The sequence below is a fragment of the Pygocentrus nattereri genome, chromosome 20, assembly GCF_015220715.1.
Source record: "Pygocentrus nattereri isolate fPygNat1 chromosome 20, fPygNat1.pri, whole genome shotgun sequence".
NCBI lineage: Eukaryota > Metazoa > Chordata > Actinopteri > Characiformes > Serrasalmidae > Pygocentrus > Pygocentrus nattereri.
The window spans coordinates 28,256,560-28,489,899 of NC_051230.1; the positions used below are offsets into that span (position 1 = coordinate 28,256,560).

General features: G+C 39.9%; 8 protein-coding genes across 11 annotated transcripts; 3 read left to right on the forward strand and 5 right to left on the reverse strand.

The window, feature by feature from the left end:
* Nucleotides 1–24,786: 24,786 nt before the first annotated feature.
* LOC108434466 lies at nt 24,787–31,014 on the forward strand. The gene is made up of 7 exons (XM_037531894.1): nt 24,787–24,839; nt 26,020–26,103; nt 27,530–27,721; nt 27,808–27,917; nt 28,130–28,176; nt 29,930–30,019; nt 30,849–31,014. The coding sequence occupies exons 1-7, from the start codon at nt 24,787–24,789 to the stop codon at nt 31,002–31,004; spliced, it is 732 nt and encodes a 243-aa protein (XP_037387791.1). The 3' UTR covers nt 31,005–31,014.
* A 4,736-nt stretch (nt 31,015–35,750) lies between these two features.
* On the forward strand, nt 35,751–40,802 carry LOC108434467 (kinesin-like protein KIN-14E). Its single transcript, XM_017709626.2, has 9 exons — nt 35,751–35,754; nt 36,112–36,171; nt 36,478–36,670; nt 36,777–36,957; nt 37,842–38,052; nt 38,602–38,762; nt 39,480–39,682; nt 39,925–40,003; nt 40,080–40,802. The coding sequence occupies exons 1-9, from the start codon at nt 35,751–35,753 to the stop codon at nt 40,128–40,130; spliced, it is 1,143 nt and encodes a 380-aa protein (XP_017565115.1). The 3' UTR covers nt 40,131–40,802.
* Nucleotides 40,803–52,542: 11,740 nt separating this feature from the next.
* Nucleotides 52,543–68,596, reverse strand: LOC108434482 (cytochrome P450 1A1). Its single transcript, XM_017709642.2, has 8 exons — nt 68,532–68,596; nt 67,635–67,825; nt 66,279–67,135; nt 61,166–61,289; nt 57,448–57,537; nt 55,111–55,234; nt 54,824–54,910; nt 52,543–54,209 (listed from the first exon to the last, which is right to left on the reverse strand). The coding sequence occupies exons 3-8, from the start codon at nt 67,119–67,121 to the stop codon at nt 53,927–53,929; spliced, it is 1,551 nt and encodes a 516-aa protein (XP_017565131.1). The 5' UTR covers nt 67,122–67,135; nt 67,635–67,825; nt 68,532–68,596; the 3' UTR covers nt 52,543–53,926.
* A 9,119-nt stretch (nt 68,597–77,715) lies between these two features.
* Nucleotides 77,716–90,753, forward strand: LOC108434468 (retinal dehydrogenase 1). Its single transcript, XM_017709627.2, has 12 exons — nt 77,716–77,790; nt 80,557–80,697; nt 81,062–81,191; nt 81,942–82,003; nt 83,448–83,576; nt 84,949–85,062; nt 85,242–85,344; nt 85,942–86,126; nt 87,728–87,892; nt 88,332–88,489; nt 90,231–90,305; nt 90,519–90,753. The coding sequence occupies exons 1-12, from the start codon at nt 77,731–77,733 to the stop codon at nt 90,589–90,591; spliced, it is 1,395 nt and encodes a 464-aa protein (XP_017565116.2). The 5' UTR covers nt 77,716–77,730; the 3' UTR covers nt 90,592–90,753.
* A 1,492-nt stretch (nt 90,754–92,245) lies between these two features.
* Nucleotides 92,246–125,757, reverse strand: tmc2b (transmembrane channel-like 2b). Its single transcript, XM_037531481.1, has 20 exons — nt 125,679–125,757; nt 122,238–122,279; nt 121,435–121,828; nt 118,840–118,986; nt 116,484–116,574; nt 116,317–116,398; nt 116,126–116,232; nt 115,134–115,232; nt 114,886–115,028; nt 113,079–113,226; nt 109,285–109,479; nt 108,398–108,577; nt 107,462–107,623; nt 105,451–105,579; nt 103,020–103,087; nt 100,548–100,787; nt 99,539–99,661; nt 99,188–99,266; nt 97,388–97,508; nt 92,246–92,758 (listed from the first exon to the last, which is right to left on the reverse strand). The coding sequence occupies exons 1-20, from the start codon at nt 125,719–125,721 to the stop codon at nt 92,523–92,525; spliced, it is 2,829 nt and encodes a 942-aa protein (XP_037387378.1). The 5' UTR covers nt 125,722–125,757; the 3' UTR covers nt 92,246–92,522.
* Nucleotides 125,758–139,329: 13,572 nt separating this feature from the next.
* Nucleotides 139,330–165,197, reverse strand: tmc1 (transmembrane channel-like 1). The gene is made up of 20 exons (XM_017709629.2): nt 165,161–165,197; nt 161,469–161,489; nt 160,158–160,599; nt 159,007–159,210; nt 158,146–158,236; nt 157,391–157,472; nt 154,886–154,992; nt 151,931–152,029; nt 151,626–151,768; nt 151,391–151,535; nt 150,227–150,421; nt 149,955–150,134; nt 148,500–148,652; nt 147,803–147,931; nt 147,210–147,277; nt 144,540–144,779; nt 143,568–143,693; nt 143,401–143,479; nt 141,598–141,727; nt 139,330–139,618 (listed from the first exon to the last, which is right to left on the reverse strand). Exons 1-20 carry the CDS (start codon nt 165,195–165,197, stop codon nt 139,413–139,415), a joined length of 2,877 nt encoding a protein of 958 aa, XP_017565118.2. The 3' UTR covers nt 139,330–139,412.
* An 18,010-nt stretch (nt 165,198–183,207) lies between these two features.
* Nucleotides 183,208–194,166, reverse strand: zfand5a (zinc finger, AN1-type domain 5a). 3 transcript variants are annotated; one of them, XM_017709644.2, is made up of 6 exons: nt 193,988–194,166; nt 190,819–190,977; nt 189,815–189,914; nt 187,873–187,976; nt 185,079–185,210; nt 183,208–183,927 (listed from the first exon to the last, which is right to left on the reverse strand). In XM_017709644.2, the coding sequence occupies exons 2-6, from the start codon at nt 190,973–190,975 to the stop codon at nt 183,779–183,781; spliced, it is 642 nt and encodes a 213-aa protein (XP_017565133.1). In that variant the 5' UTR covers nt 190,976–190,977; nt 193,988–194,166; the 3' UTR covers nt 183,208–183,778. The 3 variants fall into 3 exon arrangements, with proteins under 3 accessions (XP_017565133.1, XP_017565134.1, XP_017565132.1); XM_017709645.2 differs by having other exon boundaries at nt 190,819–190,980; XM_017709643.2 differs by having other exon boundaries at nt 190,819–191,161.
* Nucleotides 194,167–198,855: 4,689 nt separating this feature from the next.
* On the reverse strand, nt 198,856–220,209 carry gda (guanine deaminase). 2 transcript variants are annotated; one of them, XM_017709646.2, is made up of 14 exons: nt 220,062–220,209; nt 215,603–215,691; nt 212,442–212,613; nt 210,798–210,885; nt 208,930–209,035; nt 208,241–208,268; nt 207,059–207,166; nt 204,496–204,603; nt 202,326–202,423; nt 201,532–201,599; nt 201,248–201,394; nt 200,890–201,008; nt 200,437–200,464; nt 198,856–199,367 (listed from the first exon to the last, which is right to left on the reverse strand). In XM_017709646.2, the coding sequence occupies exons 1-14, from the start codon at nt 220,164–220,166 to the stop codon at nt 199,300–199,302; spliced, it is 1,332 nt and encodes a 443-aa protein (XP_017565135.1). In that variant the 5' UTR covers nt 220,167–220,209; the 3' UTR covers nt 198,856–199,299. The 2 variants fall into 2 exon arrangements, with proteins under 2 accessions (XP_017565135.1, XP_037387238.1); XM_037531341.1 differs by having other exon boundaries at nt 208,178–208,268.
* Nucleotides 220,210–233,340: the final 13,131 nt, after the last annotated feature.

Genomic DNA, 233,340 nt, shown 5'->3' on the forward strand with positions numbered 1-233,340 from the left:
CTTATTGCTCTTCACACAGTTTACTTGTATACTTCAACAGAGTTGCCCAGGTTTTGAAATGAGCCTGTAGCAAAATATCTCAGGGCCAGAGACAAAGTAAGACTCAGGGCTCCATTCCTGTCTGTGATGTGTTGCAAATCTGTGTTACAACCATGAAAGTGAGCTGTACTGAGCCTCATTTGAAAAGCTGACCAGGCTGAAACACTTACCTAAATGGCTGGAGCTGAACTGCTAAGATTAGACTAAGCAATCTTTGCATCATGACACATGAAAAATTGATTCTTTTTGTTTGTTACATCACAAACGCTTGAGGGCTCCAGCTCTGACTGCTTTTTTGAATGATTGCCCAATACATTGAAGTAGAACACAGCTCATTTGCATATATCAATCTTAACGACAAAAACAATCAATCCAAGCAATGAAGTGAAGTTGTCAAACAGTCATGTAAAAATCAGGAGATTTACAACAGGCCAACATAGCTGTTTTCCCTTTTTAAGTAGTTAAATATAAAGTAACTATGCCTTAAAATCTCCCCAGAATTGTACTTATTCATTTATTTATTTTAAACAGTTTCTTCAGAGAAAGTTTATATTTCCACCCACTTTAAAAAGCAACAAAAGATTTCAATTTACATGACAGAGGCATCTCCACACCTCTGTGAGCCATACATACAGGAACGATGGTGTTTCACTACAGGCCGGACTGTAACGCCTGTTGTTTGCTATGTTTCTGTCCTCAGGGAGGATAAACAGATGGACAGCTACACCATGTATGCAAACTCGGGAGCAGAAAACGTCACCCTGTCTCTAAACTTCATGGGGAGGAAGTTGCGAAATCACACGGTCGCCCCGGCTGCCAAGCAACGTACGTACCCACACAAAAACACCCGCTGTGTGTCATCAGGACAGAACTGATTCAGAACTGCTGTTATTGGCTAAGAATTAGAGCACAGCCATTGTTTCTAAAGGCTGTTTTATCACCTTTGAGCTGCACATGACTGAGCTTATCAGGGTGTGTCTACCTCTCTGTCTGTGATTATGTGTGTGAGTCTATCTGTCCTTGTCCTGCCCCTGTTCTCTGCTGAACCAGTTTAACAGAATGCATTAGTAGAGAGGGAGTGGTGAGTATTTCATTCACATGGATGCATCTGCCAACCACCAGGGCAGCAAGCCAATCAGAGGCATCGTAGCATGAGAGATTTTATCATTAGAAGCAAGATCTACTGACCCAGTGGACCTGTTTCGTCACCTTTCTCAGCTTTTATAGCACTTTTTACATCAGACATTATTCATGGAGCATTCAGCCTCGGGCAGCGGGGATCAATTTGCTGTTTAAGGGCCTTTTCATGCTTGAAAACTGCTGTGTCTGATCCACTCGTACCAGCACAATACACACTTACACACAACCAGCACGTCAATGTCACTGCAGTACTGAGAATGATCCACCACTTAAATAATACGTACTCTGGGGGTCCCATTGGGGTGCTGACCATTAAAGAACAGGGTAACAAAGTATGCAGAGAAACAGATGGACTACAGTCTGTAATTATAGGACTACAAAGTGCACCTGTATGGTCAGTGGAGATGATAAAATGGACAATAAATGTAGACACATGGCTGATTGATGTATGAGATTCTACTCAGGATATGGCCTGCAGGCTGCAGGACAAGACAGCAGCGCAGACATATTAAAGATGCAAGAACCTGTCATTTTTGTTTAAAAAAGGTTCTACATAGAACCATTCATAGCACATTCGTTTGTCTTAAGATCCCTCGCAAGTTTTTTCTTAGGAGCACTAGTGATTCAGATGCCTTTCCAATAGAACTTATAGGAACCAGGAGTAGAAAATACCTCATTGGTAGATATTTAAACGTTATTCAGAGTGTTTAATGTGTAGTGATTGGTCTCTGCAGGAGCCTGGGAAAGCACCAACCTGTCCAGGTGTGATGATGAAGGAGGTCCTGCTGGTTCCTCCAGAGCGGTCCGAGCACAGCCAGCAGTGTGTGTGCGTGAGGACCTGCCAGGGAGCATCCCAGACCTGAAGGAAGAGGTGCAGCGCTGCCGACCCTGCAACGTCCACAACACCCACCTGGGTCCAGAGTCCAACACAGGTGACTGATGCTCTTATGATTGGCATAAGATGTGCAGTGCTGTGCAAAAGTCAGAGACTTCATTACTTATTCAGTCTTAACAACAGAAAATTACAACAAATAAATAAACCATCAAAATGTTCAGTATTTACTGTGTCCACTCTGCCTTTATTACAGCTTCCACTTTTTTCAGGAGACACACTTTCAGTTTTTCAAAGAAATCTGCAGGGATGTTTTTCTACACCTCCAAAGTTCAGTCTTAGAATCTCGTTGCATTTTCTGCATCACTGTCCATTCTGTGGGCAGCCTGACAATCTGAGAACATTAAGAGCTTCTTGATTTGATTTCAGATACAGGATCATTAAACTATAGACCCCTGGACACAAATGTATACTGGGGCTTTTCTTGGTAACCTTTTTGGTGGTCAGGAATTTTTCTCTAATATCGCAGCAGGTTATCATCATTCTACTGAACTGGTTCAAAGTTAAAATCACATTTTGGACTCTTGACTGACTTGAACTGTAGGCTAAAATCCTTTTGATTTTGACTTAAATATGTTTCTTTAATTTAAACAGATGATTAAACGTTCCATTTTGTCCCTACCAGAATAATTTTTTCCAAAACTTTACCACGTTTCAGTAGTAACTGTTTCAGTAGTGAAAATTTTAGCTAATTTTGAGCAGAACTCTGACTATGGAGGACCAGATTGGCCAAATTGAAAAATAAATAAAATGAAAAATAAATAAATTAATATATGAAGTTGAATTGCAGAGAATATCGATGATAAATCTAAAAGTAAATAGATACACATAACAATTAATATATTAAGAAATAAAATATAATATAAATGAATATATCTGCATTTATTATTGTTATTTTTTGTCATTTATGTTTATTATTCTGTTTTTCTATTAATTTATTATATTTATTTATTTCTCTATTTCTTTATTTCTCTATTTCCTTGTCCTTATGCTAATAAAGGGGTTGTCAGTCAGTGATGTCACAGCATCTTGATATTCCTATTGGATGATCAATATCAGATTCTGTAGATCGATTGTTCATGTCTTGCTCTATTAGCGATAACTAAGGACAAGAGTCTGAGAGTCTTGGCTGATTTGGCTGAAAATGCAGGTATGAATTATTTACTCATTCATATGGAGGCTGTGGGGACAGTTTGCTCCATTTAGCTGAGCTGCTGATACAGAGGCCGTAGTGTTCAGAATTTTGGAGGAGGTGGGTCGTTGTTCAAAATTCAGGTCACACCCACACATTTGGATGCCTTGGACATATGGCCTGTGTAAGCCAGGGAGAGTTATTTATTGTCAGGTTTGTCTGTTCGTGGCATTGCAGTTCTTTATGGAGGGACAGAACAGTTTAATCAGCTTTTCTCCTCCTGGGCTTGATTGCTAACCCTGAATGTGAAAAACACTCCCCCCTCATTATCACAGGAACAACTACATACAGAAATGAATAAATAAACGATTTAATGAAAAAAATAATTAATGACTTAATGAAAAAATAATAACACATGAATAAATGATAAAGATAAATAAAGCAAACAATTGTTAAAAATATAGATATGAAAAAACATATAGAAATGGCATTAATAAAACAAAAATAATATAGAAATAAATAAATATATAATTATATAATAGAATAGAATAATATTATATATTACAGAAATATATAACTGCAGAAAAAGGAAATATGTGTATAATTACAATCACAATAAGCAATATGTACTTTATTTAGTTTTTTATTTATTGATTAATTTACTGAGCCTTTTATTTTTTAATTTTATTTATTTTTCAATTTGGCAAATCTGGTCCTCCATATATGACTAGCAAACACAGCTTTGAATACTTTGCAATGAAGCATGTGTCTACACTTAACACAGCATTAATCCCAAAGAAAATGACAATTAAAAACAGACAGCTGAGAGATCTATATAACAAAGACAAAGAAGACAATGCCAGCACCCTACTCCAACTCCAAAACCTCAACCATCCTAGGCTACAGCATACTGCCACAGCTGTCATCTCACCTTTAAAGTAGACAATTTGCAGAGCACTGCACACAACAGTGCTTCAACTTTTTTTCTTCGGTTCAGGCTGGCATTCTTATTTGTGTTTGCCTTAGAAAATTAGCATCCTCTACGCTGTTAAAGTTTTAGTAGTGACCATTCCAGGAGTGAAATTGAGCTAATTTAATTCTAGCCAGTGCATGACTAGCAAATACAGCTTTGAACAGTTATACACACATAAAATCATTATATATAACATTTTTTATCAAAACACAAAAAAAGTTTACTTAATTGTAGAAAATGTTTTTCAGATTTTGGGACACAGTCGCTTCAAAACAATCAGATGTAAATCATCACCATGTGGCCTTGAGAGACAGGGATGCAGCCTCACTTCCTGCTCTAAAATACAGGGGTGTGGCTAAAATAATGCTCCACCTACAAACTAAAACATTTTGTTTTGGTAGTGATATGAAAAGTGAGGACAGCATTCTTTTGATGATTTTTTAACATGTATAAATGAAACTCAAGCTAAAGTCAATTTTCTGTTTAAATGACCAAAAAGATCTTAAACAAAAAGTAAGACTGGGGGTTCTGGTTTGGGACAGTCAGTTCCCAATAGAAATCTCCCCATTAATGATGATTTTGTTTTTGTAATATATTACTACTAATGTAATATTACATTACTACTTAATGCCTTGGGATTAAAAGTCATAAAATAATCCTTTTAAATATCTATGGTTTTAATCTTTCATTGTTTTTTAATTAGTTGTTTTAAAGTGGGATTGCAGTTTTACCAAATTTGGTAGTTTTGGAAGGTCCTGTTTTTTTCATTTATTTTCCTGAAAAAGGCAAAAATACTTGTATTTTTGTAATGGTTTTGACTGGAGAATAAATACATGAAGGGTGGTCTCTGACTTTTGCACATTGCTGCAGCTTTAAATAAAGGTCTGCCTACATGCTAATGCAGAAAATTTAAATCCCACTTATATAAATCCCACCATATTCTGCAGAGACACAGTAAATTAAGATTAAAATTGTAGTGCATAATATACTATTCTATGCTAAATATCAACCCATGAATTTACATGAACTTTTCTTAATTAAATTTATGTAATTTTACATATGAGTCCATAACATAAGTAACCTATAAGCATTTTTAACTAATTTTAACATTTAAAATATTTTATCTTCATCACCATAACAAAAGACTATTTAAACAGAGAATTATTAGAATTATTATTTTTTGTCTTCTGTTTTTTCTTTTAAGTTGGACACTCTGGAACAAAAGTAACGGCATGATGTCAAGGCGAAAGAAAGGCGAATGAGAAAGCAAGCTGGACTTTATCTTCTGTAGCTTTCCTGTATTAGTTTATACTTAACTATTAAATATTGTAAACTAACCGATTATACTAAACATGGCATTTTGTGATACAGTGTGTGAGATAATGTTAAAAACATTGTTAATGTTCATAAATATTTGTGTGATAATATTTAAAGCAGCATTATGCCAGAATTTATATTCTTGCTCTGGAGCTCCCCCTACAGTTGCGGAGTGTGTTTCCCATTTACACGACTGTTGTAAATGCAAAACCCACTGTGAGACCCCCCTCATGTACACATGCATTTGTTGACGAGATGCAGGATTCAGAGTCTGTCTCCTCTTCCAGTACATGTGCATCACACAGGCATATAGATGCTACAGAGTTAGAACTCAGCACAACACCGGCAAAGACATCAGAAGAGAAAGAATCATGTTGGCTTACATTACAAGTAATATTACAGGATTTTATCACAAAGTTTGCAAAAACTCAAGGCTATTTGGCATGAAATTGACAAAGACTGGCTAAATGTTTTGGTATGAGAATTTGTTTAGTTGCATGATAGTCTTAAATGGGATTGAGGTTAGATGACTTTGACATCCAGAAAAGCTCCAAAACCTGAGACAGGAAAGAGAGAGATAAGGTTACAAGCTACCTTGTAAATAAATAACATTGGCAGGGATGAACACTGCTGTTGGTTTTTTGTTGTTTTTCCATTAGCTGTGAGACTGTCTTGTGTCCTTTTATGTCTCTTAGATCATGCCAAGGAATACAAGCCAGTCTGAGATTTGCTCTTGTCTGGTATATTGCTTGGTCACTCTCTCTTTGTTCCTTGCTTCCTCCAACAATGTCTCTTTGCAGCCTCTGTCATGATGTCCATGCTGGGAATACTGAGCTACCTTCTTATAACTAGCCAAAAAGCCATAGTAGATGGTGTGTGACACGGTGCCATAAAGTGTTATACAGTTTTTGAGAGACATGTTGTGCCTTTACATAGCGCTATGGCAGGTCAATTACAAAGACACCATTCTCACTATTGTAAGTCAGATTTTGAAGCTGTTATTTTAAAGGTAAAATTATTGCATAATGTTGCTTTAAATAGTTTATAAATTAAAAACTATTATTGCATGTTGATAAATTCCTTTTTTTTTTCAAATCTGTTACAACTGGCAATAACTATAACTGGTCTGTGTGTCAATTCCTTCTAAACTAGTCATAATCACAGAGTGAAATAAAACAAATTAGAATAAATGCATACATTTATTTATGTACATATAAATTGTGTTTTTATTCTGTATTTTGCTACTGTATGTTATTTACAGACATAATATCAGATTACATCTACTTTCCCACCTAATAAGATAACCTATAAAAATACTTAAATACCCAGGTAGAATCCACAGAACCTCTGAAGCCTATGATTTTGGGAACTTGATGTCTACAAAATACATGTATGCAATTTTAAGCTCATTTTTGTTTAAAAGATCCATCATGTTTGTTGACAAAGTCAACTTGCTGTTCATTATCTTAGCTCATTATTAAAATTCTGTTTTTTTTTGTATCATTTTCAAGAGTTGTTGAGTTTAGCAACTGGCTGGAACACCAGACCAGTGACCTACTGGACTTTAAGCAACCATCTGGGAAACCACAGCAATGGCCCAGCTTCACTATAGCAACTACCTTGGATAACATAGCATCAGGCAAGCAACACTTTAACAGCCACCAGGGATACCATAACAATGGCCTAGCAACGCATTAGTAACCAACTTGGATACCATAGCAATGGTTTAGCTACACCTTAGCAACCACCAACCCCTTGGGATATCATAACAATGGACTAGCAATAATTTATCCAACCATCTGTAATACCATAGTGATGACCTAGCTCCAACCACCTTGGATAACATAGCATTAGGCAAGTAACACTTTAGCAGACACCAGGGATAACAATGGCCTAGCAAAACATTAGCAAACAACTGACATAGCATAGCCATGGCCTAGCTACACCTTAGCAGCCACCACAGAAATGGCCTAGCAACACCTTAGCAATTAACTTGGACATCATAGCACCAGCCAAGCAACATGTTAGTGACACCCTGGGAAGCCATATCAATGACCTAATAATAATTTTTCCAACCTCCCAAGATACCCCAGCAATGGCCTAGCAACACCTTTGCAACTACCTTAAATAACTTAGCAACAGCCTAGCAACACCTTAACAATGCCCTTGGAATACCATGTCAACAGCTTAGCAACAACGTAGCCATGCCCTGTGATACCATAGCAATGGCCTAACAACAACAAAGCAACCACCTTGGATAACATAGCAGCAGTCTAGAAAGATTTTAGTAATCTTGGCTTCCAAATTGCTTTTATTAATATTTTATTAGTAATTGCTTTATCAAGCCAACTCAAAGTTTGTACATTGCCATGGTATCTTAGTAGACACAAGCAAGCAAGCAAGCTCTCCCATTGTTTAACAGCTAAAGTGAAGACACATTAGATTAACTACCAACGTAGTTAGAAACTGACAGTGGAAATAATGTTTTGATTTCCAATTTCCAAATGTCACACTGGGCCTTCTGGAAGTTCTAGACAAATTACTGGCTGTGAATACAGAACACTAGTACAGAATACTAGTGGTTGGTCTAATGCAGTGGTTAACACCTCTGCCTTGTAGACTGGGGTTCAATCTCCCACCAGGGCAAGCACCCTACACTATACCAATAAGAGCCCTTGGGCAAGACTCCGAACACCACCTTGGCCTACCTGTGTAAAATGATCAAATTGTAAGTCGCTCTGGCTAAGAGCGTCTGCCAAATTCCATAAATGTAAAATGTAAATGAATACTAATCAGGTTTCAAACAAAAGCTCTTTACTAAGTCACAACTGCTGCAGGTAAAATGTATGTTTATATGCTGCAAGCTTAAAAAAACATGACTGACTACATCACGTTTACTTCCATAATTTGCTCATAATTACTTGAATCCGTTCTTCTATCTATTTGTGCAATTTTTTGTGTGCCACCGGCTGCCTTGCAACCACAAAGCACCAGTTCCGCCCCTTATGCTTATCAATTGGGAAGGTGTTCCTTTCATCAAATGCCACTCCTTTTATTCTCCAAACATACCTTTGATGTTTGGGGCTAAAGAGTTCCATTTCCACTTTATCAGTCCACAGCACTCGTATCCAAAATGCCTCTGGTTGTTTTAAATACTTCAGATGTTGAGTTTTGTGATGAAGTGGCAAATAAGGTTGCCATCTGCTGACCCATACATGTAGATCATATTTGTGCAAGTAATTCTGCACAGTAGAATTGTCTGTTAGCTAAACCTTTTTGCAGGTTCGTTGCTGCAATATGGGGCTTTTGCTTTGCATTCTTGGCCAATATACAAGCAGATCTGTCCAGATCTGCCAGATCTTGCCTTGACTTTCACAGTTCCCCTTAACTGCCATTTCTCAGTGACCTTTCAGGTGATGGAAAGACATTTGATACCGTTTTACAGCCTTCCACTGTTTTGTAGGCATCAATGACCTTCATTTTTAGTTCTCCAGTCAGCATGGTTGTTGAGTTTGAAGAGTCAGAGAATTTATGATACTCTGTCTACAATTCTTGACCGTCCAGTCCTAATGAATCAAGGCCTATGTTGTTAAAAAACATTTAAAACTAGAAGGATGTTTGCTGCAGAGGTTGTGTTTCCTTCATTTCACTACAAAGATCAACAAAACATGGGATTTTGCCAGGGTAAAACACTGTACTACAATTTAATATATCCTTTCGACATATATATTAATATATTTTTGATATATTTTGTTTGGTATAGAAGGTTCATAAACCACAATATTACTTCTGTAAATACCTGTTTAACATGTGAAGGGACATGGAAGCGTGCCGATACTTCATGGCTGAGGAAAGGAAGACTCAAGTGGAACAACTTCAAGCACTGGTTCAATTCAGACCACCGTCCCCACCGAAATGACAACGCAGCCAAAGGTATACTAGTGAAAGGAAATGACTCATTCATTTCCTGAAGAGTGGTCTAATGTTTTGTCAAAAACATTGCTATCATTTAATCCCCAGGCTCCAACGTAGCTTCAGTAAACTCTACAGTGAGAGATCAAGAGAATGAAGCACCACTGGATGTGAAGATCTTCATTCCTTATGATTCTGCCAAACTGTGCATAACCCAAGTATGAAGATCTTGCTTACTGTGGCTATAAACATACAGGGCTACACTTCCTATCAGAATTTCCACGGTTATACATTTCCATTGGTAACACTTTATTTGGATAATACACTTTAGATGCTTTAACTTACATTCAACCAAATGTCCAATAAATTCACCATAAATTCCTTGAACTGTATAAACCTGGTTCTAATCCTAACCCTGTTTAACCCTGTCTAATCCTGTTTGCTAACAATGTGAACATCTATATCTATAGTGGACTATCCAAACCGAGTGAGACTGTTACATATTTAAAAATATACACAATTAATTTAGCTTTTTTAGAGAAAAAACTTTAAATACATTTCACCCTTAAAAAGATGAAAAAAGGGCTAGTTAATAATATATTTATATTTAGAGTTTACACACAATATATACATAATAACATATACCAAAGCGAAACAATATGCAACATTTTGTAAATGTAAAAAAATGTTGCATAATGATTCAATTCAAGTCAGATTTCCTGAAGGGATGCCAATTGAGTTCTCACCCACATTTAGAGTGTTCAATGAAGTGGCCCATATCTTTTTATATCTCATTACAACATGTATTAATATATCATAAAAACAGCAACAAAGCAAAATTACTTCACAGTGTGTGGCAAGATTTTTCACAGTAGTTATCATCATAATCATCATTATCGTTAACCGCTTAGTCCAGATAGGGTCGCAGTAGCAGAGCAGGAGAGCAAAGAATCCCAGACGACCCTGTCCCCCGCAACTTCCTCCAGCTCTTTACCAGGTCCTAGGACGAGCCCGGGGTCTTGTCCCAATAGGCCGTGCCTGGTACTCCCCCACCGAGAGGTGCCCAGGGGGCATCTGATGCCTGAACCACCTCAACTGGCTTCTCTCAATGCAGAGGAGTAGCGGCTCTACTTTGAGTTCCTCCCGGATGGCTAAGCTCCTCACCCTTTCAAATAGAGTGTAGCCTACCACCCTGCGCAGAAAGCTCATTTCCACCACTTGTATATGTGATTGTAGTGATATGCAGCCAGTGAGAATTCAATAAAAGTGTTGTGTGATGCGCATGTGCAACAGAGTTGGTTGAGAACTGCAGCAGTGGCATCCCAGAGAGTGAGCATCATGTAATGACACTATCAAGTAACAAGTAAACTCGGTCTACGTTCTGAAATCATGGTGTGTTTATTGTGAACCCAACACAGTGATCTCGTTCTTTCGGTCATTTCCCACAGCTCATGACCATTGGTGAGGGTCGGGATCTAGACAGACTGGTAAACAAAGAGCTTCACCTTATGGCTCAGCTCCCTTTTCAACACTACAGTATAGTATAGTGACCGCATTACTGCTGCCGCCTGTCCTGAAGTCAATCTCACGATCCCTCTTCCCATCACTCGTGAACAAGACCCCAAGATACTTAAACAACTCCACCTGGAGCAGGTCCTTTCCCCTTACCTGGAGTTACCTGGAGTCACAGTAGTTATAAAATGCTAAATTTAATAGTAAGAACAATATATTATCTATTAAACCTTTTAATATCCAGGGTCAACCGCTGGGCCCAACATTTTTTTGACGTCTCTGTAGTTACTGAATAATAAGCCTGAATAATAAGCCTGGGATTCTAAGGGATTTACTACTATAATGTTATGCTTATTATTATATTGTTATGAGGCTACATAACCTGACAAAATTGACATAACCTTATTAATTACATGTTTGCAATGTGGCATTTTTCTGCCAATTGTAGTGCAATCTCCATTTGCTGATTTCAACACATTAGAAAGACTCTAAAATTGAACATATAAACAGTAATTGTGCATTAAAATGTGCAGAACTGTGCTGTCTGTAGAGGATATGTTCACTTGTTTTCACACATTTACATTTACAGCATTTAGCAGACGCTCTTATCCAGAGCAACTTACAAGAAGAGCTTTGTCTATCTAGAGAAAGTATGTTTCTCTTTCTTAACAAAACGTGTAATTTGCCCAAGGGAGCACAAACTGTTGCACACAATTGTAACAATCTAGTAGGGAAAATATAGCTTCATTGACTTTTACACTTACATATAAAGTACATGGAAAGTGTTTCACATTCTTGCAGCTTGCATTTCCCAATAATAGACTTGCTTTTTAAGGATTTACAAGGCTTAGCACAGAAACTCAGTGCTATGATGGTGAACACTGATCTCATTGTCTGGGATTCCCTCCAGCCATTTTGTTGTCACATGGCAGTCATTCCTTGTGCTGCCAATGTGATGTTGTGTTTTGCTTTGATAAATGAGCTGCTGGTCAGTGTAGATGTTTGGCCTGATGGGTGATCAGCTAAAGCTTGACCTTTATGATCATTTTGGGTTACGTATGATGAATTCTTCTAGGTCTTTGTTGAGAGGAACCTAACAGAACATCAAATCAAGCAGTTACCATCATTATTATACAGTGGTGAAATATATCTAGCTATTTTGGTTTAATACTGGTCATGGTTGGCACTGGTCAACCATTTGAGGTGCTAATATACAGATAAATCAATATTCAGGAACCAGAATATTCTGGTCAATAGTTCAGTGACTCACAGATTTTATGCTTCAGCCACTCTAAATTATGACCATTTTGCTCATATTTTTGAGTATGTACACAATATGGTCAAAAGTATATGGACAATCTCCATCCTAATTATTGAGTTCAGGTGTTTTAGCCACTCCTATTGCTGAAAAGGTGTATGAAATCATGTGGATCAGGTTGCGGCCGAAGGCTAGGGCCTTGGCGTTCCGATCCTCAGCTACTGAAACTGGCTCTCGGAACATGGAACATGACCTCTCTGGCAGGGAAAGAGCCTGAGGTAGTGTATGAGGCTGAGAGATAGGAACTAGATATAGTTGGGCTCACCTCAACACATGGCAAGGGCTCTGGAACAGACTCTCTCTCTCGAGGGGTTGGACTTTATTCCATTATGGAGTTGTTCAGGGTGAGAGGTTTTGGGCAGGAGTGGGCTTACTCATAGCTCCCTGGCTCAGCGCCTGTATGTTGGGATTTTCTCCGGTGGACAAGAGGGTTGTTTCCCTGCGCCTTCAGGTTGGGGAACGGGCTCTGACTGTTGTCTGTGCTTATGCACCAAATGGCAGTTCAGAGTACCAGGCCTTCTTGGAGACCCTGAAGGGGGTACTGGAAAGTGCCCCCTGTGGGGACTCCATTGTCTTGTTGGGTGAATTCAATGCTCACGTGGGCAATGACAGACCTGAAAGGGCGTGATTGGGAGGAACGGCCTCCCCTATCTGAACCCAAGTGCTGTTTTGTTATTGGAGTTCTGTGCTCGCCACAGTCTGTCCAAAACAAACACCATGTTCGAACACAAAGGTGTGCATAAGTGCACATGGCATCAGGACACCTTAGGCCGCAGTTCGTTGATCGACTTCGTAGTTGTGTCATTGGATTTGCGACCATGTGTTTTGGACACTCGGGTGAAGAGAGGAGCGAAGTTGTCAACCGATCACCACCTAGGGGTGAGTTGGATCAGATGGTGGGTGAAAATGCTAGACAGACCTGGCAGACCCAAACAAATTGTGAGGGTTTGTTGGGAACGTCTGGCAGAGGAACCTACCAGAAAGATCTTCAACTCCCATATCTGACAAAGCTTCAACCACATACCGAGGGAGGCCGGTGACACTGAGTCCGAGTGGGCCCTGTTCCGTGCCTCCATTGTCGATGCAGCGGATCGCAGCTGTGGCCGCAAGGTCGTAGGTGCCTGTCGTGGCGGCAATCCCCGAACCCGTTGGTGGACACCTTGGGTAAAGGAAGCCGTCAAGCTGATGAAAGAGTCCTATCGGGCCTGGTTGGCTTGTGGGACTCTGGAGGCAAAAGATGGGTACCGAAGGGCCAAGCAGGTCACGGCTTTGGCAGTTGCTGAGGCAAAACTCAGGTGTGGGAGGAGTTTGGTGAGGCCATGGAGAAAGACTATCGACAGGCACCAAGAAGGTTCTGGCAAACTGTCAGGCCCCTCAGGAGAGGAAAGCGGTTCAGAACCAACACTGTATACAGTGGGGCTGGGGGGCTGCTGACATCAACTAGGGACATGGATGGTGGAAGGAATACTTCAAGGATATTCTCAATCCCATCAACGATCCTTCCCCAGAGGAGACAGAGCTTGGAGTTCCAAGCGAGGGTCCATCCATCACTCAGGCTGACGTAGCCAAGGTGGTTGGAAAACTCCTTGGTGGCAGAGCACAGGGGGTGGATGAGATCTACCCTGAATTCCTGAGGGCTCTGGATGTTGTAGGGCTGTCTTGGCTGACATGCCTCTGCAACATTGCGTGGACATCTGGGGCAGGCCCCCTGGAATGGCAGACCGGGGTGGTGGTCCCACTTTTTAAGAAAGGGAACCGGAGGGTGTGTTCCAACTATCAGGGGATCACACTTCTCAGCCTACCCAGTAAGGTCTATGCAGGGGTACTGGAGAAGAGAGTCCGACTGATAGTTGAATCTCAGCTACAAGAGGAACAATGCAGGTTTCCCCCAGGTCATGGAACACTGGACCAGCTTTTTATCCTTACCAGGGTCCTGGAGGGTGCGTGGGAGTTCGCCCAACCAGTCTACATGTGTTTTGTGGATTTGGAGAAGGCATTTGACAGCGTCCCTTGGGGGATCCTGTGGGGAGTGCTCCGGAAGTACGGGGTGAGGGGCTCATTGTTACGGGCCTTTTAGTCCCTGTACAAATGGAGCAGGAGCTTGGTTCATACAGCCAGCAGTAATTTCGATTGGTTTCCAGTCAGGGTTGGACTCCGCCAGGGCTGTCCGTTGTCACTGATTCTGTTCATTGCTTTTTATGGCCAAGTGCGAAGTGGCTGGGATGAAAATCAGCACCTCTAAATCTGAGACCATGGTCCTCAGTCGGAAAAGGGTGGAATGCTCTGTCCAGGTCGGGAGTGAATTCTTGCCCCAAGTGGAGGAGTTTAAATATCTTGGGATTTTGTTCACAAGTGAAGGAAGGATGGAGCGAGAGGTTGACAGGCGGATTGGTGCGGCGTCTGCAGTAATGCGGACCCAGTAATGCGGTCCATCATGCTGAAGAGAGAGCTGAGCCAGTGAATTTACCGGTCAATCTACATTATGACTCTCACCTTTGGTCACAAGCTTTGGGTAGTGACCGAAAGAACGAGATTGCGGATACAAGTGGCCGAAATGAGCTTTCTCCGCAGGGTCGCCTTAGAAATAAGGTGAGAAGATCGGCGATTCGGGAGAGGCTCTGAGTAGAGCCACTGCTCCTCCACGTTGAGAGAAGCCAGTTGTAGTGGTTCGGGCATCTGATAAGGATGGCCTCTGGATGTCTCCCTAGGGAGGTGTACCAGACATGTCCGACGGGGAGGAGACCCTGGGAAGACCCAGGAAACGTTGGAGGGATTATATCTCTCGACTGTCTTGGGAATGCCTCGATATCCCTCTGGAAGAGCTGGAGGAGGTGGCGAGGAAGAGGGAGCCCTGTGCCTCTTTGCTTAGGCTGCTGCCCCCACGACCCGGACTCAGATAAGTGGTTGAGGCTGGATGGATGGATGGATGTATGAAATCAAACACATAGCCAACTCATCTCTTTAGACCAGGGGTGTCCACTGTGGAGTGTCAGATCTGATACACCTGGCTCTAATGCTTAAATGTTCCTGTAGGCCTACATTACTTGGATCAAATAAGTTTATTTATAACATATATAAGTTTATAATAAGTTTAAGATTAGGGGTGGAACTCTGCAGGGTGGTGGATCTCCAGAACTAGTAGTGGGTGTCCCAGCCACAGACAAACACTGGAAGTAAAATTGGTCATACAGACTAGCTCAATAACTTTAAATCTGTTATTATCATATTATGCCATCTTGCCACAAGTCAATTTGTAATATTTCTGCCCTGCTAAGAGCCATAGTCAACAGTAAATGCTGTTATTGTGAAATGGAAGTATTTAAAAGCAGCAATAGCTCAGCTAAAGTGGTAGACCTTGCAAACAGAGCAGGGCCACTAAGAGCTGAAGCATCTTCTATTGAATCACTCACTATAGAGTTCCAAACTATCTCTGGAAGCATCTTCAGCACAAGACTGGTGTGCCTGGAGCTGCATGAAATGGGTCTCCATGGCCAAGCAGCTGCTCGCAAATCTAAGTCCCAATCCCATTTTTTTATTTTTACCCCACCCCTTGATTTTAAGTGTCACCTTGCCCCTTGGAAGTGACTTACAAGTGTTAGTGGTTGAAATCTTCCCCTATGAAATGCAACAAACCTTCAAAAACCCACCACAACATCAGTAGTCATTGATGGCTTTTATATAAACAGACTTGATGAGTTGTGCCGGACATTTCCAATATGTCAATAAGCATACTTTTGCAACTGTCTGGAGCAAATTGGAGAAATGTTAGAAAACATAGACGTCTTCAAGACCGGGGAATGCTGGTGGATTGGTTTGTGGTCTGTAGGATAAACTGCAAACATGTTTTGTTGTAGTTAGTCTAGCTACACAACATGCTAGCCAGCATTTGGAGTGTGCTTCTGAAAAACCTCACTGAGTAGGGCCATGTAGCCGTAACATTTCACCCTACTCTATCACAACGAATCAAGACAGTCTACCTCTAGGAGTGAACATGCAAAACACAGTGGTAAAGGCTAAGTGATAAGGGCAAGGGGTGAAATGTGATTGGGCCCAAGATCATTACACACAATGCCAAGCATCAGCTGGAGAGGTGTAAAGCACAATGCCACTGGACTCTGGAGGAGTGGAAATATGTTCTCTGGAGTGGTGAGTCACATTTCATGAGCAAACTCCATGGGACAACTCCATATTAATGCCCGTGGTTTGGAAGGATATGTCCAAGCATCTTATATAGATATGATTGTCAGATCCACATACTTTGGTCATATAGTATATATTGTCCTCATCAGCATTCAGTGTTGTACTGGTTATCTCTAGTGTTAGCTCAATGAGCTCATCTGAAGAGGCAGCCTTGCCCTTGCCACAAAGAGGCATCAGTTGTATATTTCAAGTATATAGAGAATACTAAAGGTACATTTATAAATGTAATGATTTATAGAAATTCACCTAAATTATTAAAAGTATATAAATTTAAGTGTATTATTTAGACATATTTAAGTAAAGTAGTGATTTTTAAAGTCTATCTTACAAAATTTTGATTGCATTTTAGTTGCAATATGACAAATTTGTTGGCAATCAAATTTGAGTATCGGTACACTCAGGAGTACACATTTAAAATATGTTATATGTGTAGTAGACTTTCTGTTTTAACTATGGCTTTAGTAAGTTCTTTGTAACATGAGTTGTTCCAATTTAGAACAGAAAGACACTAGTGGGAATAGAAAATATGAATATGAATTTAGTGAATTTGAAATATAATTTAAAATGCATTTAATTTTAAAAGGTCCAACCCATTTAAATTACTTTAAACAATTTGGGAGATGTTGTTTTTCTTAATTTCATGCAATTTCTTCCTTGTTTAATTTATTTGTTGTTGTATTTGTAATAGTTATCTAGATATTTTATGCTTGTGTTATTATTTCTGTTTACTATAATCCTGTATTGCATTTTTATTCATGTCCTGAAAGGCCCCACTGTAAATTATACCTTGATCTCAGTGGGCAAAATTAACCCTGTATATACAAAATAAGTAACATAGTTAAGTTTACAAATTACATACTTGAATCTACTTAAGTGCAAATAATATTGTTTGAAAAAAGCACTCAAAAGCACACCTAAATGTATGTAACATATACTTAATCATAACTTATTTTTACAATTTACATGTACATAAGTTGTTATAAGCAGTTCCAAAGCATTACATTCAGTATATATTAAAGTATGCTTAAAAGTAAATCTTAAAAGTTTGTACTTTATATATTAAATACACTTTAAGAACACTTCAAGACTTTCACAAGGGCATCCAACATGAGAATTGATCAATTCTTATTTGGAAGAGTTTGGCTATATTTGGAAAATTAAGCTTGTTTTGTAATTGAAACCTCTGGAAACTGGTAAATGTTTGTGCTACTGAATCCTTTAGCCTTCCAACACTAGTTCTATCATCATTAACTCTTACACATACACAGATATACAAATTAGTAATGTTAATGTTGCTCCGGTAAAGGTAATTGGGTTTGAAAAGTAGTTGCCAGCTGATAATAAAGCAGTAATGTAAGGCTATATTCATGACTTCTTCTGTACTTTCCTATGATTTCTAATTCAACAATCATTTCCAAATATCACCACTGCTTGTACTCAGCCACTAAGCATTCACCTACTGTCTGGCATCCACCCCAAATGGATTGGCTCATCAAATTTATCACTTTAGGGCTACAGATCAGCCCAAATCCATGTTAATTCCTGGCTACAGCACCGCACTGTCAACTTTATGGCTTCCTATACTTGAACACTTGATTAAGCTAATCAGCTATTATGATAGTTACCATGAAGTGTCTTACCACTGTACCAGATTGCTGACGACATGATAGCAATGAAGAGCCGGCATCTGGAGATGGTTCAGGAGCTGGAGGAGAACTTCCTCATCGCATCGCAGGAAAACCAGGTAACAGTATACCCACCATTCCCTGAGCTGTAAGCAGGAAGAACACTGGATACAAATAATAATGAGTACCAAATGCTAGTAAGTGCTAGCAATAGTGCTAGTAATATGCTAATAAAGCTACTACTCTTTGATTAAGGCATTCTGAGCACATACTTCTATAGATCAAAAAGTAAAAGGCACAAACTGAGCATACATCTACTCAGGGTGACCAGCCATACTGCAATTTAGGAGGACAATCCAGAAAATCAAAGGTTTCACATCCTGCAGTGACCTACCAGTTTTACAAAATGCTGTTTTTTTCCAAAAAATTTTTCCCCAGTTTAGTATCCATTTCCAAGCACTAGTTAGGACTCCCCCAATCACATGACACCACCAGCATTAAGAGGGCAAAGACTAACACAGTCTTCCCCAGGGACCTGTGAAACACCACCCAGGGAGTGAGGCCAATTATGCTGTCTTGGAACCCCAGCCATGGACGACGCTAGCATTACCAGGGATCTAATTTGTGATCTCCTGACAATAGCGCCAACGCTTTGATGGTTGCACCACTCAGGGGCCCCAAAAAGGCTACTTGCTGTAGGCCACATATCAGTGATGTGGTTAAAGACAATAACAAATGTCGACCTCATGAAACACAGAAAAAGCCATTTAAAATGCCTATCTGAAAAGGTTTAAAGTGTAGGACTCACAAAATATTCTACGTCCTGTAACTTCCTGGTCACTACTCAAAGCATATTATACTGTATTTTTCACGTGATGTATTTGTGGGGTAAACATGGGTCTCTGAGCTAGCTAAGTGTTCTCTTAATGAAAGGTGGGGAAGTAAATCATGATGATGATTGGTTATGGTTAATATTATTTTGCCCCACTCACTGGTGCAAGGTGATGTAATCCAAAAGATTCTAGACAAATCAGCTGCATGGACACAAAGGTCATTTGGATGTCTGTAGCATGCCTGTTTGTGTCCGAGTAGGAAAGAACAGTGCTCAAAATCAGAGGTCATTACCAGAACAAGCTGAACATGCTGAAGAGGGTCCTGGGGATCTACCAGGAGAAGGTGGAGAGAAGAAATGCACTGTGGGAGGAGAAGATCAAGGTGAGTTCAAAGATGTCAAATCTTGCAAGGCCATAACATCAAACCAAAGAACAAAGAACAATCTCAACACAAAGGCAATCAGAAAAGTCTGTGGAACAGCATCTACTTTCACTTACTGGACCAATCTATTTACATTATAGTCCAAATTTTGGTAGACATTTGTTTTTCTATCATTTCTTCTGAAATCAAGTGTAATTATAAGGATTTTATTCTCTCTCTACTCTTCTGAGAAGGCCTTACATTAGATGTTGGAACATTCCTGTGAGGGTTTGATTGCATTCATCTACAAGAACATTTGTAAGGTCAGGTATTGAGGTTGGATGATGTTTTGGGTCACTCCAGCTCACCCCAAAGGTACTGGATGGATCTCCATCAATCCAGAGAATGTAGGTCCAGTGCTCTACAGTCCAAAGCTGAGGTGCTTTATACCTCTCTAGCCCACACTTGGAGTTGGGCATGGTGACCAATGTGCTCCAGTTGCTGTAGTAGCAATGCTTTTCTATAGGATTACTTGACTCTATAACACCAGTGTCAACAATGGGTGCAACTTAAACTGCTGAATGCACTAATTAGAATGGCTGTCTGGGTACTCTTAGACATATAATGTTTATTTGTCTCTGCTGGTTAATCTCAGAGTCTGCAGCGCGTGAATGAGAGCCTTCAGGAGGAGCAGAAAGCTCTTCGGGAGCGTAATAGACAGGAATCTGCAATCTGGGACAGGGAGAAGGTAAGACTATGCCAGACAACATACTATATAGCAACAACTTCCATAGATGCCTCTAGAGAGCTATTACCCTTTAATGGCTAAGAATATGATGATCATGAGCTAAATGAATGAGCAGTGGCATTCAGGAGCTCCTGAAAGTGTGTTAAAACCAGAACTCTGACCCCATTTACACCTAGTCGTTTCATGGGATTAGTATCTGGATTGCAACCAGATTTTAACCACATGTATTTACGCTTAGTAGGCAAATGTATATCCAGCTACCGACATTGATATCTGATTGCGATGTGGTGCATAGTATAGCTCAATTACAACCAATCACCAACAACCAATTGTCTACAGTTTAAGAACTATTTCCTTCAATGAGCAAGGATATTAGGTCTTTCACCCTGCTAAATATACATTTCAGAGAATCCAGAGAAATATCTCTATGTAAAGGTTGAGGCCAAAAACCACAGCAAAATGTCCATGAACTTCCATCCCTCAGGTGGCACTGCATTAAAACCAGCATGCTTCTGAAAGGAATATTACCACTTAGGCTCAAGAATACTTCGCCAAACTGCTGTCAATAAACACTGTTCGTCTCACCATCCACCAAAGCAGCTGAACACTGTACTATGCACAGTGAAAGTTAAAAACATTCAGAAACACTGCCAACTTTTCTGGACATAAGCACATCTGAAATGGACTAATGCCCATAAAAACCTGTATTGGGGAGGTTTTTCCTTGCCACCATCGCCCCTGGATTGCTCACCTGGGGTTTTTACATTCTTGTTAAAACTTTGTCTTTTCTGGAATGCTGTGAAACTACGTTGTGACAACATCAGTTGGAAAAGTGCTATACAAATCAATTTGATTTGAAATTGTCATCTGACGAGTGAACTGTTTAATTTGCTTGTGGAAGTAATAGGCCAAAAAAATAGATTGTCCAGAATGTTACCAGTGTAAAGTTTAAAAACTAGGTCTGTCAAGGCATGGAGGCATATTAGTGCCCATGGTGTGGGTAGTACATCTGTTTTACACTTTCTCTACTTTTTAGCTGTATAATGTTCTGTATTGCTGTAAATAAACAAGAACATTATTGTGTGTTAAGAATATGTTCTGTGTTTTAATGATACCAAAATACAGTAAAATCACATTCACTATAGTAAAAAAGTCTCTAGCTCTAAAATCTGTTCTAAAACAGATGAACATCTTTTACAGAGCAAGATGATGGAGCTGTTCTCTTCCCGTTTAGACCTTCTCCACAGCCACCAGGCATCCAGTAAGTGTCCTGCGTTAGCTTAATTAAGTGTGATCTAGGTCTTTTGCGATAATCAAAATAATTTTTGACTCTTAATAATGTGAGTTATTGATATAGAATGACATGGAAAAATGTATCACAATAGGATTTTGGCCATGTCAGCCAGTCATAGTGCGATCTGTTATTTTGGATGAAAGTAAATGGTGCTGACCACACCCATGTGTTAGCACTGCAGGAGCTGCAGATGGCCAGGGCAGAGATGGGCCGAGTGCAGGAGATGCTGCAGGCCTCACAGGAGGCCAAAGAGCCTGAAGAAGCAGCAGAAGACAGGGTAGAGTGGTGTGCACCTCAATCTCCTTAATGTAACTCAGGTTTCTGAGTATCCATAGACTGTTAAAAGATGATGTTTAAAAGTTTCTGCCTGATTATATAGTTCAAATGGTGAAGTAATTCAGAGTGGTTTGATGTGAAATGCACTATTCAAGGAATGCTTACAAAGTCAGAACTGTTTATAGTGGTGGTGATGAGCAACTGGCATCTGAAGAGTTTAAAGCCTCTAAAAGCTCCCTCACAAATACACTGCCCGATGTTTGAGACATTGTTTAACAATAGTTTTATAGAAGATTTTGGCTTAAAATATATATTGTTATAATGCATTAATGGTGGAAAAGTAAATGCATTGTGTTGTGAGGCAAAACAGACCCAAAGAAAACTTATTTTTGAGATTTTCCACTATTTACCATCAACATTTCATATAAAAACACATGTAGATTCACTGGTGGTTTTGGATAATACTTGAGTTGATACATCTGCATTGCAAAATCTACAACCCAAGTTGTAAAGAGCACTGTGCAATAAACTATTTGACATCAAACCACTGTTTTGTATATTCAGTGATTGACATTTTAAAAATCAGTGGATTTCCATTGAACCCACAGGACAACAGTGACCCAGATGCACCACTAGATGGAGCCCAAGCCCGTCTGGAGGTCCTGAAAGAGAGTCTTTATAAGAGAGAGCGAGAGATCTCAATGCTAATGGAAGGAGAACCTAACACAGTCCAAAAGTCAGCATATGCTCGCCTGCTTGCTGCCGTAATATGGCAGGTAAGGAGAAATGTAGGCCCAATCCCATTTCTTATTTTTACCCCTACCACTTGTTTTAAGTAGCACCTTGCCCCTTGAAACTGAGTTATAAGGGGTGGTGGTTGAAATCTTCCCCACTGAAATGGGACCCTCAAATAAAAAAGGGCATTACTTCATTAACAGCTACTAGTGTTGCTCTGTAGGCGACCCTGTCAGTCTGCAGTGACAGCAGAGAAGGGTAAAGGTCAGCTCCTCGCTGCTGGGCTTTAGTTACATTTAGAGCATCATATGCTTTCAATTATTTATTATCACCCACCCCGATTCAGTTCCAGTTTTTCCGTTCCATTCCTTAAATAGTGCAGCAGTTCTGACACCTAAAGCACCAGAATGTAACTGCTGTACCATTTAAGATGGAACGCGAAATTTAGCTAGCTAGCTACTGAGACGTCTGCATCCTACTTGCAATTTTTTATGCTTGTTATGAATAAAAAGCGTATAATAGTAAGTAGTAATAGTAAAATAGTAAGAGGTAAACTACCAGAGGTGATAACTGAACAATACACTGAAAACGGAAACATAATATACATTTCAGAGTTATAAAAAGGCCTTTTTCAGGCAACAAGTCATTAGTTGACAATGTGCAACAGTTCTGCAGCAATAAAAGTAAATTAAGCTCTTGAAAGTACACCTACAGGTGTAGCACTCGTGCCCCCTATGTAACAATATGTCCTAAATATAGAGGGTGAGGCTAGGGTTCGTTATTTTAGTTTGTTTTCGATTTTTAAAACACAAAATGAATTACTCAACCAGAGTACTAGAGTACCTTAATAGAAATAAGCTAAGCCAGACACACGTGTGAAATGAAAACATTAATTAGCTTTACTGCATTTTAGACAGCCGTATTGTATTTTAAAGCTATGCCTTATGAAGGATATAAATCACAGTAATATTACAACACACAATATAAATGAAACCCCAAAATGTACAGTTCCAGAATACAAAACACAACTGTACACACACGTAAGTGCTCAACGCCTAAATAAAATAAATAAAAGCAATTCAGTCCGTTAGTACAAAAAAATCATATATATTCGTACACTCCAAACTTTAAGAACCAGTAACCAAATTATTGGAGGATGATCAGTATCATCTCTTGTCCCTGCAGCTCTTTCAGTGCAGTTTGCTGAAGGGATCTTGTGACCCCCAGTGGCACTTGAATCTTGAATTCTAGCCTGCAGATCGGGATACTGCAGCAAGTCATTCAAAATCTGTCCACTATCGAAGGACACAGGATGAAAAGTTTCAATGTCAGAATCCTCAGATTCGTCTGAGCCTAGTCTGGCCTCTCCATCCTGAAGTTCACAACCAGAAACTGTCTGGCTCTCTCTTTGTCGCTGCTGTTCTCTTGTCACAGGTCTTTGAGGAGGACTTGGTGCATCGTCATCCACTGGCATCCATACAAGACATCCAATAGGCAGCAGATGATTTCGATGAACTGTTTTCACCTCTCCACCACCACTTTCTGGCTTGACTCTGTAGACAGGCTGATTGTCCATCTTTCCGACAACAACGTATGGCATGATTCTCCACTTGTTCTGTAACTTATGCTTGCCTGTGACACCAAAGTTCCTGAGTAGCACACGGTCTTTTTCTAAGACCTGCTCCTTCACAATCTGTCATGATTTCTTGTTCCGTTCATGGTTTTTCTCTGCTGCATTCGCAGCCAACTTGTACACTTTCTGAAGGTCTGACCTTCGAGCGACGTAGTTCTGGTAGGAAATGTTCTCTTCGCCTCCTGGACCTACCACAAAACAAAGATCCACAGGGAGACAAGCCTCTCTGCCAAACATGAGCAGGTAAGGGGAGTGGCCAGTGGCATCATTACGTGTGCAGTTATAAGTATGTACTAACTGACTGATCTTCTGGCTCCACCTTTGCTTCTGTCTTGGATCCAGCGCGCCCAACATGGAGAGCAAGGTTCTATTGAACCTCTCTGGTTGTGGGTCCCCCTGGGGGTGATAGGGTGTAGTACATGACTTTCTGATGCCCAACATCCTCAGGAGCTCATGGATCAATCTGGACTCAAAATCACGCCCTTGATCTGAGTGTATCCGAGCAGGAAGACCATAATGAACAAAGTACTTCTCGAACAGAACCTTGGAACCAGTGAAAGCTTTTTGGTCTTAAGTTGGGAAGGCCTGAGCATAGCGGGTGAAACTATCTGTCACCACGAGTATACTCGCAAATCCCTGAGTATCTGGCTCGAGTGAGAAAAAGTCAATGCACACCAGATCTAATGGGCCACGGCTTTGGATCTTATTCAGAGGAGCTGCTCTCTGAGGTAAGGATTTTCGGGCAATGCACCGGCCAAAGTTCTTGACATACTGCTCAATGTCAGCACTCATCTTGGGCCAATAGAACTGGTCCCTTATCAGGTCAGCCGTCTTCTCTACACCTAAATGGCCACACTCATCATGGAGAGATCTCAGCACCATAGGAAGATAGACCTTGGGTAAGACTAGCTGTCGCACTTCTGTGCCTAATGTCCTCTTCAGAAGTCTGTAGAGTAACCCATCAATTATTCTCAACCGTGGTCCTTGTCTTCTCAGCTATGCAGTTGCGTGCGGCTCCCCCTTGTCACCCATCTGTAAGCTTCGTGATGGATTTCTTGATCGGGGCTATTACTGGATCTGAGTTTTGGGCATCTTTAAGGTGAGTGGGACTTTGTAGCTCTAAACAGCCATTGTTCAAGTGAGTTGGGAATGCATAGCAGGCTGGGAACGCATCAGGAGCAATTCCCAAAAATACAGCGCAGTTGGGGGAAACTCCATCCTGTGCCCAGCGTACTTTCTTGCAGAGAGCTTTAATGCTGTCAGATGACATGTCTTGCCATTCTCCACACTCCTTGGAGAACACGTTTCTGGACAAAGAATCGGCATCAGTATTGTGACACCCTGGCCTGTACTGAACAGTGAAATTGTATGCTGAGAGTGCAGCCAGCCAGCGATGACCAGTTGCATTTAGCTTTGCGATGGTGAGAACATATGTAAGGGGGTTGTTATCGGTTCTCACTGTAAAGTTTGCCCTGTACAAATAATCATGAAACTTGTCGACCACTGCCCATTTTAATGCTAAATATTCAAGCTGGTGGACGGGGTAGTTCTTCTCAGAGGAGCTGAGCTTTCTGCTTGCAAAAGCCACCAGCCCTTCTGGGTACTCTTGGTTAAGCACTGCACCTAAACCATGCAAACTGGCATCTATATGAAGGACATAAGGCCTGGCTGGGTCGGCAAAGGCAAGAACAGGTGCATGAGTGAGGCAGTGGATTATCTGGTTGAATGCTTGGGTGCATGACTCATCCCACCTGTCACCAAAAGGTTCTCTGACCTTGAAGTAGGTTTTGTCACCTGCAGTCTTGGAAGACTTTCTGCCCTTCTGTGTGGGTGGGTATCCCTTGGTCAACTCGGTGAGGGGTCGGACGATGATGGAATAGTTTTTAATGAATCGTCGATAATACCCACAGAACCCCAAAATGAATGGAGTGACGCAAGATCAGTGAGTCACCTACTGCCCTCTCCATGAGGCATTGAAATGTCCCTGGGGCCCCAGTGAACATTGTGGCATCCTCTCAACCTGGAAGAATCCCAGTGGACATATGAAAGCAGTCTTCTCTTTGTCTTCATCTGCCATAGGGATCTGATAGTACCCACTATGGAGATCCAGAACAGAGAACCACTTACTGCCATTAAGACAATCCAGTGCTTCATCAATACATGGTACATCATACTGATCGGGAATGGTCTGTCGATTCAAAGTCCTGTAGTCCACCCACATGCGTAACTGGCCAGACTTCTTCCTTGCGAGGAGACGCATAAGGGCTCCTTGACTCCTTTATGATTCCTGTGGCTAACAGGCCCTGCAAGTGTCGACGCAAATCATCCAGGTCAGCAGGTGCTATACGGTGGGACCTCTCATGCAATGGCTTATCGTCACGCAGTCTAATTCAATGCTCCACCCCTCTCGACAGACCAACATCCCATTCCTCCATTGAAAAGACGTTCACTCTTTGCACTAGTTTCTTGCAAAGTCTCCCTTTCCACTCTTCTGGAATCGGTGAGTCAGCAAAATCAAATACTAACGGGTCTATCCATTGGTGGACTTTGGACTTGTCTGGCTGTGCTACTGTTACAGTGTCTACTACCTGAAGATGAGCGAGGACAGTGCCAGCTGGAACAGAAGCATCTTTAAGAGACTCGTTCCGTAGCATGACTAGGAACCTGTTCTTGTCCAGTGTGGATGAAAACAACACTGTGGGCTGCACTACCACACTTGTGGGGAGAGCAAATGATGAAGCACGCTCTGTAATGAGGATACTCTTCTCCAATGACTGGGTTTCTTTGACTTTACAGATTGCAATGTGGTCACTTGTAGCAGAAATAACTAAAGGAACAGGGCCAGGCCATCTAACATCAGCCATTCTGTCCCCTGCAAGATCAGCAGCTCTTGCGGCTGAGTTACACAGGTGTCTCGACTTTATTTGATTGCTTACAAACCCTCTGTCTGAAGCAGTCTGGAAACAGACTGAGTTACTACATCCTCAGGGCAGTATCCATACTATATTGCTCTGCAGGATGTTATGGCTATGCTATACATAAATACTGAGACAAAGGCAATTAACAAAGGAAAACAGATAGACTATTATAACCCTTCATCTGTAAGTCTTTCCTTTAGAGAAATTACAAAAAAGACAGGGTGTCTATGAGTACAGTTTCTTCAGACAGGAGGAGTCTAGCAGACCCAACACCCCAACCCAGAAAGAAAGAAGGTTATATGGAACAATGGATAAAAATTTGACATGTTAAGTTCATCACACCGGGTTTTGTTCAGCATCAAGTAAGTGAAGCATGGTTCCTCACCAACTGTAAAACACAAGAGTGGAAGACTTGAGGGTCTGGAGCACTTTTGCTGACCCAATTCCACAAATTTCTATGCTTTAATTTCTGAGTACACTGAGACATTCAACTGCATAAATATCCATAAACCTGAACAAATGGAGGTGCTTTATAACTTCTGACCGGTAGTGTGTGTATTTGTGTGGGTGTGTGAAAGGGTTAGGGACATTGAGGGACAATCTGGTGTACTTCATTCAAAGTTTAATTTAAAATGTCTGTTTTCTCTGTGTTGTATTGTTTCTATTCACAGTAAGCATATTCTCTGCCTTCAGGCTCATTTTGTCTATGCCGAGATAACTGAGGCCAAGCAGGAGTTTGACCATTTGGCAGAAGACAACCGTAAAGCTTTGTATGAGGCTCAAGAGAGCCTGGGCCCTGCGGAGCAAGTGTCCATCCAAGAGGACCTCACCGAGGGGGATGGGATAGAACCAAAAACACAAAGGTAAAAATATATGACCATGCACAGAATCTCAATGAAGCATAGAGAATGACAATTAATCCATGCAGTATTCTTATATACTGTAATAGGAAGGACCAATCAGAAGTCAGTGACCTGAATCAGGCCAGGCTGCAGAAGCATGAGGTCATACAGGTGGCGCTAGAGTGCATCAAGACAGGGGTTACACCCACCATCACTGGTAAACAAAGAAAACAAGATATGGTTATTTCACAAAGCAGGACCTCTCAGAACGCTGACTAAAAGAAGTAAATATTGTCTAATATTGTGCAGTTGGACAGGCTTGACTTTGGGTTTAAGTTATCTGGTTAATCAGCCAGATATATTGAAGTCTTTGTTGCTTAAAAACTGTGGTGCTACTTTAAAAAGTTGACATCATGTTGCTTTGTCCAGGGCCAATCAGTGAAGACAACCTGGCAGCACTGGATGAGAGCGTCAGAGTATGTCAAAGTATTCACAAACACATGTTTTCATTGTTTTTTCTTTCACTGTTCTCCTACTCAGCATGCATTACGCAAAAACTGTACAACCCCAATTCCAATGAAGTTGGGACGTTGTGTAAAACATAAATAAAAACAGAATACAATGATATGCAAATCCTTTTCAACCTATATTCAACTGAATACACTACAAAGACAAGATATTTAATATTCAAACGGATAAACTTTATTGTTTTTGCAAATATTCACTCATTTTGAATTTGATGCCTACAACATGTTCCAAAGAAGTTGGGACAGGGGCATGTTTACCACTGTGTTACATCACCTTTCCTTTTAACAACACTCAATAAGCATTTGGGAACTGAGGATTGTTGAAGCTTTATAGGTGGAATTCTTTCCCATTCTTTCCCAAATCATCATATTCTGTTTTTATTTATGTTTTACACGACGTCCCAACTTCATTGGAATTGGGGTTGTACATCATACATCTATTTTGAATCCCTTTGGCGTCAACTAATACTGACTGCTAGCCTAGCCACTGATCTATGGGCTAATAAACTCAACCAAGCTAACATTGGCAAACGTTGCACAGAACAGGGTGGAAAATGACTCAAACTGTGTTCAGGTGTCTACACAGCCTGTTAGCTACCTTGATAACATTAGCTATCCAAAACTAAGATTTACAGAAAGCATGAGTAGTTTTTTAAATGTTTCTCTCCTTTCAGATAAATCAGTCTTTACCATCAAAATTGCCTGGCTGTGATCTGCAGGGAACACTGGGTTAAAAATAGACAAGATTATGTAGTGGATATCATTGCATGGGCTCGGGAACACATCTGAAATCCTCTGTCTGCGAACACGGTTCATCGCCACATCCACAAATGCAATTTAAAACTCTACCATGCAAAGAAGAAGCCATATATAAACAGCATCTAGAAACACCACCACCTTCTCTAGGTTTGAGCTCATTTAAGATGGACAGATGTGAATCATGGAGGCAACGTCTGAAGAGGAGAGGGATCATATGGCTTGTTATGAGTGCACAGTTCTAAACCCAGCATTCATAGTGATATGGGGGTGCATTAGTGCACATGGCATGAGTGATGTGTACATCTGTGAAGGCACCATTAATGCTGAATGATATATACAGCTTTTGGAGCAACATATGCTGTCATCCAGATAACATCTTTAAGTGAAGGCCTTAATTATTTCAGCAACAATGTCAAACCACATTCATCATGTGTTACAACAGCATGACTCTATTGTAAAAGAGTCCAGGTACTAAACTGACCTGCCCACTGTCCAGACCTTTCATCATTAAAAACATTTGGTGTATTAAGAAAAAAATACAACAAAGAAGACCCAAAGCTGTAATCCCACATCAAGCAAGAATGGAAAAATATTTCACTTTCATACAGAAAGTATAGAGTGTTGTTAAAAGAAGAGGTGATGCAACAGAGTGGTAAACATTTGATATGTTGTCTTTGTAGTATTTTGAATTAAATATAGAGTTTAAATTATTTGCACATCATTACATTCTGTTTTATTTACATTTTGCACAGTGTCCCAACTTTTTTGAAAGCGGGTGTGTACATGCATGCTGAGATGGATCAATGACTTTGTTCATTTAAAAAATACCAATATGTTAACTGCTTGCCTGTCTGCCTATTGACTATCCTTGATTGAGAACCATTTTCATCTGTGTTTCATTATGGTCTTTAAATCATCATCTGATTGTTCCAATGATCTGCAGGCTTTTGAGGAGAATTTCAGGAAGAGCAACTACCTGAATGTTGAGGCTGGGAAGAGTGTGGGCCAGCAGCTGCTACAGCTGCAAGCAGAGGTCAGAACAGCCAACCTGAGTTCGTACTACATTCCAATGGTTATGATTATTAATGGGTGGGGGGCATCTTTAATGATGATCACATCACATCTTACTACAGAAGCATATATTTTAAAAGCAAAAAAATGCAAAAACACCATTCTTTTACACCTTCTTTAACACTTACAATGTTTATTGTTTAGATTACTAAATCTGTATTTACTACAAAGTTGCATCTTTGTAGGGCAGGGATCATACATTCTGGTCCTGGAAAGTCAGATCCAGCATAGTTTGCTCATTTCTCTGCTCTAATATGCATGCTTAGCCAGCTAACTGAGTCAAATCAGGTACTTTTGTTTCTGTAGCCACATTTTCCATCTAACTTAGTCTTGTTCAATTGCTATCAGCTAGTTCTCCCCAGTCATGATGCAACCACTACAGGTGAAGCTTTATTAGACAGCTCGACATGCTTAGAGTTCTAATGGTTAATTCTGTTACGTTAACAGCTAACAGACTCCCATGTTGGCTAGCATCTTACTGAGCAATTTGGGGGGGGTGGAGGCAGGACCATCAACCAATTATGAACTTGGACTACCAGTCATGGATGGCTATGGCATTGCCTGGGATGCAACTCCCTACAGTTTGTGCCACTCAGGAGCACTTAATAACCTCTATGCTTGTCCATGGCCCTCCAGGACCAAAACTGATGACCCTGGTATAGAACTTTGTTTAATCTCTTAACCACAGTCCACAGTGTAAAAGCATGTCCCGGACTTATAACCCCGCAATGCTAATGCTTTATCATAACTTGGCTGAGGGTAATTTCATGATACTGCTCTCTCTCTCATAGCTGAAACAGGTCAAAGATGAGAACAAGAAGATCATAGAGAATTACACTGCAGAGCGAACCTTGAGGAAGAAGTACTACAACATGGTGGAAGATATGAAAGGCACATCAATTTTCTTATTCACTTATCATCTAGAAACTCAACCTGTCATGAGGTGAAATGCAGGAGATGAACAAATTTGTTTTCGTAGGAGCCACAGCCAGACATAACATGATCTAAAATGGCCTGGTCTAATTTTTATCTTCAAATGGCTGTGTTCCAGAGAATTTTCCAACTTTCCCAGGCATTCTCTCTGCTTTTTAATTATGTGTGATCGGGTCCAAAAGAAATACAGGCCAGTGCCAGAACAAGCAGGAGAATAAACAAGATAGAGCTTGCTAATAAAAGCCAGAATGCGGTGGCATTTGATCTGTTTGCAGTGAATTAAATTATATGTACCATAGCATGAACAAAATATTTGGCACTAGTGCCCTAAAGCACAGTGCTGTACATGTCCAGATGTTTTGTTCTGAATGGGTATGATCTAAGCGTTAAATGGCCAATATCAACTATTTGTTCTGTTTGTCATGTTTTGTAATATTCTGTAGCACAACATTGCATCCCTTAACTTCATCAGTTTGACAGAAGTCACAGTTTTACATCCAATGTGAATCCTTGTGGTGCCAACCAATACTGACTGCCTTGCCACTGACTTGTATGCCTTTAAAAACAACCAGGCTCAAAGAAGTATAGCATTTACCTTAGTTTTAAAACAAGATACCTTTTAAATTTATTTATTTATTTATTTATTTTAATCAAAGACACAATTCAGTTGAAATACCTGCATTGTGCCCTGCGACGGACTGGCGACCTGTCCAAGGTGTATCCTGTCTTCCGCCCAATGACAGCTGGGATAGGCTCCAGCACACCCACCATGACCCTGAGGGAGAAGCAGCTTAGAAAATGTGTGTGCATGTGCGTGTACCTGCATTGTGCTCAATGGCAATTTATTAGAAAGATGTTCATTATAGGTTCACTATGACGTTGGATCAGAAAGCAGATGCTTGCGGCCTAAGATCAAAAGGGAAGCTTTACTTAGGTAATTGTGGCAGCAGAGAGTAGTCAAGGTACAGGCATGGGTCAGATCCAGGAAGCACAGCAGAAAGATACAGGTGATCATAACCATCAGGGGAAAGACAGGGCAAAGTCCAAAAAACAAGCAAGGAGTCAAAAACCAGAGAACCAAAACAGCAGGCAAAAAGTACAAAAAAGGGAAATCCAAAAAATCAGAGTCAAAAGCAAAACAGGCAGGAAGTCAGAACATGATACAAATCAGAACAGGAATAATGCTCAGTAGTTTCTCAAGGAAAGCAATACTTCACAATGTGCTATACTAAAGCCCAGGCTCTTAGTCTAAACAGATCATGTGGTAGACACTATGCAACAGCTGTGTCTCTATCACATGATCTGGCAGTGGATTCTGGGAGTCCAAGTCCATATGCAGACTGGTTGCAAATGTGACAGTACCTCCTGGCAGGCCTTGGTATGAGGGCGACCAGGAAAACCACTAAGCCCCCCCCACCTGACCTCAGAACAGGGGCGTCCTCAGAGCTGCCAAGACGCTGGACAGATGGGGTTCGCTCACGAGGAGTCCTCAAGCGATCTGGGAGGAAGGCAGTGAGCTCCTTTCTAGGGCGACCCCTGGGCCGCAGAGCAGGCTTCTCTGGGTGCTGACTATAGAAAGTTGCGATGAGTGCAGGATCCAGGATGTCCTTCACCAGCACCCAACACAGCTTCTTGGGCCCATAACCCTCCCAATCCACCAGATACTGAAGTCCACCACTCCGTCTCCTGGAGTCCATTAGTCTTCAGACAGCACAGACTGGGGCCCCGTCTATCACTACTGGTGAAGGTGATGTGCATCCGGCAACACCTCATCCAGTGGCCCTGCAATCACAGGTTTCAACAAAGACACATGAAAAGAATGGGACACTGAAACATCTAACCTGTATGTCACATTAATCCTTCTAACAATTTTGAATGGCCCAAAGTATTTGGGCAGCAGCTTCTTACTTCCCTCTGGTTGGTGAAAGGTCCTCGTTGCTAGCCAGCATACAGTCTCATACAGGTTCATAAACTGGGGTCCTCTGTGTCGATCCACTTTATCCTTATTCGACTGTAGCACCTGCTCTATGCATCTGTGCATCTCTTCCCAGACTCATTCACTCATCCAATTATCCACTGCTGGTACTGAGTCTCCGAACCAGTCCAAGGTGCTAAAGGCAGTTGGTAATGTGGTTTATTTAGTAGCGATGCTGTGAAGGTGTAGGAACTCTTCGGTGACACCCGTCTCTTGCATATAAATATGTTTATTAGCACTGAGAGGTCGAAGTCACAAAACAAGCCTTCGCGAAACAGCTTGGAGAGAACAGCCAATAGTCTCTAATAGTGCCAGAAATCAGCTCCAGTCTGTAGGGTTTTGTTAGGCTTCCCTAACTCCTGATTCAGCCGCTTGCATGGTCCATTCGCCTGCAGGTTATATCTTGAGGTTAAGCTGATAGATACACCAATGTGTTTGAAAAAAGCTGTCCATACCTGAGATGTAAATTGGGGTCCTCTATCAGAAACAATGTCCTCAGGTATTCCAAAAAGTCTAAAAACGTGGTTAAATAGTGCCTCTGTGGTTTGGAAGGCACTAAGAATCTGTCTAATGGAATAAAGCACACTCAGAGAAAAACAATCTATAACAGTCAAGCTCGTGGCAAATTCTTGGGAAGAAGGGAGATCTGTAACAAAGTCTATGGCAATGTGAGACCAAGGTCTAATGGGAACTGGCAATGGCATCAACTTTCCAGCGGGGAATGTCTTACGGATCTTGCATTGCGCATAGGTAGAGCAAGACTGAACATCTTTGACCATACTTTCCCACCAATATCTATTTAACAATAGTTGGTGTGTTCATAGCTTGCCAAGCGTTTAAGCATTTAGCCTCTCAGATATTCCTAATTTTTGTGGTTAGTGAGAACGTTAAAGGGATGATTACCTCCATCGAGCCAGTGCCTCCATTCTTCTAATGCAAGTTTAACTGCTAACAGTTCACAATCTCCAATCCCATAATTTCTTTCTGCAGGTGACATCTTAGGTGGACTACCGATTCCCTGTGACAGAAAGGCCCCAACTCCTGTCTCTGATGCGTCTACTTCCACTACAAAGGGTTGTTGAGGGTCTGGATGTTTAAGATCTGGGGCAGTGTGGTAAAGGCCTCTTTAGGTCTAGTGAATAGGCAGAGAAAGCGTTTACTCTGTTGAATCTTTTTAGGAGATCCTTTGAGCAGAGAGGTGATAGCAGCTGCGATTATACTAAAATTCCTAATGAATCTCCTATAGAAATTAGCAAAACCTAGGAACCTCTGCAACTCCTTGAAGGAAGTGGGAATAGGCCAGTTTACTTCCGCATCAACTTTATGTCCATCCATGAGCACTCCCTCCTCACTAATGACATACCCCAAAAAATCTACAGAATTCAGATGGAATTCACACTTTATACCTTTAACAAACTATTCTTCAGTAAACACTTCAAAACAGTACAAACCTGCTGTACATGAGTCTCCATATCTGGAGAGTAAATTAATATGTTGTCCAAATAAGCCATAACAAACTGTCCCAACATGTCCCTGAGTACCTCATTAATATGACTGGAAGACAGGGCACTATAGAGAGCCAAAGGGCATCATGAGGTACTCAGTGCCCCCTAGTGTTCATGAACGCAGTTTTCCATTCATCTCCTTCTCTGACTCTGATTAGGTTATACATACTTCAGAGATCTAGCTTGGTGAAAACATCAGCCCCTTTAAGTTGTTCTAAAAGTACCGGAACCAAGGGGATAGGATATGGATAGGGTATAGTAATTTGGTTCAGAGTATGATAGTCGATACATGGCCTTAGTCCTCCGTCTTTTTTTTTATGAAGAAGAAACTGGAGGAAATGGGAGAATTAAGTGGTCTAATGAAACCTTGAGCAAGAGCTTTCTGGATATATAAATCTAAGGTCTTTTGTTCCTCTTGGGTGAAGGGGTATACTCAGGCTTTGGGAAATGTGGGATTTTCTATTAAATCAGTGGCACAGTCAGACGTTCTATGCGTTGGTAACTTTGTGGCGTTCTCCTTCTTGAAAACCTCACTCAGATCAGCATACTCAGGTGGGATTCTGACGTGATCTTGAGGACTTTCTACAGGCGTTGATATAACATACAATTCAGGAGGGGTTATGCAAGAACGGAAACAGGAGACGGACCACTTAATTATTGTGTGTTCGCAACAGGAGATCTGGGGATTATGTTTTTCTAACCAAGGCAGTCCTAATAGGAATTCGAATTCTGAATTTAAATACTAGAAAAGACCAAGTTTCTTTATGTATTGCACTAGTCTGTACAGTTATGGGTTTGGTGATCTTGAAAATAGTCCCTGCTCCCACTGGTCCACTGTCTAGGGAAGCGACCTTCAGGATGTGTTGTAGACTTTCAATGGGGATCTGTAGTTGTTCCACTATCCTGGCACGGATGAAGCTTCCTTTGGCTCCGGAATCTAAAAGGGCTGAGACAATAAGAGAACAGGGATGACAGATACTGGCAGGTCATGTAAGAGATTTAGAAACCAACCCCATTGTGGTCTTTCAAAAACTGAGCTAACTGACTGTTGTTCCACTTGTTGGTGAGCCAGTGATTCCAGTGAGTGGGTAACTCTGGTGTCTACAGAGTAGTTGTCCTCGCTCAATCAGGGCCTTTTGAAGAGTTTTTGGTTCCACTGTCTGCATTATTAGCAAAGTATTCTGTGATGTTGGACCAGGAAGCTGATGCCCACAGCTTAAGATCAAAAGTGAAGCTTTACTTAGGTAATTGTGGCAGCAAAGAGTAGTCAAGGTACAGGCATGGGTCAGATCCAGTAAGTACAGCAGAAAGACACAGGTGATCATAACCATCAGGGGAAAGACAGGCAAAGTCCACAAATCAAGCAAGGAATCAAAAACCAGAGAACCAAAACAGCAGGCAAAAGTACAAAAAAGGGAAATCCAAAAATCAGCTTCAAAAGCAAAACAGTCAGGAAGTCAGAACATAACACAAATCAGAACAGGAACAACACTCAGTAGTTTCTCAAGGAAAGCAGTGCTTCATAATGTGCTATACTAAAGCCCAGGCTCTCATACTAGTCTAAACAGATCATGTGGTAGACACACAGCTGTTGCACATTAAAACTCAGGCAATCTAGATCGCTGATAGGTCAAGGATGAGATGTCCAGTGTCATGTGATCTGGCAGTGGATTCTGGGAGTTGGAGTTAGAGTCCAAGTCTGTATGTGGACTGGTTGCAGATGTGACATTCACTAAGTAGATGTACAATTACAGAATGTAGATCATCTGTTGCTTGACAAGTTGTCAGCTTCCTTCTACCCCATTCATTGATCATTTTCTGACCACAGGGCTGCTGTACAGTGACACTAACAAGGTAATATCACCCACAATATGCTGTGGTCAGAAACCGACCATTGATGAAGGACTAGAAGATGGCTTATATAAACTGTGCATCAACAAATGGCTGTACACCAGCAAGAGGTTTCTAATAATGTGGCCATTGAGTCCATTCATGTGCTCTGAACAGGTAAGATCAGAGTGTTCTGCCGTATAAGGCCTCAGACGCGGACGGAGCTAGCAAAGGGTGGAAGCTCCATTGTGTCATGTTTGGATGACTACTCTGTCATACTGGAGACTCCTCGAGGACCACGGGAGTTTCAGTTTGATAGGATCTTTACCACAGAGAGCAATCAGGACGAGGTGTTTCAGGAGTCCAGCAGGTGGGGGAACAAGAGTGGAAAGGACTTAAACACTAATTGTAGCTCTGTTTCAAAAAGTCCACAGTGGAGGAGAATGCTGCAGTTGATTCTGTGTTCTACCTCCAAGGCTCATCCAATCAGCTATTGATGGCTTCAACGTGTGCATCTTTGCATATGGGCAGACTGGCTCTGGGAAAACCTTTACTATGGTGGGGGACAGAGAGCATAAAAACCCTGGAATCATACCTAGAACCTTCACTAGAGTCTTTGAAATCATCCAGGAGAACGAGATGAAATTCGAGTTCAAGGTGAGTTTGAGTTGAAATTCGAGTCAAGGTGAGTTTGAGTCTATCTGAATGCTGAACATTGTTTCAGAGACACCTTTAGTTTTATTCACTTGTCATCTGAATTGTATTTCATTCTCTCTTCTCTTCTCTTCTCTTCTCTTCTCTTCTGGTCTCTTATCCTCTCTTTTGTTCTGTTCTTTTCTTTTCTGGTCTTGTATTATCTCTTCTGGTCTCATCTCGTCTCTTCTCTTGTCTTCTCTTCTTTTCTGGTCTCTTCTTGTCTCTTACAATCTTTTGTGCTGTTCTCTTCTTTCCTGGTCTGGTCTCATTTGGGCTTCTATCTTCTTTTCTCTTCTCCTCTCATCTCTCTTATCCTCTTATTTGCTTTGTTCTTTTTTGTTTTTCTTTTCTGGTCTTATCTGGTCTTTTCTCTTCTGGTATCTTCTAGTCTCTTGTCTTCTCTTTTGCTTTGTTCTCTTTTTTTCTGGATTGGTCCCTTCTCTTCTGGTCTCATTTGGTCTCTTATCTTCTGGTCTTTTATCTTTACTTCTTGTCTCTTTACTTCTTCTCTTCTCTTCTGATTAGGTCTCTATTGGTATGGCCTCTTCTTCTCATCTGGTCTCTTCTCTTCAAGTCTATTATCTTCTTCTCTTCTACTCTGCTCTCTTCTTTTATTGTCTTTGGTCTGGTCTGTTCCTGTCCACTTTTTCATTTGGTTCTGTTTAATCATACTACAGCCACTGACCTTCTCACTCAGGCACATCAGTTGTTGAAACAGTACTAAAATGTGGCATCAGGTACCTGATACCTTAACCTTCTTTGTATTGAGTAATACATCAAAAGTTGCTTTTTCAATAAGGTAATTAATGTCCTCACCTCCTTTCTCCTACCACGTCTAACCCCAGGTTTCAGCCTCCATGCTGGAACTATATAATGACCGGCTACAGGACCTCTTTGTGAGCCCGGCTGAGGCATTGTCCAAGCGGATCGAAATTAAGAAGGACAAAAAGGGGCTTGTGTTTGCCCAGGGAGCAGAGACAAAGGAGGCAACCAGTGCCGGAGAGCTCTTCGCCCTGTTCGAGCAAGGCTGCGCTAACCGCCGTATAGCCGCCACCAGTATGTGCTGTCCATGTGAAATGGTTTGGATTAATCATTTTAGCCACAGTCAGTTCACACATATAACACCATATGGACATCATTGCTTAGGAGGCATGGCTTCAAAGAGAGATTGTGAATCATGCATCTGTTTGTTCCAGTGATGTTTGGAGGGGCAGGAACAGGATGAGGCACTTTGAAGGTTTAATTACAAATGTTCTGATCTAGTCCAATAGACCAGTGTTAGAATCTAGCCAGGCATATTTTAATGGATTGAATCAAACGAATCAAAAATGTATGAAGAATTTTTTATGTGTGTTAATGTACACATGCTGAACATTATGCACAAATGATTCAAGATTCACTTGAGACACTTAAATCATGTAAATTCTAAGCTCCACAATGTTTTGGTTGGTATCTCTGCTATGTTGACTGGGACCTGCTGTGTTATGTCTATGTTGACTGGGGAGCTCTGCTGTTGATTGGTAACCCTGCTGTGTTGTGACTGAATTGATCTGTAACTCTTCTGTGTTGTGAATGTGTTGATTGTTAACTTCTGCTCTCTGTTAGAGATGAACGTGGAGAGCTCTCGATCTCACCTGATATTTAGCATCATGCTGGAGAGCCGTAACCTGACCAATGGCAGCGTCAGTTTTGGGAAGCTCAACCTTGTCGATCTGGCTGGTAGCGAGAGAGCAGCAAAGACAGGGGCAAGAGATGACCAGCTCAAGGTTCATTCACTCCACAAAAACTAAAAGAATTCAAGCAGATGTTGTTTAGAACAGATTTTTTGGTCAAAAGTCATCAGTTAGTCAACATTAACCATGTCTGAGGTCCAAAGGTTACCCAGATAGCAGACAATTCTGGCTTTCCTGTGTGTGTGTTGGTTGACTACTGGGTAAATACTTGTCTTGCGGGCTTGAATAGGGCCAGATCCTTTACAGCTTCATACAGTTTTGCCTCATGTCTACATCCGTGGGACAATTTTAGCATGAATGTTGTGGACCAACAATGTAATTGGGCCAGATTGGGACCAAATTTGGGCCATATCCTTTAGTTCTACTCACTATGGAGTGTGTGGGCCAGATCTGGGTCGAAGACCCAGCCGTATATTGGGCCAGAACAAAGTAAGGATGTGGCCTACCAGTAGGCCAGATAAATTTTGCTAAATGGGCATTAACGTCTTAATTCAACAAACCCCAAAATTGGTCTTTTTTTTTTTTCCCTGATCCACCACACACACTTTAATTCAAAAAGGTATATTAATTGCAGGAGCAGGTCTAGGAACCCACTGCTTTGAGGCAAAAATATTCAGCCTCTAGAACAAGCTAATAAAGACGATTATAGAGTATCTTATATGTGACTACTGGAAATAATAGAGTTGCAGCTGTTATGAATTCAGGTAGTTATTTGACTAGTGCCCAATGTGCATAATTTGTTATCTGCAGGAAGCAAATTCTATCAACAAATCCCTGAGTGCACTGGGTGATGTGATTTCGGCTCTGGCAATGGAGCAATCCCATGTGCCCTACCGCAACAACAAGCTGACCCAGCTCATGCAGGACTCGCTGGGGGGCAATGCCAAAACTCTCATGTTCCTCAACATCTCCCCTTCTGACTGCAACCTGGACGAAACCCTTACCTCACTCATGTGAGATACACATACACTCTCACACATATGGTATATATTCATATACTTTTATCAGGACTAAAACACATATATTTTCAACAACATAGACACTTCAACTGCAAACAGCCCCTTATCTTTCCAAAGAAGAAAACAAAGCATTTGAGGATTACACTGTGGAATGATTATTAACTATTTTGTTGAAGTTTTGTCACAAAGAGAGAGGAATATCTTTTTATGTGAAATGGGTTTGTCTATTAATCTAGATATGCCTCCCGAGTGAAGGCCATCACCAACCATGCACAAAGGAATACAGAGAGCAAAGAAATCACTCAGCTTAAAGAGGTATGACCTTCCGTGTAACTAGATTGTGTTAGCATTTTAAAAGCATCACTAAATTTATCTAATTCTCTGTTTCTAGGTCATTTTGAAACTGAAGTCAGGACAACCTGTTGAAGAAGTAGACGTTTGAATGAAATCCACACATATTTTTGGACATTTTCACCACTTTATTAGACAGATACACCTTGTGCTTTCACTCTCCGACCACTTTATTAGTCTGTCTTATAGGTCCAGTATATACATATGCAATCACCAACTGCAGTCAGTCAGATGCTACATATTTTATGCATTTTTTTGCCTCTTCATAATTGCTTAGTGTCTGATCACACAGCTGCTGTTCCAGTCCAGATATTATTTGGGTGGTGGATTTTTCTCCAGTGATACTGATGTGGTAATGTGTGTGGTACAAGGAGTGGTCAGAAACTGACCATAGGTGAAAGACTAGAGGATGACTGACAAACTGTGCACCAGTAGATGAGCTATAGTCTTAAATTATACACCAGCAAAGTAGAGCTACAAGGGAGGGATTTCTGATCAAGTGGCCAGTGAGTGGACTTGTTTGACTGCAAATCCAGCGAAAATCCATAAAACTGTACTTTTGATCATGTCCAGGATCCTCAACAGTAAAAATCATGATGAACAGGTATGGATTTCTGCTGGGGCTTATACTTGTTGCAGCATTGAAATCTATTGAACTCTACAAATTTTGAAAATCAAGTGCTCATGAATCTTTATAGTGCATTTTAGAAGAGTCTCCTTTTACTACACTGCGCAAAAAAATAAAGGGAACACTCAAGTAACACATCCTAGATCTGAATGAATGAAATATTCTCATTGAATACTTTGTTCTGTACAAAGTTGAATGTGCTGACAACAAAATCACACAAATCGATGGAAATCAAATTTATTAACCAATGGAGGCCTGGATTTGGAGTCACACACAAAGTTAAAGTGGAAAAACACACTACAGGCTGATCCAACTTTGATGTGATGTCCTTAAAACAAGTCAAAATGAGGCTCAGTATTGTGTGTGGCCTCCACGTGCCTGTATGACCTCCCTACAACAGCTGGGCATGCTCCTGATGAGGTGGCGGATGGTCTCCTGAAGGATCTCCTCCCAGACCTTAACTAAAGCATCTGCCAACTCCTGGACAGTCTGTGGTGCAACGTGACGTTGATGGATGGAGCGAGACATGATGTCCCAGATGTGCTCAATCGGATTCAGGTCTGGGGAACGGGCGTGCCGGTCCATAGCTTCAATGCCTTCATCTTGCAGGAACTGCTGACACACTCCAGCCACATGAGGTCTAGCATTGTCCTGCATTAGGAGGAACCCAGGGCCAACCGCACCAGCATATGGTCTCACAAGGGGTCTGAGGATCTCATCTCGGTACCTAATGGCAGTCAGGCTACATGGAGCCATGGTACAGGAGCACATGGAGGGCTGTGCGGCCCGCCAAAGAAATGCCACCCCACACCATTACTGACCCACTGCTAAACCGGTCATGCTGAAGGATGTTGCAGGCAGCAGATTGCTCTCCATGGCATCTCCAGACTCTGTCACATCTGTCACATGTGCTCAGTGTGAACCTGCTTTCATCTGTGAAGAGCACAGGGCGCCAGTGGCGAATTTGCCAATCCTGGTGTTCTCTGGCAAATGCCAAGCGTCCTGCATGTTGTTTGGCTGTGAGCACAACCCTCATCTGTGGATGTCAGGCCCTCATACCATCCTCATGGAGTCAGTTTCTAACCGTTTGTGTAGACACATGCGCATTTGTGACCTGCTGGAGGTCATTTTGCAGGGCTCTGGCAGTGCTCCTCCTGTTCCTCCTTGCACAAAGGTCGGAGGTAGCGGTCCTGCTGCTGGGTTGTTACCCACCTATGGCCTCCTCCATGACTCCTGGTGTACTGGCCTGTCTCCTGGTAGCGCCTCCAGCCTCTGGACACTACGCTGGACAGACACAGCAAACCTTCTTGCCACAGCTCACATTGATGTGCCATCCTGGATGAGCTGCACTACCTGAGCCACTTGTGTGGGTTGTAGAGTCCGTCTCATGCTACCACGAGTGTGAAAGCACCACCAACATTCAAAAGTGACCAAATCATCAGCCAGAAAGCAGAAAGGTACTGAGAAGTGGTCTGTGGTCCCCACCTGCAGAACCACTCCTTTATTGAGTGTGTCTTGCTAATTGCCAATAATTTCCACCTGTTGTCTATTCCATTTGCACAACAGCTGTGAAATTGATTGTCAATCAGTGTTGCTTCCTAAGTGGACAGTTTGATTTCACAGAAGTTTGATTTAGTGTAGAGCTCAACATTACAAACTGGACACCAAAATGTATTGTCAAATGTTTTATCCAATAACTAATCTTTTTGGAAACCACCAACAAATGTTTTTGAATAGCTAAAGCATAACACTTACCAATTTGCAGTAATTCCTAAAGATTTGATCACCACTTTAAAAATCTGAGGCATTCTGGATGTTCACTACATTATAACCTCATTCTCCATTTTCTACAGCTTCCTCTTTCATTTTAGAAGCCTCTAAATCTTGCTTCATCACTCTGGAAACCCTTGCAGCTTCCCAGCCTTTCTACAGATTAGTGTACAAGCATATGAAGTTGCACATGACAAGCATATTAGAATCATCAGCATTCATCTGCAACCAAATTGTTTTAAGGACACTAACTACATGTACATGCAAACTAATGTTTTGATATCAGTTTAAGTAAAACTGCTAGTCCAACTAAGCAATGATCAAGGTCAATACTAGGCTTATCATGATTAAAAGATGTGGTCTAGATGGATATTGGCTTGACTTTTCAAGATTGATGACCCCACTAACCTTTACACTGAGCCTTTGTGAGCCTGGATGTGTGGTGACCATCAAAACAAACTTTTGGAGAAAGAAAAAAAAAACATCTTTCATGCCAAACATGTCAGAAATAGTCATCATTAGCTGTTAGATGTTTCGAATGTGTGTAACAGCATTAAACTCACGCATGGACGCACTTAAGTCCATCATGAGGGACGTGTTTCATGCTATAAGGTCAGACTATGCCGGCCTGCAATGGACACAGTGTTACAAATGAACTAGGGGGGTATTTCACACAGCAGGATTTCTCAGTAAAGGATAACTTTAGCCAACAGTTGAGGATTGTCCAAAAGGATTGTTCCTTAGCTCTTCTCCTATTGGACAGGATTGTTTTTTTGGCCTAACTGAGAATTCCTGCTTTGTAAAATTCCTTCCTGGTCTACACTTGTAAACATTTTTGTTTAATCCAATATAATCCAAGCTACAAACTATTGTCTCAGCCTATGTAAATATTACCAAACTTCTGACTGATGATTCTAAACCTCTCAACATCAGTGTATGAACCATCTTTTCCGTCTCTGACTGTGCGTGTCATCTTGGTCCTGCTGGCCCCGGGGTGGGCTGGGTCATTGCGTGCAGACCAATAATGAGAGTCCAGAATGAGGGTGCTGAGGCCCCCCTGGACGGGCCCAGTGCAGAGCCAGCAACAATTAGGAAGTCAGTTGGCCAGCTTGTGCTGCTATTGTGGGAAAATGGGGCTGGAGCGTGTTTGGTGCTTGGCAGGTACAGGAGGAGTCCTGGGACACTCACTGTCACGCAGTAGGATCTCATTGCAGGGAACAGATGGGATCAGCGGCAGACACGGAAAGAGCTCCTGACCCGCTGCTTCTGCAGACTGCAGGTCTGCAGTCCACTAAAATTAGAGCCCCACTTTTTTACCCATCTACAGAAGGAGAAGAGGGATGAGCTGGGCTTTAGGGACAAATTAAAGGTCTTAATAAAGGTATTAAAATATGAATCAAGCATGTTTGTTTGACTGACTTATAAATATATATATATATATATATATATATATATATATATATATATATATATACTGAAAATATGCATTTTATGTTGCGGTAAAAAGGCAGGGGAAAGGGAGGGTAAGTGCAGGAGCTTTCCTACTGGATGGTGTGCTACAGCATGTTACTGATACTAATCTGAACCCAAGACAATCTGCACAGCAGTACAAGTAGTCAAGGGTCTCTGGAGGTTTCCCAGATTGGTGTTAACAGAAAACACAAAATGTGGTTGCAACAAAAGAGCTTTAATTTCTGACCTGATTTATTGCTTATATACAACAGTCATATAAAACAATTTGGACCAGCTGGTATATTTTTTAGACATTGCGTGACAACATATGACCATTTTGTGATGATCGCAACTGACTAATCAATAGTCTGTACTATTTCTAGCTCCAGTCACACATCCCAGTTTGGTAGTCTTAGTACTGGAACAAGATGAGTAGCAGAATTCAGCAGAGGAGAACCTCCAGGGCCTTTTAGGCCTCCTGAGAAATAATTTGTGCAGGAATCTTCACAGGAAGAAGGGCCTGGGTTTGATTCCCTGACCGGGTTACCAGGGTCCTTTCTGTGTGGAGTTTGCATGTTCTCCCCGTGTCATGCCAGTTGGAGATGCTAAACTGCTGTTAAATTGCACCATGTGTGAATGTGTATGTCTGTGTGTCCAGCCTGCGATGGACTGGTGACCTGTCCAACGTGTTTCCTGCCTTCTGCCTGATGAACACTGGGACCAGCACCCTCCTCCACCCAGTAGGAAAATGGTTGGAAGTACTGTAGTACTACTCTTATTTCAGGTTTTGGTTGGGAGCAAAAGGGTTACATTTTTGAAACATCCAGTGTTTTTTTTTCTCTCCATGGTATCCTGGTAGTTAGCTCTCCAATTGCTTAGGCCTTTAGGAGCTGAACTGAAGACCTGATGTTTTGGATTAACTATCAGTAAAACCATACATTAAAAGATTCTTTTGGAAACCAAAAGTGGTTCTACTGTGCATAAAGAAACATTTCGGGCACCTTTATATTTAACTGCAACTGGAACACAATACAACTGACAAAATTTAAAGCTTTTCTTAGCAAAGAACCTTTTATAAACCTTTATTTGTAAGAGTGTAACTCGCTAATGCTCACTGTTATGATCCATTTTCCCAAATTTCCTGATATTTTCCATGTTTGTGACTCCAGACCACTCATGAACTTTGTAGTTACAACTTCAAAAGTGTGAAATTAGCTGTATTCTTACAGACGTCAATGCAAAGAACCCACAAAAACAGGGATACAGACCGTGTAAATCTGCACCCATGTCACTGAAAAGTGATCTTTTTTCTACAACCCCAATTCCAATGAATTTTGGACGTTGTGTAAAACAAATAAAAACAGAATATGAAGATTTGCAAATAATTTTCAACCTATATTCAACTGAATACACTACAAAGATATTTAATGTTCAAACAGATAAACTTTATTTTTTTTTTGCAAATATTCATTCATTTTGAATTTGTTGCCTGCGACACGTTCCAAAGAAGTTGTGACAGGGGCAACGAAAGACTGGGAAAGTTGAGGAATGCTCAAAAAACACCTGTTTGGAACATTCCACAGGTGAACAGGTCAATTGGAAACACGTGAGTGTCATAATTGAGTATAAAGGCAGCATCCCTGAAAGGCTCAGTTGTTTACAAGCAAGGATGGGGCGAGGTTCACCACTTTGTGAACAACTGCGTGAGCAAATAGTCCAACAGTTTAAGAACAACGTTTCTCAACGTGCAATTGCAAGCAATTTAGGGATTTCATCATCTACAGTCCATAATCACATGAAAAGTTTCAGAGAATCTCTGAAATCTCTGCAAGTAAGCGGCAAGGCAGAAAATCAACATTGAATGGCCGTGCGATCCCTCATTGTATTCTGTTTTTATTTATGTTTTACACAATGTACCAACTTCATTAGAATTGGGGTTGTAGTCCCCCCGACTCCAAACTCCTCCTGGGATTTGGAAATGACATCTTGGCTTTCTTTCCCTCACTATATATTTGGGGGGAACTGGGATAACAGGAAATAACTGAGCCAACATTTAATTTCATAAGTATTTTTAATACCAATTCTCCATTGCTTCCAGCATTGCTTCCCTTTACACAAGTAATACCAACTAGCTTTGGTAAAACTGTGGATGTCTGTCGTCTTGTTTTCTTAACTTTTGTTATCTTTTATCAAAAGATTTGTTTTCAGGTTCAACTCTGAGAAAAGAAGCTATCAGGTAGGGGAGAAAGGGGCACAACCTTATACATTTTGGTATTAGTGAAATTTTAAAATATAAAAGTTGGAATAATCATGTTTTTGTATAAGCAACATAAACATCTCTACAAATGAATGCTTGAACTTTGTTTCTATCACCTACCGTTCATGTGCAATTCCTCCAAAAATGACAGGAATTGCAGTGTTTTGGTTAACCCATGTGTGGGGGTGGGTTACAGAGAGTTGGTTGTAACACTTGCTAGTTTGAGGAATCAGTGCAAATAAAGTTAATTCAATATAATTTTATGTTGAAAGAAACAAATATATTTAGTCATACTTAAACCTTTAAACAAACATTTTGTTGATATTCAGTTGATTATCAACAACATTATGGTCAGGATTAGGATTAGGGGTAGGTGTAAATTTTGCCTTGAGGTTAGGGTTAGTGCTAGGTTAGGGTTAGAGATATATTTAATGAAATCTTTCACAGTGAACTTGTAATTTAGTAGTATTTAATACAAATTTAGTTGAATGTAACTTAAACATACGCAGAGTATTTACAAAGCCTCTACAGTGGACCATTGAAATAAAGTGTTACTATATATATCTATCTATCTATCTATCTATCTATCTATCTATCTATCTATAAGACAGACAGATCAACAGATACACACACATCAAATCATATATCAAAACAGACATGAGACAGTGTGTCAAACAATGACAGATTTATTTTACAACAAATAAAAACATTACACAGCAGTAAAATATGGAACACCTTAAGTTTTAAGATTGAGTGACGCTTATTAGTCCCACAATAGGGAAATTTCACCTCCGCATTTAATCCACCTGTGCAGTGAAACACCACATACACACTAGGGGGCAGTAAGCACACTTGCCCTGCAGAGTGGGCAGCCCTATCCACAACACCAGGGGTTAGATGCCTTGCTCAGGGGCACCTCAGTCATGTACTGTCGGCTCAGGGGATCAAACTGGTGACCTTCCAGTCACAAGGCTGGTTCCCTAACCTTCAGTCCACAACTGCCCCAACTGAATAACTACAGATTTACCAACTGATAATATAAATTTCATTAATATACTTAATATACTAACCAATATAGTAACACCCAGTAGAGTTCCAGATGTGTAGTAGTAATAGTAGATGTGTAGTAGTATTCTAGATTCTAGTCGTGTTCTAGATACATAATTAACTGTGAATGCAAGCTTATGCTTACTTGAAGGGTCAAGGAGGGATCCAGGTGAAGGGTGATTCATGAAGCAAGTACCTGTAAAAGAGAAATGACATTACATTATGCTAGTTGTTGCCAGTATTGTTTATATGTTGAATGTACATAACATTGTGTGGGTATTGTTTGCTCTTCATTTTACCTCAGATCTGAGTAGTGGTGTCATCATCATCATTCCCATTTTCCATACTAAAGAATGGAATCAGCTAGAAGCTGTACCTTCTAAAATGTTCTGGTGGACACAACACAAACAGTTACCAACTGTGGTTTTCATGATTAATCTTCAGCAGGCTCATTTAAAGCTTCAGATGAAGCTCGAGCAGACGGCTCTACATCTGAAGCTAAAAAGTCAGCACATTTTACAATGAGGCCGAGCATCTGCTGGTCAATGAGGCCGAGCTTGTTCCTTTCATATGGCTTGGCAGCACACAGAACCATGGACCACACAGATTCATTCTATAACTTCTGTGTCTGTGATCTTAATGACTCCATATTCCAATCCATACTGGGGCTTACTGGACCAGAAGAAAAACAGGGACAAAAGATGTCTCGCAGCAGCCATTGAGGGCAGTTCTTGTGGTCTCTGGTTTTGCTAATTAAGCCCTGTTCCCCCTGTGGCACAATGCTCTCGTTATACACCGTCTTCCTTTCATCATAGCGTCGGCCATCAGAAAGAACTCTGTGGCCATGCTGACCCATCTGTACATCATAAGCCCCTGCTGGATCCACTGGCAAAAGATGCTGTTCTTTGAGACAAACAAAAACAGGACATTTGAACATTACCGCTTACGCAGTTCCATAAGCTGAAGCACAGCAGGCTTTAAACTAGTGTCATAGTTAGCGATGGGCACAAAACAACCACATTTTAGTTTATGTGGGTTAAAGAGTTCCATTTAAAAGCAGTATCTGAATGCATTCATGACCTCCTAATTATTGAGTACAGGCGTTTTAGCCACATCCATTGCTAACAACAGTCAAGCACATAGTCCTGCAATCTCCAAAGAAAAACATCGGCAGTAGAATGGGCTGTACTGAGGAGCTAAAAGACGAATCTCTGCCCTGCTAGGTCTGCCCCAGTACACTGTAAGTGCTATTGTTGTGAAATGGATGCGTCTAGGAGCAACAACAGCTCAGCGTAGTCTCAAAAAGCAGTTAAAATTGCCTTAATACAGAGTTCCAGGAGCTTCATGTAATGGGTTTCCATGGCAAACAGCTGCACACAGGCCCAAGATAACTATGCACTGGCCCTGCCACTGGACTCAGTAACACTGGCAACAAGTTCCTTGGAGTGATGAATCTTGCTTTGCTATCAGGCAGTAGACAAATCCGTTTGGAGGATGCCTGGAGACTCTACCTACCAAAATGAATAGAGCCAACAGTAAAGTTTGGTGGAACTTGGTGAAGGGGGGACAGTGGGCTGGGGCTGTTTTTCAGGGTTTTGGCTCCTTAATTCCAGTGAAGACTAATGTTAATGCTACAGCATACAAAGATATTTTAGACAGTTGTATAAGCTTCCAACTTCTAACTGTCAACAGTTTTGTGAAGACCCTTTCCTGTTCCACTGGGCACAAAGCAAGATCCATAAAGACATGGATTGATAAGTATGTTGTGGAGGAAGCTCAGTGATCGTCACAGAGCCCTGATCTCAACCCCACTGAACACTTTTGGGATGAACTGGAATGTTGATTGTGAGCCAGGCCTTCTCCAACATCACAAATGCTCTTTTGACGGAATGAGCACAAATTCCCACAGACACACTCCAAAATCTGGTGGCCACACATTATTGTTATCTATATGGGATGTCTCCAGCAGGGCTCCATAAAAAAGAAAGGTTAGTTAGGCATAAAGGAATGAAAAATTATTTAGTCTACAAGTTTATCGGGAACCTTTTTGTGAAAAAAAAAACCAAGAAAAAACAAGTAAAAGGTGCTGTACTTGCTTTACTTCAAACTAGTCAAATTAAAATTGAAGCATCACAAATGAAAGTAAATTAAGAAAGCACATAACTGCAGTTCAGAGCAGAGATGATTAATGGATACATGGCCAGGATGTTGGTACATAATATTGGGTATACAATATTCAACAAATGACTACACATTCTACTGAATTCTGAAATGTATTTCCTACCACTTAAACTTTTTGTAAGAATATTTTCAAATGTCAGTCCCTTGCTGTGTCTCCTGATTGCCATGGGAAAGTGCTCCCGGCCTCCAAGCAGATCCTCTCGCCGCCTTGCCCACAAATAACTAGCACTGTAGATATCCATCTAATTCAATCAACTCTCTCCACGCTCATCCTCTCCGCCGATATTTACCCAGAGACGTAACCAGAGAGAAGAAATCTGCCTTTTATTTTATCAAATGTTTCCAATCATTACCTCGGGCTAAACGCTTTCCAATAGCAAGCGAACGACGGATGAAGTTGTAAGAGAAACCACAAACTTCTTCACAGTGCTCACAATGTTTTGTCCAAGTTGGTTTGGTGCAACCATGGAGTCTTTAGGCTCTACTGAATCCTTAGGCTTTCACCTAAATGGATCCCTGTTTGTTCTTTAGCACACTATGGGCTGATAGCACAAGACTCCACAGCTTAACTTCTGACAGAACCATAGCTAGGCCTTTTAGACTGGGATGACCAGGTTGGACATAGAGATTTTAGTAAGCTGCTAAATAAAACGGCTGTCTCACTTTCCATAACTGAAGTGGACAGAAGGGTTGCTGAGCTTCATGCTAGAGTGGCACTTGCCACCCCTAACCACCCCTTGGCTTCTCCTCGGTGCGCTTAATTACGTTCACATACGAAAATCAGATGCCATGAAAATGTCGTCTTTTACACAAGATCCTTCTGCAAATCTTAAAAAAGGCATAGGATTGCATGCATACAAGCGCATTAGTATTTATCCTCAAACAGAATATTACATTTTTACCGCTTTAATCTGGCTAAATTCAGAAATTGTCAGCAATATCTAAACTATAAAAGGTTGATGTATTCAGCTAACTGATCTTAACATTGCTCAGAAACTTTTTCTTTAGATAGGTTACCTCAGAACTGCTTGTGTGGGTCAAGCAGTATCATTTTATATGCAAAAATCTTGTAGGAAGTTATTGTATATCAAATGAGACACGGGTATATGGCGTTAAGTTAGAAGTTAAACCAAGCGACTTGTGCAATTAGCCAATTAAATACATTGACCATTTTTCTTGGAATCATGTCGTAATCGTAAAACGGAATTCTACCGTCATTTTAAGGGCACTACCATCTCTCAAAGTGTGCTCGTAATATCTATTGAACACTGCAGATCACTACATCAGTCTAATGTGTACAGACGTGCATTGCTAAATCATCGACATTCTCCACAAAACACACAGCTAAAACCTGCCTGCTTCACTTTATACAGCAAAATCACTGACCGATAACAGTTGCATGTGACTGCTGTCATTAAAGTCACCGCTCGTATTTCCATTTTCATTTTTTGACATAATTTGAAAATACCTGTTGGTCTTTATATTGTGTGTAAATTTCATGATGAATGGGCCAAAGGAAATGACCCAAAATTACTTGGAAAAAGTCTGTTTCTATTTACTTACATTAAAACTAAAGTAGGTTTTTTCCTTCTACTGTAAAGTTCTCATTTTGGAGATACAAGGTTTTCTTCCGACAACAGTGAAATATGTTGCCAAGTCAGGTTTGATACATTTTCTACCATACTGGGTTCGATATTACACAGCTGGAGTCTGCACATTGTAACAGACATTCAGCTCATTTTTTATCTCTGTATGTTCCAGTTTAACAGTGAATCATTTAGTAAATAAACAATAAAAGCCTAAATATTAACTCTCAGCATTACTGGATTCACCTAGCCAATTAGCAGACTGCTGAGTCACTTGTTAAACAAAACCACATTCTTAAGTAAGGTAAACATGCATGTATATTTGACCATAAGCAATTGTTTCCTTCTCCACGTTGGGCACAACATGGGTTTTCACCTTTTTAAGGAAGCAAAAGTCCTCAGTCTACTCCCCCTTCTGCCGTGCTCTGGCTGTAGAGATTGTTTATGAGCTCCGCTCAGAGGAGGGGCTATGTCATAGCTAGATCAGGGGTTATGTAAGAGCATGAGAGTACCGTGGGAGTTTGTGAAAGAACAGCCTGTAAAAAAAATCTCAGGGTAAATGACAACTGTCGAAATGAAAACTTTACCATGCTCATTTAATGCCGTACAACAAATTATCGAATATTGGCACATGATGTTCATTGGTGGATAGTCACGCTGGTTAACAAAGAGAAAAAAATGTCCATAATCTTTCATTGACGTATATGTTTGTATCACTATTTGGTAAACTGTGACGTCTCCGTCTGGCTCTGCTGCTACTCAGATGCCCAACTCCAACTTCCAGAATTCAGAGGAGGATCATGTGACCCAGAATTCGCAGGCACCAGTCAATCCCAGATCACACACACACACACACACACACACACACTCTCCTCACCTGTATCTACCTCTACATCTATTTTTAAAGGTACTTACTTACTAGCAAAGGATTGCCCCAGTTTCACTGAGTGGTGTTTATCTGCCTTTCCTGTTTGACTTGGTTTGTTCTTGTTACCTTTGCCTGTTTAATCACTGCGAGTTCAGAGCTCCTTTTTTTTCACTAAAACCTCAAAAGTTTTTTATCCGCAAGCGTCTGATTTGTTCCGACTTGTTACATAAACTAAGTAGCCCCTCCCTTATATGGCACAATACTAATGAGGGAGTAAAGATCCATTTTGGTCATAGCCCCAGATTTTTCTTTTAATGAGCAGTTCTTTTATTAGAGTCTTTCAAAATCCTTGACGTCATCTTCTGACCCCACAGCCTCAGCGATGTTCTATTTCTTCAGCGCGTGTAGACTTTGTTTGGAATGAAGCCAATGACCATCTCACTATCACTCAACTGGAACTCTTTCATTCAAACACAAAAACTTTTCTTCAACAAGGAGGACTTTGTTCAGGCCCTGGATCAGAATGTCCCTGGTTTTGTGTATATCCTCAGATTACAATCACTCAACCTGATGTCGCAAATAATATCTGGGATGCACTGATATAAGTACTGCAGACTGATGCCAACATTCTAATTTTTTTTTCACTCAAACATTCTGGCCTTCTGAGGTACAATAAATACAGTACAATGCAAAAGTCAGAGACCACCCCTCATTTATTTAATTTCCAGTAAAAAAAAAAAAAAAACATATTTAACAGAAAATTAAACAGAAGCCTCAACAACTCAAGTTCAGTCTTAGAAGAACTTCTGCATCTCACCATCCAAGTAACCCCAAACACATTCACATAACATCATTGAATCACCAGTAGCTTACTAAAGCACCCGTAGATAACTAAATATCTGTTAAATGCAACTGAACATTGAGTTAGAAAAATTCTATTAAATCTAAACTTAACCCTAATCCTAACCCTGACCGTAATGTTGCTGTCAATCAACTATAACCATTAGGTTGGTTAATTAAAATTAAGAGTCGCTTATTAGTCCCACAACGGGGAAAATTCACCTCTGCATTTGACCCATCTGTGCAGTAAACCACCCCATACACACTAGTGAACATGCACTAGGGGGCAGTGAGCACACTTGCCAAGAGCGGTGGGCAGCCCTATCCACAGCACCTGGGGAGCAGTTGGGGGTTAGGTGTCTTGCTCAAGGGCACTTCAGTCACGTGCTGCCGACTCAGGGGATCAAACCGGCGACCTTCCAATCACAGATCCTCTAAAAGGGACCATCAAAATTAAACATGACCCTTTTTTGTATTTCCTACTAACAGTTTCTTGACAGCTACATGTCCTTTCAGACTCATAGCTTGATTTTCTCCTCTCTCTCAAAGAAGGAAGCTTTAAGTGTCCTTTTGGTGGTCTACCAGGTCTTGCACAGTTTTGGCAACTCTTGTTGCTGTTTTTTTCCCAATTTCCTTTGACTCTTCGCTTCCTTATCTCCTCAGTAATATCTCCCTAAAAATGAAAAACTTGTACGTAATGGACGCTGGAAGATAAAAACATAGATGAGGGGTCTCTAACAGATTTGCATCCATTGTACATCATCAAATATCACACAAATCTAAATATGATTATTTTCTTAAACAACTGTCTTTACATCTTACCATCAAGCATCCTTTGCCATAGTTCTAATTAGCAGTGGTGAGTTAATTAATAGGAATGAAATCATAAGAAAACTTAATGTTCATTGTTCTTAGATTTTCAACTGAGATTGAAAACTCATCACAAACTGAAAGCTCTGTTAGCATACAAATCTCTTAACACTGAGTACTAAGAGAGTCTTAATCTCATTTAAGCTTACACACGAATATGTTTCAGCATGACTTATGAATACATCTATTCCAAAAAAGTCATGCAAGCCTTAGTTGGTTACAAGAACATATTAAAGTCATAAAAACCAATAATCTCTTGATTCTTGTGTCTCAGAGGTAGAAAACGTTAAAAGCTGTGTTTAGCAGTGTGACTGGTTATGATGAACCAGACGTGGTGCTGGTATGAGTCAGTGCTGTAACCAGATAATAAGAGAGGAACACTGAACATCTACATCTGAGAGGAAATCATAATCCGGTAAGGTCTGGGCTTCATGGTCAGACCGAAACAAGAGCTGAGGTCGAGCTCTTGACCTGGAAGGTTTTCGATGCGCAGACGCTGGAGGATGGTCGTCAGGAACACAAACATCTCCAGACGAGCAAAGCTGTCTCCAAGACAACGACGCTTCCCCATCCCAAAGATCATCACCTTTTCGGCCAGGTCTTTATTAAGATGATTGGCCTGGTTGAGAAAGCGCTCCGGACGGAATGATTCAGGGTCACCCCAGATCTCCCTTCGGAATACAAAAAGAGAATTTGGAAAACAACTAGTGAAATTATACAGAATGATGTATATAAAAATCTGTTTATATTTATTGAGTTCATCAAATATGGCAAAATACAAAGTGAAAATTATATTTGTAGCACTATGCTAAAAGGGGCCTTTTGCCCCCTGTTTGGGGGACTTCTTATCCTAGAAGTCTAACTTCCAAAAAAAATGTTTTGCTCTTAAAACCAAATGTACAGCTCTTTTCACAAACCCTAGTCATATATATATATATATATATATATATATATATATATATAATTTAGAACAAATTACACCATAACCATTCCACAAATGTGTTGGCCCCATCAGTTGATCAGGAGCACTTTATCCAGGAGGGCTTATTTCCTTAAATTTCCTATAACATTCAGGATGCAAAAGACACAATATATAACAAAGAATACAGAGATAGATACAGAAAATAAAAAGATTTTCATAAAGCAATAAGCCAATCGATGCCATTACAGTAAAGTTACCATAGTTAAGGACTGTTGTTAGGCATGAGTAAAATCACTGTAATGTGCAGCTGGGTTTGAGTGGCTTACACAGGCCTAAACATGGATTAAAAACACACTAACGTACGTGTCATGATTCACTTGATACTGGTTGATGAACACACATGTGTCTTTGGGGATGAAGTATCCATTCAGTGTGATATTTTCAGTAGTGCTACATGAAAAAGAAAGAGACAGAAAATGAGGATTTGAGGGCATTTCTGTACCTATTCAAACATAGAAAAACAATTTTATAAGGATTTGTAACACCTTCACACCAAACCCCTGAATGCCTCTTAAAATCTTAATGAAAATCAGCAAAATTCCCTTTTAAACAATGCAGATATGTTGTACTAAAATGATAATCATAAATACCAGTGAGGAATGGTGAAGGGCACATATGATGCATGGCGAAAAACTTCATATAAGAAGGCTTCTATGTATGGCATTTTTGGCTTGTCCTCGAATCGTGGAAGACTATTCAACCCAACCTGATCATCTGTGAACACAAACACACACAAACTGAAGCAATAACCGACCATAACAGATACTTGCACATCTTTGTAATAACACATACTAATTATATACCATTTCAGATGCTTTCTGAAACTGCTTGACTCATCTTTCTTTGGAGCAACTTCTAAAAGCTTCACATTCAAGTCCCAAGTCTCAGCATGGCACTTACAGGTGAGAAATCTTCAGTATACTGAATATACACAGGGTTGGGGTGTAATGGATACAATACGTTTTGGAATACATATTCAGAATACAATTAAATATCTGAATTTAGTCAAAGTTATGTTTTGTAAAGCAGGTATTCAGAATACATTTTAGGAGAATGCTAAAATACTTACACAATTTGAAAATATAGAAACACCATCTCTAAAAGAAACATCAATCCTTTTTAGTATGTATTTTAGAATCACTGCATGGCATATGTCACGCCTGCCACGGCTCCGTCTGCCTCTCTTGCCGCTCCCGCTGCGCCTGGGAGCGCTTCGGAGCCGAGAGACTACAATTCCCATGACTCTGTGGACTACAATGGCGATGACATCACTGCGCACGCTCCGCAACGCCGAGACGTCTCCCCCGAGTGGTAATTCAGATCACCTGTGCTCCAGTGTACTTAAGCAGGCCATTTTCCTTTCGAGCGTACAAAGCGTTCCTCTGGGTATTTTCTGCCTGATCTCCCGTGTTTTTGACCTCTCCTGTGGATTTTTGCCTTGTTCTCCCCTGTATTCTGGTTTTGACCTCTGCCTGGACCTTGTTTCTCCTTTTTGCCTTGCCTCTAACATTGACTTTTCCGGTTTATGACCCTGGACTGCCCTGGTATGTGTTTTTGTGCTTAAAACCCCTTTGGTGGTTTATATTGTATATAGTTGTAAATAAACCTCGTACAGTTCCACTTCAGCAATTGTCTCTGTCTTGCTTGGCCAGCGTAACAGCATACAGCAAACCAATTTGTTAGGTGAACTCTAAAGCAGAACTCAATTAACATCTTTACAAACTGAAGATCCTACTAAAGTCTGAGTATACTGATAAACCAATGTGACGAACAGTTAAGTCTCAGGATTACGGAGCTCTTTTGGCGGATGACTAAATTAATAATCTCCTTTGTTGTATTGGATTCCAACTTGGGGATTGTGGGAGCAACAGTAGATTGAAGCAGGTGTTGAGAGAGAAAAATGTTCAGAAATTCATTTGTTATTTTTCATGAAACATATTTCAGAAAAGAGAATAATTACATGTCACTTTTCAACCCCTAAGAGTGGGGAATAGCGTGAATTAAATTTTTCCAAGGTTCCTTTTCAATCTTAATTGTAAATGTATATAATTATATTTTTATATAATCTGTATACATTACTTTGTGTATTGTAATAGAATACATTACTGAACACATTTAGGACAGTTTTCAGTACTACTTTTTCAATGTATTTTGCTCTATCCTGTATATAGAGAACCCACCTTTCATATTTATTTTTCCAATCAATCCCATTAAGTATACTAGAAAGTTAAGCTGACCATGTGCTTTAACTGTTGAACATAGTGTTGTAAATATACTTAACAAGAATTTTGTGTATTTTTCGCAGGGTGGTTGCTGGGAGTCTCATTTTCTCTGTAGCTTTCGATCATTTCTTGAACTCTACCGTCGGAAACTTTTCACTTATTTTCCTTTGACTTTCCCCTTCCTTCCTTATTCCTTATTTATATCTAATCTACTCAGAAATAGGTCCTGAAATATGAATAACTTGTACTTGATGGCTGTTTTGATTGGAAATTAAATTAATGCTTGGCGCTCTCTGGCATTCGCACAGTTCTGTATTCATTGTACAAGGCGAGATTGCTTGAGATGTGGGTTAAACACCAGTACAGAGTAAGGTCCCCTAATTACTCTATGGGACTCTATATTTAACTGAAAACATTCCAAACATCTCAGCCTGAATAACAACCAAATGTTTAGACCACATACAGGAAAAATCCATGTTATTAAATATCAGGTTAATCACTCTGAAGCGCATGCCCTATATTCTGTAAATGAGGATTTAATCTGGCACCTTTAACAATTTCAGCAGTTTGTGATGGCTGAACATGGCCAATTTCTCAAATTTCAGTGACCATCACTGATTATGGTGGGCTAATGCATCCAAGATGTGTCTGGAGCATCTGAACAAGATATAGAGCTCAATGGGGTGCACGAGTGGTGTTTTTTACCGATCTCCTGGTAGATTCTGGTCTGGATGTGCGGGAACTTGATAAGATACAGCAGGCTCCACTGCAGGCCGGCAATGATTGTGTCGAACCCTAAAAGTGAAAGAAAACACAGGCCTTCATTATAACAGCCTGGCATTGTTCTTAGTTAATACAGCACTCACATATGCACAGTTAAACCTTATAATTGGCAGTACTTGGTAGCAATAACAAAAGTATGGCGTAATTTTACATAAATTGTTTCTTATTTATAGCCAAGCCAACAATCTGTGTGGAACGTGTAGATTCTGAAGACATTTTCAATCCATACTACATACACGTATTTAATTTCTAATTAAATTCATGTTTGTTTTTTAACAAAGTGTATTGAATTGTATCGCAATATATAGTATTGTATCATTTTAGTATTGTACAGCAATTTACAGTATTGTATGTGTTACAGGACAGCAAGAAGACAGACCCAAGTGCAGAGAGGAAAATCCGTGAGAAAGGGTCTTAAATGAATTGAGAGCCAGGCTCGAACGGCTAATGTACTTAATGGGGATCCGAGCAGTTACTGCTGCGCCATGGGAAAAAGACCTCAATGAATGGGAAAATAAAAATGGCGGGAAAGGGCTTATAAAGGGGACGCTGAAAACAGCATGCTCAAACAAAAGCAGAGATAGACAAGTAAAATACAAGATAATCAGAAATCACGATACTTCCTCTGTAATTATGAAAGGAAGATCAGCTTTATGTATCACCTGTTTGTTCTTTGTGGAACAAACACTTTGTTTGGCTTGGAACCATTTCTTGTTTAAGCCTTCTTTTTGTCTTTTAAGTAGTTTTGGGACAATTAATTCCTTTTTAGACCTCTTTATCTTTGTTTTTTTTTCAGCCCTCTTCTTTTCTTTTTGTCTAAATACCCACCTGGGCTAAGTTCTGTACAGGTCACCCCTCTACAAAAGTGGGACTAAGAGCTGCTGTTTGCCACGGCCTTAAGTGGAGGAGTCCACAGGTGTGCCAGGTTGGGCCTAATCAGCACAAAGGCTTCTGAGAATTAACTTGTGGCACCTCACCACCATCGCCCTCTACTGGTGGCTGGCATCACAGGCTGGACCCTTACAGTATGTACTAATGCTTTGTGACTAGTACATTAGCTTGAGGCTTGTGTGTTAGTTTAGGACTAAGATTAGCTTGTTACTCAAATAGATTGGAACACTATATATGTTTCAAATATTGTACTGTTATAATGTTAAAAGGTCTAATAAATTGAAAATATGGGCACATTTTCAGGCACTCCTTATTTTCACTGTATCAAAAAATGTTTATGTAGTTGGTTAAACTGATTGATTAGTATAGCAGGACAATAATGCCATATGGTGTGTTTTGGCCATGTAGTCCACTAACTAAAAGTTTATGTATCAGTATATGCAGATAAATACTTAAAAAAAATATCAGACCACGGCATCTTTTCACAATTCCAATATTAACTCCAAGCAATCTACCGATTTATTGTATTTGTCTATACCACTATTTAACCAGAGGGCACGAAGCAGGCAGAGAGCTGCAACAGCAAACAGATGCAGCCAAGTAGGACAAAGATGATTCACGCTGCACTGAAGCCTGGAGTCCCTCCTACCTCTCTTCAGCCAGCCAGTGGTCTGTGGCTCATCAGAGAAAACGCTAAACACGCTTTAACAAACTCACATTACTGAGAAACATAAACTAACACAGGAAAGAATGTCGCAAGCCAACAAGCAAAGGATCCAAAACACTGGATTCAGATTAAGTGCAGGCCCTGGCTTGTGGAGCAAAGCCAGATAAAGCGCCTGGACCTCATCCCAATATGCTTTTTTTCTTCCAGGAAAAACAATAGCAGAGACGTGCCCCCATAAAGAATGCCTCCTGGGCATCTTCTAAATGTGTGATAATAAAAACAACTGCCCTCATATACATCAGGGTTTTGGCAAATGTTTACTTAATGCAATAGTACGGCAAAAAAACATCACATTTACACAATTTTCCCCTTACCATGAACGTAGCCGATCAGCCAAGACATGTTTGGTGTTTAAAGTTTGTTTCGTTTTACAGCTTTGAGGTTCATATGGCTAAGAAATAATGGAAGCTTATACTCCGCCAGTTAGCATCATGCACACCTGCCTCAAAGTTGTGTAGTAGTCTCTTAGAATTGCTTGGTTTCAGACACCATCTCACACATTGACACATCTATAAAATCATTTTTGTCATTTTTATAGGTGCTTATTAGTATAATATAAGTTTCCTTCATTACTTGTTAGCTACATTAGCCTCCAAAGCTACAGTGCAAAAGGAAAAAGCCAACATGTTTTAGCTGATCAAGTGCATTTGGGGCTAAAAGGCCAATCTGATTTTTTGATGATTGAATTTCTATTCCACGTCTGAACAGAAATGTAAACACATCCCACCTATTTAGATTTTAAAGGGTTCACTGATTGGCGGCGTGGGAGTTCAGTGACAGGCAGCGCTGACAGAAAAAGGTGGGGGAAATCAGAGCCTGGAAAAATCCCAGAAAAACTTGATGAAAGCATGATAGCAGCTACACATTGTCTGCACACACTTTTGCTCTCTCGAAAACATTTTTATCATCTAAATTTGTGTCAACAAAGCATCAGTTTTCAGAATCAAGCTTGCGCTGTGATGGCACTGTTTGGGTCTGTACCTTGCTTGCTAAGCCAATGTCAGGCTAAAGACCCCAATAACACAGAACAGGTTTGATTTCGCCTTTCAGCTCAAATTCACTCTTTCAAAATTTAAGCTTTATTTTTACTTATCTAAACTTGTCTCAGTGCTTTGGTGAGCCAAAATCAAGCATGTTCTGTGGTGGGCTGTACTTTTAAACCTATACCAGCTGTTTGACATTTACTCAATGATGGCTTGAAAAATCCTTTGTTCACTTACATACTTGCTCCATTTACTCTGATGAGTCTGGAATTTACAGTGCATGATGGCTAACGCAGTTTCACTCAGTTTAGGTTATTTCTCCTCTATGAGTCTCCTAGTTAATAAATTAAATATGACTAGATATGGAGCTAACAAGAGATCGGGATCAGTGTAGGCTGACGCCACAGGCAGAGCACTACAGAGTTCCTTCCTTCTTTTTGCTACTCATGTAGCAATTTACAGAAAAAGACCAAGCAAAAAAAACAAGACACTTAAGGAGGAAGAGTACATATCCGAGCATGCAGACAGTGAAAAATGCTGACCCAAGATTACTTAACTAGCATTAGTTAGTAGCATATTGACAGTCATGATTATGTCACATTTCAGAGTAAAAGCTCTCACCAGTTTTTATCACTAGCAATCCGCCTGGGTTTTCTCAGTGTATCAAATAAATAATAAAAAAAGAGAAAGAAATCCAGATTAAAAAAAGTGTGTGGTCTGTAAACAAGTCCCGTTCCAGCCCTCTAACAGTATGTCGACTGTATTTGGAACAAGGAGAACACCGATTGAATAAAATGTATTAGTTTGAACTCTTCCTTTACAGATTTTAGACTGTTCCATAGTGACCTGCATGTCCTCAGAAATAAAAATTCAATTACCTTTGAGTTTCTGTTCTTTTAACAGCCCTTATTCTACGACTCAGATTTGTATCTTGGCTTGAAAATGAGAGCACTGCTCAAGTGTAGAAAAGATGATCTATACAACCTCTCTCTTTTTCTCTCAATCTCAATCTTCCACATCTTCATCTGTCTTGTCTAACCTGCACCAAAGATGTCGATGACGGTGTGAATGATCTGTGAGTCGGTGAGAACAGCGCTCTCTTTGTCCTCCTGCCGATCCTCACACATCGCTATCAGGGCATCAGTAATGTCACGGATACAGTTCTGCATAAACATAAACAAACAGAGGTTCACTCTTTAGGAAGTCATCAGCCAAAGCAATAAACTGACAGGTAGTTATGAATGAGTGAGGATCAGAGTTAATGATTTACATTACATAAATACCTAATATAATTACACAATTACACCTAGTTAGTTACAGCGTTAACAGTTAGTTATATTTCCATTCCAAATAAATATACTGAGCACCAACTCTGAGACCACCTTTCATTTATTTCATTTCCAGCCAATACAATGAATTGCAAGTTTTTCAGGAGACATTTCTGAGAAGATTACACATATGATATTCCATTTGCTGCGGCTTCAGTTGTCGCCAAGGCAAAAACGCGTGTATGGGAGGAGTTTGGTGAGGCCTTGGAAAGTGACTTTAAGTCGGCTCCGAAAAGATTCTGGCAAACCATCAGGCGACTCAGAAGGGGAAAGCAGTGTGCCACTAGCACTGTATATAGTGGAGATGGTGTGCTGCTGACTTCGACTGAAGACGTCATTGGGCGGTGGAAGGAATACTTTGAGGACCTTCTCAATCCCACCGACACGTTCTCCAGTGAGGAGGCAGAGTCTGGGGACATGGGAATAGGCTTGTCCATTACTGAGGCCGAAGTCGCTAAGGTAGTTAAGAAGCTCCTTGGTGGCAAGGCTCCAGGGGTGGATGAGATCCGCCCTGAGTTCCTCAAGGCTCTGGATGTTGTGGGGCTGTCTTGGCTGACACGCCTTTTCAACATTGCGTGGACATCGGGGGCGGTGCCACTGGATTGGCAGACTGGGGTGGTGGTGCCTCTTTTTAAAAAAGGGGACCGGAGGGTGTGTTCCAACTACAGGGGAATCACACTCCTCAGCCTCCCTGGCAAGGTCTATGCAGGGGTACTGGAGAAGAGAGTCCGGCTTATAGTCGAACCTCGGATCCAGGAGGAACAGTGCGGGTTCCGCCCTGGTCGTGGAACACTGGACCAACTCTTCACCCTCTCCAGGATTCTGGAGGGTTCATGGGAGTTTGCCCAACCAGTCCACATGTGCTTTGTGGATCTGGAGAAGGCATTCGACTGTGTTCCCCTGGGTATTCTGGGGGGGGTGCTTCGGGAGTACAGGGTACATGGCTCTTTGCTACGAGCCATTCAGGCCCTGTACAAACAAAGCTGAAGTTTGGTTCGCATAGCCGGCAGTAAGTCAGACTTGTTCCCAGTGAGAGTTGGACTCCATCAGGGCTGCCCTTTGTCACCGATTCTATTCATAATTTTTATGGATAGAATTTCTAGGCGCAGTCAAGGGATGGAGGGTGTCCGGTCTGGTGACCTCAGGGTCACATCGCTGCTGTTTGCAGATGATGTGGTCCTATTGGGGACATCAGGCCGCGAACTTCAGCTTTCGCTGGATCGGTTTGCAGCCGAGTGTGAAGCGGCTGGGATGAGAATCGGTACCTCTAAATCCGAGACCATGGTTCTCAGGCGGAAAAGGGTGGAGAGCCCTCTCTGGGTCGGGGATAGGCTCTTGCCTCAAGTGGAGGAGTTCAAGTATCTTGGGGTCTTGTTCACGAGTGATGGTACAAGGGAGCGGGAGATTGACAGGCGGATTGGTGCTGGGTCAGCAGTGATGCGGGCTCTTTACCGGTCTGTTGTGGTAAAGAAAGAGCTGAGCCATAAGGCAAGGCTCTCGATTTACCGGTCGATCTACGTTCCCACCCTCACCTATGGTCATGAGCTTTGGGTAATGACCGAAAGAATAAGATCGCGAATACAAGCGGCCGAAATGAGTTTCCTCCGCAGTGTGTCTGGACTCTCCCTTAGACATAGGGTGAGAAGTTCAGTCATCCGGGAGGGACTCGGAGTAGAGCCGCTGCTTCTTCACGTCGAGAGGAGCCAGCTGAGGTGGTTCGGGCATCTGGTTAGGATGCCTCCTGGACGCCTCCCTCGGGGAAGCGGAAGATAATTGATGGATTGATGGATGGATGGATGGATGGATATTCCATTTGCTTAAGGAAGGAGTTAGTTCATCCGAAAAATGAGAAAATGGGCCACCTTACAACCACCTGGAAGACCTGGTAGACCAGCAAAACTGCCCCCATCAGATAAACAGCAATTCAAGCTTTCATCTTTGAGAGAGAGGAGAAAATCAAGCTGCTTTAGGTCTGAAAACATCCACAGGTGTTACTGTCCATCCTTCTTCTGCTGTGAGAAGACGACTCCGAAAGCGCTCCGAAAGGATGTGTAGCTGTCAAGAAACCACCCCAGACCTCAAGGTCGCTAAATGTGTTTGTGATTATTTGGATCGTGGGAAGCGGAAAGCGCAACCAACTTCCAAGACTGAACTTTGAGGTGTGGAAAGTAGCGAAAGCAGGTCTTCTGAAAAGTATGGAAACTGTAATGAAGACAAAGGGTGGATGTACTAAAGAGTGAAATATTTCACATCGAGTTGTTGAGGCAGGGCGGCACGGTGGCATGGTGAGTAGCACTGTCGCCTCACAGCGAGGAGGGCCTGGGTTCAATTCCCCGGTCAGGTGATCAGGGTTCTCTCTGTGTGGAGTTTGCATGTTCTCCCCGTGTCTGCATGGGTTTCCTCCAGGTTCTCCGGTTTCCTCCCACAGTCCAAAGACATGCAGTCAGGCCAATTGGATGTGCTAAATTGCCCCTGGGTGTGAGTTTGTGAGTGACTGTCTGTGTCTGTCTGTCTGCCCTGCGATGGACTGGCGACCTGTCCAGGGTGTATCCTGCCTTCCGCCCGAAGACTGCTGGGATAGGCTCCAGCACCCCCCCGCGACCCTGACGGAGAAGCGGCTTAGAAAATGGATGGATGGATGGATGGAGTTGTTGAGGTTTCAGAATAACTTAATGGCCGTCTCCACCAAATTTACAAAGGGTGATTTTTGACATTTGCACAGTACTCTACATTCTGTATCATTAGTATTTTTAAGGAGGTTCATATGAGATGCACCAAACAAAGCTGATCCTTCCACACACCTTATTTTAGTAAGCGAGTAAAACAAAATGTGTAGATATGTTAGATATGCAGTTTATGATTGTTAAACCCGTAAATCCTTTTCAGAGTATGCGTGTGCCTTCCACAAGACTGACTATGGCATATTAAATGAATGCGTGTGAACGTTTTGCACAGAAACAAAGAGCCACTTTATCAGTGCTGGGAGAGGGACACACTACTCTGGCCTCAACCCAGTGGACACACTGAGCCAACTGAACACGCTGAACTGTTTTATAGGTAGCGTGAGAAATGTGTTTAGCATATGGAGAATGTCTACCAATGCCAATTAGATTTAAGGACATTGTGACTTCTGGTTCCTATCGCCACCACTGTAAAGAAATCGCTACAGTCATTCATTTTACATCAAGCCACTCTGAATAACTTTGAATTTCTCTTTAATCTGAGTTTGATTTTGGCCTTGAAGATAAAGCAGCATAAATGTAGTATTCAATAAGTTATTTGTCTTGCTGTTTAGTGTCAGTAGCATTGCATCTCTCAGTCTTAGCTTTTTGACAAAGATATCATTTTCTGTTGTTGTGTGGATTGGCTTTTGTCCATCAATGTTATTTCACGACAGTACTCAGTATGCATTGTGCAAATATGTCATCCAAGCCAATGAAAATCCCTACTGTGGTCAACCAATCCTGACAAGTCAGGAACCTACAATAATAATTTCAATGGCTAGTAAGCATTAGCTGTAGTGATGCACAACTCTTGAGTTTTCTAGAGTCAACTCCGACTCTGAACTCCTGCCTCTGGAGTCGACTTCTTGACTCCATTTAACTTTAAGCAAGACTGTGCCAGGGCAAATGATAAGAGCAGAGATTAAACCATCCCAAACACAGTTTGACCAATTCAACTGTGTAGCTTCAGGTTATAGTGATATGATGAGTTTACACCAAGTGAAGTTGCTTGTCAATGATCACAGCTGATCATTGTTTCAACACATCTAACCATTGGGCTGTTTTACATAATGTAGGGTGAGTTGGTGAGATAAACTGAGAAAATATTACTGTAGTCATAATTCTTTGTCAGTTTTTGAAAAAGAAACTTAAAAGTTCTCATAACAGTGTCGTAAGATGTTATCTTGCTCCTCTTTTTTCAAGGCTGAGGTTGGCTTTGTATTCACTAGCTTTTTATTAGACTTTTCCATTCCACCTTAAATGATTCACAAGTTACCTGCCACAGTGGCACAATGTAGCTAGAGCAACATTTAAGGTGGAATGCAAAATTTGAATAAGAAGCAGGCAAATAAGCCAATTTTAGCTTTGTTCACAACATTCTGTGAAAAGGTTTGATTGTTTTCGGTTTTCTTTTGTTCCTTCTACTATTTCTAATCATTGTTTACTGCAACCCTGATCATGACTAAAACGTACAGTGAGGGCGCAGAATTTCACTTCACTTGTTGTTTGGGAGTTTGTGTGGATCCAACCATTAGTGAGGCTAATTTTATTATCATATAGTTGTTTGACATCCCTCTGGAATTGGTTAAAATACACTCCCATTTCATCTGATTCCGTATGAAGTATGACAGTACTGAAATAACACAATACAAAAGCAGTTTCCTTAAGCTCCTGCAGTGTAATGAGTATTTGCAGCATCCAAACAAAGACCAATCCCTGCCAATATGGCGGAATGATCTCATAATGCAGCATGACATGAAATACATTCCCAAGCCCTATTAAAAGAAGTTATTGGTAGAATTATTTCTTAGTGCCAAAATCCTCTACATACATCTACAAATGTAGAACAAGAGCTCTAGATTTCTGCCAAACGACATGAAAAAGCTAGCATTGGTTATTTGTTATTGGTTATAAATATTATTATTTAATAAGAAGTGAAAAGTCATTAGATTGAGGGAAAATGATAAAGAATACTGTACTTAAATAGGTGGGCAATAGCTACATGGTCACCAGTGTCTTTGTTGCGCACCCTTGTTTTAGGGCACCTGAATGCCTTGGTTTAAAGAAGGTGACCCACTAGCATGCATGGAAACAACATTACCTTATCAAAAGTAAGGAGGTGTTCCTTGATGTTGTCCTCCATGAAGCCGTTCATCCTACGGATGTACCGCACCAGCTTGCGCAGAGACGGGCTGGGCAGGTAGCGGAAGATGGGGAAGAAGTCAGCCAGGTTCCCTGCCGCAAAGAGCCGCAGCACCTCCTTATTAACGTCGACTATGGTCAGAAACTTCTCGTCATCATGGCTGTAACGTTTCCCGAAGCAGAGAGCGCAGGCCACATTAGCCACAGAAGTGACCAGCAGTGCGGCTGGGTTTAGTCCTGCTTCTCCTGCCTTCTCCCCCTGCTCCCGCAGGGCCTCCACTATCTCCACTGCCTCAGCAGAGATGCGCTCCTCCAGCAGGCAGGAGGCGCCAGAGTTCTGGGCCTTGGTTTGCGAGAACGTCCTCAAGGCATTTTTGCAGATTTTCTTGTGGAGCATCCAGGCTTCGCCGTACTTCTCGCTGAAAGTCATACTGGTGCCATTGGCCACCGCTGAGAAAGTGAAGAGGTCTGGGCGGCCTGCAAAGGCCTCACCCTGCCGCACCAGGGCCTGCCGGATGGTGGAGTGGCCACTCAGCACCACAACTGCCAGGGAGCCCATCTTCATCTGGAAAACGTCCCCATAGCGGGTCCTCAGGCTGGTGAGGGAGAGGTGCAGCTGTTCCCCCATCTGGAAGAGATTGCCCACCACAGGCCATGGCCTGGGACCTGGAGGCCAATTCCGTTGCAGGGTTTTCTGCTTATGGACTCGGACAATCAGCAGGAATAGTGTGAAGAAGCAGAGGAAAACAGTGACACCAGACATCCCCAAGCCCATTTCTGGGAACAGGTTTGAAGGCAACATCTGTAGGAAAAAGACTGAAACAGAGATTCCAGTACTGACAATTGAGAAATGTTACTTATTTTGGTTGGAGATTATACAGTGAGGAAAATAAATATTTGAACACCCTGCAACTTCGCAAGTTCTCCCCATTAGAAATCATGGAGGGGTCTGAAATTTTCATCTTAGGTGCATGTCCACTGTGAGAAACATAATCTAAAAAAGAAAATCCGGAAATCACAAGGTATGATTTTTTAATAATTGATTTAATAATTGTCATAATGTTATACCTGATAGGTCAGTATATTGAAATACATTCACATATGCACATGAAACATATGTAATAGTGTCCATTTTACTGCCAACATATATAAACACATATGGAAATATATTACAAACTTTACCATATTTTTAAAAATACCTGTAAACATATTTATCTTCTGCATAGAATATATATTTATAAGTACAGATCCTATTCTACATGAGAGCACAATAGAAGAGAACAGAAAGATGTGAATGAATGCTGTGTGGATGTACCTGAGTTGTCCTCCACTGAACCCTTGCAGTCAGGCTCCCGCTGCTGAAGTGCTCAGAACTGCTGGAGCTCCAGCACTAATAGCGACCTCCAGCGAGGAGGGGCTCTCCATGACCACCACGGCTGACCCCTGAGGGTCAGCTTCAGCAGCCTGCTGCCTCAGCGCGAGGGGAGGGACAGATCGAGCCAATATCTGCAGGAAGGAGTGAGAAGCTTCCCAATACATGATGTCGAAATGAGAGGAGCCTAAGGGGGCGCCGAAGCTCATCTGCGGTGGCTGAAGACCACAGTAGCCACAAATATTAGTTCATTATTGGTTCACTTCACACAAAAGCTCTGTTTAGCTCATTTCTCCTTCTTAGGAAACAACAGATATCCAAAATCCACACCATAAAACATTATTTACTTCAGTATTTTAAACGATAAACTGTATATAACTGCTTTAAAATAGCGTTATCCTTTGACTAGGACCAATCCCCCTTCCCATTCTCCTGCTGAGTCGTCCAATTCTCCGTTCCACCTTAAATGGGGCAGCAGCTATATTCTGTGCCGAGAGGCTCCAGCGTGCAAGTGCGGCACTATTTAAGGTGGAACTGACAATTTGAATTAAAAAGCTTTCTGCTTCGTCTGAGACACCAATTCAAAAACACGGCGTTCGAGCATGTTCACGTCACCGTAACACACATTTTTTACCTCAGCTTTTTAAAGTTAAATCTCAACTACGTCCATTATATCCATTAAAATTTGTCGAGGCGCGCCTCTCACAACGTTTCTTCGTCCGTTTGATGACAAAAATGGGAAACTCTGGCCTTTATTTCTCTCAGAACAATGACCAGCGCTTTCAATACTTCAAGTGTTAAAGTTAAAACATCGAAACGTGTCTAGAGGGTCTTTCTTACCGTTAAGTGAACCCAAACACGACTTCTGCTGGTCAGGGTCCACATGGTGGCGCCGTCTGTCTAAAAACTAAACCTAAAACTGAGGCTTCAAGGACTTAAAGGGGAACGCCACCGAATTTTCTACATTTCTGTTTACTTGTAAACAGGTTTTTATGTGAAATGGTTCATTGTAGAGATTTTATCAACACACCTTTCTTCCTAAATAGACCAGCATGGCCGGCCACTAGCAAAACCAGCACAAGTACTGTTATGCTGGTCAGCAGCGATGTAAGCTAGTATGCTAATCACCAGCAAACCTGGCTCATGTTGTGTTAGATGGTCAAATAGCATGACATTGGTTGGCCAGCTAAACCAGCACCAGACCAGAATTAGACCAGCAAAAAACAGACCTATGCTGTTTTTTTTCCAACAGGGCCCTGAAGGCTAACAGGGGTCACCATTTCTACACTAATACCCATAACGGCCAGTGATTCTGTTTGTGTCTTCTCGGGTAAAATAGTGTTAAATCATAGGTAATACGTTTTCTTTGGGGAATATTTTGCTTTACAATGCCCTGCATGTTTCTCTCCACCATGAATGTGTTTTAATACATTCTAGGCCAATATTAGTCTCAAAACTATTTAAAACAGCCTCTTATATTTCTTATATTTCTGGCGTTTAGAGACATTAAACCCTTCCTACGTCTAGTTCCTATCACCTGTGAAGAATTCTGACCTGATTTTTCTAGAACAGAGCATTTCCCATCAAACCACAATGAATGATTTTGTGGGCATCTTAACCATTTACTGGAATGCTGGATGTTCAATTCTGGATCACTTTAATGAATCTCAAAAGTACTGAATGGATGGAGCTCCAACGTTCAGTGCTAGGGGCTCTACACCCCTCTAGCTGATGCTTGACATTGGGTAACTTTAGACTTGTGTTACTGACCCATAGTGTCCCATTCTATTGGTCAGTGCTCTTCTATGCAGATTATCCAGGTGTACGCGTATACGAACACCTGTGTCAGCAAGGGTTACGGTAGCTGAATTCACTAATTAAAAGGACTATCTGGAGACTTTTGGACTGTTTTAGAGCCAGATGTTTTGCCTTACTTTGTGTTTTTGTAAGTAACAGTTCAAAATGTGTGTATGCTGGTTTCAACACAAATGATGGGAAAATACTGATGTCATTTTTCTGTCTTTTTTTTTTGCTGGGCTTAAAATATCAGTGAGTGAGAGAGGAAAATCTTTGGTATGCTCCAACAGTTAATCAGAAAAACAAAAACAAAGAAAACATATTTAACAGAAAATCACACTAAAGTCTCAAACTTTAAGTATAACATCAACTCTGTTGGTATTTAATTTGTTCATGCTTTGCTTTTATTCACCTACTGCCACCAATCTTAAGCCCAACCAGTTCTAGCTGTGGGGCCTCCCAGCGAAAGCTATCGCAAAGATTTCACTGACATTATGTTCCCCTGCAAAGAGACCCTAACATTCACATTAGCAGCTACACAAACTCAGTTGAGCTGTATCATACATTTCTAAACTGTTCTAAAATTTAGAATTTTCTAAATGCCTAGGAAGGTAGGAAAGGGAAATTCAAAAAACAGCTTTCAACAACTATGCAAGACCTGGTAGACCAGGGAGCCCAATCCTGATTCTGGAAGTCTACCACTGTGGAGAGATCACATCCAATGTATCTGAATATTGGGGCCAAATACTTCTGAAAGCTTTTGTTACCTGGATTTGAGCAGGACTGTAGCTAAACTCTGCAGGGTGGTAGATCTCCAGCACCAGGATTGGACACTGCAGTGGTAGACCACCAAAACAGATAAACAGTACTTGAAGCTTTAATCTTTGAGAGAGATGGAAATCAAGCTACACTCTCGCATCAGATATGAAAAACAAAGCAAAGAATATGACTCACAAGCCTGTTACAAGCTTAAAATGTCTGTATTTGAAGACATACAAATAGCATACTGAGCTACTCCATTAGCTTGATGCATGGCGAGCTTATGATGAGCATTATCATAGCGGCAGCTATGATTTCTGCTTCTGATATTGCTCTGTAATGGCATCGCTTTATGGATTTCTGTCTGTACCCGACTCTCAGTGTAAACACAAACAGCTGAAATGTGAGTACGTAGGCTGTAAATGAAATCCTCTGACCAAAGCTGTTCTCTCACACAGGCTCAGGTTTCCATTGACCAATAGATCACAAACATTGGCTCAAAAGCACTCAAGCATCCAGGTGATAAAGATGATTTATATTTGTATCATGTTAAGATGTTCTAAGTATTTCGTGTATTGTCTCTTTGCACTTTGCCAGGTGTTCTTTCCATAAGTCACTCTAAACATCATGGAGTGCAGAAATAAGGTAGATAGAATAATATATAAAATAAAAAGTGCACATTTTGTATTCCTGACACTAAACTTAACCACAGGAAACAAAAGGAAATATTTCAACTTCAAAAAAAAGCTGCAATTTTTTAAGGCAAGCCAAATCATCTGTGTTTTTATGTCCTTTCAAGAGATTCAAGAGTTTTATTGTCATACGCACAGCAGAAAAAGGCAGTTACACTGTACAATGAAATTCTTACTTTGCTGTTCCTCCATTCACCAAATATAGTCTTAATATAAAAAAAAAATAGAAATATAGACAAAAAGGAAATATAAGAATAACACTAAAAACAGTCGTAAAATAATAGTAAAAAGTACAGTTATATGTGCAAAGTTGAAGGAAAATGAAAGTTACATGTACATATGAAAGGGACCGACATAAGCCAAAACTGTTTTGAGAAAAGGGGTCAGTGTTCTGGCCTTTCTCCATTCAGAGTCTCTGCAAGGAGTAAAAAATGTACACACACACACACACACACACACACACACACACACACACACACACACACACACACACACACACAATGTTTACGCTGTCCAGTCCATTCAGACTCATTCACCAGTCACCTCTCGCTTTCAGGACATGACGCCTCCTTTGACCTGTTGGATCCAGAAAGACTGGAGCAGCTTTTCTGCCCTGACTGGTCATTAATTCCCAGTCTCTGGGGCAAGTTATTTCTTTCCCACCTGTATTCTGACACAGTCCCACCTACGAGTCTAGGATTAGCTGGTAGCAAACAGTACTGCTTCCCAGTCCTTGTACATGAGGTGAGAAACTATTAGCCAATCATACTGAGATTGGGCTGCTAGCAAGTCCTAATACATAGCAGAGCTTGGACATCACTAGCAATCCTTGCACAGGTGATGAGAACTTGATGACCAATCGTAGTGCAAGAACCAGGATGCTTACTATCCAGTCCTAGTCGAAGAACACTTGTTCTGCTTGCCAGTTCTATTGACATAGGCCAGGGGTTGGCAACCCAGATGTTACAAAGAGCCATTTTGTCCTTTCAAACCACCTTTGGTGCCACAACATTTTACGTCCGTTTTACCATCTTAGCTGTTAATATGTCTCAGTCTGTATTGATGTTCTAGTATAGGATAACAAATATAATATAAACAAACATGTAGACTTAGTTTGCTCCGCTTTAAGCTTTAACTCAGCTATAGCTGCTTTTAGAGAGATAGAGCTAGAGATAGAGATACTTCTCCGCAAAAGTAGAACAGCTTCTTGTAAAATGTCTCTCAACGCTCGACTTTTCATGAGGCTGAAGTCACTTCTCAATCGCCTGTTTCTTGTTAGAATTTTCCCGTTTCACCTTAAATGTAATGTGATGTAACTGCTGCACAACTTAAGGTGGAACAGGAAAATTAGAATGAGAAACTGACTTCAGCATCATGCCTTTTTAGTGGTTGTCAGTTTCTCATCACAGATTAAACATATCAGGAAACCAGCTGAGTGATTATAAATGCAAATAAGTCAATTCATCTCCAAATTATCGATGTTCATCTTAAATCTTTCTCTTTGCCCTTTCGTTGGCTACGAGCTAGACTAGATTGTTGCATTGCTATGTCACCAGCAGTTTTCGCGTCAATCTTTAGGTTTAAAGGTGGGTAAATTAGCAGTTTTAGGCTATATGAACTCCAGCATTTATTGTTTAAACTGTGTAAGAATGATCAGCAGAACTTTATTTCACTGCAAAGGAGGACTGTTTTATATTTACATAAAAGTCTAATTCTGCTGTGGAGCTGCAACAGCTAAGTATAGGTGATAGATGTAAAACATTACTAGCAAATCCTGGTGCAGAAGGTAGACTGCTACTAATCAGTCTTAGCACAAGAAGTAATCAGATTTTGCACAAGCAATTCTTGTGCAAGAGGCAAGAAAGCAATAGGCGATCCTCGCACAGAGAGTAGGATACAATTAGCCAATCCATATGCACAAAGCAGGAAACAACTAGCGAGTCTTAGCACAGGAGGCAAGGTGCTACTAGTAAGTCCTAGTGCAGAGGGTGGGGAAAAAACAGGTAATCAAAGCACAAGGGATGGTATACTACTAGCCAATCCTTGTGCAAGAAGCAGAAACAATTAGTGAATTCTGGCTCAGGAGGTAGGATACTACTAGGTAGTCCTAGTGAAGAGTAGCAAACACCACAATCAGATGGAAACAGGATACTACTAGCGAATCACAGTGTGAGACATGGGGAAATACTAGCCATTCCTAGCAGAGTAGGTGGGGTTTGTAAGAATACATGAGGGAAATAAACCAACACCTCTGGGGCCACTATGTCTCTAAGTTTTGGGGCCACCAGACTGCTTGGAGACGTCCATGGCACCAGCTACCAAGGCCTTGTCACACTTTCATGCACGCACAGACCAAATCTAATTAGGCATGTAGCCTGTGCGGACTATCAAACACTGTGTGAGAGGTTTTCAGTTCAGTGGCATGCTGTTGTGATTTGATTGCTGATGAAGTTAATGACTAATTGTATTCATTCCACTAATGGAAGTGCTTGAATCGTGAATCTCTAAACTTTAGTTTGTGGATGAAATGCTCTGCATAACATAATGTTCTCAAAGTAGCTTGTTTTGGCAGTTTGTTTGCTTCGTACTACTCTCAATAGGCGAAGAAAATTGTGCTTGCTCTTCCATATGTGCTACAGTTCTCTTTTCTCAGATGTATATGGAAAATACTTTAAGGCAGGAAGCCCTTCAACTTCTTAACATTGCCAAAAATCAAAGACGGCCTTGGCAGAGCATTTTGTGACTTTAATGAGGATTCATTTATGAGGTTATGTTGTCCGAGCTTGTGAGTCATTCCTACAGAGACAGGTGGTATAGGCTAAATCCAAATTCAGGAGGCAGCAGACGCAACTATGCAGTGGCATTGTTAGAGGGGGCACAGCTGAGCATGGTTGAGCATCTTTCCAATTACGGGTTTTAAAGGGGTACACAAGACCTGGATGCGGGGTCAATTCATCTGATGGAAATGATCTAAAAAAGAGTGAGAGAACTTGGGAGAGGGAGAGAGAGAAACCTGACAATGAGACTTTGATACTCTAGCAGAAAGAGGGATGTGATGTGGCTCAGAAGGGAAATGCTCTCTTCATTTGGATACAAAACAACTGCATTCGTTCCATCAGAGGGCGGATCAGTGCAGCGTTGAGAGCTACACGGACCCACAGTGAGTAGCTTCATCAGTGGGTGCTGAGCGCAGTGATGAAAAACTAACTAAAATAAGTCAACATTTCAGAAATGTCAACTGCATGTGAAGGTAAGAAAGCAAACCATTTCTGTTCATTTTTAAGACTAATACCCCTTGAATTTGCAACGATCAGTAATCTTCCAACAAGACTGGATGTTTATTACTGTTTGTAGTCTTACTATACAAACCTCAGTTCCAAAAAACGATATCATGGTGTGTGAAATGCTAATAAAAACAGAAAGCAGTTATTAGTAAATATGTTTTGACTTTGAATTGAAAACAGTAGGAAAACATGATATTTTATGTTTCACCTTGTGAACGTCATTTTTTTTGGTAAATATAACCTCATTCTAATTAGAATTTTCCTGCAACTTGTTTGAAAAAAAGTTAGGAAGGGACCATGTTTACCACTATGATACATCAGTTTTCCTTTTGACAACACTTAGTAATCATTTGGGCACTGAAGACAGCAATGAATTCAGTTTTGTAAGCAGATTTTTTTTTTTGCCATTCTTCCATTATTACAGTTTTCAGCAGTGAAACAGTACAGGGCCTTTGTTGTTATCTGTTTTGGCTTTATAATGCACCACACATGGGACATAGGCAAGCAACCCTAGCACCCACTTTCTCACTAATATGTGCAGAAGGCAGATGTCATGTTCAAATTAGCATGGATGTCCTTGAAAAAAAAAGTTGTCTTCTAGCAGGGAGCATATCACTGGTGTCAGAAAAAAACTCATATTTTCAGTTTTAATGCTGAATGCTGAATGGGTCAAAAGAATGTGTTGCATTATTTGCAATTAGTAGTAGTTGTCATGGTTACAGTAGTAGCAGTAGTAGAATTTCCTTTGAATTATATTCAAATCTAAAAAATTATTTCTTTTTTACTTATTTCTTTAATTGAAATAATTTTATTAATAATAATTTTTATTGTAATAATAATTGTTATTATTGTCAATACTGCCCTGAATTCAGAAAAGGGAGACAGTCATATCAACCACAATCACAACTCAAACAGTGACCTGGGGACCCCAGAGCCTGTCGCTGATCTGGACATCAAGTACACTAAAGTAAGTGTCTGGTTGTGTATTTTACTGCCAATATATGGTTGCAAGTAAAATAATAATAGTGAAGTGCAGCTTAGCAATGGCCTTTGTATTAATAGACATTCATGATCAACCCATTCAGGCTTAAATCTAGTGCACTTTTTGCATTATAAATACTAGAACATTTGAAGAACTGAAAGTTTGACTGATTGTTGTGATTAAATTTAGGTTTCTATCCAGCCTAGAATCTTAATTAATGCTTTAATGATCCCCATACAAATTTGCAACTTAAACCTCCTTAAACCCATTTGTCTTAAATATAGATATATAGAATGTTTATTTAGAACAGTGTGGAACATGGAACACATGAATGTTTAAAAACATCACATCATTTTTTCATAAGCCAAGGTCAAGTTGCGAGATATGGGGGCGTTTAAAGTAATCTTTTGAACCCCCTGAATGTCTCAAAATCAAAATTCTGTGGGGGTCCGTGAAAATAACCCTATTATGTCTGTAACGTGGAGCGATGAGGCTGACACACGTGCTGAGATAAGTGAGTTTTATTTTGGGCAAATCCAGGGTCATAGTCTGAACAGTCCAGGTTCAGATGCCAACACGGAGAGAACGACAGTCAGACATAACAAAATAAATGCAGGTTACACAAACAACAGGGCCGGAAGATCAAACAACATACAACACATCAAACCTCAAACATGAAACATATCAAACAAAGACCAGCACAAGACTAGGGAAAATACAGGGCTTAAATACAAGAAGCCTAACAAGGGATAACAGTACACAGGTGGAAAACAGGTGGGAACATCAGGGGCGGAGTCAGAAAACAAGGGGGCCGGACTAGGAAGGAACCCAACCAAAGAAGCACATGGACATGTAAACAGACGCACATGGAAGACTGAAACACAACACAAGCACATGGATAGGACTGGGAGGGGCCAATCGTGACAATGTCGTAATGCTGTCTGTTACCGGAAAAATAGACACATAAATATAAATTCAGGTAAAGCTCATTAGCTCACTAGTTGCTTCTGTCTTTGGTATTCTTAGCTAATTATAGATGCAGTGCTGGTCTGCCTCAGGGTGGCGCTGTAGCAAATTAGATAATCCAGCTGGACCTTCATAGCCTAGCTACTGCCTGGTATACCTCTGGAAAACATGTATGCCCCTTACATATGTGTAAAAAAAAAATTGTCCATGTAAAACATGCCTAACTTTGCAAGAGACTGAATGAAAGAGTGAATAGTTACTTATTTCTCAAACCAAAAACAAAAGAAAATCTCAGTGAATGTGTGGAAGAGCTCATTAACAAAGTAGAAAAGAGCATTTCCAAAGGGATTGTAGAACCAAACTGTGGCTTGCGCCTGTTCCCTGGGCCTCCTGGGCACCGCTGTGAGACCACTTTAATTTGCCTGATGTTTGAGCCCGATGGCCTTCTTTAGGGCCCAGCGGACGGACGCCTGCCACACAAACATTTTGTTGCCATTGCATCAGCGCCGGTATGGCCCATGAATTAGCAGCCAGACAATGGAGTACAACTGGAGTAGCCCGTCAACATTGGACCACCCAAATACCAAGGGTATTTTGCACACTGGCTAAGATCTATAGCTATTTTCTAAAAATAAAATGAAACATAATGGCACTTAACCCTTTAAAATCCCAGGCTTATTACAAACCTTTACAAAAAATTACAAAAGGCTTATTATTTAGTAACTACAGGGACTTCAATGTAAACTGGCTGAGATATTCTTAGGTTATATTGGACCTTGGCCATTTCAGGGGCCTCTACATCTTTCATTAATATCTAGACTGTCATAAACATTCAGTGTCCAGTTACTTTTACATCAAATACGTTTATTTAAATACCTATCTTGCACTGAATGGTTGGCTTTAGCAGGTATCACTCATTACACTATTTTATACGTCATATTAACTTGCTAAATTCTAGTGAACATTTTAAATTGATCTTACAGATTGAAATTTTCAGCAATAAACACCCAAATCATTGATTAGACTACAGAACCAAATTAATGCCCCAAAGTTTGAGAACATTACAAAGTAAAACCACTTTTATTACCATTTTGTGGAGTTTCTTGCTTGCCTCCACTTTTCAAACACACTGTGCTGACGGTCATTACAATGTCGAATGAGTAGGAGAGCCATGCTGTAGCACCATGACTTTCCATTGGCTAAATGGACTGTTGGTTGAACTTGAGGCAAGTTGAACAGACACTTTGCTTCATGCGCATAACTACATGGTGTTTCCCTGGAAAAATAGACATCAAGGGTTTTGAGGTTTTGGCTTTGCCTCATGGAGTGGGGTTCTGGTGCTTTCCAGCCCATTTCCACCCCTGATAATAGCTATCAGTGCTAGGTCATGCTTAGAAAGGTGGCATACAAATAAAATATGTTGCTGTTGTTATTATATTAATGTTGTTATTAATATATTATGATTAAAACAGATCGTAGATCAGCACTAATATTAGTGCTCTGTTTGGTTGCAGCTGTTCATCAATAATGAATGGTGCAAGTCAAGCAGCGGCCGCAAGATGGCCGTGCTGAACCCGGCTACAGGAGAATGTATCTGTGAAGTGGAGGAGGGGAATGCGGTGAGCCTGAGATCCAACATGCATCCGCAATGAGATCACAGACTCAAACTACAGTGCTGCAGGAAAGTCAGAGAACACTTTTTGATTTATCGAATTTCCAGGCAAAGCGGAAACCAAGTACAATAAGTGTCTAAAAATTGGTGGAAACATAATATACAATATACACAATATAACATAATATCATATTTTCAATTACGGTATAAATTAAGGTCAAATTAGTATAAATTATAAACATAGATCATTGAGAACAATGGGCTGGCCAGTCCAGATCTCAACAACATTGACTGTGTTTGGAATTACTTGGATTGTGAGAAGCAGAAAATGCAACCAACTTCTAAGACTGAACTTTGGAGGTGTGGAAAAAAATATTCCTGAAACTTCCTTAAAAGCTTAAAACGAGTCTCCTCAAAATGATGGAAGCTGTAACAAATTACATTTAGTTTTTGAAGCTACTATTTAATTACTTGTAAATTATGTTTTATGTTCTTTATTTTTATTATTTCCACAAAACTATGAAATGAATATATCAAATTAATGTAAAATAAATGAAAAGTTTATTGTTAGTAAAAGTAGCCCTTGTTGCTTTGATGCAGCTTTACACACTCTTGGCTTTCAAGCAGTTTCATGAGGAGCCTCCTAAGGTACTTTTTGGAAATAATTTCATACATAGACATGAATGTTATTATTTCGAAAAAAATGTAAGCTTTTAAGATATCTACAACCCCAATTCCAATGAAGTTGGGACGTTGTGTAAAACATAAATAAAAACAGAATTCGATGATTTGCAAATCCTTTTCAACCTATATTCAATTGAATACACTACAAAGACAAGATATTTAATGTTCAAACGGATAAACTTTATTGTTTTTGCAAATATTCACTCATTTTGAATTTGATGCCTGCAACACGTTCCAAAGAAGTTGGGACAGGGATGTGTTTACCACTGTGTTACATCACCTTTCCTTTTAACAACACTCAATAAGCATTTGGGAACTGAGGACACTAATAGTTGAAACTTTGTAGGTGGAATTATTTCCCATTCTTGCTTGATGTACAACTTCAGTTGCTCAGCAGTCCGGGGTCTCCGTTGTCATATTTTGCGCTTCATAATAAGCCACACATTTTCAATGGGAGACAGGTCTGGACTGCAGGCAGGCCAGTCTAGCACCTGCACTCTTTTACTACGAAGCCACGCTGTTGTAACACGTGCAGAACGTGGCTTGGCATTGTCTTGCTGAAATAAGCAGGATGTCCCTGAAAAAGACGCTGCTTGGATGGCAGCATATGTTGCTCCAAAAACCTGTATGTACCTTTCAGCATTAATGGTGCCTTCACAGATGTGCAAGTTACCCATGCCATGGGCACTAACACACCCATATACCATCAGAGATCCTGGCTTTTTAACTTTGCACTGATAACAATCCAGACAGTCCTTTTCCTCTTTGGCCCGGAGGACATAACATCCATGATTTCCAAAAACAATTTGAAATGTGGACTCGTCAGACCACAGGACACTTTTCCACTTTGAGTCAGTCCATCTCAGATGAGCTCGGGCCCAGAGAAGCCGGCGGTGTTTCTGGGTATTGTTGATTTATGGCTTTTGCTTTGCATGGCAGAGTTTTAACTTGCACTTGTAGATGGAGCGACGAACTGTGTTCACTGACAATGGTTTCCTGAAGTGTTCCTGAGCCCATGTGGTAATATCCGTTACAGAATGATGTCGGTTTTTAATGCAGTGCCGCCTCAGGGATCAAAGGTCATGGGCATTGCAGAGATTTCTCCAGATTCTCTGAATCTTTTGATGATATTATGGACTGTAGATGATGAAATCCCTAAATTCCTTGCAATTGCACGTTGAGAAACTTTGTTCTTAAACTGTTGGACTATTTGCTCACGCAGTTGTTCACAAAGTGGTGAACCTCACCCCATCCTTGCTTGTGAACGACTGAGCCTTTCAGGCATCAAATTCAAAATGAGTGAATATTTGCAAAAACAATGAAGTTTATCCGTTTGAACATTAAATATCTTGTCTTTGTAGTGTATTCAAATGAATATAGGTTGAAAAGGATTTGCAAATCATCGTATTCTGTTTTTATTTATGTTTTACACAACGTCCCAACTTCATTGGAATTGGGGTTGTATATGAAGAGAACCAAAAATCCTTCTTATATCTTTTAACAAATTCTTAAAAAGCATTCTTATATTGTTTAAAAGGTGCATATATGTACATGTTGTCGTTGGAAGAAAACCTTGTATCTCCAAAATGACTTTACAGGACAGGGAAAAAACACACTTTACTTTGAATGTAAGTCAATGGAACCAGAGTTCTTTCCAAGTCATTTTAGATCGTTTCTTTTTGGTCCTTTCGTCATGAAATTTACATACAATGTAAAGGACAACAGACATTTTCAAATTATGTCAAAAACTGAAAAATGAAGATACAAGCAGCGATATATAAATCCTAATCAGCTTACCACAGTTTAGCGCTGCCCTTTTACACTGAAGTTATAAGCAGCATATTAGTGTGGACTGCTTTGTCAATGAAACACAATACATGGCAGCCAATCAGAACACAGCTCATTTACATTTTCAGTCTTAAAGGCACAGTAACAATAACAGCCTGTTCAATGCTTAGGGATAAAGAAAGGTCAGCAAGTGGTCATAAAGAAAAAAATCACATGCCGTCAGTGTGTCCAGTCATTTGACCGGTTGCTACAGATGAATGTGTTGTATTGAATTGCAGTTCACTAGCGCTCTGCTCCGCAGGAGGACGTAGACAAGGCAGTGAGCTGCGCTAGGCGAGCCTTCCAGCTGGGATCGCTATGGAGACGGATGGACGCGTCTGACCGGGGGCTGCTCCTCAACAGGCTGGCTGATCTGGTGGAAAGAGATCGGCTCCTACTGGCTGTAAGACTAAAACTGTACACCAGCTGGCCACTTTATTAAGTATACTTCTTTGTTTCTACCCTGAATGTCAATTTTCTCAGCTCCACTTACTATATAGGTGCACTCTGTAGTTCTACAGTTACAGACTGTTTCTCTGCATACTTTGTTAGCCCCCTATTACCCTGTTCTTCAGTAGTCAGAACACCCACAGAGCTGATATTATTTGGGTGATGGATGATTCTCAGCGCTCTGTCTGATCCACTCATATGAGCACAACACACACTTACACACCACCACCACGTCAGTGTCAGTGCAGTGCTGAGAATGACCCACCACCTAAATAGTACCTGCTCTATGGTGGTCCCACCCTTTTTTTGGTCTATAGACTATGGAATCTGTAAACTCTGGGAAGCTGTTTTTGATGGCCTACTTTGTGGACCTCATGGCCAGCATAAAGACGCTGAGGTATTATGCAGGCTGGGCGGACAAGATCCAGGGCAAAACTATACCTGTAGGTGAGTCACTGGGGTGGGGGGATAGTTCATCAACAAATCACATTTATCCAATAGTTCCCTTAACCCTGAAAGACAATTGATCAGCCAATACTTGTTGGATGTCTGACAGTTACTACAAGACTAATGTAGCTAACAAATAGTGGAAGCTTCCCACCAAGCAAACTGCATGCCCAGTGTATTGCATACCATTTACATTTACAGTATTTTGGCAGAGTAAATTACAATTTGATCATTTTATACAAGTATGCCCAGGTAGTGTTGGGAGTCTTGCCAAGGACTCTTAATGGTAAAGTGTAGGGTACGTGCTCAGGCAAGGGATTGAACCCCAGTCTACAGCATAGAAAGCAGAGGTGTTACCCACTACACTATACCAGCTACAACCACATACCTGAGTCTTGGAGGAACTCATGCCCTGCACATTTAGTGTTTGCCCTGCTCTCAACACACCAGATCCAACTAATCTGCTAATTAACAAGCTCTTCCTGAGTTGAAGTGGGTGTGTTTTGTCAGGAAAATACAAATTGTACAGGACAGGGGGTCCTCCAGGGCCAGGATTGGGAAACAGTGATCTATAAAAATGGACAAAAGGATCTGATGTAGCTAAAAACAGTAGTAGAAGCCATCTTAAAGCCTGAATCTTTTGATGAACGTCTGTTTTAAGGGGCAAGGGGAGAATTAAATGAATTGTATAAATTCACCTTAACAATTTTCCCCAACATCAAATCATATGTAAATCACATTTCTCTGTAGATGGGGAGTATTTCACGTTCACACGGCATGAGCCAGTTGGAGTGTGCGGTCAAATTATTCCTGTAAGTAGATATCAGCTGCTTTGCTTTACATATACACTTGTAATTTAAATGCTGAATGTCATATTTGTTGATTTTATAAGTGAAAATAAGTTTACATTTTTTCCTAAAAATAAAATTTAGCACATTTTAGTGCAATTTCTATTTATTTGAGTTTAACATATGGGAATATATAAAACATGAAATAAAAATAGGCCCTGTGTAAAGAGGCAAAATAACTCAGATGTTCATGATTAAAATAATAAAGGGTGAGGCTTTAATATTTGAGTCGTAATCCAAAAGTCAAAAAACAGGCAAAGAAGACAAACAGACAAAAAGACAAATATAACAAGGCGAACAAAGTCCAAAGGGCAAAGGCAAAAAGATTAAAAGTCAAAAACAGTTAACAGAGTGAAAAGACAGAAAATCACAACAGACAGAAGAAAATACCACTCAGTAACTCTTGAATAAGAAGCAATACCTCACATCGAACTAGACAAAAAGCCCAGGCTTTATACTAAACTAATATTCTTAGAACAGGTGTAATCAGTTAGTACTCAAGCGACGGAGAGAGGTGATTGGAGTAAGATGGAGGGCTAAGAACCATGTGATCCCCTGTGGCTTCTGGGAAATGGAGTCCCTAGAGAGATGCGTGACACCCTGACTTTTGCACAGCACAGGCCACACTATGTTTTTTGCTTCAATGTAATTGTGCTTCAAAATGTGCAGTGTGTTCTCTGTAGAAGATATGTTCAATTTCAAATCAACAAAACAGCTCCTTCACTGAAAATCATTACATGAACTGGTTATGAATACACTGCCTCATGTCTGAATAATTGTTTTACAATATTTATGAGTTAAAGCTTTGGCTTAGAACATATTTTTAAAAAATCATGGTGGAGGGCTACATGCAGGAGTGTCACAAAGAAAAGTAGTACCTAATGAAAATGTATTATTCCAGATTTGACACTGTTTTACTATGATATAATGTAATATAATATAATATTTATATATAGTATATTATATATTACATATAAGGAGGACACACGGTGTCATTGATATGAAGCACCAATAACACCCCCTAGTGGAAAATCCTTAGCCTGCTAAATGTGATTGAATTAAGGTCGGGCACATTCAGTCAGGTGCTTTACTTATAAAACACTCAGAAGACATGTAGGTTCACTGGTCATTTTGGAGAGTAAATAAAATATTCTCTACTTGTATTGTAGACCATTTCATATAAAACTTCTCTAAACAGCTGTTTACATCTCAATCACTGTACTAATCACTACTAAGATGAGTGATATTACTATGCAGGACCACTCAACAGCCCTTTTCAACCAAATAAACCTTGAGAACCTTTCCAAAGAGGAGTGCTAAGTCTTACAGACAAGCTAGCTGCTAACTTGGCCTTATTACGTTTGTTGTTTGTATGCTTGTTCTTAGTTTTCTGTTGTGTTTGTCCCAGTGGAACTTCCCTCTGATGATGCTGGTATGGAAAATCGCTCCAGCGCTGTGCTGTGGCAACACGGTGGTGCTGAAACCGGCCGAGCAGACGCCCCTCACTGCCCTGCATATGGCCAAACTCATTCTAGAGGTTCCATTTTAAATCAGCAGTTCTAGAGTGAAACCTACCTCTACTGACTGATCTGTTTTTTTTTTATTAGGCTTCTCACTTGGACTTTACTTGCTTTTATTTAAATAACTAACTAACTGAATAGCTCAGATTGGTTATTATTGCCTCTTAAAGGCAACCTGAACTTTTTACCTCCATCTTATAATTTAAAAGAATTTGTTATTTTTCCATAATGTTCCATCTAAATACAGTGACTGTTGCCCCTCCTGTAAAACATCTTATTATTCTTGATTGCATCACTGTGCACCAGCAGGCAGGGCTAAGCAATATTAACCAATAAGAGCATGATTCCTCTCCCTGTAACTGGGAAATTTATGGGGGCCTGGGGGGTTGAGATTCTGTAATTAATCCATTGAAAGTCTGAAATCCATTAGTGGAAAATAGGTACTCAAATACAAATTCAGGTGAAGGTCATTGTTGACCTGCTTCACCCACAAAGAGGTGAGCTTTTGAGCAGTGTTCTAAAATAAGTAGACCTCCAGCATTGGTCTGCCTCAGGGGGCGCTGTGGTGAATTGCATCATGTAGCTCAGCCACTGTAACTGTGCCCAGGTTCCTGCTGAAAAACTGGACAATATGGTGAAGCATTGTGCAAGGGGTATTTGTAAATCTATATTTCTACTTGAGTCAAAGTACAAGAGTACTTACTTCTAATACTTCTTTCAATGAAGTAAAAATATCAGGGGGAATAGGTTTCCAAGAATTTCTAATATGTTGTACTATGTTCACTCTTTTTTCACTCACAAAAGGAATAAAGGAATTAAAGGAATTGTTTGGCAAAAATTCCAATTAACATGATTTATCACTTACCCCATATGCAGCTGATCAATCAAAGTTTGCTTCTTTAGTTTACAACGAAAGATTTTAGGTTAATGTTGCTACCAAAAACTGGATTGTACTGATAAATTGATGTGGTTTAGAACTTGTTATTACTGTGGGATTGGGGGTACTTGTGGAAAGTACCAAGTGATGACAACTGAGGTGGACAACACCTTTTTGGAGCTTTATCTTTATTTGAGGTGCAACTTATAGCTAACAAAGTCTTAGCTATGCTAACTAACATAATTTTACTGTGTAGAGACAACAGGCTCCTTGCAGTCCAGTTGAGAAGTAGAGTAGTAAGAGTAGTAGAGTGGCATGACATTATGAGGATGGTAAACATACATACACACACACATATATGTAGAGAGAGAGAGAGAGAGTGAGAGAGAGAGGAGTTTGGTAACATTCCGAGTCCATCGTTAGCCAATCATTTCTTAGTGTTAACTAAAGAAGCACACATCAGAAATCAAACATGTCTTGGCTCATTGTTTTTCTGCTCTTTTAAAAAACAGGCAGGATTTCCTCCTGGTGTGGTTAACGTGGTGCCGGGGTATGGGCCTACAGCTGGACACGCCATCGCCCACCACATGGACATTGACAAAGTGGCCTTCACTGGATCCACTGAGGTCTGTTCATGCAAAGACTAAGCCTTAACTAAGCAATAATATCTGTTATATTCATACATAATGTCCATAATGTGGTAGCGACCATGTAAATGCTCATTAATGACTTGTGCCATTTCCTGTGTACAATCTGTGACCTGAGGAAGTCTGATCAGGATTGGTGTGCTTTGTGCTAATGGCAGGTTGGCAAGCTCGTTCAGAAAGCCGCTGGCAAAAGTAATCTAAAACGAGTCACTTTGGAGCTGGGTGGAAAAAATCCCAATATTGTCTTTGCAGATGCTGACTGTGAGTATCCATGAAGGCATAGGCTTTTAAGAGTTTACTTTACTGAAGTAAAGCCTTGTACAACAAGTTTGTTATCAACTAACTGTTTTGTTCAATCCCACTCTTGAATGACAATAGTATAGCATACTTTAGTGCTGTATCTGCACTGACACATCTGTTTAAAGTATGAAGGCCTTGATAGTTAGATTAGTTGAATCATGCATATTTGAGCTGGACAAGCCTACATGACTAATCTCTATAAATAAATACTTACTTTTTTTTGCTTTTGGTCTGTAAACTATGGGCTTGGTTTTTGGTTTTTGATCTGTAAAGGTGGAGGTTATAATCTGTAATTTATCAAACTGGATTGGATTGACCTGTTGCATTACAGTCTAGACATTTCATGGAATTTCACTGGAGTACTCACTATTCAAAACCCTGTTGGATAAGTTAAAATCAAGTCCCAAACCTTTAGCAATTTCAAGGGGCCAAGCAAACCTCCTTGCTTGGCCCCCTAAATTTCTAAAGGTTTCACATATTATTTGCAAGCAAGCAAGTAAATAATATGTGAAAACATCTAAAGAATCTGCCATTGATGGCGATGATGTGATGTTTCAGTGGAGCATGCTGTGCAGGAGGCCCATCATGGACTGTTCTTTAACCAAGGCCAGTGCTGTCTTGCTGGCTCCAGGGTCTTTGTGGAAGAGCCCATCTATGATGAGTTTGTACGCCTCAGTGTGGAGAAAGCTCTCAAAAGGGTCCTGGGAAACCCTCTTCTGGCCAATGTAGACCAAGGACCACAGGTACAAAGACTTCATCCTCTTTAATGCCATCTTGTCCATAGTTTGTGCAAATACTAGGCAGGTTTGTAGTGTATTAATACATAGTTGGTGTACGAAAGCAGCTATTTTATCTTTCACTCTATATTTTTTAGAATTAAAAATAAGAATTAGAATAACACTTGCATGATGCAACTACCGTACCTGTAGAATGTTAGAAGCTTCAATGAAATTGCAGTGAAAATGATGGAGTAGCTTTGGTAGCTAGATATCCCAGGCTGTGAAACTTGGTGTCAGAAGAGGGAAAGGAAAGGATAGCTTGTGGTAAGAGAACCATTAGAAGATATAACACTAAGAAAGCATGTATAGAGGGAAAAGATAAGAGGCAAGAGCATTGAACCCGTTGGGACACAAGTGGAAGTGCCATGGAGCTGATGTGGATTCTGTATGTTTCACCTTATAAGACCATATAATGACCATAATATAATGATAAAAAAAATAATTTCTGTTTGTCCAGTCTTGCAACAGTAGCTACAAAAGAATTCATTTGTGGGGAGCTCATGGAAAGGTCAATTGCCTGACCATTTGATGGAGAATTTTTACAATTTAAATGTTCTCTTAGCCCAGTATGGTCAATTGTAGGCTGGATTTCTAAGATACATCCCACCTGACCATCTCAGTTTTATGTCCGTTTAAGGAGTGGAGAGTTATGTCCCAATTTACAATTTCACATCCCAAATGTGTTCCCCTAACATGTTATTTTGGTTGTGGGAACATATATTTGGAATGTTCCCAGAATGTCCTAAAATGTCCATTATTTGTGTTAGTAATTCATGACCTCAACTCCATTTGAATAATTGTTTAAATTATGACAATGTTAAATTTTTGCTAAGGTAACGTTCTAGAAAAATGTTCTGGGAACATAAACATAAACATAAAAATAAACTGGACATTTCAAACATTCTCACAACTTTCCACATAAACTGTTCTCGAATACTACATTGTCATCGGATATCAGAATGAGTTAATGTTCTGGAAAATGTTCATAAGAACAATGAGCCTCATTCACCAACTGTTCTTCTTTAAACCCACTCAGACAGCTTTTGTGAAGACTCTGACATTCACCAATGCTGTCTTTTTTGGGATTTTTTTCTTAAATAAGAACAGAATCTACAGACACTCAAGAGTACAAAGGTGAGAACAATTTGAAATTGACTTTAAGAACACAACTTTTTCTTAGGACCTTTCTCAAAAACAAATTTAAGAAAAAAGATATCATTAAAATATTAAGATGTTGGTGAACAGTGGTGAATGAAGTACACAAACCATGTACTTGAGTTAAAGTAGAGATACCCAGGGTAAAATATTACTCCAGTAAAAGTAGAAGTTCCTCCCTTTAGACCTCCACTTGAGTAAAAGTAGAAAAGTATTTGCCTTCAGATGTACTTAAGTATCAAAAGTAAAAGTACTAAAAGATTAATTATGGCTCTAATGTCATTACTGTTTTTGTAACAAGAGTCTTGCTTCATTAACGTTAGACAAATTTTTGGACACACTCCCTGTAAGTTGGGATATTAAAGTTTTAGTCCATCTCCAATTTCACGAAACTCTTCATTGTGGTGTAGATTGACAGGAAACAGTATGATAAAATCCTTGAGTTGATTGAGAGTGGCCGACGTGAAGGGGCTCGACTGGAGTGCGGCGGGGTTCCTTGGGGTCAGAAGGGTCTTTACATTCAGCCCACTGTCTTCTCTGAGGTCACGGATGACATGAGGATTGCTAAAGAGGAGGTACACGGATAATAAAACCATAATAAATTAATGTATATTTTGTCTGTATTCGATCATATCATTCTGGTTAACTCTTAGAGGTCTATCATCATTACTCTTGTTGTGCTGTCCTAAACTGCAAGGCTCGAATGTGGCTCCACACTCGTGCATAAGCCAGCAAGTTAACAGGTTAGCCCCTTAAAATCCAAGACTAATTACATACTAAGGCTTCTTATTCAGTCACTACATGGACTACAGTGCAAACTACTTGAGTTGATCTTGAATTACATAAATTTGTAAATGTTTGTAAAATTTTGGACCTGCCAGTGGGTCCTGGCCATTTAAAGAGTTAATGTCTGAGTTATTTAATTAGTTATATGTGTATGCTAGCAACATCCAAATCTTCTAACCCTGTAGATTGGTTTAGCTTTGAATGCCTTGTTTCTGTAATGTGTTTTAGATCTTTGGGCCAGTGCAGCTGATCCTTAAGTTCAAGAGTATGGAGGAGGTCATCCAGAGAGCCAATCACAGTCAGTACGGCCTGGCAGCTGGCGTTTTTACCACAGACATCAACAAAGCCCTGACTGTCTCCTCTGCGATGCAGACGGGCACTGTGTGGTATATTCTGTCTTATCTTTTTGCCTGTGTGTACATTGTCTATCAAGGTATCTATTGTGTCTGTTCATCTATCTGTCCATCTATATTAGGTCAGAATTTATATTGTGACACTGGTAAATATATACAGTGCTGTGATTTGCAAGTGAACAAAAATGTAGCTTAATTGAAGATTTATTCAAAACCTGTATCAACCATGTCCCCCTAAATCTAATAACTGGTTGCTCGACTCTTGGCAGTAACAGCTGCAGTCAAGCATTTGCGATAACTTGTGATGAGTCTTTTACATCACTGTGGAGGAAATTTTGCCCACTCGTCTTTGCAGGCTACATCAGAAATTTTTCAGCAACGAACTGCCCATTTAAGTCAGGACTCTGACTCGGCCACTCCAAAAACTTTTGTTTCTCTTAAGCCATTCAGACGTGGAGTTGCTTGTGTGTTTTGTATCATTGTCCTGCTGCATAACCCAAGTACACTTCAGCTTTGGGTCAACTTGGCCATTCTCATTCAGGTTTTTTTTTCTTTGATAGAGAGCAGAATTCATGGTTCCATCAATTATAACAAGTCGTCCAGGTCCTGCAGAAGCAAAGTAGCCTCAGACCATCGCACTACCACCACCATGTTTGACTGTTGGTATGATGTTCTCATGGTGGAAAACGGATGTCATGGGACCCATGTCTTCCAAAAAGTTCCACTTTTCACTCATCAGTCCACAAAATATTATCTTGAGTGTTTTTGACAAACGTGAGACAAGACTATGCATTATTTTTGGTCAACAGTGGTTTTCACCTTGCAGCTCTCCCATAGAAGTCATTTTTGCCTTGCGTCTTTCTTTTTGTGTCATACTGTGGAATTGTGTACATTGACCTTAACTGAGGCAAGTGAGGCCTGATGGTAGACTCTGTGGATGGTAGACTCTTTGGTAGGGCTGTTTTTCTTATAGAATCAGAATCAGAATCAGAAGAAGTTTTATTGCCATTGTCAATGAACAGGATTCACAGACTAGGAATTTGCTTCGGCATGAAGGTGCAACATAAAAACAAGTAGTAATAGGCATGCAAAATTAAGTCCACATAAATAAATACTCTATGCAAATATATAGATAGAATGAATAAAAATAAAAATACAAAAGGCATGTACAACAGGACTATATACAACAGTGCAGGTGGAGTAGTGCAATTCAAGTAAAGTGATCAAGGCAGGGTTATAAAGAGGTAAGTGACGTGATTATATATTGTTCTTGAGTCCAATGGCAGAGGGGAAGAAACTGTTCCTGTGGCGGGAGGTTCTGGTCCGAATGGACCGAAGCCTCCTGCCCGAGGGGAGTGGATCAAATAGTCCGTGTGCGGGGTGAGAAGGGTCTGCTATAATCCGATCCGCTCTCCCCACAGTCCTGGAGATGTACAGGTCTTGGAGAGATGGGGCTGCAGCATATCACCTTCTCAGCAGAGCACACAATGCGCTGCAGCCTTTGTCTGTCCCTGGCAGTGGTGTCACTGAGCTTGTGTTCATCGATGGGATCATGAACTCAAAAGTGTACGAAAGCATTTTGGATACAATTTGCCCAAATATGTAAAGAACAGCCATCTGAAACAGGCCAGTCACTTTTGAAATGTACAGTCACAAAGAGTTCTTTGGTAAAAAATTGTCTGTTAGAAATAATGGTGCAAACATCCAAATACTCTTTGAGGCCACTGCATATTCATTAATGTACATAAAAATAACCAAAAACTTTGTGTTCCAGGGTGAACTGTTACAATGCAGTGAGTGTACAGGCTCCATTTGGAGGGTTTAAGATGTCTGGCAGTGGGAGAGAACTGTGAGTAGACCTGTTTAGCGTTCATGCTGTTTAACATGCAGAACTTTACTAGGGTTGAATGGAAATTGAATTGATTGACTATTGAAGTATAAAAACAACCTGCCATGTTTCAAGAAACAAGTTATAATGTCATGAGATATGCTACAGACTAAGAAAGATCCTGTAATATTCGGTCAGTATGGATCTGTCCTGATTTGGCTTGTATTCATGCAGGGGGGAATACTGCCTGCAGGACTACACTGAAGTCAAGACTGTCACAGTAAAGATCCCACAGAAAAATTCCTAATACATCAGCAGCTCCACTTTCCATACTCTTATTCATCACATTTTTTGAAAAAAAAAAAACAAACAAACAGTGTAACACTATATGGCCAAAAGTATGTGGACACCTGACCAACACACCTATATGCTTTATTGAAATCAGGTCCCATTATGTGAGTTTATGTGGTCTATGTCTTTGTGCCTGAGCTGTTGTTGCTCTTAGACACTTCCATTTCACAATAATAGCACTTACAGTTGACCGGGCCAGATCTAGCAAGCCAGAAATTTCACAAATGGATGTCCACATACTTTTGGCCATATAGTGTAAATGCCTTCTGTCACCTCCACTGACTTCCACATTAAAATATCACAATGAGGGGCAGCCACACATGGGCTTAAGTTGAAGGTGCCTAGTGCCAAGTGCCAAGATGGCACTCCAGCCAGTACCTTTGGGTTGAGCTGGAGTCATCCTGAACTAATCATCACTCATCAGTACCAGATTTTACTAATTATGGCTTCAATCAAATCCTCACAGCAGTGTCCCAACATCTAGTGTAAAGCCTTTGCAGAAGAGTAGAGGCATCCGCATACTACTAGCATTTTTTATTCTTGTTATGAAGAAAAGAACCATAATACACTAAAACAACATTAAATTAAGATAATACAGTGGTTACTGTCATTTTTAACTGACAAAATTCTCACATTTGTGGGTTTCTTTGGTCGCTTGTGCAGCCATCTTGGTTTTTCTTTTTTCCTCTTAACATTCTGTTTGGAGTGTCTCTGAAAAACCTCCATTTGGCCATGTAGCTCTAACACTTCGCCCTGCCCCTCTATCTCAACAACAATCAAGACACCCTACGCCTAGGCGTGAATGCTAGAAGTGTAAACAGAGCTACTTTCTTAAAAATGAAAACATTTTCTATTTGAGTTGCAGCTTGTTAGTTAATAGTCTTACAGATTTTGTCAATACTAGCTCTAGCTGATAATATTTTATGGCATGGTCACAAATCTCACGTTTCCAGTGAATATAAGGGCTTTGTTTAAAGGATCAAAATTCTTGACTGAAGCCAAAATTCAGGACATATTGGACCAAAAAACCATAAAAAACTGGCAATAAATAATACCAAGTTAGATAAAATAAAAATGCTACAATAATTAGAGTATGTAGGCTACAATATGTACTTACAAAAACAATATTCTCCACAACAGAGAATGGTCGGTCATCCATGCTAATGAATTCTTTTTTGTTTTGTTTTTTTGGTTGAACTTTGCACTATGTGTCATCATATCAAAAGCTGGCTATAAATGGCTGCTTTTAATTTTGCTTCTGTTTTGCTGTATTCTGCAAGGCATGTTTTCAAGTAGTTTCAAACCTGTAATGTAGAAGCTCTTGGGTATTGTATCTCCTTCTAAGATGATAAATCACTTGTCTAAAGTTCCTTGTAGAAAACATGAAGTAGTTATGCATGGCTGATACTTTCACTGGTAATCTGCTGCTTGTTGTTTGAACACATAGTGTGTTTGCATTAATTATAAAAGATGTGCATCTCAAATATCATGCAAATATTTAATCACTTATACTTATCTGTATTTGTAGTGTAAGTCAAATGATCCATGCTTATTTAATAAAGCTTTTTCAACATAAGTAAATGTAAATACAAACTGTCTTCATCTCCTCTTTTTAATATAATTATTAAACAGTAAACATTTTATTGTGTAAACTATATACAAATAAACATGCTCTTTTCCATGCCCTGCTATAATTTAACATTCTTTGGAAGTCAAATACTTCCAAATACATACAAAATATGTTAACAAACATTAATTGTGACCTAAGTACATGCACTCGTTGGCTGAAGTACAACCATGTATGTGTCATTGTAGTGTCTCTGTTTGTGGTGCACTGTGATTGTGTTCTTTTAGTGTTTTTCTATAGTCTCTTTGCATATAAGGACTTTATCGCAACGGCGGAGGTCCTCCTCTTCCTCGTCCTCGGCCTGGTCCGGGAGGATGCCCCCGGCCGACCCCAGGCAATGGCCCTGGACCCCTGGGGCCTGGTGGTCGGGTCACAGGCCCTCGAGGATTTGCAGCAGCCAATGACACATCCCTTTGAAGATTTACTCCCCTCCCAGTGGCTGCTGTTCCAGCTTTCCCCGTCACCTTTGGTGATTTACTGGGAGGGGCTGGATTTGCTGAAATTGAAAGAGAAACAAACAAGTAAAACAAACAAAAAAGTATTAGTGTATATATATATATATATATATATATATATACACTCATTACCTGTATTAATGGCACCTGTTTGACCTCGTTATCTGTATAAAAGACACCTGTCCACAAACTCATACAGTCACACTCCAAACTCCACTATGGTGAAGACCAAAGAGCTGTCGAAGGACGCCAGAAACAAGATTGTAGACCTGCACCAGGCTGGGAAGACTGAATCTGCAATAGGCAAGCGGCTTGGTGTGAAGAAATCTACTGTGGGAGCAATAATCAGAAAATGGAAGACCTACAAGACGACTGCTAATCTCCCTCGATCAGGGGCTTCACGCAAGATCTCAGCCCGTGGGGTCAAATGATCACAAGAAGTGATCAAAGTGAGCAGAAATCCCAGAACCACATGGGGGGACCTAGTGAATGACCTGTAGAAAGCTGGGACCAACGTTACAAAGGCTACTGTCAGTAACACACTACGCTGCCAGGGACTCAGATCTTGCAGTGCCAGATGTGTCCCCCGCTTAAGCCAGTACATATTTGGGTGAGTCTGAAGTTTACTAGAGAGCTTTTGGATGTTCTGGAAGAGTATTGGGAGAATGTCATATGGTCAGATGAAACCAAAGTAGAACTGTTTGGTACAAACACAACTCGTCGTGTTTGGAGGAGAGTGAATGCTGAGTTGCATCCAAAGAACACATACCAACTGTGAAGCATGGGGGTGGCAACATCATGCTTTGGGGCTGTTTATCTGCAAAGAGACCAGGACGACTGGTCCGTGTACGTGAAAGAATGAATGGGGCCATGTATTGTGAGATTTTGAGTGCAAACCTCCTTCCATTAGCAAGGGCATTGTAGATGAAACGTGGCTGGGTCTTTCAGCATGACCATGATCCCAAACACACTGCCAGGGCAACAAAGGAGTGGCTTCGTAAGAAGCATTTCAAGGCCCTGGAGTGGCCTAGCCAGTCTCCAGATCTCAACCCCATAGAAAACCTTTGGAGTCTGTGTTGCTCGCCGACAGCGCCAAAACATCACTGCTCTAGAGGAGATCTGCAGGGAGGAATGGGCCAACATACCAGCAACGGTGCGTGCCAACCTTGTAAAGACTTACAGAAAACGTTTGACCTCATTGCCAACAAATGATATATAACAAAGTATTGAGATGAACTTTTGTTATTGACCAAATACTTATTTTCCACCATTATTTGCAAATACATTCTTTAAAAATCAGACAATGTGATTTTCTGAATTTTTTTTCCTCATTTTGTCTCTCATAGTTGAGGTCTACCTATGATGTCAATTACAGGCCTCTCTCATCTTTTTAAGTGGGAGAACTTGCACAATTGGTGACTGACTAAATACTTTTTTCCCCACTGTATATGTATGCAAAAGTGAGTACACCCCTCACATTTCTGCAAATATTTTATTGTATCTTTTCATGGAAGAACACTACAGAAATGAAACTTGGATATAACAAAGTAGTCCGTGTACAGCTTGAATAGCAGTGCAGATTTACTGTCCTCTGAAAATAACTCAACACACAGCCATTAATGTCTAAATAACTTGTGAATATGTTTAGATTGTGGTCAAAGTGTCAATATTTTGTGTGGCCACCATTATTATCTAGCACTGCCTTAACCCTCTTGGGCATGGAATTCACCAGAGCTGCACAGGTTGCCACTGGAATCCTCTTCCACTCCTCCATGATGACATCATGGAGTTGGTGGATGTTGGACACATTGCGCTCCTCCTCCTTCCACTTGAGGATGCCCCAACAGGTGCTCAATTGGGATTATGTCTGGAGACATACTTGGCCAGTCCATCACGTTTACATTCAGCAAGGCAGTTGTCATCTTGGAGGTGTGTTTGGGGTCGTTAGAGTTTGCGGTGCAGTTTCCGAAGGGAGCGGATCATGCTCTGTTTCAGAATGTCACAGTACATGTTGGAATTCATGTTTCCTTCAATGAACCGCAGCTCCCCAGTGCCGGCAGCACTCATGTAGCCCCAGGCCATGATGCTACCATCACCATGCTTGACCGTGGGCAAGAGACAGTTGTCTACGTACTCCTCACCAGGGCGCCACCACATGTGCTGGACACCATCTGAACAAACAAGTTTATCTTGGTCTCATCAGACCACCGGACATGGTTCCAGTAATCCATGTTCTTGATCTGCTTGTCTTCAGAAAACTGTTTGCAGGCTTTCTTGTGTGTCAACTTCAGAAGAGGCTTCCTTCTGGGAAAACAGCCATGCAGACTGAGTTGATGCATTGCTGAAGCTGACCTTCCACTTCTTCAACCTCTGCAGCAATGCTGGCAGTACTCATGTGTCTATTTTTTGAAGCCAACCTCTGGATAGGACGCTGAACATGTGGACTCAACTTCTTTGGTTGACCCTGGCGAGGCCTGTTCCGAGTGGAAACTGCCCTCATCGCAGTGATGGAGAACCTCCAATCTGCAAGATCGGCCAAATTGTCTTCTGTCCTGATCCTTCTTGATCTCTCAGCAGCTTTTGACACAGTCAACCATACGATCCTTCTGGACATCCTCACCAACCTCGGAATCACTGGTTATGCATGGAAGTGGTTCAAGTCCTATCTGGAGGATCGCTCTTATCAGGTAACATGGAGAGGGTTCACATCCTCTCCATCCAGGCTCTCCACTGGTGTCCCCCAAGGCTCGGTCCTGGGTAACCTGTCCTGGAAAACCACTGTACGACTTTGGGCACCGTGCTATAGCTCAGTTTCAGGGTGTTAGCAGTCTTCTTATAGCCCAGGCCATCTTTGTGGAGAGTAACAACTCTATTTCTTACATCCTCAGAAAGTTCTTTGCCATGAGGTGCCATATTGAATATCCAGTGGCCAGTATGAGCGATTTGTACCCAAAACACCAAATTTAACAGCTCTGCTCCCCATTCACACCTGGAACATTGTAACTCTAACGAGTCACATGACACCAGGGAGAGGCAATGGCACAATTAGACACAATTTGGACATGTACACGAGGTGTACTCACTTGTGCTGCCAGCTATTTAGACATTAATTGCTGTGTGTTGAGTTATTTTCAGATATACTGCTATACAAGCTGCACACTGACTACTCTGTTATATCCAAGTTTCATTTCTATAGTGTTGTCCCATGAAAAGAGATTATAAAATATTTGCAGAAATGTGAGAGATGTACTCACTTTTGTAAGAAGACACTGTGTGTATACACATATATATATATATATATATATATATATATATATATGTGTGTGTGTGTGTGTGTGTGTGTGTGTGTGTGTGTGTGTGTGTGTGTGTACATGTGTGTGTGTGTGTGTGTGCTTTTATATTTTGCATAGCGTTGCAATTTTTTTTTTTTGCTTTAGCCTATATGTTATTTAGCGCCGCCTTTCTAAGTAAATGTACATTACTTGTCTAAATAATCTACAGTTTGTTGTCATTCACAATGCGCTCAAATGCAGCGTTCGGCCAATCATATCAGACCTCATACGTTGTGAACCAATCATATCAGAGCTGGGGGCGGGGTTTCTGCACTGCAGAGTGACCGGTAACCGAGCTGAAGACAGAGTTTTGGCTAAAAGCTCAGTAAAATAAACGTTAGACTTCATTAAAAATCTGTGATATACAGACGGAAACAGTATTAAACAATAAATTTATCCATCTACAACACGGATTATGGTCAGTATAGCTGGATATCCGATGTTTACTTGGTTGTTTGTTACTTTAGCCGGCGGACTTCAGTCAGGTTTGGGTTTAAGTGAGGTAAAGAAAGGAGGCTAGGCTAACAGTGAACTTAGCTAACTAGCTGACGAGCTAACTAGTTTAACCTCACCTCAGAGTGAGAGTGAACGAACAAGAGGGGCAGAAATAAAGTTATTGGCAGCTCTTTATGCTTGTTTTTAGATTTCTCTTCAGTATTTGGAAAAAAATACACCAGTTATGTGTCATAAATTGTTGTTTGCAGTAATTTAATGTCAGTAAACAGGACGAGGCTGAAGTTATTTGCCAGGTTCTTGTTTGAATTTCCCGCTAAGATCTTCATAACACAGTTTTATATCCCTCAATTCCTATACCTATAGATGGAAGTTTAGTGGCAGCAACTCCGTTGAAGGCAGAGGGAGAGAAAGAAGCTGAAGGAGACTGACAGGACTGCAGGTGCAGACCTGATGGAGGTTAGTGATCAAGAAGAAAGTGAGGGAGAGCTTAGAAGACAAGTGTAGGTTCACTGGTAGTTTAGGATAGTAAATAAAATGGATATATTTTTGTTGTGGACAAGGTTCCTATCACTACCACTGTAAAGAATGTTTTTTTTTCCTATACTTTGAGCTGTTTCACATCAGAACACACTAAATGACTTTTGTTTACGTCTCAATGACCAAAGTATTGCTGCATTTTTGCACCTGTTCTCTACCTGGAGCATCAGTCCACTCTTCTATTGTAAGTGGGTTTTGTGTCAGTGGTTCTCAGTTCTTTTCAAATCACTGATATTATGTCTGTGGTAATTGACTCTATATGATGGTATGTGACCAGTAGAGATTAGCTTAGAAAAACACTGTTGACTTAATTTGAATGACAAAAGCAGAGGTGGAGCTGCTGACCTGGCTCCTCTGCAGCAGGCGGCGGAATCAGAGATTTATTGGGCATTAGATCCTCCAGATCCTTCATCACCTGGTTAGTGCTGTCTTTGTTGTTCCTCCGGTTCTTCTCTTCATCTCTTTGCTAAAAAACAAATAAGGAGATTTCGATGGAGGATTTAAACAGAAATGTTTTTCTGTTTTTAATAACTGCTAACTATTATTAATCATTAAAGGTGGAAAATCAAATTGACACTATTTAGCAATAGCAAATGTAGTCAATCAGCCCCATCATGGACAAAATGCAGGCTTTTTATGTCCATTTCTGAAGTGTTTTTACATCATCCATCTGATGGAAAGCATAGTCTTTCATTGTAATCAATGTTTTAATCCACACCAGCTGCACTAGATGCCTGTCAAAACATTTTTGTCTTTCTTTTTCTTTTTTTTTGGATGCATAAGTAAAATATAAAACTCTATACAGATCCAGTAAAATCACGCACTCTCATGTTTTTATAGTGGTTTAAGCTGTATTTGAAATATTAAGTTACTAAAATGTTAGGTCTTGTTGGCCAAGCACATCCTGCGCTGTGTTAACAGAGGCTTTTATCTGAAATGAATAGCAATTTGTAACGCGGAGCGAGGAGGTGCACACACGTGCTGAGATAAGCGACTTTTATTGAGGGCAAATCCAGGGTCGTGGTCATGACAGTCCAGGTTCATATAACCAACACGGAGAGATCGCAGGACAGACATGACAAAATAAACACAGACTGAAGTCCAGGACAGAGGTCGGAATAACAAAACATCTAACAAACATACATCAAACAAAGACCAGCAAAAACAAAGGGCAAACACAGGGCTTAAATACGACAAAAGGAAGACGAGGGAAAGGTGAAAACAATCAGGGGCGGAGTCACAAAACAAGGGGGCAGGGCTAGGGATAACAAAACAAAGAAGCAGTGGACTTCACTGCATCGTTGCTAAGTTACAGATGAATTATATTGCCCATTCTCAGCCAATCACATTGTAGTCAGACCTAACTCTGGTATAATTTTAACCAAAAAAGCCAATGGACAAATTTCATGCTTCAAGGTAGCCAGTAACCACATAAGCAATTCTATTTGAGACCATTTAACTACTTAACAGCTTAACAATTCTGTGATGATTTAGGGCTGCGGTTTGCACAGCGCTAACCTCCTGGCTGTAAGCTTTCATTAGGCTACTTGTTAGCTACATTAGCATCATAGTTCCAGAGTAAAACTATGAAAGACACCAAACATGTCCTTGCTGATTGATTGCATTTGGGATAAGAAGGCAAATAATGTGGAGTAATAGGACAGTATTTGCCATTATTGTGATAATACATGAATCATGCTACATGTTTCTGAGCATATCATGAATCGTCAATACTTAAAAATTTAATCAAAAGAGCATCATTTTTCCTGTATTTAGTTGTGCAAAACATTGAATAAAAGTCTTTATAGTAATCATTTTTGACAGTACCTTTAAACTTAATAAAGAAAAACAAAGAAAAAATGTCTTGAAGTATTGTAATATTATATTTTTGTCATATCGCCAACCCTTAGAAATAGTGTACCCTGGGTTGTTTTGGTTGAACTATACCTTTAATTAAAAGCAGCATTCCCAGAGTGGTAGAATATAACATAACAATGTAAACTAAATACTTTATGTAACATAGACTAAAGATAAATTCTACCAATATAATGGTGGAATGTACCATAAATAATAAAGACATTGGTTCATTATGAATGGAAGTGGTGTGTTTCTAAGCATAAAACGTGGTTCAAATGTGGTATGTACCATTTGTATCTTCCTCTTCAAATCCATATTGGCTTTCTGGTATGCCTTTGAGACTGTATTCAGGTAGTAAATAGCTAGCCTGCAAAAAAACAGACCATGCAGACATTTCATAAAACAAAGCACAAAGACTGTGTCTGCAAATGCAGCCTTCTGAGAAGATGGAACAGTTAACTGGCTACTAACTACTGTGTAGCCAGCATGCAGTGTGTTAATTATGCTTTGTTACAATGTTAGTAACCAATTTCAGATTTTTTTTCATGATTGAACATACTTTGCTAAATCACACACACACACACACACACACACACACACACACACTGAGCACAGAGGGTACTTGCACTAAACACTCACACCATGAGAAGCACGATGGATATGATGAGTCCTGGGTTGGACGCATAGGTGAAGATATTGGCCATAAACGGAGGAAGGTTCTGAATCGTCTCTATGACCACATCGTACATCTTCTCTCTCCCACTGAATAAAGCATAAAGCATAATGTCAGTAAAGTCAATAGCTGTAAACTGAAGTAATGTAACTGCTTCACTTTAGAACTGTCAAGCTAGCCATAAAATTGAGCAAAGCAAATTATCGGTCATTAGTCATAAACATGATTTATTCATAAATCTTGAGCAAGTAGAGGTCAGCTTCCTGTCAGCTTCAGTTTTTTGCGCAACTGTGACATATACTTTGTGACATTTGCTGATATAGAGAGGAATCTTTTTCTATCAAGGCAGTGTTTCCTGTGCAACTGACTGTCACACAACCCCAAAATATAATAGATCCAACCCCATGGTCAACAGTTGGCAAGGTGTTCTTTTCATCAGATGCTGTCCCATTTTTATCCAAACACATCTTTGGTAAATGTGGCCAAACCGTTCCATTATTACGTTATCAGTCCACAGCAGTTTTTTCCAAAATAGCTCTGGCTCAGGGGCATCATCTGGCCTGGTCTTCTGGGTCTAGAGCCATGAATGTTTTTTTACCAACCCAAAACTAATAACATTACACAGGGAAGGAAAGAGAGAGACAGAGAAAGAGATAGCAGTGTGAGAGATTAAAAAGAGAGCACAAAAGACATGTATACAATGTAAAACCAAATGCATGAGTACGTGAAATTTCTATTTAAACAACTACTACATAAGTATAAAGTATTCATTTGAAAACAAGTACAACCTGGCCTTAAAGTTGCATATGAAAAATGTTTAGTTGATATTTTGTAAAGCCCATCTGGCTGCAGACCTCTAACAATGTTTATCAGTACACAAAATTACCCAGATGGAATGGTTACTAGCTGAGGCAGTAAATTTCAGGAGTGTTTCAAAGATAATGAATTGCAAGTTTGTATGTATGCGAGTGTGACCTGAAGGGTCCACAGTCGAAAGACGGGGACATGGTCATCATGGTGTAGACCACGGGCATCAGACTGAGGAAGAGTACAAGCAGCAGGATGCCCATGTAGAAGTTGTTGGAGCGTGAAGCCTTGAACACTCTCTCATGAGGAACATTACTGCTCATCACAGCCCAGCACTGCAAGTACATGGAGGATACCAGACGCAGAATGTTTATACCCATCAGCCCTGGGGCATAGAATGTGCCCATCCTGAAAAAGAAAGTGCATTATATTTGCTTATTTTAAACAGCTTGTTTGACCAAAAATCTAATTTATACCATCCTCCTCTTACTCTAAAGGTAGCTGATCAGCCAAGACATGTTTGCGGACGGAAGTGTCCATAATTTAGCACTGGAACTACGAGGCTAATGTAGCCAACAATGTTATACCATAGCATTGTGCAATCTGCATTCCTAAATCATCACACATTTGGTTCAAAGCTATGTAACGGTCTGTTCCCCATGATCATCACAATCTCAGATCAAGGTGGCAGGTGGACCCTGAAATTGCCAATTTACAGTTCAGAAGGACTGCACTCTCTGGCTTTGACAGACACTTGGATCACCCCCAAGAACTCAGCGACTCCAGAGGGCCTTTTCTCTGCCTTTAACCCTATGGGGTCCACAAACTCACCCGGGCATCAAATGCAATGTTTCTATATATGTTTCTCTATTTTAGTGAACAGCACACAAAAACAGTTCAAACATTGCATGAATATGTAGCGTCTGCCCATTTGATCACAACTTTTCACAGACTTGTATGTAACGCACATCGCACTATACCACCATGACTAGGAGGTGAAGGCTAGCACAGGCTTCCTTCAAGACCCGTGAAGCGCCATCACATCTTTTTGAACTGCCATTAACACATTATTGGACAGCTTAACGCACTCTGAGCATCTTGCTGATTTACAGGAGGAGAGGTGGGGCCATCCTACCCATCCAGAGAGAGCGAGGCTAGTTGTGCTCTCTTGGACTCCCGGCCACGAATGGCTGTAGCATCATCAGAGATCGAACTCCCGATCTCCTAATGATAGGGGCAACACTTAGATGGTTGTGCTACTCAGGGGTCCATGTCCATCTACATTTTGTGTGAAACTGACCAATGGACACTCGAGATCACTAAGGACTTACCCATCACACTGGAAACCCTTCATTCATTGAATTGAGTTACGGTTTGTATCATTGTCATTTACTGCCCTCCTTGTCCTCAAGGTAACTTCGTAAATGAGCTAGACATTCGATTAATGGCACCTCAGTGATTTTCCTCAGTGACTTCAGCCTTCTGTCAGACAAGCCGCAGTCATTCTGCCTTCTTCCTCTGTTATCATTCTTTGGCCTCAGTCTCAATGAATAGAGCAGACAACATTGTGGACCTGACCTACATGCCAGCAAGATCTTCCCCACCTGCCCCCTGGCTGACAAGTGTTATGTGCAGCAACCTGAGAGAACTAACAATGGCTAATAGAAGGTGAAGATATCGCAGCTTGACTAAGATCTTCTCTCCTACAAATCTCTTCAAAATTCTCACTTGAAGTAACTGTTGCAAAGACATCTTTCTACAATAGGAAACTGGATCATATGTTTGACATTACACAATCGCTTCAGCAAATTCATGTCTTTCCTCAACCCTCCTCTTCCCCCACAACCCTCTTATCATATCTCAAGTTATTTTGTCATCTACTTTGAGGAAAAGGTTAATAGCATCCCCAAGTCTTTTTGCTCTGTCTCCTCTCCCTACATTGGTCCTCGTCCTCTTGTTCTTAATTCCCTAACCTGCTTTTCTTCTTATTCCGCAGATGATGTCATACAGCTACTTAGTTCTAGCAGTTCAACCACCTATCTACTGGATCCCACTCCATCTACACTGCTCCAGTCAATCTCCACTAACCTGCTGCCCATCATCTCTTTCATCATAAACAGCTCCTTGTCATTAGGTCATGTTCCAACAAGCTTGCTATGGTGATACACATCCTGAAGAAGACCATGCATAACAGCTCAAATTTCTGCAGCTACCAACCAGTGCAACTCCTTTCTTTCCTCTCAAACATTCTTCGCTTTAAACTGTAACACTGTACAGAAACTGCTCTTATAGCAGTTACCAAGAAGCTTCAGGCAGCAAGATCAGGCATTGTTTCTTATTCTTTTTGACCTCTCTGCTGCCTTTAACATGGTCAACCACAAGATCCTCTTGTGTGTCCATTTTTGTGGGCAATATTACATCATATTTTGTCAGAAACTACATAAGCAAGTTCATTCAAGATAACAGTTTTAGCTGCAATTTAGGCATTTAGCACAATGCTAATCAGTTTCATTACTTATTATCTATATTAGCAGCCTCACATCTCCAGTGCAAAACTTAAATAAAAGCATCAGACACTAAATATGTCTACAATTATTCTAAAATTAGTAGAAAAAAATAGCCGAAGCTCTTTATTCTCACCAGATCATTCCCTGGTTGAAAATAAGCCCAAGTACATTCCCGCTGATGTCAAACTCTCCATATGAGGGCTGTAAGAACAAAGATGATCATTGTTTAATGGACAACAGAATGGTCTATGGTAAAAAATGATTTCTCCATTTGTGTCGTCTCTCTATTTGACCAGTAATCAATAAAAATGTGAAATGACAGACACATCATGACCCACAACATTTACATAGGCTCAAAGCCGTAAAATACTCCCAAGAGAGATTAAATGCTGTACCATGCGGTGGAAATATTAGCATGGTTATGAGCACTGTGTGAAAACATTAGCATTTTATTAGAGTCTAATAGCAACTTTGAGAAAACCAGATACTTGGCTTGTTGCTCTCTCTCTCTCTCTCTCTCTCTCTCTCTCTCTCTCTCTCTCTGTAATTAAGTGACCTGAGTGGTGTCCTATGTCTTTGTGTTGGTCTGGTTGTTAAGTATCACCTATCACGCCAGCTGTCAGGGTGACGTGTTAGCTGTGAAGGAATGAGTTGTATATGTACTGAGGGCAACAGGATAGTACAGTAAACATACTATAGTATATTAGTGTTATGTTGTAGTACATAATACAGTAGAATGCATGGTTATTCACATAGCACTTTTGTACTTGATGAAGTACCACTGTATGAAAAAGGAGCTTAGATACTTAGTTATATTGTGATGAAGTACTAAAGTTAGAGATCATGCTTTTGTTTGGCCAAAGAATTTCACAAAGGCCTCAACAACTAAACATAATCTGACATTTTTCAGTATTTATTGTGTCCAGCCTTTGCCTTTTTTTTTTTTTTACAGCTCTCTGTTGTTTTCAGGAGTCTTGCTGCAGGGATGCTTTTTCCACATCTCCAAAGTTCAGTCTTAGAAGTTGGTTTCATTTTCTAGCAATCACAATCCAGCTCAGCTCAATTACAAACGTAGGCTCAGCAGTCCATAAAACCTTTCTCCACAAGTCCACTTTTGTTGTTTCAATGTAGATGTTTTTCATCTTTGTATATCTCTGTATATATCCCCTTTTCTCGGTAAGGGTTACTTGACAGTAGGGCTGCAACAAACATCTAATTTGACAGTCGAATAATCTTGATTACTGAAACGAATAGTTGATTATTCAAATTATAGATCACTGCATTATCAAATGTCTTTTATGTAGCTATTAGCTCTTAAATTTAACTTGAGGTTGTTTTATGCACTTGCTAACAATGAAGGCAATATAAATGAATAACATTCAAGAATTCACTGTTTTATAGAACTTTTATAGAACCTGCTTATACAAAAGAGAAACAAAATCCAATATATTTTTCCTGTCAAAATTTAAAACCAAGGGTGCGCAAAGTAGCAGCAAAAAAATATACCAAAACTAAATCAGTTTTCCTTTCCTAATCAATTAAGTAGAAAAATCTAAATTTAAAATGTAAATGTAAACTGTGCAGTCTGCTCTGTGCATTCTGCTGTCAGAGGAAAGTCAGCATCTCTCTGTGCGCCTGTGAGAGTCTTGCTTTCCTCTGAGAGCAGATATTCACTGCTGCAGAGAAGGCACGCTTTGAAAGAGCGGAGGGGAAGACGGCGAACACTTTTGCGGCAAATGTCTCTAGAAACAGTTAAATGTGACATATCTTACTGAGACAAATCTTCTTCATCCGGTGAGTCGACGTCTCCTCTCAGATTTTCCAGCATGGAGGAGGTGGCATTTACATATAGCACTACTGACCACATTTTCTCTGAGTTTAGCCAGAAATCCTCCCTCACTTTTGAGGATTGTGTTCTTGAGGCTGCCAACGCGCTGTTGTTAATGTCCAAAGCAGTAATGTCAAAATGTTCCTAGTGAGCATGAGAAAGACGTGTAATGACGTCACCAATGAATCGACTGTTGAATTAGATGCTGACTAATTTGGTCGTCGATTTTGGTTGCACCCCTACTTTACACCTACATATCCTTTCAGAACCATAGCTTTCACATCCTTTCAGATCCACAAGTTGTCTTGTGACAGTAGAAGGATGAACAGAAACATCTCTGGCAATTGATTTTCTCCTCTCTCTCTCTCTCAAAGATGAAAGGCTTAAGTACTGTTTCCACTGTTCAAAAACTGGCACCAAAGGAAGGACTAGAGTATGGCTAACATGAACTACACAACAACAGGTGGGCTACAGTGTCAAAATGTACACCAGAAAGTACAGACTACATGCTAGAAGTTTCAGTGTGACGAACTGACGTAATCTACCGGTATTAGAGACAAGTCTTCTAATTCGTTTGGAGCTTATTCTGTTCAGCTCTGCAAGTATTGGATATTCATTGAAACCAAACAAACTGTTTTCCAGTCAGTTCTAACAGTTGTTATGGTGTATTTATCACCTGCATCTTATATTACATGTCTTAGTATTAATGACAATCACAATAATAATGGGGACTCACAAAACCGGCCTCCAGGTCCCAGCACCAGCAGTAATTGAGGAAACGCACAATTAGCGCTCTCATGAAGTCTCCAATCAGGATGGTCAGATATGTCACCTCAATATCTGACACTGTAAGCTTCACAAACTCCTAAAAGCAGTAACATAAATGTAAAAATTATATGAATGAATTTTGTTACTTTATATACAATAATCACATTTCTTCCACTTGCTCTGCGATAGTCTTGGGCCACTTTGCATCTACAGAACATTTAAGATCTAATTACAGCACTGGCTGCCATGTAACCCCCAAGCATAATAGATCCACCCTCATGGTTAACAGTTGGCAAGGTGTTCTTTTCATCAAATGCTGCTCCTTTTTTCCTCTAAATGTACCTTTAGTGATTGTGGCAAAATAGTGTTTCTATTTTAATTGCATCAGTTCACAACACTTCTAAAATGCCTTTGGCTTATCTAGATGTTTTGCATACTTCAGACATAGACATGAGGTTACAGGTAAGGTTTCCTTTTGATGACTATGCATATCATGTTTTATGCACAGCAGAACGGCACACAATCACTCCGCATAACCTTTCAGCTGTTCCTTTGCTGTCATATGGGGGGGTGGGGTGTTGCTTTACCCTTTTGGCCAGCATATGAGCAGTTTAGTTCCCCTTAACTGCTGTTTCCTAATGACAGTTGGGAGCTGGTACAATTTGACATGTTTCTATAGCTTTCCCCTGCTTTGTAGGCATCAGTCAGCCAGCTGCTTTACAGAGTTCATGGTTGTTAGCATAAGTTTGAAAAGTCAGAGAATTTATTATGCTTTGGTATTGATGATGTTTGAGCTGCCTAATCGATTCTAATGAGTCAATTAAGTTCTGAGACTTTAAAACTGGAACTACTACTTTTGTAGTTTACATTTGCCACAGTTACTCTTTTTTTCTGTTTTTTAATATAATCAGTGGTGGACAGTAACTAAGTAAATGTAATTTGTTACTGTACTTAAGTATTTTTTTGTGTATTTGTACTGAAGTATTTCCATTTTGGGTGACTTTTCACTTTCACTCCACTACATTTCAAAGTCTAATATCTTACTTTTTTCTCCTCTACATTTGGAGAAATCTGTTGTTCCTTTTGGTTTCTGTGTGTATAAAAATGTAACGTCAAAATAAAAGAAGTGTGAAGCAAGAACGCCAATTGTGCTTGTTTTGACCTGCTGGACATTCCGACCCAGTGCAAGCAAATGGTTCAATGTCGGTGCAGCAGCGTAAAATTTTGGGAGCGTCTATTCAACATAAATGATGAACTAACCTAACTTTGTGTAAATAGACAACAATATAGAAATATGTCCACATATGCAGTCGTGACTGTCGCATCTTTTTGAATTTATGAATTATTGAATTTATGAATTTATACAAACACCATTTCATTTTATAGTAAATTTGTTTTGGCTAGTTTATGTTTATGAACAGAGACTTTCATATCAATATAGTAAAGGAAGCTCATTTGTGAAACTGATTAAAGCAAGTTTTTATTAAACGTAAACTTGAAACTAAGTTTCATCTAAATGCTACCAGCAAACTTAACTCTTCTTTGCGCCGAATTCTGAATGGATTAAAGCATGTTTTATATTACTAATTTAAATGCAGTATGAGAAACAGTGTTGACCAAATCAGATGTCAGTACAATATAGCATTTGATAAAATGTATTGCACGTGTTGGAGGACATTTCATGATTCATGGAGTGGACATGGCTAAGGGTCAGATGACCTATCTCTCCAAAATCTGAATGAGCATTATGACAATGATTTTAAACTTTTATCTGCAACCAAATTGGTTTTACATTATTGAAAATGCTGATTACAAACTTTTTGAACAGTGCTTTCAAATGTTTGCAAGGATCTTGCATGTTCAAGTATGATTTGCAGCATCTAAACGGTTATTTCTTTTAATTTGTGATTAATATACACAAGTTAACGTAAAACGTGTGTGCACCATAGCAATAAAAGCCTGGTAATAATGGTACCCACAATGCCCACTTCAGTCTCCCAGCAGGGTCCCCTGATGACATCAGCAGGGGCTATCTCTGGCAGGGGGATGTTCTGTGTCACATTGTGATACAGTGTGTAGTTAGCATAGTACTGATTCAAAGCCCAGATGGTTTCATTCTTTATCACCTTCTCCTTCTCCAACTGTGAAAGTAAAGCAGCAAAAATGCATTGGGGTTTTAAACAGACAAGAAAATATGTATTTAAAAACTGATGATGTCCCTCAATGTCTTGACATTAGGTGAGCTTACTGCTGTCATTATCCAACCTAATCCAGAGCTACAACACAGTAACAAGACCACGTACACATCAACGAGAACAATCTTCATTTAAATCCGACTGACACTCCAACACCCTTAAAGCAGGCATCGCTTTAAGACTTTGTACCCCAGTGAAGACCACATAACCGAGTTAAAATCACACAGCTGAGAAATAAGTTATGCAACAAAGTTAAAGAAAACCAACACCAGAAGACATTACAACTTAAACCATCAATCTTCCTAAGCTAAAGTATACTGCTATGGCGAGCATGAAAAATGTTTAAGGATCATTATGTTTCGCTTTTACAGGAGCCTCTTGAACATATTTGGAGGTTTAAATTTAAAATATATCAACAGGAAATAATGTACCCTTCTAAAGATCTGAAAGAACACCTGAGGTAATGCTATGAGGTGTTTTTTTAATTTGTGGGTATTTTAAGCTATTTCTATTTTATGGGTATTTGGGGGTGGGTATTTTAAGGCTTCTCAAGGTGGGCTAAGCCCATCCATGCCCCACCTAACCAACCTGAACCAACCATATTTTTTGCTAAGCATTTTTATTAACCAGCACTTTTTCAATTTTTCATGCTGCAAGCAGTAGTAAACAGACTTTATATGGTTTCAAAATGGGGAACTATTTGACTACAGTATTTCATACCTTCTCATTAACATCGTCAATGAGGGCAAACAGGAATGTATAAAGGTTTCCCAGAAAGAGGGCAAAGATGCGGGCCAACTGCCACTTCAGGGCGATGCGGGGATGATAATCCTCCAGCTCTGCGATGGTCTCAAACAGAGGTGGACACACCAAGCCCAACAGTGACATCACAAACTCCACCTGAGGGTGAAGTACTGTCTTAGGAAAAAAATTCTACTCATCCATAAAATTACATAAACAGAATTACAGAGAAATAATTAAATGGTAATCAGCACTTCTGCATTATTCGATCAACAATGTGTAAACAAAGTAATTAATATATGTTACTAATAAAAGCTATTAATATTAAAAACATTCAATAAAATATGTGCTCATTTTTGGCCCAAATAACATTCTAATAGAAAAAATTACATTCTACCATTTTGTAACTCACCAGCTACATTGATGTATTCTGATTAATTTCAGGACTCCTGTATACCGTCATATGTAAAATTTTGAACACCCTTGGTTAAATGACATGTTTTGGTGACTTTTGAAAACACATCCTATATAGGGAATAAACTTAAATGAGGCATTTTTCTGTATATTTTAGGGCCTGGTTTTTATCTGCTGAATTTAACATATAAAGGTGGGGGGGGGGGCATAAAATATCAAATGTGCCATCACTTTTGTACAGGCTATTTAATGTTTTTATTTATTTACGTATTTATTTATTATTTATGTATTTATATATTATTCTCTGTAAAGGATGTGTTAACTTATTCTCAATTATAAAATGAATGAAACATGTCATTTGGCCAGAGTGGATAAACATTAGCACATGTCTGTATGAATTGAATAATTTAGTCAGGAGTTCTGAAACTTGCAATAATGAAAGAAAGAGTTACCTCATTTTTCTGATACCAGGATAACTGACTGCTGTCCATTTTAGCATAGTCTTGTGATCTTTTCACTACAAAGTAGATAAGATATCCACTGCCTCCAAGACTGCATGTGATCAGCACGTTAGCGAGGACGCGCAGGAACCTTCTCAAGTGAATGTTCTCGTCCTTCTGATTCTCCTGCTCGTCCACTATTGATTCCTGTAGGCCACAGAGTCAAAGGTCAGATTAGGTCTGCCAGTAATTAAAACTAGTACTTCAAAATCAGTGACTAAAGAATTTAAGTGTCACAGGAGTGTCACATGAAAAATCATTTCTGTTTAATGCATATATTTTGATTTAATTTACAGTTAAAATGGACAAGAAGAACAAATTAATGATTTTTTTCAAGAGATATGTGTAAGATTAGATATAAGATGATCCATTTGCATAAGGATAGAAAAAGAAAAAGTCATAGGAAAATGAGTGAAATAAGCAAAATAGGAGTCCAGAAAATTGGACTCCTAACAACCACCTGCAAGACCTGGTAGATTAACAAAACTGTCCTCATCAGATACACAGCACTAAAAGCTTTCATCTTTGAGAGAGAGGAGAAAATCAAGCTCCACTCTTCAGTTAGATCTGAAAAAAATCCACAGGTGTTTCTGTCCATCCTTTCACATCCTTTCTGTGAGAAGGCAAATCAACAATATTGGGTCTGAAAGGATGTTCAGCTGTCAATAAGCCACTGCTGAGGATGAGAAAAAGCCCCAAAACAGAAGAAGATCAAACAAAGAAGCTGTTGGTGTTTCCAGAAAAATGGACTGACCACCCCAGAGTCCAGACTTTAATATCATTAAATTTGTTTTGAAGAAGCCGAGAGTACAACCAACGTCTAGGAGTAAACTTTAGAGATATGGAAAAATTTCTTTGAAAAATTGAAAGGACGTCTCCTGAAAAGACTGGAAACTGGAAACCAAGTAGTCTCTGACACTTCCACTAACAACCACCTCCCATACTCCAACTCCCAGAATACCTCTGGAGATCATGAGTCACCTACAACCAACGACAGAACTCATCTCTGTTCTTTAATACCTGATTACAGATTTGCTTCACTTATTGTATTGCCTGTTTGTTTCATTTCTGACTTTGCAAAGTATTGCGGGTGTCACTGAGCATACCCAAGTGTTTCTCCCATGTCTAGTAGCGTGTTTTAACCTGCTTTGTTTCCTGGTATCTGTTTTTGGATTTATTCTCTCTTATTTTGTTTATTAGTTTTTTTTAACCCATTTGTCTCTACCCACTCTTTTGGTGTCTATGTGATTTAGTGAGTGAGTGAGTGAGCGATACTTTTTTGATTCCACAAACGGGGAAATTCCACCTCCGCATTTAACCCAACCATGAAGTGAAACACCACATACACACTAGTGAACACACACACTAGGGGGCAGTGAGCAAACTTGCCTGGAGCCCTGTCCACGGCGCACGGGGAGCAGTTGGGGGTTAGGTGTCTTGCTCAAGGACACCTCAGTCATGGACTGTCGGCCCTGGGGATTGAACCGGCAACCTTCTGGTCACAGGGCCAGATCCCTAACCTCCAGGGATGACTCCAGCCCACGACTGCCCCCAAGTCGTGGTCCTTAGTTGTTGGTTTGGACCTTGGCCTGTTTTACAACTTTGAGTTTGAATAGTCCTTTAATTGAAGCCTCAACTCTAATTCACTAACTATACAGATGGCTCTTCAGAAGACCATATCTTTTCAGTTATTGGGGCAACACCAATGGCTCTTCAAGGGGTTTACACTATCTGTGGGCTCACTGGCCCAGCAACAGGGCAAGCAGCAAAGTTATCTCAACTGCTTTCTGTTATAAAGGACCTGAACTCCCAATTGCAATCACTTGGTTTATCCAGTCCTGGCTCACCTTCACCCCTAGTAGCTTCTAAAAACACCTTTTTTCAGTAGTAAGCCTGATAAGGTTGATGGTGATGAAGAAATGTTCTTATCTATGAACAGTTTCTGAAAGACTTCAAAGCTGTATTTGACCATTCACATGAAGGTAGAGCAAGGGGAGAGTTAGTGACCCAATTACAACAAGATAATCAAACTGTATTGGAATGTTTGGAATGAGCCAGTTTTAATAGTAGTCTTTTTTGGGTTACATTATCTACAAAAATTGCATATTGATGGATGATCACAAGGTTGAAGCAGTAGTAAACTGGCCAATACCCACTTTGGTCAAGGAAGTACAAAGATTTTTTAGGATTTGCAAACTTCTACCATCATTTCATATAGGACTTCAGTAGCATCGCCACTCCCTCTTCTCAAAGGAGCAGGCCTAATTTGATCCCCTCAGACCAAAGTGCCTTAAGGAGATGTTTACCTTGGCCCCTGTCCTGAAACATGCTGACCCCTCTGAGCTTTTCATTGTCAAGGTGGATGCCTCCAAGACCAGTGTAGGGGCAGTCCTGTCCCAACTCTTAGAAGCTGCACACGGTAGCTTTCTGTTCACACAAACCTTGGAGACTGAGAATATTGTACAGTGCCCAGTCAGTGTCCCTCAGATAAGATCTATGTTTCAGAACAGTTTTGTGACTGCTTAATTACTTGGGCACTCTAGAGAATTATGTACCCAGCAGGCCCTCTCTAATCGATATTGGTGGGACTCACTAATAAGTGATGTACACAGACTAATTTCTTCTTCCTCTATTTGCTCACAGTGTAAAAGTCATGGCCCTTCCTGTGCCCGATCGCCATGGTCTCATAGAGTCTTAGACTTGGGGGGGTCTCAATTTACCTAAATGTCTGCTCCAGTACCTTGTGAATTAGGAAGATTAGGGCTGGGGGAACAGAGTTGGGTTACTACTTGTGATGTGCTGGATCCTGACTTGGCAGTATCAGCAGCATTTCCATAATTGGTACCCAGGTAAACTTACTACACATCCTAAGGGAAGTGACTTCCCAGTTCGTCTCCTGCTGATGCCAGAGGTTGCTCCAAAGTCAGAGTTTATTTATATAGTGAACCCATCTGCCTCTGGTTGACATCAGATAGCAAACAGCATAAGTATAAAACATTAAAATACAGCTCCAGCGGTCATCCTGGGAGGTCTTCTTTGGTCCAGACTCCGGTGACGGCACCTAAGTCCCAAGCCCCACCTCCTGAGCACCGCCTCCAGTCCCGCAGTGAGGCCACTTTAATAGATATCATAATTGATCCCAGGGGCCTTGCTGTGGAGCAGGGATGGGGCCCATGAACACTATTCTCAGTACATGCTGAGAGTGAAAAGCCAGCTGATGCTGATCTAGTGTTGGCATTTTGGGTACAGGAGCAGAGTGGGAACAGAAATAGAAGGAGCTCGTATGTCAGAGAAAAAAGGAATATAAAGTCTAGCTTGGAAGTCATTGAAGTGTGGCCAGCTTTTGGTTGTGATTTTGTTTCTGTGTGTGAAAAATGAAGGTAAAATGCTGGCTGCGACTCGTGCTCCTGCCTCCAGCGTCCTTCTTTTTGCCAGGGTAACATAGGTGATGCTACAGTCTAGTGCATTTATTTTATTACATGTTAAAACTGTGGACTGATGAAGAACTGATGAAGAAGAGCTGTACCAAGGGAAATGGAGCTCTAGTATACTTGCTGAATAACGTTGGACCCTCAAAAGAGTTGCTCCAAAAGCTAAATAGCTAAGCAGATCAACTACTGTAACATTTTAGATAATATAATCATTGTTTGCACTATTCACTGTCCAAGCTCACTGTCTAATACATGAAAACCTTTAAACAGTTGTTTAAGTAATAGTATACAGTTACATAGTCGTGTGGGACCGACCTTGAAACTAGTTGTGATGGAAGCATACTTGTTGTCAGCGGTCTCTGGGTTTCCAATGAGGTAATCCCAGCTAGTGAAGAGCTTCCAGCAGAAGGTAAACTCACTCTCATCTGCCCCATCACCACCTTCATTGGCATTCCTTGCCATCCTGTCAGAGAACAGACATTACTTAAACTGATGATTATGCTTTCACTGAGTCAGCAACGAACCACTGCTAAATTCAATGGATAATTTCATTTGTCTGACTGGTTTTGATTGGGAAAGATGTAACTTGAAGTTACTACTTTACCTTAAATCAGTAGTCAAAGTGAGGGCATGATTTCAAGAATTAAGGACATTTATGAGTTCACTTTAATTGGACCAGGTACTACAAAACTATTATTACTATTATTAGTGTATAAGCACTGAATTATTGTTGTTATTTTCCAAAACATTTTTTAAAATTTATAATCCCCTAGGCTATACTTTATTTAGTGTATCTGCATTATTGGAAATTACCCTTCGCTAAGCCCTCCCCCTTGGTTACTGTTGCTACATATGTCAAACGTCGAAGCCAACATGTCATCTATGAGATTTTCGATAGTAAGGGTAGTATATTTCCCCATTGAAATTTTTTGTTCACTTTAGAGCAATGCATGTGAAGTTGTACAAACATGTAGACAAAGAGGAATTCATATGATTAAAGGCTGATTGCATATCACTGTGATCTCTCAGTGGTAAAAAAGTGAAAAATCTCATATATAAATGAAAGAGCAGCATTGCTGCTAAATGCATGGAAAGTAAAACATATAGAACATTAGTTCAACTGGAATGTACTTATGTTAACTATCCTCATAAACAACATCAGTCATGAACTACTTGCCCTGCTAAAAAAAAAAAAGGTCAGGTCTAATATAGGCCATGCTGACGACCAACTAATCTAGCATGATCTGTGCTGTTTTTGTTGCAGCAGGTTGAATAACGTGTATAAATGCATGCACAAAAACAATAAAATGTATCCATTGCTGTTAAACTTGTCTTCTAGCATCCTAGTGATGCTGCAGTAGTCTGGAGATTTTCTGGCATAAAGTCTAGGAAACCCACTTCATGACTAAAACACTTAAAACGTAGCAATTGCTGTTGTAAACATGTCTGCTCGCTTACTACATTGATGTCGATTTCTAGTGGGAAATTTGAATTAAAGAGCAGGAAAAACCCTTTATGATTTGGGGTGGATTTTTGAGGGTGAGCCATGTGAAATGTTTTCTCTTTTTTGCTATAGAAGTTTGGAAGCCAGCCAGATAGCTAATGCTACTGTTATCTGATATCTTTTTGTAGCTGCATAAGACTATTAGAAAAGTATTCCCAAAAATAATCATTCATTATGAAGATTTCATTCAGCTTCCAAATTCCAATTTAGCTGCTAAATACAACTGAGGAGATTCATTTGAAAATAATGTATATTCATTTGTAAAAATTTTGGATACAACAGGTTTTTGAAAAGAGTAACAGCTGACGTATAAGGAAAACCTTTTTATTTTTCTAATAAAGATGGTATTACATATATGATATTTCTTGTATGCATGTATTACACTCCCAAGGACATAATAATTAATTTAAATATGTTTAGGAACTAAATGTTTCTAGTATTATTAATCAGAGTTAGTCTAAGATTGAGTCAGATGGAAAGTTGCTTTTGCACCACAAGAGCTATGTTGCTTAAGAAATTTTTTCAATTAATCTAGTGTGCCTGTTGTATTATAATAAAATCTCTTCCCTTTCAACCTCAAGACATAGAGAAGTTAGTAATGAATTACAAAGAACTCACGTTCTAATCACTACCATCAAGCTGTATCCGAAGATTCCTATTCCAACTAGGAAATATGACAGTGGCAGGCGGAACTTGAGGAATCCAATCGTATTTTGGTTGTTATAGTAACCATAAAAGATAACTGAGTACCTGAAGTAACCCTTTTGAAAAAGAAAAAAAACATATTAGCATTTAATCATACAGACAGTTATTTCCGAGTGCTTCCATTTTCTCATAAGATGCAATGAAAAGATGTAAATCCTTACACCGAATTCAGAAAGAACAGAGAAATCCATGGCAGTGTCCTGTTCGTCTCTAGGGACAGTTTTTCTAGGGATAGAGCCTTGAGGTAAACCCATCAGGACCTGCAGAAACAGAGAGTGAAGTGACTTTACAGACTGATTCTAATACTAAATCTGAATCTATTGTGGTGTAGAGTTGCACAAAACTTTTTCAATACTCCAGTGGGGCAAGCAATGAATTAATCTACAATTCAAACATTTCTATTCTATATTTAAACATCTTTTATAACCTTAAAAGTAGAACTGCTACAAAGGGTCCTTACAAGCTATGCCAGAACACATCTTATTACTGCATTCTGGAGTACAATAAATAGATAATCAATTATTGGTATGTACTCATGGTCAAATCTAATCATACATCTGATGCCAAAAATGAATGTCTGAAGAACCTCCACAAAATGTAAGTTGCCAGGGCTCAGTACTAGAAGTTGAAAGTGACATGCTTTTTTGTGTTGTAGCACCCAAACAATCCAAAGTTTCCCTCCCTTTTTTGAGCATTTTAAAAGTAGAAGTAGAGGTTGAATTATCTAAAACTAGGGGTGTGTCTTAACTGCTTAAGCTTTAAATATCCAAACATGTTTCTGTGTTCAAACAAATAAACATTTGGTGAGCTTATTATACCAAAGTATAATTTTGTGTCCAGCATTTTCTGGCCATGGTATCATGACAACCATATGGCCACAGAAATTACATAGTCAAATCAGTACTCATTTTGGTGTTATCATAAGATATAAACTGAACAGTCTGAATTAATGAGTTTTTGGCTGTTTACAATATACAATTTGTCCAGTTGCCAGGAATAGACTTGTTGGATCCGCTGATCTGTTGATTTACAGGTTTGTAAATTTGGTGGGGAAATCAGAGGCTGGACCAGAAAAGTAATCTAAACCAATCCCTAAAAATTATATTAATCAAATAACTTTCATAAAACAGGGTATCATAAACTATATGTTTACCTCAGGTATGATAACAAGCCCAAACATGAAACCAAAGAGAACAAGGTTGAGGCCATACATCCACCTGAGAAAGATGAAGTAGGAGGCTACAGAAGAGCCAAAGTGACCTAAAAAGAGCAGAAGACGGGTCTGACATGTTTTACAAAGCGTTACAAGTTACATATTTGTAGAGTAAATCAAATGAAACCAACTTTCTACTTCTTTAATTTTCCTCTCCCATGGAATACATGCTGTCTTGAAGTTCTCAAAGTCTCGATTGAACTTGATCAGTTTCTGAAAGAAAACAGAAAAACAGACGTAAATCCCAGGGTTACTTTGCCATAGACAAAAATCCATAATGCTGTCGGTAATAGTGTACCTTGGCCATCATGACCTTGAAGGCGTAGAGCTTCCTCCCTTTTCCTTTGCCCAAAGCACCTTCAAACTTCTCCACAAACCCCTGGGCCTCCCTGACAATCATTCACACAGAACTACAGCTTTCAAAATGTTCTTCAGACTAAAGATCATGTCTTTGAAGTTCCTTTATGGATTATTACAACATTCTGTAACCTAATTTAGTTACTGTCATCCATTACCTGGATTTCACCCTGTCACACAGTGCTGCCCAGCTGGTAGGGTGAGGGCACCTCAGAATCTTTTCAGACTGCAACTAACACAGTGCCTTTGGACAGTTTGACAAACTTACAGGAAAAAAACTAGTTTCCAGTTATGTTACATCAGCTAACAGACACCCTAGCTTTGTGGCTAGAATTAGAATAGAATTTAGAACCATTTGTCACTGTGAAATTAGACCTCCGCATTTAACTCATCCGTGCAGTGAAACACCCACATACATGCACACTAGTGAACACACTAGGAGCAGTGAGCACACTTGCCTGGAGCAGTGGGCAGCCCTATCCACGGCACCCGGGGAGCGATTTGGGGTTAGGTGCCTTGCTCATGGGCACTCCAGTCATGGACTGTCAGCCAAGGGGATCGAACTGGCAACCTTCTGGTCACAGGGCTGGTTCCCTAACCTCCAGCCCACGATTTCCCCTAACTTTGGCTACCTTTGCGCTAAGTAATGAGGGGCTATCCTACCATCCCACCCACCTAGAGAGCGCCAGGATAATTATGCTGTCTGTGGCATGGATGTGCTGAGGATCTAATATAAAGTCTTCTCCCTTTATTTCCAACACTTAGATGGTTGCAACACTCAGGAGCCCCCATCTAATGTTTTAGGTATTATTGAAGGTATTATCTCTCATGGAAGCATTTAGATAATACAGTTATGGTCTCCAAGTCTGCAAATCTTGCTGTGCTAATGCTAAAGTTAGCATGAACAGCAAAAAAATCAGACAGAAAATAATAACCAAATCATATGGTCCACAGCTTCATCTGAAGTTTCTGGCATAGTAAAGATGCAGTGTTGTGTAAACACAGGATGACAGCAATCCTGGAGTATCACATTTCACCCACTGAAACCTAAAACCTCAACCAATTAATTAAGTCCTGAACTGAACACGATTGTGCAATGTACAGGTAGAAAAATGAATGAATGGATTCATTGATTGTATGTGTACACCATGATATTACACAAGGAAATATAACACAGTATATGTGCATTATCAATAGAGCAAGGTACTCAGCAAAAGGCTGTCACATGGTTTTACTAGCATTTATATCTAAAATTAAACAAAGTACCTTGGGGACATTTAGTGTTTTACTAAATGTTGTTAAACATAGTAAAATATTATTAAAAAGTCATGCCCAACTTCTATGATATACGCAGGAGAAGGTATGGCAGCTGATGTAAGCAAATAGGAAGAATAAGAAATAGAGGCCCAACAGCAAGCATGGAAAAGGAATATACCTTTCCTTGTGCCAATTCTGGCCCAATTCTGGCCCGGCTAGCTAGCAAATCAGCAAGAATGTTCGGTGCTAGCCAATTACAGTGAACCACCAATTCCACCAATCACAAAGATGCCCAGACAGGAATCCCTTTCAAGTACACTGTCAATCAAGAGGTTCCCTTGCCAGGTTTCCACCCTCTCCATCTGGGGATACATTTCTCTTCCTACAACTCAGGTCCTCAGAGCAGCGAACACAAACCCAGAAGTTCAACCTCCTGCAAAGGCTATCGATGCATTCTTGGGCAGTGTTTGTATCTACTACCTTTTAAGGGCACTTGTCCAAACTCCAGGCGCCTACTTTGCCACCAGACCGCCTGGGACAGTCTGAGGTAAGGGTTCACTTCAAGGCCATGATGTAAGGAAATCAAGGGCATGATCACTCTGCCAAGCCTGTTCATGGAGGTTCAGTTTCTACTACGGTCTGGGTAATTTCTTTAGGATGCAAGCTAAGTGAACTTTGTTACTGGTTCCCACATACTCTCATTAGACCAAGTAGTTCCCCATGTTGCCCTGCCCCTGCTACTGCACATCAGAAAAGAATTAAGCATAATTGCATCATTGCTATTCTTTAACCTTTTGGATGTTTAGTACAGCAGAACCTACACTAAGGTTCATAACATTGCTCTGAATCTGTGGAAGAGGAACACAAAGATGACTGTAGCAGCACATTGCCAGAGAGCTTTAATTAAGCACAACAAATCATAAAATCAAGGCAAAGTCCCTGCCAGTGAACATTACAAAGGCAACACAACATCCTACAAAGTGTTGATGGCCTAGGTTAGCCAACAAGCATAAGAGAGTTAAGAGAGGAAGCCATTATACTTTAAGTTTTGGAGTCTTCTCTTCATGCGCCATGGTTTGTTTCTCAGTGTTGCAATTAGTTTCTTCTTCTCCTCCACTTCCTCTTTCAGACGAGCCATTTCACCTTCTGACAAAGACTCAGCGTCCGACTCGTCAGACGAAGACGAGCTGCCAAAGAAGGAAACCAAAGCCCACAGTCACAATACCATCGTTTACTTGTCCAGGACTGAATTTTATATTCCAAATGCATCTGAGATATTGCGGAGGGAAGTCTTGATGCATAGTGATGATGATGTATATTATGGATGGTACAGAAAGCCAGTAGTTCATTACAGTTCAGTGAGTGTTGAATTTGTGTAAGGCTGAAAAAGTAGGCAATCCAAACAGGATGAGCACTTCCAAATCTTCTGATGGAAGGCAAAAAATATCCAACAGTAGTATCAAGTAGTCATAAAGTCAAATAAAGGCAGGTGCCCACTAAGTATTTATTAAACAATCAATTTGAATTCAGCATGCAATCATTAGCTCAGTTAAGTAACAGAAGAACATTAAACCAGAAAGGACAATCAGATATTTCAGTAACTGTGATATGAAGTATGATGTTTTGTGCACATAACAATTTCAACACAATGCACTGTAATGCATCCATATAGTAGAACATAACTGCAGTGGACCTGTAGGTCCAAAACAAAACATGACACCATTGGACTTGAACATCAGGGCCAGGATGGTCTTGATTGAGGCCATTGAAATGAGGTAATGATACATGGCTAGAACATATTAAATCGGTGCATTTGTATTACATTGTTTTTTATAGTGTTTTGTACATCACAGTAAAACATTATATTTGCATTAAGTTTAGTCAAAGATCTGACATATCCAGCCAGTTGTTGATTTATTGGCATTGAATTCTGGTCTTGAGGTAGCTACCATTTCAATGAAGTATTAGAGGTATCTCCAGTTAAGCTTAAATCCCCAGTACAGCACAGTCTATAAGTAACTGGACAGTGACACATTTTCAGTTTGTTTGTTGATTTGGCTCTGTATTGCAGCTGGCCACGAAGCAACTGATCAGATTAATTGATCAAACTGATCTAACTGATCAAAGTATTGTATAAAAAGGGTTGTAATTCCTGCATGGTTTCAGTAGTACAGATGTAAAGCTGACATTCCGCATTTTATACCCATAGTCATTGTTTCATTTAGAATCCAGTGAGGTAGACAGGCAAAGTAATAAAACTATTCATTGTCATGTTGACATATGAGTCTTAGCTGCCCAGTGTGTATCTGGCATGTAAACACTATTAGTTATTAGCCTAGTACAGCACTACCTATACAAAGGCCTAGCAATATCTTCACCCTTAAAGTTAAAAAAGTGCATCAGCTCAAGAAGGTATGGGTTTGTTGGATGTGGCCTTTAACCACAAGGTGGTATTGGTTTGAATCCATAAGCAGAGCACTATAATGAAAGACCTGTACCAAGCGATGGGAAAGCAACAATATCTTTGCCCTTGGGGTTAAGTGTCCTGAGAAAGGTACTTCCCAAAGAGGTATTGGTTTGAGGTTCTTATCCCCAAAGGGGTATTGGTTCTAATACCTGATTTGGGCTGGAATTGATTTGTACAAAGAGGGTTGAAAGTATCAGAAAGTATTTGTCTGCGTCTTTGCCTTTGGAGCTATGTGCCTTGGTTTGGGAGAATGGTGTAATGTACTAATGGTCCAAAAAGGTATTGGTTCATATTCCTTGGTACAAGTTGGGTACCCTAATTGTAGATTTATAAAAAAAGGGAAAGTATGAAAGTACGTCCTTGCGATAAAGGCTCAATCCCATTTCTTCATTTTAATCTTACCCCTTGTTTTTGAGTGTCACCCTACAAGGGGTAGTGGTTTAAATCTTGGCAAATGAAGTGGAAAAGAAAAAAAAACATTGCTTCATTAACAGCTACTAGTGCTGGTACTAGTTTGGTACTCTAAATGTAGATGTATACAAAGGGAGTTTAAAGTATAAATAGTGTTTGCCTTGCAGTTTATTGCCCTAAGAAAGGCACTCTCCCAAGGTGTTACATGTGTTTAACCGCAAGGTGATATTGGTTTGAATTCCTGATCTGGGCAATATGAGGAATGCTTTAGACATATACGTTTAATGAATATAACGTATAATATCAAGTGTGAATATGGTTTGGGGTTTTTAAAGTTGGTTTGAATCCTAGAGGTGGGAAGTAGAAAGAGAGATTTCTACAGAGAAAGTATAAACTCAAATTTAACCCCAACTTTCTACACCATTGCTGTAATATTGTAACAAACAATGATCAATTGTACAGTAACACTTGAGCCTAGTAGTTAAAGCCTGAATTAAATGAGGTTCAGGTTGTTAAGTGTTGGTAGAAAGAACCTCAGATTCATTATGGCAGACCATTGATTGTGATTCCTTACAGTACAACAGTAATAACGGGAAAAGTTGGGATGAAATGCCCTTCTCAAGCTAACAACATGATACTTTCAAACCTGTATCTGTATAGTGGTTAGCTCACTTGGAAACTGCTTTGAAATAAAACCCAAACAAAAAGATGGCAAAGAAGAAGACTCAAAGAAGGTCAAGTCTACAGAATACTGCACCTGCTGCTGTCTCCTTTCTTCTTCTTGTCATCGCCCTTTACTTTCCCATCTTTTCCAGCTCCTTTGCCGTTGCCTTTTTTCTCTTTGTTGTTCTCTTCCTCTTTCTCCTTTTTGCTTACTGCTTTTCCCTTCCTCTTTCTCCCTTTCTCCTCCTCACTGTCGGGCTCGGAATCCTCAGCTTTGGCAGCTGCCTTCTTCCTGCTTGCCACTTTTGCTCGGCCACGGGGACGCTCGTCCTCGCTTTCCTCTCCGCTGTCCTCTTTCTTCTTTCTGTTTTTCCGCCTGCGTGGAGCCTCTTCCTCCTCTTCTTCCTCACTCTCTGGTGGCTTGGCCTTCTTTCCACGAGCGGCTGGTTTGGCCTTCCTCCCACCTCTTGCTCTCCTGTTGGAGATCTCTGGAGACCCACATAGGATACTATGTTACTATACTATTACTAGGATACTAGAACTATGCTTGCCTTTTTGCAGACATCCTGCACAGGCTATATCTCACTTGTTTGAGTCCAATTTCATGTTTAGTTCAAATAAGTTTCAATTTATTTGCTTACTTTAACCTACTGTGGAAAACAAATTAAAAGATAAAACGTGCCATAACTTTTACATCAGCCGCATTTAATCATTTTATGTTTTTTTCCCCAATGTGTTAAATTCAGCAAATGAACAGTGATTGTGCAATAAAAGAAATGTATTCTCTATAGAGGACGTGAAACAACAATGTTGCATTAATACATGAAGGTTACAAATAGCCCTCCTAACAATGAAAGACAATCCCATATTTCAGTTCTCTGTTTCTGTATGACTTACCATCATTTTCACTGTCATACTCGCCATCAAACTCCATCCCAACTACAAAATAAACACAGACACAAGATAATATTTTACAATATCCAGACTGATATCCTGTTAATACTGTGATATAATCCTGCAGTTTAATGCAAAACAGAAAAAATGCATTATAGCTCATGACTTCTGTAGACTCCATGTATAAACCCAGCTGCAAAAAGTTGGGAAAATATGTGAAATATCAATAAAAACAGAAAACAATAATTAGTAAACTCTTTTTAAACTGTATTGAACTGAAAACAGTACAAAACCAAAATTTGGTATTTTAACTTGCACACTTTAGAATATTTGTATTCAAAAGTTTGTAAATTTGTAAATATATGCTCATTTCTAATGTGATGCCTGCAAAATTTTCTGAAAAAGCTGGGACAGGAGCATGTTTTCCACTGTGTCACATCAGCTTTCCTTTTAACAGCACTTAATAAACATCTGGGGACTGGAGAGCGTTTTGAAAGCAGATTTTTTTGCCATTCTTCAGCTGTACAAGTCTTTGTTGTCGCATTTTGCACTCCATAGTATGCCATGTTTTCAGTGGAAGATAGGCAGGCGAGTCTAGCACCAGCACTCTCTGATTACACAGCCATGCTGTTGTAACATGTACAGAATGTTTCTTGTTGCTGTCATGTTGAAATAAGTATAGACGTCCCTGAAAAACATGATGTATATGTTGCTCCAAAATGTGTATATATCTTTCAACATTAATGTAAACACACACACACATAGATGTGCAAGTTAACTACTAATATCTCCCACACCATGAAAAATCCTTTTCTTTTTTAGGCCGGAGAACACAACGTCCAGGATTTCCATAAACCGTCTTAAAAGTTGATGTGACAAAGAATACATGTTTCTGATGTGCATTAGACCATTTCAGATAAGCTTGAGCTCAGAGAAGTTGGCAGCATTTCTGGATGCTGTTGACATGATTTCAGCTGTGCATAGTGCAGTCCTAACTTGCATTTGTGGATGCAGTGATGTGGCAGAAGCATGGTGTTTTTTAATGCTGTGCTATCTGAGGGATTGAAGGTCATGGGTGGTGTTGGCCTTGTTTTTTACGCACAGAATTTTTTTTGGATTCCTTGAATATTTTGATGATATTTTTCCACTGTAGAGAGTGAAATACCTAGGGCTATTTACTGACACTATCTGGCAAAGTGGCAGGTCTCGACCCATCCTTGCTCATAAAAGTTTAGGCCTTTCACAGATGCTCCTTTAATACCTAAGCATGATTACGTTGCTTCTTTTAAACTGTTTCCTGAATATTGAATATGTTTTCTGAACATTTAACAATGTTCCTAGTTTTAAATTGCTTCTGTCTCAACTTGGAATGTGTTGCAGTCATCAGGTTCAGAATGAGCATATATGTACACAAAAACATAAATTGCCTATCTTGTATTTGTGCTGCTAAAGTGGATTTACAAATCTTTCTGTTAACATTTTCTGCTGGCCCAACACTTTTGGAACCGGTTTTATAGTACTCCAGCTTTTGAAAGTTTGGAATTTCTACCCATTTTACATTACCAAAGAGCAGGATTAGACTAAATAATGATCATCATGGTTTCTCTTCCAAAAGATTGTTTAAAAGCACATGTTGCTAAAGCAACCAATTTATAATTAAAACTACTTATTTGTTGCACTCAAAATCATACACAAATAAACAAAACCTGATAATCCATAAACTATATAAAATCATAGCTTCCCAAATTGTAGGATGCTCTCAGTAAAATTAAGCCGTAATTTTACAATACCTCGTGGTTTCCAAACGTGCTCAGCACAAAGACATAGACATTGACTCCAAATTTCTGATGTATTATGTCAGTGGAATATTTCATTTTGTCAAATTTATCATAAATTATACAAACCCAATTGGGAAAGTATGTCACAAAGTAACCACAAGCTTTCTAATACATGTTATTAATTCTCATACTTTAATGCACTAACCTTTCTCGTGTAATTATTTCTTTTTTTATATTAGTAAGCCAATAAAAAAAACCTTTCCTACTGTCTGGCGAAAACAGGCTTTATTACTGAAAGCATGTGAACCAAACAAGAAGCTAAATTGTGCTGCTGATGTGTTAATAAAAAATCCGGGCCTGTGTTCATTTGCGTTAAATTTGGTTTGTTAGCTGCTAAATTGGCTGCCCCACCAGCATGTCAATAGTTAGCACATCTATTTCAGTACACCTAAGTAATACAGCACATTAGTGTCTTTTTTTTTACTTCTTGTTCACAGAACTCTTGAAATGTTGAATGAAATTACTAAAAATACTGTTTGGTTAATAGTTTGTAGAATTTTAATCCAGACTGTAAAAGTTATTATTGTAAAAAATGGTTAATATGGCAGATGATTCCAAACTTTTGAACAGTAGTGCATATTGTCACTGTCTTCTGAATAATAGGATGACTAGGGTTGGTTTTTGGTTGAGGTTTTGGGTTGAAGTTAAGGTTAGTTTCCAACTTAAAGTTCAGCTGAATTTAATGCATATTTAGATGAAGGTTAGTTAAAGTTCACTAAGACAACGTGAGCATCCACAAAGGATCTTCAGTTGACTCTCAAACACGTTTCTAACTTCTTATGTTACAGTGATGAGATTTAATACCAGGTCATTTTTACTTCGCAACGTGACATTAATTATTTATTTATACAGGGCAACCTGCATTTTCACATGATGTTAAATAAAAATAAAAACTCTTGAAAAGTTGAAGGCTTCCTTACACGTCAGCACTTCAGAAATTCAATGAATATGCCAAAACAAAAGGCCTACATCCTTCAAATACAAACACTCCTTTGTGAAAGACAAATGCACTTAAGTGTACTTTTCAAAAGTGAATTTAATTTGAAAACTACACACACAGTTAATGGTTACACTTTTAACATACTTTAATACATACTAAATGTATTAGTATAGATAAACGTATCACAACTTAAGTGTTTTTAACTTAAGTGCTTAAAACAAACAGCTTACATTACATTTAAGTAGATTAAAATATGTAACTTGTGGACATAATTGTTACTACACTTGGAATATATTACTAATATACTGCTTCATGTACTGATACACTCCAGTGCTACTTATTGAATTATACTGCAGATAAAATGCACTTAAATGCATTTCAAATGATATTTCACACTTCAGTCCAGTCAACAAATAAAAAGTATTTACTTATATAAAACGTAGTTAAGTATACATTGCTAGTTAGATTGAGTTATATTGCAAATACATCTATACTGAAACATACTTTCACTGTGGTTGTTTTCAGAATACTTTGAAATATTTTACTAAAAGCATAAATAGCAAGAATACTTTATAACTTAACTTAAAATAGTTCACAAGTAAGTTGAGAATCCTCAAAGAACAAGTCAGTAGGAATAAAGGAATTGAATTTTAATGATCTACTCACCGTCATCCATAGTTATTGCAACATCATTTTTCCTGCGCGGCATTGTGGCAGTTGCGCTGGCTTCAGTCAATGTATTCCCATAAACAGCAGTTTCTTGCTAGTGAAGGAATCTAGGACAGAGTGCCTGAGCAGCGTTCAGCTTCCATGTGCAGCAGGTGCGCCTCGCCACAGGCTGAGCATCAGATATCTCCTTGACGACGGCAAATGATATTGCCCTGGAGATTCGTATCAAAAAACGTGAAAGGCCCGGGGGAGGAATCACAAGCAGAAACTGAAAAAAAATACTGGGTTAAATGACCTAAGACAGAACCTGTGGACATCCCAAAACAAGCACATCATAGAAAAAACAGCTTAACATTTAAAACATACATCAATGACCATGTGGACTTCAAAACTGTTGACTATAGCTGTCACTGTCGTTGGTCTACAACTATGTTTAGGAAATGTAAGCAAAATTAATGTAACATTAATTTTACATTAAAAAGGCCAGCAGTCTATAGAAGCATAGGTACAGGTCTATGAGTATCTACATAATGACTCTGGGGTCAAATCTAAGTGTCAATTTATGCAAGGCAATGAGCCTTTAAATTGGGTGTGTCTTAATACCTAGTAAGCTGAGCCACCACTTTTCAAAGTACTTGGGTGATGTCCTACCAATTTCTTGACTGCAATTTTTTGAATATTCAAGAAAGCTCAAGAAGGTAGTAAGCAGCACATTTATGATAGACGTCTAATAAGAATAAACAAAGCAGTGAAATACAGTCTGAGGTGTAAACAATGTTTTAATTAAAATGTTAAAGTGTTTAAGTTAAAATGTTTTAATGCGAGTTACAGTGAGCAAAGCTTTCTTTGGTTTCTGTTTTTGACCTGTAGCTGGAATAACCGATTTTTGGATGTTTCTTTAATTAGTCGAACACATGTCCGCTTATGTGGACATAACCTGGCCCTGTGAATAATTCAGCAGCAATTGGACACCCAGCCGCGGGGTGTGGAGTCATTAAACCGCCCCGTTCCTGGAATTATGGCTGCTCTCCTCTGTAAGCTCTTCTTCATGTGTCCCTCCGTCTCTGTCACTGCAAGGACTCAAATTTCTGTTTTCTGGTGCTCAGACAGTCCATGATAAAGCACTTTTAGTAGAAGCTTGGAGGAGCAGACGAGTAGGCAACTGTATTTAGCATTAGCCAGAAGCACTTGAGTAATTTAGCATTGGGCTTTGTACTCTTTAAATTTTTTTCACATTTACTTTTAAAATAAGTCATCATATAATAGTTAGTTGTGATGGCACAATCTGACTGTGCCTCTGAAACCTCTTCCAGAGGTTTTTTTTTGGGGGGGCAGTCGAGGGCTTTGGGGGCATTCATGGGCTGGAGGTTAGGGAATTGGCCCTGTGACCAGAGGGTTGCCGGTTCAATCCCCAGTGCCGACAGTCCATGACTGAGGTGTCCTTGAGCAAGACACCTAACCCCCAATTGCTCTCCGGGCGCCGTGCATAGGGCTGCCCATGCATAGGGCTGTGTGTGTATGTGGTGTTTCACTTCATGGATGGGTTAAATGCGGAGGTTATATTTCCCCGTTTGTGGGATTAAAAAAGTATCACTTAACTTAAGAAGCACTCTAACAGTGCTTCTTTGTAGGGTAGCTAGCTATGTTAGTATCAAGCTAGCAGCGTTAGCTCGGCGGATGGGATTTTTTAATGTTATTTTAAATACAGACATTTTTAGTTCATAACAGGTGTTTAATAAGTTATGTAGTGAAGGTGGACATGGAGATGGTTGGTGTGAAAGTAGAGGAGGCAATGGATAGGGCAAGATGGAGGCAGATGATCTGCTGTGGCGACCCCTAAAGGGAGCAGCCGAAAGAAGAAGAGGTGTTTAATAAGTTAATCTCAGTTTTTAAGTAACGCTTTATTAAAGGCTTGAACTAGAAGTCTGTCTTTTATTATTGTAGCATTAGCCTGATAGCCAGTTAGCATTCTTCTACCTGCTCAGCCGACTAGCAAGGACAGAATTCATTTATGACATGAATGTAAAGTTTCAATCAGTTAAAGTGAGTCTCTTAGGAGCAAACAGTGATGTTTGACGGTAACAAATGATACTTTCATTTTCCAACTGGATATTTCAGCCATAATATCAAAATACAACAGTCATGTGAAAAATAAAGTGGATATCTGTGCACTCTCAGGAAGAAAAAGGCCCGAAACCGTCACTGGGGTGTTACCCTCAAGGGTACTTCTCAGTACCTTTAGCAAAGGAAACATACCATACCATAATCCATTGAAATGATATAAGTTGTACTGACTTCATACACCCGTCTTGTCTCTAGCCTTTTTTGGTCATTCAGTTTTAAATCATTTCGTTATGACAAGGTACACATATATACTTTTTGCACCTGGGAAAAACTTGTTTAAGGTACACAATTGGACCGTAAAACCACTGTTGTACCTTTGAGGCTACATTTACATTGTTTATACCTTGATGAATGAAACATGTACCTGCACTGTATCTTTATTTCTAACAGTGTACCTCTCCACTGACCACTGGTTACTATGAAATGGCTCAAATTATGCTACAGCTAACTGTTTCTATTTTAGCACATTTAAAAACAGAAGATCAATACATTTGATAACTTTTATGTGATAATATGTGTCTGTTCAGATTCTGCAGAAGAGAGTAACCGCAGCGCAACAGAAAATTCTACCTAAGCAAGTGTTTCATTGGAATTTGCCAGAAATTATGTTTTACAGACTTTTCAAAAAAAAAAAACACACACACATTCAGGTTAATCTGGTAAATATTGAAAAAGCTGAGATGAATCTGATATTGTGACAGTTTGACTTCAGCAATGGTACTACTTTTTTGGCAGAAGGAATTGCCAATATTAAAGCACTGCTGACAATGTTCATGGTTTCTTTATGTTACTTTTTCTTTATTTTGCAGAATTGTTGAAAAAAGACAGAAAACCCGAGGACATGTTATATTGAATATTAATGACACAGCAACCACATAGGACAGCATAGCAATGACCTAGCAACACCTAGCAACCACCTGGGATATCACAACAGCCCAGCAACACATTAGCAATCCCCTGGGATATCACTGCAAAATCGGCCCCCGCAACACCTTAGCAGCCACCTGGGATAGTACAGAAACAGCCTAGCACCACCCTACCACAGCTGCTCCAACATTATTTTGATGTATTGAACACTGAGAAACACCAAAGAAATATGGAAATTATACCATACGCATTTGGAAAAAAAAAACAGGACCACCATTGATTAGATTTTATGTTGTAGTGGATCTATTCTCAGCAGTGACCCTGACATGGTGGAGTTTTTACACTGGTCAGTGTCAGTTCTAGGTTGAGACTTTAAAAAAATGATGAATCATTTTACTGTGACATCTCCTACATTTACATTTATTTTTCTTGCAATTATGAAATTTTACAGCACACTAAGGGCTGGACTTTCCATTTGCACTTTAATCACAGAGTGATTCTGTCTTGGTCCAATAGATACCAGGAAGCCAGTCTGTCATGAATGGTTGGCATTAAGGGCCTTGAATTATGGGCTGTCATTATGGTATCCCAGGTGGTTGCAAAAGTGTTGCTAGGTCATTGCTATGGTATTCCAGGTGGTTGCTTAGATTTTGCTATTGTCACGATTGGCTCCTCCCACTCCATGTGCCTTTTTGTTTTGGTTTGTCCATGTGTGTTTTTTTTTGGTTTAAGTCCTGCCCCCTCTTTGGTTACTCCGCCCCTGATTGTTTTCACCTGACCCTCGTTATTCCTGTGTATTTAAGCCCTGTGTTTGCCTCTTGTGTTTGCCGGTCTTTGTTCGATGTATCGCTCTACTTGTTGGCTTCGTTTGAATCTCTGTGTTGTTCATTGTATTCTGGTCTGTCATGTCTGAACCCCGTTTTCTCCGTGTTGGCACTTTGACCCTGGACCGTTTTGACTATGACCCTGGATTTGCCCATAATAAATCTCGCTTATCTCAGCGTGTGCGTCCGCCTCCTCGCTCCCCCTTACAGCTATTCACACTTTAACACACAGTGATTGTGTCTTGGTCCAATAGATACCAGGAAGCCAGTCTGTCATGAATGGTTGGCATTAAGGGCCTTGAATTATGGGCTGTCATTATGGTATCCCAGGTGGTTGCAAAAGTGTTGCTAGGTCATTGCTGTGGTATTCCAGGTGGTTGCTTAGATTTTTTCCTATTCACACTTTAATGCATAGTGATTGTGTCTTGGTCCAATAGATACCAGGAAGCCAGCCTGTCATGAATGATTGGGCCTTTAACATTAACAGCCTTGAATTAATCATCAGCATAGTACTACAGTAACATCCGATAACACCTGAGAGCTATGCGCTAATGGGCTTGGATGTCTATTTAGTACAGCAGTCAAAAACAAGAAGAATAACATTAAATGACATCATATGCCTCCTTGCTTTATAATCTCTCTGTTTGAATGATTTCTTGAGCCTTAGTGGAGCTAAACTACTTTAATGTAGCATTTACTATCAAGTCTTATGATTCCACTTGCTACCTGAATCCAGGGAGAGCAACAGATCTCAACTAAGCAGAGCTTACTTAAACAAACAAATGAACAAAAATCTCAAATGTCTTGGATTAATAGTTAATGCTATCTGCTCATGCATCTTGCATGAGCACCTGCAAAGTTAATGAGGCTTATGCGCCAAGTCTCCAATGAATAAATGTCAAGATTGCATGAAATTTATGCAATCAATTGATAGCCAGGTATCTGTATGTATATATTTAGATTATGGAGATCGTATTATAACCAATGTTTCCCAGATCCTTGACAGATGTTCCATGCTAAGTGCTATACTTTGCCATACTGAATGGCGTAGTGGGGGCCACAAGAAAATTAGTGAACCTCATATCTTAGCTGGCAAATCTCTAGCAGGAGGAAAAAGGATCTGCGTGTGGGACACAGGACACCCAGAGTTGAGAGTGGATTTGAGAAGGCAGCTCACTATATGGACACAGCATGGAGCATCTAAAAGTGGATTTAAAGGATAAACTAGAATAAACTTTATGTTGGCTTAAGAAAGCCGTTGCTATGCTATCCCAGGTGGTTGTTTAAATTTTGTTAGGTCATTGCTATGTTATACCAGGTGGTTGCTATAGTGTTACTAATATGTTGATGTGAGGGCTTTGGTTGGCCGTCATTATGGTATCACAGTTGATTCCTAAAGTGTTGCTAGGCCATTAATATGGTATATCAGGTGGTTGCTAAGGTGTTGATAGGCCATTGCTGTGTTATCCCAGGTGGTTGTTAAGATTTTGCTAGGTCGTTGCTATGTTATACCAGGTGGTTACTAAAGTGTTACTAATATGTTGATGTGGTGGCTTTGGTTAGTCATCATTGCAGTATCTTAGGTGGTTGCTAAAGTGTTGCTAGGCCATTGCTATGGTACGATAGGTGTTTGCTAAGGTGTTGCAAGGTTGTTGCTATGCTATCTCAAATGGTTCCTGAGGTGTTACAAGCCCATTGCTATGGTGCCACAGTGGTTGCTAGAGTGTTACTAGGCCCACTGCTAGTACCCCTGGTGGTAGATAAGGTGTTGCTAGGTAGTTGCTATGGCATCTGACATGATTGCTAAGGTGTTGCTAGGGAAATGTCACGGTATTCCAGGTGGTTGCTAAGGTGTTGCTGGCCATTGCGATGCTTAACTTAAAAATGGTTGAGATAGAGCTAAAATTCAACCATTATTGACAACTATTACATGTATATAAGTCTGATTAGTATTTTGAACCCTGAAGAAAACAAAACATGTATTTCAGTTAACATTACAAATTAGCTAGCTACATAGAGAAAAAAGTGTGTATATATATATATATATATATATATATATATATATATATATATATATATATACATACAGAATATACATAAAATATTTTCTAGGATACTGTCTTGCTTATTTGTGCTGTTGTGAGTGAATAGGCAGACTTCTCCTTCATCGTCTAGTGATTTAAAGGTATGCAATGCCACCTACTGTACAACTGTATGTGCTATCATTGTGAAATGGAAGCATTTAGGAGCAACAGCAGCTCAACCACAAAGCTGCACTTCTGTACATTCGCATTTCTGCTTGTGGAATGTGATGCTAAAGTGTTTGCTCCAAAAACTGTTGTCCTATTGAATAGAAATACACTGTGCTTGTGGAGTGAGGCGTTTAGTTCCTGGTCTAATTGATAGTGAGTTCGACCAGAGGAAACTCGGCTAATGATATGGAGAGGTGGAGGCGTAGTGCAGAGGTAAACCAAGACCTCAATCTGTCACAGACGGTTTCATTTCCTGATCTGAGAAGCTTGATAGGACTTAGAGTCGCACATCTGAAAATGCTCAGTAACTAGGTAAAGAAGTAGTTTGGTGAAACATCAAATTCACAGTTTCCCCTGACTTCAACAAGAAACCAATTAGCATTGTGTTAACTGCATCCCTGAATCATCACACACCTGCCTTAAAATCTTGAGTTAATTATCTCAAATACTCACTTATGTGGTTTCTGGCACTGTGTGACAAACTGTTACATATAAAAATGGACAAAAGTAAGGACAAACTTGAGACTTTAAGATGGCTGTTGCTACTGTTTTTAGCAGTGCTAACACAAAGTCCATGTGTTTATATTACTGTACATCATATAGTGTTAAAAACCACATAAGCAAGTCTATTTGACATTGCGTAACAACTTGAGAAAGACTGGCGTGATGCTAATTGTTGCGGTATTAGCTTTCAGTATTTATTAGCTACATTAGCTTCATAGCTTCAGTGGAAAACTAATAAAGGACATTTCAGACAGCAAACCTGTCTTGACTTTGTGACGTCATGAAATCCAACATATTTAGGCCCAATCCCATTTCACCCCTTGCCCCTTCCTTTTAGCCCATACCCCTCCATTTTCATGTTCACGTCTAGGGGTACAGTGCCCAGATTCTTGTTGAGATAGAGGGGTAGGGTGATGTGATGGTTGTGCAAGCGACCAAACAAAGCCACAAATGTGAGTATTTTCCCTGTTGAGAAATGACGATAAGCATTGCATTATCTTAGTTTAATGTTGCTTTAATGTATTATGGTCCTTTTCTTCATAAAGAGCATAAAAAATTGCTAGTAGTATGCTGATATGTTATTTGCTAGCTAGCTAAATCTCCTATTCCACCTTAAATGGTCCCGTTTAAGGTGGAACAGGAAAATGTGAACAAGAAGCTGGCGAATATCTAATGTCAGTTTCATATCAATGAAATAATTGTCACATCCCTCTCTTTAAAGGCGTATGATGCACTAAATGTAACAAAAGCCCAGCAGTGAGGAGCTGAACTTTACCCTCTGCTATCACTGCTGACTGGCACGGTCGCCTACAGTGCAGGACTAGCAGCTGTTAATGAAGTACTGCTCTTTATATTTGAGTGTCCCATTTCATCTGGAAAGATTTCAGCCACTAACCCTTGTCAAGGGATAGAGCTAAAAATAAGAAATGGGACTGAGCCTTAGACACATCTAATTATGTGGCCTACAGCTGTTTAGGCTCGCCCCTTAAACCTGAAGTCTTGAGCAGTGTTTGAGCCCAGTCTGCTTTTTGACTCAAGCATAACATGTTGGCAGCCAATGAGAACAGAGTTCATTTACATATACCAGTCTTGAAGGCCACTGTAGCAAAAACAGTATGCTTAGTTGTAAGGGATAAAGAGAGGTTAGAAAATGGTCATGTAAAAATGAATGATGGCTGGTTTTGGTACATAAAACAATACATATGTTTTAAGTGAACCACAGGAGAATAAATAAAATACAAGAAAAATGAAGAATATGGGCCCTTATTTATTTATTTATTTATTTATTTATTTTTGCTTTTGAAGCAAATGTTAAAAAGTCAGATGTTCAAACATGAATCTATTCATATAGAATGGAATCCAAATGTAAACTTAATTAATTGTGTAACTTGCTATGGTGATAATTGGTTAATTATGTAATTAAAGTTACTTAAATTGAATGTAATTATGTAATTAAATAAACTTAAAGTAAATAAGTAATATAGCAAAAACTTAACAATAGCTCTACAGTTTGAAGGGTGAAACCCCAAGGGAATTCCATAGATTTTCCCAAATTTCAGCACAGTTCAATGTATTTAAGATGTAAATAAAGTCATTCAGAGTGGGTTGATGTGAAATGGTTTATTGTAGTGGAACTAATCGACTCACATTTTACCACAGTGGTGGTGACAGTAACCAGAGATCACAATGTTTACAATGGAAATGAAGCCAAGTTTACACTCCACAATGTTGATGGTGGTAAAATAGTGGTATATCTGAAAAAAATAAGTTCGCTTTGGGGACTATTTAGCCTCACAACACCCAGAATGCATCCTTTCACCATAACTGTATTTATAAAAAAAAAATGTTTTGGGCCAAAATCTTAACTATTTCATGTAATAACATTTTGCGAGGAAGCTTTTAGAGGTAGATGTCTGGTTCCTATCACCACCACTGTAAACAATTCTGACTCTGCAAGTTTCTCTAGAACAAAGCGTTTTATACCAAACCAGATTTAGTTATACAGAAATTAAAAAAAAAAAACAGTACACATTCAGGCTTTGGCTCTCTATCAGACATTCTCTCCCTTATATTATTAACAATGAAAAATAAACATCACTTTGTTGTTGCAGTTTTCCCTCGAGTTAAGGCATTACGTAACTCGACACAGAGATAAGAGTCTGGTCAGTCTACAGTTACAAAGCCATGATACATCCAACTCCTGCTAAGACATGCAAATAACCAATAGCATGGTGATGGCCTCAAAGTGCGGTTCTTATTATCAGTGGTATTAGTAGACATAGCATTGGTCACAGGAATGCTAGTAGTAGTAGAAGTTCTGCAGTCGTAGGAGTGTTTTATGTTTTAGCCAACAGTTATTTTCCAAAGCAGCGTACTGATACCAATCACAGGGACATGGAACAGCCTGGGGCTAAGTGCTTTGCTCAAGGACACAAAGGCAATGGAAGGATATTATCAGTGGGAATCAAACCCATGACCTCATAGTTCATGGCAGAAAAGCATTAACAGGACGAAACAGATACTGCATCAACTGTTTATCTCCACTGATATAGGATTTCCATTTATCAGAGTAAAACAATGAAGAAGGATAATAATACTGGTCGGCTGGCTATCTCCTCAAACTCTTCTACACATTGTGCCATCCCAAAACCTGCATGTCCATCAAATCCAGAGTTTATGTTCTTATTCATTTACTGTAACCATGGTTCTATGTTTATAGTCTATTTAGTAGCTTGAACAGTCATATAGTTTGGGTGGCCCTGCTCAAAAAACTTGTTCTGTTGATTTTCTAAGGGAAAAGAAGTTACGTCATTTGACCAAGGGTGTTCAAACTGTCGCATACACTCTAGCAATGATGCATCAATATGAACATACTTGGCCAAAAACTGAAATTGAGAAAAAAAAAAGTCCAATTTGTCACTTTATTTATTATTTATGCTTTTGAATAAACAAAGACATATAGATGTATCCCTTTCTGCTTCTGTTGTTTTGCTGTGTTCTGCATATTGACAATTCTCATTTTCTAGTGATATCAAAACTGTAGTTAAGTTCTTGAGCAACATACCATCTCTTCATATTTGATTATAAGTCTCTTGTCTAATGTGCCTTATAAAACTCAAATAGTTCCACGCAGCTGATATTTTCACTGTTGATCCACTACCACTCACACAGTTTGAATGTCTTTGCATTTAAATCACTGTTTCACATTTTTATTAGCAGTAAAATTATTTGGGTTTTGGATTTGGAGATTTCATTGTAGAACTACTTCATTTTTTGTCTTTTTTGGTACATCTCTAGGTCTGGGGCAGGACGGCACATCACTGTTAATAATCCTAATGTAGAGCTTTCTGTGCACTACTTGAGTACCTCTTGAGTACTACTTGTGTAGTGAGGTTTCCCATCGCACAGAACTGTGAAAGTAGGCGGAGCTCTCTTTTGCATATGTAGTTCTCACGTGAATGTAATGTTAACAGTAAACACAAACAACAGTAGCAGAAACACAGGACCTTAACACACTGATTTAGCTTTTACTCTGTGATTGGTTTCATTGGAAGAGATTGAAGCTTCAAATATTTGTCCAAACTTGCCGGTATCCGACTGTTAAGGTTGAGTTCGGTCCTCCGTTTGGGTTTAAAATTTCACGTTTTATCTTGCATATCCTTTTGCATTAGTTCTACAACCCCAATTCCAATGAAGTTGGGACGTTGTGGGAAACATAAATAAAAATAGAATATGATGATTTGCAAATCCTTTTCAACCTATATTCAATTGAATACACAACAAAGACAAGATATTTAATGTTCAAACAGATAAACTTTATTGTTTTTTTGCAAATATTCACTCATTTTGAATTTGATGCCTGCAACACATTCCAAAGAAGTTGGGACAGGGGCAACAAACGACTGGGAAAGTTGAGGAATGCTCAAAAAACACCTGTTTGGAACATTCCACAGGTGAACAGGTTAACTGGAAACAGGTGAGTGTCATGACTGGGTATAAAGGGAGCATCCCTGAAAGGCTCAGTCGTTCACAAGCAAGGGTGGGGTGAGGTTCACCCCTTTGTGAACAACTGCGTGAGCAAATAGTCCAACAGTTTAAGAACGTTTCTCAATGTGCAATTACAAGGAATTTAGGGATTTCATCATCTACAGTCCATAATATCATCAAAAGATTCAGAGAATCTGGAGAAATCTCTGCAAGGCAGAAAACCAACATTGAATGCCCATGACCTTCTATCCCTCAGGTGGTATTGCATTAAAAACCGACATCATTCTATAACGGATATTACCACATGGGCTCAGGAAGACTTCAGAAAACCACTGTCAGTGAACACAGTTCGTCGCTCCATCTACAAGTTAAAACTCGGCTATGCAAAGCAAAAGCCATATATCAACAACACCCAGAAACACTGTTGGCTTCTCTGGGCTCAAGCTGATCTGAGATGGACAGACGCAAAGTGGAAAAGTGTCCTGCGGTCCACATTTCACATTGTTTTTGGAAATCATGGACGTCGTATCCTCCAGGCCAAAGAGGAACAGGACTGTTTGGATTGTTATCAACGCAGAGTTCTAAAGCCAGCATCTCTGATGGTGTGGGGGGGTGTTAGTGCCCATGGCAGGGGTAACTGGCACATCTGTGAAGGCCCCATTAATGCTGAAAGGTACATACAGGTTTTGGAGCAACATCTGCTGCCATCCAAGCAGCGTCTTTTTCAGGGATGTCCTGCTTATTTCAGCAAGACAATGCCAAGTCACATTCTGCACGTGTTACAACAGCGTGGCTTCGTAGTAAAAGAGTGCGGGTACTAGACTGGACTGCCTGCAGTCCAGACCTGTCTCCCATTGAAAATGTGTGGCGCATTATGAAGCACAAAATACGACAACGGAGACCCCGGACTGTTGAGCAACTGAAGTTGTACATCAAACAAGAATGGGAAAGAATTCCACCTACAAAGCTTCAAAAACTTGTGTCCTCAGTTCCCAAACGCTTATTGAGTGTTGTTAAAAGGAAAGGTGATGTAACACAGTGGTAAACATGCCCCTGTCCCAACTTCTTTGGAACGTGTTGCAGGCATCAAATTCAAAATGAGTGAATATTTGCAAAAAAACAAAGTTTATTTAAGTTTAAGTTTTGAACATTAAATATCTTGTTTTTGTAGTGTATTCAATTGAATATAGGTTGAAAAGGATTTGCAAATCATCGTATTCTCTTTTTATTTGTTTTACACATTGTCCCAACTTCATTTGAATTGGGGTTGTACTAACACTTACCTACATTTAGAGCTGGGCGATATTGCCAAAAATGTTATCACGATAAACAAAATTCATATCGTACATATTGCGATAAATGTCCATTCATTATTTCTTTCAAGTTTAAAAGCTGATTTTTGCTCCTGTTGGCTATTTTAAACCATCCTTTATGGTCGGAACATGACAAACACTCACCAAACAGTGGAGCATTTCTCAAATCTTTCATGGGAGAGTGTGAGAAAATGTCTGGTGAGCAATATATATATATATATATATATATATATATATATATATATATATCGTAACTATCCAAAAACATATCACAATTTATGTTGAGTGTATTTTTCTACATCATTTCAGCATGGCAGTCCATTGTGTGACAAATTCATGATGAATAAATCAGTAGAAATGCTTCAAAATCACTTTGAATAGAGGACGTTTTTGCCTTCTCCTGTAAAGTTACTATTTTGGAGATACGTGTTTGTCTGTGGGCACTGATGATACATAATATGCACTGAAAGAGTTTTAAATAGATGAAGGCTCTCTTTGTAACGGGGAGCGAGGAGGCGGACGCATATGCGAAGATAAGCGACTTTTATCAAGGGCAAATCCAGGGTCATGGTCGATAGAGTCCAGGTTCAAATGGCCAATATGCAGAGCAGGAGGGACAGACATGATGAAAATAAACAGGTACACAAACAACAGGGCCAGAAGAAAAACAACATACATCAAACCTCAAACATCAAACAATAAACAAAATCACAAACAACAAACAACAAAGACCAGCAAAGACAATGGGTAAACACAGGGCTTAAATACAACAGGGATGATGAGGGACAGGTGGAAACAATCAGGGGCGGAGTCACGAAACAAGCAGCCGGACTAGACGGAAAAACAAAAAGCACATGGACTAGACCAAAACACAACACCAACACATGGACAGGACTGGGAGAGGCCAATCGTGACACTTTTTTATAGCAGCACTGTACAGTGAGCAAACAGCACAGTATGAAAAGTTTATCCAGACTAAAAATGTGTTTTGAATGTTGTTTTGAAAGCATTGCTTCATGAATAAATTCATGAAAGCTGAATATGATCATTTTGGACAATTTGATAAAGCTTTAGGAACTTCTGGTCAAATTGCACATCCTTTCCACACTTCTGCACATTTTATACACAATTGCTATTTATTTGCTGAAGTTAACATATTGGGGGGAAAGATAAAACATAAAATGTGGTCTGTGCAAAAGTTATTGTACATTTTATATAAATTTGCATAAAATATATAGTCCATATTTCAGTGGATTCTCTGTGAACGATGTGTTAATTTATACTAAAATTTCACAAAACAAGCAGGTTGACCAGAAGTACTCAAACTTTTGCAAACAACTGCATCACTTTTTTTATTATTTATCTGTGATTTAATGATGGCTATTATTGTTACTACACAGTAATTTAACTAGCATTGTTAAAAATGTGAGGCTCTGCAAATTTGGTGTTGATGGCCAGTTCAGGTGAAATTTTCTTGAATCCGGGTCAGTTTTGGACTGAAACCGTGATGCAGTTCGCGTTAGGTTTGGACAAAACTTTGTCAGACTGGATGATGTGGTTGGGGTCAGATTGGACAGAAAGTTCTTGGGCTGTGTCCAGGGTCAGAACAAAATTTCAGGCCCGATTAAAGCTCTTGCAGAGTTACAGATAGCTGGCCAGCAGTTTCTGGCTCATACTCCACAGGACAGTTGATAGTGTTTGACCAATCATTGGCCTGCACTATTTCTAGCTCTGCCCATACTCCCCATTTCAACACAGTTGGTACTTCGGAGAGAAGGGTAACCAGATTCAGCGTCCGTACTCAGGTACAGTATCCTATCAGAGCCTCAGAGATGTCTCTCTAAACAGCAGATGTGGTGATCAGCTCCTACTTGAACGTGAGCTGTCCTGTTTTCTAGGCCCCGGTTGTCTGGGATGTCCTGGTAAGGGTCCAGGTGTGTGGTAGGCTCTGGGCGCGGGAGGTCTGGTGGAAGGAGTGGTGTGAGAATGCAAGGGGTTGGTGTGGTAACCCTGGACTGTGGGAGAAAGATGACCACTTCTCTGTCTGCTATTCTTGCTGTCTTTTCCTGGGGAGAGGGGAGAGATGATAATTGTTTAAGCTTAGATCCATTTTACTACATAACACCATTTACATTTGCAGAAAAGGCACACTTAGAGTAACAACTTAAAAAAAAGTACATTTCGTCTTTTCCCTTTAGCCCAAATGTATTCCAAGACATGTTTGGAGTCTGAAGTTTGCTGCTGTAGTTCTGAACTGCAGCGACGAGGCTAATGCAGCTGGCATGTGTCACGATTGGCCCCTCCCAGTCTTCCATGTGCTTGTGTTTACTTCCCAGTCTTGTCCATGTGCTATTTGTTTTGTTCCTTCTGGTCCTGCCCCCTTGTTTCCAGATCCCACCCTTGATTGTTCCCACCTGTGTTAACCACCTGTGTCTTGTGAACCCTCGTTATCCCTGTTGTATTTAGCCCTGTGTTGTCCTTAGTCTAGTGCGGGTCTTTGTTTGCTTTGTTTGATATGTTGGATGTTTGTACTGTTCAAAGTGTATTGTTTGGTGTATTCCGGCCCCCGTGGTCTTTCTAGTCTGTGTTTATTTTTTGTCATGTCTGTCCCTCGTTCAGTCCGTGTTGGCTCAACGACCCTGGACTGTTCTGACCCTGAGTTTGGATTTGCACTTAATAAATCTTGCTTTTCTCCGCACATGCGTCCGCCTCCTCATCGCTCCACATTACAGCATGTAATGGAAATTCGTACTGCATTCATGACAAACTCTAAGCTTCCTACCTTCCACCTCAAGCGACTTAACTGGATGTTCATAGCAATCTAGCACTTATTTGGCTGCTGTTGCTGTATAAAAAAACTCTGAAAGAACTTTTACACCTTTTACACTACAGCTGTTTATTTAGTGCCACATTTATTTTAAAGATCAAAGTAAACTTTGGCAAAAAATGGCAGTTTGGTTAAAAATCTTGTTGAAAATGAGTTAAACTTACAGTTGTCCTAGTATTTCACTGCATTTAGCCATATTACAAGCAAATATCTTATACTACACACAATAAAACTCCTTTTACCTAAAAAGCGAAAACGCACTAATACTAACCCAGACATTGTCCCCTTTTGGAGGCATCATTTTCAGAATCAACATATATTACAAAAAAAAAATGAAGTTGATCAGATAAAAACATTAAATATCTTGTGTCTTTACTGCTTTCATATAAATACAAGTCAAAAGTGGATTTACAAATCAATGAATGTGTTTCCACGCACTTAATAATCCGATAACTGCAGAAGATCTGATTTTGTCAGTAATCCGATCAACACGTTTACATGCATTTGAGTGAACAGATAATGGGAAACTCCAGTTCCACATGAGTCAGGCAGTAATCAGATTTCTGCTTTGCAACCAGCCAATAAACTCACAGAAGCAAACGTGACGTAGATGTAAGGTAAAACTCAATGCTGTGGCCTTACATCGTACCACAAACAGGTACAGCGTACCACTTTACCTGAAAATATAAACATACATCGTCTAGAGGATGAAAAATATTTAGATCCTTTGTTTCATTAAGCATGTAGTCGGTTTCAGCGTTGCTCCAAAAGTGTTCTGCTGCCATCTCACGGCAACACTGCCTGTTTATTTCCGGTACAGCATAAATGCAGACTGAGAATTCTGAGTAAGAGTTTACACACACTGATTACTCTTTATCCGATTTCTTAATTGGATAGATCGGAATATGGTGTTTATGACCATTTGAATAATCGGATAATTGCATAAATCTGATTGGGATTGGATTTTTGAGTGCATATAAACACACTCACTGTTTCAATTTATATTTATTTTTTACCTGCTGCCTCAACATTTTTAGTTTTGAGTTTGTATATTTGACTTATCATATTGATATCATATATAAATATCAGATTACATACATATCTGTAACTGTATTTACTTTGGGGCTAAGGAGCTGAAATACTGTATACATTTGTGCAATTTTTATGCCAAAGTGTTGCTTAAAAGCAGTATGAGTAATTCTTCTCTCTTTGTATCACCTTTCACTGAAGCATTGTTATTGCTCTGTTTCTCCTGCTGCTCAGCGGCGGCCATGCTCTTAGCCTGCTCCAGATCGTCAGCTGCCTTCTGTGCTGCCAGTTTGTTCTTCTTCTTATTCTCCTCGCTTTGCTGTTTACACAAAAACACAGCATACACTCAAAAAAATGAAGTGTTGGATTTACAAGGTATGTCAAGCGGTTCCATGCAGTTGTGTTAATTAGCTTTTAAAATGCTGTGTTGAGTAATATGTGCTCAATTTAATATGGTTATATTGTATTAACAATATAAGTCAAAAAGGTTTATAGGCTACATTTGTTATAGCTACATTTTCGTTGGGAGTGACAAGGATGGACAGGATTAGAAATGAGCAGATCAGAGGGACAGTGAAGGTGGAGCAGTTTGGAGATAAAGCCAGAGAGGCCAGGTTGAGATGGTTTGGACATGTGTTAAGGAGGAATAGTGGATATATTGGGCAAAGAATGTTAGAGATGGAGCTGCCGGGTAGAAGGAGAAGAGGTAGACCTCAGAGAAGGTTTATGGATGTAGTGAAGGTGGACATGGAGATGGTTGGTGTCAAAGTAGAGGAGGCAATGGATAGGGCAAGAGGGAGGCAGATGATCCGCTGTGGCGACCCCTAAAGGGAGCAGCTGAAAGAAGAAGAAGACATAATCTCTTAAAGTTATTACTGTGCTACTGAGCTGTTGTAGCCTTACACCTAGCACTAGGTTACATTGGTAACCATTGGCTCTTACAGCCAACAACAATGTAGCAGGGCAGTTAACCTTAGAGTATAACAAAGATGAACACACAATGGAAGGTTGGCCAGGAGAAAGACAACATAAAGAGTGGGAGTAAAACAATATGCAAATGGATGATGATGCCAGCAGCCAATTGGAAAGATGCTGAGTTTTACTAAACAAGATTGCATTGACCAAATAAACGCTTATGAAGTTAATCTGGCAACTCACTTTGTTAAGTAAAATCATTGAGGGAAAACTGATGACCAACAACAGAACAACAGCAGTGTTATGTAAAGGCAGTCACTGCCTCATGTATGACGCTCGGAAGACGAGCGTCGAGAATGTTCTCTGTACTGGCACCCAGGTGGTGGAATGAACTCCCACTGGCTGTCCGAACAGCAGAGTCTCTTCCTGTCTTCAAATGTAGACTGAAGACTCATCTCTTTACACAACACTTAAATGAGCATTGAATTATAAGCTGCACTTATTTTATTTATTGTATTGTATCTTATTGTTATTGTATTGCATTGAATGACACAGAGTTCTGCGTTCAACTCTGTTTCTTTTTCTCTTGGTGTCTGCAGTGACATTTTGTTTCTAGCAGTATCTGAGCTCAGGACTGTCTTTTCTCTAAGCTATTGGTAACTAGCAAAGATACTTTCTCTAGATTGACAAAGCACTTCTTGTAAGTCGCTCTGGATAAGAGCGTCTGCTAAATGCTGTAAATGTAAATGTAAATGTATGTCAGTTAATGTGATTTCCTTTCATTGACTGGCACCATGTGAATTGATGGCTTCAAGCTCACAATCACTGCAGCAAAGTTACCTCATTTGGTCAATTTATACCTTTAAAGATGAAAGAACATTTTGTGCTGTTTTCCTAAGACAAACACAAACATGATTTACAAGGGTGATTGGCAATTTAGTCCGAGATTAGGTCTAATCCATGTCCGCAAAACCCCCCTTTTGTGTTTACTACTGGACAGTGCACTAAAGTGATGCTGCCCTCTTCTGGATAGTGTAACTCATGACATGCTTACTGAAACTTTGTCTTTCAACTTACAGCCTGGAGTTTCTTTTTCAGCTCCAGGTTGGCATGTTTGTAGGTTTTGGATGTGGAGTGGAGGTAATATATCGCCAGACTGAAAGGACAGAAAAGATATTCATAGATTATTTTCCTGATTGCTCATTACTGGAGTGCAAAAATACGTCCAAATTTCTGGCACTCACACCATGAGCAGTAGAAAGGGCAGGACCAGGCCAGGGTTAGAGGCATAGCTGAACACTTTTCCGAACCAGGCTGGGAAGTCTGTCTCCAGGGTCTCCTGAATCACATCAAACATGCGGCTTTTCCCACTGAAACAGCAGCACAGGAGCTTTGGTTACATGGCTCTACTGGTTGAAACTGAGGATTTTTGTTTAGGTTGTTACTGATGTGGAAGTTGTATATAAATGAAATATATTTCTGAAATTATTTTTCTTATAATCATTAAGTCTGGGAATTGTGATGATCCTAGATTACCATGAATGGAAATGGCTGGGGTGAGGCATTGAGGCAGTGAAGGAATTTTTTTATTGGCATCTGTCGCCCTTTTGTGGTAATGTGAAAGTCCTGCAGAACTTACTTTATCTAAAAAAAAGTCCTCTGGTCTGTCATAATGACATAATAAGCCACATCCACCTCATTCATAATTGTTGTTTATTCAATAATTGTGAACACATGTTTAGTTTCTAATACAGTAGTCACCAACCCTCCAACTGGAGATCTACCTTCCTGCAGGTTCCCCTCCAACCCAAATCTAACACACCTTTTTCAGCTAATCAAGGGCTTCTGAAGGCAGCAGTAAGATGGATCAGGTGGAGTTGATTATGGTAGATCTTCAAGAGTTGGTGACCATTGTTTTTTTTTATAAAATATCTTCCCACTGTGATCTGGAAATGAGGTTTTTGTTCTCGATTCATTCTGTGAATCAACGTTGAATCATCTCCCTTCACATCAGAAGGTTCTGGGGTCAAAACCCAGCTGAGCCATCATTGGCATGTAAGAATTATGGTGCTTATAACCCAATATCATGAAACAGTTGACATGGCATAGTGGTGAATACTGTTGTAGCAGGATCATATTTGAGTCCCTACCTGAGCAAGGACACCACCTTACACCAGTAGAAGTCGTAACGCTACGTTCACAACGACTCTGGGTACCTGAATGGTCCGCAGTCAAAGGATGGAGGGATGGAGACGATGGTGTAGATGGCAGGCAGTGTAGACAGGAACAGGATGACCAGCAGCATGGCCATGTAGAAGTTGTTGGAGCCGGAGGCTTTGAAGACACGTTCCTGAGGGACATTACAGCACATGACGGCCCAGCACTGCAGATACATGGACACGTGAAGCCGGAGAAGGTTCAGAGCGGGCAGACAGGGGGCATAGAACGCTCCCATCCTGCAATAGACACATATACAAACACATATATAGATGGAACACAAGTATTCAGACACTTTGGTTTTTGAGATTTAATTCACTTCCAGAGCATATATCCACTTCGAGTCTTGTCTTTTGACTTTGTGCTTAAGAATAGGGGTGTTGTTAGGCCAGTTTGGAATATTATTTAGCCTCCCCAAATGAATGTACATTATTAATCCACATCATAAATGGTACCATGCATTCTTCATTATTAAACTGTGCCATTGTGTCTCCAAATTTAAAATATACTGTGAAACTGGGGGGTTGTTATTATATATAATTAATGCTAATGAAGTGGTGATGGTAACAGTTTTATATCCTTGAATTCCTTAACCAGTAAATGGTAATTAAGATTAGCTCTGCAGAAGGGAAGGCTAGTCAGGTGAGAAAATTTCTACCAGTTCAATAATCAATAAACAAGCTTATTGAGCCTTGAGTATCTTCTTGTATATATGTGTTTAGTAAAAAAACGTGTCACTAATCACAGGTATGAGGAGAGAGAAAGAACCTGAAGAAGAGTAACAGAGCTGAGGAAGCAGGTCTGATAAAGGTTAGTGATCAAGAAGTAAGCTCTCAAAGTTCATGATGAACAGACATTTTGGGGTCTTTAAAAACATCCTCTTCTGGGCGCACGCCACCAGACCCCCTTTAGGCACACAGCCTATTCATTCTTTTCAATGTGGAGAAGTAGCAGCTCTACTCTGAGGTCCTCTCGGATGACCAAGCTCTTCAACCTAAAATAACTCAAGCTCCCCATAGTTATGCTGTAAAAAATAACAGTGAAAATGATCCATGTCATTAAAGAAATTCCTATTAGTTAAGATGTTTTTTATGCAGGTGAAGGAGTTTCCTAATGTTGCTCTCAGGGACATTATTAACGCCTGAATGGAAAAAGCTAAAGAGCCGTAGCAAAGACCTTAAACATCCCTGTCGGTACAGCTGGTTCAATAATATGCAGTTGGAAGGTTCATGAAAAGTGCAGGTGCATCATGCAAGAGTCCTCTCAGGCTAATGGAAAATGAAAATTGTTGCAGGACGACCTGAAAGCACCAGGAACAACAGTTCCACAGAGAACATTAAGGACTGCAATGATCTCTGCTCCCCTGTGCAAAGCTGTAACGGAGTTAGGGTATGACATAACAAAGACTAGAATCCACACAAACAAAGACCAGGTACAATGAAACAACGATACAATGACTGGCAAACGCAAGGGGCAAACACAGGGCTTAAATACACGTAACAACGAGGGACAGGTGAAAACAATCAGGGGCGGAGTTACAAAACCAAAACACGAGCACATGGACAGGACTCCTAAAATTTGCACATGAGCATTTAGACCAATAATAGTGAATCTGGAACAATGTGCTCTGACAGAAGAAACAAAAATAGAACTATTAAGTAAAAAATCGGTCGTGTCTGGAGAAAGAAGGGTTGCACATATGATCCTAAGAACCCAAACCCACAGTGAAGCACGAAGGTGGGAGCATCATGATATGGTGTATGGCGTAATGGTATTGGAGAGACGTCATCAAAGGAAGCATTAAATGGAGTGATGTCATGGTATTAGAGGAGAATTTAATCACATTGTGTAATGCCGGGGAGCAAAAAATCAGGGTCAAGACAGTCCAGGTTCATATAGCCAACGCAAACAGATCAGGGTGCAGACATGAGAAACACCAAACAAACACGAGCAAACACGAGTACATCAGAACAGACTTACAAACAATTCAAACATCAAACAGACATCAAACAAAGACCAGCACTAGACTAAGGAAAACACAGGGCTTTAATACAAGAGGGCTAACGATGGTCAGGTGGGAAACAGGTGGTAACAATCAGGGGTGGAGTCAGACAACAAGGGGGCTGGAGTGAACCAAAACAAATGCACATGGATTAGACCAAAACACAACACGAACACATGGACAAAACTGGGAGGGGCCAATCGTGACACATTGGCCAAGAAAGCTGAGAAGATGGGTGTTTTAACATAGACAATGACCCCAAACATGCAGCCAGAACAGCTCAAGACTGGTTTCTAAAAAAGAAGAGGACTGAATTTAACTACAATGCTGCAAAATGCTTATTACTTCTTACCGTAGATGACGGCTCAAAGCCATAATTACCAACAACAGCTTTGCAACAAGGTACTCATGTTATTCATTTGTGGTGTCTGAATACTCTTTCGTAATTTATAGTGTCATAGTTTATTCTAATGAGTACATAATTGTTTAGTTCATATTTATGGTACAAAGTCAAAAGACAGTATGAGTATCCATTTGAAATGGATATGCAATGGAAATATTTTAAATGATTAAATAACAAAAATATGTACTTTGGAGACATGTGGAGCAAGTAATGTAATTTTTACCCATAGATGAAATAAAGCACAAATTGAGAAATTCATCGTACCAGATCATGCCCTGGTTGAATATGAGGCCAAGTACATTCCCACTCACGTCAAACTCCGAATAGGAGGGCTAATGCAGGACAAATAAGAAATATTTTATTATGCAAAATATCCCAATAAAACTGAGCAATATGTAGATAAACCTGTGTCAATATTGCTTTTAAACACCAGCTCAGCAAGCCTAGCAAAATGTTTCATGCCTTAATTTCTATGTCACTAGCCTTCTTATTCAGCAGCCTTTTGTTTTAATTTTCCATTCCACCATAAATGGAGCAGCAGCTACATCCTGGCACCTGTACAAGCACATAAATGCAACTGCTTCACCACTTAAGGTGAAATTGGCCATTCAAATAAAAAGCCAACTTCAGCTCTGTGGAATTTCTCAAGACATTAGTTTCAAACGTGTCCCGTATATGTGCCCCTCCCAACTCTGACCATAAGACACAGCCGGAATTGAGGAATCACCCGTTTGATTTTCTTGCATAAACATTATTTGACTCACTGGTTAATTACCAGATTTAGTAGCTGCTTTTGAGCAGGAAGAACACCAGACTGGACTCTGGTGTTTTGTGAACGCTGGGGTGTGGATACTCACAAAGCCGTACTCCAGGTCCCAGCACCAGCAGTGGTTGAGGAAACGCACCAGGACAGCTCTGAGGAAGTCACCAATCAGCAGGGTAATGTAGGTGGTCATGGTGTCTGATATTATCAGGCGGACAAACTCCTGTGAGATAAGAACAGCTGCAACAAGTACTCACTGAAAATAGTTATTACTTCTGCCAACATCTTGTACCATCCTACTGGCACTGCATTGACTGTCTTAGACATTTTAGACAGGAGGTACCATGGCTAACCTAATACCCAAACTTCTGCTACTACTATTTTTAGCTGTACCATTATATTTTGTCAATCTTTATAAATCATACCATTTCAGAAACCACCTAAGCAAGTTTATTTGAGGCTACTTAACAACTCCGCATGGTTTGAGGAAAGTGTTTATTGACTTTGGCATGAAGTTTGATGCTAACTGGTGGTGTATAAGCTTCCACTATTGCTATGTTAGCCTTGTAGCAAATAATGTACTTTCTAGTGCTGGATATCAGGTCATAGACTGGAGCTGAAAAGCTTTGGAAGAAACTGCTTGGAGTTTTAATATTGAGCTACGCCAGACTAAAGAAGTAAACTTTGGATGTGAATCTTGTCTCGGCTAAAGGCAAAACTGTATCAGTTGAATGTTGGCTCAACTATTGCTTTAAGAACAACTTTGATGCTAAGTAATGTCTGATGAGTACCTGTCCCACCATCGTCTCCCAGCAAGGTCCTCTAGGCACGTCTGCAGGGTCCACCATGATTGGAATTGCAGTGGAGTTCTCAGGTAGGGTTCCATTATACAGGTTGGCCTGCCATATAGTCATGTTGAACTTCACTTTCTCCTCTTCTGCCCTCTGGGAAACAAACAAACAAATGAATAAATAAAATATATGACTGGCTAGAAATACTGTGCAGACATCACTTTTGTGTCATTAGGAGAAACTTTAAGTTACACAAGTAAAATCTACAAAGGTAGTATTGGATTATGTGTCTTGTCATAATCTTGTATTTTTTCTTTTTTATCCAATTTTATCCTTGTGTCTACCTGTTTGTATCTTCCCAAACCACACAATGCTATCAAACAGGGATGGTAAAGGCTAGCATGTGCTTCCACTGCATCTTTTCAAACTGCCACCAGCACAACATCATTGAACAGTTCAACGAGCTTGCACGAGAACACTACTTGACAATTCTGTAATGTCAGCTAACATGATTCCAACATTGGCTAGCATTGCGCTGACAGATGAAGGGAACGATACGACCATCTTACCTACCCAAAAAGAGCGAAGACTATTCTGGTCTATTGGATACTTGACTACAAATGGCAGTGTCATTAAACTCGCAATCTCCTGATGACAATGCCAAGACTAAGAGTGCATAACTTTGTCATTTGAAGAAATATGGTCAGTGTCTCAACCACAGTAGAACAGAAAAACATCATGCAACTTTTCATATTTACCATTAAGATATTTATATTATGTGTTGTCATTTAAAATCGTTATTGTTGGTTTGCTATACTTTGATTTACATTATATTTGTTATATTTACATAATATAGCCATAGGCAAAAGTTTGGGTGACCCTAGTCAAATTACATATTTTGTTGGTTGTCACGCATCCCTCTGGCTCAGAGGTTTCCATGGACTCCAACTCCCAGAATCCTGTAGGAGATCACATGACTCCTGACTCCAGCATGCTCCAATCACAGATTTCTCTCACCTGAATACTAATCTGTAACACTTGTTGACCTGTCATTAGCTTTAGTATAAAGCCTGGGCTTTTAGAATAGTTCAGTATGAGGTATTGCTTATTTCTTGAGCTCCTGAGTGTTTCTGTATTGTCTTGTGTTTTCTGGTTTTGACTGATTTTCTGTATTTTGACTCACCTGTTTTTGCCTGAGCCCTTTTGAATTATTTTTTGCCTGTTGTTATGTTTGTCTGTCTTTGCTTGCTGAATTTGACCTGTGCCTGTTTCCTGACGATTTTGGTTGACGATTCTAACAGTAAAGCCTTTTTTGCCTTTTTTTATCTGTGAACGTCATTACCTTGATCAGGTTTGTTAGATTAGATTTGAAGCCAAACTTGTAGGATGGTAGATCTGCAGGAGTAGGATTGGGCACTATTGGTTTAAAGGCTTAGTTTGTTTTGATGTGCTCACCTTGAGGTTGATCTGGTCCATGAGGGCTATGATGAAGGTGTAAAGGTTGCCCAGGAAGAGGGCGAAGATGCGGCCCAGCTGCCACTGCAGGGCAATTCGGGGGTGATAATTCTCCAAAGTACTGATGACATCAAACAACATTGGACAAAACATCCCCAACAAGGACATGACCATGTTCACCTGCAAGATCATGATTAGAATAAAATGTCCCATATTTTCAATATTTGTGGTTGCTATGCACACCAAGTTGGACATTAAGGATGCTTATTTACTTCATTTCTCTCCCACCAGCCATAGTTGTCAAGTCCCTCCAAGGCAAACTTCTGAGAGCGGCGCACCACAAAATAGATAAGGTACCCACTTCCTGCCAGGCAACACAGAACCAAGAAGTTGGCCAAAACCCGGAGGAATCGTGTCAGGTGGATGTTGTCGTCTTTTCTGCTCTCCTGCTCCTCAACAATGGCCTCCTGATGATGAGTAACATTTAAAATGAGAACAAAAAAACTATATGGCCAAAGAGCAACACTATGGCCAAAAGCATGTAGCAAAGTGGCCCATCCTCCTGCCACTTTGTGGCTTTTTTGAGGTTTGAGAATTGATACCCATACAGTTAACCCTGGGCCAGGTCCCAGCAATGGTGCCCAAAGTTTTATTATACGCTTCTATAACCTAAGATAGGTCAACCAGTTTGAATTGAAGTCCCTGTACATACTGAATAATATGCCTCAGTATCTAATAAGCCTGGTATTTTTAGGGGATGAAAAAGCATTTGTGAGCTCGGGCGCTGATGTTGAACGAGGAGGTCTGGCTCTCATTTGAATTTCTGATTAATCCCAAAGGTGTTCTGTAGGGTTGAGGTCAAGGCTCTGTTCAGGCCACTAGATTTCCTTTACACTATACTTGCCAAACCACATCTTTGTGCACTTCAATTTGTGCAGTCATGATGGAACAGGAAATGGATCTACCTCAAACTGCCACAAAGTTGAAAGCATAATTATCTAAAATGTTTTTGTGTGCTGTAGCATTAGTATCACCCTTCACTGGAACTAAGGGCCCAAACTTTCCAGACCATTATCTCTCCTCTACCAAACTTTATTGTTAGCACTGTGCCATTTCATGATGCTCCCAAAGCACAGTTCTTAAACTAATGTTACTCCCAGAGGCAGTTTGTGTTGTCTACCACCTCGTGACTTAGCACAGCAAAACCAGCTATGACAGTACCACATTTACAGTCACTGAGCTCTTCAGTACAACCTAATGTTTTTCTATGGAGATTGCATGACTATGTGCTCGATTTCATACACGTGTTAGCAATGGGTGTGACTGAAACACTTGAACTCAATGAGTAGGAGTGGTGTCCACATACTTTTGGCCACATAGCATCTATAGTCATACTCTACACAGTCGCATAACCTTTAAAAACAAAATATCCAAACCTTGAAGCTGGTGGTGATGGAGGCAAACTTGTTGTCAGCTGTCTCTGTATTACCAATCAGGTAATCCCAACTGGTGAATATTTTCCAGCTGAAATTGAAGCTGGTGTCATCTCCTCCGCCATCCTCTTTGGCATTACGTGCCATGCTGTAGAGTAAATATGAACCATGGGGGTAGGGGGTCTCTGACTTCTGTACTGTACTGTATATTTGGATACAAGACTCAAAAATAACTCACGTTCTGATGACCACCATGTAACTGTAAGCCACCGTGCCCACCCCGACCAAAAAGTAGGACAAGGGCATGCGGAACTTGAGCCAGCCAATAGCTCGCTGGTTGTTGTAGTAGCCATAGAAGAGGACAGAATACTTAGCATAACCCTGCAAGGGAGAAATTCCAAATAAATTTTAAGATTAGAAAACTAACATCAAGAAATACAAAATGTCCTGACCTTCAGTGAAGCTATTCACTGATTAGAAATACTGTTATTAGAAAAACAATACATACTTTGTTTATTAATCCAGATCCCGGAAGCCACTCACCCCAAAGTCCCACAAGACAGCGAAGTCCATGGCATTGGCCTGTTCTTCTCTTGGGACAGTCTTCCTGGGAATGCTCCCATATGGCCGCGCCATCAGTGCCTGCACAGATAGAACCATTGTTCAGTTAAAGGGTTAAGTTCATACACCAACAATTACAGACCAAAATTCAACCGTTTCTGTTCATTTTATGTGACGAATAAAGTAAATAAAGCAGCCAAACTTCTATTAGCAGCTAATATTAGGTTGTAGTGACATGAATCAAAGTCATTATAGCAATCTGAGCAAAAACTACTCATACTCTAGCTGCCAGCTACCTGCTAATAGTGTTAGCATTATAGCTTTAGAGCTAGCTAATGTAACAAATTCTTTTAAGAAATAATTCTAAAAACAGAGATGAACACATCGAAATAGTACCTTATTTTACACTGTGGTGCACTGTGGACATGTACTGTGGCTTTAAAGCATCATGACTTTCACCTGGAACAGTAAACAACCTGAACAAGACTGCTTATACAGTAAAATAAAGGAAAAATACACCTAAAATCAGACACAGCTCAAGCTGAAATAGAGGTACTTCCCGCTGTTATTTTACCCATTAATAGTTCAATGGCCAGCAAATTTAGTGGATGATTGAAGCAATTAAACTAGACACACCAAGGTGTGATTACTGGCAGCCCTGTTGAATGTAAACATGCCTTAAATAGAACGTTTTCTGCAATGTCAAGTAGACTATAAGGTCTCACAGCATGCCACAATCAAAAGAAATTCCAAAAGAGAAGAGAAAATTATTGAAAGGCTTACAAAGCCACTTCTAAGGTTCTGGGACTCCAGTGAACTTTGTGGAAACAGTGGTGAATTTTCCTAGAAGTGGCCAGCCTACCAAAATTGCTCCAAGAGCACAGCAAGGACTGAAGGCCTTGCTCGCCTCAAAGTCAATGTTCATGGATCTTAAGCTCAGACACAGTTGAATTATGCAGCAAGACAATGACCTGTACACAGGATCAAGTCCAACTCTGAATGGCTCAGAAGAAACAGAATTAAAATTTTGTAGTCATAGTCCTGGCTTGACTTCTATTGAGATGCTGCAGATGGAGGCAGTTCATGCTGGAAAGCCCTCCAGTGTGGCTGAACGAAAGCAATTCTGCAAAGAAGAGTGGGTCAGAATTCCTCCACAATGTTGTGAAGGACGGATCTCCAGTTGTTGGAAGCATTTGGTTGCAGTTCTTGCTGTTACAACCATTTAATAAGTTTGGGGGCAGTTACTTTTTCAAAAACTGTTTTAAAAAACTGTTTTGTGTTTTCTGATGTTCTCCTTGTCTTTTATTACATTTTATGTGAAGATCTTAAACCATTTAGTGTGACAAATATGAAAAAAATAGAAGAAATAAAGGGGACGAATACTGTTGCATATCACAGTATTTGTTAGCCTTACATTGTTACAACCCCAATTCCAGTGAAGTTGGGACGCTGTGTAAAACATAAATAAAAACAGAATACGATGATTTGCAAATCCTTTTCAACCTATATTCAATTGAATACACTACAAAGACAAGATATTATAAAAGATAAACTTTATTGTTTTTTGCAAATATTCACTCATTTTGAATTTGATGCCTGCAACACATCCAGAAGAAGTTGGGACAGGGCGTGTTTACCACTGTGTTACATCACCTTTCCTTTTAACAACACTCAATAAGCATTTGGGGACTGAGGACACTAATTATTGAAGCTCTGTAGGTGGAATTCTTTCCCATTCTTGCTTGATGTACAACTTCAGTTGCTCAACAGTCCAGGGTCTCTGTTGTTGCATTTTGCGCTTCATAATGCACCACAGATTTTCAATGGGAGACAGGTCTGGACTTCAGTGTTCACTGACAATGGTGAACCATGTGGTAATATCCGTTACAGAATGATGTCGGATTTTGATGCAATACCACCTGAGGGATCAAAGGTCATGGGCATGCGATGTTGGTTTTCTGCCTTACCGCTTCCTTGCAGAGATTTCTCCAGATTCTCTGAATCTTTTGATGATATTATGGACTGTAGATGATAATCCCTAAATTCCTTGCAATTGCACTTTGAGAAACGTTGTTCTTAAACTGTTGGACTATTTGCTCACGCAGTTGTTCACAAAGTGGTGAACCTCGCCCCATCCTTGCTTGTGAACGACTGAGCCTTTCAGGGATGCTCCCTTTATACCCAATCATGACACTCACCTGTTTCCAATTTTTTTTCCAGTTTTTGGAGTATTCCTCAACTTTCCCAGTCTTTTGTTGCCCCTCTCCCAACTTCTTTGGAACGTGTTGCAGGCATCAAATTCAAAATGAGTGAATATTTGCAAAAAATAAAAAAGTTTATCCATTTGAACATTAAACATCTTGTCTTTGTAGTGTATTCAATTGAATATAGGTTGAGAAGGATTTGCAAATCATCGTATTCTGTTTTTATTTATGTTTTACACAATGTCCCAACTTCATTGGAATTGGGGTTTCAATTTCAACAAGTTTCAACAACTGTCTGTCAATGATAGCTAAGAAAAAGCTTTTTGAACAGTTTAAAAACAACACTTATTTTTGTTTTTATTCTTTGGCCCCTATAAAATCCAAACTATAACACCTTCAGTTGTTGGATCCCTAATAAGTATGCCAAACTATTCTTCACACCTCTGCTCCACTGCAACAGATCAGATTCTACAAATATAAAACTTACAATCAGATTGAACACAGAAATATGCATTTTAAGTTAAGTGTTTGGCTTGCACTGCTTTTGGCTTGTGACATGTAGGTCAGTGATGAAAGCTCCCCAGACCCCAGCAATGGCCCAGTTCCAACAGAAAGGCTTTTGAGACGGCCTCACTTTCAACTGCCCTTATGCCTGTTAGGTGTGGCGGCTCCCCCCATCGCATGTTAACGCAGAATTTCTAATGGCAAGTGCTGGATCCGGAACATTCCTCACCTCAGGAACCATAACGAGCCCAAACGTCAGACTGAAGAGAATCATGTTGATACCGTACATCCATCTCAGAAATAGGAAGTAGGAGGCGACGGATGATCCAAAATGACCTGAATATTTCAGACAGAGAATAAAAAATGCATAGAAGTAAGCCAGGGCTGAAAAAATATGTATGGTAATTAAAAAAAATGTTTTATATAAACAGGTATACTATAACAATTTAATTTTATTTATGTGGAAATTATGTACACATTTGAATCAAGCAAATTCATTGTATTACTTTTTAAATATAGGCTTACTTTATGTGCTAGCAAGCAGTTAACTAGTCAAATACAAATGTCCATAAATATTTGGACATCAACCAAGTTATTTTGGGTGTCTACTACACCATATTGGACTTGGTTAAGTAAAGAATATTAGGTCAAAGTGCATACTTTCTGCTTTAATTGGAGCCTATGTAGGAATTAAAACTATTTATATACATAGACCCCCATTTTTAGGATGAGTAATTGTACAACTGCATGCTCAACTAATCCATGGCCAGGTATGTGTTGTTATAAAAGGTCTACAGCAAAGATTTCAAAGGTGGCATTTGCATTTGGAATTGGTTGCTGTTAACTCTAAACATGAAGTCAAAACAACTGTTGTGAATAACAGAAGAATTCTTTCCCAGTTGACTAGATCAGGAACATGGATAAGCAACAAGTCAACAACCAAGAAAAGACTTCAAAGAGGGTTTACCACAAGATATAAACCACTGGTACGCCTCAAAAACAAGAAGACTAGATTAGAGTTTACAAAAAAACATCCTAAAACACAGCATAGGTCTGGAACAACATCTTAATGACAGATGAAGCAAAAATCAATTTGTACCAGAATGATGGGAAGAAATGGAAATCAAGAAGAGAAGGAACATACCACTGCATATGTAAAGCATGGTGGAAGTAGTGTCATAATATAAGGCTGCCAAATGGTTCTCTTGTATTTATTGATGATGCGACTCTTGACAAAAGCAGCAGGATGGATTCTGAGGTGTATAGGGCTATATTATCTGCTCAGATTCAGCCACACGCTTCAAAACGTATTGGATGGGATTGCATAGTGCAGATGGACAATGACGTACTTTAAAAGCAACCCAAAACGTTTTAAGGCTAAGTAGTTTAATGGTCTGCAAATGATCATGTAAATCACCTTACATCAAGCATGCATTTCACTTACTGAAGGCAAAATGCCCTAAAAAGGGTTCCAGATTTTAGGCTTCAAAAGGATTTCTAAATTGCAATTTCTGATTGTTAGTTTGCTTAATTAATTTTAACCCACTAAAATTTGTGAGGCTGTAAATGAAAATGGTTGTAATTCCTACACTGTTCACCCATTTGGATGTAGATACACTCAAAGCTGAAAATCTGATATTCATTCTTTCATTTCAACTCCAGTATGCTGTGGTACACACAATAATTATGGACTGGACTGAATTATTTCAATAAAATCTAAGAAACTAGCACTGTACAATTTGTCTGCATGTCACAGTACGCCACTCAACATTTTGGCAGTACCACTTTAAAGTCGTATTGAAAGCACAGAAAGCCACTATAGATTACAAAAGGCTTAAAATTCCACAGAAACAGCCACTCTTTCAGATACATATGCAAATGCTGCTACTGTGTTTCCTCAGCTAACATAACTAGCCTAGTGATTTTTCACCTTGAAAACAGCAAGTTTGTGAAAAGGGAGTAACACTTATGTTGAAAGATTCTATTAATTAAATTTATACGATTAGACTTTAAAAGTGAACTTGTACTTGACATTTTCTGGTTATCTTTCTGCAGTGTATCCTATGTAGTATAGCAGTGCTTTGTACTGTGTCTGCATGTGATGCTTTATGACTTATGTAACACTATGCTATGTAAACCATCCATTGGCCCTTTGGTCAATTCAGTCAAAGCAGTAGCACTACTGGTCAAGTATACAAATTCTCATTTGCAACAGCTGGTCCACCCTTGGAACACCTGATTATTCTCCTGCATACAAGTTCTAGTTTTTAACCTCCTCAAACAGATTTTAAAAGGACATAGACCTTTTACTTAAGAAAATAAAATTAGATAAATATTATAAACAACTGAGAGAGAGAAAAAAATAACAAGTTAATGTCAAATAATTTTATAATAAAAATAAAAAAGTGTTGTTGCTGACACTGTATTAGATTAAAATTATTTACTAAACTAATTTACAAAGCATAAGTAAAGAAAGGAAGGAAAGGATGGAAAAATCAGTAAATTGGACTGTGAGTGGAAAATGAGCAATGATAACAGGAATTTTTCCTATTACTCTGCTTATCCACTGCTCGAGTGCTAATACTGCTCTCTTGTGAAGAATCTTCACAGCTAGACATGTGTGAGTAACTAAGCTACAAGCCTAAAGAGTAAAAATATAAGAAAAGGAAAAATGTGTTCCGAAACATTGAAATCTGACGGTTAGAGATGCTGAGAAATGATAATTTATGCATACTTTCAATCTCCTTAATCTTCATCTCCCATGGGATGCAGGCCGTCTTGAAGTTCTCAAAGTCTCTCTGAAACTTCATCCATTTCTGAAGCGCACAGCAGCATTAAAGACACAACATCAAAAAGGACGGTTTTAGAAAATGATATCTTAACAAAATTCCACTTTGAGAAATACATAAATCAAATCTGATATCTTACCAGAGCTAATCATTACCCAGTACCTGAGAATTCTATCACCCCTAACAGTATAATTTAGTCATTTTACCTGTAAGAAATTAGCAAGACGCTAGAAGAAGCTAGCAAGCTAACTAGCATGGCTAGCTATCTAAGCTAAATGGCTACAGTGCTGTGTAATTATCTCATTTTTGTGCTGTTTAAGAACAACAAGCATGCTAGCTCTTTAACTAAACCTAAAAACTGTGACTTGTATCTGTTATTATCAACTGTGGGTGCCTGTTAGCTGTCTAACTTAGCAAACGTGAACTAAGCTAATAAGCTAGCTCTAGCTAAGGTAGCCAGTAAACCCAGTGAAACTTTCAGCTTTCAGCCTCCTTTCTGAGAGGTTAATGACTAAAAAGTACTTCAAACATAGTCTTTGCTAAAGCTGTTTTCTTTGTTTTGCTATATTGTACTTGTATTCTAGTAGAACTGTTTTTTCTGCATTTTAACCAGCGCCAATTTTGAAGTTTTAGCATTAGAATATGACAAACAGTCTATGAACAAGGATGATATTGACTTCTTCAGTTTGGGACCTCTTACCTTCCTCATCATGACCTTGTAGGCATAGAGCCTCCTCCCTCTGCCTTTCCCCAAAGCCCCCTCATACTTCTCCACAAACACCTGCGACTCCCTAAGACATAGATGGAGGATGAAGGAGGCGTAACTGGTGAGAGCTGAAAGGATGGATGCTTCAACATGTCTTTCTCTATAACAAATTTGACTTTTTTACTTTAATTTTACCAAATGACATATTATAACTGCATGTACACATATAGAACCTATTGTTATTACACAAAATTGCCTATATATATTGATATTATGACATGTAGATACTTACATATACGTAATACTAAACCAATTATGTGGCCAAAAGTATGTGGAGACCTGACCATCACACCTTTATGCATTTATTGTACATCCCATTCTAAAACCATGGGCATTATTATGGAGTTGCCCCCTTTGTGGCTACAACAGCCTCCACTCTTCTGGAAAGCCTTTCCACAAGATTTTGGAGTGTCTGTGGCAATTTGTGTCCATTCAGTTAAAGAGTGTTTGGGAGGTCACACACTGATGTTAGATGTGAAGGTCTGGCTCACAATCAACATTCCAGTCCATCCAAAAGGTGTTCAGTGGGATTGAGGTCAGGGCTCTGGAGTTCCTCCACACCAAACTGGTCAAACCGTCTTTATGGTCCCCACTTTGTGCACAGGGGCTCAGTCATGCTGGAGCAGGAAGGGGCCTCCCCCAAACTGTTGCCATGGAGTTGCAAGCCAATGTTTGGCAGTGTCTATAGTGATGTTAGACTTGTGTACAGCTGTTTGGCCATGGAAACTGTGTGTGTGTGTGTGTGTGTGTGTGTGTGTGTGTGTGTGTGTGTGTGTGTGTGTGTGTGTGTGTTACCTGAGCGTGGGCAGTTTCTTGCGCATGGGCCAGGGTTTTCCTCTCAGCGTGGCGATGAGTTTCTTCCTTTCGTCCACTGCCTCCTTCAGCTTCTCCAGCTCCTCCGGACTCAGAGAGCCCACCACGAACTCTTCATCACCACCTTCCTCCTCCTTCTTCTCCTCCTCCTCCTCCTCTGATGAAGAACATGTCTCAGACTCAGAACTAGAAAAGCCACCAATCAGATGAATAAGAAAGCTGTGTCACTGAGAATTAAATAATATTAAACACTGAGAAAGAAACTATATTAAAATTATTCCTGCCTGATGCTCTGATAAGATGAATATTTATAATGAAATCTGATATTAATATTGTGATGAAATTCTAATAAAATTAATATCCAGAAATGATAAGCAATTTAACACAGATAGGTAAAAGATAAAATGATCAAGAAACCAATTTAAATTAAATGAATATCCAGAATTAAGTTTTAATGAAATTATTATTCAGAATGAATTTCTAATAAAATTAATAACCAGAATGAAGTTCTAATCAAATTCATATCCAGAATCAATTCATGATTTTCTATTCAAATGAATATCCAGAAGATAGTTTTTAAAAAATTATATCCAGATTAAATTTCTAATAAAATTAAATATCCAGAACAAAGTTCTAAAAAGTTCAAACCCACAAACAAAATTACACATTAATATTAATATAAAGAATGTAGATATCCCAATTTGAGGTATTAATGAAATTAACATTGAGAATAATAAAAAATAACAGTTACATTATAAACAAATGAACAAACAAATTGAATTTCTAAAAAACAAATATCAAGAATGAAGTTTCAGTAAACATTTAAGCTAATATAAAATAAAATTGCTAAAAAAAATTAATATTCCAAATGCATCTAGAAAACAAATTATTATATCTCAAGATAGACAGATAACTTGATAAAAAAGATTGTTGGTGCATAATTACAGTATATTTGTATCATTTAGTAACTTCCTATTCCCAAACAACTTTAAAATAAAACACTAAAATAAAGAATCTTGTGGGGCTTCTAATATTTCAGTCTACAATGTATAAATTAAATTCAGGAAAAAGTATTAAATGACATAATTAAATTATTACTCTGACAATACATTAGTGTATTTGACACAGCTTACCTGCTTTTTGTTGTCTTTTTCTTTCTCTTCCTCTCTTTCGCTTGTCTGTCCGCTTCTCCCTTGAACTTCTTTCCATTTCCCTCTCCGTCCTCCATTTTCTTCTGTTTATTTTTCTTCTTCTCGTCTTCCTCCTCTACCTCCACTACCTCCTCTTCTTCTTCTTGATGCGCTTTCTTTGCTCTCTCATTCTTACTGTTCTTTTTCTCCTTTGTGACCTCCTCTGCCTCTCCTTCTCTCTTTCTTCTCCGTCCATCCTTTAGTCTTCCTCTTCTCTCATTGTCTGCATTGCCGTTTCTCTCCTCTGACCTTCTTCTGTGCCGTGTGGCTCCTCCTCTCTCAGCCTTTCTCTCTTTCCTCTTTTTCTTCTCTCTCTCCATTTCTTGTTCTCCATTAGAATCCACATCCATTCCAACATAGTACAGGTTGAATTCACCTTCGTTTCCTGCAGAAATGTTTTGTTTATCAAACAGAAACTTGGTTTACATGTACACATTTATTGTATGTCCATGCATTGGTCACTTTATTAGAAACACCCACCTTGTGCTTCCACTAACTGGCCACTTTATTAGAAACACCCACCTTGTGCTTCCACTAACTGGTCACTTTATTAGAAACACCCACCTTGTGCTTCCACTAACTGGCCACTTTATTAGAAACACCCACCTTGCACTTCCACTCACTGCCCACTTTATTGGAAACACTCACCTTGTACTACCATTGACTGACCACTTTATTTGAAACACCCATTTTGTACTTTCACGCACTGGTCACTTTATTAGAAACACTCAACTTGTACTTCCACTCATTGGCCGCTTTATTAGAAACACCCACCTTACGCTTCCACTCACTGGCCACTTTATTAGAAACACCCACCTTGTGCTTCCACTAACTGGTCACTTTATTAGAAACACCCACCTTGTGCTTCCACTAACTGGCCACTTTATTAGAAACACCCACCTTGCACTTCCACTCACTGCCCACTTTATTGGAAACACTCACCTTGTACTACCATTGACTGACCACTTTATTTGAAACACCCATTTTGTACTTTCACTCACTGGTCACTTTATTAGAAACACTCAACTTGTACTTCCACTCATTGGCCGCTTTATTAGAAACACCCACCTTACGCTTCCACTCACTGGCCACTTTATTAGAAACACCCATCACCCGTCTCTAGGCAACAAAACCAAGGTCGATCGACAAGAGAGAAGTCTCTAATAAAGTAGAAACTGATTTATAAATAGACTGTTTGTAATGTACAATATATGAATATATTTCAGAGCAGCTTTAAATAATATTATGACTTACCATCATCCACCTCGATGCTGACTTTGAAGAGAAAATGAAAACAGCAGTTAAATACAAACAATATGCTCTTGTCACCAACTTATATTAAAGTGATAGTCTTGCGGGCCAGAGTATTGTAAATGTAATGGTCAGCACCTGTTTTAAAATAAACCATACATATAGTGTGTTTTAGCACTGCTTTAATTTTACAAAAATACATGGGAAATTAAGAAAAAAGTCAAAAGATCACCTTTATTTCACAGACATTTGCATTTGGTTTGTTACTGTTATCATTATGGTTAAACACTATGTCAGATGTTGAACTGGTGATACTGTTAAATTATAGTAAAAAGACTAATTCTAAGAATTTTTTAGATATGTAATTTTACAGTCTTTTACCATAATTGAGAAAATGCACTTTTACTGTTAATTAACAGGTTTTGTCTGGCACACCCGCTGTCATTATTTTTGCCATTTCTTTCACAGATTTAGTTTTTTTTCAGTGTATGCTAACATACCTTTGTTCTTTTAAAGCTAACAGTGTGTCCTACAGTGTTTGAACACCACATAAGCAGTTCTATTCAACAATACTCAACAACTCAACACAGTTTGAGGCGAGTGTGTGATGATTTAGGCATGGACTTTGTATGATGCTAATTGGTGGGGTATCATTTTCATTGCTCTCAGTGCTTGTTAGCTACATTAGTCTTGTAATACAAAACTAAAGAAGCAAACTTCAGGCAGCAAACATGTTTTGGCCGACTGACAATGCTGTACATTTTTGCCAAACTGTCACTTTGACTGTAGAGTAATGCTTCCAGTAGATAATGACACAGCTCAGGTACACAATTACAAAGATTCTTGTATTTTTATTGTAATTTAATCTAAATTCCTGAGAAGTCTGGGTTAAATAGGCTGTATTCAGCTCAGCTGCACTGCTGGACTCTTTGTGTCCACTGTAACCTGACCTCTGTGTGCTGCGGAGGTCATTACAAGCGTACTAGTGTCGGACAGCAGGCACACAGCAGCTTTAATGAGCCAAACTCTCTGCACTGTTGCACCTGCTTGACCAGACCGCGGCCTGACCAGGGTCAAAGGGCAAGGAGAGTCAAGCATCACTCACTTAATCGTGCTCCATAACACCACTAAATGTTGTAGTATAAACCCAATTTAAATGGATAAGATGATCTAAAATGATGATGCCACTCTGGAAATCCACCAAAGCTGGGAAAAATGAAGAAATTTTAAAGGGAATGTAGCTGTAGAAGACAAATGACCAAGGAATTAAGCTCTAAATATCCACGGTGTCTGTTGTTTAACACGTTTTGATCAAACCTTGAGGCCAACTTATCAAGGAATGACTTAAAACATAACAGCATATTATTTATCATTTAACAGCTTTATTTTCCCAATGATAACCCCTTATTTTGATGGTCCAGTCCAGGATAAGCAGACAGATGGTCCTCTGCTGATCTGGTTCACACTGATTTATCCAATCTAGGTTATTTCATCAGGTACTGTTTATAGTGTAGTGATAGCCTCTTATTTAACTACAGAGATGTACTCAAAATTCACACTTGGAAAAGAAAAGAAAAATGTGGCACTTTTTCACATATTTCAGTTTAAAATGTTAGGAAATTTACCATCGACTATATACAGTGCATCCCATAATGCAGCCAATATAAAGGGACATTCAAATTTTCCCATGTTAATCAACGTATCGCCCCATGAAATTTCTGATGCCAGACCTTCAAGATCAGTTTCTATGAGGCACAGCCAAACTTTCAAAATGTCTGCACAATGAAACTGATAACATGTAAACATATTATGCTCTATTCTAGAGAAACTTAGTCAGAGTTGTTTACAGTGGTGGTGATAGGAACCAGACATCTGACTGATGGCTGAGACACGTTTTATCATAGTTTCATGATATAGTTTTGGCCTGAGGCAAGTTTTTAAAAAGGTATTCATGGTAGAGAGGTACATGCAGGGTGTTATGAGGCAAAATAGTCCCTGAAGATAACGTTTTTCAGATGTATCAGTATTTTACCTTCGTCAGCATTACATATAAAAAACGTGTAGGTCCACTGGTGATTTTGAATAGTAAATAAAATGTATGTATTGGATGTGTTGTAGTCATGGTGAAACCTGGTTCCTATCATCACCACTGTAAAGAAATTTGAGATTGACTAATTATCCCGGAAACAAATCTGCAGATTTTGCGTGTCATGGATGTATCATCGCTGTGTTGTACATCAGAGATAAACCTTCATTCATCTTTAACAAAGCATCACATTCTATAAAATGCTCAGTTTGGACATCAGTTAAACGTAGTGTTGGCAGTAAGGAGCGTTAATAACTAAAAGACATTATTTAGTAAGATTTTCTAAACTGAAATGGATCTTGAACAAAGTTTTGAGAGGCATGTTGGGCCTCTTAAAGACAGTCATATAGACATATGTCTAGTAAACAGATGGAGAGCCCAATATGCGGTTCAGTTACCCTGCGGTAGCAGATTTTGGCATCATATTAGGCCACTTTGGAAAAGACATCTAAGGCTGGATTTGCATGGTGAAACTTTTATTCAACTAGTTGCATGTTGCCTGCAACATAACTTCCATGCAACTTGGTAGGTACATTAAGCAAATGAATACAAAGTTGCACGCAACCCGTTCAATTACTCCACAATGATTAGCTCATGTTTTTTAAATATCAGTACTGTTCTTTTTTCTGTGTCTATATATCTGTCTCTTATCTGTATATCTGTGTATATGTTAAGCATTTCAAAATGAATGTTTAAGTAGTTCTTCCATAACCTAATTGGTGTCTTGCTCAGCTATCCTAGAAGCACAGCAAGTTAATCGCAGACTGTGTCTCAACCTCTCCTTCTGTAATAACATTCATCCTTTGGATACCAATTGAATTTTAGCTGTATGTAAGATTAAGGATCATCAAGTGAGAAGAAAATAAATCTAGCTAAATCACAAAAACAGCAGGCTACTAAAGAAGAATAAATGGTGGCATCGCTGTTAGAGGTAGCTGGCTAATTAAACCAGCTGCTTACAGAAAGATGAGCTTTGAGCAGCTCATGTTTGAGTCAGTCAGGGAGTCACTCCTTTTCAACCGTCCAGTAAATCATCTTCTGTTTCATTTTCTTGTCCATTGATCCTGCGAAGATTATTTGAATGTATATCGTTTGACATCATCTGATGCATTATTGCCATTTTGGTCGGCTGTTTCATGAAACTTCGTGAAGTTGAGACTCTTGCAACTGTTACGCTTTTCAAGTGAGTTGCAAGACACTGTGTTGTGCAACTCAAGTGCAATTTAGTTTCTTGTAAGTTTCAAGCAACTAAAGTTGCATGAAACTCTTAGCCAGCCTAACCTCTGAAACATGGCTGTCTCTTTGAAAAAGAGGGTCTGCATTATCCTGTAAATTGGTTAAAATAGGTTGCCCATTTTTCCCCCAGCCCCTGTGCATGAACCTGATAATGTTGTATTTATTAGTTTTCTGTGTTTATGAAATAAAATAGCAATTTTTTAAAAGGCCTTTTTCCCCCACAGTAAAACGTTGTCCATTCATACTCACGTCATACACATACCACGTACACTGATACTCAGCATGAATCAGTGAATCAGACTTTAACTATTCACTCATTAATAGAGAAAAGCAGAAAAGGAAACAAGCTCAAGTCCTAATAAGGACTTCTTACCATCACTCTCAGATGTGATGAGTTTCTCTCTCGGCATCGTCCTCACTGGTTTGTGTGTGTGTGAAGAAGATGAGGCTGTGCACATGCACGTGTGTGTGTGTGTGGGACAAATGGACCATACCCCGGTCAATCCATGGTCGGCCGGTGCTGAGTAATGAGCATGACGAGTTCACTTTTTGCAGCCATTGAGAGACTAGGCCTGGAACAATAAGCGGTGGAAACCCTAGAACCGCTCAATTTATCCCCTTTCAATTATTCAGTACAGTTATGACTCGCTTTTTTTGAAGAGAAAGTGGAGTGGGGGGTTGCTGGACCACGAGCCAGAAAAGAGGATGATGATCTAATGTCAGTTCTATAGAAAGTGAGAGTGAAACAAGACCCAACGGCTAAACTAACTCAAAATTAAAGGCCAACAAAGAGGTAGAGGTACGAGAAATGGTGAAAATTTCATAAGACACCTCTATCATATTTTGTTTTCCTGATGTTTGTAAACAAGTTGGAAGGACAACATAAAAATACCATAAAATACACTGTTATAAAAACAAATGAACCCTTAAATGGTCAGGATGCACCAGCAGGTCTAGACTTCCACTCCTCAGACCTCCTATTGAGGTCTAAACTCTGAGGTGGTCAGGCTGTTGTTCTGGAGAGAATAGATTCTATGTTTGACCTCTTATTTTGTCTATTTCCTTTTCTCTGAAACTTGACAGCTACACATCCTTTCAGACTCATAGTACTGAGTTCTCACAGTAGAAGGGTGGAACACCTGTGGATTTTTTCAGACTTGAAGCAATATTGGAGCTTAAGTTTCTCTCAAAGATGCAAAAGTGAAGTGCTGTTTATCTGATGGAGACATCTGGTTGTTAGGAGGCCCAGTTTTGGAACTCCAGTTATGGAAAATGCTGTTTTTCACATACTTTCCTTTGATTTTGTCCTTCTGCTTCATGCAAGTGTATTATCTTATATCTAATCCCCTTTAAAATCTCCTGAAAAAATAGATAACTTCTTAATGGGAAGTGTGGTAGTACTGTTAATTCCTGTTCAATTGGCAATTGACATGATATGGTATGATCTATACCGTTGATAGAAGTACTACTAATACCCTGAGAAAAACATACAGTAATATCAATTATCATGATAACAATAACACACCTTATTCCCCAACCCTTTGTGTTGTCTATATTTGTTTATTTAAAGTCTCTGTATAGTTGATCCCCTTAAAATTGAAGGTGTATTACATCCTTAGGCTTAATAGTCAGTAAGGACATGGACTATAATGCAAACTACCTGAGTTACTCTTACATTTCAGATGTGTGTAAAGTTTGGGCCTGGCCATTTGAGGTGATAAATGGTACTCTGCATATCTACACCAGTAAGCCACTTTATCAGAAACCCCTATCTTATAGATCCACCTTCAAGAAAGTCAAAATATACAATGTCTTAGAATCACAGGATTAAACTAAATGCTCAGAAGCTAGGAGAGTAAAAAGACACCACGCACAAAGGCAGGGTGCTTATTACTGAGGCTAATGAGCACTGGAATGAGTCACAGGTGTCAGTACTCTGGAGAGGCAGAGCATTGGGGGCGTACTGCCAAGGACGTTGATCTGACATATAAGCTCTGTTCCAACTGGCGCACATGTAATCTTGCAGCTCTTGTGTATGCCACAATCGGGAGCCCCTACAGTGTCCCATTGCTCATCTTGGCACCCACAAATGTATATATATATTCAGATATTAGTCAAAATGCTTTTGTTCATTAATTTAACTTGCCATCAAGTCACCATAGATAAACAAATTTAAATTCTCACCAGGTATTGCACATGTAGAGCCTGTACATCACAAAAATCTGTCCTAAATCCACACGCTAGCAAAGTGTGGACTTTAGTTTCACTTGTGCTACAAGGCTAAAGTAGCAACGTTTTTCACTGGACCTATGAGGAAGAAGTAGTATTATGAAGCTCCAGAGTACTAACAGTGCCCCCTTGTGAAGAATCTTCAGCCTGCTAAATGTGAGTGAGTGAGTGAGCGAGCAACCAATTCCATGAGGTGCTTGACCTAAAATTGGACAAAATGACTTGTAATTGTGAACAGCCATCTTGAGCCGGAATTTTATCAGAGCTATTATGTTTCTATACAGTGATGAGCCAAAACATTATGATTATGCCTAATTATAATAATGCCCATTATGCTGTTGGTCCTCTGCATGCTGGGTAAAAAAGCTCAGAGGTATGGAGTCTACTAGTCCTCTGAAGGCGCCCTGTGGTATCTGGCACTGAAAAGTTTACTGCAAATCCTTTAAGTCCTGTAAGTTGCAAGGTGGAGCCGTCACAGATCAGATTTATTGGTCAGACTGAGATCTGGGGCATTTGGAGACAAGGTCAACACCTTGAACTCTATGTCAGGTTCCTCAAATCTTTCCTGAACGATGTGTGCAGTGTGGCAGAATGCATTACCCTGCTGAACGAGACCAGCACCATCAAGAAATACCACTGCTACGAAGAAATACCACTGGTCTGCAGTGATGTTTAAATGATGGCACATGTCAAATTGATGTTCACATGAATGCCTGGACCCAAGGTTTCCCAGCAGAACATTGCCCAGAGCATCACAATCCCATTACTGGGACTCATCGGAACAGGCAACCATTGCTCCAAGGTCCAGTTTTTATGCTTGCGTGCCCTTTGTAGGGGCTTTTGATGGTGAATGGGGAGGAGCACTGGCACTCTGACCAGTCTACAACAGCTATACAACCCCATATGTAAAAGGTTGTAATGCACATTTCATCCCAGACAAGATGAATTTCATTATCCTCATGCATTGATGAGACTTGGACGGCCAACAACCTATTGCTTGGTCATGGTATGTCCCTCCTCAGTCCACTGTCAGTAGGTACTCACCACTGCTGTCCAAGAGCATTCCACAAACCTTGACGTTTTAGAGATGCTTCAATATAGCCATCTGACCATAACTATTTGGCCCTTCTCAAGCTCATTCAGGTCTTCATGTCTGCCCATTTCTCCTGAATCCAACATGTCAACAACTTCAACCAACTGTTCACTTATGATCTAATATATCCCAGAACTGGACAATCAATGTAATTCACTTTATTTCTCATTGGTGTATACAACAGCAAGTTAGTGTTAAAAACCACATGGTTGACATAGTTTGAAACAAGTGTGTGATGATTTAGTCTTTCTATAATGCACAACCCCATGCTAACCGGTGGCTATATACTTCTATTACTTGATGCGTAATAGCTAGCCTCATAGCCCCAGTGCAAAACTAAAGCAGCAAACTTCAGACACCAAACAAGTCTTGCTTTCATGTCATAGAATGCCATTTGAAAAAGATCCAGATCAAAGTTTTTATTAAGTAATTTTAGATTACTGATTATTATGATTATTTTAATTCTTTCAAACATACAAGCGTGCCACCTATACTTAGAATCCACTCAGAACCCTCTCCTAAAGCATGCACACCACTCTGGAAGGAAATCTTGACTAACGCTTGACTCGTTTAGACTCAAAGCCGCTCTAAAAGGAACGACTGGAATCCCCTCAGGAGCAAAGAATGAGGAGATTGATTTAGAGCTTATAAGCCAGGGATGCCTGTGGGACTGCACTATTGGGAACTGCAGGAGATGAAAGAAAGAGAAAAGCGGTTAAAGATGGGGAAGCTACAATAACACAGAGAAGATTTAAAGATACCCTACACTCCAAAATGTGTTTTTTTAAAATAGTTAACTCTTCTTGGATGGTTTATAATGATTATATAGATTGATGTTTGTGTCAAATGTGTTACCATAGCACACAGATCACATTTGTCCATTGAAAATTTCCTGCTGAAAAAAAGCTTTTTTTAATGCTAGTTTATGCTGGTTTAGCATAAACTAGCATGGTTGTACATTTGTTGGTGACCAGTCATGCTGGTTCATGCTGTTGTTTATAGCAGAGAACACTGTCACTGTATTTCTCAGTACAATTTATGACGGGCTATGTATTAGCTTATTTTTGCACATCACAAAAAAAAGCTTGGACCAATATATTAAAATGATCAATAGAGGCTTAAGATGATCAATAAATTCTTGTGATATTTCAACTTGCAACAGTGTCAAATTCATGATCCACATGTATCTTATAAACTGACAAATATGGCATGGAGGTTTGAGCAAGTAGTAAGTAGCTAGCATGATACAGCTTAATCACTATAATATAGATTCTAGTGCTGCATTGACGTAAGTCTGAGGGGGTGAGCCTGTGTTTTTGTGTGTAGAGCTTAGCTACTCTTGCTCCACTATACTGTCCGTGTTAGCACCAGAGTGTTAGGCTAAACAGACTGACACAATATAATACAGGTTTGATTCCAGCACACTGCAGCTCCACTGCTGCAAATTTAGAAGATAAGACTGAAGTCTACTGACGGGTGTTGACAGAAAGACAGAAATTAATCTGTTCTGTGGTATGTTGAGCTAAGCTATTAGCCTGTTAAACTAGCATATAGCCTAATTAGCTCCAACTCAGCGCTGTTCAACATTTAGCAATTGCTGTTCAGTTTGGTTTAACATGAATTGGGTAATGAATCTCTAGTTTGCCAAAGATAAATGCACAGTGTGAAGGCCAGGCAATAGCTCATTTATATTTGTGTCATCTTGCATATCGCTACTTTCGAAACAAAACCACGGATCTCTATTTTTGTTGTTTTTCAGCTTCTGACATAATTTGCAAATGCCTGCTGGCCTTACATTGTGTGTGAATTTCATGATGAATGGATTAAAAGTAACGACCCAAAATGACTTGGAAACAGTCTGCTTCCATTGACTTAAATTAAAAGTAAAGTATGTTTTTTCCTATAAAGGTTTTGTTTGGACAACAGCGATATTCATAATTACTTGTGGATTCTTTATCAGTGTTAAGGATTAGGGCTCCTGAACCATTTGAGAAAGTTTCTTTGAAATACCGGTAATGCATAAAACTATTTAACAGTGAATTATTCAGCATAACTATTTATCTTCTGGAGTTTAAATGGGGGTAATTTAACATGAGTGGATGTACAAGATAGGAGTTTCTGGTTGGTGAGTGTAATATTATAAAGTTTTACCTCCAAATTTTATGGTTTCATGATTTTACCTACATATTTCATGAAGCTTAACTGAGCAATTCTATTTATGTTGTGCTTTTTTACAAAAGAATATATCCCAACGCAGCTTTTAAGAACATGTGTAGCATCCTAATGAGCACCTAAGGTCACATTGGCAGGAAATATCCATAAGAACATAAGGAAGGACTGCTTGTCCATGTAAAGCAGAAATAAGTTTTGAAATTAAGAATGTAACTGCTGTAACATTCAAGAATGGGAAATTTCAAAGATGAAGCTGGCAAATAGGAAGCCAACTTCAGGTTTGTACTAACATTAACACACCCCTTAGCTTGCTAGCCTTTCTTGGATTGAAATGAAGCCGCCAGCAGAGCTTCAGTTGACATAAACACAAGATTTTCTCCATCCAGCAGATTTATTCAACATGTATTGCTATATACAAAGCCAAGAGACACTGACCCACCAAAGAATCAACCTTTTTCCTCTCAGGCTGCAAAAAAATGGTAATTTTATTCTCCCATTTGTACAAGTTAGCAATATGTATTACTGACTAGCATGACCTAGCCAAACAAAGACAGGCTATCAATAAATCCCTGCTGGAATAAAACAGTATAGCCCAGCATGACTTACCAGAAAAAACAGAATATGTTCTGTATTGGATGTTGGTATCCTGGTCAACCAGGACCATGCCAGGTGACTAGCTGACCCAGTGCCAGAACAGCACTAGGCCAGCATGAACCAGCTCAGACCAGCCTGGAATTCATTTTGTGCTGCTTCTTCAACAGGGACAACATAGAGCAAAACATATTCTGCAATTGATTGGGAGAACCACTGATGTTAATGCGCTCAAGTTTTTATACCGTTCTACGGTTAGGGGAGGGGTCGTGCTAAGTGACTCCAGTTCATCATTGAGCCATTATTTCAGGCCTGCTCAAAAATACTGAACACAAAAATGATAAAAAAAAAGTTTAACAGTCTAACTTTGCAGTTCAGCACTACATAGCTCACAGTATTTTCACGTTTTAGCAATTATTCCAATTTGTATGAAGTATTTAGTGTGGACTGGAATGTAAAATGTCTTTACCTGTCAAGGGCAATTCCTGCCTTCTACGCAATGAGCACTGGGGTAGGCTCCAACACCCTCACCACCCCTCCCCCAACCCCAGACCCAGAAGGAAAAGAGCTACTTCACAGCTACTGCTGTGAAATGGGATGATGATAAAGTGTTTAGAAACAAATCTCTGAATTCACTTTACACAGACCTAAACGCATAAGGAAGAAACACTGAGAGGAACCAAGTTACAAAAGGGTTTTCCAATGCTTTCCTTCATCATAAAATCATCATAAAATAATTCACCTCATAATGGAATTTATAATAATCTGATGAAGGAGGGATTAGAAATCAAGTACCAGCTACAAAGCAATTCCCACTAGCAAAAACCTTACGCAGTAACCACCAGGTGTCAGTATTTGGCAGCACAGACAGGCTGCCCCGTTAGGAAGATGGGTGGCGAAGGGGAATTCTGGCCATGCCTTAATGTTACCTGTGAACAAAGACCATTATACTGTTATTCTGTATCCAAGTACAGAGATGAACTTATATGAATCGTTCATAAAACAATGTTCCAGGGCTTATAAGCTGGTCCAGTATGAATCTGTGTGAATGGGACAGATAATAATTAATACCCGATTCATAGCCATTGATAAAGATACTGGACCTTTCTGTTATCTTTATCTCCTTTCTCCAATCCCAGTGCTTTGTCCAGAGTGGCAAGGAGCTAAGGGAAAGTGCTAATTTCTCTTTGTATCTGTACGTCTGTATTTACGTTCATTGTAAGCTATGTGCCTTTCTTGATCTAGGTAAAACAGCATAGACCAGATCGCCTGGTCACCAGCAAAACAAGCATATGTTGAGATTTGGATGCTGGTGTTCTAGTCAACCAGCATGACCATGGCTGGGTGACCTCCTAAACCAGCGTAAACCAGCTTAGACTAGAAGCAGAGATGGTGGTCTGGGCTCTTTTATCGCTGCTACGGGGCTGTATGCTAAGCAAATATATGAAGAGAAATGCAAATAGCAGCACCGAGGGGGGAAAAAGAGCACTTGTGAACAACAGTTCAGCTAGACTGCAAAAACAGGCTCTCAGAGACAGTTGAGGGCTGGGAACACGGTGTGCAAGCTAACAGCGTGAAGTGACTGTACAGACGGAGAGAGAGAGAGAAAATGAGGGAGAGGAGGGGGCAGACAGACGGAGGAGAGGGAGGGGAGCGAGCCAGGGATGGTGTCTAAACACGAGAGTGAAAGACAAAAAGGCTCACAGGAGCGCAGGGGCGGCCGTGCAGCGGCCAGCGGAGGCATGAGCAGAGTGCATGTGAGGGGGCAGGGCCTCTGGAGCACATGCGAAAGGGGAGGGGCTAGAACACACCGTTCTCAATGTCGGTGACGTCACAATGGGCTTCTCATGCCGCCCCCGTTTCAACACTTCCTCCCTCTCTCTCTTTTTCTGTGGCTCTCTCGCTCTTTCTGAGTCACAGAACTGATGAATCAGTCGAGGCTAGATTAGTGAGCCTGGGAGACTCCTGGCTGGACCACACAAAAGGGGGGGACGCGACACACATACTCCAGTTTGCTAGTTTGTATTCTTGTCTTTGCAGGCTCTTTCCATTGCCTTCAGTATTAAGGTGGTTAAGGTAGCTTCGCAACAAGAACTTCTGGAGGGAACCATGAGAAAGGGCTAAAAGTTGGTGGGAACATAGGCTTATTAGGTGGGAACAAACTGAGTGTTAAATTTTGACACCAGTCCTACGTGCTTCATGAAGGCATAGGTTGAAGTTGGGGCCAGTGGTGCACTTGTCAACTCTGTCTGATGGACAATAAAGGAAATAAATAAATGGAAGTTCCCCCTAAAATATTTTCAATTAAGTCTGTAGATGGGTGTCATGCATGTGGTACAAATAAACTTTACCTCTTTCAAGAACAGTGTTGCACTAGCTAGCTTCCTTGGTAGAAAAACTAGCATAGATCAGCATAGCTGCTCACCAGTAAAACCGGAATAGGTTGTGTTTTGGATGCTGGTCAGCAGCAATGGAAGTTGATATGCTAATCACCACCAAAACCAGCATTTGTTATGTTCTAAATGTTGGTATTCTGGCAAACCAGCATGACCATGTTGGGTGTCCAGCTAAACCAGCGCCAGACCAGCATAAACTAGCATGCACCAGCTTAAACTAGCATGGAATGCATGCTGTTCTGGGCTGTTTTTTTCAGCAGGGTTGTTTTGCTTATGTACCAACAGAAGCTTTTGATGATTGCAATTTTTTCAGCAGATTTGGGGGTGGGTTTTAAAGAGGGCATGCCATTGTTAGTACTGCAATCCAGCACCAAATGTTTCACAAGGTACCCCCAGATGTGTATTCTCTTCATGAGATTATGTCTGGCCCCACAAGACTAAATGTTGCTATGATAAACCTGCTAAGCCTGAACCCCAATAAACAAAAATTATCTTGGAGCCCATCTATTTTTTCTAAAAATATCTGGGGTTGTCATTTAAAACAAGTTCTCATTGTGGAAAACAGACAAATGTTCCCACAACATGTGGTCTGGGGGGGTTGTGCCCTTGTCTTTGTGCCGTCAGTCTGTGTGAGCACAGTTTTGTTCTGCATGTTTAAAAATTGTGTTTTCTCTGCACATGCAAGATATATTTAGGCTTGGGTTGGCTCAAATTCCTTGAGCCCCTCTAGTGCAGTACCAGCCACCTAAGCAACTAAAGTATCTGCATGCATCACCACAGCACTGGAAATCCTGACGGATAAAGTCATATTACAAAGGGATGCTGTGGAGCTACTAAACAGAATTGTAACAATGCTTCATTAGTAATTAGGTAACATTAGGTTAATTAATTAATTAGGTAACACAACCTTGTATGCCTGAAATGGGGGTTCAAATCCCTGCTTGGGCAGTAATACTCGTATTTTAGGCTGCACATGATTAGACTGTCTCTCTTGATAAGAGTATCTGCAATCAGTTGCAAATTATATTAAGTACATTTTGTGTTCAGATTGTCCTGTCTCCTCCACATGTAAAAGGGGTGGAGTTATCTTCACACTGGCACTTCTCAGTGGCAGTGATGTCACAGTGCCCCCAAAATGTCTGGGCCTGCACTTCTGAATGTATGCTGGGGTTAGAAAAAAAGATGAATTTAATAGATATATAGTTGAATTCAAGCTGATGGCAAAGGATCTACAGTCTACATCCATTTAACGTTTCATATGAGAAGTAGTTAAAACGATACTATCAAATATACCAAATTTTCTGCTTACCTCTAATTACCTTACTTCTATCAGTTGTCCACTGGGGCTACGAGGCTAATGTAGCTAGTAAGTAACATAACTAACATTTTGTGAACTACATAGCTAAATCATCAAAAAGCCTGCCTTAAACTGTGTGAAGTTTTCTGTTGTTTTTAGCCATACTAGTTGATCTTTGTGAGAAACGTTTTAAGTCTCACCTAAACAGCTAACATTGGTTTGTTAATGTGACTGTTGAGTTGTGAGACAGGCTGAGAAATTAATTTTCTTCTAATTAATTTATTGATTCATGTGTTTTTACCACTGTTTAGTAACCTAAACACAGTTCATCACTATCTAGTGCAATGCTTCTGAGGGAGGAGGAACCCATTTTGGTCACAGTCAACCTTGCTGAAAAAAACAACTTAGATAGCACGGATTTCATGCTGGTCTAAGTTGGTCTGAACTGGCTTAAGCTGGTTCAAGATGGTTTATGCTGATCTGTGCTGGTTTAGCTAGTCACCCAGCACTGCCATGCTGGTTGACTAGAATACCAGCATCCAAAACACAACATATGCTGGCTTTGCTGGTTTCTCCAATGGGAAATGCAAGTTAGTAAACAAAGATAAGCAGTTAGCACATAAGAGCAAACTGTTGCTAACAGCTTTCATTGCTGCTGACCAGCATATCAGAACCCAAACCACAACATATGCTGGTTTTGCTGTTTTTTTCTAGCACGAAACACAAGCCAACAAACAAAGACTTGTGATTAGCACACTGTTGGGCATGCACACATACACCCACAGCATAATGCCACTGTGCCTGATGTCACAGAGGGATAAAAGCCTTTAATCTGCACTCCCTCAGTAGGCCAGCAGTCTCCCCGCCCCAACGTATGAGTCGTGTGAGTCAATGGAGTTCCCAAATCTGCAGTAATCCTACCTCCCCTTTAATCTGACCCACTCGGTGAACTTCCTTTAAGAGCTCGCACACAGAAACAGCCACAGAGAGCTTTACTCCCGTCCACGTGAACTGATAACCATCTCCCCACCCAAACCTCCAAGAACAGACACACGGACACACTTTGGTCCATTAACATTTCGAGGGCAAAGTTGAGTTAGTTAGTAAAAGTGTACATGTGTATGGTTGCAAGCACAGGCCATTGTTTTTGTTCAAGAAGGGCCTGAATGAGTTCCCCTTTTCCCCAATATCTCCAATATATCCACAGTACCTTTTCATCTCGCTGTAGGAACAATTACTTCAGGACATTTCTGCTCCACCATTCTTTCAAAGAAGCCCTGAGAAGGTTCTATCATGGACGCCATTCATTTTCATTCATCCAAGATATTCAAATGTGGCTTTCAAATGTTTAAAAATATGTATTCCTAGAATCAAATACCAGCATAAACTGCTTAATGAAAGTGTAATGGGCTCCACAGTCTGTAATTCCATAACATCCCATTCGTGTCTCCTGAATTAACCCCCCATCCTTCAATCCTTGCTTGACTCCAAAGGTCAAACATGGTCACCGGAACCTACGTCCATTCCATGACTTGCGCAATGAGGATTAAGTCAGCCAGTATGTGTGGGACAGAGAACTACTCGCTTCGTCCACCGAGCGAAACACACACACTCCCACGCTGCTTTGTTATGGTTCCTACCACCGCGCTGCTCTTTTTCACTGACTTGGCATGTAGCTGTTGCCCAGTCGCTCTGAGTCATTTACATTGAGCTGAATTTCCAGAGTTTACAAAGATCAGCTTCTCCTTATACAGTACTGTGCAAAAGTCAGGAACCACCATTCATTTATTAAAGAGTTCTTTATTTAGAGAAAAAATATTAGAAGATTACAAAGTCTCAACAACTAAATACAACTAAATATCTTTTTTAGTATTTAAAGTGTCCACATTTTACTCTCATTACAGCATGTCACAGAAATCTGCAGTCTTAGAAGTAATCCATGTAATCCTGAACACATTCAGTGATGTGGTGTGGACTCTGGGGTGGTCAGTCCATTGTGCCGAGAACACCAGCAGCTTGTTTGTTTGATTTGCAAAATTTCTCTTTCTCAGTAAAAGCAAGTCACACTAAGAATGTTGACATTTTCTGAAATCGCACCATTGTTTCATTTATTTTCATTTGACTTTCTTCTTCCTGCAAGTGGATTATCTTACAACTAATCTCTCAGAAATAGCCCTGCTGGTGACATCCTGTATAAATAAAAATAATGCATGGCTACGTATTAGGATCTCTTTCTCACTCATTAATACACCGTGGTCACGCATTATTTGCAAACAAGATGCTAATATGTGGCGACAACTTAGCAAGGTGTGGGAATGAGATCTTAATGCACGGTCACAACTAAGTAAGGTGTGGGAATAAGATTCTAATGTGTGGCCATGATTTAGTAAGGCATGGGAACAAGATAATTAAGCCATGACCACAACTTAGTAAGGCATGGGAACAAGATCCTAATGCATGATCACGACTTCATAAGGTGTGGCGTAGGAACAAGATAATTACGTCGTGGCCGCAACTTAGTAAGTCATGGGAATGAGATCCTAATGCGTGGCCATGACTTTGTAAGGCATGGGAACAAGATCCTAATGCGTGGCCATGACTTTGTAAGGCATGGGAAGGAGATCCTAATGTGTGGTCACAACTTATTAAGGCATGGGAACAAGTTAAGTTGTGGCCATAACTTATTAAAGCATGGGAACGAGATCATACCTTGTTAATCTGTGGTCAAGGCTTAATTATCTCATTCCCACTCCTTAGTAAGTAATGCCATGCATTAGGGTCTAGTTCCCAAGCCTTTTAAGTTGTGGCCATGCATTAGGATCTCGTTCCCACGCCTTACTAAGTTGTGGCCATGCATTATTTTTATTTATTCAGGATGTCATTCATGAGTGTTATGAGAGTTATGCCTGTCACAGTCCTTAAAATCGCCAAAATGCTTTTCTTTTCCAGTCTTTTTCACATCATGTTGTATCTCGATGTAAGCTGGAGGAGTTTTCATCAGTTGGCTTGAGCCAAATAAATGTAAATAACAGGAATCAGTGCTTTGTTCTAAATGTTCAAGTTCTACTGTGTTGGTAATCGCAGTTATTTATATGACAATTGTCAGCTAAAAATTCCATGATCAAGTCTAGGTGGGGTATAAGCTTCAATTTAGCTGCAGCGGGGTTAGCTACATTAGCCTCGTAGCTCGAGTACAAAACTGAAGTCACAAACTTACCAAACCAAACATGTCTGACTGACTATATTTAGGTTAAAGGTGCAGTGTCTAAAATTTAGAAAGATGGAACATATTATACAAAACCATTAGTATATAATCACCTGTAACTATGAATCACTGTGTTTTTGTTAGCTTAGAATGAGTCCTTCATATCTACATAGGGAGCAGGCCTTCTTCAAAAAGAGGCCACCATGTTGCATTGACATGTTTCTGCAGTAGCCCAGAATGGACAAACCAAAGGCTCTAGAGAGCGACTTTCGCGTTTTTGTGTAGCAGCTTGAATTTGGTGGTGCTATAGCAATCAATGGTTGCTGCCGATGCTGGCTAACCGTTTTGTGTTGAAGGTCGAAAACCCAAATCACACTTATTATTGAGCTCAAGAAAAGGCAAAGGAGGGTGAATTCTGGTTATCAAAGAAGCGAAAACATGAAGAAGCAAAAAGAAATCGGGACAGGTGAAGCATGTAGTTCTACTACATGCTTAGAAAGGGAGGGGTGAGTGAGGGGTATTCAGTTGGTTGCAATCTGCAATCTCACCACTTGATGCCGCTAAATCTTACACACTGCCTCTTTAAGAGGAACAGTTATGGAAACAGAATTTTTCTCCAAAAAATCGCTTAAATTCGACAAAGAGCAGGATTTAAAAAATCTATACTGGTCTAAGCTGGTCTGTGCTGGTTTGATACTGGTTTAGCTGGTCAGTCATTCCAGCATCCCAAACACCTATGCCGTTTTGGTGGTGATAAGCATATCAGTTTTTGACAGAATTTGAAAATGTCTGTTATCCTTTACATTGAGTGTGAATTTAATGAAGAATTGACCAAAAGAAACAACCTATAATGACTTGGAAAAAAAAGTCTGGTTCCATTAACTTACATTCAAAGTAAAGTATGTTTTTTCCCTCTCCTGTAAAGTTGTCATTGTGGAGATACAAGGTTTTCTTCTGACAACAGTGATATGCTGGTTTTGCTGGTGACCAGCTTTGCTGTTTTTTCTAGCAGGGAAGTGGGAAACTGACCCAGGGTCAGCCTTAGTGCACCGAGCTTTATGGGCCATTCATCTGTCCCCGCCTGTCACTGTGATGTCAGCAGCTCAGCAAGGCTTAATACACCCAACCCCCTCTGGACAAACACCGACAGAGACAGAGAGATAGACTCAGACACTGACGCAGAGAGTAGAAAGAGAGGAACAGGAACAGTGTCAGACTGACACAGTTATGCCTGTTTCCTTTCTCACTGACCCGAGACCAGCTGGCCTGTCCCAAATCCAAACCTAATCCTATTATATTCAAAAAAACAAGACTGCTCTCAGGTCAGGGTAAAAGGAGCTACGCTCAACAGCAGGAATCTAACGAGATAGAGAGCGAATAGACAACAGTGACAGAAGTGTCAGGGCCTGGGGTGTGAAATCTACACCTGTTGTCACTTCTAAGGGAGAGCGATATCTCTCTCTCCCACACAAACACCTCTCCAGCTGTTGCTAGGTCAGGCTAGCATTGTCAAGTGTGCTAATTCTTTGTCACTCTTCCTGACAACAGCCCAGCCAGTTGCCTGAAGGCCTACGTGCTTGTATATGCACCCCAGGACCCTGAACAGGTGCTGAACACATGCATCGACCACTTGGGGCAGATGCTTGGTGTCCGTGACTGACCACAGCACTTGCTGGAGCTGAACCTGTTCCAGCAGGTTCCTAAGGCCTTACTGTAGAGCACTGGTTCCTAGCATTGGTCCTGTTGATTGGCAGTGGTAGCTTATGGGTCAGTAAAGAGAATTCTGGTTCCCATCACCACTACTGTAAAGAAAGTCAATAAGTTGCTCTACAATGAGCCATTTCACATCCCAATCATTGAATTATGCAATAAATATGAATAATTGGTGATATTCCCTTTTAGGTAATCTCAAATAGACCAGGTTATGTGGTTTTCTGATACTGTATTATGTAATGTAAGGAAGGTGAAAGGTGGAAAAAAATACAGACGTCAAGATGGCTGCTGCTGTTTTTTTAGCTATGCTAACATACTTTTACCTATTTTCAAAGATTTGGCCTTTCACTTGGTTACATGGTGTATCCAACTAATCCTTCCTGAGTAGAATCAGGTGTGTTAGAACAGGGAAAAAATGAAAATGTGCAGGACAAGTGCACTCCAGGCCTAGGATTTCAGAGCGCTCAGATTCTAAAGCTCTGAAAGGAGGTTCACTGGGGGCATGGCTCACTCCCAAAATTCATAAGCTGATTTCTGAAAGCAAGAATTTGCAGCCAGTGATTTGAGAAACAGTCTTCTTAGGCTTAAAATTGTGTTGTTGTTTTTTTTAACTCTGAGCAGTCAAAATAAGACATTTGCAAAGATTCTGTCTTCAAAAATCACTTGTTAAGGCCTTTCAAGGTAATAAACAGCATTATAAACCCCTAATTTGGGGCTTTAAGCTACTTTAGCTTGGGCCGTTAGCTTGGCTGGGCAACACGTTCTTCACAGAGGGGGGAGGAATGTGATAACACAAACTGGTTTGTCATAATGAGTGAATAATCAGCCTTTAGTCACACTGCACATATGGCCAAGGCTGTGAAACAGTATTTAGAATGATCTTGTGGGTGAGTCGTCAACTCACAGTTTTAAAAAATGATGTAACAAGCTTAAGAAGGTATAAAGTAAAGAATACTTGCTAGGACAAAGCACATTCATGGATTTGAGTTGCAGGACACTAACAGTAGCATGTCTGGCAGTCTCAGCATTAGCTTTATTAGGAACTCCTACGTCCGTGTACGTCCACTCTGTCCAAGCTGATGAACTAAAGGATGGATAATACAAACTATGGGCTACAGTTTCAAACTGTATACCAGCACTGTGGAGCTGTGGAGGCACATCTTCTAAGACTGGTCCATTTTGTAAAAAAAATCAAGAGCTACTAAGTGAGTTACTGAGAGATGAGACAAGTTTCCAAAACTAGAGTTCAAGAAATGATTGAAACAAAGAAAACAGGGCTCCTAACAAACACCTGGAAGACACCAAAACTATTCCCATCAGATAAACAGTGCTTAAAGCTATTATCTTTGGGAGAAATCAAGCTCCACTCTTGCTTCAGATCAAATCCACAGGTGCTTTTGTCCATCCATCAACTGTGAGAAGACAACACTATGGGTCTCTGAAAGGATGTGTAGCTGCTGAGAAGCCCTCACTGAGGAAACAATGAATTGAACAATGAATTGACCACACGGACCTGAACATCACTGAATGGGTTTAAACTTACTGGTATTGTGCAACCAACTTCTACGACTGAACTTTGGAGTATGTAGAAAAATATCCCTGCAGATTTCTTAGAACCTAAAAATTAATGTAAGCTGTAATAAATGCAAAGGATGGACATATTAAAACACTGAAAACACTGACATCATAGCTGTGTCGCAATTCAGGGGCTGCATTTGAAGGCCAATTGCCTCACAGTGGCGCGATTAGGCTGTCCCATTTCGAAGCCACCCTTATACGTGGCTGAGAAATGTGGCATGGCAGCGAAGGATCCAATAGGTGGATCCCAAGGTTTGTTTTGTGCCGGCAAGAATGTTACCAGAACATGTAACTAATGGGTTTCAACTGAGCCGAATAGCTAACAATACAAATCTTTAAAAAGCCAAGCCAAATTTACATCTCCAGCTCTAATGAACAGAAAAAAAAACTTTGACTCCATCCTTAACGCCCTTTAAAGAACTTGACAGGAGTGGTGTTGTTTCGTAATGCAGCGATAAACCTGGAAACCTGCCTTGGACCAGACCGTCTCTCGCCATCGCAGGTCTACACAGCAACATAGACCACGTCCTTTGAAGGATGCAGCCCCTGAATTGGGACACCGCTTATATTTTCTCGTGGAGGCTTATGAGTGGTTTTCTGTTTTATATGTTTTCTTATGCTGAAAACTGAATAAGTTGTAGTTAACGGCCATTTTGTCAGGAATGGGTGGTCTCTGACTGTTGTACAGCACTCTACCACAATTATGGACATTATTTGGAAGCCAGCCATCAGCATTACATGGAACCACCTACACTGTTTTGAAAAAGCGCACATTTTACACATAAATAAGTAGATGTGGGGAAGAAAATGCAGAAGAGGGATGACTAATAGTACAGGACGACACTGCAGTCTTTTCTGTACATTGTTTTTTTTTTTTATTTACAATACTATTTTGCTTTAATGCCAGGTAAAAGGATTAAATGCAATACATAAATATGAACATGGTAAGGATTTTTTGTACAAATTTGCATATAACTAATAGCTGAAATTAAAACTCAAACAGATACACTTTCACTCCCAGGCCATGACAACACACACACACACACACACACACACACACACACACACACACACACACAAAAACTAAAAGTAATCATTCACGCTGTTTCACAAAACGCTGATACTACTGCAGTGTTTCAAATGTTAAACCATGACTGCTTCGCTGTAATACTATCTGTACGTCATTAGTTTTACGTGGAGAAACATTAGTTGGGGTAACGTCATTTTTACCGCCTTTTCTTGGCAAATTAGTCCAGTTCGAGTCCGATATATCTCGAGAAACATCCTGGCACCTTTTACCAACTATAAAAATACAAAAAGCTGAAATTATGAATGGCCATGTCAGTAAAAATTCTAAACACTTTTTGGAAAAGTGTGTTTTCAAGCACTTTTCGTTAAGACGCATTTACTTGTCTTCTCGGTGGCACAAATCAAGCCAATATGTACCGTCGCACCTCAAAAGTGTTCGATTCTGAAAATTATTACATGTAATATTACAGAAATGTTCCATTTTAAGCGACGTTACCTGTAAATTTTCAAGCTAATGACAATGCTAAAGACGTTCATTTAATAGAACACAGTAGATCAAATTAAATGTATCGACATGTTCTGAATGTTATTAAGAGTAGAAAACAGTCACACTGCAAACGTCCTGTGGTAAAACTGCATCGGCCCATTAAAACTAGCCCCATCTGAACGGTACTTGAGGAAGGTTAGCTTTTCTTTTTCAGGCGAAACGTACATGTAGACACGCTCAGTCTCTCACACATACAAAAATCAAATAAATGCCTAGATAACTCCACTCAAATGACAAAAATAACAAAAACAACCCCGTAGTATCTCTCCATTGTAATAACAAGAACAAGGCCAGCCAGCCATGGCCACGAACAGGAGTTCAGGTTGAACGTTTGTGGTGAATACGAGAAAAAGGGCTGCACGTGCCGTGACAGAAGCTAACAAGAGAACGCTAACTGCTAATGCTAGGTGAGGAACTTCCAGTGAAAAGAAAAAAGGTGAGACGTCACAGTAGCATGTTCACATTACGGAATAATACGCAAAAAGAAAAATAAAAAATTTAAAAATACCCTACTACGGATGGCAGATAGGCAGCCTTGACGTTGGAACTTGATCTGTGTGACTTGAACGCTTTTTTTTTTTTTTTTTTTTTTTAATAGCACACTTGAGTGGAACACCAAGGGAAAAAAAATCATTTATATATATGTAATAGCCTATAGATCCAAACGTAGATCCAAAAGATCCACAAACATGGACCTTCTGGGACACGCCCCCTTTTTCGAAAGTATACGCATTTGACAACAACCGCCTGTTCACATCCACGCAACACGACAGTACATGGCCACAATTTGGCACAAAGCGTCCGCCATAGAGGCAATGAGGGGAAAAACAAAAAAGGTACGATTTCCTGAAAGGTGTCCTGATCTACGCTTTAGGAAAGACGAGGAAAAAAAAAAAAAAAAACATGGAGAGGAACCAGCACACACTCCGCAGCAGATGAGAGAGCGCAAAAGGAAAGAAACATTAATAAGACAGAAGTTCATTCATGCATCATCCTCACACAGGACAGTTGCCCCCCGCCCCCTTCTTTCTCAAGGTTGTGATAGAAAAAGTCCATTAAGCACGTAGCCGCGTTCTTTTCTCCGCTCGCTTCCTCTTCTAAGCAGCTCTCCCTCCCTCCATGCGATGAAGATGACCAACGCTTATATTCTCTGGATTTTGTCCGCCACCACCACGGGGTTTTCCTTGCGGATCTTGGCGGCCGCCTCCGCTTTGTAGTCGTACGTGCAGTTGTGTTTGTCCGAGTACCGATGGATCCCGCAGAAGAGGTTGCCGCATCTGCAGTCAAAACCTGGAGGAGACGCATCAAAACATTCTTTTAATATCATATAAGCATGTCTACCCACCTGTTTAGATACAAATATTATTCCAACAGAACTCGCATCAAAATATTACACAGAAGTGCTTTTCTGTTACTGTGGAACATTAAAAGGCCAATATTCTACATTTTTACTGTCTTTTATGATGAAAAGGCTCTTTTATGATGCCTGTTGATTTAAGCACTGAAAACAGTCTTAACCCATTTTACATGACCATTTTCCAACCTCTCTTCATCCGTTTCTACTCTGCCTTTACGACTGACACGTTTTTAATGTGCTCTGTTTCCCTGAGCCTCAGTCAAAAAGTAGGGCTGAAAAATTCTTATAACTCCAATGTGAATTTTGCAAGGCTAAACTGTTTTGAGATGTAATGTAAGTAAATGTTTTCGAAATCACAACAAATTCAAAACAGGCTGTTTCCATTTATGGACTGGATGGACTCAGGAGCGAATGGCAGGTTTTGAAACTTTAACAATGTTAACTAACTACTACATCAAACCGCATACCAAAAATATTATTTTCATGATATATGATACATAAGAATTCAGTTTCAGTTTCCCCCCTTTAGCACAAATGTAGTGGATCACTGACACGTTTTGTGCCTGATTTTAGCATTATGCTAAACGCACGCCTGAAGCATCACACACTTGCTATAAAAATGGACAGAACTTTGTTAGCATAGCTAAAAATGGTGTTGCTGTACTTCAATGCAAAATAATGAATAAAAAAGAGATTGTGTAGGAAATTTACCCAAAAAGCTGATTTGTGCGCAAATATTCGCAGTTTGAAGCGACCTTTGCATCTTAAACTGAAAATCATGTTAAATGAAAGGTTCGGGTGTAAGAAGATACTTTTTTTCTAATACTGCTTAAAGAAACTACAACTACAAATGAATAATACTTTTTAATGTTTTCAAGAGTACGAAAAGACCACAATCATGTTAAAATTACTGGCCTTGTTTTCGCTTATAAATGATAACAGTAGTAGTGATTTTATGGTAGAAAGCACACAACACTTCAGTTTCCATTTCAGAAGTGCTTTAAGGGATCAAGCCATTTCTTACACATTATGAAAAGTGGTGCCCCCAAATGAAAAGACTTCTCAGGCTTAAGGGGACACTCACCTGTCAACCCCACCCTCTTGCGGCAGGTGAAGCAGCGGTTCTTTTTGGGCTTGGAGGCGTCTGGACTCTTTCCCTCGTCGCTGGCCTGAGCCCCGGCCACCGGCGAGTAGGAGGAAGTGGGCTGGGTCACGACTGCGGAGACAGGAAGTGCAGCAAGAAAATTACTCCAGAATACAAACACGGTCAGAACTGAAGGCTGAGAGATTTTCCTTCAACACGTCTTTCAGTGTTTCAGATCGTCTGGATCTGGGAACCGTTAAGCGTCTGCGCGGCGTCTTCAGCTGGAGGCTGAACTAACAGTACGACTGTAATTTCACAGAGTCGAGCCCAAAACCACAGACCACCACAGACTTCTCACACCCACAGACGGAGGAAGAGAGAAAAAAAGAGAGAGAATAAAGACATACTGACTGAAAGACTTGAAGACAGAAGAAAAGCAGAGTGAAAGACTGAGTGAAAAACAGGCAGATGAAGGGAAAAAAAACAAAAAAAAAAAAAACATGAAAAAGATACAAGCTAAAGACAGATAGTGAAAAAACAACACTAGACAAAAAGATACAGAAGAAAGACAAAAGTTGAACAGAATGAAGATATAAGAAAAAGAAAGAATGAAAGACAAAACGTGAGAAAACAGGCAGACATCAAAGTAAGACAAATAATGAATAACAAAACAGACAGAAAAAGGAGAAAAAAAAAGTGAAAGAAAAGCCAGAGCAAAAGAAAGACAATGAAAGACTGAACAAAAAGGAGAAAACCAAAGAAAGTTACAGAAAACATGAAAGACCGAAAGAAATGACAAAAAAAAAAGAAAAAAATATATATACAAATTTATACTAGAAACAAAAACAGACAGATAGAAAGAAATGTAGGAGCATAGAAAAGAAAAAAAAAGTGAAAGAAAGACAAAAGCCAAGGAAAGAAAGAAAGAACAGAAAAAGATGGACAAAAAAAAACTGACAGAAAAACTGGAGCATGCAAGACAAAAAAAAAAAAAAAAAAAAAAAAAAAAAAAAAAAAAAAAAAAAAAACACAACAGAGAAAAGCTACAGAAAAACAAAAAGAAAGCAAGAAAGATGGACAGATGGCCTGACGGACGGGAGGAAAAGATAGAAAAAGATGGACAGAAAGACAAAAAAGACAAAGAAAAACCCAAGAAAGAAAGGCAGGAAAACACACAGACAAATGTAGGGGTTGCTCTATCACAGCTGAATCTCCTGCAGCCTCGACTCACAATTCCACCAACAGTCTGACTGCAGCTCTACACACCTCGTCTATCTGCTCTGTTAAAGGTGCTGTTCTCTCTGTGAGGCGTCCGATCCTGAGCGGCTGCTTTGCGATGTAAACGTGCTACAAACTGAAAGTGAGCGGTTTTGGTTCTGTGTGATCTGCTGTCAGACCTCTGGCCAAACATCAGATATTTATGACCAAACCTGGAGGCCTTTAAACCAGTCTGCGGCACATTTCCCTGGACACGACTTCAGAAAGTGAGGCACAGACTGGAAGCATTGAAGTCAAACTGCAAATGCACTAGTTTACAGATAATAACAGAACACCAACATAACAAGGAACCATCTTCTTTAGCTGTCTTTTTTCTGGCCATTTTTTTTTATCATGTGTTTATCAAAACAAATCGAAATACGTCAGAAGTGTGAACTTGAGCCTTAATGTAAACAATTAACTACATAAAGTAACTTATGCAATTACAGTAATAAAGTACATCAAACCAATTCATTGAGTCCAGCAAACATCTCTGCCATGAATGGGTTTTGAAAACTCCACTGTAAACCTCGTGGCAGACCATCCATAACCATTTTGTGCAATAAACTTCTGTAAGGAAATTTTACGCTGCGTTCACACTGCAGTAAATGTAACTCAAATCTGATTTTCTCGCCAAATCCGAATTTTAGTTTGGCTGTTGACATTATCTTTTAAACGTGACCTGTGTGTGACATCACTCTGAACAGATCAGCTCCTAAACCGACCCGCAAGCGCAAAAGAACAACGCTTCATGTGGCTCATCCAGAGGTAAACAATCACCGCTGCCAACGAACACCAGTCGCTTCCAGAGGGGTCAGTTTCATCTTCACCAGCATCACAGGCGCCATCATGAAGTTGTGATGGCCATCAGCTGGGCTCATCATCCAGAATGTGTTCAAGCTCACTGTAATAGGACACTTTATTCGGCCGTGGTCACTTCTTTGGTTCACGGCCTCAGATTCTTTATACTTAGCTTTCAGACTTCTCCCTGTGGCCTCGTTCCCCTGTGGCCATGTTTGGTCATTTCATTCATGATTTGTTTTGATAAGTCTCTTCTAATTTTCTGATACAGAAACATCACCCAAATGTGTGAGGTCTCAGCAGCGCAAAATTAATTCTGATCTGGCTGCTTAGACTGAGTCACATTGCCGGAGATCAGATGCAGATCCAATTTCAGTACCACATCTGAAAGCATCTCAAATCGGAACCAATCTAGACTAAACACAGACACACATCTGTGTCACATATGAAGAAAAAGATCAGATTTAGGTCACTTTTACCTGCTGTGTGAACATAGCCTTCAGTATTCAATTCTTCTGATGTCCTATCAGCACCACTGTGAAGAATTCTGACTGGAGGTTTCTCTAGAACAAACCACGCTAAATGACTGATTACATCTTAACTACTGAATTCTAAATTTCTATTCTCGAGTTTCCTGGAAGTGAACAGAGCCAATTTAAACTCTGGTAATAACAGAGCAATCAGTCCTACCACGACAACGTCTGAGGAGAAGTAAGCTGAACCGACGTGTAATTACCTGGTTCCACAGTGTCCGGTTTGGGAGACGGGTTCTTCTCTTCTCTGGAGATGCTCATCTCCGTCATCTGTTGCGTTACAGGCAAGGAGGCCGCAGGCATGTTTCTGCACAAACACCACAAGGTCATATATTTTCTGCACCCATACGGCTGGGTCAGAGCACCTGACCGTAACATTAAGCTTCTCTTATTCAGAGATGGTCAAAGCCAAGAACACAAACAAAAGCATGGTTTATTTAATTTACACCAAAAACGGCCTTTAAGAACAAATTATTCAGAAAACATTTAACACAAGCCTCAAAAACTAATGACAGTATGATTTTTTTCAGTATTAATCTGAATCCACATTGCCTTCATTACAGTCTTGCGTCCATCTTTCTAAGAAATCCAAGAAAACGCCAAAGTTCAGTCTTGGGCCCAATCCCATTTCTTCTTTTTAACCCTACCCCTTGTTTTTGAGTGTCACCCTAACCTCTTGGAACTGAGTTACAAGGGGTAGTGGTTGAAAACTTGCCCTACGAAATGAGACCCAAAAAAAAAAAAAAAAGCATCGCTTCATTAACAGGCTACTACTGCTGCTCTGTAGGCAACCCGGCCCATCTTCAATGATAGCACCAAAGAGAAAAGTTCAGCTCCTCTCTGCTGGGCTTTAGTTACATTTAGGGCATCATATGCTTTCAAAGAGGGGGCCATTATTTGTTATCACTCATCGCTAATTTTTAGATGAAATGAAGCTGAAAAGTCAGATATTCACCAGCTTCTTGTTTGAATTTTCCCGCTCCACCTTAAATGGTGCAGCAGTTATATTCTGGCGCTTCAGGCGTAATTCCTACTGGACTATTTAAGGTGGAATGGGAAAGTTAGCTAGCTAGGTAGCTACCAAAACATTAGCATGCTATTAGCGATTTTTCTTATACTCGTTATGAAGAAAACGACCAAAATACATTGAAATGACATTAAACTAAGTTAATACAATGATTAGCATTCTCGCATTTGTGGTTTTCTTTGGGCTCTTACGCTCCATCTTGCCCATTTTTCCCCCTGATAACACTCTTTTTGGAGTAAGCCTCTAAAGAAATCGCAGTTTGAAGGGCCATGTAGCCCTAACACTTTGCCCTATGCCTCCATCTCAACAACAAAAAAAAAAAAAAAAAAAATGGGACACCCTAACCCTAGACGTCAAAAACACAGGGCTAAGGCTAAGTGGTAGGGGTGAACTGAGATTCCTTAGCCTTAGAAGTTAGTTGAATTTCGTTCTTCTCTATATCCACATAATCCCAAGTACGTTTAATGATTCTGAAGTCTGTATTTTGGGCTGGTCAGTCTATTGTTCCGAAAACAAGAACACCAGCTTCTTTGTTTGGTCTTTATCCATTTCCTTTTCTCAGTAACAGCTTCTTGACAGCTACACATCCTTTCAGAAATACCTGAGGATTTATTTTTTCAGATCTGAAGTAAGAGTGGAGCTTGATTTTCTCCTCTCTCTCAAAGATGAAAGCTTTAAGTGCTGTTTGTCTGATGGGGATTGATTTGGTATCTACCAGGTCTTCCTGGTGGTTGTTAGGAGTCTCATTTTCTCTGTAGTTTTTAATCTTTTTTTAAACTCCAGTTCTGGATTAAACCTAACTTACATTAACTTGATTTTCTCCTTCCTTATACAACTGGGTTATCTTACATCTAGTCTTCACTGAAATATCTCCTAAAATCAACTACTACTTAATGGCCATTTGGACTGGAAATTGTATAAACGAATGCTGGTCTTTGACTTTCACAGAGTACATTTTTATTATTCTCAATCGTACAAAAACAAACCAAACTGCAAAATTTCATGATTTACTGCATCAATTAAGAACTGTAATGAGATCAAAGTGTTGCAAGCACAGAGATTTACACCTCTGGTGTACACAGCTTCACACACAAAAAAAAAAGAGGCACATAACTCACTCTCTCATGGACTCTATGTTGGCTGCAGATGATGGCTCTGTTTTGTTTAGGCTGGCTTCTAGTCTCTGGATTGCTGTGGCCTCCGACGAGGGACTGCCTGCTGCTCCAAAAAAAAAAAAAAACAAAACAAGAAAAAAGCAACCAGTCACATCTTCACCCTGTAACAGCCGGACATCACAAACAGCTGGAATGCATCACACATACAAATCATAACAGGGAGATTTCATCAAAGAAAAATGGGTATTGCTGTGTTGTGTTAAGGGGAATTTTCAAAATTTCGACATAATGCTTGTGATGTAAACAAAGCCATTCAGACTGGTTTGATGTGAAATGCATCACTGTAAAGAAGGTGATGGAAACCATGGGTTTCATTTATTTTTATATGTGATGTTCATGATGATACAATTGTGGAAATTGAACACAGAAAAGGCTTTAAAAAGACTTTTTTATATTAAGAAAAAAAAATAAAATAAAAATTTAGGCCAAAGTGAGATGAGAGAACTTTTCAAGGCATTAAACTCTTCAGACGTCTGGTCCCCATCACCACCACTGTGAACAATTCTGACTCCACATTTGTCTAGAATGAACCGTTTCACATCAATCCACTTTTTCCCCACATTTAACAATCTACAGGAATGTTATATAACCAATTCCTTTTAAATTGGTGATCATAACCTATGTAAAGTTAGAGTTTACCTAGCTTGGCAAGGAACTTTAAAATAAATAAATAAATAGCAAACGGGTACAGCAAAAACGCTAAATGACCCTACAAATAAGGCCTAAAGCCCTTTCCAAACCCTGGTTCTATGCCCACTTGAAATATTCAGTAGGTTCAACTCAGCTTTGTAATGCTCTTAGAAATTACATAATGCGCTTAGGAACCATAACAATCCTCTGAAAACATTGTGACGGTTCCAAATAATCATAATAATAACAACTTTGTCCAAAGACAATAGAAAATGACAGGCCATGGCTGAGCTGACCCAGAGGGTTGCATGGCTTACCCAGAGGGCTCACAGGACTGCGGTCACTGCTTTGCTGTCTGCTCAGGTGCTCCTTATAGCAGACAGAGCACATCCCGTTCGTCCTGGGGTTGCCGTAGAAACCGCAGCCTGTGGTGCACAGGATGGGTACTGGACTCTGATTGGTCTCCTGGGCCATTGCTGCTGATATGATGTGGCAGTTGGAGAAAGTCGAAGAGACGAAGTTCAGAAAGCTCGGGTTATAGTCTGGACTGAGAACACATCGTGGACAATGTCTAGGCCAGTGGTCACCGACCCTGGTCCTGGAGATCTACCTTCCTGCAGAGTCTAGGTCCAACAAGCTGCTCCAGCGGTTCTTGATTGGCTGGATCAAATGCATTAGTGTTAGGCAACACGGGACAGCATGTTAGATGCAGGTTGGAACTAAACTCTGGAGGGAATTAGACCTCCAGGAGGAGAGCTGGTGACCACTGGTCTAGGCCAGTGGAGAACACAAACTTTTCTTTGAAATATTGTACTTTTATAATGTTGAACACCAATAAACAAAGCAATGACACTGTTACATTAGGGACACTTTCAAGCACTATTTCTGCTGTACAAATGTATTGAAACAAGATACCAATGATTCATATCTAATTGAATAGTGAATCTTACAAATCCTTAGTAAGTTCTGGTCTAACTTTCTTCAGGCAAAGCTTATACTAAAGAATTCAGAATAGACTTAAAGCAACTGGTTTCCTCAAACTGTGTAGGGCTACCCTAAGGTGTATAAAACCTCGGATGAGAGCACTCAAAGCACTGTTTGCTACCAGCATGTAATTAGGGGACATTTGTTTTACTTCAGGCATACAAAAAAGACAGTCTGGACACTCTGCACTGCATCCTCAAGCTTACAGTTAACTATCTGGGTCAACCACCTGACCAAATGAATGCAAGTCTAACAGGTCAGTATAGGTCCATATGAGTAGCTATGACTCCAGATTCCTCCAACTAATGTCTGCTGCATTAAAAAGAGAGCATAATTATCTCCCTTTAACTGGATTTGGTTCAATGCAGGCTCTGAAATGGTATATAAAGACCACTCGACTCTGTTTACATAGTATTTTATAAATTTATGAATGGCACTACCGGTTATATTTCAGTCTGTCCCAACTTAAACCTCATTAAAACGTCTAGAAGTATTGCTCACCACTAGTTCCCTTGGATGTTTGATGCATGACAGTGTTTCAGTGCAGACCTACGAGGAACTCGGGACTTAAGGTGTTGGACCTGATAGTTATTCACTCCTACTCTGGATGTTTTTGGTAGCTACTATTACTCCAATGTCATTACTTCCTTGTTGTAACAAGACCTTTCATTGAGCATGGTTTTATGCTCCTCTGCCCACCTCTATTTATAACAAATCAGAATGTAGCTCATGAAGCCGTGTTGCTTCACAGCTGAGGTAATATGAGTGGGTGTTTGGACCAAGTCCCTGCTGGTTTCACATCCGAACCAAACGTGATAAGATAAGTTTCAGTGTCCGACCCTTTGTGTGTATACGGTGGTCCCAACAAGTATTGGGACATTAAGCCACTGGTAAACTGTAATGAAATTCTTTAGATAGATAGGCAGACCGAAGAAGACTGCACTAAAGCACAAAGATGGAGTTGTCTGGGACTGTAGATGTAGGCCTACCACTATTGGAATTGTAGACCAACGCTGATATCTGATATTTTTCCAAGTACATATGATGTCTTGGGCCGGTTTCAAATAAATGCCTCTTGGCTTCACATTTTGTTTCCCAACACAATCAACTTTTTGCAGTATGGCACAAACGTCCAAGTACTATTTGGACCCGCTGTATGTGTGGGTGGGCTCCTTCGACGTGTTTTTAATGGAGAAAGGCTGAACCGCTAGTGTAGAACAACGGCACTCTGTCTCGCGCACGCCACGTTCACAAAGAAAACTTCACGCGAGCGTCCACGCGCGACACCAGCCAACGGCGTTTTAACGGTCTCCCATCAGGGATCCACGGCTTATGCTGAACGAGGTCCGAATATCTGACAGAAAAGCCATGACTCTGACTATTAATTCTCAATTAAAACCACAGAAAATATCAAAAGATAAACAAATTCACCGAATAACACAACGTAGTGCTGTTTGTGTGACGGTAATTGGCCCAAAGTGACGACGTAACGTTAGCTAACCCGCTAGCTTGCTTACTCATCCCGTCCAGCTCGGGCAGCAAGACCCCTGGAACTAACCAGAAGACTCCAGATAAGGTAAAGTTGTGGCCAGGCGAGGTAGGAATAGAAACTCCAGTGTTTTCAACACAAAATCCCTCAACGTCAGTCTGTTAAAAACGACACAAAGCGGTGAAAGCTAGCACAAAACGGTATATCGCTATACAAAGCGAGTTTGGTCTTTTTTCTTTGTCTAAGCCGTGATAGCCATTAGCAACAGCTAGACTTCCTCTTCTTCAGCCTAGACAAACAGGCTCTTGTCTATTCTAACCCGAACGAGCTAAAGCTAATGTTAATGCTCGAACAAAAAGCTAGTCTGGTCAGCTAGCTAGCTTTGCGTGTCACTAAAAGGTTTCTTCAAACGTTTGTCCTGAACAGGGGCTTCGACGGCTAACCAGCCAGCCAGACTAAAACAATAGGCAACCGTCAGTGTGAGGTAAACATGTTTATTAGCCAAGCTACCTGGCCAGCGTAGTTACAGGCACAGTCTGCGTCTACACGCACTAGGGGGTTTTAACGACGACCCACTGAACAAAGTGGCTATTTTTGCGGGCGAAACCGTCGACTGGCTGCCCACTGATACGAAACGAAGCGACAAAACTGGATTAAAGGTGGGTTAAAACGGGTAAACCGGATGTTTAGCAGCTGCCTGCCTGCCCTGCTCGGGTCCTCGCCCAGGCAAGTCACGTTCAGGGGCTTGTGATGGTGGTCCTGCCACGGATAAGTTGGAGATGGATTACTTTGCTTACCAGCTTAAAAGAATTCAAAAGGACCCACCCGTCGAAAAACGTCATGAGCTACAGATGAGCAGTCTGAAGATGCAGTATACTTTGTCTAAACGTACTGCTTTGGGTAAGTACAACACAACGTCAGCAAGGGTCGTTAATCTGCCTTGTCTTTAACATTCACAGCAATCCTTCTTTGAAAAAATACGTCCAGACCTGTTTTTTGTCGTCGACACTTACCTCAGTGTATTCTCAACTTCCAAAGGCGTCGATAAAGGTAAGTCAGAGCCAGTAGTTTTTGGTAAAGTGGTGAACGCCGCTCCGTTTTTCCAAGGGCTTTGTGTCGGCGATAGCGATAAACGCACTTCCCCTCGCCCTTTCCCGAGCTATCTCTTCTCCTCTCTTCTCTTCTTTCACTCTGTTTGTTTCCTTCTTTAGTAAGAGGAGGGGCGTGCGACGTCACCTTGCGCAGAAGGATCCCTATTGGTCTCACCACATCCGGGGGTGGGGCGGAGATGTGAGCAATGCAAGAAAAGGAGCTGTGTTCTTTACCACCTAGGATGACTAATGCAACAGTAATACCCAGTTGCGTTTAACTTTGTGTAAGCAAATTACAGCCACCACATCCACCCTGGACACTGGCCGCTTGAAAATCAAGCAAGCATCTTCTTGGCCTAATTCAGACTCACTCTTATTGTATGTCGTGTGGAGATTTTTGTGTGGAGATTCTTGTGCAGCAGTCCTTCACCTGTCCTCGCCTTGTTGAAAACACCTGTGGGCGTCTGTCTTTCGCGGAATTCACATTCTGTTCAGTACCTCTTACAGCCCCAGGATGTTGTCTGTCTTCAGGTGTCTTTGCGAGACAGCTACCACTTCACGTGTTTCTGCGGTGCCCACAGGGCCTCTGCACTTAACTGAGGCCTTTAACACAGAAGTGTGGGGACTCCTCTATGTGGGCTTCCTCTGAAGTGGTGGGATCATGCTGGGATCCTCCACACTTTTGCAGGTAGGGAAGAGTGGATGTGTGTGTGACGGAGAGATAGAGAAGGCAGGAAACAGGAAAGAGTAAAAAAAAATCTGGTTGAACTAGTTGCGACCTGTTACTGTGATGGTTCATGTGTGTTTTGCTTTTAGGCCATTGTTAGGATATACTGGGTCAGTTCTCATGAACACATGAGATGGTTCTGAAAAATGTCATCTGCAGATGCAGATACACACACACACACACACGTTTGCCTACAGAAAAGGTAGGACACACCATAAATGCTAGCATTCTTTGATGTTCTCATTGAATCTGTTTCTTTGTCACGGTGGCTCTGAAGCTCATGACCGCTGTGATCTTATTTGCATGTCAGGGTCATGTTCCTCAAATAGCGTCCTCCAAACGGGCAGCTTTGTGCCTCCTGTCAGAGCTTCTTTGCATATTATTTGCCTTCTTTCCTTCTTTCTATGGGAAACAGGGAAACAGGTCATTGTGATAGGGATAGTTCTCATGTTATTTCTGTATATGCAGTGTATTTCTCTCATTTATATGCAATAATGAGTTGTTGATTACGCGTCTTAGGTAAATTTGACTTTGGATTAACCTAAATGGAATCTGACTGACAGTTCCAGTAGCACACTAACATGTAAATGACCCCATTTGGCTTTAACATCTCTTTACAGTACAAACAAGAAGAATATTAATCTCCTATCTGCATTAATGCCTGTTTGTTACCGTGTGTACTTGTTGAGCAACTCAAATACAACCTGGCAGGCCACAACTGACATTCATTATTTGAGGACATTCACCCTCTGGACATGCAACTGTATTGCTCCTAATTAGGCTGATATACTATAAGCTGAAAACTGTATTAATGACAATGATCAGTATTGAAGTTGAATTAATTTGTAATTTGAAAGGACAACGATGAAACACCACTATGATCACTGTGATCTCTCAATAACAACATAGCACTGATTCCATATCAGACTCTATATATAATTAAACTTGAGTCAGTATGTCTGTGAGCAGCTGTTCCCCAAGGGAAGTGCTTTGTGTCTTTGACAATGACATATGTGAATAGATGTTTCCCTGCATGCACTGAGCCGCAACTGCACGTGCACTGTTTTAACTCCACATGTTCTCACAGGCATTGCAGTCTCTATACTGACACCTCCACCCAAAGACACAAACACACATACACTTACTTATCTCTTTGGCTCCCCCAATTTATTTCGAGTACCTCGCCACATTTTTCCCTCTCTTTCCGTCTCACTTGCTTTCACTCGAGTCAGCTCCCACCCTCTCTGCCCCCTCACCCCTCCTCTTTTCTTTTTAAAAAACGTGAGTCTCTGTGCAGTAACAGCCCCTGTGTCTCTGGAGACCAGCAGTCTTGTTCAAAGAAGTTTCTAAGGACTGAGAATCATTCCGCCCATACTGTTACTGTAGTAACATTGCTTACTCTTCCAAATTTCCACTAATTTCAGCACACACTCAGAGGGTAATTTCACTATTTTTTGTGGAGATATATATAAATAGCGTAGCGTACTCATATTAGATGTGAAGCCAAGATTGTCTGAGCTTCAGCCCAAACATGTGCTCTAAAGCGGAGTACCCTTCTGATTGCTGTTTTCTTCTCTTTCTCTCGCTCTCTTTGTCTCACTCAGGCATACTCATGTATACCATAACAGCTCACCACCTATGGGCCCCTGACATACATACCCTATGACACATGTGCAAGTCATCATATTAAGGTTATGATTACCATATTACAAAATAGTTCAGCTTCTTTTTTCCACCTTTTATAGGTAAAATCTTGTAACGTAAACTTGTCAGATCCTGATTCAGAAGTTTCATAGTAATACGCAGTCGAGAGTTTTCCTTGCTCCATCATACTTGACTCACATCATTGGCTAATCATCAGTCCCTTGATGAGTTGAATGATGATTGTTATAGCAGGATAAATCACTTCATTGCACAATGCTGTGGCTTTCTGAGGCTGAAGTGTGACACAAGTGCTCTAACACCATATTCCTTGTGAATGGAAACTGGCAACAAAAATCATTCAATATACCTCTCATGTTCAGGACTCTTTTCCCTCATATTTAAATGGTTACAGGTACTTTTACAGGGTGTTATTATAAAGTTCACAGTTGCCACACAGTTGTAATTTTCAGTCTCATATTAAGTTTTGAGTGAGTTATATTGTTGGCAGCAAGGTCCAATGTGGTCATTGAGGCCATAAAAACAACACATTAACATGGGTACTTTTTATTCTGAGTAAAAACTTTGGGATCTTGTTCGAGGGCATGGGTTGTTGAATAAATGTAGATGGCAGATAATCTATTTCCTTTTTTTTTTTACTTTAATTTGATGATGTTGTTGTTGTTAAATAACATTGTGAGGTCATGTAGTAGATGATATTATTAGGAAAGCAATGTTTTATTTGGTTTCTTGTTGACAGTTGGGTTTGAGTTCAAAGCCTGGTGCTGTGGGTTGGGTCAGACATGGGCAGAATGTTTCTGGGTTATACTTGGATGTAGATCAAAATTTCAGCACAGATTAAAGCTGTACAACCCAATATGTTCCATATGTAAACTGAGGTGAAGGGGACAAGTAAGGGGGAAAGAAGAGAAGGTTTCAGAAGATCACTGGAATACAACCTGACAGTTCTTCTGTCATCAGTTCTCAGTACAGCCGGAGGAGCTCTCTGACACGTGCACAGATGAGACCCTGTCAGGACCTACCGTCTCGTCAGAGAAAGATTTCAGGCAATTACTCCTGTTTTGTCAAACGATGTTTGGAGGGGGGGTTGGTCGGTTGCTCCGTGGAATTTTTATCAAAACATGCCAAGCCTTACTTGTTTTGGAACAACAGTGATTTTATGTGTTTGGATCTACTGAGTCAATTGGGGTGCTGTTACAGAACGTCAGAAAAGTGTTGATTAGAATTGTCGGATTGTAACATGGTTTGGTTTAGTTGTTCATTCACTCTTCTGCTGAATTGACATTTAAATTCCTCGCCTTCCAGGTGAGTGGTGGCAGATCCAAGTACTGATCTTTCAGTGGCTGTGTAAATGGAAAAATTTGAGAATTGAGATAACACACTGGGAAAAGACAAAAATAGGAAAAGTGGAACAAAACACTATCAGCTTACAGTCATAGTGTGGAGTCCCTAAATTATACGCTTAAAACAATCTAGCATTCAGCCAAACACACACATACACTAAGTAATACACATGGCCTTGTGGTATATCTAAGGTATATTGTGGCAGAGCGTGACTTGCTGGAACTCTTTTGTAATTACAGAGCGCAGAGGAATCAGCTGCCACTCTCTAGCTCCACTGAGCAGACCTGCCTGGCTGAGAACACAAAGTGGGATTGTTAGCACTGTGTTTGTGTATAGAGAGAGAGAACATGGACAAAAGAAACACTGAAGGTGCTCTCTGTGTGATTACATTTTAACTGTCTCCTCAACCACAAACAGAAAAGCCCAACACATAAACCACAGATGGAAAAAAAAAAAGTAAATGTGCCTTTTTCCATACTATGTGGCAAAAATAGCCCACCCATTTAAGCTCCATTTAAGTAAACCAGCCACCCGGGCATTTACAGTCTTCATGTCTGGTTTAGAATTACTCAGCAATGCAGAGTCAGTCAACCTTGGATAAATAGGATGCTGCCACCACCTATGGGTGATTTGGTGACTTACACCAAATAGCAAATATAGCTTAAATCTGTTGCAGTGCTTGAATGTGGACCACCTGCACATGGCAATCTGGGACTTTGAAAGACTGAGAAAGCAGTTAATTGGACGTCTGTCACTCACAGAATGAACAGGTGGAACAGACAGCTATAGAGACCACTAAAGGAGTGCGTGTGTACGGACATTGAACAAAGCCATTTGAACTCTTGTATTGCTTTAGCATGTTTGGTGTGCAGTCTGATGCATTTGGGCGAAGCTGATGGCTTTTACCCTTCTATCTTGCACACTTGATGGGAAATAGAAAAGTGTTGGTTTCCACCGTTAAACAGACCCATGTTTAAGGTTGTTGTAATGGGCAGCTTTTGTTGAATTGTTCACAAAAAGTCTGCCAAGACGGAACAAAGTTACTGAGGCAAATGGACAAAATGTTCAAATGGTACTTTAATTCCTTCTGAGCAGTTACTATGGTCAGCAAAACTAAAACTCCAGGTATAGTAGTGCTTCATTTACAATGAGGCTTCATTAAGCTCATTAAAAAAAAAAAGTCCTGAGATGAAAAGCATGGCCTTTTGGCCTCACAAAATTATTATTATATCACCACAAAATAAAACACAATATTTAAAGTTAAACGTTATATTCAAATTATTAGTATAAAGTCTTATTAAAAGTTAAACTTTTTGAGTTATGTTGTTATAAAGTGCTATATGTGAGATTGATATCGCCACATATTGTAACACATTGAAATATTAAAAGTTAAACCATTTGCGATATATTGTTATAAAGTGCTGTCTCCTGTCCAGCAGTGTGTCAGAGCTCCTAGTTAGTAGTGGTGTAGCCTGGTTTACTGAGGGTTCTGGAATAATTACTATAAATCTGGAAATGGCACCACTCTTCTCCCAGCCACAAACACCTCAGCAATGTTCCGATCATCACCTGCAAAAATGTCAAAGACACATGCATTTACTTGAAGTAAGGATATGTCCTTTATTTATATATGAGGTGAATAACGTTTACGGCATTTGGCAGACACACTTATCCAGAGCGACTAACAATTTCATAATTTTTACACAGGTAGGCGAAGGTAGTGTTAGCCCAAGGACTTATTGGTATAGTGTAGAGTGTTTGCCAAGGCCAGGGATTGAACCCTAGTTTACAGTGTAGAAGGCAGAAGTGTTACCTACTACACTACACGACATTGATAATAACTAATAACCAAAAGATATATATTGCACCAGAATTTTTGCTTATTCCTTCTGACAACAGGTTTGTGGACAACCTTGCTTGGGGCGCTTATTCAGTTTAGTCCACAAATTTGTGGCATTCAAGTCAAGATTTTTAGATTTGCTTGCAATTGTTGGTAGAGATGCTTGTGGTACCTTCAGCTGTTTGGATGGTCCTAAGACGGAACTTGACTTGTGGAGGTCCACAATGTTTTTCTGAGGTTTAGGTTGAATTGCTTGGATTTCCCATGGCATCGAGGGCAAAAAGGCACTGGTTCTAAAGTTAGTTCCTTAAATAGAGCCAGTGGTGTACTCCTAATTAATTCCTAATTATGAGTGTTCGCTTATCAGAAGTTTCTGAAAGTCAGTATGTCCATTTCTGAAATTCTGGAAAACTCCACTGTTTACTCAACATGGTATAAGTAGATATTAGACCCACTCAAAATCGGGCATGGTTAATTAAAGCAGAAATAAATAGATTGCTTGTTTTAAAATTACCTCTACCTATAAGCAAAGAAGTTGCCCTAATTGACTTTTCAAAAGAAGTGAGAACATGAAATAACTGAATTTGTAAAAATGTGTTTAACCTAACTGTATGTATCTTGTATAAATCAATGTATTTAGTATTACAACTGAGCCAAAACAGTAAATGTACTTTATTCTGATAAGAAAAACGGATACTATTTATATTATTAACCAAGTTATTTAGTTTGTTGCATGTATAGAAAGCAACCATGCACACTACATGGAAAGGGCAACAGGACAAATATATAGTATCCTACCCAGATTTAGAAATTTCTCCAAAATGACCTGAAAACAAAAAGAAAAACAGAATGAGCCATCAGTACTAGAGAAAGAAGCCTACTGTTTGACATTATAATAATAACCACTCACTTGCCACTTTATTAAGTAGTAAAAACTTGGACCCCCCTTTAGCCTTCAGAACTGCCTTAATCCTTCATGGCATAATTTCAACAACATTTACATTTATGGCATTTGGCTGACGCTTTTATCCAGAGTTACTTACAAGTTGATTATTTTACACAAGTAGGCGAAGGTGGTGTTAGGAATGTTCTATACAGCATAATACTTTTTCTACCCACTGAAGACCTTAAACAGGTTTGTGCCTGTTTGGTGTGTAAGGTGTCAGCATGTCAGAACATTATGTCAGAACCATATGTAGACAAACTGAAACAGGGCTGTTTACACAAGTGACTATCAGAAAAGGATCAAACCTTGGGCCCCTGTCCAGGAAACATATCGACCGGGCCTCCAGGAATACACATGTTCACTCGCAGAGCATCAAAGTCCTTCCCTACTTCAAAGTTTCCTGTCTGATCATCCAATGAGAGTGCTGCAAGCACCAGGGAATCAATAGAAACCAGCAATTAGGTTTACAAAATTGTGTTAGCTAAATATTTTTCCAGCAGGCTGTTTTGGAAACCTGAAGTACAGTCAATTGCTGATTCAGTGAAAAACAGTCATGAAATAGCTTTGGAAATCTCATAGAAATTCAGTTATTTTAGCAGGCATTAAGTATAGAGTTAGAATTGGAGCTAAAGGGTCATATAAAAGAGGAGGTATGGCCCCTACCCTCACTGCCCCCAAGCGTGGCTAACCGGAAGGCCTCCTCAAAGGTGAGAGTCTGATGCTGAGCATCCTGCATGCTCAAGACCTTGGAGGTGTCCATAGCTCGACGAAGAGCATCCAGCATGGAGGGGGAGTAGCCTCCTGCTACATCTGCCCCAAAGATAAAACACCATAAGGGAATATCAAGGCATCACCATTGCAGGAAAATCTCCCTCCAGTTATTATATTAGATTAACTGTGCCATATTTGTACATTAGGCCAGTGGAAAAAGAACTACTAGAGCTCACCTGTGCCCAGGCCCAACTTCACTTTGTGGTTTAGAACATTACGAACGTTAAGCATGCCACTGGCCAAGCTAGAGAGGGAAGGAGCACAAGAAGGAACAGATAGTTGTGTTTTCAAACTTCATTTTAAAATCAGTTAGAGAGGGGTAGTGTCATTTGTCACTTCAACAAATGAGCCCTATAAATGTATACAGATGGTCGTAGCAAGGAGTCTGTAGCATCCCTGCTAATGTCGGCCTTTCATGCTGTCTGACAAATTTACATCATTCATCATTTTAAACCATTCAATGCATCCATCCATCCATCCATCCATCCATCCATCCATCCATCCATCCATCCATCCATCCATCCATCCATTTTCTAAGCCGCTTCTCCCTCAGGGTTGCAGGGGGGTGCTGGAGCCTATCCCAGCAGTCATTGGGCGGAAGGCAGGATACACACTCGACAGGTCGCCACTCCATCGCAGGGCAGACAGACAGACACAGACAGTCACTCACACACTCACACCTAGGGACAATTTAGCATGTCCAATTGGCCCGACTGCATGTCTTTGGACTGTGGGAGGAAACCGGAGAACCCGGAGGAAATCCACGCAGACACAGGGAGAACATGCAAACTCCACACAGAGAGGACCTCGGTCACCCGGCCAGGGAATTGAACCCAGGCCCTCCTCGCTGTGAGGCGACAGCGCTGCCATCCAATGCAGAATTCACCAAAATATTTTGTCATGTTAGTTGCAATATTTAAAGTACTAGCAGTGATCCAAACAATGTTGAAACTGAAGAGAATGCACATACGAGAGGTTGCTGTTTGGGCAGTGAGAGATTGCTGCTCCTCTTTCATGGAAAATCTTCAGTTCCTCGTCACTCAAGTAGCAACCATGAGCCATCACTGTCTGCCAGTAACAATCACCATTATTGTTAGAGCCCAAACATTAAGTTAAAGACAAATTACACAACCAAACACCTTCCAAGAGCCTTCACTTTCTTTGTTTATTTAATTGCATTTTTAACTGGTGTATTCATTAAAATAATTTTAGGTGTTAGAAACTAAAACAGTTAGAAGGCCTACAGTTTTCCATTTCAGTAATACCACTATGAAGGGTATTGAGGCATTATAGTGATGTATGTGTGTTATGTAGCACTAGGTGGCAGTGTGGAGACACAGCTCTTCAGACAGACCGAAGGTAGGCAAATGATAATACCCAATACTGACTACAAATCACATGACCCAAAACTTGGGATGGCCTCCTTTATCCTCGACAGGTCACAGTGGTGCTGGAGCCAAGGTCAGAAGGCAGGGATCACCCTGGACAGGTCGCCAGTCCATCACAGGGCAGATATACACATTCACACCTAGGAGCAATTCAGCAACTCCAGTTAACCTCACTGCATGTCTTTGGACTGTGGGAGGAAATTGGAACACCTGGAGAACATGCTAGCTCTGCACCTAAAGGACCCTGGTTGCCCCGCTTGGGAATTGAACAGAGGCCCTTCTTGCTTTCAGGCAGCAGTGAGGGTGGTAGGTGGGGGAGACCTCCCTACACTTAATTCAAAAAGTACAGGAAAACAAAAGTTTTGCCTTATAAATGAAATTATCAGATAAACCATGCTTGATGTAAACACATATGTGAAATAACAAGGTAAAAAAAAGGTCACTTCTGATTTCAGGTTGACTTTGAGACATTATATGCTTTATTTCAGGGCAGTCTTAGAAAAACTGTCCACACATTCTGTTCAGGATGTTCTACTGTCAGATATATGATATGCAACTGCAGTATGTTAGTGTTTGTCACAGGTTATGCTATCACATGTAACGTTCAGATGTCAGCCAGGACACCAATTGCATTTTATTAATAAAACCACAAGCATGTTGCAACATACCCTGACACATAGCACATTTGAAGGATATGAGCTCACTTTTCTCTGCCTAAAGCAAAGATGTTCACAAGCTTCTTCACCTGAGTCAGATTTGAGTCTAGAGTCTCTGGGTTGCAAGTCCCAGTTGAGTCTCAAGTCTCTGGGGTGTGAATACAAGTTGAGTCTCAAGTATTTCATAGAGAATTTTAGTTTAGTCTTGTCATTAGCTGCAGGCATTGCAATGCACAAAAGTTAACCCCAACTAAAAACCGATCAGGATCAATATGGCTCAAATAGCGATTCTTTTATTATAGAATTCTTTTATTATAGAAGAATCTTCAGGGTTAAAAGGAAAAACAACCTGAAACAGCTGATTAGCTGTTGAATCAGCTGTTGAAGCTGATTGGTTTCAATAGCTAATGTGCAGTTTTGAGTTGCAGTCAGTTGGAAAGTATTGTAAATATATATTCAGTGCATATATATTGCAAATATATTTCAGTGCAAGTATCAGTATTCAGTCCATGTTACATTTTGAAGAGGCAGCATTCAGCATTTGGTTGCCTCTAAATGTTCAGGCGAAAACTTGTGCGCTAAATTTAACGTATGCACCATCCTTATGTACTAAACTTACATCTTACTAAAACATCAGGCAGAACTGTTCGAGGTACAGCTGTTTAAGTCGGCTAATATGTAGTTTGGATTGCAACTATGTTAGCTTGCTGACGTTATAGCTAATCCAGCTGACGTTTTAAAAAAAGTTTTAAAGGATTGTGATCTGTATCTTACTAAAACGTCAGCTAGATTGCCTGCTGTGCGAGTGTACTTAGAATCCAAACTACATACTAGTCAATGGTTTGTTTTGCTCCTTTTCTCCTTCCAACACTCTTTTGCTATGATGAAATATGTGACTAACATGATTGGCCCTAACTGTTTCTTGGTATATGCTATAGTATAATTCATCTTTCTCCTAAAAAGCTTTTTTTGATTTTTTTGTTGGCACCTGGCCCCTTTTGTACAAAAACCCACCCTTGTTTACAGTGGCTAAATCAGTTTTGTCAGTGAATGAATTTCAAGCAGGTAAAAGATACTGTGATGCAAAACTTCTCACCTTGTCTGTTAGCAGGTCATGTTTGAGGTAGACATCCGTGTAGGATTTGCAGTCTGGAAAAAGCTGTTTCACCAACTTTACCTCTTCTTTGTTTTCACTGATGTGGCTCTGGAAATTAAGAGTTTGAAAATGACAACATATTCTGGACCCTTATTTCTTTTATGTTGGATTGTGTTGGAGGTGAGTCAAAGGTAATTGTGACAGTCAATGTGATCACCGATTTCAACCCCTAACAATCTTAAAATCTTTACGATCTGGGAAATTTCCTTACAGTGCAGAACACTGAACTGTGTGTTGGGGTATTCTATGGACTATGATCAGTAGATACAGCAGTAAAGGGCAAGAGACATAAAATCTCAGCACATCACAGTGGGTTTTATCACACATGCTTACTGATGTGCAATTATATTTAAAACCAGCGTTTAAAGGGCGAGGTATTGTTTTTGAAACTGTTCTTTCACTTTAAACAATAAACAGAGTGAATGAGAGACATTCCAAAGGAATGCTTCTCTCTCTCTCTCTCTCTCTCTCTCTCTCTCTCTCTCGCTCATACATACACTATACTGCCAAAAGTATTCGCTTGTCTGCCTTCGCACGCATATGAACTTGAGTGACATCCTATTCTTAATCCATAAACCCAGGGTTTAATATGATGTCAGCCTACCCTTTGCAGGTGAAGCTAACAGCTTCAACTCTTCTGGGAAGGCTTTCCACAAGGGTTAGGAGTATATTTATGAGAATTTTGACCATTCTTTCAGAAGCGCATGTGTGAGGTCAGACACTGATGTTGGATGAGAAGGCCTGGCTCGCAGTCTCCACTCTAATTCATCCCAAAGGTGTTCTGTCAGGTTGAGGTCAGGACTCTGTGCAGGCCAGTGAAGTTCTTCCACACCAAACTCGCTCATCCATATGTTTATGGACCTTGCTTTGTGTACTGGTGCGTAGTCAGTTTGGAACAAGAAGGAGGCCATCCCCAAACTGTTCCCACAAAATTGGGAGCATGAAATTGTCCAAAATCTCTTGGTGCTAAAGCATTAAGAGCTCCTTTCACTTGGGCCGAGCCCAACTCCTGAAAAACAACCCCACACCATAATACCCCCTCTACCAAACTTTACACTTGGCACAATGCAGTCACACAATGAAATGAAGTTTGGAGATCTGTAGTGATTGACTCTGCAGAAAGTTGGTGACCTCTGTACACTATGTGCCTCAGCATCCGCTGACCTCGCTCTGTCATTTTATGTGGCCTACGACTTTATGGGCGAGTTGCTGTCATTCCCAATCACTTGCACTGTTATAATACCACTGACAATTGACTGTGAAATATTTAGTAGCAAGGAAATTTCATGACTGCACAGGTGGCATCCTATCACAATACCATGCTGGAATTCACTGAGCGCCTGAAAGCGATCCATTATTTCACAAATGTTTGCAGAAACAGTTTGCATGCCTAGGTACTTGGTTTTATACACTTGTGGTCATGTAAGTGATTGCAACACACACACACACACATTTTCTAAGCTTCATCCCCCTCAGGAGGGTGGGTGCTGGAGCCCATCCGAGCTGTCGTGATTAGAACACCTGAATTCAATTATTTGGATGGGTGAATACTTTTGGCAATATAGTGTATATTTAAATATTTGTCAGTATGATTGCATGATTTCATGGCAGTAAATATCTCTATTGCGTATACGTATTGGCAGTGGGCACCCCTCAGCTAGTTTTAGGCCTTTAGAGAAGGCCTAATGATTTCTGTGAAGTAACATATGCAAACATCATGCTTGTTGTATTTAAACTCTGCACATATTGTAGTATTGCTCTTATTTCATTGTTAAGCTTTGGTTGAAAACAAAATGGTCAGTCATTATGAAATACCCATAGGGATTTTTTTTCTATGTGGTGGCTAAGTAGATACAGTGAAGTGAGCTCTCCCATTGTCTCTAGGAGGTGAATTGAAGGCCTAATGGCAAATTTACCACTAACATAATTAGGAACTGACAATCACATTTTGATTTCCAATGGGTGGGACCAGTTTTGCAGGGAGGCCTTCTGAAAGCCCTACAGTGACTGCTAGTATGAACTGTAGCATGGCTAGGTTTTAGTCAGTTGTTATTAATGGAAATCAGTATAACCTATGGGCCTACTGTAAAACTGTTACACAAAGTAAATATATGTTAATGTCTGTTATAAGCTTGTCTTTTACAAGCATACTACTAGTTTCACATAGAGGCACTAGCAGAAATTAGCATTACCTGAGGGGTGGATTTTTTTTAGTTTTTGACAATTTATGGCCCAGACTGAAGACTTAGCCCTAGTAGTCACAGTTCACCGCTGCATATTGGGTTATGACAACAGATGTACAAAATATTGTTTGGTATAACATGTCTTGACATGCCTGGTGGAGCCAGCAGGTTTCAGTAAGCTTTTCAACCTTTTGTTAGCCCAGCAATTACATAAGTTAGCTCAAATGTAAAAACGGACAAACCTTTTTGAAATGCATTGTTTTGTAGAATGAAAGTAATTTAAACGAAAGTACATTGAAAGCAACGTATATGGGGCTTACCTGAATGTGTAGGTCATTGTTTTTGGCAATCTTTCCCAGGGTGTGGAGCAGGGAAGAGGAACAGGACACCGCAAAACGTGGGGTCACCACCGGCTTTACATGGGCATACTGTCATACATACACATACAAAAAAAAAAAAACCACACACAAATGCCTTAAGTTTCTTTGTTTAACAGTGTCATCACATGCTGCAACATTTAAATCTTTACCAAGAATTTTTACTATGAGAGAATTGTAAGGTATCCTCAGTCTTGTTGGCTGGAACCTGACAATCTTAGAACCTCAACAACCAAAAGCTATGCCCTTTGGGTGGTCAATTATTAAATTTTTTACCACAGAGGTTAACAATAGACTTCTGAAATCATTCTGAAGTTAGCATAATGCCCATATTAGGAACTCCATGTTTGGACTGGTTTTCTCTATGAGAAAAATGAATGGTGTCCTCAAAAATCACTGCCATCACATCCTGTGGTAACCAAAAATATTCCAAAGCTGACACATTTTGCCGTACAGACAGCTTTCCTCACAGTATCAGCAGATCCTCCAAATTGTGAGGTCATTAGGGAGCTGAAATAGGAGCTGCTTTTGTGAAAGTGGGAAAAATGCAAACAGCATTGCACCGTCTTTTCTTTGAGGTTTCATGCTGCGTTTCTTTAAACGCTGCTTCTGGCTGCTTGTTTCAGTTGTTAAGCAACAGTAGCATCAAACTGCTAGTCATCTGTGCTAGCTAGCTATTGCTAAGCACAGGAAGAGAGTTCTGCCACTCAGTCTTTTAGGAAGTGATCTACTATTAATAGAATTATTATTATTAAACTAAAAACACAAAAAGACAGTGTTTACAAGACAAAATGTCTGGGGTTTGGAACATTTTTGTTCACCACAGGGGCAATGGAGGCCATTTTTCCCATGGAGAAAACCTGCTTAGAGTTCCTAATATGGACATGATACAAACTGCAGAATGATGCGCAACTTCAGAGGTCAAATAATCATTTCACATTTACAGGACATGTCAGAATTAAAATGGGTTTACAGTACAGTACATGAAACTGAAACTAAGAATGTCTGAGTCATTGAGACGCTTAATCCTAGATGGGTGCAGCAACAGTTTATAGGCTTAACGTTTGCTGTGATCATTCCTGTTTCTTTTATTGGTGTCCTGCATGGAAGAGTCCAGCACTTTACCTCTTTCTTCAGTAGTTCACGTATGAACCTGTAAAGTGAAGGTAAGACATTTGAATATTGATGAAAATATGGGTATTATTAGGCATCATGTGGTAGCTGTGATATAAACACATGGTACTATAACATCATATTTGTTATATTGCATTGCATTCATGATGAAATCAACATTTCATGATGGATTCTTCTGTGAACTTGTCATTTTAGAGATGGTCTAAGTTAACACATCCTCTATGGAGAACTTAAATATGGCAATTTTTTGTACATTTTGTGCACAATTTCTATTTATTTTCTGGATATTGGAATATTGTAAAAAAAAAAATTAAACCCAGAAAATGTAAAATATGTTACATAATTAAGATATAGGGTCACTCAGAAGTCAGTTAAAAGTCCAAAATGGGTTTTCAACTATTTCAACTTTGAACTATTTCAGTAGAATAATGACTGTAATGAATGCATCATATTATGCATCAATTTACCAGACATTTAAGCCTGTGTTACAACTAACTATATAGAGCAAGTAACACCATCTTTGACTTATTTGATTTCAGAGTTCACTGGGATCATTGATCATACTTTTTTTCTTGGTAGTTTAAGGCCACAGATAGTGAACATAACTCATTTCTAAGAAACCAGACTGGGGCCTGAGCTGTCCAGTCAGCCGACAACAACTGTCCCTTACTGAAACTGACCGTAGCGTCTCGTCTTTGCATTCCTTCAGTGGCTCTTTATAATACGGCACCGTACTGTTGCAGTCCATGCACACCTTTCCCACAAGTGCTCTTTGCCCAAAGTCATCTGCAAGATAAGATCCGAAAAAGACATGAAGCCCAAATAATGGAAAAAAAATTACCAGTTGCAATAAGGCTAAAATGCTGATAGTAAAAATTAAACTACATTAGTGGTGGCTAATTTACAACATGATGGTGAATGCCTTTCATTTGCTGTTATCCATTTTAGGAACCACGGGTTCATTAAAACATGTGTTTTAGGTCAAACATTATCTCTAAACTTACATAAAGATGATACCTCAAACATAGTTGGTATTGTTTTGTGAATAAGCGTTCTGCAAGGTAGCTTTTAGGCTGGCTTTGCATGGTGAAACTTTCATGCAACTAGTTGCATATTGTGAGTGGCCTGCAACAGAATATCTATGCAATTTGCAGTTACTCAAAGCAATACAAAGTTGCATGGAAACTTTCATGCAACTAGTTGCATGTTGTGAGTTGCCTGCAACACAATTTCCATGCAATTTGACAGTTACATGAAGCAATGTATTCAAAGTTGCATGCAACACACTAGTTAGGCAAAGTTGCAGCTCGTAGTCTTTGATACTCTGTATCGTACTCGCTGTAAAGTCATCTGCGAGGTGTAAATTGACTTATTTGTGGCATTTATGTCATATTTGTGTTGTTTTTTCCGCTGTGATTGTTGTTAATTTGTTCTACATCTAAAGATTTGTCTTTTATCTATCTCTCTGCGGCTCTTATATTTGATATATTATTTTGATTTATATTACGGTTATGGCCTACTTGATGTCTTGCTCATTGTGTCCTAGAAGCATGGCATGTTCATCATGGATTGCATTAGTCTCCTTTTATCTCTACATTTCAAGTGTATCTGAGCTCTGTTCTAACATCAAAAGAGGAGAAAAAGAATCTAGTTTCATGGATCATAATTACAGCAGGCTAAAGTAGAATGAAATTGGGTACAAGCAGCCATTTAAACAGCTATTAGCATTAGCTGGCAGTCACAGAAACATTAGCTTTGAGAAACCCATTTGTTAATTTCCATAGTTCAATTAACTGACAAAATTAAAACTACCATCCTTACATAAATTTAATAGGGAGGATCTCTTTTTCAGTCTCCCAACAAACCATCTTCTGTTTTATGTTCTTGTCTAGTGATGCAGTTAAATGAGTTGTTTGAAGTCGGTGGACATGATCATATGACGCATTATCAGCATTTTGATTGGTTGTTGAGATGCTTGCAACTGTTGCGGCTGAGTTTCAGGTGAATTGCAGGATGCTTGGCATTGTGTAACTCAAGTGTAATTTAGTTTCATGTAAGTTTAAGCAACTAAAGTTGCATGAAAACTTCACCATGTAAATCCAGGCTTAGATGCATGAAGCTTTTCAGACATCTCATTCCTATTACCACCACTGTGAACCATTCTGACATTCTTACATTGTGCAACTCAAGTCCAGTTAGTTTCATTTAGGTTTCAAGCTACTAGAGTTGCATGAAAGTTTCACCGTATAAAGCCAGCTTTAGAGATGTTAAACACTTCAACGTCTAGTTCCTATCAACAAAATTGTGAACAGTTTTTTTGATAGGAACAGAATCTGGTTTTTCTAGAATGGAGCATTTCACTTTAGCATACCATCCAGTTATAAAAAAGTAACTTGAATCATTCCTAAAATCAATAACTAGATTTCACTGGATTTTGTCTAGATAGCAGTACAACCACTGGTCTTATGTAACAAATCAAACATGAGCACATGCTCTTACTGTCCAAAGGGTCAAAGGTTAAACATTTGTATGTTTGCCTTGAAGTTACCTGCAATTTGTCCAAGCAGGAGTGAGGCATCGGTATGTATAGTGGCAAAGTAACATGCTGTTGTGGTTCCATTGCGTAAAGTTCTTTTCTAAAACCAGTAATAACAAAGACATTGTTAACAGGTACTTACATACATCTATATTTAACTAATCTTTCATGATTTCTCCAAACAGACAACAATAAAAAGAACATAACTGTGCATGGTTACCACAGAGCAGCATCATTAACACTTAATCACACATGATATGCCGCACCTACATGTCATATACAAAAACATTTTTTATCAAAACAGCCATTAATCATGAGTTAATCCTATTTCAGGAGATATTTTTGAGGATTACATATATAACATAATTAAAAAAAAACAGGTATTTCCAAAACTGGATGTTCAAAACATTAAAAGAATACAGATAGAAACAAAGAAGTTTCTGCTGTTACTTGGATAAAACAGACAAAAACAACCAATTTCTAAGACTGAACTTTGATGGTGTGGAAAAAATATTCCTTTCTTTGAAAAACTGAAAGCAAGACTCTTGAAAAGAATGGAAGTTAAATGATATATATTGTGTAGTCTTGAGGCACCAGAGTACGTTTTTATTAAATATGATGAAAAATGAATTTTAACTGAAAATGAAACAAAAGAAGGGTGGTCTCTGACTTTTCCACAGCTCTGTACTTTTTCACATGAAGTGTTTTTATGATTAATCCCATTTAACTTCCGCTGATGAATACACCTTCGTAGTACTTCCACTCACTGGCCATTTATTAGAAACACCTAGCCACTCTGCTCTGTCGGGAACAATTCATCAGTTCCCCTTTACTGCTTTCATCATTGGTGAGTTTCTGACCACAGGGCTGCTGCTAAACAAATGTTGACCAGATGCTGAGATGGTAGTGGACGTGGCATAGTGATATTGCAGGAATTTTGATACACTTCATTGTTAGTTGTCCACCACCCAAAAATACACAGTCGAGAGTGAGTCTGTAGTCAGAAAGTGACCAGTGATGAAGGGCTAGTGGATGCTTAATACATATTGTGCATTAACAGATTGACTACACATTTCTAATTGTTCAACAAGGTAGAGATACAAGATGTTGTTTCCAATCAAGTGGCTGCTATGTTAATTTTTACTTTACTTAAAAACACACAAAAATATGGGGTGTGTGTGGGTGTTTGTGTCTGTGTGTGTGTGTGTGTGTGTGTGTGTGTGTGTGTGTGCTGCAAACTCAGTTTTGAGTTCGCTTTGAATACTCTTTCAACTCGCTTTCATCAAATTCATCCCATCTGGTAAGTGGTCCGAAACACAACCCTCATGATAAAGTGTTCTTGCGCATGCTGGGTGCACTTCCACACTTCCACCAGAGGGGTCCAAATCCCCAAAATCAACATAGTGTAGCTATAATTGCCTGAGTTAACTTAATGTTGCTTTAGGAACAAAACCTCATATCTTAGTTACCATGTAGGATGGGGAAAAATATAATGAATGGTTTTGTACTTATTCTACTTGTCTATTGATCATGAACCAGAGAGAAAGAGGCTGGCATATTCGAATTGTGTTAAAAAAAGGGGTTGTGTTCTGACAGCACTGTAACATAACAAAAGTGTTTAGTTCCCTGCTTAGTTATTAAGCTATTGAAACTCACCAGAACTTTGGTGTAGACGTTCCTGGCATAGTCCAGATCCTTGTAGCGTGACTCCACAGGGAACGTGTACGTGTTGAGCCAGTCTAAGAGGGGCAGGTCGAGGGCAGTGCCTGAGTAACTGTACTGCGAGGCATGGATGTGTGTGTCAACCATTCCTGGCATGAGGAACTCACTGTACAGAGGCATAGGTATCATCAGTCAGACAATACAGTCATGGAGGAAGCTCTTCAGCATTTCAACATGTCAGAACATATGATATGTCACTTATTAAAGTTTTGACTATTTTATTCTACTTGAGTTGGCAAAAACCTGTCCAGCCTGTTGCAGTTTTTGATTTCATTGTTCAACTGTTTATTGTGTCCCTCATTTAGCTACGTAATGGTGGTAGTACTACAAATCTTTACCCTTATAGAAGCAATCCATTTCCCACAATGAGCTCTTAAGCAAAGGTCAGGGTTTGTTCAGGGGAGAACTTGTCAGACCATCCTTCAGTGCCGAATTTCATCTTCATGGCATTGGAAAATTTTTCAGAATCAAGAAGCCTTCTAGATTCTCTAGAGCACATTCACTGAAGCGATATTCTTACCAGCAAGTTGCATTCGCAGGTGCTGGCTTTGATGAGGTAACATATCACTGACAGTTTATGGTCTGTTTCTACAAGGGACAAGGCATTTGGAGAGTTATTCACATGCCCAGGTAGTGGTTGGTGTCATCTTTTCATTTTGGGTAAGTTTTTATTCTAAAATTTTGAGTGTTTTTAAAGCATACCTTACTGATGTCACCTGCTCCCTACCAGTATGAGGATGCATCAGCTGGAACCACCGTTTCTGCTTTGGGGTTATAAACAGTCAGCCCTGGTGGGGCGCTTAGCTAACTTGGGATTTCTGCTAATTTTCTTTACACTTATATACCTAGGGGGCGGCACAGTGGTGGATAGAGTTGTTGCTTCACAGCAAGAAGGGCCTGGGTTTGATTCCCTGGCCGGGAGACCAGAATCCTCAGTCCATAGTTTGAAGACATGCAGTCTATGTAAATGGAAATTTAATAACATGGAAATGTTGAATTGCAGCTAGGTGTGAATGTGTATATTTGCCCAGTGATGAACTGGTGATGAACAGAAATGCCTGACCTCACATTTCTTGGTTATGTCATGGTGGGCAAAGCTCACACTTTGGACCTGGACCTTCCACTATACAGCCCAAGAACTTTTGAGTTTTTGAGACCTCACCCTTTTCAGTGTCACTCTTGCACATTGAGGTCTGGTGAGTGGTGCTGTGAGATACTGGTCATGTTCTGCTTGTGTTCTCTCAATGAAATGAATGTGCTCCATCTGGCACACAGCAGCGGCAAGTGCCTCCAGAGTCGCAGACATTCTCTTTTACAATGTTCAGGTGCTGATGATTTTACCGAAGTACATTGGATTGAACTAAAACCTCCAAAACAGTGTTGTTAATGTGGTGAGGAGAGCAGACTTCTTGGAGAGAGGGATTTGCTAAGAGTGTCCATCCAGTATTGAGAACACCTTAACATCCTGCAGCTCCAGTGTGTGTTTAAACAACTTTATCTTTTCCTGGAGTAATTCTATTTAATTAAGTGATACTTATTAGTCCCACAAACGGGGAAACTTCACCTCTGCATTTAACCCATCCGTGAAGTGAAACACCACATACACACTAGTGAGCAAGCACGCATACACGCACTAGGGGGCAGTGAGCACATTTGCCAGGAGTGGTGGGCAGCCCTATCCACGGCGCCCGCGGGAGCAGTTGGGGGTTAGGTGTCTTGCTCAAGAACACCTCAGTCATGGACTGTCGGCTCTGGGGATCGAACCGGCAACCTTCCGGTCACAGGGCAAGTTCCCTAACCTTCAGCCCACGACTGCCCAGTCTGTAAGCTATTATACTTTCAAACTGACCCCAGCAGTTCCTTCCTGACCAGCTCTTGTTTCCCTTGGGCAGGAGGGGCAGGGAGACTTGCATAGGTGTAAAACGATGAGAAAGGTGTGGCATCTCATATTCACTTGCCAGTTTCTCCAGTCGGCTGTGAACCGGTTCTTTACTGTCTCTATGGTGTTCAGATACACTGCATCAAGCCTAGCTATTAAGCCCAAACCTTGTATTGTATTTATCTTTCCAACTGCTCTGAACCTACACACTTCCACATAGGTTCTCCAGAGAGCTGTCTTGTCTCTTACTGTCTGTTGTCTTTGCACTGTTTGCTATTTATCTTTTATTACTGCGCTGGAGAAGTAGCCCGATAGTGTTTCGTTATACTGTACTACCCTGTATTATATAATGACAGTAAAGTTGAATTGAATTGAATTATAGCAAGAAATGTAAATGTTTAAAAGAAAGAGAGCTGAACTTCATTCCCGCACCTTCTGCACTGCGAACATTCTGCACCTACCATGTAAAGCAGTGTACTAAACTGACTTTGGACAGCCTGAGTTCTAAACCTAGAGTTTTTAATCCATTTCAGTCATTCCTCTAGTTTGCTGAAGTCATACTTTGCAGGTGGGGAGCTTGAAACTTGTTCATTTTATCTATGCTTACCTAGCTTTCACTAACTGTTAACTTTCTAAATGTCTGGCACTCACATGCCCATTACAAGCATTCACAAAGGTGGACAGGGGTTAGCTTGGGCACTCATGGCATGACCCCATACACAACAGGGAGAACGCACTGTATATTGTGACACGTTCTTCCCGTAACCATCATCAAAAGTTTCTGTGACTGGTTCCACAGTAGCCTTTTTGTCAGACAAGACAGCTTTCATTGCCATAGATGGTGCCTTGTGTGGCCAACACCCTGTCACTGGTTCATGGTTTGTCCCTCCATGCACATGGTTGGCACTCACCACTGTTGACCAGGAGCATCCCACAAGCCTTGCCATTTTTGGAGATTCTTCAATTCAGTCACCTGGCCAAAATAATTTGGCCCTTGTCAAAGCCTAGGTCTTGACGCCTGCCCACTTCTACCACATCCAACATGTCAACTATGAGAACCGGCTGTTTGCTTACCATGTAACATATACCAAACCTTAATGTGTGCCATTGTTATGAGATAATCAATGTTTTTTTGCATTTTCTGTAAATACTCATAATGTTATGACTCATCAGTGAATGTATTTGCTGTGGTATGTTGCTGACTGAAGGTACCCACTGCTGCTCGAGCTGTATAACATCCGAGGTTTGGAAGCCCCATGTCTGTGAGAGACTGTCCACATTCTGACCTTCCTCAATAAAGGCAATCTATCAAAGAGAGAGAGAACAAATAGCATTCACAATCCTTGATGGATAATGTATTAATCATAATTACATGTCCTTACATGCACTAATACAGTCAGTAGTTGCAAGACAGCGAAAAAAAAGCTATGTTGGATTTGACCTGAAACTTCCCTGCAGTGACCAAATAATGTTTTGAAAAAAGTCCTAAAGTTCAAAGTCACTCTACTGTTGGTCTACAGAGTTCACAGAGTCTCACTATAAGCCATCCCTACATTGGCAGCCATACATTTGAAGTAAAAGCCACACATTTTCCCATCTGTGTTAAAAAAAGCCCACATCCTGTGATAGAATTGGCTAGTAGTAATTTATACTTACAAAAGTCTGCCAATCTTAGCGCCTGGGTGAGATAAATTATATCATAATACACTTTTCTCAGCATAGCATTGATATTATCAGTATTTCAAGATCACTGGCTGCATATTTCATTACATAGAGAATAAAATAAGTCCTGTTTAACTGGATTTAGTGTGGTATGGAAGCTGATTCCAATGATGTTTTCTGGCAGTAGTATGTCAAATTACTGACTCAGTATCTTACAATGATGGCTTAATGTCCGAAAATCTGGATTTACCATGTCGAAGTAATGACTTAGTATCTCATAAGAAAGCGTTACTATGTCAGAATAATTGCTTATTTTCTTTGATTAACTTATTATATCAGTTTACTCTACTGAAATTAAAAATATGTCTTTATTTAGAGGAAAATAAGTTATTATTTCAAGATATTAAGTGAATAATTTGAGAACATTAGTCATAACCAACAAACCAAACAAACCAAAACAAACCAAACATTAGTCATAACCAAACAAACTCTCCCTCAATGTCAGGAAAACCAAAGTACTGATTGTTGACGTCAGGAGGGGAAGTAGAGAGCACAGGTGGACGAAGTACACAAATCATGTACTTGAGTTAAAGTAGAGATACCCAAGGTAAAATATTACTCCAGTAAAAGTAGAAGTCCTTACTCTAGACCTCAACTTCAGTAAAAGTACAAAAGTATTTGGCTTCAAATGTACCTAAGTATCAAAATTAAAAGTACTAAAAGACTAATTATGACTCTAATGTTATCATTTTTGTAACAAGACTCACTTCATGAACTCATTTCAGGTGAAGATCCTCCAGCATCTCTCGTGGTAAACCAGTCTTTTAATAGAACATCATTAATTAGTGACGCTGACGTCTATTAAAATGATCATAACCACAAAACACTGAAGGTAAACAGTTTCCATCAGGGAGAACCGAGTGGCTCTGAAATCACTTTTACAAACAAGCAAAGTTTCAGTTTCAGATTTATTTACAACTTAGTTCCAAGTTTAAGTTGAATAAAAACTGGCTTTAAACTCAGGATCACAAATGAGCTCCTTTACTATATTGATCTGTACGTCTCTGTTCATAAACATAAAATAACCAGAAACTAATTTACTATAAAATGAAAGTGTTTATATAAATTCAGAAAAAAAGAAACATGCCAGTCACGACTGCATATGTGGACATATTTCTATATTGTGGTCTATTTACACAAAGTTATGTTAGTTCCATCATTTAGACGTATGTGCTCCCAAAACTGATGTTGAACTGTGTGCTTGCACTAGGTTCAGGTCAAAACGAACTCAGAACCGCTGTGCCCTGATTGGTGCTCTTGCTTTGCACTTCTTTTGTTTTGACATGTTACGTTTTTAAACACAGAAAAACCAAAAGGAAAGATTTCTCAAAGTGTAGTGGAGTAAAAAGTAAGATATTTGACTTTGAAATGTAGTGGAGTGAAAGTAAAAAGTCGTCCAAAATGGAAATACTTAAGTAAAGTACAGATACACGAAAAAAGTACTTAAGTACAGTAACGAATTACATTTACTTAGTTACTGTCCACCACTGGTGGAGAGCATGCACCACTGAGCATCAAGGCGGCAATGGTGGAAAGGGTGAACAGCTTCAAGTTCAAATTCTTGGTATCTACATATCTGAGGATCTCACCTGGTCACTCAACACATCCCACATCGTCAGGAAAAGCCACCAATGCCTTCACTTCCTCAGAAGGTTAAAAAAAAGTCAACCTGCCACAACAGCTCCTCTGCAACTTCTACAGAGCCACAGTGGAGAGCATCTTGACCAGCTGCATCACCGTCTGGTACAGCAGCACCACTGCTGCTGAACGCAAGGCCCTGCAGAGGATGGTCAAAACTGCTCAACACATCACCGCAGCTGTCCTCCCACCCATAGAGGACATGTATGACAAGCGATGTGAGAGGAAAGCCATTAACATATCCTCGGACCCCACACATCCCAGGTTCAAGAACAGTTTCTATCCATTGACCTGAGCTTAACAACAACACTACAGTCTGTTACTGATCAGCCTGGTCACCCAGCACACTACCACTGTATGCTGTGCACTTCATCTCTGGCTATGCCTTATTTCTAGTATATTTATATATTTATACTGTTACTGTTTATTTAAGATGTTACCTGAACATTATGCTGCTACTCTCTACCTGCACTGTACACTTTATATACAGATCACTGTTTACATCTCTTTTTGCACCTCTAGTACTTCTGCATTTACTGTACTGCACTGCAATTCACCAGCACATTTCTGTTTATATAACTGATACACTTGAATATCTGACTATGCACATACTGTCTATATGTCCAGTATACCTGTTATAACCTTTGCCTATGCACATTTTGTCTGCGTTCGATACTTGTACTTACTGACTCTGCACATTTTGTCTTGTCTCTTACTGTCTGTTGTCTTTGCACTGTTTGCTATTTATCTTTTATTACTGCGCTGGAGAAGTAGCCTGATAGTGTTTCGTTATACTGTACTACCCTGTATTATATAATGACAGTAAAGTTGAATTGAATTATAGCAAGAAATGTAAATGTTTAAAAGAAAATAAGTCACTTTTTTGAGATATCAAATAAATATTTTGAAAAAAAAAGTTTTAGCCAGTACACTCATTTTAGCCGATCACTGCCAGAAGATAAACCTCCACCATACAGAAATGTATATATATCATAAAGCATCAGGCATTTTTTTAAAGTTATTTATGTTTTAATGATTTAGCATTTACATCAAAGTTGAATGATTTACATGTTTTAGAGTGTTTATATATATGTGTGTGTGTGTGTGTGTGTGTGTGTGTGTATATGCGTGTGTTCTTTCATAGGTTTTCATAAGTTAAGTTAATGTCCCATATTTGAAAATTTACCAATTTCAAATAAATTGCCATACATGTCTAAATACATATCACTGTTGTCAGAACCAAACCTTGTATCTCGATTTTGTCGTTTTCCAGTTTTTGGTGTAATTTGAAAAGGCCTGTTGTCCTTTAAATTGTGCAGAAATTTCACGGTGAATGGACCAAAAGAAATGACCCAGAATGGCTCGGACAGACGTCTGGTTCCATTGACTTACATTGCAAGTAAAGTATGTTTTTTGCTCCTCCTGTAAAGTTACCATTTTGGAGATACAAGGTTTTATTCTGAAAGGTTTTATTCAAAATATGCTTCTTCAAAGGGTCCTTCAACCATTTGTTCTATATGGAACCGAGTCATGATTAAACGGTTCTTTGCGTGGTGAAACGGTTCTACCGATTGGTTGAGAATGTGCTGTATATGGTTCTATATTGAACCGTTCTGAAAATGGTTCAATACAGAAAATGCTTTTGCTATTATAAAAACAGAATAACCCTTTTCAGTATTCTAGAACCTCTAGATCTACAGACACAAAATTGGTTCTTCTATTTTTACAACAGATAAACTCTTTTCGGTGTTATAGTACATATAAATCCTTTATGAAAATGGTTCTAAACAACACCAAAAAGGTTTCTTCTGTTGTTGCAATAGCAGAACCCTTTTTGGTGTGATATAGAACCGTTTTCAAAAAGGATCTACAGGTTCTAAAGCACCCAAAAGGGTTCTGCTGTAGTAACAACAGGTAAAAAATATTTCATATTATTTATCTAGAACCATTTTCAAAAATGATCTACAGGTTCTATAGCACTAAAAAGAGTTCTATAATAGCAACAGGAAAAACACTTTTTTTCGTGCTATCTAGAACCTTTTCCAGAAGGGTCTATGGGTTCTATAGCACAAATAGATTCTTCTATTGCTACAACAACCATTTTCAATATAAAACACGTTCTCAATCAATCTGAAGAACCGTTCCACCATGCAAAGAACCGAACATGAAAGTTTTATATAGAGCTTCATCGACTGTGCGCGCTGACCGGTACTGACCTGTGCGCGCGGACTTTGTGTCCTCTTATTGTATTTGAATTGGCTGCACGCACGTTGGTTTTCTCGGATCAATAAGTGACCGGATGGGTCTTTACGCACCTTCCCCTCGGCGTCCACTCCCAGCACGAAGTCCTCCAGGATCTGGAGCGCCTCGTCCCGCGTGGAGTGCGCGAGCGTCCCCCGGTACACGGTGCTCACCGGCATGACCGCGAGCTCAGCAGCAGGTTCTCCTCTTCCCTCTGAGCGAGTCAGGTGCGCCTCCCTGCCGCCTTTATAGCGCTGACTGACGCCGCAGAGGGAGGAGGAGGTGCAGGGTGTGTGGGGGCAGTGGGTGTTTGTTACTGTAACACGTTTCGGTTTTTTACAGGTTGATATCACAGTGTAAATGGTCCTAATGGCCGATTGTAAATGCATTTGATGGTTTCCTAATGGAGTCTAAAGGTGTTCTACAGGAAACTAGCAGTCTCTGTTGGAAACTCTGTTGGAGCCAAATCCCAATATGAAAGCAAAACCATCAGGTTTTCATCCTGGTAGTCCTTTATACGACGGCGTTTTAGGGTCACTGTTAATAACAATAAAAATAGGAGACTTCGAGAAAAAGGTCGTAATATTTTGAGGAAAACAGTAATATTTTGAGAAAAAAGTCGTAATATTTTAAGGAAAAATAATATTTTGAAAAAAAAGTAATATTTTGAGAAACAAATTGTAAAATTTTGAGAAAAAAAGTTGTAATATTTTGAGAAAAAAGTAATATTTTGAGGAAAATAGTAATATTTTGAGAAAAAAGTTGTAATATTTTGAGGAAAAAAATATTTTGAGAAAAAAGTAATATTTTGAGAAAAAAGTTGTAATATTTTGAGGGAAAAAATTATATTTTGAGAAAAAAGTAACATTTTGAGAAAAAAGTTGTAATATTTTGAGAAAAAAGTAATATTTTGAGAAAAAAGTTGTAATATTTTGAGGGAAAACAATGATATTTTGAGAAAAAAGTAACATTTTGAGAAAAAGTAATATTTAAAAAAAGTCATACTATTTTGAGAAAAAAAGCATACTATTTTAACACTTATGTGGTAAATAAAATGAGGGCGTTGAGTTGGTGGAGTTATACTTTCATTCGTACTCGGAGGAAAAAGTGGTTGTTGAAGGAGAATCTCAGGCAGGGTCGTCTACATGGTTATTGGGGCTACATCTCCACACCTTTCAAAGAGGGCATGAAGTTTCACATACAGTGAGAATGATAATCAAAATGATCCACAAAGAGTCAGGAGTGTGCTGAACTCCAGCGAGCCAGTACAGCAACCGAGATCCTACGCGTTATAGCAGCCCACCAACAGTTAGCCCACTTTATCCTTGAAATATTACAACTTTATTTTCAAAATATTATGACTCTGTTCTAAAAGCCTGCTGTTTTTATTTTATTTTTTTAACAGTGGCCCTAAAACACCATCACATTTTTCAGCAGGGGAGCAGCTCTAAATACATCCCATCCCCTCACAACATGCCCCAATCGAACAACAGTACTATAACATTATGCTTAAATACCCAGACTATAGATTAATCAGACCTGCTCCTTCAGCTTTCTCCCTCTCCTGGCCTGTTTGGTGTCACTTCATTAGTATTAAAACCAGATTTGTAAGAATTGAAGGCTTAATGGCTGATCAGTCCATTTCATTTTGTATTTTTACTGGCAAAAAATCTCACCTGACTGGCCTTCAGCAGTGCTGCTGCCTCTCTTAATCCCTTAATAGGCCAGCGCCCACTGGTGGGCCCAAAGTTTTACTACACAGGGTTTCAGTTGTGGGCTGGAGGTTAGGGACCTGGCCCTGTGACCGGAAGGTTGCTGGTTCGATCCCCAGTCCATGACTGAGGTGTCCTTGAGCAAGACACCTAACCCCCAATTGCTCCCTGGGCGCCGTGGATAGGGCTGCCCACCGCTCCGGGCAAGTGTGCTTACTGCCCCCTTGTGTGTGTGTATTCACTAGTGTGTATGTGGTGTTTCACTTCACGGAGGGGTTAAATGCGGAGGTGGAATTTCCCCAGTTGTGGGATTAAAAAAACTATCACTTAACTTCAGTCACATGATTTTTCTGTTGTAGTCACCATATTTGGCACTGAATTTCTGGCTTCGCTGCTCCGCACGAACATAACTTGAGCTGAAATTACTCTCCTTACTTTGGTAGAGAAAAACGTGACCTTGACAAAGTCGATCAAATTGGCTGCGATTCTTATACAGTTTCCCCATCAAACTCCTGATCCCATTTAAACCGGAGGAAAAGCTACCAAATTTGCGTTTTCCTGACATCTATATTTATCTCATACTCAGCCCCTCTCCCAGATCTGGAGGGTCTCTCAGAGCATTTAAAAGTGCAGAAGCCCACCAGCTCTTCACATCAGGGTGGGTAAAGGATCCCATGGTGTTGCATAAAGAGGAGAAAACTCTTTGCCATCATAGGAGGAAACCGACATCAGCTAATTAACACAGATGTGATCAATGCTGGCCTTTAGATAACTTTAGCTAATGCTAACAGCCGAGACATAAACAGTCGTCCACCTAATGAAGCTGCAAACAGCCATTATAACTTTACTCTCTGTTTCTGATTTAAATGATGTTTGAATGGAGGAACATAAGCATTAAATATGAGACTGAATGTCGTGGGTCGTAAAAACTACGTTGTGTTTCGACAGATGTGATTCTAAAAGTTTGCTAGTGCAGCTAGTTCAGAGCTCAGCTCCAGTCCTGGTTAAAATACCTGATATTACTAGCTAATTTAGCCTTCCTGAGCTGAACTAGGTGTGAACAGCAGAGAGAAACACTAAGCTATACAGTGCAGCAGCTCCAAGCCAGGAGATTGAAAGCACTGAGTTAACTGAATCATTCCCTGATTTGGTCCTCAAAATGGTGGCGACTATGCAGTGTGATGCCACAAGAAATGCGAGAATAGGTTGTACTGGAGTCCCTACCGAGATAGCACATTTGATATGGGCCACATATCACATGGAATGTTGGCACCCCTGCCAGAACTAACCCACCACTCGTACAAAAAAACAGGTCATTACAACAACTGGCCTGCTGGGTGGGAATGTCGCACGGTGCCATGAGGCCCAGGGAGAGGAGATGTTTAACTCTTTTGAACTACTAGCAGCAGATGGTTATGGTGTTGATGGGATTTGAACTCATGTTTTCCTGGTGAAAGAGCAAATGCTCTTTGAGTCCATTGCACTACTTCCATTTACAAGCCTACAGGTCCAAAATGTTTACGACACTGTGAAAACGATTTCTTTGATTTAAAATAAGTGACGTGCCTGAGTGTTTTGTTGTTTAATGAATGCAGAATTGTAAGCAGCCACAAATCGCTGTAAACTAAATCTGAATTAAACTGCAAACTGGGACATGTAGTAGTGTTCCTAGTACTGGTGTTGAATGAACTAAAATTAGCATTTTAACCTGGTATTTCTATTTCTTGAAATAGCAAATAAAAGGCCACAAAAGCTAAAATATTTTAGGTTGGCTTTTTTACATTTCTTTACATTAACATTTACATAGAAGTAGCCCAGATCTGTTTTGAGACATGGGCCACAATATATGGGCCTCTTTTGGCTCACATGCAGTTAGTTAGTGCTGACCATTGGCCAGCAGTCTTATATCTGACGTGGCCCACATCTGCATCCTACCTTTGTATAGTTACTAAATAATAAGCCTTAGTATGTCATAAGCCTGAGATTTTAAGACTTTAACAAATTCAGACAATGGTAGAAATGTACATGGGAGGTGTTCAAAGGCCAAATAGTTCCCAAAGAAAGCTCAGTTTTTAGATAAAATGCCTGAGACCCCTGGCTTCTATTAGCACCACTGTAAAAACCTCTTCAGAGTACTGTGAAAGAAAGCATTAGCATTGCTTTGCGCTGGTGTTTATTTGGGTTGAAAGAAATCTGGTATGTCCATCTGCAGGCTGAAGACGGGATATAAAACTGTTTTGGTTGATACTCTGTGATGTTCTCTTATTATAAACAGTAGTCTGGCTACCACTGATGTGATTGTCCAAAATGAACAGAGAAATATGAAAAGAAAGAAAGAATATAAACAGCTGCAATAACAACATCTATATCTCTTTTACTCGTTTACCATCACCAGAGACGCAGCCACTCAAGGGGTGGCCAGCAGGGACCGGTGCCACCCAGGAATGAAGCAAGGTCACCCCAGTTATCCAGTTATGGAAAGTGAGCCAGTCAGCCATCATTAATAAAGCATCTGCTATGCTATATGGTGACAATCTGCCATCAGCATAGTGACCAATCAGCTATAAGAGTCTGATGACACTGCATAATAACTAGCATATCTTGCTGTGATTGGCTAATTTACTCCGCAAATAGGTGAGTGGTTGTGCACTGGGTCCCTTCAGCAGTGTGAAGGACGCTAATCGATGGTAAGATAAGTGAACTACCAAACTTTAGTCAGCTATTATGCTAACCAGTTGCTTTATACTGTTGAGTACATGTTAATGTTGTAGGCTAGCTTATGCAGTGCTATCTGGCTAGGTGTTTAATCATTAGGCTCATGTTCAAGCTATAGGGAGGGCCTAAATGGAGAACCTCTATGGCCTGTCTGTATGAAATTTCTTAATGTTCACATTGTGCACTGAAAAAAGTGGTTATTATCATTTCTTGTTCTTAGCAGTGAGGCACCCCAATAAAATCTCTAGGTCTAACCTGGCCACCCCAATCGAAAAGCTAGCGACACCCTTGCTGTGAAGCTTTTTAAAATTCATTCGCATCATGAGGGCAAACAGGCAGCATTTTTCAGCATGTTCATCATAACTTAGCAAAGAAAGTCTGTAATCTTGTAGACACTGGGAAGTAATGCGGACCTGTGAGGCCGTCACTACAAGTATTGTGATCATGAAACTCTTGGTAAATTAAGGCTCAGTTTACATGGAATCTCCTGGGGATTGAAGTCACGGAAATCTGCATGGCAGCGTCACCCTTACGTTAGCTAATATCCCCCTAGGAGAAATGGAAAAGGGATGAAAAACAAGGGTCGCGATATTACGTCATCCATACAAAGCATCAAAGATTTGTTGTAAACTGCACGTCCAGTAGATCCAAAAAGTAAATCTGATTATAACATTAGGAACTGCTTTCCGGGACATGGATCAAGTATGTCCATGGACAAAATTGCAATCCAAACGGTGACTCAGCATTCAAAAACCTTTATAGGCTTAGGCTTAAAAGGGAATTCCACCAATTTGCTTTACGTGACTCAGTCAGTGAGGTGGAAATAGTCACTCAAAGTGGTTTGATATGAAATGGTTCATTGTAGAGAAACCTTTGTTATGTACTATACAAAACCAACAGTGAACTGACACACGTCTTCTGAGCCTTTATATGTATGTATCAATGTATGATTGATACATATGTATGATAATGTATCATTGATTATAATAAAATAGCAATAGATCTGGAAAAACATGTTTTCTTTTGGGGACTTGGGGACTATTTTGTCACGCAGTGCATGAAATCAAGCACAAGCTTACTAGCACCTCATATACATGAAGCATACCCCAATTCATGCAGATGTTTTGGTAGGGAGCCAATAAAACGACAGTGTTCAGCAGCTCATGGGCCAATGGCTGTGCTTGTAGGTGAAGTTTGAGGTTGAGCAGTAAGTGAACTGCTCCCCCTACTGACCAAACATTATAGTATTCAAATTGTGACAACTGGAAAGAATAAAATGTGACAGTAGAATGATGGGACTGTGATTCAGTATGACGATCTGCCTGAAATAATTTAAGTGCTGTCTTATTGCAGTGTATGAGCTACTTCTGCGCGAACTAGCTACACTAGTGGAGTCATATTCGTAATTCAAATAAACATAAAAACAAAAAAAATAAGAATTTCTTTGGTCTATATTTTTCTTTGACATCTTCACAGCCACCACAGAGACTTGTTAATATCATCAATTACATCATGAGCACAACTTACTGAAGCACTGATTGGTCAAACCAGGAGTTGCTTTTTAACTACATATAATACTGGGCTTCCTCAGGGAGAGGTATGGAAATGGTTTAACACACTAACATCCAGAAAATCACTATTTATTTTATATGTGTATATATATATATATATATATATATATATATATATATATATATATATATATATATAAAATCATTATTAATTAATATTCTATAATTTTTAAAAATTCAAATATTAACACTTTTCTCAGCAAACAAACACAGACTGCACAAATAAATAGATTTTGAAAATGTGTCTTGGGTGCCTAAGACTTTCTCACAGTACTGTACATCACTACTCCTGGCACAAAACTTTGTATCTCGTTTTCTGGTTTTCATCTTTTGAGCTAATTTGTAAATACTAGCCATTTCATGAAGAATGAACCAATACAAATGCTCCAAAAATCTAAATACTAGTCTTTTAATGATGACTGGACCAATAGAAATGCTCCAGAAATCTAAATAGCAGCCAGCTAATGATGAATGGACCAGTAGAAACACTCCGAAAAGGTTCGTGATTAATGCACCAATAGAAAAGCTCTGAAAATATAAACACCAGCCATTTAATGATTAATGGACCAATAGAAATGCTCCAAAATGTAAATTCAAGCCATTTAATGATGACTGGTATTTAGTTTAGTTTTGTCCCAATAGCAACTATGTATTGTATGTAAGTAAAAGTGACCCAACTAACAATTAAATGAAAATGAAAAACAGTGAAATCCCTCTCTATCTTATTATGCAACCTTCAAAGCGCTGCCTTTTCTCCAAATGACGGCATTGCTGATGGTCAGCACAAAAAGCCACAGACATGAAGGAGAATTGGGAAGCGAAGGAGATCAGACGGCTCTGGATGTAATTCACCACTCTATTTATCTCCTCACTTCCCTCTTTCAGGAAAACAGCACAATGTGCGCTTTACTTCACTGGGCTAAAATTAACACAAGCTGTGATCTGGAGAAAACACATCACTGGCATCACCTGATCTTCAATAAAAAGGAAGGAAGCCCCAGAGGAGTTCACTGCCCATACATCCATGTGAGCCCTTTTGAAACACTGAACATGTGGTTCATAGTCATTATATGTGTTTGATGGACTCGAAGATCCTCATATTTTGGCCTATGAGCAGATGAGATTGCATGGAAAAGGACAGAAGGATTCCTAGTTTAGGCAAAAGCACTTTTTTATGTAATTAAGCTAGTTTGAGCTGCCAGTTTATTAAGTACACCTATGTTTTGCTTATACTCAATGTCCATTTTATTAGCAATATAGGTGCAATTATAGCATGTAGTTTTACCTTAGCAAATGTCAGACACCATACTTAATTTATTCCATTTTCAGTTAAAACAGCTTTTATGTACAAGTTACTAATTTTTCAAAGGTATTTGTATTTTGTATCTTAAATGTGCCGTAATACTTACAGTCAATATGCTACAAAGTAATGCTAGCTAAGTAAGTTTAGGTCAGCCTTTCTCACGGTTCACACGCTCGGATATGTCCTCATCCTCCTTAAGTGGCTTGTTCATTGTTATCATCTCAGTGCCACTTTATCTACTCAGTTTATCAATTTTCATTGGCCTCTTTTCCACTGCAGGCCCGAACGGTCGTGAGGACGGAGAGTAACCGCTCCATTGTCGTTTCCACACAGACACGCTAATGCTAATGCGAATTTTGTCCAGTCTTTTTTAGACTACAGAATTTCTAAGCATTTACAGAGTTAGGGTTAAGGTTAGGACTGCTTGGTTTGCAATATAAATTTATAGTGTCAACAAAGTAAAGCTCAACACAGTGATGAGCAGCAACATCAAGCAGGGTTTTAGATAGTTGGTGTGACCACAGTTGTTGCTCCAAAATAAATACATTTCAAGAAAATGTATCATCCTGTACTGTGATGTACTAACACCATGTTGTAAATGTTGAAAAACAGACAGCTTTTAATTTATTTCCAGGGAAACTGAGCCTGAGTTTTCCACTGGCCCTTAATGAGACATGCATCCTGAGAACGTGTGCTTCAGCTTCTGTACCACCTTTGCTCTATCCATATATCCGCAGTGATTAGGGTCTCCAGGGCAAAAGCCGATCCTTGATCAGCACTTCAGGGAGTCTGATAAGGTCCTACTGAGATTAAGAGTGCTAATGTTGCACTTTACATCCTAACAAGTACACTTCATATGGACAGCAGAGTCCTGATCCTCAACCTGTGACACTTGATACAGTAAAACACTGCACATTGAAAGACTTGGTTGATTTTCACTGCATAGATCAATGATCTCTGGAGCATTACAGCATTGCAGGTTGGTGCTTCAGTTGCTTCAACACACAGTACCTACTGTCACATGTTTATGTCAGTATCAGGCACTTTTTATGGAATAACTTTCTGTGAGGGAGCTTTTAGAGGTGGACGTCTGGTTCCTTTCACCACCACTGTGAGCAATTCTGACTCAGTAAGTTTCTCTAGAACAGAGCGTTTCACACCAAACTACTGTGTTTACATCTCAACCATTTAATAATCCTAAAATAATCCAAAAAATCTGAAATGATTTAAAAACATGAATTTTTCAAAAAAGTAGATGAGATAGTTAGCAGAACCAGGTTATATAAGGTTATATACACACTTAAAAATAAGGTTTATTCAAGTTTCAAAGAAAATGGTTCTATATAGAACCATGAACACTCAAAGAACCCTTTGCATGATTAAAGGTGGTTCTGCAGACTGATGGAGAATGGACTTTTTATATAGAACCTTTTTGAAAAGGGTTTTTCTATTGTAACAAGCCTGACATGGTGACAATAGAAGAACCCTTTTCAAAAAGGTTCTATATAAAACCATCTACAGCACATTCTCCGTCAGCCTGAAGAGCCATTTCATATTGCCAAGAACCATTTAATCATGCAAGGGGTTCTTTTAGTGTTCATAGTTCTATATAGTGTGTAGTATATGTATATATCTGAAGGAACAAACAAGTCGAAGTTGAAACATCCAGTGGCACTTGGCAGAACAGCACCTCTCTCCACTGAGGATCACGAGCGCAGGCCTGCCCGGGGTGCGATGGAAAAGTTTGCCCTGAACGTGGGCTTACAGGCTGCTCAGCCAACACTTACTTAAGTCTCCAAGTAATCAGTCTCCAAGGCAGCCAGTGATCATTTTACATTGTTGCTTAACATTGTTTAATTCCAATTTCCTTTAAGGCTGATATAAAATGTGCCGTGTTGAACGACTGAAATTATTGCCACCTCACAGGCTGATTAGAAGGTCTTTCGCCACTTTTTAGTGTTACTTAGTTATATGCCTTCCAGGCTTACTTAGGATGTCTCCAAGGCTGATTAGACAGCCAGTGGTCACTTTATATTGTTGCTTAACATTGCTTATGCTTCAGCTTACTTCAAGGGTGATGTAAAAGTTGCCAGCTTTTATATAAATATCTCACAGGCTGTTTAGATGGTCAGTGATCACTTATTGCCTTCCAGGCTGATGTGAATTAAACTAGCCTCTGAGGCTGATAGAAAACACCTGCTCATTGGAAGGCCAATGAAAATGTACTGTCATTTATTTAACAGGACTTAAGAGCTCTCCAAGGCTGGTTATAAGACCAGTGATCATTTCACATTGCTTAACATCGTTTACATTTTGATTTACTTCAAGGCTGATGTGAAAGGTGCCATGTTGAATGGCTGATAGAGAAATATCTCACTGGCTGTTTAGAAGGTCTGAGATCACTTATTTGGTGTTCATTTATATGCCTTCCAGTCTGATGTGAAGTAAACTAGCCTCATGGACATTGTTTTCCAGGCTGAGTAGAAGGCCAATGAAAATGTACTGTCATTTATCTAACATGGCTTACTTAAGATCCCTCTGAGGTTGGTCAGAAAGCCAGTGATCATTTCTCATTCTCACTTGACATGATTTACATTTTGATTTACTTCAAGACTTGTGTACAAGGTGCTATGATGAAAGGCTCATACACTGTTAGAAATAAAGGTACAGTGCAGGCACATGATTCGTTCATCAAGGTACAAACAGTGTAAATGTTCCCTCAAAGGTACAACAGTGGTTTTAATGTTCAGTTGTGTACCTTAAGTATTTCCCAGTGGAAAAGTAGATATTTGTATCTTTTTATAAACAAATTTTTTAAAAACAGAACAATAAAATAAAAAGCCTGGCAGTGAGACGGGGCGAATGGAGACTGTGGATTGTGGTACAGTTATGTACCATGACTAAAGGTACTGAGATGTACCCCTGAGGGTACCACCTTTTTTTCTGAGAGCGTAGGAAATATTGCCATGTCACAGGCTGATTAGAAGGTCAGTGATCACTTTTTTGGCATTACTTGGTTGTATGCCTTACAGGCTGGTATGAAGTACACTAGTCTCAGAGGCAGATGGAAAACATCTTTTGCTTTTCAGGCTGATTAGAAAGCCAGTGTTAGAATTTACTTCAATTTATTTACCATGACTTAACATGCCTGCAAGGCTAATTAGTAGGCTAGTGACCAATTTCTGTAGTGCCTTTAAAATGACTTACTTTGATGTCCTCAATGCTGCTGAAAGATTATTAGCCTGTAATGAAATTATCATAGCTTCTTTGGCATTACTTCGATGCCATGAGGGTAAAGACTGTAACCTCTACAAATAGTTTTTGCTTACAGCTTTTTTAGCATTGAAACACAGTATACTCCAAGACTGCAGTAAAGCCTGTCACCTCCCAGGCTGGTAAGAAGGCCAATGAACATTTCCCGCTGTAGCTTGTTCCGTAGTACTCAGTCAAGAGTGCCTTCAAGAGTGCTGCAAGAAAAAGGCCACCAGCTCACATGCTGATAGGAAAGACTGATTGATTAGAAGCTTGATTAGAAGGCTAATCATTATTTCATATCACAGCTTCTATGGCATTTCATTAGTGTTTATGGCAGATGTAAAGGCAGAGGTCTGTGAATAAAAATTCTGTTTAATGGATAGCTATACTTTGTGCAGTCACTCTTCACAAGCCAAAGTTTGTCTGTCTATCCTGTAAAATTATTATAATTTTTTTTGTGTGTTTTCCTTGATTGTTGTATTAGAAGTCTTTATTTAATGGCAGGCATAGCTTTACATATGTGATGAAACTACACGTGACTGCATTTTTAATTTAATATCATGCATATGGATATTTCATATTTTATTCAAATGGCTGTTACTACGGCACTCATTGTCCATTTTATCAGCTCCATCTATAGGTGTGCTTTGTACAGTTACAGGCTGTAGTCTATCTGTTTCTCTTCATACTTTGTTATCAACCTTTCACCCTGTTCTTCAATGGTCTGGACCCCCACAGTGTACTATTTGGGCGATGGATCATTCTCAGCACGGCAGTAACACTGACCGTGTTAGTGTGTATTGTGCTGGAATGAGTGGATCAGATACACGGCAGTATATGTCAGGGTATGGATTTGTGAAATATATGCCTTTTTTTCCAGCAATGGAGGCAAACTGGATTGCAGCAGTGGAGAACTCTCTTCAAAAAGAAACAAATCGTAATGTAAAGAGGACAATTCAAATCTGTCTGGTGAGAGTCAAGATGCCTTTATGTCATCACAACTGCACTACCTTGAAGAAAATGGGCTTGGAAAATTTGTGGGTATGAAAAAAAGGCATGACAAACAGTTTCAATGGCGATGTGAAAGAGCCAGTCACTGCAAGAGGACGTCTACTGGAGACCCCCAAAAAACAAGAGCCAACAGATGTGGGGCTTACAGTGCCTTCACCCCCTTACCTATTTTGTTACATTACAACCTGTATTTGAATGTTTTTTTAATCTGAATTGTATGTGACGCATTTGCACAAAATAGTCTAAGTTGGTGAAGTGAAATGAGAAAAATATCTACATAAAAAAAATCTTTGGAAATAAAAAACTGAAAATTGGCATGTGCATATGTATTCACCAACTTTGCTTTGAAGCCCCTAAAACGTTCTGGTGCAACTGATTACCTTCAGAAGTCACATGCTTAGTGAAATGAAGTCCACCTGTGTGCAATCTAAGTGTCACATGATCTGTCAGTATATACACACCTTTTCTGAAAGGCCCCAGAGACTGCAACACCATTAAACAAGAGGCACCACTAACCAAACAACACCATGAAGACCAAGGAGATCTCCAAACAAGTCAGGGACAAAGTTGTTGAGAAGTACAAGTCAGGGTTGGGTTATGAAAAAATCCCCCAGAGCACCATCAAATCCATTATCATTAAATGGAAAGAACATGGTACCACAACAAACCTGCCAAGAGAGGGCCACCCACCAAAACTCTCAGACCAGGCTAGGAGGGCATTAATCAGAGAGGCAGCACAGAGACCAAAGGTAACCCTGAAGGAGCTGCAGAGTTTCCAAGCAGAGACTGGAGTATCTGTCCATACGACCACAATAAGCTGTACACTCCATAGAGCCTTTACTCACAGACAAACATAGGAAGGCTCATTTTGAGTTTGCCAAAAGGCATGTGGGAGACTCCCCAAATGTATGGAGGAAGGTGCTCTGGTCAGAAGAGACCAAAACTGAAATTTTCGGCCACCAAGGAAAACGCTATGTCTGGCGGAAAACCAACACATCTCATCAAGAACACCAAGAACACCATCCCCACAGTGAAACATGGTGGTGGCAGCATCATGCTGTATGGATGTTTTTCAGCAGTAGGGACTGGGAAACTGGTCTAGGGGAAGATGAATGGTGCTAAATACAGGGATATTCTTGAGCAAAACCTGTTTTGGTCTGTCAGTAATTTGAGACTGGGACGGAGGTTCACCTTCCAACAGGACAATGACCCAAAGCACACTGCTAAAGCAGCACTCAAGTGGTTTAAGGGTGAACGTGTAAATGTATTGGGATGGCCTAGTCAAAGCCCAGACCTTAATCCAATTGAGAATCTGTGGTCAGACTTGAAGACTGCTGTTCACCAGCGGAAACCATCTAACTTGAAGGAGCTGGAGCAGTTTTGCCTTGAGGAATGGGCAAAAATCCCAGTGGCAAGATGTGGCAAGCTCATAGAGACTTATCCAAAGTGACTTGCAGCTGTAATTGCTGCAAAAGGTGGCTCTACAAAGTACTGACTTTAGGGGGGGTGAATAGTTATGCACACTGAAGTTTTCTGTTATTTTGTTTTATTTGTTACTTGCTTCACAATAATAATAAAAAAAACGATGCCAAAAAGTTTACAATATGAAATTATTGACTTTCTATATTTTTTTTTATTGAGGAGTTTCACATAAAAAATTACATACCAGCATTATGTCATAAGTCACAATTCAAATGTCACTGAATAAAAACAACCTCAGTTTTTCTTTTTGTTTTAAACATAACCCCAATTCACTTACTCACACAAACATACCCACACAGCAGGA

Coding starts and splice junctions, on each gene's coding strand:
- LOC108434466 (XM_037531894.1), top strand. CDS start 24,787: ATGGCCACACTCATCATGGAGAGATCTCAGCACCATAGGAAGATAGAC. Junction 26,104..27,529: donor CAGTGCTTCATCAATACATG/GTACATCATACT, acceptor TTCTATTCACAG/TAAGCATATTCTCTGCCTTC. Junction 27,918..28,129: donor GGTTACACCCACCATCACTG/GTAAACAAAGAA, acceptor TGCTTTGTCCAG/GGCCAATCAGTGAAGACAAC.
- LOC108434467 (XM_017709626.2), top strand. Junction 36,671..36,776: donor GTGTTTCAGGAGTCCAGCAG/GTGGGGGAACAA, acceptor TCTACCTCCAAG/GCTCATCCAATCAGCTATTG. Junction 36,958..37,841: donor AGATGAAATTCGAGTTCAAG/GTGAGTTTGAGT, acceptor GTCTAACCCCAG/GTTTCAGCCTCCATGCTGGA.
- LOC108434482 (XM_017709642.2), bottom strand. CDS start 67,121: ATGTTGCCTTCAAACCTGTTCCCAGAAATGGGCTTGGGGATGTCTGGT. Junction 61,290..66,278: donor ACCTCCTTACTTTTGATAAG/GTAATGTTGTTT, acceptor ATGTTTATGCAG/AACTGTATCCGTGACATTAC. Junction 54,911..55,110: donor CCCTTCACCATTCCTCACTG/GTATTTATGATT, acceptor TTTTTCATGTAG/CACTACTGAAAATATCACAC.
- LOC108434468 (XM_017709627.2), top strand. CDS start 77,731: ATGGCCGTGCTGAACCCGGCTACAGGAGAATGTATCTGTGAAGTGGAG. Junction 80,698..81,061: donor GAGATCGGCTCCTACTGGCT/GTAAGACTAAAA, acceptor TTTGGTCTATAG/ACTATGGAATCTGTAAACTC. Junction 88,490..90,230: donor ATGCAGACGGGCACTGTGTG/GTATATTCTGTC, acceptor TTTGTGTTCCAG/GGTGAACTGTTACAATGCAG.
- tmc2b (XM_037531481.1), bottom strand. CDS start 125,721: ATGCCGCGCAGGAAAAATGATGTTGCAATAACTATGGATGACG. Junction 108,578..109,284: donor CCTGGTATCAGAAAAATGAG/GTAACTCTTTCT, acceptor CTTCACCCTCAG/GTGGAGTTTGTGATGTCACT. Junction 92,759..97,387: donor GCCTGCTGCAGAGGAGCCAG/GTCAGCAGCTCC, acceptor TTTCAATTTCAG/CAAATCCAGCCCCTCCCAGT.
- tmc1 (XM_017709629.2), bottom strand. CDS start 165,197: ATGCCGAGAGAGAAACTCATCACATCTGAGAGTGATG. Junction 147,932..148,499: donor GGGAGACGATGGTGGGACAG/GTACTCATCAGA, acceptor CTTATCTCACAG/GAGTTTGTCCGCCTGATAAT. Junction 143,694..144,539: donor TTTGACTGCGGACCATTCAG/GTACCCAGAGTC, acceptor CTGCTGTTTCAG/TGGGAAAAGCCGCATGTTTG.
- zfand5a (XM_017709644.2), bottom strand. CDS start 190,975: ATGGCCCAGGAGACCAATCAGAGTCCAGTACCCATCCTGTGCACCACA. Junction 185,211..187,872: donor ACCGGACACTGTGGAACCAG/GTAATTACACGT, acceptor CTGTCTCCGCAG/TCGTGACCCAGCCCACTTCC. Junction 183,928..185,078: donor CAAGAGGGTGGGGTTGACAG/GTGAGTGTCCCC, acceptor CGTCTCCTCCAG/GTTTTGACTGCAGATGCGGC.
- gda (XM_037531341.1), bottom strand. CDS start 220,166: ATGCCGGTGAGCACCGTGTACCGGGGGACGCTCGCGCACTCCACGCGG. Junction 208,269..208,929: donor TGCAAAGACGAGACGCTACG/GTCAGTTTCAGT, acceptor TTCACTTTACAG/GTTCATACGTGAACTACTGA. Junction 199,368..200,436: donor GGAGAAATTTCTAAATCTGG/GTAGGATACTAT, acceptor ACATTTTTGCAG/GTGATGATCGGAACATTGCT.